The sequence below is a fragment of the Gymnodraco acuticeps genome, unplaced genomic scaffold (genome assembly GCF_902827175.1).
Source record: "Gymnodraco acuticeps unplaced genomic scaffold, fGymAcu1.1, whole genome shotgun sequence".
Lineage (NCBI taxonomy): Eukaryota > Metazoa > Chordata > Actinopteri > Perciformes > Bathydraconidae > Gymnodraco > Gymnodraco acuticeps.
Window position 1 is genome coordinate 560,134 of NW_022989900.1, and position 288,358 is coordinate 848,491.

Here is a 288,358-nt window from a genome sequence, read left to right on the forward strand (position 1 = left end):
GCCCCGAATGTTTCCAGGTCCAGGCGACGCCCCTGCTCCTTGCCAAGAGAGTTCAGCATGTGAGGGCGGTAACACGAGCAATGTGTCTAAACATTTAGCAAAAGTGCACCACATCCAGACGGAGGAATGCACCGGGTTCGACTGTCTTTCTAGCAGCTCTGCAGCCCCATCCACGAGTAACGTTTCCACGTCAGGTGTTATGTATGCTAGCAGCAACACACGCAGTTAACTCAATGATTCAAACATGGGTTGATGATTAGAGGAAACTGAGTTACTCTTTATTTTGTTAAAGTTTCAGCTATTCTGTTTACAGTTCTGTCATCAGATTATTTAATACGATTTGTTAAAACATTGTTGTTTCTTTTGATGTGAAATATTATTTATTTAATTTAAATAAAAAGCAATGTTAGTTTTGTTCACAATTTGTTAATTTAATAATATATGTATTTTTGAATCAAGTATTCATCTTTATTGTCTTCATTGTTAGTTTCCACATGCCTAAAACAACCTCAAGCTAAATCTAAAAGTTGATGGCTAAACAAGAGGGTTTGAGAAATTGTGCAAGGCATACAGTAATAGTCTGAATAGTCGATTAGTCGTTTCATTAATCGATAGATTAATCGATTATCAAATTAGTCGTTTGTTGCAGCCCTATTATCCCATGTATAAATAAAACGTGTTATTCAGCAACCCTTGCAATTTGGGATTTTATTTTTGGTTGGTAGACCTCGGTGAGCTGGTCATTTCAAAAGTAGCTCACCAGCCCAAAAAGTGTGGGCACCCCTGCCCTAGACCCAAAAGGGAACGTAATACATGGGGGCTCTCGTCCGGGATCTTTAACTAAATTCCTGGGGTTACAGGTGGTATGTAATTATAAATAGTTAGTAAAACGTGTGGGCAGTACACCCAGTTATGGCATTGTTCGACATAGAGGCGTTCTTAGTCCGGCCGTCCTATGAGGAGCTGGACCGGTGTAAAAAGGACGCTTTGATGAAGGTAGCGCGACACTTCAGTCTTGTGGTGAGTCGGCAAATGTTAAAAAAAGAGTTGAAGGCATTGGTGGTGGATGAGATGGTGAGAAGGGAATTACTAGTACTGGCTGTACCAGCTGAGCTCCCAGTGTCCAATGTTGTAACCGAAGACCCGTCAAGTCAGAAGCGGGCGGCGGAGTTTACATTTACCCAAGAAAAGAGTGGTGTGAAGCACCGCTCACGCCGCCTCGCAAATGTCCACCCTCTCCTGTTGGTAGTACAGATTCCCAGAGAGGGAGTAAACTCCAAGTCCGCCTCGCCTGGCTTCAGTTAGAGTCAAAAGACAGGGAGCAGGACAAGCAGCATCAGTTCCAGTTAGAATTAAGAAAGTTGGAAATAGACAAGGAACTGAGAGCGTTGGAAATCGACAAGGAAGTCCGGATGCGTCAGCTGGAGCTAGACTCCGAGCTGCTCGCATCCGGTGCTTTTGGCCGTGTCGGAGAAAGTAAATAAATAGTTAACTGAATACTCGGATGGAAATTGCCTATAAGCACTCGGTAAAACATAAACACACACAAACAGCTTCTGAATGATAAGAAGTATAATTAAAACATAATGCACATTACCATTTTGAGAGAGAGTAGCCTACCTAAATTAAAGAATTCAGAAAATAATCTCTTATCGAACTGAGGCTCCAGTAAAACACACTGACCGCTTCTCTACAGTAGGCCTACATCATGGTGTTTACATGAGCAAAGAGAGATCGGTTATTCATGTTCCCTGTTTACATGATAAATACTAGTAACCTGGCATTTCGATGCCTTTTATGGAGTCAGATTTGGGTCAATATTCTAGCGCGCAAAACAAGCTACTCACGAGTGGGAAATGTGCTTTTACATGCGCATGAAATGACCCCCGCGCGCAAATTAAACCCCCGCGAGCGGCTAGACAGCCCTCTTGCTTGCTCGCGGGAGTGTCAGCCTCACTTGCTCGCGGAGTCTGTCTACCCGCGCGTGAAAAGTTTCTGACACTTTGGGGCGGAGCCACTAGACTTTGATTGACAGCTGCCAGGAAGCCCGGAGTTGCCAGGTTTGATAAATGTCTGAACTACCAAGAGCCGAGGAGTGACAGCTGCAAGATCAGTTGGACGAGATTGAATGGTAAATGTGTCCATAAAAAACCATTATATTCGTAATTTATATTCGTAAAGTGTACAGCTACACAGCTATATATATATATATATATATAAATTAATTTGATATAAAAAAAATTACACATTAATTCTAGGAGTGCAATACTTTTACAAACACTATAGTAATAATATGCATTCATTATGACAACATCATACTATTACTATAGGAGTGTTCAAAAAACAACTACAGAAACACTATATATTATACTATAGTAATACTATTTAAAATAATATAGGAATACTACAAAGATCTAGATACAATACATAGTATTACTATTATATAGTATACACTACTATGTATATAATGTATACACTATATATATTGTGTATACACGATATTATTATTCTATACACTATTACTTATTCTCTGTCAACTCCCCTCATGAGAATAAAATCAAACCACTTCTGCTATATTTGATGAGAGATAAAATGATTTTCAGCCATAAGTTCTTAATATAATTGGTACTGTTGGACTCAGTACTTGTTGGACTACTACCACACATACAATTAAGTACTTTTACAGTGTACTTTTAGAATAATACTCTGTCAAACTCCCTTCCTGAGTACAATAATTCATGTATTCTGCTATATTTGATGAGGGATACAATTATGTGTTGCAATAAGTTCTACATTAAATTGGTATTGTTGGACTCAGTACTAGTTGGACTTCTACCACAAATACTATGAAGTACTTTTACTGTGTACTTTTTGAGTGATCCTCTGTCAAACTCCCCTCCCGAGTACAATAATAAATGTATTCTGCTATATTTGATGAGAGATAAAATGATGTTTTGCCATAATTTCTTAATAAAATGAGTACTGTTTGACTCAGTACTATACTACCACAAGTAGTACTATGAAATACTTTTACCGTTTAACTTTTAAGTGATACTCGGTCAAACTCCCGTTATGAGTACAATAATGCATGTTTTCTGCTATATTTAATAAGCGTTTGAAAAATGTTCTTCACAATACTGATAATGTTGGACAGATTATTTTAAGAGTATCCTATATGGTAGACACATGACATCAACACAAGATTCACTAGATCAGTACTCCAGCAGCCAGGGCCAATTCTAGGGTCTGTGGGGGCCCTAGGCAAAAATTCACTGGGGGACCCTCAAACCAGCTTTCATCATCATTGTGTTATAAATAATCTGACACCAACAAAAAAATTGCTAAATGTAAACAGTTTTTTATTTAACAACTTCGCATTTTTGTTATTTTCAAAGTTACGGAGCGTCCACACAGCAGCGTGCGTTGACGCTTGGAGGTGGGCGTATCTGAAGCTTGGGGATTTTTTGCGAGCAACACGATCAACAACCAATCACATGAATCTCCCGCCCCCGACATACAAAGCAATAGCAATGTTAAAACGAAGTAAACTGGATATAAAATCCCCAAACAGGCGAAAACCTACCAGTTTCACCCACTGTCTCTGCCACCTCCCTCCATGCCTCGCTCCTCCGGTTTGTATCCCGGTAGATGAACAGAGACTGATCATACAGCACCGGGTGATTCACTACCGCTACAATGAATTTCCCCTCAATTTTTTTGAATATGAGGAAATGACCTGCGTAGTCTCTCCCAGCATACACGCGGTTTGATTGGCTATGCGATTGTACTGGCAGATTTGAATAAACGGGATTTCATTGGCTGACGCCTCCGTCGAGGCGTCAAAAGTTGAACATTGCTCAACTTTTGACGCCAGCTACGCCAGCAACGCTCCACGTCGCTTCCCAAAATGCATTTCGGCTAAAAGTGACGTCACCCCATTCAAAGTGAATGGGCAGAAGCGTTGGAAGCTTCAACGCACGCCGCTGTTTGGACGGGCCATTAGTTATTAGTTAGTAATATGAATATAAAAGACATACAAAAACGAAAAAAAATCACGCATATAAATATAAAGAACAATTAAAACCAGAATAGTTTTCCTTTGTAAATCTACGTGAAGTTTTTTCAGTATTCTGCGGAAAGACTATATATTTTTCTTGTATTGGTCCTTGTGTTACTAGTGCACACTTTTCACTATCATTTAGGACATTTGGCCATTGTGCAGGGTCGTCTGATGTGATCAAACCTTTTGTAGTCGTGGTAGTGCTGCTGGAGCTAGGGGTTGACGTGTCATCTTCATGATGAAAAGATGTTGCTGTCCCACTGGAGGCAGATGTTGACGCCCCACTGGAGGCAGATGTTGACGCCCCACTGGAGGTAGATGTTGACTGAACTGCTATGACCAAAAAAGAAACAGGGAATATCATGTTACAAGGAACCTTTGTATTGCAATGCACAGTATAATCAATTAAAAGTGGAATACTTAACTTACCATCATCAGCATTTGGAGGTGGCACCTTATCATTTTCCGTTGCTGCTGCTGGTGCCAGAAACTTAAGAAAGGATCCTGAGGATAGATAATAAAGTGACATTTATAACAGTAACATGTTAACAATTCAAAATGCTTTCACTTTATATAATTCAAATTCCTCATATTCAGCTTTCGAATGTTGTTCTTGGGGATAGCTTCCACTATTCTTCATTGTTTACTATTTCCATTTAATTTGAAAGGGACAATGTGAACATGGTTCCAATACAGAGGATTGTGCTGGAGCCTGCACTATGGCTACTAAGGTACCAGACGTCCCCGTTTTCCGGGGACAGTCCCCGGTTGAAACTGTCCCCGGAAATGTCCCCGTTTTTTAATATATGTTAAAACACATAGCAACGTGAAATAAAACGTTTCATGTCAGGAAACACTGGGTAAACACTACAGACTGTGGTCAAGCCAGCCCGCACGTTGTATTGCGGTGCGCGAATATCCTATGCATTACGGTAGAGGCATGTAAAAGCGGCCTTAAAAATAAAAGCGTTTACTCGGTCAATAACAAATATACCTAAAAAACACACCAAACATATTCATATATACTGGAGCTTAAATTAAGAAATATGTCCTATATAATATGATCAATAATAATTAATAAAAAACATACTAGGCTACGCAGGGCCGCCCCTGGCCAACTTGGGGCCCCAAGCGACATTGTGAGATGAGGCCCCCCCCCCAACCGACAGGAGTGAAAACAATTTTTTTGGGAACAAAGTAGGCTACTTTGCAAATATAATTCCTTTTTATTATTATTATCAACGGTTACTTTTTTATACAGTGAGGTAAATGGTAAATGTGCATGTATGTCGCTCAGTATGCGTTTACAGGTGAATTTTGCATTTCCTGCCAAATACTAGCCTCAAAAAGATAAAAACATAATTAATGCAAATAAGCTACTTCTACTACTAATAATAATCATAATCAATTCAATAATAAAAATACTATATTGTTTTATTATAATATAGTTGTAATATAGTCAAGACAAAACATGCTTATGACATGCTCAACAACTGATATTTCTTAAATCTGTATTCTAGTTCCCTCTGTCAGCAATGTATCAACAACTACACACACATTTCTATCAGTATTTCTCTGTGTTGTAGTTGACATGATGATGACTGTTAGGAGTTAAGGGGAGAGGCCAGTGCTGGAATTGGGCCGGTACTCACCGGTACGCAGTACCGGCACTTCTGGTTCTGACCCATGGAGTACCGGCACTTCTTGCTCAGTACCGGCATGCTGGCGGTACTCCGGTACTCATGCACCGTGCCAGTACTCAACACTCTCCCGCCGTTCTTATTATACATCCATATATATATATATACAGCCGCCCGGTACTCAGTAGATGCGTCATGAGGTGCCGAACGGACATTCTCAACGCTCTAACCGCTGGAGTTTCACAGCGGCTGTCAGCTGTTTACTCCTGTCATTCAAACAGAACGTGCTGGAGAGGGGGCGGGGCTTATCTTCTCCATGTAAATACTGTGGTGGAAACGACTATGTCAAAATTAACCTATTTGACCGTGATTTAATAGTAATACACGTTTCAAAATAATAATAATAATAATGCCGAAGTAACAACATACTGAAAACTGTTAGTAAAACCATGTTTTAATGCTTTACCATTTACATACCTAGATGCACGTGTGTTGTGTTTATGCAGTGCAACTCCCACCCAGTGGGTGGCTATGTAGAGTGATAGAACAGAGCAGGCACGCCCCCGAGAGAAGGAAAGCAAGTCACGTCACAAATTAGCATTTCTAAAATGTTAGCGTGTATTAATAAAAGTGCAAAAAGACAGCGGTTGTCGCCGGAAGAAACTTCAAATACAGAGAATGCTGTGCCTGTGTTGGAAATTGTGTCTGATGGGGAGCTTTCTTTGGTTGATCCTCCTGCTCCAAGTTCTAGTGCATTAGCATTAGCACTAGCTCCGCCGCCTCCTCCAGAGCCTCTAACGTTAGCTGCTGCTGGCGCAACTGCCACCACCAACACTGGGCAAAGCGATGCACCTGACTGCTGGACAACGGACCAAGTGCAATATTTTTGCAAGACCAATGCATGGCTCCTTCTTAAAGATAAGAAGCTAGGATGTCGGATATGCAGAGATGTCAAATCTTTGGGAATACACACTGGACAAGGACTGAAATTGTCAACTGAATGGGGTGAGTGTGCAGTGTCTCATTTCGGTGTTGACAAGGGCAAACAACAAGCTAGCCTGAGAAAAAAAATCAAAGAACATAAAGAATCACAAGCCCATGTAAAAGCTGCTGACATCCTTACATCTGCTTCACGTGAAACTATTCAACATCAAGTGCAGTCTATGCATAAATCTGAATTAGACACCACTATCAGAGTTTTTCGAACGGCATATAAAATTGGCAAACATAGCCGGCCATTCACAGACATGCCAATTGATTTGAATGTACAGAAACTGAATGGGCTGAACGTGGGCAGGGTTTTGCACTCCAATAAAACCTGTGGCGAAATCATCGACCACATAGCTCATGAGCTGAAGAAAAAAATGGCAAAAGACATTACAGAAAACCAAAGAAAACTCTGTGTTTTGGTCGATGAATCTACCACTATTAGTGGTAAAACGGTGCTTGTTGTGTGTCTACGCTCAGCATTAGCTGATGCTGAGCCCGAAACGTTTTTTTGGGAGCTGATCGAGTTGGATGGAACAACGGCTGATGACATCACAAAGGCGTTAATGGAGTGTCTTGGAAGAGATTTTAACGAGGACTTTTTAGGTCAGTGTTTCGTTTCTTTTGCATGTGATGGGGCTTCAGTCATGCTAGGGAAGAGAACAGGCGTTGCTACCCAGTTGTGTAGTAAATTCCCAAGCCTGTTTGTGTGGCACTGATCCAATCATCGTCTAGAGCTGGCAGTTGGGGATGTGGTCAAGGAGGTCTCAGGGCTCAATCATTTCCAGATCTTTTTTGACAAACTCTATTCCTTGTTCCATGCCTCCCCCAAAAATCAGAGGCAGTTAGCGCAGTATGCGCAAGCAGTCGGACAGCGTCTCCTGGTGATAGGGCGTGTTTTGTCCATCCGCTGGGTGGCTTCAAGTGAAAGGAGCGTCAGAGCAGTCTGGGAAAACTACCGAGTGCTTCATGATCACTTCACAAATGCTGCAAACGACACGAGCAGGGATTCCAGAGACAGAGCAAAGTACAAGGGCCTGGATGATGTGCTCACATCTGCAACGTTTGTCAGCAATCTGGGACTGATGTACGATGCGCTCACAGAGCTCAGCGACCTCTCTCGGCAACTCCAAAAAAGAGAGATGACACTGCCTACAGCAGATAGGCTCTTAACTCGAGAAATACGAGTTTTTGAATCCATGGTCACCATGCCTGGCCCACACATGACTACAGTTCATACAGCTCTAGCTGAGAAGTCCTTCAAGGGTGTTGCCCTGCGTGAGAATGGCAGGCTTGTACAGATTCATGCAGGTCAGTTTTTCCGCAGTATGGTAGAGAATCTGAGACACAGAATGACTTCCACAACCTCCTCTCATGTCAGCACAAGAGAAATCCCATTACATGGCCGGGAGTCCCGGGACAATCAGCTAATCCAGGACATGAAAGTTATCCATCCTGGAAGTTGGCCTGAAGAGGAGTTAGACGTACAGTATGGGGACGTAGAGGTGCTACGTTTGTGCGAAGTGCTGAAAGTGGACAGAAGAGAGACTGTTCAGGGCTTTCGCGAATACAAGGAAACCAGGGCATCCCGTACACCTGCTGCCATGGAGCCTCTACTGAAAGCAGTCCGAACCATCGCTGTCTCCACTAGTGAGTGTGAGCGGGCATTCAGCTGCATGAACGATATCCTTACTGCAAAAAGGAATGCTCTCTCTGTCAGCCGACTGTCCAGCCTGGTTTTCATTAAATGTAATGGACCATCACTAGGACAGTTCAATCCGGAACAGTATGTGAGGTCCTGGCTGGCAAAGGGAAGGAGAAGTGCTGATGAAAGAGCCTGTCCAGCTCCAGCCCCTGATACTGATGTCCCCAAGGCCTTCTGGAGCCTTTTCTAACAATGTGAAGTATATTGCAAAGCAGCTCACCCAGTGAGAAGACTTTTGGCATAATGTGCCGATTTGTACAGATCCTGGAGATAGAAAGACTTCAGACCAACCAGGGAGTTATCTGATCAGCTTGGTGTTCAATGTAACTCTTTACCATGGCTCAGACTTTGTTACTTGCAGTTACAGTTTCTCATTTTAGATTGTGCAAATTTTGCATTTGTTTTTACATGTTCTTTGTTCATGCTCTTTATCATTTTTCTGAGTTGGAAAGTTAGATTGCATCATAGTTTACTTTATACATATTTGTATTCTTCAGTGGTGAAGTATATTGCAAAGCAGCTCAGCCATGTGAGAAGACTTTTGGCACTTTTTCGTTTTTCGTTTTCTGAGTTGGAAAGTTAGATTGCATTCAAAATGTACAGAAATACTTAATTTTGTTAAAGCTTTTTATAAAAAATGCTTCTGACCAGAGCTTTGTTTCCTTGTCATTAATGTTGAACACCACCAGAGGGGCTCTCACCTGAAAGGTCTCTGCTTCATGTGTCTTCAGCAGAAGATCTAGACTTTGATTGCTATATTTTCAGTTAATATTGACCTTACTGAGCTTTAGCCATATCCGCTGCCTATCATACAAAATGTTAAGTACAGTGAACCTTTCTAAAATATACAGTAGTAAAGAGACAAACCCACCAGCATTATAGTAGCCAAATTCTTGTTTGTGGGCTGTATATATAAAATTTACTTGAAAAAGTTGCTGATTTTAGAGTACTGGCACCTTTTTCATTCCAATTCAAGCACTGGGAGAGGCTGAGCATCACCATGAAATGTGCAAATTGACATAAAAATGAATAAAAGGGGAACAAATGCTCCATGTTTTTTAGGCTGTAAACTTTAACTGTTATGTAAGCCAAGTAGACAGACAGTATCACTCTTCCTCCTGTACATTAGCAGATAAAAGGCATAACATACTTGAATGAATGGTAAATAAAGAATACTGGAAATAACTGCATCTCCATTAGCCTATATGCTCTGCAGAGACCGCCTTCTTCATGTCGTGAATTGCAGCTGATGTTTTAAGATGGCAATTGGCAATTTGACTTATACAACATTCGTAAATTGTACATTTGACTCATACAATAACCCACCTTCGAGTGATGCGCTAGTTTCTTCATGTTTTGTTTTTTGCGCCGGACTGAAACTGTCTTTCCACCGACATCTCTTCACCTGCACTAGTGGCCGTATCAAAGCCGTGATTGGTCAGATGTGGATTCATTGCAACAGTGTCGGGTTACAGACGTGCTCCTCTTGTCACCTCTCACTCTCACTCTCGCGGGGGGTGCGCGGAGAACTGAGCGGAGAACTGCGCACAGCAGCTGAGGCCCTCTGGGCGGGGCCACCTGCGCAAGGCGGGGCCCCATGCAGCCTGCGTGATTGGCCTGTAGGGAGGGGCGGCCCTGAGGCTACGTATAACTAGCCTACCACATTATAACTGAGTGAATGTAAAATGTAAGGATACAGTTATGAAGACATATCTGACATTTCCACTGGGTGACTAATTGCAATTGATGTTGACACCATCTCACAACACTCCTAAAATAACATTACTTTATGAAGCACAATTTAAAATGTATGCTGTTTAAAATCTCAAATTAGATCTATTGTCCATCTATATTTTGATTATTATTTAATGGAAACTGTCCATAATCATAGTGTCATTCGAAGTCAATCAAAGACTTATTTCACTCCAGGGTGATAGCAGGACACCCCATCTAGTCAATCAGAGAAAATCAGGACAATCTGATGAAGAGTTTCAAAATAAAAGACCTTTGAAATCTCATATATGGGCTATCATCCCTCTATTTTTAGATAAGAATAAAACAAAAACTATCCAGTATCAAAGACTTATTTCACTTCAGGGTGATAGCAGGACACCCCATCTAATCACTCAGAGAGAATCTGGACAATCTGATGTACAGTTTCAAAATTAAAGACCTAAAGTCTCATATATGAGCTATCGTTCTTCTGTTTGTATCCAACAGTTAACATTTTCGAATTACATTGAACCAGAATCGTCCCCCTTTTTTCTTTAACAGTGAAGAAAATTGGATATGTTAATGAGATTTTGACCGAAAAATTCCAAATGTCCCCGGTTTTCATTTAGAAAATCTGGTCAGCTTAAATACTAAGGTTGAAATATACAGTTGTCAGTATCATCATAAAACCACTCTGTACATTACAGAGAAGCAAAATACAATAAAATACACTCAACACATAGCACACTAACTTAACAATAAGTTATTTAGAGTACACTTGTCCAAATGTCTTTCATCTACATTTCCTAATTTATAGCTTGACAGTTAGCTCAGTCAGACACAGCTTCATCATTTAACTAGCCTACAGAAAAAGTTAGCTGATTTCCCCCTCCAAACTACTCCAAATTATTTGTATCGCAAATAAAGCAGAAAAAACATACATTATTTAACTCTTGTAGGCTACTAGCGTCAGTGCCGCTTCTCAGCAATTACCGTAAAGGCGCAATTAATCGCGCACTCACAAATGAAAAGCTGCTGATTTGACCAAGCAAACACGAGAGATGGCTGAGTTCACCGCAGTTGTATTATACCCTTGGTGTAATTTTTCTTTTTGTGTGTTATCCTATAACTCTAATTATTATTTTATATCATGTTCTTCTGTTGGAAAAAAAAACTGTATCCGGTTTCGTTTGTTGTTGTGCTGTTCTGTTTCCGGTGTGGATGTAGCCGAGGCAGCTGTTTATGGTTCATCCAAAATGACCAAACTGCAGCTACTGAACGCCTACCTGACGGAGCGGCTGACGGTGGTGGTGAAGGAGATCCTGGACGTGGTGGGGGACACGGTCACCGAGTACCGGGAGGAGACCGCCAGGACCAAGCGGGAGAACGAGAGCCTCCGGAGGCAGCTGCGGGACATCCTGCTGCTGGAGGCCGAGACAGAGTGGCTGAGTAAGGGCCGAGCTAGTCTGCTAGCTTTACAGGAGAGCTGTGATGGAGCGTTCCAAACCGCTCTGAAAAATATGTGCATTTTAATATTACATATCTATGTGACGTTTAAAAGCAACTAAAATCTACACTTTAACATGTTACCATGCAGTTAAAGTGCTATCTTTAAATCGGCACATATACAATTAACCAACTAGTCTAAATGGTATGACAAATATTACTTTTTGTAGCAGTTACTGTTACTTTCTGTTTTCACATTAGCAACCGTTTCGGATAGAGATTAACGTTTGAAATATATTGTTTCAGAATGTGTACAACCCTTTGCTTAATAGTGCTCTATGTTGAACGTAAAACAACATCACCTTGAATTGCCAGATGATAGCGTAGAGTCTGGCGTGGTGTTCTCTCCACGCAGGAGGTATTTAGTGTCTTACTAAATTGCTTAATAAACATTCAGAGTCCCAGCTGACTGCCTGTTATTCTTGTTTTATTAAAGGGGAATTCCTTACACATTTACCTATCTGCAGTCAGAGGACCGATAGTTAATACTCTCTCAAAGGGTTTCATTTAGGGACAGTCAACAAATGATTTGTTTTAATGACAGAAAACAAATGTTATATTAACTTCCCCATATGATTGAAAACTAGGCTTAAACAACTATAATAATCGTGTCTTGTGTGGCACAAATATTTTATTACTGATGTGTCATGAATTTATCTAAAATATTTGAATAGCAGATTATTAGTATTTTTAATAGCTTCCATGTCATGTGACCTGGGGCCTCATTTATAAACGTGTGTACGCTCAAAAAATGGCGTACGCCAGTTTCTACGCAATGTTTGCGATTTATAAAATACTAACTTGACAGGAAAACGTGCGGTCCTCCACGCAAACTCTAACCCATGCGTACGCACTAAGCACAAAAACGGGAGAGACGAGAAACTGCGACCGCGTTGGCAGAAGGAAGAATGGAGAGAAATATGTGGAAATAATACCATAAATAAAATGTTGCCTCTCATTTATCATATATGAAGAATTCATTTTCAAACATTGATTAAAGCCAATCTTAAAAAGATTAAACAATCGCCTGTTTGAGACTCCTCGGTGCACACAAAAACATAACTTGGATAAATAAATAAATACGGAAATGTTAGTGATCACCCCTCGATTATGTTCTCTTGTTAAGAAATGTTTTCTCATTTCTCAATGATAAACAGGAGGACAGAATTACGTCTAAACTGACGCCGTTTTGCATTTCTATAGGTTGTATAGATATGAGCATGGTTTTATATACTATCACGTTTAATCATGTTTTATGCCGTTCGCCGCCTACTTGATAAGTCGCTCGTAAAACACAGGAGGTATGGAAAAGAAGAACACCATATGTGATAAATTGTACAGGTAATATAACACAACACATACGTTTTATTTCCTTTAACTGGTGGATATAGAGTTGCTGGGGGGGGGGGGGGGGGGGGGTTGAGACGCACAGGGGGGTTGAGACGCACAGGCTGCAGTGGAGACGCTGCGCACACAAACCACCAAATACAAAAACATAATTCAGATCCAGTCGTCATGACTCCACACCGGAGGGATTCCCCGATCATTTCTTACAGTCTCTCATCAAGGGGGGGTCTCCTGTCCCCGGTACAAACACACTGCCTGAGGAAGGCTATGTGTATTTATTTTGTCATTAACCTTTTTCGGGCCATTTATTTATTTATTTTGGTGACGATCCGACCTCCATGCTGCTACTCTGGTTCAAACTGTCGTCATTTCCTGTGATCTTCTTCATGCAGTCAGTCAAAATGAATATTAATACGGGGCGTTTATTTGACTATTTACAGGCAAATATGGGCGTTACGTGAAGTCCGCAAAAGCTGCGCTGCATTTCAAGTTGATTGTCATTTACAAAGGGAAACCGGCGTAGGACGTGCCGCACACACGCAGTGTTTTATAAATCGTAAAATGTCAGTGCGTATTTATTTGCTTTGTCCTACGTAAGCAACCTTCCCACGTGAATCCTACGCAAGGCGTTATAAATGAGGCCCCAGGTGACTTAAAATCAATGCAGTGTTGTATTATTACACTGGACAAGTAGGACACACCTCTTTTTATTAGATTTGCTTTTATTTATATGCATATTTGTATGATTATTCATCATTTGAACAGCACACGAAATGAGTGCCTAGTGTGAGATGACTAGTTAAAGTAGGGGGGAGAGAGAGACATGTGGTTTAACCTTACAAGGTTGTTATCACTACCATACATTCCCTTACATTTGTGGTGCCAATGCAAGCATTTCTTTATTATCTTCAATCTTTGTTTCTGTGGTTCCAGGGTCCACCGGGTCCAGTCTTGGGTTAGAGTCTCCGGAGCAGAGAAGCTGTGATCCAGAGCCGCGGCCCCGCTCCAAGGAGCCCGACTCCCCCCTGAACCAGCAGGGTGTTTCTGTGGAGAGGGAGACGTGCCCCCTGCAAAATTGGAAACTTGCTGATGCCTTGGAGCCCACACTGAAGCCGGACCCTCAGACGAAGGATGCCTCACCCCTTCCAAGTTACTCTTCCTCGGCCCCAAACATCCAAATTGAAGTCCCTCTGCTGAGAGAGGAGCCCCAGGCCCTGCCTCTGATTAAAAGTGAGCCTGAGGACCACACAGTGAGTGAACCTGAGTCTGTGCAGGAGCAGGCAGCTGTCAGGAGCAGCACGGTGTTGGTGCGTGTGGACAGAGAGGAGGCTCACAGAAACGGGAAGTGCTCTCCGGAGAGACTCGCAGGAGATGAAGGTGCAGCTGTGGGTTACATCCCTGAGCTTGTGCACCGCTGCCCCCGCTGCGGCGAGGCGTTTGGCCATGCCGGCAGCCTGCGACTGCACCTGGAGCAGAAGAGGAAGTCCTACGCCTGCGACTGGTGCTGCAAGTCCTTCGCTCAGTCGGCCGACCTGCGGCGCCACCTGCGAACGCACACGGGGGAGCGGCCGCACCGCTGCACCTTCTGCTCCAAGAGCTTCAGCCAGAGGGGGAACCTGCGGCGCCACCTGCGCATCCACACGGGGGAGCGGCCGTACAGCTGTCCCTACTGCTGCCGCACCTTCAGCGACGGAGACACCATGAAGAAGCACAAGCGCACGCACTCAGGGGAGAAACCGTACAGCTGCGAGCAATGCTCCAAATCCTTTAGCAGCGCCAGTGGGCTGCATATACACTTAAAGAAGGACATGTGCTACGCGGCTAACACCTGATGGGCAGCTACAGCAAAGACATGCACATATGCACAGAGTGCTGCAGGAATGAGTCCTTAATCCCTGAATTTAGTGAGCATTCTAGGACTTCCTGTTCTCATTTATTTCTAAAAAGATTAATTTACATGTTCACCTTGCCGTGGTGCATAATGCTGCATAAATAAACACAGTTAGATGAATTCACGTGGAAGGCTTTCATGTGCCTTAAAAACAGCCGTGCTAACAAGTTGCTAAATGGGACGACTAAACGTCATCACGCCGAACATTAGCAGCCTTTAGCTTAGCGGCGGTGACTTGAAGTCATGTGACCGTGCTGTAGTTCCTCTATAGCCTAACATTAGCTTTTAACTTCTGGAGATTGCATTTACGCTTTTAAAATCGTAAACATGTTAATACGTGGATATTAACCTGCTTAACAAAATGTGTAAGTATCAATAACATTTGTTGGTCACAGATTTAATTTTTTGCATTGTCTTTTTGTGAAGGGAACCAGGCAGATGCTAACTTCAGCGTCAGACTACAAAAATACATGAATCCTGCACTTCTCTATATATATTTATTCTAAGTAAAGGACGTAAGCATTACAAGCCAGTCGGATATATAAAATGGTGGATCTCTAAATATATATATTTATGTATTATTTGATGTATAACATATTTTATATTGATAATTAAAATCTGCCAAGTAACTAACTCATCAATAACAACTACAACATTTAAAAATAAAATAATGAATAGAAGAATAAAACTGACCCTCACATTTTGCATCAAAAAGTAAATAACAATCAAAGAATTGCCAATTAATTATCATTTACGTCGTTATTTAAATGATAAAATAGCAAAGGAAGAACATATTTGAGTGAAGTACACGTACCTGTAAATTGAATATATTGCCTCTATATATCTATCCTGCTGGCTTGTGATGCACCGGATGATGTCTTTACTTTTTCTCTGATTCCTCCTGCTGAGGGTCTTTAATGCACTTTGTTTGGTTTTACTCTGACAGGGACAGGAAGTAGTCTATAGGCAGCTACACAGTCGCACTTATGTCATCCCTGCATTATTATGTATTTATTTATTTTAATTTCTTAAGTTGGGACCCTTCAGTGTAACACCACACTAAAACATTAAATATAAAAATATTATTTATTTCCTTTTTTTATCAATGTATAAACTATGTCTGATCTCACGCCACAATATTTATTTTTTGGAGATTGTGATTGGAAATGCAGATATGATGTTAGATAGTAGATTTGTGGTATTTCACAGAAAAACCAGAAAACGTGTGTTAGCAGATAGTTATGTGTGAAGATCTTTACTGTGGGATTATTTTGTATTGAGGTAAAAATTATGTTTTTTTAGAAAAATAAATGTTCAGTCAAACTGTTCCCGAAAAAGTTGATTTCTAATAAAGTTGTACATTTAGAGTCGTGCACATTGATCACTTTACCTTATTGACTTTTGATGCTCTCACTCACTTAAGGTTCAGTACTGATCATTTGTATTTAATCCATAAACAATTTTTCCTCCCGTCTATTATTTTGTTCTACAGCACACTTTTTTTGTCTTGTTTTTTTTCTCCCAAAAATTAAACCAAACGTTCTACAGTTTCAAGTTTCAGAAAGAAAAATACATTTTTAATATTGCAGATTTAAAATACAAAAACTAAATAAGGACTGCTTCAAGGAGAAAATAAAGTTGAATTAATTAAAGTCTCGAATTGTTTTAAAAAATAAATTCTTACTTGGAAACGGCTTTTGCTGTGAGAAATATATTTCCTGTCTAGTACATATTACTACAATACATTTCCACCAAAAAAATATATAAAATGTTGTAATAAAAGACCCAAATACTCTACTTTGACTTATTCAATGACTTTCTGCAGCAGATCTTTGGTGAAGAGAGACGCCTTACAAAAGCTGCACCACGATGAGTGGCCTGAAAAGATCTGGACACAAGAATAAAATGAAACAAAAAATGATATAAATGTATATTTTAAATGTGTTTTTCTATTTAAACAGTATCGACAAATGGCACAGGCATAAAGCAGAAATTAAAGTTCATATGAAAAGCTGTATTTTGTTCTCCTGTCATTATTAATTGAAACATATATATGCTTTTTGCCACAAGTTTGAACGAAATAGCAAGCATTGGAAAGGTCCAACAAAAGCAGCTAAGTGTTTTGGTGCAGCTGCAGTGCTCCTCTCCGGCTGCAGGGGGCAGCAGTGACACACTACACTGCATTCCAAATGTCTTTTATTGATCGTACATAAAACACCTGATAGAAATGTAAGAACAACTGTAAAGCACAAGATCATTGTAAACAACAGTTCTACGATATGTATATTCATATAGATATCGTATAGAAAGCCACACTCGTACATTCATACAGTCGTGCATAAAAGAAGAAGAACACTGTAAACAGAAGAATCCCAACATGTACCTGAATGCCTCATCATGTTTCAACATTTGGAAAACAGGCAGCATGAGTATAGAGATATAAATATCAACATATATCATCATGCAACACCAAGGAAGAACCACTTTATTCATAAATCATCAGCATCATGACAACAAAATGATGCACAACGTCTGTTTTCACTCTTTAGAGGAGGAATATGAAGGAAACTCAGATTATATATCAGGTGTAGACCCAAATGAGCAACATGACACCTGCACAGGTTTAAATGGATGCTGCAGATGAGAAATATGTTTATGTTGGCTATGCCCCTGCCTCAAAACAGCTATCATAAAATCATGTTTAGCAAAGGTAACTTGGCAAATATAATAAAAATGTGAATTGATAAAAATTGTTTTACTCATACACTTTTTAACATAACATGCAATAGAACTTAATATTACTTTCCCCATGCAATGTGCATTGGTGTTAAAAAAAAAAGCATATTTACGTATTACTTTTTCAATATCATTTGCATTGGTGAACAAATAACTCTTTTAAATATTTTACTGAAGTTAACGTAAAATGAGCTTTTTACATCATGTGCATTGATGTTAAAATATATTGATGTTTAATGCTTTATAAAACATATCTTACTTGTAATGTTAGTCTATTGGGCCCTGGTGTACTTAAGTAAACATAGTACTACTTAGGTGAGGAAATACACGTTATTAGTAAAATCCTGCATTCACCATCTTACTTAAAAGTACACATGTAGCAGCATCAACATATACTTAGTAAAAGTACTCATTATACAGATCATATATTTATTTCACAGTGTTCAATTTAAAAAAGGAGTCAGTTGGAAAACATTTTCATGGAGCTAGCATTAGCTTGCTTAGCGTGCTAAGGACAGCTGTATATATGTGTCAGTTGTCACTTGTGGCGGGAACATTGAAGGTCGCTGGCTACTTCTACTTCTATCTAAAGTTGTTTGAAATATTAATCAATGTTTTAATTGTAAATCTACCTATGTTATTATTATTGAAAATGAAGTAGGCGGGGCTCGATGAACATTCAATTTCAAGAATTGACTGATTTCTTGTGAGGTTACAGTAAGTTATTTATATTAAAATATCAGCTTTTTCCAACATCCCGGTCTGCTTCAAAAAGCGCATGAGAACAATGTTTCTATAATGAATTTAACACCTAAACGGTATACACAGGTCTGCACTGCTATTCTATCATAGGGTGTTAAATAATAACTCTTATTTCATTTATGAGAGTCACCAATTTGGCATAGTTAGCAAGATACTGTAGCTTACAGTAGATTCACTAGCTAGCTTGCTTGTTCGATGGGTAGTTCCTGTAGGCTAGCTAACTGGTTAGATAGCGAACGTTAGCTAGCTTGTAAAGTAAATAGCTAACTTTAGCTTGCTTGTTCAGTATTTGCTCACGTTCGCTGGATAGATAAATGGATAAATAGATAGATAGATGACAGCTAATGCTCATACGTTCGCTAGATAGCTGACGTTCGCTAGCTAAATAGCACACTGGTTAATTGAATTTGCTCTATAGGTTAACTTGTGTATACCGATATGCTTGGGTATTTATCCTGGCTTCTAGTAGATGAGCCATCTACACCCAAAGACACCAAAGAGTCCTAAAACATTTCCTCATATAAGATTTTGGGCCATTTTCATAATGTGACAAAATGACAAATGACAGAGGATGGATGTGATACCATAAAACCATTCCTTCACTGCAGTGTAGCTATAAATAATGCCAAATAAAATGTATTGTTTACAATCCTGCTTGTGATAACCGGAAGAACAATATAATTATTTGAATAGATATTGGGCCATGACAAAATATTTATCAAATATATCTATTTGAATAGAGAAAAAAAGTATATTGGAAGTGGTGGAACGTACCAAAGTACATTTACACAAGTATTGTAATTAAGTACAATTTTGAGGTACTTTACCTGAGTATTTGTATGTTTATGCTCCTTTATACTTCTACTCTTCTTCCTTTTGGAAGCCATTATTATATATTTTTCTCCACTATATGTATACTGACAGCTTTAGTTGCTTTACATATTCAGATTATTAGCAAATAAAAACATTTAATAAACTAGTAAATAAACATTAAAATATAATTAAGATAAATTATCCAGCAGCAGTTTGTAAAGTAATTCAAATTTGCTATAAAGAATGTCAGCTGTGATACAGAGAACACACATTATTGCATCAACAATTATAATCCAGTAATTTAACATGTATGATTCTGAAATGGGCCATTACACATTAGTACTATTACTTTTTGTACTTTAAGTGTATTTTAAATGCCAATACAGCAGTATACATAGTAAAAAGAATGAAATAAAGCTACTCCTTTTACATCGGGAAGCTTTAAAGTTATGAACACTAATGCATCAATAGTTACAATCAACAATATAATTAATGTTCTTCTAAAAACATGGTTGTGCTTTAGTATTTTTTTAAGTCAAGTACTTTTACTTTAGTAAGATTATGAATGTAGGATGTTAACTTTTAACAGAGTATTTTTACATAGTAGCCTATTGCTTCTTTTAACTGGTGGAAATGTACAGAAGTACTGTACTTAAGTACACATTCTAAATTGTCTGCTACTTTATACTCCACCACTTGTATTTAATAACTGTTGTTCCCAGTTACTTGGCAGATTACTTGCAGAATGAATGACCAGATTTGATAAGCTCTGGGTGCTATAGAATGGTGCAGAAAAGAGTCCTCAAACCCAGAGAAGACATATCATTTTACCACTGGTTCCCTTGTCTCGGAGTAAACGGTTATTTTAACGTGTTTGTGGTTATATGCCTGAAATAAGGTCTGTGGTTAAAACAAGAGTTTTTCATGATTTGTTCTACGACATAAAATACATCAGCAATCAGCCTACTCAAGCAGTAATGAGACCGGCTTCAGCTTAGCATTAGTGATGCGCCGCATGGCGACCGTAATGTGGAAATGTCCATGCTAAACAAACGTGTTAAGTATCATGAATGTGTGTTTGCCCCAGAACTTATTTTCAGCAATATACCAATATCCGATGGGAAAATCTCATTGCTCTATGTCTAGGGAACCCTTTGCAATGCCAACTTTCGGGTCAGTCTACAGTACACCCATACATCATCACTGCATTACTCTATAGCCTGAATGCACCATGAACATAAGGACTATAATAAAAGAAGTGTACTTGTTAAAACGGTTTGGCTCATTTGAAGCTAATGTTGCAGGATTCTTGCTGTTCTAGGTTTATCTTCATGTTTGGTTGCATTTATATGAAGTCGCTTTGGAAAAAAAAAGTCGGCTCAATTAAATGTAATGTAAAGTTCAATCAAAGCTTTTTCTTAAACAAAACATGCATTTGAATTTCTGCAGCTGTGGTTTCTCTGAATGTGTGCGTCAGTGTCTGACCCCTGTGAGCTTCTTCTCACTAATGAAGGCACACCATCACTTCCTCTCATTGCCAGCGGCTTCCGTGGTGAAGCTGCTGCAGAGCCCCCCCCATGTTAGTCGTGGCTGAGGGTGCGGGGCAGCTCGTTGCTCAGGATGTGCCAGCGCTCCACCCTCCGGCCCGGGCTCTTCAGGCAGTCGGTCCAGTGACGGAGGCCGTCACCCTGCGAGTGTCCGCTCAGACACACCCCACCTGTAGACAGAGGGAGGAGTGTTGGTGTCAGGAAACACTCGTCTGCAGTTTCACAGGACAGCTGAATATGTATTACAGCCAGTGGGGGAAGGTTACCAACTTCATTTCATTAATAAAATAAAAAATATTATTATTTTTAAAGATATTAAAAAATATATTGTTTTACATTTAAAAATAATCTCTAAATATATAATATATATGATATTACCCTAAACTCAATCTTTCCTTCAATTTGTCATTTTCTTTTATAAATGTTTTCATTGATGTAGAAATACAATTTATAGTTTCTAATTACATGATAGCTTTAATCTTTACCTTTATTTTAGAAGTCAACAGTCATTATAAATAACTCAATGTATTACTTTAAAAACTTTATAATCTCTTTTGTCTCACTTTTTAAAAGTTGTAAAAACTCTTCTTACTTTTATTACATTTTAAATAATGTATTCAGTTTTTTCATTTCCATTCTTTCTTTTATTTTTTGTTGTCGTTAAAAATGTATAAATATGGCAGGATGAAAAATAAGTGATAAGTTGTAATTTAAATAATTGCAATAAAAAATGCCACAAAAATATAATTAAAGATTTCCCTTTTGGAACCAACTTCCATCCAAATCAATAATGCCAAACTTTCATTCTTTTTCTCAAAAAAGAATTCATCCAGTTATGCATTTAATAAGTGTTATTAATAATGGATGTCAAAAGTCTAAGTCACACCTTTTCAGTCAATATTCTTTTTGTAGTCTGTCACTTCAAAGTTACTTCAGGAGACCAAACACTGGCCAAGCAGGTTCAATTCACCCTGAACTGAAATGATCAGCCCCTCCAGAGCTCTTTATTCCCATCATTAGCAAGAATATTATGATGATAATAAACAGACACTGAGGAGCAGATTGTAACATAGTAAACATTGAAATGCTTCGACTGAACAGCTTTGCTGACACTAACGAGCCACGTGTGAGAGGTTCATGAATATTTACAGATTTGTTTTGTGATCATTTCCACAGACGTTCAGCACTCTTGCATAAAAACATGTTGTTGTTCTCAAAGAGGCCTCCTGGTTCAGAGGGAGTTTCCCTACGTTCCTGTGACGGTCGGGGTCTCACCTATGAAGTCGTTGGAGCGTCCCAGGTCGTAGTCCCACACCGTCACCTCCAGCGACTTGTTGGAGAGCTCCGACAGCGAGATCTCGTAGAAAAACTCCTGCAGGGAGAGGCAGATTTAAAAACACCATGAGGTCAACCATAAGACAATGTGTGGTGATATTCTACACATCTTTATACACATTTATTGTTGTCATATATCTTAGAACGACCTGCCTGAGGAGATCAGGGTTACAAAATATGTCAGCTCTTTTAAGTCGCTTATTAAAAACTCAAATGTGATTTGACTTTTAGTCTTATTTTATTTTTCATTTATTCTTGATCTATGTATTTTTGGTTTATTATTTTCTATGTGTTTTACGTGTGTATGTTATATAACGTATTTGTATGTGAAAGCACTTGGTAACTATGTTTTGAAAAGTGCTATATGCATAACGTTTATTATTATTATTAGTAGTAGTAGTACAATGGCATTTTTTATTTTATTTTATGGGGTAACTGTTAAGAAATCAAATTTCCCCCTGGGGATTAATACAGTCATTTCTGTACAGACTTACTATACTGTACTGTGTTTGTATCAATGCCCGTTATATCTCCTTTCTCTGTGCTATGAAGCTCCATTGTTGCTCAAAAACTTAAACAAAAATGAATATATTATTCGGAATTAAATCTAAACATGAAACTTATGGAAAATAAAGTTTTTCTTAATACAATACATGTCATCAATCCTGTGTCATAAGAAGTTAAATTAAATATCAGCCTTTCCCAGAATTTATTTATTTTTAATTAAAAAAGGTTTATTTGAGAATAATTGTACTTAATTTGAGCGGCGGGTGCCGAGCTTGTTGAGTTTTCTGATTCCAATGGACACTGAATCAGGGTTAGAGACCCTAGCTCGGAATATCAGGAATGTACTCTTTCTGGATGAAATGTTGTCATGGTTCAGGTGGAAATTGAATGTAGAACCAAATTTAAAAAAGTAATTAGTAACATAAGTATGAGGGCGGTGGTGGTCACCAGTTTGAGTCCCGGAAAGACCAAGTGCTACCGAGGTGTCCCTGAGCAAGGCATCGTTCCCTACACTGCTCCCAGGGCGCCGTACATAATGGCAGCCCACTGCTCCTAACACTAGGATGGGTCAAACGCAGAATGTAAATGTCCCCTCTGTGGGACGATTAAGGGTATATAAATAAATACAAATAAAAGTAATAACAGTAAATGGTCTGTTATTACCCCCTCCCTCGTGAATATTTTCTATCCAGAATTATTGAGAAGATCATATTATAAAAGGCAACATATAAAGTTTATGCTCTTTCATGACCATTCACTTTCAGACAAGAGTACCAGCTTCAAATGCCTGATTTCCTAATAGAGTTTGGTGAACAGATGCTGAATCAGCATGTGGCTCACACTGTTTCACTACATGTTTCTTCATTACCATGAACACACTGTCAATTATTTTGAGCACACACCCCATCCTGCCGACAAATGTGGATTAATGCACCGCAGGAAATAGTCCCCAACAAATGTCTTCTATACAAAATACACTGAACAGCTGCTTTATTTCACGAGTTTTAAACAACAGACCTGTAGATGTAAACCTCTTAAAGGGAATGATGGAACAGTTAATTTTTTTAACCAATCACTGGAGAAAAAGAGTTAAGGAGTTAAGAAATAATAGGCTTCTTGCACTTATCAGTGTACTCCGATGTTCATCTGTCTGTTGGGCAGCACTGGTTTATACAGCTCACAGTGATTACATATCTTCTAAGGGGCATGGACGACTGTAAAGGAAATGTTTTCTGATATTTCTTCTCACAAGTCTTTGTGGGACAAACATCGGAGAGGTCTTTTGGTTTTAGAACCATATCATGCAGTGGTGCAGAAGGGAGGGGTCTTACCTCGTTGAATTCAGGGTTGAGGGTTTTTTTCATCACAGCTGTTTTGTGTTTGGATTTCTTCTGTATGTCGGGCTTCAGGTATCTTACAGCAGGAGCAGAGAAGAAGAAAAAGCACATCAGTTTGTTTTATATATTGTGTATACAATAACAACTCAGGAGGGAGCCAGTCTCGATTGAGGCCCATCAGCTCTGATCTGCGGCCACTTCCCCCCCAGAAACTGTATTTAAATCTCATCCTGGTCACTGACCTGCCAGTGTGCAACTCGATTTTGACAGGATAACAACTGGTGACTTCTAGAATTGTGTGAGTAACATTCTGTTTTTTGACTTCTCTGTTTCAGTGTGTGTACTCTGTATACATGCTCTGTAGTTGATCTGACTGAAATTGTGATTTTAAATCTCAAAAACCGCTACAGTAACTTGGAACAAGTAATTTGACTGAAACCTTAAAACTGAACTAACTGCTAGGGTTAACTTTGATTTAAACATTTGTAGAATACTAAGAGCTTTATTGAGTAGGTGTAACTGTATTAAGGGTTCAACTCATAACTTTATAACTTAGGGTTTAATGTAATTGTAAAACCATTGGGCCACTGAAAAGACAATAACAACTCAGGAGGGAGCCAGTCTAGATTTCCTTTTGAGGGCCACCAGCTGCAGAGAGTTAACTAATTAAAGGGACGTGGCCCCACAGCTGTGAGAACTCAGTAATCAGGTGTCCATTTTAGGTAGCACTTTCCTGGAGCATCAGACAGACGAAGACGGATAAAGACAATAGAGTCCTGCGGGAGTCAAAGACTGACAAAGACAATAGAGTCCTGAGGGAGTCAAAGACTGACAAAGACAATAGAGTCTTGCGGGAGTCACGGGGGTGGCAAAGAGGAGGCAAATCCTACTTTGATTGAGCTAAGTATCGCTGGTGTTTTATTTGGTTGTTTAGCCCCTCATGCTATAATCATGTGTATTTTCTCCATTCCTGTTTATGTGTCTTCTCGCAATTATCACTGGCCCCGTGTATCTCGTAATCGATATAACCGGCCTGCTCTCGTCTATCCCACATGCTCCACTGAGATCCAACATCTAGTTTCAGGCGGCCTGTGGAACTGCCAGTCAGCTGTTTCTAAGGCCGACTTCATCTCTGGCTACGCTTCCCTGCAGTCCCTACATTTCCTTGCTCTCACTGAGACCTGGATTACTCCATCCAACACATCCACCCCCGCAGCTCTCTCCAGAGCATATTCCTTCTCCCATACACCCAGACCCACTGGCAGAGGAGGTGGCACTGGTCTCCTGCTCTCTCCCAAATGGAGCTTTTCCCTCTTCAAGCTACCTAACTTCACTCCTTCCACCTTTGAATTCCATGCCGTCACAGTAACCCATCCTATACAATTAACCATTGTTGTTCTCTACCGTCCACCAGGTGCCTTGAGGGACTTCTTGGAGGAATTAGATAATCTCCTCTCACACATCCCTGAAACTGGCCCTCCCGCTGTACTTCTCGGAGACTTCAACCTCCAGACAGGGAAGATAGACGAACTAACATCTCTGTTAACCACCTTTGCTTTCTCACTGTCTCCATTCCCACTAACTCATAAAGCTGGCACTGTCCTCGATCTCATATTCTCAAGGAACTGCTCTACTTCTAACCTCTCTGTAAACCCGCTCCACACATCCGATCACTTCTTCATTTCATTCTCTCTACCCCTTTCCAAACATAACAAACTAATCTCTTCTCATCCTGCACCTGTCCGCCGTAACCTTCGTTCCCTCTCCCCCTCTACCCTTGCCTCATCGGTTCTCTCAGCCCTCCCTTCCTCTGACTCGTTCCAAGTCCTACCTCTGCTGCAGAAACTCTCCTCTCTACTCTCTCATCCTCTCTGGACTCTCTCTGTCCTCTCACATCTCGGCAGGCTCGTCAGTCCCCTCCTGCTCCCTGGCTAAATGACGCACTGCGTGCTAATAGAACCGTCCTTCAGGCAGCAGAGCGGAAACGGTGGAAATCCAAACACCATGACGACCTCCTAACCTATCAAGCTCTCCTCTCCTCTTTCTCTGCTTCGATCTCTCAGGCAAAAAGCACTTTCTTTCAAGATAAGATCCAATACTTCTATTCCAATCTCAAACAACTATTTTCCATCTTCTCCACCCTCCCAAAGCTCCTTCCCCCTCCTCCCTTCTGTCAAGCGACTTTGTTAACCATTTTGAAAAAAAGGTTGATGATATTCGCTCTTATTTTTCTGACTCACCTTTACTCACCACTGGGTCACCAGACCCTCCCTTCACCCACACACTAACCTCCTTCTCCCCTCTCTCTCCAAGTGAGGTTCTTACCCTCATTACCTCTGCCCGTCCTACCACCTGTCCTCTGGACCCTATCCCTTCAAACCTCCTTCAGACTATCGCCCCTGATATTCTACCGTTTCTCACCCATTTCATCAACACTTCTCTAACTTCTGGTCACTTTCCAAACAGTCTCAAGGAGGCAAGAGTAAACCCTCTCCTAAAGAAACCCACTCTCAACCCGTCTGATGTTATAAACTACAGGCCTGTCTCTCTCCTCCTGTTCCTGTCTAAAACACTTGAACGCGCTGTCTTTAAACAACTCTCCTGTTATCTCCTGTAGTGGAAATTTCTTAAATGCTCCTATATGCTAAAGCCAAATGCTTCTAAAAGCATTGTCTAACACTACTGTTCCATTTTCCTATTATGTGCTGTTTTCTCTGCATACTCTAATGAGGGGTTTTATTCCCAAACGCTTCAAGGCCACAGAGCTGATTTGGCAGACTATGTTGAGACTACTCCTCTTCACACAAAGTCACACAAAGTCACACAAGAACTTCCATATTCTGAGAACCGTTATACTATCTACAGCTCAAGGACAGGTGTCTAATAACAATATGAGACCGTGTGAAAGCAGATTTCTGAGCTTCCCGCCCTTTCCTGTATATAAGCTTTTCTATTTTATGACTATTGCGCACACTCCTGCAGACTATCCTATACTCTGTGAGACCTGTGTCTTTGAATATATTCAAATAAATAACCAGAAAGACAACTCTATTTGTTTCACCATTTATTGTTAATCATTCTGACCTGTGTATCTCCACAGTATTGATTGGGTCTAAGATTTCCATAACACTCCATCAGAACAACCTTCTGGTTCCGCACCAGTCTGGTTTCAAGGCAGGTCACTCCACAGAAACTGCCCTCCTTGCCGTCACTGAGGAACTGCACACTGCTAAAGCAGCCTCCCTCTCCTCTGTCATCATCCTTTTGGACCTGTCTGCTGCATTCGACACGGTGAACCATCAGATCCTCCTTCGCACTCTCCAAGAACTTGGAGTTTCAGGCTCTGCACTTTCCCTCCTCACCTCATACCTCAAAGACCGCACCTACAGGTTTACTTGGAGAGGGTCGGAGTCCGACCCTTGTCAATTAACTACAGGGGTCCCTCAGGGCTCTGTTCTTGGTCCCCTCCTCTTCTCCCTGTACACAAACTCGCTCGGATCAGTCATTAGCCCGCATTGTTTTTCATACCACTGCTACACTGACGACACCCAATTAATTCTGTCCTTTCCCCGCTCAGAGACCCAGGTCGTCGCACGTATCTCTGATTGTCTAGCTGACATCTCTCAGTGGATGTCTGCTCACCACCTCAAGCTCAACCATGACAAGACTGAATTGCTTTTCCTTCCGGGAAAAGATTGTCCCACTCTTGACCTGACAATCAACATCGGCACCTCTGTTGTTTCCCCGACTCAGACTGCAAGGAATCTGGGTGTGACCCTAGATAACAAACTGTCCTTCACTGCAAACATAGCTGCTACAACCCGCTGCTGCAGATACACGCTTTACAACATCAGGAGGATACATCCCCAGCTGACCCAGAAAGCGACGCAGGTTCTGGTCCAGACTCTCGTCATCTCACGCCTAGACTACTGCAACTCCCTCCTGGCTGGTCCACCTGGAGATCCACCCGACCTCTGCAGCTCATCCAGAATGCAGCGGCTCGTCTGGTCTTCAACCTTCCTAAATTCTCCCACACCACGCCGCTCCTCCGCTCCCTTCACTGGCTTCCGGTAACTGCTAGAATCCACTTCAAGACAATGGTACTTGCTTACCATGCTGCGAATGGATCTGGCCCTTCCTACATCCAGGACATGGTTAAACCGTACACCCCGGCACGTGCACTCCGCTCTGCATCAACCAAACAGCTCGCTGCGAAGGGGACTCAAGTTCCCATCAGCAAAAACACGTGGGTTTGCTATCCTGGCTCCACAATGGTGGAATGAGCTCCCCATTGACATCAGGACAGCAGAAAGCTTACACATCTTCCGGCGCAGACTGAAAACTCATCTCCTTGGACTCCACTTCGAGCGATAGAACTATTAACAAAGCACTTATATACTAATAAAGGACTGGCTTATCTAAAGCCAGTTGAGTAGCACTTGAAATGATTTTGCTCTATGAAACCTGATGTACTTATATGATTCTGTTTTCTTCAAGTTTGTATTTTGTTGGTCGAAAGCACTTATTGTAAGTCAGCTAAATGCAATGTAATGTAATGTGTATTAAAGGTCCCCTAGTATCTTCTTTTTCAACAATATATTATAGATCTCAGATATATACAAAACATGTCTCTGAAGTGTTTGAAATACCAAACAGCTCATTGTACCATGCCATATACCCTTCTTTTTCAGCTTTACAATTTAAGAATTGAGAAGCTACTCCTCACATCAGCTACGGTTAAATAACTTGTTGCCAGCGGAAACATATTATTCACTGCAGTATATCTCCAATGGAAGGTTGGCTTAGTTAAATCCAGGTCGTGACTTTTTTTTTGGACTGGCAGTGCATATCTTCTCTAACTTGTAATTATTTTAGATTTTTGTGACTTGTTTATTATTTATCTTTTCCAACTGTATAATTTAATATACGCCATGACAAATGGATTCTGCTCGCATCAGAGCAGTGACTTGCAGATATTTTACTTTCATGAAAAGCTGAATATTTGCATCATGTTTTGCTGTGGGCCTAATGAGGAAGCCACTAATTAGACACAAACATAGAGCAGTGGAAGTGATGCGGAGTGTTTCATTAAAGCACAGTTCCACTCCTCAGGCGCACACACACACACACACACACACACACACACACACACACACACACACACACACACACACACACACACACACACACACACACACACACACACACACACACACACACACACACACACACACACACACACACACACACACACACACACACACACACACACACACACACACACACACACACACACACACACACACACACACACACAGAGAAACTGACTGTGCATAGAACATATTTAGTTAAAAATACCAGTATGTTCTCCTGCATCCGATCCAATTTCCATTATGCTTTTCTGGCTAATGACCCACAATCCTTAGCGGCGGCAGACATGAGCAAGAATGTCAAAGTTTAAGTAGCAATGTCAGTGGTGTGTCCCAATAGTAACATAATGCTTACAATAAAGCATTAGCGTATATAACAGTGCCAGAAAGAGTGCTGACATCTGGAAATGAGTTAGCATATTAGCATGTTGGCAGCCGAAAGCAAGAGGCAACATTTAAGGACAGGATTTAACCCAGACAAAGTAATTATGTAATATAACAAAAAAAGATATATAAAATATAACCTTTAATACTCAGAAAGGCACTATATGATTGTAAATACATTATTATTATTATCATTTTGTCTTTCTTTCTTTTTTATACATTTATATATATCGTGATTTCAAAACAACACACTGTGAAAGAAGATGGCATGATATTATTCAATGATATCATACTCAGTGAGAGTGTGACCCCCTTTTTATTATATATACTTATATATGTATAAATGTGCTTCACTTACCAAAAGATCTCTGAAGACGGTAATACTTTTGCTTTAACTGCACGTGGCATTAAGCGCTGATGTGTGAAAAAAGATCAGAATATAAACTAATTTGCAAAATAATCGAGATCACTGAGACCATATTGGTTGGTTGGGAGTTGGAAGTGTATGTTATGCTTTGAGTTGTTTTGACGTTTGTTTTTGTCTTAATTGTCCAGGATCTGCAACCACAGAATCTCCATGATCCTTTGGTGAATTTGCCCCCTGAGACGGTCTAATAAACTTCAGCCTGTGTTCAGCTTTCACAAAGATCAAATAAAGCCAGACTAATTAGAGCGCATGTGGACACTGACTGGACTTTTTCAAATGCCTATTGACCTGTTTTAACGCGACGTGTCGTCTGCACGGAGCCCTGCTGAGACGTTGCTGAGACGTTGCTGTGATTTCTAAATGTGGTGAATCCCTGTGATCTCCCTAGACCCCTCAGCTGTCAGCGCCCGCCCGCCCCCCCCCCTCCCTTCTGGCTCATACTCACTCTGTATTCAGACGGCGTGTGACAGAAAAAACCGAAAAAAAACCTGGGCTCCTCTTCAAAGCCGGTGTCCCCTCCAGGGAACAAAAGCCAGGAGAAGCCTTTAAATCCTCGACTCTGACACACACGGCTCATTTCCCCCCCACTCATTATCCTTCCTGCTGGGAAACTACAACTGCATCATTGATTAACAGACACAGTTTAAAGATCCCAAAACTCTTTCATTTGTCTCAGGAGTGCTGGGTTCCAGAGGTGGAATATAACAAAGTTTATTTAAAGTGATGTATTATACCTGAGTCATTTGCCCTCCCCTTAATCGATAAGAAAGTGTCAGTTTTAGTCAGTGTTGAGTGACAGATTTCTTTAAGCGATCCTTCCTTTTTTAATGCTTTTTTTCGTGCTGTATGACTCATTTGAGTATTTTCTGAGAATCTCTCAGGTAAACAGATTTAAAGAGGAAATATTATGATCATTTCAAGGTTTCATGTTAGTATTTAGTGTTTCTCCACTGGGACATGTCTCCATGTTTTAATGTTCAAAAAGCTCTTTCTTTTTCTCATACTGCCTGTGCTGCAGCACCTCTTTTCACCCTCTGTCAAACCAGAGCCCAGTCTGCTCTGATTGGCTAGCTCTGTTGTGATTGGTCAACAGCTTAGAGATGTCCCGCCCCTTAGCACCAACAATGTGTTGGAGCACTAGCCAATATAACTGCAAGTGTTACATAGTGATGTCATGATGGTACAGAAGTAAACAAAGGTGTCCAATGGAAGCATTTCAGGCAGGGGGGGGGGGGGGGGGGGGGAGTATTAGGAAAAATATGGCACAAACAAAAAATAATATATACTACAATAAGTACACTTTGAATATAATTACTTGCATGAAGGACTCACAAAGATGTGTTATGCTGGCTACAAAAAGCATGACTTGGACTGTTGTTGGTCTTCATTAAATAACTGTTCAGCCTGCTCTGATTTGGTGAGATGTTTGCACAAACGATTAGCCTTTTTGGCAGGTACTCTCTGTGCTATTGTTCTTGTTGATTTTCTGTTGGCTGCCATGATTTAATGACTTCTGCTGACTACAACCGACAGCTCCTGCTTTACCACAGAGGAATGTAGCAAACACATCGTATTGGCCCTTTGGTTATACCTTTCACATTTTATTTATCAACTTTTCAAAAATCGATTTTCTAAATTCAAAAGTGCAAATGTATCTCTTGTCATTTAAACAGTTTGATATAGTCTTTGACTGCAGATTTACAGCGTACTGTGTCTTTGATATCTCTTACTACATGAGCTTTAACAGTATATCAAGTACAGAATAACGCAGTCCTGTACAGGTTGTGAACCCCCCCTAGAGAAAACTTGTGATTTCAAGCCATATCAATTAAATAGACCTGCAGTCACCAGTGGTGTAGTGGGGATTTTTTTACTGGGGGGAAGCTATTTTAATTAGGTCATCCCAAACAAGTGCGCATGCGCGCAGTGCACTCCCAAAACGGGCAGACAGGTCCACAGAAACTACCGGTATGCTTAGTCCTACTTTAGTTACTGTACTGCAAAAAGCAGACGGCGCTGCGCTCAACACACACAGACTCAAAACCATGGACACACTGGCACATAAGTTACATAAACCATTTATAGGCCTAAATTGCATAAGCTACAGTATTGCACCTAAGCAGACAGCGCTGCTTCTCTCTCTCTCTCTCTACTTTCAAAATCTATTTAAAACTCATAACAAACAAACAAAATGTCCAAAGTTGTCCTGAAATTAACATATTAAATAAACAAAACGAAAAATATAGCCATACTTATGCAAACAACATTGAATCTGGACTTGACATTATTCTGATTAGGCCTAGCCTACATTGCAAATAAGCAGACAGCGCTGCTTTTCACACACACACACACACACACCTTGGGTTTTGAAGACTGATAAATCCGAAATGGATGAACAAACTTTGCAGCCCAGTTTCCCAGCTTTGCAGTCTATCCACGGGTAAGCCTCTTGTTTCCTCCGCCACATCTCCTCTGTCCATACCTCTGGGAAAGCTGAGCTTGAGCTAGCTAGAGGAACGTTGCTAGCGCAGCTAACGTGCACGTTAGCTAGCATTATCCACGTCTTTAGGCGGCTCTTCTGATGATGTATTACTAGCAGCTTCACTTGTAGCTTCTGTGCTGCTAGCCTCTTTCTTCTTGTGAATTATATTCTTTTTAGAAAAGAAGTCAAGTAAAACATGTTAGCCTTTCGTTAGTGTTCTTGAGGGAAGGAGCTGCCGCAAAATCGACGGGCGCGGCGAGCTGGCTCGCCGTGGGTGTATCAGTGACCGTGGGTGTGTCAGTGACCGCGGAATCATACTTTTTTAAGGAAATTGTTTTTATTTTTTATTATAATTACTGTGAAATGTATTATGTTTTCGTCATTATTACAACAAATACACACTTGCAACTGATAACACTGGCAATGATTTTATATTTATTAGACTTAAAAAATAGATCATGCTCCAAATAAGTGGGGGTACGGCGTACCCCCGCGTCCAACGGCCACTACACCACTGGCAGTGACTCTACAGTTCTTACATTTTGACGTAGGGGTCAGAGAACCCGTTCACATCCATGGCTGCCAGGTGGGCGCAGCGCCTCACGCCCACACAGAGACCTCCGCTGCGACGCCCCTCACCTTCACCTCCGTCCACATCTGGCTCGTCCGAACTGAGCGGAGGCACGAACTGCAGAGAGAGAAGAAGACGGCCTCGCTCCTCCAGGCTGTGCAGCTGCTCGCTCTCCCACTGCGGACAGAGTAATCACATGGTGTGGTCACATGACTAGTAGAGATAGCGAAACACATGGTGATATGAGGTGGGGATGCTATGCCACTTGTTAGTGAAAAATGCATTCTCCCTTGTGAACCTGGTCCCTCTCCATCCCGCGGAAGAAACTTTGTGGAGCAAAAGCAGCATGGCAGCTTTCTGAAGTAACTAACTGATTTGTATTTGACTTTTCTATGAATTTACTGCCAGTTAGGTCTTCTCTGATTTCTATACAATATATAGCATGGAAGAATAACCTTTGTCTGCTTAGTAAAAAGCTGTAAAAATGTGTTTGTTTAAATAGTTAATCTTAGTGAAGTCATATTAGTTTATTCGTTGATTTTAATCACAGTACTTAAATGAGAAAAAATGTGTTGGATTATTTTGGGCCGCTCAGGTTAAGGGTATGCTCATGTTCTGGTTTCGTATTTGTATGTACCTCTACTGTTACATGTTTCCATGCTCTAATGTTCTACATTTCATTGGTTAGCTTGCCGGCTCTGTTGTGATTGGTCAACTGCTTAGAGATGCCCCACCCCTTAGCCTATCATGTACAATCTGTTGGAGCACAAGCCACTGGGAAGTGCTATATAGTGATGTCACTGTCAGATTATTTTGGTTGGACACATTGAGTCGGAAAAGTGAAGTCGGATTAGTTTAATCAGATACACTGATAACTTTATTCAAATTAATGTAGTCAGAATAGTTTCGTCAGATACATTTAGTCAGATTTCTTTAATCAGATCTAACCCCTGCAGAAACCAGTGTACACTGTTATGAGTTGGAAGGCTATTATCATGGCTAAACTAAAACAGAGACACAGCCCAGCGATGAGCTTCAAAGACTCAGTATGGCTTCCATTTCAGATGCTTTTTCTGATGTTTCTGGTTGTTTATTAAAGACTCATTGATGGCAGCAGGACCTGGAGTTTTAATTGAATATATTCCATTATTTAAAAAATCAGCCATCAGTCGCCCCCACAGGTGAGGAGACACAGAAATAAGACCCAGGGTTTACTCCTCCGAGGAGCCACGCTGAGCACATTTCTGTTTGTGTTAACTTTCTCTGGACTTTTAGCTGTTATAATCAAATAGATAGGAAATAGGAAGTAGATATGGGAATGACTTACACTTTATACTCTACTGTTTAGTAGAGTGTGGGAGTCGAGCTCTTTCACTGCAGCTATAATCCCATTTTCTACTTTCATTTCATCCCAAAAGGTCATCCCACAGAGAGGAGATCAGAGACGCACACACCTCCTCCTGATGGTGTTCATTACAACTCATCCCCCCGCTCATCTTTTATTTAATCTTCGGGGTCGAGTCTCAGCAGAGGGGAGAAGATCGATAGTTTTAATTCTTCATGTCTCGCCCACTCACTCTTTCTCAGTGGTGTAGTGGGGATTTTTTTACTGGGGGGGACGCTATTTTAATTAGGTAATCCCAAACAATGCCACACAAGTGCGCATGCGCGCAGTGCACTCACAAAACGGGCAGACAGGTCCACAGAAACTACCGGTATGCTTAGTCCTACTTTAGTTACTGTACTGCAAAAAGCAGACTGCGCTGCGCTCAACACACACACAGACTCAAAACCATGGACACACTGGCACATAAATTACATAAACAATGTATAGGCCTAAATTGCATAAGCTACAGTATTGCAACTAAGCAGACAGTGCTGCTTCTCTCTCTATCTCTCCACTTTCAACTTTAAATCTATTTAAAACTCATAACAAACAAACCAAATGTCCAAAGTTGTCCTGAAATTAACTTATTAAATAAACAAAACGAAAAATATAGCCATACTTATGCAAACAACATTGAATCTGGACTTGACATTATTCTGATTATAATTGCAAATAAGCAGACAATAAGCAGACCACACACACACACACACACACACACACACACACACACACACACACACCACACACACACACACACACACACACACACACACACAACACACACACACACACACACCACACACACACACACACACACACACACACACACACACACACACACACACACACACACACACACACACACCACACACACACACACACACACACCACACACACACACACACCACACACACACACACACACACACACACACACACACACACACACACACACACACACACACACACACACACACACACACACACACACAAGCTAGCTAGAGGAACGTTGCTAGCGCAGCTAACGTGCACGTTAGCTAGCATTATCCAGGGGCGGACTGGGACTAAAATTCAGCCCTGGAAACTGACCCAGTCCGGCCACATGAAATGTCAAATGTTAGAAATCCGCTGTTTATTATTTAAAGTTTTATGTCCGATTTGCTCCTTTTTTCATCTCAGTACACAGCTCCAGTTTGGGCATTGGCCTGTCATCAGATTTAATTTTTAGTTGCTGCTGTAGCGGAAGTTTAGTAAAATTATTTTTGTTGAAATACTCCACCCTCCATAATTGCACTTGCTTCAGTTGCTTGCTAGTTTTTAAGGGCAGTGATGACAGTTACAGTACGAACTGAAGTTGATGCGATTTGGTTGGATTGTGAGGCATGACGTGAGCCTCATCTGATTGGTCAATCCCTCCATTTTTTTTCACCAAGGGAAGCCAATTTCGGCTGGCCTCCTCTCACAACAGAGTGCAATCTACTGTTTCACCATAACATCTAGAGGGGCGCTGTTTCACTCTTTGTAAAATACTCAATGAGAATGGGGGAGAGACGGGCCGGCAGCATAATTACCGAAACTAAACGAAGTGTTTTTATGTATTTATTAATATTATAACTACAATACAAAAAACAGGGGAAGCCTGGCTTCCCTTGGCCTCCAGGAGAAAACGCCACTGAGTTCAAGGGATAATTCTCACCCACCTCTTGCTCTTGCCCTGCACTTGTATGTGCCAGTTGAGCTGGTTCTTCCACCAGCTCAACTCTGTCCCTCATCATGAACGCAGGAGGCTGGCTGTATATCTGAACTCGCGCCCACATCATTCTCTTCATCATCTTGCACTTGTTCTAAGCTGCTGCTGCTGATAGTGCTTGTAGCAGCGCTGCTGCCAAAAAGGTCTGTCAATTTGCCACATTTATATGCTTCACCTGCGAGTGACTTCATCTTTTTTTCTCTTGCCTTCTCGGCCCCACCTTTTTCTTTTCGTTTTCTTTGATTTTTAACCATGTTTTTTCATTCTCCCTGTCTGCGGTGGCGTCTAATCCCTTCTCTTCATGTGGCCGGTCTTTTTTCTTCTTCGTGTGTGATTATTTGACATAAAAACCACACAACTGCATTAGCGGCCGCTGTCGCCCTCTGTCGGCTGTCAGCGCAATTTAAATGATGACGTTAAACCTTTTTTTTTTAAGTGCCGGCCGTCAACGGCGCTTGACGACCGACCGTTCTGTGGTTCTCCAGATTCTACAGATGGCCAGTCCGCCCCTGGCATTATCCACGTCTTTAGGCGGCTCTTCTGATAGCAGCTTCACTTGTAGCTTCTGTGCTGCTAGCCTCTTTCTTCTTGTGAATTATATTCTTTTTAGAAAAGAAGTCAAGTAAAACATGTTAGCCTTTCGTTAGTGTTCTTGAGGGAAGGAGCTGCCGCAAAATCGGCGGGCGTGGCGAGCTGGCTCGCCGTGGGTGTGTCAGTGACCGCGGGGTCACGAGCGTGATGATGAATCATACTTTTTTAAGGAAATCGTTTTTATTTTTTATTATAATTACTGTGAAATGTATTATGTTTTCGTCATTATTACAACAAATACACACTTGCAACTGATAACACTGGCAATGATTTTATATTTATTAGACTTAAAAAAAAGATCATGCTCCAAATAAGTGGGGGTACGGCGCACCCCCGCGTCCAACGCCCACTACACCACTGCTCTTTCTACTCCCTTGTACATTTAGAACGCTTGATATAAGAATAATATAGTCATCGCAGCTATGAAAGATATGCTTTGCAGGCTTGGAAAGTAACTGAACACATTCGGTAATCAGGATATTGTAGTGCCGTGAAAAGAGAGTCGGAGGCGGTGTATTAAGAATGGAGTTCCAATCTTTATTATCCATTACTTTCAGAGAGGTTAACACATGCACTGCTCTGCCTGATGAGCTAGCAGGAATGGCAGCTAAAGCTACAGGTGTTCCCCACTAAAGGGTCCGTGTGGCAACACAATAAGCAAGGTGAATTATGTCCAATAACGTGTCACCACACAAGCCCCCCCAGAATTCACACATAAACAAAATCAGCATGGCGGGGAGGAACGACACGCCGACCCCCACGACTCCTGAGCACGGGAGTCGGAAAAGTGACTCCCGCCTGTGCGGCCCCCGGAAGGGGAGGGACCGGAACAACAGGTCTTAAATCCGTGACAGGGGACGAGGCCGGGGGGCGGCCCCGTCGCGGAGGTCGAGCCAGCACCACAGGCTGGTCCAAGTCCAGGTGAGCAGCCTTCACCCGGTCCACCGAGACGTGCTCGGCCTTGCCACCCAGGTCGACCACCAGGTGCTTGTCTCCGTGCTCCAAGACCCGGAAAGGCCCATCATAAGGGGGCTGCAGGGGGCCTCTGTGCGCATCGTGCCGGATGAACACGTGCTCCGCCGAGCGGAGCTCTGCGGGAACCTGGGACACCTGAGTACCGTGCTGAGTAGTAGGGATCGGAGCAAAGGCCTCAGCGGCGTCACGCAGGAAAGCCCGCTGGGCCGACGCCGACCAGGGAGCCGATGCATTTGGGAGGAAATCCCCCGGAACTCTCAGCGGCTGACCGTAGACCATCTCCGCTGTAGAACACTGCAGATCTTCCTTAGGTGCGGTCCTCAGGCCCAGCATCACCCAGGGCAGCTTGTCGACCCAGTTACCGTCCGTAAGGCTGGCCTTGAGGGCCGCCTTCATGGAGCGATGAAAGCGCTCGCAGAGGCCGTTAGCCTGAGGGTGGTAAGCGGTAGTCCTGTGCAGCTTAACCCCCAAACCGCCTGCCACAGCGTTCCAGAGCTCGGACGTGAACTGAGAGCCCCTGTCTGAGGAAATGTCTGATGGGGTGCCAAAACGACACACCCACGTTGCAATGAAGGCCCAGGCAACGTCTGCGGCTGATGTCGAAACGAGCGGAACCGCCTCCGGCCAACGGGTCGTTCTGTCCACCATGGTGAGGAGGTAGGAAAACCCCTGAGAGGAAGGCAACGGACCAACCAGGTCAATGTTGACGTGATCAAACCTCCTCTCAGGCACCAGGAAACGCTCCAACGGGGCCTTCGTGTGGCGGTGCACCTTAGCGCGTTGACATGCCACGCACTCCCTGGCCCAAGTCCTCACGTCCCTTTTCAGTCCTTGCCAAACGACCTTCGCCGCTACCAAACGCACCGAAGGTTTAACGCCGGGGTGTGACAGGCCGTGCACAGCGAACACAGGACGCCTCCAGCTGGCAGGGACGACAGGCCGCGCCAGGCCCGTAGAGACGTCACACAGGAGAGTAATGCCCGCGTCGCCGAACACCACGTCCTCCAAGCGCAGCCCCGCGCTCTCCACCTTCAGGGCCTGGACACCGGGATCTGTGACCTGGTCTGCCGCCATGCGAGTATAGTCCAGGCCCAACTGGACGGCACCGATGACGACCCTGGAGAGGCAATCAGCAACCAGGTTCGACTTGCCAGCCATGTGCTTAATGTCCGTAGTGAACTCCGATATGTAGGACAGCTGCTGACGTGCCGACCAAGGCTCCGCCACTTTTGACATGGCGAAGGTGAGCGGCTTGTGGTCGACAAACGCCGTAAATTCACGGCCTTCCAGCATGAAACGGAAGTGCCGCACGGCCAAATAAAGTCAGAGGAGCTCCCGGTCAAAGGCGCTGTATTTGCGTTCTCTAGGCGTCAGCTGGCGGCTGAAAAAGGTGAGCGGCTGCCAAGCGCCCTCCACCCACTGCTCGTGCACTGCGCCGACCGCGTAGTCTGACGCGTCCGTGGTGATGGAGATGAGAGCCGTAGATGATGGGTGTGCCAGCAAAGCCGCCTGAGCCAACGCGGTCTTGACCTCAGCAAAAGCGCCGTCCGCCTCTGCTGTCCAGTCGATCTCCTGGACGGGGGTCTTGCCTTTCAACGCTTCATACAGCGGCCGCATGATGTGTGCGGCCCGGGCGATGAAACGGTGGTAGAAAGTCACCATCCCCAGAAACTCACGGAGCGACCGGACTGTGAGCGGGCGAGGAAACGCCACAACAGCCTCCACCTTTGCTGGCAGAGGTGTCGCACCGCCCTTGGTGACGCGGTGCCCCAGGAAATCGATGTCCGACACCCCGAACTGGCACTTTGCAGGATTGATGATTTATCCGTGTTCGTTGAGCCGTGTGAAAAGGGCTCGGAGGTGGGACAGGTGCTCCTGCACTGAAGCGCTGGCGACGAGTATGTCGTCGAGGTAAACAAACACAAACGGCAGGTCCCGCAGCACCGAATCCATCAGGCGCTGGAACGTCTGAGCGGCATTCTTGAGTCCAAAAGGCATCCGCAGGAACTCAAAAAGTCCAAAAGGCGTTATCACTGCTGTCTTGGGAATGTCCAGGGGGTGCATGGGCACCTGGTGGTATCCACGCACCAGGTCCACCTTGGAAAACACCCCCGTACCGGCCAGATGCGCCGAAAAGTCCTGAATGTGCGGCACCGGATAGCGGTCAGGCGTAGTGGCGTTGTTGAGTCGGCGGTAATCCCCGCACGGGCGGAACCCGCCGTTCGATTTGGGAACGACGTGTAGGGGGGAAGCCCAAGGACTGTCGGAGCGGCGGACAATGCCCAGGCGCTCCATGGTTGCGAACTCCGCCCTCGCTACAGCCAGCTTAGAAGGGTTCAACCGCCGGGCCCTGGCGGTTGACAGGAGGCCCCCCGGTAGTGACGTGGTGTTCCACGCCATGCTTAGTGGTAAGCGCAGAGAAGGTGGGTAGCGACAGGTCTGGAAACTCGGCCAACAGTCTGAGAAACGTGTCTGCACCTGACAGCGAGCCTGACAGCCCGTCCGTCGTACGCTGCGCTGCCAAGTGTGCACACGAGGGAAGAAAACGTTAAGGCATCAACCAAACGCCTATTCTTAACGTCCACTAAGAGTCCATGAGCACACAACAAATCCGCTCCGAGGAGGGGAAAAGAAATGTCCGCTGTCACAAAATCCCAGCTGAAACGCTGTCCTCCGATGCACAAACACATAGGCCTCACGCCGTACGTGCGAATGGGACTGCCGTTAGCCGTCGTCAATCGCGGTCCGTGCCCCCCACGGGCGACGTCTTCACTCGACGCTGGAACTACGCTCCGTTGAGCGCCCGTGTCACACAGAAACAAGCTCCCCGAAACGCTGTCGCTGACGAAGAGGAGCCTGCACATGCCGATGCTCAGAGCCACTACTGAGCGCCGGCCCCTCCGTTTCCCGGGGGTTTGTAGCTGCACGGAGCGATGCATCTCTTCGCCCTTGTCCCGAAACGTGCGTGGTAAACGCACTCTCCGGCGTCTCCACGCCGGCTAGCCACAGCCGTATCCGGCCTCCGCCACGCTTTCTTGACTGCCGGTGGGCCGCTGAGCGTCGCGGCTAACGTCTCTGCCCCGGGCTGTTGCGTAGCCAGGAAAAAACGATCCGCTTCCTCAGCCAAAGCACGAGGCTCCGTGACAGGCGTGTTGGCCAGCGCCGTCTGTACCCGGGGAGGCAAGTGACGCAGGAAAATCTCCGTGAATAAAATCCGGGGATCTTCCCCCCCTAGCAGATTTAGCATTTTCTCCATTAGCTGGGATGGCTTGCTGTCTCCTAGGCCTTGAATGTCAAGTATCTGGCGGGCCCTCTCCTTAGCAGATAAGCTAAATGTCTTAAGGAGAAGGGCCTTAATCGCCTCATATTTGCCATGATGTGGGGGGGCTGCGATGAATCCCACCAACCTGGACGACGTGGAGCTCCCCAGCGCTGCTACCACATGGTAGTATTTTAGGTCCCCGTCACGGACCTGTCGGCAGGCGAAATGTGCCTCCACGTGTGCGAACCATGCATCCGCGGCGTGCTCCCAGAATTCCGGCAGCTTTATGAAAACATCGCGCTCAGCCATGTTCGTTAATTTTCCGAAAACTTTCTCGGAAAAGTCAGGGTCACCAGTGTAGTGCCGTGAAAAGAGAGTCGGAGGCGGTGTATTAAGAATGGAGTTCCAATCTTTATTATCCATTACTTTCAGAGAGGTTAACACATGCACTGCTCTGCCTGATGAGCTAGCAGGAATGGCAGCTAAAGCTACAGGTGCTCCCCACTAAAGGGTCCGTGTGGCAACACAATAAGCAAGGTGAATTATGTCCAATAACGTGTCACCACAATATACAAATACTGTATTCCTTTAGATTCCCCACCACTTTTTCTAACAAAGTGACGCCCATACACAGGGCCGGACTGGGACAATAAATCAGGCCGGGAATTATACACCCATCCAGGCCACTACCAGTTTTCTTTTGTGCCATTTTTCTGGGCGTTGCTGCCCATAGTGATAGCCCTAAACTTTAAAACTACCCCAGAATAAACATATGGACATGGATTACTAATTTAAAAAAAAGTGCAAATCTATTTAGGAACCTATCCATGTGAACATATTTTAAGTGGAGGTGGACCTCAAATCCTCTAGGGGGGTCCGGGGGCATGCTCCCCCGGTAAGATTTTTTTTTTAAATGTTGGACTTAAATGCATCAATCTGGTGCATTTTGAGGCGGAAATAAAGAGACTACACCCATATGAAACAGAACTGTATACATTTAAATAATCATAAAATCACAAGAACATGGCCATAACCAATAACATACCATATCCAATATGAAAAAACATTGAAACTTGTTTATTTATTTGTTTTTGGTTCATTTATAGTTGCGAGCGTGTCTGGGCTCCTGAATCAGCCTCACCCGTCTCCCTCCTCTCCCCCTGCTCCTCTTCGAGGCAGCAGCAGACTAGTTTTTAGCTCTCAACACGTTTTTAAAGTTTATCTTACCTTTTTTCACCTAGTTTTATTATTCATCCATATTTTACTAATCACTCCCCCTTCAAATGGAAATATGTGTTTACATAAATGGTGACCAAACCGTTTGAGACCCACAGAGAACTTAGACTAAGTTAACTATCTAAACACTTTACCTCACCTGAGCTGTAGTTATCAGTCTCTCAGTCTGACAGGAGAGGACTCTCCTCCACCTTGTTGACAGCTCATGATATCCGTTAGCGCAGCTAGCTAGCACCAGATGCTAACAACAACAATACACGCAACCGGTGCGCGCGCTTTCTCTCTCGCGACACACATACACACACCCTCAGGGCATTATTATGATCTGTATGAAAGTGGCCATGTCGCCAGGCCACATCATGTAGACAGCCAGTCACCCTCTGTTGCCCCTTTCACACCAGCGCTTTTTCAGCTCCGGCTCGCAGCTGGAGCCTGAAAAGCGCCGGTTTTTCCTGTTCACACTGCAGCCGCGCCGGCTCTTAGCTCCGGAATCCGGTTCACTTCCAGCTCCAAAAAATTGTCGGTCTAGAGGCAATAGCTTCGGAGCTAAGAGGTGGCATCGCTTACGTCTCTCTTACGTCGAGGCGTGCAGGAAACTAAACCCTCCTCCCCTGAACATGGGTCGACTGTCGTGCCTGCCTACAAGCAGTAGTGCTTATAAACACACTTTATAAAGTCAGGCAACACTAACCAGGCTTCGTGTGATTCTGTTTATTTGTACCTTACTTTGACCATCCGTTCACTGTTATTGATCATTGTGGAGAGAGGCAGACGTGTTGTTTTGTATTATAGCAGCTATCGGATGGAATCAATACATGGGCTGCACAGGTTGTCAGGTCCGACTATCACAAGTAGAATCATAATAAAAATACGCCGGTAAAATGTGCCTGTAGAAAACGGTTTATGCCACAATAGGATAGCAATAGCAAGTAGTCAGTTTAGATTCGGTTGCTATGATAACATCACCCATTTTATACCAGAGAAACTTTCATAACAGCGTTGTGATACCAAACAGCGTCAATTTAGACTAACGGCCCGTCTACACTACAGGCGTCAAAAAATGCTTTCAACGCTTCGCCCATTCATTTCAATGGGGTGACGTAGGATATTTTCAAACTTCGCCGAACTGCATTGTGGGTAGCATGGCAAGGCGTTGCAAGCATCGCGAGCGTCTATCGGCGTCAAAAGTTGAACAATGTTCAACTTTTGAGGCTCGATGCTTGCTCGAAGCTGGCGTCAGCCAATCAAATCCCGTTTTTGCAATTCCCGCCAGTACAAGCGCTAGCCAATCAAACCGCGTGCAAGCTGGGAGAGCCAGACCGCAGTTCATTTCCTCATATTCCAAACGAGAAATTACGGTAGCAAATTACCCGGTTCTTTCCGACCAGAACTATTTACCAGGATACAAACCGGAGGAACCAGGCATGGAGGGAGGTGGCAGAGACAGTGGGTGAAACTGGTAGGTTTTCGCCTGTTTGGGGATTTTATATCCAGTGTACTTCGTTTTAACATTGCTATTGCTTTGTATGTCGGGGGCGGGAGATTCATGTGATTGGTTGTTGGTCGCGTTGCTCGCAAAAAATCGCCAAGCTTCAGACACGCCCAGCTTCAAGATTTTTTTATGCCTGTAGTGTAGACGGGCCGTAACACACATTCACTTAGGCTAAGGGGAACTGGGGATATGTATCAGCTGCGAGTATGTGAGTCGGACAGTGAATACTTTAGAGCGGCCGCTGTCGTCACAGTGTGAGCTAACCGGGAGCTAACGGAGGAGAATAAACTCCCGTGGAAGAGCAGCCAACACTGCAGCGGTCGGTAAATGCTGCAGAAACACATGAACCACGGCACTCTGAAGCAAAGCATATGTGCCGTGTTGGTCAGGACTCCCTGGAAGAAGAGATCTTGTATCTCAATGGGACATTCCTGGATAAATAAAGGATAAATAAAAAATAAATAAAAAATAAGGTTGGAGAAGTCGTTATTCAATTTATTCTGGCTTCGTGTGATTAAAAGCAACACGATCATCGACCCGACGCAGTTCCCCGTTGTTGTTGTTGTGAGCGCCGTAATGCCGTTGGGGAGCAAATCAGCGATGTAAACGGTGACGTCATGACGCAGCAGCGGCAGCACCAGTCGGGTGCTGGGCGGTGTGAACAGAGCGGGAGCAGAAAAGGGAAACCGGAGCTGAACCAGAAAAGCTCTAGCTCGGAGCTAGAAAGGGAAAAGCGCTGGTGTGAAAGCCGCATGTGAGGCAGAGTCAGACCCACATTTGCGCAGCGTTGTGTTCACAATACATACATAAAAAAAAGAATCCTCAGGTCAGCAGGCCAGGCCAGGCCATCGGGAAACCTCCCGGTCCTCCCGATGGCCAGTCCGGGCCTGCCCATACATGTCATGCTGCAGAGCAGAGCATAGGACCTGAGATCAGGACTCAGAGTCACTGTAAATAAAAGTCCTTTATTTTAAATTACAACAGCTACAACAACTATGGGGGGGGGGGGGGGGGGGGGAACACAGGGGCACCAGGTGAAACGCATCTAATACAAAACGTTTTGCTTTTAATTCAACTAAAACATCATTTGTAAACCTTACTATTCTTTAGGCCTAATTTAAGAGGACACATTTTTTAATATTAAATATCTTGATTTCTTCTTTTTTAAGGTTACATTGTTCTGAAGTCTCACACTTCATTTGGTAATCCAAAAGTAATAAAAAGTGATCAGGTTACATTACTTTTATATTTTGATACTTAGATTAGGTTTCCAGTTAAAAATGTTTTACGTGCAAGTCGTAATTGTACAAAAATCTATTTTTTCAAAGTTACCCTCCCAAACCTGGAAATATGACAGGATGCAGGACTGTACACTATAGTCGTCATAATTGAACGAAGTAAATACAGGAAAATATAACATTATATTAATAAATAAGTGTTAAAAGTGCCTTTCTGCATTTTGAGTGCTTTTACTTTTGATACTTAAATACATTTTTCTGGTAATACTCTTGTACTTCGACTATATGGTACTAAAAGCTATTCTATTTTTGGATGAATGCTTTTTAGAAATGCAGTGGGTGTTCAGAAAGCTTCCCACCGTCCTTCACAATCAACCTGCAGTTGAGAAACAAGGAGAAAGGTCATAAAATAAGACGATCGATGGCTTTTAGTCGTCACAGCTCTGCAGGATTTCTCCCCCCCCCCCCCCTTCTGCAGATGAACCCCGTCTGCACTGGAGGAGATTTCAGCTCAGCTCATTTTTTACAAAGTCTGCTATTCTGTCGGAAATGAAATGAGAGATATCTGCACCAACCCACGCTTGGGTAAATATGCAGGAGGAGATGTCATCAGACTGTGGGATTGTGTTCCAGGTGAGGGGCAGACGGACTGCTGACTCCACAGGAAGTTGGAATTTACTGATAAGTGTTGTTTGCCATGTCTGAATATTTACCAAAGATGGAGCTGCCTTTTTAATCAAGGTTCTTTTATTGACATTATACAGGGTTGCACTAAGAAATACAGAACCAGTAGTGCCTTTCTGCATACCTAGTCCACTTTTGCATGAACAACAACAACAAAAACAATGCTGGATTTTCTGGGCAGATATTATGGCAGCCATCTTTATCATTACAACAAGCCCCGCAATCCCACATTTACAAACAAAGAAGCAGTTCATCAGACTGAGCTGCTGTTTGTGTTGTCCAGCCACACACACAAAGAAAAGGCCATTATGTAAAACTCCTGTTGCAAGGTCGACAGGCTGAAAACACTGCAGGGATTTCACCGAGAATAAAACACATCCGTCTTTGCTTAAACACCTGTAGGTCTGCTGAGGTGAAGGCAGTGCACTGATGAGCTCACAGAGAGTTTAATAAAACACACCAACTGGAAGCAAAAATCTACCTGCGTCACACACAGCTAAACACAGGAATATAAACAGACCTTTCAAAGGGACTAATTGGACCCTAAAGTCTTGTTTTATACAAATGTATACAGACTAAAGCACGCTGCAGGTGAAGGTCAATTTGTTACAAGACTTTATAGGATACAAATTATTTTCATTCCAAAAGAGTCAAACAGGATTGTGGAGTTATAGGTTGTCCTTGGAGACACAAATTGAAAGCAGCAGGCTAAAAACAAACCATTTGAGTGATAGGAAAACCAGTAAATGACAAACAAGTAACACGTCAAGACCATCAAGTATGAAGCAGGTCTAATATCATCATATTCAAAACTCGAGTCCAAGTCCAGAATTGATTTCACTTTATTGGCTGTGTATATGAGCCCGAGCCACCACTGAGGCTTGAGTTTTTCTAATATGTAGTTCAGACACTCTAAGAAGTCTTTAAGGGGGCTACGAGTAGTCCAGAAGAATGAGAAGCTCTTTCATCTCTCATGGATAGAAGATTAGCATTAAATAGACTATGAACATAGCAGCGTTTAAGGCAAAACTGAAGTACTGAGTGTCAAGATAAAGGTCAATATGATCATTTTTGTACGTGGATGTCTTTTGTGCTCTACTCAGTATGCCGTAGTCCCCTATCTGGCGCAGACACATCACTACGAAATCAAGTCAATAAAATACAACAGTCCTCCTGATCCTTTAAGTACATTGGTGGGTCAACCATGTAAGTTTATTCTTGTATATGAATTGTCAGATATACAACATTAAAAATAATTAAATCAAGACCAACAAGTCCCAAGTCAACATTAACAAGTCCCGTGTTTAAACTTAGATTAAGTTTAACAATGCACAAGTCAAGATCTATCTATCTAGATGAAGGCTGACAAGTCCCAAGTCAAGACTTTAAGAAGCATATTTTGTTAAATCTGGCTCCGTGGCTGCTCCCACCCTCTGGAACTGACTACCCCAACCCATCAGAGACTCTTCCTCCCTCAACACATTCAAAAAAGCACTCAAAACCCACCTGTTCAACACTGCATTCAACCACTGACCACCCCCTCCTCTTTTCTGTTTTTGTTGATCTAGTTAGGTATTTTTCAAAGCGTCTTTGAGTTTTTAGAAAAGCGCTATATAAGTGTCATGTATTATTATTATTATTATTAATAAATGTCTTTGATCCACACACATATATATAAAATAGCCTGCAGCCATCAATTATAAAGCATGGTTTAACATGCAACACACTAAGCCTGTAGCATCGACCCTGATGAATAAATGATATCTCAAATGACCTGCAGAGACCCTTTCAACATCCACTGCTGGAGATCTTTGGTCACACGAGAGACAAACATCTGATTATTTTTCCCAAAAATTTGCTTTTTCTTCTATTAAAACCAATAGGTTAGGGATTTTTCTCCTAATCCATCTTAAATTATCCTCACTGTTTTAGAAATGTTGCACTTGAAGGTCACTTCAAACACCTTGAAATGGGGCGAAGCCTGCGAGCTAGTTCAGGCAGTCAACTCGAGTACTTACTCTACAACCAACCAAACAGTCTCCTTAATATGCTGCTCTATTTATCCTGCCAGATCTCTCTCTATGCATTGCTTGCTGCTGCTATTGCTGCAGCTACCTCTATGTCGCTGCTGCTTGCCTGCCCCACTACCACCCCAGCTTCCACCCCAGCTTCCACCTGTAGGCTCGGGGGGTTAGTTATTTAATTATCACTCATCGTGCTATGTATATCTATTAGAGATGTTAAGATTCACCGATTCGCATCGGTGCACCGGCATAAACGTTCAAGATGCGAGTGCACCGGTTGAAAGAGTGCACATCGGCTACAGTTTGGGTTGAACCGGGTTGAACTCGCGATGCATCGATGGCGTAGCGTCTTTGCATCGGTAAAAAACCGATTCATTCATATAAAATCCCCTCATCTTGTCAACGCTCAGCAGAGACGATCTTTGATATTTGCTTCGCCACTACGGAGGCCGAGAGTCTCAGTTATCAACACACACGGAAGTCGTAGAAAGAGAAACACAGCGCACCGAAAAATACCTACAAATCAAACGTTTGGTAACACTTCGGATTGTTCAAGAAAGACGGTGTAATAGTCCTTTATGCTATATAGTTGACCGCAGGTCATGGAGAGTAATAAGGTATCCGTAGACTTTTGTATGAGGTATCTTTATTACTTAACAGGTCTACAGCCATGATACATAGATCCGTCCTAGATGCGGGCTTGCATACACACAGTATCACTCCGCAGCCGCACCCCATCAGTAACGTCCTGATGGTATATGTGCGCGGCACAGACGGTCAACTTGAAAAATCGCTCGCAAATTGTTAACGATGCCGAGCCGATTTAAAGTACACAAGTAGTACGAGGAACTTAGCGACGCACATAAAGAGGCGACATGGGGTCTGCGGCTGAAAAGAGAAACCTCAAAGTTAGACATATGAGTTAAATCACTCAGTGAGGTGTTCTGTCAGAGAGAGTGGTGTTTAGTTTACAGCAGCCTGTGACGGCCAATAATAATTTAAATGTCTTCCTCACTGTAAGCAGTTATGAAATACCTGTTTGTGAAAGGTTATTTGTATTATTTATTGTTCATATAGAACCCACCGCTTTCTGCTCACTGGTGAGTTAGCCTATGAATGAGTGTTAAGCACATCAGGCTGGCAGCTGTATGGGCATTGCTCTATGGTAGCTGTTATTTGCACATTGTTAATCATGAGCAATGCATCCTTACATTGTTTAACTGTGAGGTGTTATACAATTGTACTCTGGAGAGCTTTTAAAGGTAAAAAAATAAACGGCATGATGGGATGTGCAGTACCAAATATGTAAAGCACTTTTTTGTTAATGTATGATTTGCTGCATATAAGGAATAAAACAAAAATCCTCTGTCGTACCAAATTGAAGTATCATTATTTTTGCATCGTGTTGAATCGCATCGTATCGCACCGAATCGCACCGAATCGCATAATGTTGAATCAAATCGTATCGAACTGTATCGCAACAGGGGTGAATCGTATCGTATCGCATCGCCTGGTGTTTCAAATGTATCGTTAATGTATCGTATCGTGGCAACGTATCGAGATGCGCATTGCATCGGCCTCAGTGATGGAGATGCACATCCCTAATATCTATGGAGTGATGAGGCCCGAGCCTAGATGCTAAACTCAACTATATGCTGCTTCTAATAAACATGTTAAAGAAGCACGTGAGTTGTCTGACTGAAGTTTAAAGTGATGTTTTTGGTAAACTACAACTAAACGTCCGTACATTGAAGATGTACTTCAAACTCGAGAGATTATGATGAGATTGATGACATTCCACCCCACAACAAATATAATTATCCTGATCCACGGGAAATGACTTCAAACTTTAATATAACAGCATAATGAAAGCTGCCACAACTGAAATAATTTAGGTTCAGAGAACATAATTAGTAAGGTTTAGCAGAGAGAAGATCATGGTTTGGGTTGAAACCAGAGTGGTTAGGGTTAGATTGCACAATAAATGTTCACTAACAAATAAGGTTGTTAATTTGCTCAAGGAAAAAATAGCAATGCAATGTAAGTTTAGAAGAGACAAAGATGCTGTCATGATATTTATTTATTTAATTAAAAAAAGTATTTTCTCCTTGTGTTTTGTCTTATTTTAAATCCTTTCTTTGTGTTTTCCCGCTTTTGGGATTGTCTGCCCTGCCCGGATTCTATCCACCTAATCACCTGCTGCCCTTCTGGTTTCGCCTACACTCTCCAGCTGTATCTTGTCAATGTGATTAGTCCTGTGTGTCTTTTTTCAAGTTTTTCTAGCAACTAAACGTACGTAGCTAATGTGTTTAAAACAGTCAACGTGATATCTTGTTCTGTCACTGGACACAAACAGTGGTCTTAAGTGAAATCCTTTAAATGACCCATCAGACCCATCTTTCTTACTACGACTTCATCATTCTAATCTACGAATGTGTGAGTCATCAACAAAAGCTTGTAATTTACTTTTCAATGGCACTGGAAATGGTGCCAACACATAATTTCCTTTGTACAAATAATTATTGGTCAGTTATTGTATTTCTGTTGGATTAAGCTAAACAAACAATGTGCACAACAAATTATATTTCTGGATTTGTCCCCCACCTCTCTTTGTAGCTATATTCTTCGTCCAAAAAGTACACATGAAAACATCACCTACACAGCCTTCACAATCAGCAGTGGCGTCCCCCAGGGATGTGTGCTTAGCCCACTGCAGTCCTCACTAACAACTCACAACTCCACCGCCTCCTCATAACATAAAGCTCATGTTCGACAAGGCACTGGTGGGACTCATCAGCAAAAGTGATGAGGCAGCTTCCAGAGGCGAACTGGAGCCGCTGTTGAATTACCAAAGTTTCTCTGATTGGCGATATAAAAAAATAGATGACTTCGAGACGCCCACCTCATGCTTCTCATTAACTGATAATGAGTGAAGCAAGTCAGGGGCGCTGAGTTCCTTGGGTCGAGTGCAGGTTAATCCATCAACGTCTTTGCTTCACTATGCCCAGCAGTGAACAACATGCTTTACAGATTTAGGCAAAATATGATGGAAACTAGCAAAAAGAAAAGATAATGCAGAACCACCACCACAGTCTGGAAACTGCTTAGAACTGAAGCAGGGGAGGTCAGTCTTTCTTTGATTTATAAGAAATGTACCTTAAAAAAATGTTTAGGGTTACTTTGGGGTACACAAGGTTATTCCCAACAATGTCAATAAATAATTTCCTTTTCCACAGAAGTGTTTTTCCTTTAAGAAGCAAAGGAAGGCACAAGGGTTGATTACAATTAAAAAATAAATGATATTACCAGACTTATTCCTCAGTCATCTGGATAACATAACATTAAATCTGTTGCTGGGTGACATTGTGTCCCTGGAACCACACGGCCGGTCTCTGAATTTTTCCCTGAAAGGGGGGCGTGCATCACATTACCTGGGAGAATTTAATTAGACTAATAATTAATAAATGACCTTCGCTGGTTATACTACAGCTGAAGAGGAGGCTAACAGCATGGATTCCTGGCTTTAATCTCGAATCAGGTTAAACAACAGGGATTGTGTCACGCTGTGTGAGACAACTCTAATGAATTCTTGGTTTTCAATTTGTGTCAGACTGCACATTAAGCTGTGAGGCATGTCAGGCTGTAATGAATGTCTGCTTGATCTTAGAGCAGAGAAAGAAAGCCGGGACAAATCAGCTCCTTTCATCATTGTATGATGACAGACGTCTGTGTGTGTATCCGAACTTCAATTATTGTGGCAACCTTTGAATCAATCTACTTCCTGCTTGGCGTGTGTGTTGCTGAGAGACTGAGGGAGTACAGTGGCATGCGATAGATTGTTGGGTCAGCGTTTCAATAGAAAATTTTGAAAACCTGGTTAGCCCGGTCTGACTTTGACTTTAGCATTTCTTGCTATTACATTACCAGGTAAACATTGTAGGTAAACATTATAATATATGTTTTAGATGTGTGTTTATCACCACATATACGATACAGGTGCCTGAAGTAAAGGTGTTTGACAGGTGCAAACACACTACATTGGCCCAGAACATTTTCATTACGAGAAACGCGTTGCAGCTTAAAAAACAATGCAAATATAGAAACAGAAATGAGCCAAAACACATACAAATCAAGAAAAATCTCCCCCAATGTGACAACACATGTGAAGCATTTAGAAAAACATACACTCACTTGACGAAACTGACGTTTCTGTTGGGTTAGCCATTTGCAGTGCTTTTTAGCACTGGCATTTTGTGCTTGCCGGTTTTGTTTATGCAGCGCTTTTAGTAAACGCTGCTCATGTTTTGTCAAGTTAGTGAATGTTTTCCTAATGCTGCGCATGTGTTGTCAAGTTGGTGAAAGTGTTTCTTCATTTGCATGTGTTTTGGCATTTCTGTGTTTTTATATTTGCACAATTTCTGACGCTGCAGCGCATATTCCTTTCCCAAGATGCCAACAAGCGTTTTTACCATACATATTTTCACAGCACCACAGGTTACACCATAAAAGTTCAAAAAATTCCATTAAAACATTTAATGAAGCAGTTTCCCTCTCCAACTATAACCACTGGTTTTTTGACCACTCCAAAAGGAAGTTTTAAAAAAATGTGAGAATTGAAGTTAAGGGATTACATTACATTACATTGCATTTAGCTGACGCTTTTATCCAAAGCGACTTACAATAAGTGCGTTCGACCAACAAGATACAAACTTGAAGAAAACAGAATCATATAAGTACATCAGGTTTCATAGAGCTAAAACATTTCAAGTGCTACTCAACTGGCTTTAGATAAGCCAGTCCTTTATTAGTATATAAGTGCTTTGTTAGTAATTCTATCGCTCGAAGTGGAGTCGAAAGAGATGAGTTTTCAGTCTGCGCCGGAAGATGTGTAAGCTATCTGCTGTCCTGATGTCAATGGGGAGCTCATTCCACCATTTTGGAGCCAGGATAGCAAACCCACGTGTTTTTGCTGATGGGAACTTGTGTCCCCCTCGCAGTGCGGGTGCAGCGAGCTGTTTGGCTGATGCAGAGCGGAGTGCACGTGCTGGGGTATACAGTTTAACCATGTCCTGGATGTAGGAAGGGCCAGATCCATTCACAGCATGGTACGCTAGTACCAGTGTCTTCAAGTGGATTCTAGCAGTTACTGGAAGCCAGTGAAGGGAGCGGAGGGGCGGCGTGGTGGGGGAAAATTTAGGAAGGTTGAAGACCAGACGAGCCGCTGCATTCTGGATGAGCTGCAGAGGTCGGATGGCACATGCAGGTAGACCATCCAGGAGGGAGTTGCAGTAGTCTAGGCGTGAGATGACGAGAGCCTGGACCAGAAGTTGCGTCGCTTTCTGGGTCAGGTGGGGACGTATCCTCCTGATGTTGTAAAGCGTGTATCTGCAGCAGCGGGTTGTAGCAGCGATGTTTGCAGTGAAGGACAATTTGTTATCTAGGGTCACACCCAGATTCCTTGCAGTCTGAGTCGGGGAAACAACAGAGGTGCTGATGTTGATTGTTAGGTCAAGAGTGGGACAATCTTTTCCCGGAAGGAAAAGCAGTTCAGTCTTGTCAAGGTTGAGCTTGAGGTGATGAGCAGACATCCACTGAGAGATGTCAGCTAGACAAGCAGAGATGCGTGCGACGACCTGGGTCTCTGAGCGGGGAAAGGACAGAATTAATTGGGTGTCGTCAGCGTAGCAGTGGTATGAAAAACCATGTGGGCTAATGACAGATCCGAGCGAGTTTGTGTACAAGGAGAAGAGGAGGGGACCAAGAACAGAGCCCTGAGGGACCCTGTAGTTCATTGAGAAGGATCGGACTCGGCCCCTCTCCAAGTTACCCTGTAGGTGCGGTCTTTGAGGTATGAGGTGAGGAGGGAAAGTGCAGAGCCTGAAACTCCAAGTTCTTGGAGAGTGTGAAGGAGGATCTGATGATTCACCGTGTCGAATGTAGCAGACAGGTCCAGAAGGATGATGACAGAGGAGAGGGTGGCTGCTTTAGCAGTGTACAGTTCCTCAGAGACAGCAAGGAGGGCAGTTTCTGTTGAGTGACCTGCCTTGAAACCAGACTGGTGCGGATCCAGAAGGTTGTTCTGTTGGAGATAACAGGAGAGTTGTTTAAAGACAGCGCGTTCAAGTGTTTTAGACAGGAACGGGAGGAGAGAGACAGGCCTGTAGTTTATAACATCAGACGGGTTGAGAGTGGGTTTCTTTAGGAGAGGGATTACTCTTGCCTCCTTGAGAGTGTTTGGAAAGTGACCAGAAGTTAGAGAAGTGTTGATTAAATGGGAGAGAAAGAAAGGTCCAGAGGACAGGTGGTAGGGGGGAGAGGTAATAAGGGTAAGAACCTTACTTGGAGAGAGAGGGGAGAAGGAGGTTAGTGTCTGGGTGAAGGGAGGGTCTGGTGACCCAGCGGTGAGTAGCGGTGAGTCAGAAAAAGAAGAGCGAATATCATCAACCTTTTTTTCAAAGTGGTTAACAAAGTCGCTTGACAGAAGGGGGAAGGGGCTTTGGGGGGGGGTCCAAGAGGGTGGAGAAGATGGAAAATAGTTTTTTGGGATTGGAATAGGAAGATTGGATCTTATCTTGAAAGAAATTGCTTTTTGCCTGAGAGATCGAAGCAGAGAAAGAGGAGAGGAGAGCTTGATAGGTTAGGAGGTCGTCATGGTGTTTGGATTTCCACCGTTTCCGCTCTGCTGCCCTAAGGACGGTTCTATTAGCACGCAGTGCATCATTTAGCCAGGGAGCAGGAGGGGACTGACGAGCCTGCCGAGATGTGAGAGGACAGAGAGAGTCCAGAGAGGATGAGAGAGGAGAGTTTCTGCAGCAGAGTTTGGAGGCAGGAGTTGGAACGAGTCAGAGGAAGGGAGGGCTGAGAGCACCGATGAGGCAAGGATAGAGGGGGAGAGGGAACGAAGGTTGCGGCGGACAGGTGCAGAATTAGAAGAGATCAGTTTGTTATGTTTGGAAAGGGGTAGAGAGAATGAAATGAAGAAGTGATCCGATGTGTGGAGCGGGTTTACAGAGAGGTTAGAAGTAGAGCAGTTCCTTGAGAATATGAGATCAAGGACATTGCCAGCTGTATGAGTCGGTGGGGATGGAGACAGTGAGAAAGCAAAGGCGGTATTGTGTTGCATATTTTGTACAAAAAAAATGAATTCTCGAGTTATCAGTTTATCATCCCTAAATGCATTCCTGAGGTATCATGCTCGCAAAAATGGGTTTTCAATCTAAATTTCCAGCTGCGTTGATTATAATTATAGAGAGCCAGAATCAATGTAAGGGAATAGGTTGAAACAATAAAACAGGTAAGGGTGCTCAAAGAGCAGATGTATATTGATGTGAGGTTACCGTGTGATGGTTTGGATCGTAGATTGTATAAAGTGTCTAAATTCAAGTGCTGACCTTCACACTGCACATGTTCTGATTCAAGGTGAATACATGCGATAAAATGCTACTTCTTCTGAATATAAAGTCACGAACGGCGGCTGCAGTGATATCTTAAAGATCCTTGTGTTAAACATCTTCTTGTTGCTGCAGAAGAAGAACCAGGAGATTAACTTACTGTAAAGGGGCCTTATTATGCTCATTACAATTGTATGTAGTGTCTCTCCTGTGACATGTTTCCCTACTTTATTGTTCAAAAAGCTCTTTATTTTTCTCATATTGCCTGTGCTGCAGCACCTCTTTTCACCCTCTGTCTGCAACCAGAGTCCAGTTTGCTCTGATTAGTTAGCTGAACGGCTCTGTTGTGATTGGTCAACCACTTAGATATGTCCCGCCCCACGAGAAAGTGTTGGAGCACTAGCCAATGGAAGCGCAAGTCTTACGCAATGATGTCACTATTTTACAGAAGTAAATATAGGAGTCCAATGGAGGCGTTTCTGGCAGGTGGGGGAGTAAGGGACAGGGAAAACCCCAAAAAGCACAATAGGATAGGGCCCTATGTTTTATTTGTCCTCAATCCCTACACCCATCTCTGTCATTTTGATCTACAATGGCTTTTATCCATCGTTGTATAAAATGACAAAATGTCCGGCCGAGAAACTCTGGGATTTTAGCCTTGGCAGGCCACATACAGTACATGCACAAAAAAACAATATAACACACCAGAGGAAAGGGGAAACGCCATCAAGCATAAAAGGGCATCTTTAAATCAGTCTTATGCGAATAAACCTGACAGGATCCAAAGACATTTGGAGTCAAATATTACCAACAATATAACATTTTGGTTGCCCTTAAAACCAAAGCGTTCACAGCTGAAAACGCAGATTGCGTTGGTCAAAATCCAAAAAGATGATGGTGAAAAATTCCAAGAGTCAAATATCAATAAAAACTAAAGAATATTATATTTACTCTGTCTTTCAAGTGTATGTGATAAGGGACCTAACTAACGGTGGATGACAATATCTGACTTTGAAGAACGAATGAATATGCAGACAGTGAAACAGGCCAGATAAAACACATTTAGCCACTTGGTTTCAAATTAAATGCATTTCAACTAATTACGTCAACATATTGTTGCAATTAGAAAGCCAAGTATATATTTATCTTAATGTTATATTACACCTGAGCCTCTCCTGCTATATAAAGATCCCGCAACAATACAATTGTTTTCAATTAGATTTGATAAAATCTGATTCCTGAAAGACTACACATTGTAATAGATATTACAAATTTAAATTTAAATGAGAAACTAATTAGATCAGTGGTCGCCAACCAGTCGAGTGTGGTGCGGGTAGATCGCGGACCGTTTAAAAAAAGAGTAACAAAAGAAAGAAAAATATAATAAAAATAATAATGTTTGAAAAATACGTTTTTAGATGTAAACCTATCATCCACCACCCCGTTAGCAGGTGCCACTTGATTGACGTATATTTGAGACACCTCAATAATATAATACATTAACCGTGCTTTACGTGAACCTCATCCTGACACAAGAGAGGACGGCAGGGCTGCAATTTCCCGTGTTCAATGAATGCAACAGGCCACCAGGCCAACCAGAGAGTTGCATGGAAATACACGTGTGCTTGTGTCATTCAAGCTCGGGTCTGTGTGTGTGTGGCAATAGCGCATTTAGTGTGAGAGAGAGAGAGAGAGAGAGAGAGAGAGAGAGACCGGTGCTAGCGGGGACCGTGATATTAGCATCTGGTTAGCTAGCTGCACTAACGGACATAAGGAGCTGTTTCCACAACAAGCTGAAGCGGTGTGACTAAAGACCGAAGGGCGCCGGAGGGCGCCGGAGGGGGCCGGATGGGGCCGGATGGGGCCGGATGGGGCCGGATGGGGCCGGATGGGGCCGGATGGGGCCGGATGGGGCCGGATGGGGCCGGAGGGCGCGCTGGATGCCGGAGGGCGCGCTGGATGCCGGAGGGCGCGCTGGATGGACGTAATCGGCACTTGGGGTCCATGAGCCCTCCCCTCACTGCACAGGTAATCACCCTGCATCGTGACCCACAGCAAAACAGTCCCACCCAGCGCCATCCGGCGCCCTCCGGCGCCCTCCGGCCCCCTCCGGCCCCCTCCGGCCCCATCCAGCGCGCCCTCCGGCGCCCTCCGGCGCCCTCCGGCCCCATCCAGCGCGCCCTCCGGCCCCATCCAGCGCCCTTCGGCGCCCTTCGGCGCCCTCCGGCGCCCTCCGGCCCCCTCCGGCCCCATCCAGCGCGCCCTCCGGCCCCTCCGGCCCCATCCGGCCCCATCCAGCCCCATCCAGCCCCATCCAGCCCCATCCAGCATGCCCTCCGGCACCCTTCGGTCTTTAGTCACACCCAGCTGAAGGAGAGTCCTCTCCTGTCAGACTGAGGGGCTCAGGTGAGCAAAGGACTCTTGAGTGTTTAGAACGGTTTTGTCACAAATTATTCAAAAGATTATTTCCGCGGCACACCTTCATATGATCATTATAGTTATACAAACAATAAGAGAATAAATGAAAAACAGGTATGAAATACTATGGCAGTAAAACAAGAATAGAGTTTAAAAGGGGAGTGATTTGTAAAATATCCATAAAGAAAAAGAAAATCTGTTTACAGTTCTGTTTCATATGGGTACTGAGAGAGGTATCCATAGATCTCTTCTTGTTGCTCTCAAAGTGCACCAGATTGATGCTTTCAACTTCAATATTTAAAAAAAAACTTCCCGGGGGAACATCCACCCGGAACCCCCTAGAGGAGGTGAGGACCTAGAGGAGGTGAGGTCCGCCCCCCACTCATAACAAATAGCACTTTACCCCTGCCTATATGCCGTGAGCTGATTATGGAGCCTTCATTGTAACAGTAATTCAGATGCAATTAGCCTATATAAAAGGCCTCAAATTGGAAGCACTGTCTGGGCCGTCTTTTTCACTCAATTCTGAAATAGGTAGATCTCGCCTTTCACCTAGGCCGATGTCGGTGATTTTGGGCTTAAAAAGGTTGGTGACCACTGAATTAGATTAAACGAATGATAATTAAAACGTCTCAGTGCAGCGTTCATTCCCAGGCCTGTAACCATTTGCTCTGTTCATGCGTTCTCCTATTTATCTCACAGATTCTATTTTACAAACGGTAAAAAACCAAACAGAAATACAGGCTATGTGGACACAAGACCTAAAGGAGTAAATATTAGTTGCCGTTGCACATGTAGGAGTTTAAGCCATACACTCATCAAATGTTACACCAGAGGGAAGTACCTCTGCTCAGATCTGTAAAGAAGCCATGTTGTTACCTGTTGATATCTGTAACATAATGCCCTTTGTCTGGTGTTTTCATCTCGGGCTAATCAGTTTATTTTTTCATTTCTGAAATATATGCAAAGTCCGCTTTTCATTTCTCAACAAGATGCTCAAAACATTGTTCATGCATTTATTTCAAGTAGATTTAATTACATTAATGCACTCCCAGTGTGCGAAAAAGTACACGTCCCACCGTCCGGGACGTGTTATTTACAATATCGGACAAGTAGATCTTTCAATTGACTTGTCCGGCGGACAAGTGACGTTTTTCGGCCTGATTTATTGACAAATTATTGATACATTCAGTTTACAAAAGGCAGAACTCATTCGCAAATTGTACGTGTCCGCCATTGTTCGTTTAGAAGTGTTAGTTTCGGTTCTGCTTGTCGATTCCTAAGGAAATGCATCTCGCCGCTTTCTGTACAGTTAGACGGGGCGGGGCGGGAAGTGTAGCACAGTGGCAGGGTTGGGAAGCAAAACACGGTTCCGAGTAGGAACAAATAACAATTGTCCGGTATCGGGATTAATAAGAGTTGTGAGGACAGGAGGCGAGGCCGAGCCCCGCGGACTGCAGCTCTCTCTATGCTCCGTATCAGCTGATCGCTGCATGGTGCAGCTCAGCGTCTCTCTCTCTCCCTCTACACACAGCTGCTGCCCGATTAACAGCCTCATCTTTGTCAAACTTTCTTATGTTCTTTCTCTAACACATAATGAAGGTTATTAAGCGTTTTAACTCCTATGTTGTTAATATTGACCACCATTTCCTTTATGAAGTAAAGCAACCTCCCTGTCTGTATCCTCGCGCTGTTCCTCACAAACCCGGACCCCCAGACTCAGAGGAGCACAGGGATGTCAGTATTGTTTATGAAGCAGGGTATAGAAAGTACATTATTGAAATGAAAATACTATTTATTTACTTTTACACACAGTGAGCAGCTGGGCAGCTGCAGCATGTGTATTGCCAACCCAGTCTCATGGCATTTCGTGTTCACCAACACGATTTTTAATCTATTGATTCGTGTTCACCAACACGATTTCCCCTTTTTTTCGTGTTGCACAGCACGATTTTAAAAGGCAATGTATTTCTACTGGTAATGACGCTCATGGAAGCACGGCATTCGTTTGTGTCGGCTGCCCCTTAAAGGCAATGTGAGCGTCCATTCTCATTGGATAACGGATAATTGTACACCCGGAAGTAAGTATTCCTCTTGCTGTCGATTGATTTTACAGTGATATCTGCACTACTCATCGACTAAAAAACACCAGATTATCCTTGTTAATTACACAACATTGATTGGTTTAAATTGTGTGCAATGCTTTTGTATTTTTTCCCCTTCGATTTGGAGAAAACAAATATTTTTTCGGAGTAAAGGATGGCAGAAGACACTACACTACCCAGAATCCCAGCTATCGTTTGGACTACACCATGTGCTCTGTTTGACGTCACGTGATCTTCAAATTTCTTCCCTGCAGAAAAAAAAAACATGGCCGAACTTCGTTTTATTCTCGGTGGAAAATGCCTATTTTAAAGTTAGTTTGGCCATTAAAATGCGTTTTGATGTCATTTGATGCGAGAAATATGAGTTGTTATTTCAGATTATGTGTGCAGTGGATGTACATGATCTTTAGTTTGCTAGTTATTACGAAGATTACTTCAGGAAGTTTTCATTGTTACCAAGGTGGTTGCTAGGGACGCTGCTATCGATATTATTTCTGTTATGTTGTGTAACTGTTTAATGGTGTTATCTTTATTGCTACCCCCCTTCCCCCGTCAATGTATAGTGTTGGTCCACAGCGCAAACATATTAGTTTAACAAAATCCGCATCTAAAGATAACCTACGTTATTTTCCCCTGTGCAATTCCAGTCTCACATCTCACAGCACATCGTCATTAACAAATACCGGAAACAGACCGAAAACATTTAAAAAAAAAAAAAATAATACTTTATTCCGAGTGTGCTTGCTTTTCTCTTTGGAAGTCATCACATAACGGCATTGTAATACACGGTTCGGCTGCATTCAATATTACATATCTGCCGTAGTTCTGTATTTATAGAGCCCTGATGAGAAGACTTCTAGACAAACATGAGGAACTGAAAACGTGACGTGGATCATAAATATATCAGCCATTAAACAACATCTTACATTTATGTTCACACAATACGTCTCCTTGCAGTATCAACACAGTTTTGGACAGTCTGCCGTGGTGCCATCCCATTTCAAGTGCTGTTCGAGGCTCGGTAACCCTTTGTCAAACAGAGCACATGGTGTAGTCCTAAACGATAGCTGGGGATTCTGGGTAGTGTAGTGTCTTCTGCTATCCTTTACTCCGAAAAAATATTTGTTTCTCCGAATCGAAGGGGAAAAATACAAAAGCATTGCACACAATTTAAACCAATCAATGTTGTGTAATTAACAAGGATAATCTGGTGTTTTTTAGTCGATGAGTAGTGCAGATATCACTGTAAAATCAATCGACAGTAAGGGGAATACTTACTTCCGGGTGTACAATTCTCCGTTATCCAATGAGAATGGACGCTCACATTGCCTTTAAGGGCAGCCGACACAAACGAATGCCGTGCTTCCATGAGCGTCATTACCAGTAGAAATACATTGCTTTTAAAATCGTGCTGTGCAACACGAAAAAAAGGGTAAATTCATGTTGGTGAACACGAATCAATAGATTACAAATCGTGTTGGTGAACACGAAATGCCATGAGACTGGGTTGGTATTGCAGGACATGTGTAAGCGTATTTGAGTTGTAGAAAAGCGCTAGGCCTAGAGGCTATACATCTAATGTGTCATTATTATTATTATTATTATTAGGTTATGTCCTATGTGTTGGACATGTGTGGTTGGACTTTGTCTCACAGGCAGGTTGCAGTGTAACATCAGAGGAGACTGGGCCAATTGTACATTCTCAAACTGCACCACTTAGAACTAACTAAACAATGCAGAGATTATTTTTATATAATTGTATTCAATAACCGTAAGAAATTCAACAGTATGAAGTGATTTGTAAATAGGAATACAGATTTGACTTAATCTTTTCATAAATATATTTTTCTCCCAGTTTGACTTATTTTTACCCTCTCAAAGAACCGGAATTGAGAACCGAAAATAACCGGAATCGAAAAGCAGAACCAGAATCGTTCAAATCCAAACGATACCCAACCCTATGTGTGATGCAGTAAAATCTTACCGCTCACTTACGTTAGCGGTGTCGTAAAAACCGTGGCAAAATGTAAAATACGATGACGAAGAAGAAGATTCCAGTGGCCCCAATTTTTGTCCATTCTGGACAAGTGAAAAATGTATTCGGACAAGTAAATTGCCAAACTCACTTGTCCATGGACAAGTACTCTCTAAAAACTTTTTCTCACACTGACTCCTCCAAGAAAAATCCATCGAAAAGCAATTAATTCAGAACTCTGCACCCACTCTTAGGATTGATTTTAAACTTATTTCGACTGTTTACAAGGACTGGCCAACATAACTAATTAATTGCAGTTGTATTACCCTTTAAGGCAGCGTTTCTCAAAGTGTGGGGCGCGCCCCACTCGTGGGGCGCAGAGATGTGATAATGGCCCTGGACCCCCCTAGAGGATGTGAAGTCCACCCCCAAATAAAGCAGGTTAAAATAGTTTTTTTTAGACACTTTTATCCAAAGCAACTTACATACTTAATACTGTGGGCAATCACCACAGGAGCAATTTGGGGTGAAGTGTCTTGCCCAGGGACACAACGATATGCTGACTGCAGTGGGGTTTGAACCTGTGGCCCCCTAATCCAAACACCAACACACAACCCACTGTTCCACATGCCTCATAGAATAATGTTAAAATGTGCTAAATATATACACTGCAAAGAAAGAGGAGTAAAAGTAGCTCACGACTTGTTTTATTTTTTTAAAGTAGCCCTCATCCTAAAAAAGGTTGGAGACCCCTGTTATAGAATGATACATTTGACATTTTTAAGCTTGGCCTACCATTTTATTGGAGCGATGAGGAACAGGTGGGGCTTGAAAAGGCCCACGTGTTCAAAGTGGGGAATGACCACTGCTTTAAGGACACTTTGTTTGCTGACATTGTTTCAATGCACAATTTCACACAAATTAGAAAATCGACAGCCCAGCCATTTTACTTTTGCACCTAAAGTTGTAATTCCCTTTCCAGGGTTATAAGAGATGCGAGCTATGTGAACATTTAAACAATGTAATAATTCAGCATTACCTTACCTCAGCTTACTGTCACTCTTCATTGGTTTGATTCAAATATTTCAAGCGATTCGTTGTCCTTAGCGATTATATTCTTTATTATTTAATGATTTTTCCAAATATAAACAGAAACATGGACTCTTACCTCTCTTAAGTAGCAGGATATTCCTCGAAGGGCTTCACCCATGGTGGTCGGAGAGGGGAGCTGGAAAGAAAGTAAATGAAAAGTGACGCTTCTTCTTTTGTGTAGAGACCAATACCACAATGTGAAAAACTCAATTAATACTTTTAAAAGAAGTAGCTGGGATGACCTTTAAGTACCAATTGTCTGCAGCATTGTCACCTACAATAAGTTGTGTCCTTTAACGTGAGGCCAATGCACAAGTGCCTTAAACCTGCATTTAGTCTTGCCAGCACTTTGAACCCGGCAATGTTTAGTACCAGCAAAAGTTTTATTTTAGAAATGTATACTACGTGTTATGGTGTGCAGGAAGCAGGACCCAAATGCAGATTTAAGTGACAAAATAATTCCTTTATTTCAAGGCTACAATATTCAGAGAAAGAACAGAACACTCACCGCAGTTTACTCACAACACAAGACGAACCGCCACTGAACACAGGAAGAGACAAGACTAAATACAGGAAGGGGTAATCACAAGACGAGACACAGCCGGGCAGGGGAGGAGAAACACAAGGACCACAGGTGAAAACAATCAGACAACTAGACACACCAGGGAAACTAACGACGGGAGGAAAAACACAGGAAGAAGGACCAGACAATATCCAAGGATGAAAATACCCATAACCAGACATACAAAACTACAACACAGACAGATCCTAACAGTACCCCCCCCTCAAGGGATGGATCCCAGACGTCCCAAAACAAAACCACAAAAAGTCCAAAACCACAAGCAGGGTGGGTGGAGGGGGTCCCCGGAGGAGGGACACACCACCAGGCCACCAGGACGGGCGGAGGGGGACCGGAGGAGGGACACAAAACTAGGGCCAACAGGGTGGGTGGAGGGGGTCTGGAGGACGGGCTTGGGCTGACAGCCCAGGGGCAAGGCAGAGCTTGAAAAGGGGGTTATGGAGGGGCGAAGGCAGTGGCAGGAAGAGTCAGGGGGCCGGGCCCGAGGGCGAGGACCGCGGCACTCAGCGGGCAGGGCTCGAGGGCGAAGACCGCGGCTCTCAGGGGGCTGGGCTCGAGGGCGAAGACCGCGGCTCTCAGGGGGCCGGGCTCGAGGGCAAAGACCGCGGCTCTCAGGGGGCCGGGCTCGAGGGCGAAGACCGCGGCTCTCAGGAGGCCGGGCAGAACCCGGTGTCGGCCGGACAGGAACCGGCGCTGGTGGGACAGGCCTCGGCAGGATCCCCCACGGAAGAGGACCAGGAGTTGGCAGGACCCCGCCAGGAGGGCAGTCGGTGGGACCCCCAACGGGACAGGACACAGGATTGGCAGGACCCCCAGCAGGAGAGCAGTCGGCGGAACCTCCAACAGGACAGGACACAGGGTTGACAGGACCCCCGGCAGAAGGGCAGTCGGCGGGACCCCCAACGGGACAGTACACAGGGTTGGCAGGACCCCCCGGCAGGAGAGAAGTTTGGCGGGACCTCCAACAGGACAGGACACAGGGTTGGCAGGACCCCCGGCAGAAGGGCAGTCGGCGGGACCCCCAACGGGACAGCACACAGGGCTGGCAGGACCCCCGGCAGGAGAGCAGTCCGCGGGACCTCCAACGGGACTGGACATGGAATTGGCAGGACCCCCGGCAGGAGAGTAGACGGCGGGACCTCCAACGAGACAGATATGGAGTTGGCAGGACCCCCCGCGGAACCTCCAACGGACCAGGACATTGGGTAGGGACTTGAGACGTGACTCAAGTAGGGACTCGAGAGGAGACTCGAGAGGAGACTCGAGAGGGGAACCAAGGGGGAACTCGAGAGGGGAACCAAAGGGGAACTCGAGAGGGGACTCGAGAGCAGACTCGAGAGGGGAACTAGAGAGGGGACTCCAGAGGGGACTAGAGGAGAGACTAGAGGAGGGACTAGAGGAGGGACTAGAGAAGGGAACTCGAGAGGGGACTTGAGAGGGGACCTAGAGAGGGGACTCGAGGAGGGACTAAAGGAGGGACTAGAGGAGGGAACTCGAGAGGGGACTCCAGAGGGGACTAGAGGAGGGACTAGAGGAGGAACTAGAGAAGGGAACTCGAGAGGGGACTTGAGAGGGGAACTAGAGAGGGGACTCGAGGAGGGACTAGAGGAGGGACTAGAGGAGGGACTAAAGGAGGGACTAGAGGAGGGACTAAAGGAGGGACTAGAGGAGGGAACTCGAGAGGGGACTGGAGAGGGGACTCCAGAGGGGACTAGAGGAGAGACTAGAGGAGGGACTAGAGGAGGGACTAGAGGAGGGACTAGAGGAGGAACTAGAGAAGGGAACTCGAGAGGGGAACTAGAGAGGGGACTTGAGGGGGGACTAGAGGAGGGACTAGAGGAGGGACTAAAGAAGGGACTAGAGGAGGGACTAAAGGAGGGACTAGAGGAGGGAACTCGAGAGGGGACTCGAGAGGGGACTGGAGGAGAGACTAGAGGAGGGGCTAGAGGAGGGACTCGAGAGGGGACTGGAGAGGGGACTGTGGCAGCTGGGGCCGGGACTGGGGCCGGGCCATGGCTGCTCGGGCCAGAACTGGGGCTGAAACCATGGCTGCTGGGGACTGTACTAGGTCTGGAACCATGGCCGGAAATATGGCTGTATGATCCAGTTCTGAAGCCGGAAACATGGCTGTATAGGCCGGCTCTGGAGCCGGAATTGAAGCCAGAATCATGGCTGTAAGGTCCGGTTCTGAAGCCGGAAACATGGGTGTAAGGTCCGGTTCTGAAGCCGGAAACATGGCTGTAAGGTCCGGTTCTGGAGCCGGAAACATGGCTGTAAGATCCCGTTCTGAAGCCGGAAACATGGCTGTATGGGCCGGCTCTGGAGCCGGAACCATGGCTGCTAGGACCGGTACCTGAGTACGAGCTGGCTTCCTGACCTTGCGTCTTTTAGAAGTATTTTGGAGGCTCCGTGGACCTCCAAACGCCAGGCGGGATCCCAAGAAAGGGTCAGAGAATGGAGACTGTGTCACGATCTGTCTTTATGGTGTTTTGTCTTGTCTTGTCTTGTTTCATGTTGAAAGGTCTTCACTTCCTGTCTTGCCTGTTTCTGTCTGCGTTGTGTCTTGTTTAAATCTGTCTGTGGTTCCCGGTCGTTAGTTTCCCTGGTGTGTCTAATTTACCCGATTGTGTTCACCTGGTGTCCCTGTGTTTTCTCCTCCCTCCTCACCTGTGTCTTGTTTCTGTGATTAGTCTTGTGTGTATTTAAGTTCTGGTTTTTCTGTTTGTCTTTGTCGGTTCGTCTTTTGTCATGACTAGTTCGTCGGTGAGTGTTCTGTTCTGTCTGTGTTATCACCTAGCCTTGAAATAAAGGAACTTTAACTTTAATCTGCATTTGGGTCCTACCTGCTTCACACACCGTGACAGACTGGCACTCAGGGATGCGTGAGAAAACTCTGAGAAACTCAGGCAATGAGCCTCTCAACCATGGCATGTTGTCCACCTCCATTTGTGCCTTTTTGAGGACAGCCTCTTTGTCCCTTTTAGCCAAGGTTCTACTCCATTCAGCATAATGACACTGAAGAGTGTACTCTAGGGATAACAAGTCCAAATCAAAATTAAAATCCGCTGGGTCCATTGTTGGTCGGTTCGTAATGTTACGGTGTGCAGGAAGCAAGACCCAAATGCAGATTTAAGTGACAAAATAATTCCTTTATTTCAAGGCTACAATATTCAGAGACAGAACACGCACACTCACCGCAGTTTACTCACAACACAAGACGAACCGACACTGAACACAGGAAGAAACAAGACTAAATACAGGAAGGGGTAATCACAAGACGAGACACAGCCGGGCAGGGGAGGAGAAACACAAGGACCACAGGTGAAAATAATCAGACAACTAGACACACCAGGGAAACTAACGACGGGAGGAAAAACACAGGAAGAAGGACCAGACAATATCCAAGGATGAAAATACCCCTAACCAGACATACAAAACTACAACACAGACAGATCCTAACAGTATGGGTACAGTTCCAACCAGAAAGTGGCCATATTTGTACTCCCAGTGGGCTGATTTTGACTACCATGAGTAGGGATGCGACCACTGGATGCATTTTATTTCAAATAAATAAGCACTCTTTCCAATCAAAATGATCAAAATTAGTCCCCTAAAACTTCAAAATCGATGCAAAATGTATCAAAATCAGCCCACCGGGACATGTATTTATAAACGTCATGCAGATGGTGCAAAATGCCGCAGCAAGGCTTTTAACTGGCACACGGAAATATGACCACATTTCCCCCATTTTGGCTTCGCTCCACTGGCTGCCAATATATTTTAGGATTCATTTCAAAATCCTTTTATTTACTTTTAAATCCCTAAATGGCATGACCCCACCATATCTTTCTGAGCTGCTACACCCTTACATGCCCACCCGCCCTCTCAGGTCAGCTGATCAACTGCTCCTGAATGTGCCCAGAACCAAGTCAAAGCTCAGAGGGGACCGTTGCTTCTCTGTAGTGGCTCCCACACTGTGGAACGATCTGCCCCTGCACATCAGACAGGCTCCCACACTGTGGAACGATCTGCCCATGCACATCAGACAGGCTCCCACACTGTGGAACAATCTGCCCTGCACATCAGACAGGCTCCCTCACTGTGGAACGATCTGCCCTGCACATCAGACAGGCTTCTCCCACACTGTGGAACGATCTGCCCCTGCATATCAGACAGGCTCCTCCCACACTGTGGAACGATCTGCCCCTGCACATCAGACAGGCTCCTCCCACACTGTGGAACGATCTGCCCCTGCACATCAGACAGGCTCCTCCCACACTGTGGAACGATCTTCCCCTGCACATCAGACAGGCTCCTCCCACACTGTGGAACGATCTGCCCCTGCACATCAGACAGGCTCCTCCTACACTGTGGAACGATCTGTCCCTGCACATCAGACAGGCCTCCACACTGCCTGCTTTTAAATCGCTTCTTAAAACCCACCTCTTCTCCTTAGCATATTAACATATTTTAGAGCGTTGCTTTTATTGCTTTTAAATTGTCTATTGTTTTTACTTGTACTTGTTTTATGGTGTGTGAGCTGTGCTGTATTATTTTTTTGTATGTTTTGTTTTGTTTATTTGACTGCACAGCACTTTGGTCTGGAGGTTTAAAGTGCTCTATAAATAAAGCTGTATTGTATTGTACTCCTCAAGAACCCCCCAAACCACTCCAAATCTGCCAAACCATTTTAAACTATTGTCCACATCGGCTTTAATGCTTATAAACGCAGCTTATTCTAACAGTGGACATTTCCCAACATTTGCAAGTTAACATCCGGCAGTTTCTATGTGCTGTATATATTTCTATCATAACAGTTTGTAGTTCACAATAAAACTCTATGAGCTGCCAACTAGACTTATTCTCTCTATTATCCAAAGAAAGAAGACTATGTGAAAATGGCACTCCTACTGATTTATTACCTTAGTAAACAGTAACCTGATTAGTTTATGGTACTAGTATTTAGTTTTAAGTCTTCTTCAATAAATTATGTTCATTTAGTCAATAAAGGTACAGTTTGAAGTACAATCGACAATAAAGCATCATATGGTTTAGGGCAGGGCAACTTTGAGATTGACAGGTCATTACCATCGTTTTGTTGTGTTTAAGTCTTACAACCTTAACCTTTTCTAGTTTGTGTTATCACTTCGTTAAAGTTAATGTAACAATTTTGATCGTCTACCTAATGTTCAGAATTAGGTTAGACTTAGTCCCACCTTTTGTGTCACTTCTGGTTACGGAAAAAAATATGGCATTGGACAAAAACCACGTTGGCGACACATTTAACCAAGATGGCGGCAACCAAAAACCCAAAAGGTGACAGCGACCAACCAAATTGGAGTTGGCCACCAAAAACAAAGATGCAAACAAAAACGATATTTTTTTGAATCTTTAACTCAATCCTTCCCTACCGCTTTGTGACCCAATTACAAAGCTTTTTGAAAGCACTCTGGTCTGTTACAAAACAAATGTTGTTATCTCTCACTGATTCCTGCACATATTTCCTTTAGGAGACCCCATTCAGGTTAGATTAGGTATGGGTGTGTGTGCGTGTGTGTGTTTACCGGAGGCGGGTGCTCCAGGCAGGTGTGGAAATGTTTCGTCTGGTCGGGTTTCACACGTTTCAGAGGCACCCGGGACTCTCCGATCAACTCATTATGAGTCAACTTATCCTCGTCACACACTGTCAACCTGCGGAGGAAAGGAAGCAAGGACACAGGAAGGTTCAAACAAGGAGACAAGAGGAAACAAGCAGAGAAGAGAGGAAACAAGGAGACAAGAATTAAGAGAAAACAAGAGAGACAAATATATGGAACAATGAAACACAAGAGAGGAGAGGAAACAGAGGAGGAAACAAGGAGAGAAAAGGAAAATGTAACGAAGATTTTAGAAAAGAAGAGAGGGGGAACAGAAGAGGAAAAGGGAGAAAGGAAACAAGGAAACAGTAATGGGCAGAAACAAGACAGGAATTAAGAGAGGAAACAGGAGAGGAGAGAGGCGACAAAAAGAAGAGAGAAAATAGGAGAGAAGACATGGAGAGGACAGAGGAAAACAAAGAGATGAGAGGAAACAAGAGAGGGAATAGGAAAGTAAACACACAGAAAAAACAGCAGAGGAAACAAGTGAGAAGTGACAATCTTAAAGAGAGAAAACAATATGGATTAAGAGGTTTTCCAAGGACAAAAGGAAACAGGAGAGGAAACAAGGAGAGAGGGAACAAGTATATATATAAGAGGATATACGGAGATGAAACAAGAAATAGGAGAGGAGAGAGGAAACGGGACACAAAAGAAGAGAGGAAACACAAAACAGGAAACAAAAGAGAGGAGAGGAAACAGACAAATAAACAGGTAACAAGAGAGGAAACGAAAAAAAAAAAAAGCAACAAAAACTGGATACAAGGAGATAGGAATCAGGAAATAAGGAGAGGAAACAGAGCAGGTTGTACAGCAGTAAACATGTGTGTGCTTCAGAGCCACAGAGCTGACAGCAGCTTCAACAGAACAAACAGACTTTACATGTGGAGGCTGACAGTGTGGAACAAAGCAGAGAACAGAGAACACAAACATAAGCTTTGAAACATCAAACGTCACTGGAAATGTATTCATTCAGCACGAGAGGAAAATATTTATATTATTTATGAAGCGAATCAGAATGAGATTTGATGCCGTTTGAGGTAAACGTGTCCAAAGGTCAGCAGCTTTCTATCCTTTCATAATGGATATATTTATTTTTCTTGTTTATTTTCCCTTTGAATGTCCAGTCGGCAACATTTTCTTTAATATATTCTAGATCCATTTCATGATTTTCTTATTTTTTTTTTGTATTTATTTTGAACTGTCTGGAGACTTTAATACCTGAATTTAAAAATACATGTAAAAGTTAATAAGAATACTTAAAAACACATTGAAAAGAAAAGTAATACAGAGTCAAATAAATAAATAAAGCAGAAATATGAACTAAGTATACAAAACAAAAATAAAATATATATTTTTTGTATTGATTAATTAGGGCCTACATAAGTTGTTGTTATTATTATTTTGGTACATATAATTGCATATTCATTTACTTATCAAGACTTTATTATTTTTGGCAGGTTTGTCCTTCATAATTTGAGACATTTTGGTTTGAGTTCAATTTGTGTGAAGCTAAATTTGATCTGAAATTGAAATTCTCCAAACTTAAATACAAACTATAATCATCTCCAGCTGGTGTGCATCCTTTGAAAGACAGGTTTCACCAAGATTTTAGTATAATTGAGTTGTAATCATATTTTAGTATTCAAAACAAACTGCTTACACATTCAGGAATACAAATATGATACTGCTAAATAATTTTTTTAATTGTAGTATAGCAACGTTTGTCTTCCGTATGAATAAGCCAATTGAAAAATAATTAAAAAGTCCCCTCTCTTTCCAGAACACTATTAAAGTGTGAAAGAACAACACACACACTTCCAGGTCCGAGCTAAAACCACCAAATGTGTTTCTCTTGTTTTAAAGCAGGGTGAGTCTCAGAGGAGGATGTTTCTGAGGAGGCAGTGGAGCAGGAACAGGGAGACGCTCTGCTACATTCACACGAACATCACTAATTAACTTTGACAAATGCGTTGTTGAGGAAATACAATTGCTGCCATAAAGTGAGGAGGTGTTTGTATTTCCTCTTCATCAACTTCAAACACACACATTAGTATGCAGAATGCTGCAGGACTCATTATTTACTGTTGTCATCAACAAATATGATATGATAGATTTATTATTTACAAACAAAACTGACAGAATAGTTAAAACCTACAACTTCCTGACTGGTCTTTCTGACCATAATCTTGTTCTTTTTGCCAGGAAACTCACAAAAAAAGGTTTATGGCCACATCTAAAACCCCTGCCTTCGGTTCTCGCTTCATCCCCAAAAACCTGCAACAACGTTTTATGGATGCAGTGAAAATGATTGATTGGGGGGACACTCTCTCCTCTGAAGACATTGGTGAAAACAGTGATCTGTTTATATCTCAAATTAATGATACAAAGTCTTCCTTCTCAAGGAGAGGGTGCCTTAGGGACAGGAAGGAACATCATCTTCCCCGGCTGAATCTACAGTGCAGGAATCTAATGAAATCTGGAGACCACCTATTAAAGCAGAGCTTGAAATCCGGACTATCCACTGACAGACAGAAATGCACTCATGCTCGTAACAAGGTAACACTAACAATAAGACAGGCCAAAGCTAACTTTTTCATCAATAGAATTGAAGGTGCGAAAGGTAACGGTAAAAACGTTTGGCAAATCTTAAATAAACTATTAGGTAAACAAACCAAACAGGAAAATAATGTTCTTGAATAAAAAATCAATGATGCTCTGATAAAAAGACCCTGCAGTGTTGGCCAGCTCTCTGAATGAGTATTTTATAAATAGTGCTCTGGACATCACAAAGCTCTTCCTGCCATCTGGGGTCTCTGTGGATACTAAAGCACCCAGATATTGTTCTAAACTGTATTAAAGTAAACAGGTATTATCTTGAACTGTATTGAAGTGAACATGTATTATTTGGGACTGTTTTGAAGTAATCTTATATATATAAACCTTCTTACCTACAACTCCATAAGGCAGATATCGCCAACACACACACATACACCCCCTGTCTCCAGCACACACACATAAACTCCTTGACCCAGATATCAGCAACACACACACATACGCCTCCGCTTATCAGCATGCACACACACACACACACATACACTTCCCCTCACTAACACACACACATGTTCTTTTTCAAGGTCTCTAAGAAAAAGCTACAATGCACCCGTAAAGAGGTGACATTTTTGGGCAGAGTAATCTCTCCAGCAGGTACAGGCATGTCAGCAGCACATCAGGAACACATTTTAAACCACCCCAAACCCAAGACAGTCAAAGACATGCTATCTTTTCTGGGTCTCACAGGCTACAGCAGACACTACATCCCAGAGTATAACCCAAGAACAGCTGAACTCAGAACACTGATCAATGAAAAAGGCTAGCGCAATCTCACTGCCACACTGAACTGGACACAAGCTGCAGAAGCTGCGTTCATTTCTCTCAAACAATCCATGTCCCAGGTCACCTCTCTCGCCGCTGCATCCTATGCATTGCCATTTTTCCTTGATATTTCTGAAAGTGAAAACACAGTAAATGGTATTCTATTTCAGAAAAAGGGGGGATGTAGGTCAATACTGATGTACATTAGTATCACACTGGACAGAGTGGAGACCAGAGAACCTCCATGCACGAGACATGCAGCAGGTATCTTGAACAAGATTTCACACATTGTGATGAGACACCCATTGACAGTACTGACAACACATAGCATTGTCTCTTTTGTGAACTCAAGTGCATTCACAATGACTTCCACCAGACAGACCAGGTTAGAGAAAACTCTGACAAAAGCACACATCACCTACACACATGAAGGAGTTAACAGCGCAGACACCATGGTTAGCGGAGAACCCCATAGGTGTGAGGAAAGAATCATCCAGGATGTGAAGATAAGAATAGATCTCAGAGACGAGCCTATGCCACATGCAGAAAACCTGTTCACAGACGGCTGTTGTTTCAGAGACCCCACTAACGGGCTCCAAGCGGCCTACGGTAGGTCAAACAGCTGAGGGACAGTTTGAGGAAAGAGCAGCAGGAAAAGTAACAGGGAAAGTCTCAGCACAGTTGGCAGAAGTAATGGGAGTCATTGCAGCATTAGAGCTATCAAAAGAAAAATATGTAAACATCTATACTGACTCAGCATATGTTCATGGTGTCATACATGTGGAAATGCGCCAGTGGATGAGAGCAGGATTTGTAACATCCACCAATACCCCCATCAAACACGAGAAAGAGATCAAAAGGCTTGCAGAAGCAGTAATGTTACCCAACAAGCTAGCTTTACTCAAGTGTAAAGGTCACAGCACGGCAGACAACTACTTGACTTGGGGTAACAATGTAGCAGACAAAGCAGCTAAAGCCAAAGCAGGGTATACACCCTGGTTTCAAATGCTTGTTGCAAAATCTGCTGACTTACTGCCCGCAGTAACAGATGATACTCTCAAAGAAGCTCAAGCAGCAGGGTCGACTCAAGATAAAACAGTATGGTTAGACAGAGGAGCTACCGACAAAGACGGGATATGGTACTCCCCAGATGGGAGACCAGTGATACCCCCAGGATGGGTAAGATCAATGCTTAAAGAAGCACACGGCCCAACACATTGCAGTAAAACTCAGATGAGCAGACACCTGACTCACTGGTGGCACCCTTACCTACCGGACATGATAGCTAAGTACCTGGAAGAATGTGTAATTTGCTTAACCCACAACATCAGAGCTACTGTAAAACCACACCAGGGAAAGTTCCCTTTACCTAAGATGGCAGGAGAAGAAATCATCATTGATTACACTGACATGATTGACAAAGTAAGAGGGTTCAGGTACTTACTAGTTGTGGTAGATGCATACACAGGTTGGCCAGAAGCTATGCCATGCAGGAGAGAGGATGCAGACTCAGTGATCAAATTCCTAGTCACACATTACATTCCACTACATGGGTTTCCTAGGAAAGTGAGGTCAGACAATGGCAGCCATTTCAAGAACCATGACCTACGTACAGTAGAACAGTCCTTAGGACTGAGACACAGTTTTGGAGCAGTCTACCATCCACAGTCACAGGGAAAGGTAGAAAGAATGAACCAGAACATCAAACAGAAACTCAGCAAAGCATGTGAAGAGACAGGCATGAACTGGCTAGATGCCTTGCCTCTAGCCCTCATGTCAATCAGAAGCTCCATTAACAGAGGGACAGGTTTCTCCCCATTTGAGCTGACACATGGCCACCAATTCCCGGGCCCAGGAGCCTTGAGCGTAGGAAAGGAAGTAGAGGTCATGTGTTCAAAACCATACTACCGGCAACTTAAGGGCTTGGTATCAGGTTTCTCCACACAGGTTACGGACGCCAAAGGGGGACCCGAGAAGCACGAGGCCAACACAGCAGAGTTCGTCTGGCTGAAAGTCATCAGGCCTAAGTGGCTCAACCCCAGGTTTTCCGGCCCCTACCGAGTGACCCAGAGGACATCCCATGCCGTCCGCCTAGAAGGAAAGGGGGACAACTGGTACCACTAGAGCCAGTGTGCGGTCGGGAAAACACCTGCGAGGACCCTAGACGACATCAGGACGGACCTGGCCCTCGTCAAGGAAATCGACCCGGGAGGCGCCATCAGCGGGCCGGAGTATCGGAAGGACATCAACAGCGGGCCGGAGTATCGGGAGGACATCATTAGCGGGCCGGAGTATCGGAAGCCGCGATCAGCGGGCCGGAGGAGGAGGATCCGGAAGACATCTCTCTAGCAGGCAGCCCAGAAGCCGCCGTCAGCGGATCGGGGGGGACAAAGACACGGCAAGCCAAGACGGCACAGGGGATTCGACTCTCCGCTGAAACAGGTTGATATAGCCGGTGTGGAGTTTGTTTTAATATCCCATTTTTTGAGGAACTCTGTTTCACTATCCCATTTTTTGAGGAACTCTGTTTCACTATCCCATTTTTTGAGGAACTCTGTTTCACTATCCCATTTTTTGAGGAACTCTGTTTCACTATCCCATTTTTTGAGGAACTCTGTTTCAATATCCCATTTTTTGAGGGACTTTGTGTCACGATCTGTCTTTATGGTGTTTTGTCTTGTCTTGTTTCATGTTTTATTTTGAAAGGTCTTCACTTCCTGTCTTGCCTGTTTCTGTCTGCGTTGTGTCTTGTTTAAATCTGTCTGTGGTTCCCGGTCGTTAGTTTCCCTGGTGTGTCTAATTTACCCGATTGTGTTCACCTGGTGTCCCTGTGTTTTCTCCTCCCTCCTCACCTGTGTCTTGTTTCTGTGATTAGTCTTGTGTGTATTTAAGTTCTGTTTTTTCTGTCTGTCTTTGTCGGTTCGTCTTTTGTCATGACTAGTTCGTCGGTGAGTGTTCTGTTTTGTCTTTAGGTGATAAACCTAGCCTTGAAATAAAGGAATTTCACTTTAATCTGCATTTGGGTCCTACCTGCTTCACACACCGTGACACTTTGTTTAATAACCCATTATTTGAGGGACTTTGTTTAATAACCCATTATTTGAGGGATTTTGTTTATCAACCCATTATTTGAGGGACTTGATTTATCCCATAATTTAAGGGATTTGTGTATTTTTAGCCCATTGTTTAAGGGAGTTGTTTTATTCTACAAAAATATGTGTTAAAGGTTCCAGGAAATGTTGAAGGTTTTTTTTAGGGCAGACACAGTAATCTCTCTTCAGACTCCGAGCGAAACGAGCACCTTTCAGAAGCGCCTAGAAGACCTCCGTGAGATAGGTCATAAAACCCGGGTAGCTCCCTCACCCCTGCTAACTTGGATCAGTTGGTGGAAGACTACTTATATATGTGGGGACCCGCATTTACCATTATCAACCTATCGCTTAAAATCAATCACTAACCAAGATTGGAATAACTCCTGTTTTACTTTCCAAATAGGCCCTTTTATCATCACTCAACATCTGAACGAGGGTAGATGTCTATTTAAATACTCCTCATACTCAAGAGGGTTTTGGCACATCTGGGTCTCAATCTCCCTCAGGGGGCACGTTTTGTATTTTGGGGAACCAAGGTACGATCGCATTGACCATTGGTAATATACGGTTTAAAGATACCAGAAGAATTGGAGCTAACAGCATAATTATGTACGGGCGCTAGAGAAAGGTAGCAGGCCTGGGCCTCCTTTTTACCATTATAGTAACGATAATTTTCATTGTCTGTGAAACTAATGATGTTCTTTCTCCAACCCCCACCCCTGAGGAAGAGATAGTAAGGACCAAAAGAGGGACTAGAGTAACCAGCCTTATGTCCCCAAAAATAACCTTCACTCTCCAAGAAGGTAGCGACGGAATAGTGGACATAGATCTGTGCGCGATCGCCCCATGTTCCAACTCTGACAAATCATACTCAAGTCTCGCTATGTCTGCCTCACCCCAACAGTATGCAATATATTCACCGACCGAAGGTCCACAGGTGCAAGTTATGCCTCTGATTCTCCCTTTAACAGGGAAGATAAGGGATCTATTACTCACACCCGAGGATGTAAATGCGAATCCTGGTCTTATGTACTAGTTAACTCTGGTCCGACAGACTGGGGATATACGCCTAAATTCAAATCAGCAAGGATTGTTGCGTCACTAAAACGTAGAATGAAAGTCATTAGAAAGAACCCTACCTCTCCCTGTTCTACAGGAAGATGCAACCCCGTCTTAATTATCCTAAAAAGGGTGGAGATCAGCGATACAGGTCTATATATTTTGGCAGCACATGCAGGAAACAAGTCACCCCAAGGTCTGTTTAAGATAGTTGTCACTCCAAAACCAGCAGTAACTCGCCCAACTATAACCGAGGTACACTATATGTCCAAAATTATCTGCGGAGATCAATGTACTAGCGAAGTTGAACCACTAGACATAATTAAAATGGCCACGGGTTTTACTGATGATAACCTATGGTTAAAATGGGTTGCTGGGACTGCTCACGAACAAATGGTAGGTGATTGTTTAGCTTGCGCGACCGCTCGTCCCCACTTGATAACTGACCCAGCTCCTCTCTTCCCTTCAGATACCTGGGGTTACAACTGTATGTTAAAACTTACCCAAATGGCTAGCCCATCAAACTGTACAACCTTAGCCAGCCTTTTCCCACCGATTGATAATGACACGAAAACAGGGCCCTTTACTCCAAGAAAAGGCAGAGGGGGATACACTTGTTTCAAATTAACCAGCGCCTCCCCTAAATTTAATCTGGGTAATGTTTCCTCTGACTGGTGCAACAGCATTCTAGCAGGTAATATGGTAGGTCATTGGGCCAGGGGTGGACTTTACTATTATTGTGACGGCCGACGGTTGTATACCAGAATTCCGGAAGCATCAATAGGACTTTGTGCAATGACCCGCCTCCATGCCCCTTTGACATTACTAGGTGATAGGTTAATTCCCCTCGATGCGAAACATGTCTCGAACGGTCAGTTAGCTAACCGACGGCGAAGACACGTCTTAAACAAAAGAGACGCAGGGGTCAACTTTGACCTTTCCAGTAACTCCCCTACTTACATTTACTCCATAGGAGTCCCTCGGGGGGTCCCTAATGAGTACAAATTAGCTGACCAGATCGCGGCAGGGTTCGAAAATATTCCTATCATTTCAGCTATTATTCCCATTACCCCTAACAAAAATGTAGACAGGATTAACTTTGTACATTACAATGTCCTCCATTTAGCAAACCTCACTAGGGACGCAGTAGAAGGCCTAGCTGAACAGTTAGAGCCTACCTCCCTTATGGCTATACAAAATAGAATGGCGTTGGATATGCTTCTGGCGGAGAAAGGGGGTGTTTGCGCAATGTTCGGTGATATGTGCTGCACGTTTATTCCCAACAACACGGCGCCTAACGGCTCCGTGACTAAAGCCTTAGAGGGTCTACGCGCCCTATCTAAAACCATGCATGAACAATCAGGGATCAACAATCCTATGGAGGAATGGATGACAAACATGTTTGGTAAATGGAAAAGTTTAATAATGTCTCTTCTAATGTCTGTGGCTACTTTTATTGCCATTTTGGTGAAATGTGGTTGTTGTTGTGTGCCTTGCATTCGCTCATTGTGTGTTAGATTAATCAGTTCCACCATTGAGGGAAAAGCTGCCTCTTCCCCTTCGTACCAAATGCCCTTGTTGGCTTACGCATCGGAGGGGGAAGAGCACGATGACTCAGCCGACAAGGACAAGTTTTTTTTAACATATTTTGGTCTCCCTCCACTGTCATAAGAAGTTGTTATGATGGACTGTTCCTAAAGGTTTAAAAGTGCTCTAAATCCCAGCGACTGATGGATTTATATAAATGTTGGAGAACAGACAGTAGAAAAAATGACAGTAGGGTATGTTTCAAATGCTGTGTATAAGTTGATCTCTGAAGGAGAGATCAAAAGAGGGATTAAAGCACCCAGATATTGTTCTAAACTGTATTAAAGTAAACAGGTATTATCTTGAACTGTATTGAAGTGAACATGTATTATTTGGGACTGTTTTGAAGTAATCCTATATATATATATAAACCTTCTTACCTACAACTCCATAAGGCAGATATTGCGAACTCACACACATACACCCCCTGTCTCCAGCACACACACATAAACTCCTTGACCCAGATATCAGCAGCACACACATACGCCTCCGCTTATCAACACGCACACACACACACACACACATACACTTCCCCTCACTAACACACACACATGTTCTTTTTCAAGGTTCTTTCTGGGGCCAATAATCCCAAGCACCAATATATCTGTGTACAATGTTTGATACCAATATATCTGTGTACAATGTTTGATTGTGTAGGAAAGAATAGTTTGTGTGAAACCTTCCCTGGGAAATTAAAGGAGTTGGGTCCGGTGGAAGATAAGAAGTGGCTCTCCACCCCAAAATATATCCATATATACTGTTGTGTAGTCATGCAAAATGCCCCCTGTTTCTGACTGGCTGGTCCCGATACCTGTATCGCACAGCAGTAGAACTGGGAGTCCAGAGTACTCTGTAAACTTGTATTGGTGTTTTTTACCATTACAATCAGATTATTGTTATAACTTTTATGCCGGTGTTTTGAACTCCCTCTTTTATCAATCTGACCAGGCTCATCTAAACGGACGGCGCGGAGCAGAAGTGGGCTTTAAGCCACCACTACTGTGTCTGCCCCAACAATACGCATCCAGTTTTTGACCTGGAGGAAATCACAGAGGTGGAGGTAAAAAATATAATCTTAGGGTTAAAAGGTTCTAAGGCTAGGGATGCAGATGATTTAGACACCAACTTTATAAACACCAGAGGTGGGACCAAGTCATTGTTTTGCAAGTCCGAGTCAAGTCTCAAGTCTTTTCGTTCAAGTCCGAGTCAAGTCTCAAGTCTTTGCGCTCAAGTCCAAGTCGAGTCTCAAGTCAGGATGGGCAAGTTCAAGTCAAGTCCAAGTCCTAAACTTTGACAAAACGAGTCTTAAACAAGTCATTATGTGCTTTTCACCAAATGTAATGACATCGATCAACAGAATAATACTTAATAATCAAACTGCCCTTTATTAGTCACATTAATAATTTAATAATCCATTTTCTCTCTGCTGGTAAAGTAATGTGTTTTTCTTCTATTTGAAGAGAGATCAGTAAGACCAGGCTACCATGACGGTTTGATTCAGAAGGAGTTTAATGTATAAGATCCCTGATGTTGAGGTAACCAGAATGTTTATTTCCACTGTGTACAACATGTTATAAGGGACCCACAATCTATCTTTATGCAAGGGATAATGTGCAGCCAGGCGGTCTCTATGGGGAAAATAACACCCAAATCTAGGTCCCTCTGCAGGTGGTACTTTAACTATATTTTGATGCTAATACTTTTGTACTTTTACTTGTAACATTTTGAATGCAGCACTTTTTATTGTAACAGAGTATTCCTACACTCTGGTACTTTTGTACTCAAGTACAAGATCTGAACTTCTCACACCTCTGACAGTAAATCCTGAGTGGTTACCAAAATAAAGGTAACCAAAAAAGGTTATTTTCATTTTACAAATCCTGCACTCAGCTTTGCTTTCTCCAATATCATTGAAAAGCAGCCAGATGCTGCTTCTTTTTTCGGATTTCGCTAATTTCTTGACTTTTTCCGACACGCTTGCATTTAAATCCGTCTCCCCGTCGCTCTGTGCAGCTGGCCTGTACCACTACACCTGCTGTGCCCCCCACCCTTCTTTCACATAATGGTATGATCCTAGTGTGTCCTCGCATATGATTGGCCGCATGGTGGCCCAGCTAAATAAAGACCCGCCCCTGCCTGCAAGGATTCTCAGTAGTGATGGGAATTCCGGCTCTTCTTGGTGAGCCGGATCATTTGGCTCGGCTCACCAAGAAGAGCCGGCTCTTTCGGCTCCCAAACGGCTCTTCAGTTTACCACATAATATACCTTTTAATTCAATCAAATGTAGCCCTGTTTTGACTAATTAATGATGTATATGTGTACACATATATCACTTAAATTATTCAATACATCCTTTGTACTGAAGTATTCAAAAGTGAAAATTACATGTTTAATTTAAATGATTTGCTGTGGCCAAATGTTTTCATTGCATTTACAGACCCGTGTAACTCTCTGATACCACCCAATGAATGCACTGACTTGCTTGTAGAACCACGCTACACAAAACAGATAGCAACACCTATAAAAACTAGGCTATTTTAAAAAAGGGGCTACTGTATCGACATTTTAAAATTATATTTAAAGAAAAGGCCCTGACAAAACAGCAGGGCTCTATTTCAGTAACTATTAGCTATAGAAACCACTTCCCCCTGCATGAGAGGGGAGCTTGCTCTGAGATCATCTCCGTCCTCCGTGTTTTATTCTTATAGAATTAAGAAGAGAAGTAACAGGGCAGAAACCCTCCTTTTTACGCAGCGGTCCAGAGATAGACATCAAACGGCGACACATATTCAGTTGCCAGTTACTTTGGCATTAGGGCAGGGATATCTAGATACTTTCCAAGGTTTGACATAATGAATTGTGCTACTTTTAAAGCAAGCAACGATGTTTTCAAATCTGTAATCAAAAAGCTCCTCAAAAACACTATCGAAGCAGTTCCTGCCGTTGCTACGTTAGTTCAAACAGTAACAACGGACTATTTTTCTTAGCGGATGCATGTCAATTTAAATAAATACATACAACTATCAATAAAATCATTTTCTAAATCCATAAAAGCATTTCAATTAATATTGGGAGTCATGTCGTTACTTTGTTGAGAATGTGGCCATGTAATAAGCGGGATAATGTGCACATTGCATAATGTGCCTTCATGCCGATCTAGATCCCTCCGCAAAAAAAACAAAAAACGGCTCGTTCGCGGGCGCGAGCCAGCTCCTGTCGTTCACTTAAAAGCCGGCTCGTTCGCGACCGACACATCACTAATTCTCAGCAAGAGTAGGAGCGGCTGAAGATTCTGCTCTCCCCGACGGGAGTCTTCTCTTCTAGCGGCAGCTCGCGATCGGCGTGTTGGAGACCCCTGAATTAAAGTATCAAGTCACCTCAAGTCAGAAGGCTCAAGTCCAAGTCAAGTCCTGAGTCATTGGTGTTCAAGTCCAAGTCGAGTCGCAAGTGTTTTGTGATTTTGTCAAGTCGAGTCTCAAGTCATAAAATTGGTGACTCGAGTCTGACTCGAGTCCAAGTCATGTGACTCGAGTCCACACCTCTGATAAACACACATATCGACGGTCTAATAAAACCAATCCCCCTACCTTGTCAACCCTGTTGGGGTTCCACAAGGTTCCATTCTTGGACCGTTACTTTTTTCACTGTACATGAATGACTTGCCTAATGTATGTCCTGAGTTGAATGTGCAAATGTATGCCGATGATGCGGTCATCTTTGTACACGGGAAAAATACTGAAATAATCACACCCTGTCTTTCAAATGCTTTGGACAAGGTTCAACACTGGCTGAACAACATTTGCTTACAGTTAAATGCAAAAAAAACAGTATGCATGATGTTCAGTAAACGACCAGTCAAAATCGAAGGATCCAACGTGTTTTTAAACGGAGCAGAAATAGAAGTAGTCTCCCAGTTCAAGTATCTTGGAGTCATACTGGACTCAAACTTGACTTTTAAGAAACATATTAAGAAAGTATCCAATACCGTTAAATTCAATTTGCAACATTTTAAACAAATTAGACCCTTCTTAACTGTCAATGCTGCAAAGTCATACCTCCACTGTATGATTCTATCCCACATTGAATACTGTTCTACAAACTGGTCGTTTGCTTGTGCCATAAACCTGAAACCGATAGAACAGCTGTACAAGAGAGCTATCAAGGTGTTTGACAGAAAGACAAATTCATACCACCACTATACCATCCCTGAAAAACACAATTTCTTCTTTTGACCATTTTAAGTCTTTATTTATAAATGTTTACATGGACTGCCCCCCCCCCCTTCAGGGGAATTCATCCACAGAAAACACACTGGACGCTGCACTAGGTCAGACACCAGAGGAGACTGTGAAGTCCACCACAGACGGACCACTTTTGGACACAATGTACTTTCCATTAAAGGCAGCTCGTTGTGGAATAGCCTCCCAACTGAGATACAGCATTGTCCCGCTCTCAATAGCTTCAAAGGTCAACTCAAAGAATGGTTGAGAAACAAACAGACGTGCAATCAGCACTAAATGCACTTTAACACAGGGGTATCTCCTCCTGCACTTTATATGTCGTAACTGCTACATTGTACTGCCATGTGGTAAATGCTTGTATGCTGCTCATGCTCTTTCTGCATGTCATGTATTTATTTTTGTATATAAATGTCATGTTCTTATATGTTGTATGTGAGGGGACATGTGAGGATGGAAATTAGTTCTTGTTTTAAAGTGTTCATCGATGTGCAAATGTTGGACACGAGGGTCGCCGTTGTCGGTAAGTGTGTTTGTGTATGTGTACGTGCAAACTGTGTATATGTACGGAAGCCAAGTGTTTCTAATATTTCTGTCAATTGATTCATATATATATAATATTTTTCCATTAGGTTTGTTCACACTGCCTCTGCCTCATGTTTAGTTAAGATTAAACGTCTGCTCCTGAGCTCCGTAATTAAAGTCTTTCTGCTCTGTTATTCCACTTATTTTGATTATGGATGGTGGCCCCCCCCTCTGTGCCTTCAATGGGAACAAACATGAATTCATCATTACTGAGCTGCAGCATGTTGGAAATCCACATTAAAAATAGCAATTTTCATCAAACGCCACCTCTGATTACGCTCCAATTAAACCCAATCTGAAGGGTGGTTATTGTGTGTGTTTACATGCAGAGAACGGGGGAAAGATCACTTTCCTCCTGAGCTCCATTTATTCTTTTTCCTGCTCTGACAGGTACATTAATGGAAGAGGACAACTGAGCTTCATATCTGAATGTCAAGATGTCCCAGAGCCTGATTAATCGCTGTAAGAGTAATCAGTCTGAAATTAGATCTGATCAAACTGGGAACACACACACGTGCAAACACACACACACACACACACACACACACACACACACACACACACACACACACACACACACACACACACACACACACACACACACACACACACACACACACACACACACACACACACACAACACACACACACACACACACACACACACACACACACCTGAGCGTCTTCCTGTGCATGTCTTCTTCTGTGATCCCGGAGTAAGTGAGCGTTTCATTCCAGACCGGATTCAGAGAGTTACGGATCGTCCTCGTCTTCAGCTTATTGGCCTGAAGGACACATACATAAATGTGATTTATTATGCTCCGGTCAATATTCCATAATATGGAAGTCTTCTTTCAGACAAGTGGATATAAAACATACATTATCCACATTAAGGTGTCTATTTCAGTTAAATTCTCTATTTGTGTCTGTACATTTCTCATAAATACAATAGAAGCCACCTTTACATAATGCGTCATTTGCATATTTAAGCGTTACATTCCAGAAAACTTGTAATAACAAATTCATTGTGTCTGCACTGCAGTGTGTGCAAAAAGTATGGATTTTACAATATATTTAAAGAAGGTTTTCTGAACCAGAAATCTCCACTTCAGTAGCACTGACATGTAGCTTTCTACAGAGGGCTGTATTCAAATATCATTCAGTGCCTGATTTACTGTAAAGAGCAATTTATAACTAAAAACACTTTTTTTTTTTTAATGGTTGTTGACAGTATTCTCTGTATGTAAAAGCCATAATTGGACTTGTTAAAGAGGACATATTGTGCTCTATTTTCAGGTTCATATTAGTATGTTGTGCCTCTACTCTACTGTGTTCAAAAAGCTCTTTATTTTTCTCATACTGCAGCAGCTCTTTTCACCCTCTGTCTGAAACCAGAGCCCAGTCTGCTCTGATTGGTTAGCTCTGTTGTGATTGGTGAGATGTCCCGCCCCTTAGCTAATCATGTATAATGTGTTGGAGCGCTAGCCAATAGAAGTGCGAGTGTTACGCAGTGATGTCACTATGTTATAGAAGTAATCAAAGGAGTCCAATGGAGGCGTTTCAGGGGGGGAGAGTGTGGGAGAGGAACTCCCTCTGGAGGGAACACAGGGATGTTAGCCTTTGCAGACCATTTACATGCACAAAAACTATAATACAATACAAGAAAGGGAAAACCAGCATAGAACAGTTTTATATTATATTAAACAGAGCAGCAGAGAAATCCTTTCAGTCAATTCTCCAGTTATTCTGTATGCTCCACCAGGCAGCTGGGTGAGGAAGATTGCATTTCATGGCATTTTAAAATGATCTTATCTGAAACTGGCAGTACTTTACTTCACTATCAGTGAAAAAGGATGTAAATTATTTCATTTCCAATACTCAAACACAAGAGTAACATGGAAAAAACACAGGGTCAGGTAACTGAAATATAATCATTTGATTTTCTGTTGAATTATTCCTTTAAGTTCAGGTTGATGAGTATCAGAGTCTCACCTTGCAGGCTCCGGGCAGCAGGTGCAGTTTGACGTACGGGTCGGACAGACCGTTGAAATCCATCGGCTTCAGACCCTGAAAATAAAACATTAAAAAAAGATTAATTATGACGGCAAAGTCAGGTGAGCAGATTCTGGTCCGGGTACCAGGGGTGGAAAGGTAGTCAGTCCTAGTAATTCTTCAGTCTAAAAATACTCCTGAGTTCAAAACGTTAATTAAAGTACAAGTATTATACGCAAAATGTACTTAAATTATAAAAAAATAATTATTCATAGTGTAGAATGTCTCTATTTTGAAAGTGGCGTTTTTTTATTATATAGTATCAAAATATAATAATAAAAAAAATACATATAATACACATTTATGTTAAATATGGTCAATGTGGAGCAAAGGTTAGCTATTTGTCAACTATTTAGTAAATTAGTAGTCATATTATTTACGGAAAAAGTTACTTCAAGTTTGAAATTCATGTAGTGCATTAAAAAGTAAAACACTTTTTCTAAATATCAGATTAAAGTGAATACCTTTGGGTTTTGGACCGACAAAACAAGACATTTTTCGATATTTTTCTAACATTTTCTTCTAGACAAATTGCAAAAATAATCTACAATAAAAGTAATCGTTATTCCATAATTATTGAGGCATTATTGTGTTCATTACAAATCTTGCAGCTGGTGAATTAGAGCAAAATGTAATTACTGCTGGGCACTTTGATAGATAGATAGATAGATAGATAGAGACTTTATTGATCCCAATTTGGGAAATGTTTGCATTGCAGCAACATAAAAAACAAGGCAATGTACATAAGAGAAATTAAGACACAAGAAATTAACAGTCTATAATAAAACATCATAATTTCTTAGTTCAATATAGTCTGAATAAATAATCTAAATATTTAAATCTATCAGATAAATGCAGTAAAAAGTAATACATTTGTAATTCAAGCTAACTCTAACCTCATATTTTCTCTATATTTGCCGTGTTTGATAATGAATATAGTAATAAAAAGGTAACGTATGATAATGAATCACATTACTACACATCCTCTGTGTTTCCTGACCCCCCCCCCCCCCCCCCCCCCCCCACCCGGCTGACTGATCTTCTCTGATATGACGTGTTAATAATTGTGTAAATAATTCAGTATAAAGAATAAAGCAGTAGGACAGAGGATTTTAAACTATGACCGCAGGATCAAACATCAGCGGGACTGAGATGATCCTGAGAAATGACTCCCAAATTCATCTCAACAGCTTTGACATTTGCAGCGGTGGCAGAGAGACAGATTTATTTTTCCGGCGATATTTTTTTAATGAGGTTGAACCGCAGGTAGAGACTGTGACCTACAGACGTGTGTGTATTCATAATCTCACATACACAACTATCATACAGTATAATGTACCATTAAATCCAGGGCTGGAATAAGAACCTAGGGTAATAGTTTGTTGATATTTGCATGTAATTATATTTATTTGGAGTATTATTACATCCAAGGAGAATTGTAATGTTAGAGCTAGAACACATTTATATTATTTAGTTTTAATTTTTTTATTTATAAAAGCACCCTTTCATTCATGACAGACCTTTACTTATTTATATAGAAAATGGTGTAGCCATAAAATGAAAGAAAACAGGGATATACAGTAATGCCAAATCAATGGAAAATCACATGGTTTGAAATATTATCACAAATGTATAACAACAATAAAAGTAGGAGAAAAAAACAGAATGTCCAACACAATAAGGAAAATAAAATGAACTGAATAATAATAATAATAATAATAATAATAATAATAATAAAGCGCCTATATGATAATAATCCTGCTGTGATTTTAAACATTTCTTAAAAGGGATATTTTTCTGGTATCCATCATTAGTCTCACCTTTCTTTTTAGTTCTACGTGGATCTGGCCCTTCCTACATCCAGGACATGGTTAAACCGTACACCCCAGCACGTGCACTACGCTCTGCATCAGCCAAACGACTCGCTGCACCCGCACTGCGAGGGGGACCCAAGTTCCCATCAGCAAAAACACGTGGGTTTGCTATCCTGGCTCCAAAATGGTGGAATGAGCTCCCCATTGACATCAGGACAGCAGATAGCTTACACATCTTCCGGGGCAGACTGAAAACTCATCTCCTTCGACTCCACTTTCGAGCAATACAATTACTAACAAAGCACATATACTAATAAAGGACGGGCTTATCTAAAGCCAGTTGAGTAGCACTTGACATGTTTTAGCTCTATGAAACCTGCTGTACTTAGCCTATATGATTCTGTTTACTTCAAGTTTGTATCTTCTTGGTCGAATGCATTTATTGTAAGTCGCTTTGGATAAAAGCGTCAGCTAAAGGCTGCGGTCATCTGTATCCTTTGACCCCACCCGACAGAGGGAAACCATTTTGAATGTTCAGTGTAGTGAGTTGCAGAGGAATTTAAACGTGCAAGGAAGAAACGATATTTAGGATTTAATCTGTCAGATAAAGTGCTTCACTTGGCACAAACTCTCTAAAGAACATAACATTTCTGTTATGTTTTGCATGGGGTTTTTGTTGTTGTTGTGTTTTACTTGTTGTGTGCTCCTTTTACCCCTCACTACTCTGTTTTTCCGTCTCTGCAGGGCTGGGTTGCGTTCCGATAATCCAAAAATCAGCTCCTAAATTCTAACTCTATCTCCTATTCCTTGACCTCTGAGTGAAACTTCACGAGGTTAAGGGATAGTGGATAGGAGAATTCAAAAGGATTTAGGAGAAGAGACTGCGGTACTTTAGAGAATCCGAATGCACTTTCACTATCCGACGTGTTTATGATGCTTCAGCGGACGTCATGAATGTGCGTCTGCTGCTGTGGGGAAACTATGGAAACTACAGTTTTCTATACACCGGACTACAACATGGATGTTTAATAAGAACGAGGGACTACTGTAAACTCATCTAGAGACTCTGCACCGTGCTCTGATGCTGTTGCTTTATGCTTTATGAACGTGGACAACAGAGAAACATATTCTTCATGACCAAAGTTGGAATTGAAATAAAAAAGGAAAGTGAAACTTATGCTCGTCACCCTCTCCCTCCGGTCCACATTAATACAAATGATCCCAATACGTATGATTGTATGAACTATTAAAAGATCTTAAAATAAATACAAATGTATTTATTATAAACGTTAGTCCTTAACACCTATCACTGTGTATATCACCATTCAAACATCTTTTAAAAGTTGAACAACCCCACACAGCTCAGTGAAATGTTGACTTTATTTGATCATTTCAGTAAAAACTAACGTTCATATTTCTCTTTTTGATTATAATACTGATGAACGTTCAGAACAAAGCACTTTGGCAACTTACCACATACGTTTTAAAATGCGTAATAAGCACCGTAACTTTCATGATATAATTTCTGCCATTATCGTTTGTGTCCGTGAACGGCCGACTGTTGAGTGACGGCAAATGCTGCGGCTGCAATGCATTGTGGGGCAGCATTTTCTCCTCTCCTTTCGGTTAGGGAGGTCCAGTGGTTCCTAAGCTAAAGGAGGTTATAAAGGAAGTTTGAAACCTCCTTTCCTTTCATTTGGAGAATTGGAACGGCACTTATCATGGCTGCCAGTGACGTACTTCCGGGTCATTTCACTCCGTTAGGAAGGTTCCTAAGCTAAATGGACTATTGGAATGCAACCCTGGTGTGTGACGGGGGGCGTGGCTGGTTTACTCCTGGCTGCAGATGAGGCACACCTGTCCCCACTCACTTGATTAACCTGCTCTTTAAGAGCCTGGCCCTCACCTCACTTCTCTGCCAGAGTATTTCATGCTGTCCCGCGGTCCAGAGTGCCTTTCTGCAGCCTGGAGTCTGTTGTTGTTCACTTTGCAGTTAGTTAAGGAGTTCTTTTTGAGTTTTGGTCGGGAACGTTTTCCCGCAGCTTTATTTTTGGATTTACTACGGCCAGCCAAGCTCCCTGTCGTCAGTACCTGCCTTGGACTACCTTTGTTTATTAAACTCATTGAAACTTTATTTTTGTCAGTCTCTGCTTTGGGGTCCCAGTAGTATCTAAACGTCACAGAATACTCTGGCCAAAATGGACCCCGCAGAGAATGAGAGACTCAGGGAAGCGCTTGCTGCTCAAGGGGTAATGATAGGGCAACATGACAGAGCTCTGCAGAAAGTTATGGAAGCGATTCGGGATTTAACCGCCAGTGTGACCAACATCGGAGGCCGTATGGAACAGGTCGCAGCACATCTCTCCACACTCCCGCTGACTGCCGATGCTCAAGCTACAGACCCTGCTCCTCCACCTCAGGCTGATCCGGAACGACAGCCCGGAAATCCTCGTGAGCCCTTTATCCCCACACCCGTCAGGTATTCAGGAGATTTAGGGTCTTGTAGTCAGTTCTTACACCAGTGTAGTCTTGTGTTTGAGCAACAGCCTTTCACTTATTCCACTGACAGAACTAGGGTTGCTTTCAACATGAGCCTACTGAGTGATAAAGCAGCAGCATGGGCCCTTGCCATATCTAACAGCAACTCGCCTATTAGTCAGTCTCTGTCGTCTTTTACTGCAGAGATGCGTAGAGTGTTTGATCATCCAGTGAGGGGGAAGGAGGCTGGTAAAAGACTCCTTTCACTCCACCAGGGTTCAGGCTCTGTTGCTGATTTTGCTATTGATTTCCGCATTCTTGTTTGTTTGTAGCCTTTATTTAACCAGGTGAAGCCCCTTGAGATCAAAAGATCTCTTTTTCAAGGGTGACCTGCAGGACATTAGTTACACATGTAACATAAAAACAACAGAACAACAATAAGGATGACATACAACATAATGTACAGGGTACAGTTTACAAACTCTATTTACAGAGACAGGTACCATGAGTATCAAACAGCATGTCACCCAGCTGAGTTTTAAAATGATGCAGGGGAACCAAAGTGCTCAGTTTTAAACATGTTTGCAGACTGTTCCAATTTAGTGGAGCTGCACAACTAAAAGCTTTCTTCCCTAAGACAGTCCTAGCACTTGGCACATTTAATAAAACAACATAATGAGATCTCAGGCAATATGTACTTTCAATTCGTCGAGAGATCAGAGAGCAGATATAAAAAGGTAGTTTACCCAACATGGCTTTATAGATGAACATGTACCAATGACTGAGCCTCCGTACAGTTAGTGAAGGCAGACCTGCCTTGGCATACAGGGTACAGTGATGAGTAAGTGCTTTACAGTTAGTAACAAATCTCAGGGCACTGTGATAGGCGGCATCTAACTTTTCCAGGCAATGGGCAGGTGCATTCATATAGATCAAATCACCATAGTCCAGCACAGGTCAAAAGGTCACAGTGACTAGCCTTTTCCTAGTCTAACCCTAGTCCTCAAAAGAGGACTTGTTTCTGAAAAAGAAACCTAGTCTAACCCTCAGCTTTTTAAGCAGGTTATTGACATGAAGTTTAAAAGTAAGACAATCATCAAGCCAGATACCTAGGTATTTATAACTGGTAACCACTTCAAGTACTTGTCCTTGCATAGTAACAATATCCAAAACAGGCTCTGGTGTCTTTTTAGCTTTTGAAAATAGCATTACCTTGGTTTTATCAACATTTAAAATAAGCTTAAGTTCAGCAAGCTGAGTCTGAATAATGTTAAAAACAGCCTGTAATTTAACACCAGCCTCCTTAATGGAGGGACCTGCACAATACATCACGGTATCGTATCATCAGCATAAAAATGTAAAGTAGCTTCATCCACATTTTCACCTAAACTGTTGATATATATGGAGAATAAAAGTGGACCTAAAACAGAACCTTGAGGAACACCATTAGCAATGTTTAACCACTCAGAAGACAGCCCATCAAAGTGAACACATTGGGACCTTTCAGAGAGGTAGTTCACAAACCAACCCACTGCATGGCTGGATATGCCGATACTGAGTAGCCTCTGCTTTAAGATGCGATGATCGACGGTATCAAACGCTTTGGAAAGGTCAATAAATAGAGCTGCACAACTTTGCTTATTGTCTAAAATACTCGTAATGTCATTCACCACTTTCATTGTGGCAGTGATGGTGCTATGTTGTTTTCTGAAGCCTGACTGATGTTTAGACAGGATATCATTTTTACATAAAAACTCCTTTACCTGTTCACTCACTAGGCGTTCGAGCACCTTCGCCAGAACTGACAATTTAGAGATTGGCCTATAGTTATTTAAAATAGTTGCCTCCCCTCCTTTTAGTAAAGGCAAGACATAAGCTGACTTCCATATTTTTGGAATTGCATTTGTGCTGAGGGAGAGGTTAAAAAGAGTAGTAAGAGGAAGAGCAATACAATCTGCAGCTATCTTTAAAAAGAAAGGTTCTACGTTGTCCGGGCCAGCCGGTTTCTTAGGATCTAGCTTAGATAAGGCTTCATGAACAACATTGACAGTAAAAGGAGTAAAACTGAAAGGGTTTTCCAGACCACATTGTTCAGAGTCACAGATTGGGGTGTTCACAGAAGCAGAGTTAGTCACAGAATCAAACATAGAACCGCAGGACACAAAATGCTCATTAAAGCAATTTAACATAGTGGCCCTGTCCGATATAGTGCCAGATGCTGTGGTAAGGCACGGAGGTAGCTCATTACGGATCTCACCGGTGGATATCGATTTTATTGCTTTCCAAAATTTCCTAGGATTATTTAGGTTTTCTGTGGTAACTGACAAATAGTACTTCGACTTTGCACTTTTGACATTTGAAGTGAAGCTATTCCTTGGCTGCCTAAAACGCAGCCACTCTACCTCTTAGCCTGATTGCCTAGCCTTTGCCCAGGCCTTGTTTCTCTCATGAAGGAGACTAGACAGCTCAGCAGAAAACCAAGGATTGTCTCGCCCCTTTACTCTAAATTTACGCAGGGGTGCATGTCTATCAATCATCTCCATAAAACCAAGATAAAAATAAGACCATGCGGTTTCCACATCAGCACACAGATCGATTTTACCCCAATCAAAATCAAACAGATCATGCACAAACCCTGCTCAACAAAATGTTTTTTGTCTCTCTTAATGATAATGCAAGGTTTAACCTTTTGGACCTTAGTGTCCCTAATTGTGGCTACAACACAGTGATCGCTCACATTTGCAAATACTCCCACAGATGAATATTTATGGGGAACATTAGTTAAAATGAGATCAATTAGGGAGGATTTATTAGGGGACTTAATATTTGGGCGAGTAGGACTGTCAACAATCTGAGTAACATTCAAAGAGATACAAAGGTTTTTAAAATCCTCTGACACTGCAGTTAACCAGTCCCAGTTAAAATCTCCAAGTAGCACTATTTCCTTGTAGTCTAGTTGTGATAAAAGATTTGCTAGTGAAGACAAGGAGTCTTTGACAGCTGAGGGGGGTCTGTAACAACTCACTACCATGACCTGTTGACCCTTTGCCACTTCTATATTTATGGCTAAAAATTCAAATTGCTTACTGATAGATTTGGAAACTACAGCGGTTACACTGAACTTATTCTTAACATAAATGGCAACGCCACCACCTTTATTAGGCCGGTCGGTACGATACACATTAAAACCATTTAAGGCAATGTCAGAAGCCAAAATAGATTTGTTTAGCCATGTTTCTGATAAGACAATGACGTCAGCGTCAGTCGATTTTGCCCAGATACGGACAACATCTAGTTTACCTAACAGACTGCGCACATTCAAGTGGATGAAACCCAACCCAGACCTAGCTTTAAAATCAGCAGGAGTAGCGATCTGACTACTACTACTGGGCGGACCAGGGTTAGGTTGTACATTTCCTGACAGTAATAACAACAAAAAAACCAGGCATCTTTTCCTCTTAAACGACACAAATACATTGTCATCTAATTTAGAAACACCGGAAAAGTCTGCGAGAGTGTGATTAGAGCTTAAGAAGCAGTCCTGAAGAACCATCATCGCAGGAAAATAAAAAAGACAAACATATTTTGTCGAGCAGATTGACTGTGACAAGGCAATCGGTAATTGTTTGAGCAACACATCCGAACCTTTGCAGGGGATGCCCACTGCGGGTGGCAGAACAGACCTGAATCCAGTAGTCTTCTCAGAATGACTAGAGATCTTCTCATAGTCCAAAACAGTTAATAGGCACAGCAGAATCCCGATATGGGCCATTTTCCCAGACCAGCACACAGTATCCGCGATGTTCCTGGAGCAAAATCAGCACAGCAGCAAAGGACAGGCGAAAATAGCAGCGTGGAAGCGCTCCGGTCCCTCCGTGATATCCCCGGGGTGAAAGCAGGCCTCTGCAAGAGCAGAACCAGGACAGGTGGAAAGCAGGCCCCAGCGGTGGTAAAATCCTCCTCCGCACAGCAGCACACGCCCGGTGGAAGCAGGCCAAGCCCGAAGCGTGGATCCACTCCGTCTCTCCGCGACGACTCCGGGATAAAACCCTCTCCAGTACAGCCGTATTCTACAGGTGGGAGCAGGCCTCCGTAGATCGCAGATCGCAGGCAGCAAACAGGTGGAGCCGCTCCGTCTCTTCGTGACGAGCAGGCCTCCGTAAATCGCAGATCGCATGCAGCAACAGGTGGAGCCGCTCCGTCTCTTCGCTCCGTCTGTACAACCGCACTCGACAGGTGGGAGTAGGCCTTCTTGCAGCTGAGAGCGGTTGGGGAGACATGGCTTTGCTGGGAATTTTTTATAAGGGGCTTAATGATGAGTTAAAGGATGAACTAGCTGCTAGGGATGAAACCTCCTCCTTAGAGGAGTTGATTTCTCTAGCGATACGACTAGATAACCGCCTCCGCGAGAGGCGTAGGGAGAGATCAGGAAAACATAGCTCCACCTCCTTTCCCCCTCCGTCCAAGTTTCCTAGTCGGCCGGCATTCTCTGGACCTTCTCGCCATCCTCCTGACTCCGGGCCTCCCAGACCTTCTCCAGCTACCCAGGTCTCTCCCTTCTTTATGGAGGAGCCCATGCAGCTGGGAAGGATGACGCTTACTCCATCAGAACGTCAACGCCGTCTTCGTCAGAGACTCTGCTTCTACTGTGGCCAGGCTGGTCACGTCAGCGCCGGTTGTCCCTCTCTGCCAAAAGACCTGGCTCATCAGCGACAGGGGGAGCACTGATGAGCCACACATCTATCAACTCAGCCTCCTCCAACCGCATCCCAGTCAAAGGTACTATTTCCTGGTCTCAGAACTCTCTTCCGCTGCAGGTCTTGATTGATTCTGGTGCGGATGACAATTTCATTGACTCTGACTTTGTGATGCAGTCTAAACTCCCTTTTGAGCTTCTTCCAGAACCTAAGGATGTGTTTGCCTTAGATGGGAGACTCCTAGCCCAAGTCACTCACCGTACTGCTCCAGGTTCCCTCAAGATCTCTGGTAACCATCACGAGATAATCTCCCTGTACCTTATCCCCTCACCCATGTCGCCACTCGTTTTAGGTTTTCCGTGGTTGAAGCTCCATAACCCCCACATAGATTGGGCCAACTCGTCTATCGTTAACTGGAGTCTATTCTGTCACTCACATTGTTTACACTCTGTTGTACCCCCCACAGTTACTAGAGCACCAGATCCCTCCAAACCCATTGATCTCACCTCTGTACCCCCTGAATATCACAGCGTCAAGGAGGTTTTCAGCAAGGACCACGCTCTATCCTTGCCGCCTCACCGGCCTTACGATTGTGCCATAGATTTGCTCCCTGTCACCCCCTTTCCGTCTAGTAAACTGTACAATATCTCCAGGCCAGAGAAGGAGGCCATGGAGAGTTACATCTCTGACTCACTCGCTGCTGGGCTTATTCGCCCCTCTTCATCGCCTATGGGCGCAGGTTTCTTTTTTGTGGACAAGAAGGATAAGATCATACGCCCTTGCATAGACTACAGAGGGCTTAATGAGATCACAGTCAAGAACAAGTACCCCCTTTCACTCATAGACTCAGCCTTTGTTCCCCTTCATGAAGCCACCATCTTCACTAAGTTGGATCTTCGCAATGCGTACCACCTGGTGAGAATAAAGGAGGGGGATGAGTGGAAGACTGCATTCAATACTCCCAGGGGACATTTTGAGTATTTAGTAATGCCTTTTGGGTTAACGAACGCACCTGGGGTTTTTCAAGCTATGATTAATGATGTCTTGCGTGACATGTTAAACAGGTTTGTTTTTGTGTACTTTGATGACATCCTAATCTTCTCTCGCACTCTTCAGGAGCATGTCCAGCATGTTAGGCTGGTACTGCAGAGACTTCTTGAGAACAGACTGTACGTTAAGGCTGAGAAGTGCGAGTTTCATGCCTCTTCTGTGAGTTTCCTGGGTTTTATCGTCGACAAGGGACAATTAAGGACTGACCCCGCCAAGGTCCAAGCAGTGACCGAGTGGCCCACTCCTTCTAACAGGAAGCAGTTGCAAAGGTTTCTGGGCTTTGCTAACTTTTATAGGAGGTTTATTCGGGACTATAGTAGGGTAGCAGTACCTCTGACTAAACTCACCTCTGTCAAGTTGCCTTATGAGTGGTCTCCTGCAGCTGAGGCAGCTTTTGTAAAACTGAAATGTTTGTTTTCCACTGCTCCTGTGCTCTCTCATTCTGATCGAGGGGTCCAGTTTGTGGTGGAGGTGGATGCCTCTGATTCTGGAGTGGGGGCAGTATTATCCCAGCATTCCCCCTCAGACCAGAAGCTCCACCCTTGTGCGTTCTTCTCTCGCCGGCTGACCCCTGCTGAGAGGAATTACGACGTTGGTAATCGGGAGTTGCTGGCAGTGGTTCTGGCCCTTCAAGAATGGAGGCACTGGCTGGAGGGAGCCACCCATCCTTTTATAGTATGGACAGACCATAATAATTTGGCTTACCTTCGCTCTGCACTCAGGCTCAACTCGCGCCAGGCTCGGTGGGCTCTCTTCCTGGGACGGTTCAACTTTACCTTGACCTACCGGCCTGGCTCCAGGAATGTGAAGGCTGACGCCTTGTCCCGGCAGTTCGCCTCCCCAGTGGAGGATTCAAGAGATGTAACCATTCTGCCATCTTCCTGTGTCGTGGGAGCAGCTAGATGGGAGATTGAAAGGGTGGTCCAGGAGGCCCAGGAGGACCATCCAGCGGCTCAGGATTGTCCACCAGACTGCTGTTCGTTTCCCCCGATGCTAGATCTCCAGTGCTCCAGTGGGGACACGCGTCCAAAGTTGCCTGTCATGCAGGTTTTCATCGGACCCTGGCCCTAATTCAACAACGCTTCTGGTGGCCCACTATGTCCGCAGACACGAAGGAGTATGTCTCAGTCTGTTCCATCTGTGCCCGCAGCAAGGCCTCACATCAGGCCCCCGCTGGCCTGCTTTGCCCCCTTCCCATTCCCCACCGGCCCTGGTCCTACATTGCGGTGGATTTTGTGACTGGTCTCCCACCATCAGACGGGAACGACACTATTCTGACCATCGTTGACCGTTTCTCTAAGGCTGTGCACTTTGTCCCCCTGCCTAAACTACCTTCTGCCCTCGAGACTGCCACTCTTCTCACCCAGCATGTTTTTAGGCTGCATGGTATCCCTCAGGATATTGTTTCAGACAGGGGTCTGCAGTTTTCCTCCCAAGTTTGGAGGGCCTTTTGCCGGGCATTGGGGGCGTCGGCCAGTTTGTCCTCTGGGTACCATCCCCAGACCAATGGCCAGACGGAGCGGGCAAATCAGGACCTGGGAACGGCTCTTTGTTGTGTTGCCTCTCGAAACCCAGCCTCATGGTCTCTTCATCTGCCATGGGTTGAGTACGCCCACAACTCCCTGGTGTGCTCTGCCACAGGTATGTCACCCTTTATGGCAGTGACCACCAACTGGCGGCCCGCGGGCCACATCCGGCCCGCCAGACATTATCATCCGGCCCGCACAACGGGGGTGACTGTGGCGTTGGCGGAGTGGTTAGTGCGTTTTTTTTTTTACAACGTCTCGGGAGTAAGGTGCAGTACCGGAGTCCAACAGAGAGGCAGCAGCTGCGGGTCAGTAGACTGCGTACTGTGAAACCTTCCCTGCCTTGAAGAAGAAGTGATCCTTCGTTGTGAAGAGTCTGCTTTGTGCGCTCCGCACCACAGCAGTAGCCCCGCTGCGACAGAGTCCAACAGAGAGGCAGCAGCTGCGGGTCAGTAGACTGCGTACTGTGAAACCTTCCCTGCCTTGAAGAAGAAGTGATCCTTCGTTGTGAAGAGTCTGCTTTGTGCGCTCCGCACCACAGCAGTAGCCCCGCTGCGACAGAGTCCAACAGAGAGGCAGGAGCTGCGGGACAGTAGCCTAGAAGCAGGGTTGGGTTGTAACGGCGTTACGTAATCAGAGTACAAAAATCAAGTGTATTCAGCTGGCGTTACATTTGAAAAACGAGTAATCTGATTACAGTTACTTTCGTAAACCTGAAGTGAATACATTTTGGAATACTTATTGGAATTATTGGTGGAAAAGTTTCCTCACAAAATGTAATATTCATTACCGGCGGAACTGTGTGCACACTGCACAGCGCTGCAGCGTGTCTGTGAGCGAGAGAGAGATGCAGCGTGTCTGTGAGGCCCCGCCCCCCACACGCAGATGAGAGAGAGGGATCTCTTTTAAAATATATTGAAAGTTAGAAACGGAGATGGTTAGATAAAATGTGAAAGATAACGTTTATGTAGCATTTCTTTATTGTCGAAATGATGACATTTATAACGGGATGAAATCAAAGGAGAGAGAGAGAGAGAGAGATAATGAATTGCAACTACTGGCGCATATATATATATATATATATATATATATATATATATATATATATATATATATGCGCCAGTAGTTGCAATACTGTAGTTTATGCAATTTAGGCCTATACATTGTTTATGTGCCAGTGTGTCCATGGTTTTGAGTCTGTGTGTGTGTTGAGCGCAGCGCCGTCTGCTTTTTGCAGTACAGTAACTAAAGTAGGACTAAGCATACCGGTAGTTTCTGTGGACCTGTCTGCCCGTTTTGTGAGTGCACTGCGCGCGTGCGCACTTGTGTGGCATTGTTTGGAGCTAATTAAAATAGCGTCCCCCCCAGTAAAAAAATCCCCACTACACCACTGCTCGAACACAACTCCTACAGTCTCGTACTCCCTCCACACACATCGGAAAACGCACACACACACACACCTGGAAGGGGCGGTCTCTCCCTAACTCCCATCAACAACATTTTCTAAATAAGTTTACAAATGTACTAAAACTGTGCACACCATCTGATAACTGAAATAACTATTAACTTGGACACGCTACAATATCATTAATATTTACATTAAAACATTCCTTTGACACTTATAACATTACTTTGCAAGGTAAGCACAACCAAAATAAGTTTGTAAAAGCAGAATTTGAACACTGTTTCTGTGCTCCTACAATATTTTTGTATAATAATGTAGCGTTCTACAAAGGGAGTTGGAAACAGGCTTCAAGTTATGGAGGGTTTATTAACTCCTTTGTTCACACACGGACACAGGTTTGTACAGGTTGTAGGTTTATCCTCACACACTACACCCCAACTCACACCCATATATAGTAGTGTCTACGTCACAACTTCCCCGCCCTCCCCCCTCTGCTCCCCAAACCACGGGCCCGCACCTCGACCAGCATCACTGTGCAGCTCTGTGATTGGCAGAGAGACGGGGGATGCTTGAGTGACACACTCAGCACCCTATACAAGGTCGCTACACTGCACCCCTACTACAAAGTTCCTCGCCCACGACGAACAAATAAAACCTAGCACAAACACTATAGCTAAACACTGTTAGTTGACTAGGAAGGTCTGGGTGGACTACCATTCCTTCCAGTGAGACCAGGGCGCATTATTGCCCTCTACAGGAAACGAGGGGTCTCACTATACACTCTAACTACCACACACAGTCTCTGAACCGACTCAGGGTTCGTGTCTGCTTTCTCGGCAGGGGGGCTGGGGTCAGGGGGACAGAGGGTGCCGGTTCTGATCCAGGCGGGGAAAAGGGGAAGAAAGTGGGGGGAAACTCAGACACTGACGGGGGGCTGCTGCTCCGCCTGCTGCTCCGCCTGCCGGGGGACCTGAGTGGAGGTATCGAGGGGGAGGCTGTGGGCCCCGGTGTCCCTTGGGCATGTGGAGAAGCGACTCCTCTGTAAGGAGCCAACCTGTCTCTGTGGAGTACAACTTTTCTCCCCTTGGGAGGCAGCTGCACCCTGTAGACCACTTCCCCCACCCTCTCCAGTACTCTGCAGGGACCAACCCACTGGCTGTCCAGTTTTGGGCACTAGCCTTTCTTCCGTTGTGGGCTGTAGACCCAGACCAACTCCCCGGCCCGGAAGTGCTGCCCTCTTGTCCTGGTGTCATAGTTCCGTTTCTGTTTCACTCCAGCACTTTTCTGCTGATCGCGGGCAAAGGCCTGAGCGGAATCAAGGCGGTCCTGAAGTCTCCTGGCGTACTCAGGCCCTGGAGGCGTGTCCAGGGAATCTGGCGGTTGACCAAATGCCAAAACAGCAGGGGTTCAAAGCTCTCTCCCCAACATGAGGAGGGCAGGAGAACAGGCTGAGGACTCCTGGACTGCAGAGCGACATGCCATGAGCACAAGGGGCAGATGCTCGTCCCAGTCGCGCTGGTGCTGAGACGGCCCTCAGTCCGCAGGGTCACCTGAGGTAATAAATACTCACATTTTCCCTAGTTGTGCAGTCACATGTGCACAGGGGCAGGGCCGCCCCTCCCTACAGGCCAATCACGCAGGCTGCATGGGGCCCCGCCTTGTGCAGGGGGCCCCGCCCAGAGGGCCTCAGCTGCTGTGCGCAGTTCTCCGCTCAGTTCTCCGCGCACCCCCCGCGAGAGTGAGAGGTGACAAGAGGAGCACGTCTGTAACCCGACACCGTTGCAATGAATCGACATCTGACCAATCACGGCTTTGATACGGCCATTAGTGCAGGTGAAGAGATGTCGGTGAAAAGACAGTTTCAGTCCGGCGCAAAAAACAAAACATGAAGAAACTAGCGCATCACTCGAAGGTGGGTTATTGTATGAGTCAAATGTACAACTTACGAATGTTGTATAAGTCAAATTGCCATCTTAAAACATCAGCTGCAATTCACGACATGAAGAAGGCAGTCTCTGCAGAGCATATAGGCTAATGGAGATGTAGTTATTTCCAGCATTCTTTATTTACCATTCATTCATTATGTTATGCCTTTGATCTGCTGATGTACAGGAGGAAGAGTGATAAACTGTCTGTCTACTTGGCTTACATAACAGTTAAAGTTTACAGCCTAAAAACATGGAGCATTTGTTCCCCTTTTATTCATTTTTATGTCAATTTGCACATTTCATGGTGATGCTTAGCCTCTCCCCTTAACTCCTAACAGTCATCATCATGTCAACCACAACACAGAGAAATACTGATAGAAATGTGTGTGTAGTTGTTGATACATTGCTGACAGAGGGAACTAGAATACAGATTTAAGAAATATCCGTTTTTGAGCATGTCATAAGCATATGTTTTGTCTTGACTATATTACAACTATATTATAATAAAACAATATAGTATTTGTATTATTGAATTGATTATGATTATCATTATTAGTAGAAGTAGTTTATTTGCATTAATTATGTTTTTATCTTTTTGAGGCTAGTATTTGGCAGGAAATGCAAAATTCACCTGTAAACGCATACTGAACGACATACATGCACATTTACCATTTACCTCACTGTATAAAAAAGTAACCGTTGATAATAATAATAAACAGGAATTATATTTGCAAAGTAGCCTACTTTGTTTCCAAAAAAAAAAAGTTCACTCCTGTCGGTTGGGGGGGGCCTCATCTCACAATGTCGCTTGGTGCCCCAATTTGGCCAGGGGCGGCCCTGCACAGGGGTGTAAGACTGACTCTGATGTGACATTGTCTGATACTATGTTTGTGCCGATGCTTCCAGATGAAGCTGTGTCCGAGGAAAAGCCAGAAGATGTGGCTTCCCCTTCTCACGAGGATGTCGCGAGACCAACGCAACATGCCGGCTCAGACACGCCTCCCGCCAGACCGACTCTCCCGGTAATCCGAGAGTGTCTGCTAGGCTATCAGTTAGTCATCTTCGGTCTATTGTTAGCCTTACGGTACCTTGAGATTTGTGTGGGATCTAGCTTTTGGTTAATTGTGATTGCTACGATCCCTTCATGTTATGGACTCGCCTGTACCGGCACCGCCAGCGGCTCACACAATGGGCTCTGATCCAACGGGACTACCAAATTAGATACCCGCCATATAAAAGGGCTCAGAGAGTGTGTTGGCCGATGACATGTCCAGGTTGGTTGGTGTTATTCGTGTGTGTGTGTGTGTGTGTTATTAGATAGGATCGTTAGTGTGTGTAGTTTGACAAAACCTGTGGGTTTGTGTTTAAGGGGAGGGGGGGGGTGTGACGGCTGTCGCCTCTCCGGTCCTGTTAATCCTGTTTTGCTATCCTGTTATGTAAATAAACTGTGTGGTTGCTTCAACGTGATTGGCTACCAACTCCTGGTTCCGCCCCCTGATTGGAGCACGCCGGGCCCGACACGCTCCAATCCCCGTGCCATCCCAGCGCACACCTGCCAGAGATGACGCTACAAAGCCTGGGGACAGCTATCACTCGGGAGGCTCTGTTGCGATCAGACGCCTCACACATCTTGCTCCTGTGTGCACACATCAAACTTAAGCTAGTAGATTGTATTTGACTCTTGTGTTAGGGGCAGGGTTCGAGTTACGTGGGAGCCAATGGGAGCTGAGCTCCCATAAGGAGGTGCCTGAGCTCCCACGGACCCAATGAAATCAAACATCTGTGGGGGTCGCTAATATACATTACCAACAACCATTATTTTGATCACAAATAATGCGTTTTTCAATGTAATGAGTATTATTTACGTTAACGAGGTAAATAGGCAAACAAAACAATGTTTTCCAAAAGAACTACGCTTCGTATTCTCTCTTGAATGACAATATGCCTGCACTTCACCTCTAAGGTGCGCAATAAAATATTGCGCAATCTATGCCTGTGAGGCTGTGAACGTGCTGCACGCGCCCGAAGAATGAACCGTTATACAGACATTCAAATATATTTACAAGATACACACATACTACGAGTACCGTAGGCTAGCAGACGAGTACTATGCCGCCCAAAAAAAGGCCACTGCTGCCGACGGGGTCTACAAGCCTGGCTAGTTTTGGTTTTCTCACAAAGAAACAAAAAACAGCTTTTGACAACCAAAATGCACCTGCTAGCGTGACAGCTAGCACTAACCTTGCAGCTACGGAGGATGCTGTCTTTGCTAGCGGACCTGATGCTGTTGAATGTGGGACCACCTGCACACACGAAGAAAGTTCCGAAGCGGAGCGGCATGAGGAGGCAGGAGGTACTGCTACAGAAGGACTGCCACTTAACTGGGGACACAATCAGTGGAGATCCTGGAAAGAAAGAAACACCTGGCTGTTTTCAAAGGAGGGTGGTCTTGGATGCCTCGTCTGTAAGGAAGCCAAGACTCTCTTACTTTCGGAGAAAAAATATGGAACGCATTTGGCGGATGCCTGGATCAATGGGACTGTGAGTAGCCCTGTGCAGAAGCAGTTGCGGATTTTGTTTTACATACACCGCGACTCTATTGCTCATAAACGAGCTGTTGAAATAGCGGAGCTCAAACTAAAACAAGTGCTTCCGAAGAAAGTTGCAGAACTCAGCTCCAGCCTGTTTAACGACACAGCTAGTTCGTTCAGGGCAGCCTATACTGTCGCTAAAGAAAGGTTGCCTTATACATTACATTACATTACATTTAGCTGACGCTTTTATCCAAAGAGACTTACAATAAGTACATTCGACCAGGAAGACACAACCTTGAAGAAAACAGAATCATATAAGTACATCAGGTTTCATAGAGCCAAAACATTTCAAGTGCTACTCAACTGGCTTTAGATAAGCCAGTCCTTTATTAGTATATAAGTGCTTTGTTAATAGTTCTATCGCTCGAAGTGGAGTCGAAAGAGATGAGTTTTCAGTCTGCGTCGGAAGATGTGCAAGCTATCTGCCGTCCTGATGTCAATGGGGAGCTCATTCCACCATCTTGGAGCCAGGATAGCAAACCCACGTGTTTTTGCCGATGGGAACTTGGGTCCCCCTCGCAGCGAGGGCGCAGCGAGTCGTTTGGCTGATGCAGAGCGTAGTGCACGCGCTGGGGTGTACCGTTTAACCATGTCCTGGATGTACGAAGGGCCAGATCTATTCGCGGCATGGTAAGCAAGTACCAGTGTCTTGAAGTGGATTCTAGCAGTTACCGGAAGCCAGTGAAGGGAGCGGAGGAGCGGAGTGGTGTGGGAAAATGTAGGAAGGTTGAAGACCAGACGAGCCGCTGCATTCTGGATGAGCTGCAGAGGTCGGATGGCACATGCAGGTAGACCAGCCAGGAGGGAGTTGCAGTAGTCTAGGTGTGAGATGACGAGAGCCTGGACCAGAACCTGCGTCGCTTACTGTATCAGCTGGGGACGTATCTTCCTGATGTTGTAAAGCGTGTATCTGCAGCAACGGGTTGTGGCATCTATGTTTGCAGTGAAGGACAGGTTGTTATCTAGGGTCACACCCAGATTCCTTGCAGTCTGAGGTGCCGATGTTGATTGTTAGGTCAAGAGTGGGACAATCTTTTCCCGGAAGGAAGAGCAGCTCAGTCTTGTCAAGGTTGAGCTTGAGGTGATGAGCAGACATCCACTGAGAGATGTCAGCTAGACAAGCAGAGATGCGTGCGACGACCTGGGTCTCTGAGCGGGGAAAGGACAGAATTAATTGGGTGTCGTCAGCGTAGCAGTGGTATGAAAAACCATGCGGGCTAATGACTGATCCGAGTGAGTTTGTGTACAGGGAGAAAATTGAAACCCATTATGCAACTTAATGAGATGAATGGTGCGACAGTCGGCCCTGCTCACAGATCCGATCATTCATGTGCCCAGATTGTGGAGCACATTGCACAAGAGATGAAAAGGAAATGTATTTCTAATATCAAATCACTTGATTCCCGTATTAGTCTAACGCTAGACGAAAGCACAATTCATGGACGCGCATACATGATTATTTATGTCAGGTGCGATGTCACTGGGAATGGAGATATGGACAATGTGTATTTTGACATTGTTGAACTGGACCAGGGCACTGATGCAGAGTCGCTGTGTAGCGCACTGAAAAACAGCCTCCAGGCGGGGGGAATGGATGAAGAGTTTCTTCATAAAAACCTAATTAGCATAGCCACAGACGGTGCTGCCGTGCTAACCGGGAGACAGAATGGACTCATAGCCAGGCTGAAAAAGGATTTCCCTCGTCTTCAGGCAGTTCATTGTCTAGCTCATCGTTTGGAATTAGCGGTGAATGATTCATTGAAGGCTGTGGCAGGCTGTAATCATTTAGAGTTTTTCCTCGCTAAACTCTATTCTCTTTACCACCAGTCCACGAAAAACGCCAGGGAGTTAGAGGAAGCGGCTGCGGAACTGAACATGCAGATTCTGAAAATCGGACAAGTCTTTACAATTAGATGGGTTTCCAGCAGTTACAACACTGTCAAAGCTGTGCTGAAGGACTTCCCAGTGTTAGCACATCACTTTAAATCTGCTAGTGAAGATGGCTCACGTTCCGGTGCAGAGAAAGCCAAGTACACTGGTTTACTAAAGCATCTGACATCCACTGGATTCCTCACTGATTTAGCGACAATGAAAGACGTGTTACGTGAATTACAAAGTCTCTCCCTGAAATTACAGAAACGCGACACGTCCCTGGTTGATGCAAGCCGTTACATACATCAGACGATCGAGGTGCTCTCTGCCATGAAGGACAACGATGGGAAAACTGAACTAAAAGTCAAAGCGGGCATAACAAGCGGCCAGTTCAAAGGGGTTGATATTAGAGAAACTCAACCTAAAGTAAAGAAGTCCCAATTTTACCAGTCAATCCTTGATAATCTCACCAGGCGTCTCCCCGATAGTGAGCTGGTAACTATGTTGAAGCCTCTGGATCAGCACTTCTGGCCAAAAGAGAGGACAGAGCTTGTTCTGTTTGGAGAAAGGGAGGTGGGGAAGTTTGCTAAACTTCTCGGAGAGTCCGCAACTGAAGCTGTCAGTGAGTTCAGAGACTGGAAACTTCAACAACAAGGCAAGGAACATCAGGGTAAAACCTTGAAAAGAATGATAGTGGTGAGCAACACTGTTCTTCCGACATCTGCAGAGTGCGAGAGGGGCACCGACTGCAAGACCAGGAACCGGCTGCGAGCCAGAAGCCTCAACGCATTGTTGTTTGTGGACTTAAATGGGCCTCCTATCAACAAATTTTACCCTTTCCCATTCATCCAATCGTGGATAAATAAAGGACATCGGACTTCCACATCATGGGTTCCAGGACCGCGACCACAGCCTGCTGAAAACAGACCACTTTGGGCTATTTTATCTGCGTAAAGGTGCGTGTGTGTCTGTGTGTGCGTGTGTGTGTGTGTTTGTTGGACCACGTAAAGTGAAGTCAGTCTCTCTCTCTCGTTTTATCTGTGAGAGCTAATTTTTGTATTTTCTTTAATTTGTATAGCTCTTACGTTGTTATTGATTGTGTACGAGTTCATGTGTTTGAGCATGCGCAGTCTGTCCTGAAGTTGTGGAGAGAGAGTAAAACCTAATAAACGGAGGCGCTGTTTGTGACGCTCCACAAGTACAGAGTTCCTGAGTTTTTGTGATTTTGTAATTATCTTTGAAGCCCTAACACATCAGACACTAATTGTATACTCTCAAGGGTGTGCAATATATACCATCAGTTGGATTCTGCACCTCCAAGGTGCGCAATACATTATTGCGCAATCTATGCCTGTGTGCGTGCGCGCCTGCACGTGCGCGCGTTCAGGCGCAGGCATGCGTTAGTTTTAAAGACCCCCATAGAGCTCAGTTTATAACTCGAACCCTGGTTAGGGGTGTTTAGTTATGTGTTTAGAGTAGCGTGTGGTGATATCTGTTTAGCGTAGCGTGTTCTGTTATGTGTTTAGAGTAGCGTGTTTTGTTTCCCTTTCGTAAGCTGCGTTTACCTGCAGCCTCCTTCCAATTAGTGTTGACTGGAAGTGATCTCAGGTGTGTCAACTAGGCTCCTTTTTTAGAGTCCTCTTTCTGTTTCTAGCAGTAGATTTGCGCCCTTTTGGCTCCTTTGTTTGGCTTAGGCTATTTTTGTTTCATCTTGTTGTACACCTTCATTGTTATTTATTAAACCCTATTATAATTATTACCAAATCCATTCTGGTGTGTGTTGTTTTCCTCTACCCTAGAGGGCGACGTAACAAATATAAATGATTTGCTCTGGCCAAATGTTTTCATTGCATTTACAGACCCTTGTAACCCTCTGATACCACCCAATGAATGCACTGACTTGCTTGTAGAACCACGCTACACAAAGCAGATAGCAACACCTATGAAAACTTAAGCACAGACATTTAAAAAAAGGGGCTACTGTATCGACATTTTTAAATTATATTTAAAGAAAAGGCCCTGACAAAACAGCAGGGCTCTATTTCAATAACTTAACTATAGAATCAAAGACAGCAACAGCTGACATAAAATCAATCAATCAATCAATGTTTATTTATATAGCCCAATATCACAAATGTTACATTTGTCTCAGTGGACTTCACAATTTGTAAAATCTTTGCTGAGCCTAAGGATAATCATATATAACATATAATAAATATATTGCAATGCTCAAAACAGCAGCATTCAACAGTCTCTAATCCTTGGATATTACATGTCACTGCATGCATGCACGGAGCAGCTGTAGCGCGGAGATCATCATATCATTCTGTCTTGTATTACTTAACAAAAAAAAACTAAAAATGGCTCGTTCGCGGGCGCGAGCCGGCTCCCGTCGTTCACTTAAAAGAGTGACCATCACTCCATCACTACCATGGAGCTCCCCGGAAAGGGAGGGACTTCGCCTCTCTATTAGTGTAAATATCACAGGAGCAGCAAAACGCTATTTGTCAGCATGTTTTTTGACAATTGCACTTTTTCTTTTAACATGGTAGCGGCTGCAAACGCTGCACAATTATTTTGTTTCTATCCATCCTATAGTTTTGTTAATTATCATCACAGCCTCACAGAGGTGCTAATGTGGCGGCACGCTTGGATTTGATAACCCTGAGCAATCTGATGTAATATGAGAGCAGCATCGAGCCTCTGATCCCAGGGCATGTGTGACTCTCCACATACGGTTATCTTTTTAATATGCAAAGAAACAAGAGGGATGGGCGTTTCTATGAGGTTTGATTGGTAACAAACAATTCAGCCATTTTGGAGATATTAATGTCTAAATTCAGAAAAACCAGTAAGTTTGGAGTTTAACATCAGAAGGCCATTTGTATGTGACTCAAAGGGTGCGGGAGCAATTACTACATTATTTGCACAAATTCTTTATGAATTTGAGCCCTAGCCCCATGCTCTGCACACTCCTGGTACGCTGTTACTGTAGCTGAATAATTTCAACATACTGAAAAAAATGTCCAACCACATGGAGAACATAAAACATTGTTGGCCGAGAGGGGCAAATGTCACAACGGCCCCAAACACTTCCATATGGAGAGACGTTTTTCGGATTCAAAAACGCCGCAATTTTTTTCCGCAAGAACTCAAAACACATTGGTTATAGGGACACTAAAAATGTGGTGTTCGAGGCCAACTGTCACTGTCATGATTCCTTCTGCTTTTATTGCAGATCTGCTGTAAGCTAACTCATTTCAAATATACTGACAAAACAGTTAGAGTTATGAAACAGGCTAACTCTGCAAACAGTGACAACTTTATAATCCCTGAACATCAAACACTTCAGTCCCAGCTGTGTGCATCACTTTTTAGTGTCCCCGTTTCCATTGTGTTTTCAGCATCTTGAATTTTTTTTAGGGCTGTCAATCGATTAAAATATTTAATCGCGATTACTCGCATGATGTCCATAGTTAATCGCACATTTTTTATCTGTTCTAAATGTACCTTAGAGGAATATTTTTCAAGTTTTTAATACTCTTATCAACATATGAGTGGACAAATATGCTTTATGCAAATGTTTGTTTATGATCATTGGAACAATGACAATATTCTCCTGAATATTTTCAATACAACAACCTGGACCGAGCTCTCTCTCTCTCTTCACGCTCTCCCAACTCTGTCTACTTCTGAGCACTGAGCCAGTTGTCCAAACAGACAAGCCTGTTTACAGTTGTCGGCGAAATGCCGCTCCTCTGTCTTCATAACAGTCAAAGCATGGGACTGAAGTTCACTCTGTGGGTCAAAATGCGCTGTGATGTTCAATCGACACGTTGGATGCGATCCGAATTATCTAACGCAGCCCCTCGTCCTCCACAATGTTTAGCTGTAGCCACCCATTTAGCTATCGCTGTTGTTGTCCAGGCGTCTCCCCGGCAACATTTTAACCGCAAGCGAGTGGCAGGAGCGGGGCTGTCAGCATCAGCTATGAGTAGGGTTGCAAAGGGGCGGAACATTTCTGGTAAATTTCCGGAAAGTTTCCATGTGAAGTTAAGCTGGGGAATTTTGGAAATATTCGATGCAAAATTAAACAAAAAACGTGACATTTTAACAGATTTTAGAGCAGAAGTAGAACAGAACAAGTTTTAATTATTTTATTGAACAATTATTTGTTTCATTGAAGAACGAAAACAGGAATGTTGAGTTAAATATTACTCATCCCCCCCCAATCCCACTCATAAAAAAATTAGCAAAAATGCACCCCCCATCCAAAAATCCCTACAAAGTCCCATTCAAAATGTTAAATGAAAATATGTGGCTTTATTTGTCTTGTGCTTTGGGCTCAAAAGTGTGATCCAGTCTTCTCGAAATCATCTGTGCATGTGATGGAGGAATGCACAGTGCCTGCAGGGGGTGTGGTCTCAATAGCCATGCAGTAAGCAGTGTGCTATGGCATGGATATTCAAGTGTACTTGAATGGCATCTGTTTGTTTTAGTCAAGATTATGCTAAAATATACTTTCCCCATCTATATTTAAGTTCCCTAAGAGCCAACCTTCAATTTAGAAAACTCCCAGTTTATTCCCGTTAATTTCCATGGAAAGTTTCCATCTTTGAAAATTCCCGGAATTTTGCAGCTGTGAGCTTGGCTTGCTGTTTTTTTTGTATCCGTATCTCTTGCTAGAATCTCCCACCATCCAACTAACAACAACAACAACAACGTCAAGCCTTTGGGCTCTGAAACTACGGCGCGGGCCCAGGACAAATACACATGCGTTAATCGCACGTTAAAATAATTAGTGGCGTTAAAAAAAATTGCTTTAAATTGTTATTAACGCGTTAACTTGACAGCCCTAATTTTTTTAGATTGAAAGTGTTTTGTATTTACAGCGTTTCGTGCTTTTAGTAAAACCCTGTGCTTTTTTCTTCAAGTCGGTGAATATTTTCTAAATGCTGGGCATGTTTCGTCAAGTTGGCAAGATGTTTCTTCATTTGCATGTGTTTTGGCATTTGTGTTTTTGTATTTGCATCGTTTTAAAAACTGCAGCACGTTTCTCCTAATGGAAATGTTTTAGGCCGTTGTAGCGTGTTTGCACATGTCGGCCAACGTACAGCCATAATTGAAAAATCAATGTCAAGAAAACGTGCACATATTAAGAAGATTAAGGTCAGTATACTGTATGAAGTGTGGATATTTCAACAAATTGACCCAGGGGAAGAAACTATGAAATCCTTTGAAAGTCTCCTCATTATGTCATATTATCAGTATATTGAGCTGAAAAATAGATTAGCTTTCATTTATAAACTGTTCAAAATCTCTCCTCACAGCAGGCGGTGGAGCTAATCCCACCCTTCGGGTCTGAAACTACGATTTTCCCTCGATAACACAGAGGGAGATCATTACCATGTAAGTAGGTCCTCAAATAAAGAAATCACAGGAGGAGACAAAGGAGGCAAAGCTCAGGGACAGCGGGCGCTCAGATTATCTCCCGTTCTCCCAGATAATGAGGATCACTTCTGTAATGTGGCTCTATTGCACTCCATTTGTGATAAACTTCAGAAAGAACATCTGAGTATTTGTATTTGTGTCAGTAACACTGCAGGTTACATTCTGTTTTTCCCTTTCATTAACCATGACGTTTTTGCACATAGTGTACCCTCCCTAACTCCATTCAGATTTGAATTAAAAACTGGAACTACTTTACACACTTGAAAAACAATTAAGAAACCACTCCAAACTTTTCTTAAAACTCAATGTATACATGTAGGGCAGCCATTCCATTCCAGTGTCTGTTGAATTGTTGGTCTATTGCCTATTTTTTACATTTTATATTGTTTTATTGAGAAAAACTCTAATGTATCTTCCTACTGTTTTCCCATTTTGGCATCAATAAAGTTCATCTAATCTAATGTAACAGACACCAAAGCAGAGTTCCCTGTCTTGTAATCACCATGTGGATCCTCAAAGAAACACACTACAAACAAACTACAGATGGTGTGTGCTCTGTTCACTTCCCCTGCAGGACATGATTAAATCCACATGGGATCGTGCATATAAATCCTTTAACACACAGTTCCCTTTTATCTCCTCTCACACACACCTACAGACAGAATCATACACACTACATTACAACAGAGAAACACATTGATTATCTTGTTACAATGGCATTTGTCACATAAAGGGATATATATATATATATATATAGAGCAAGAAAACAGTCTGTTCTTTAAGTTCATGTGTCGAAAGCATGAAAAGGATATGAGATAAATGGCACATGCGACTCTCGGTCAGGACCCTCTCTAATACACTGTGAAGCTATACATGTCAAACCAGTGGGGGACTGAGGCTGTCTGAGGGGCGGGAAAAATAATGACACCAGCTGCATGAGGGAATGGGTCGTTAGCTCACAGAAGGTTTAATAGCATGTAGCGCAGCAGTATATACTATGTCAGTGCTCCCTAAAGGAAACGTTTTCTCTCCACTGGAATGGCTAAATAACGTTTTCTCCATTGGAATGGCTAAATAACGTTTTCTCTCCATTGGAATGGCTAAATAAAGTTTTCTCCACTGGAACGGCTAAATAACGTTTTCTCCATTGGAATGGCTAAATAACGTTTTCTTCATTGGAATGACTACATAACGTTTTCTCCATTGGAATGACTACATAACGTTTTCTCCACTGGAATGGCTAAATAACGTTTTCTCCACTGGAATGGCTAAATAACGTTTTCTCCATTGGAATGGCTAAATAACGTTTTCTCCATTGGAATGACTAAATAACGTTTTTTCCATTGGAATGACTAAATAACATTTTCTCCACTGGAATGGCTAAATAACGTTTTCTCCACTGGAATGGCTAAATAACGTTTTTTCCATTGGAATGGCTAAATAACGTTTTCTCCATTGGAATGGCTAAATAACGTTATCTCTCCACTGGAATGGCTAAATAACGTTTTTTCCATTGGAATGGCTAAATAACGTTTTCTCCATTGGAATGGCTAAATAACGTTATCTCTCCATTGGAATGGCTAAATAACGTTATCTCTCCATTGGAATGGCTAAATAAATGTTCTCCACTGGAATGGCTAAATAAAGTTTTCTCCACTGGAATGGCTAAATAACATTTTCTCCATTGGAATGGCTAAATAACGTTTTATCCATTGGAATGACTACATAACTTTTTCTCCACGAGAAGGGAACTAACTATATGTAATTTTTTCCACTGGGGCACTATATACATTTTTATATTCTGGCAATGGCACTTTAATAACAATTTAGACAATGAAAAGGCACTTTATCACGTTTTATCAACGGGAATGGCACTTTATCATAATTTTCTTAATTAGAATGGGATTTTATCAGGTTTTCAGCAGTGCCTCGCTCGCCTTTAGCTCCATTGTTGTTGCTGATGGGAGGTTGTCAAGTCTTTCTTCCCACCGAGTGACTCTTTCACTGCTTATGCTCGGTGTTCCGATGGGTGGGACGCTCTTCAGGAAACTTTTCCTGGATTTAAGGCGGCTTTTGGCTGGCACATGGCCAAAGAGAAGATGTCTTTGGTCAGTAGACTGTTGTTGGCGCTCTTTCTTGCTTGGTGCATTTTGTCGTATCTCTGGTGGGGCTATGCCTGCCAGGATGTACAGACGGTCTGTAGGTGTTGATTTCAGGCAGCCTGTGATAATGTGGCAGCTAGCATTGAGGGCGGGATCCAGCTTCTTGGCATGGGCAGCTCGTTCCCATACTGGGCAGGCATACTCGGCAGCTGAGTGACCACACTAGCAGAGGGCTAGTGTGGTTGACTTCAGAGTCTGTGGGTTTGCACCCCAGGTCGTGCCGGTGAGCTTGCGGATGATGTTATTCCTCGCACTCACTTTGCACTTAGTCTTCTCAGTGTGGGTCTTAAAAGAGAGGCATCTGTCCAGGGTTACCCCTAGGTAGACTGGGTGCTCACAGTGTTCAAGGGAGGATCCTGACCAGCTGACCTTCAGTTGGCGCTTGGCTTCACGGTTTCTCAGGTGGAAGGCACACACCTGTGTCTTAGATGGGTTTGCACGTAGGTGGTTCTCTTCATAGTAAGGTGTTAGCTCTGCCAGAGCGTTAGAGAGTCTGTCTTCCACAGTTTTGAAATCAGTGGCTTGTGCACCTATGCCAAGATCGTCTGCATAGATGAAGCGGCGGGTGTCTACACTTTTTGGTTGGTCGTTGGTGTAGATGTTAAAGAGAAGTGGTGCAAGCACACTTCCCTGTGGGAGGCCATTCCTGAGTCTTCACCACCTGCTTTTCTTTCCTCCTAGCTCAACGAAGAAGTGCCTATTTTCAAGCATGCTTTCAATCAGCTCTGTCAGGCGGGTGTCTCTTGTGGTCTCCAGGATCTTACTGAGGAGACGTCTATGGTCTATGGTTGTATCATAGGCAGCTGAGAGGTCGACAAACACTGCACCAGTTACCATCCCTTCCTCATATCCGTCTTCGATGTACTGGGTGAGGTTGAGTACTTGGCTAGTTGTCGACTTGCCAGGGCGGAAACCTGCTTGTTCAGGGGTGAGGTGTTCGTCAACAAAGGCACCAATTCTGTTGAGGATCAGACGTTCAAAGAGTTTGTAGGTGTGGCTCAAAAGTGAGATTGGTCTGAAGTTCTTGGGAGCGGATGGTTCTTTCCCAGGGTTCAGCAGTGCTATAATGTGGGCTTTCTTCCAGATGTTAGGAAGCTTGTGTGTTGTTAAGCACTCATTGTAGAGCTGTAGGAGCCACGTCTTTGCCTTGTGACCGAAGTGCTTGATCTGTTCCGTTGCGATAGTATCCAGTCCAATTGCCTTTCCTGGTTTGAGGATAGAGATTCCCCCTTCCAGCTCTTCCATAGTGAGCTGTCTTGTAAAAGCAGGGTCCTCGATGTATTTCTTGCGGTTCAGCTTGGTCTTTTTCCCTCTCTTTCTACTCTTTCCATTTTCGAGCAATTGGTTGGCAACTTGGTTGGCCATGACTTTTGGGTGCTGAGGAGCTGCTTTAGGGTCACCTCGTAGCTTGTGAATAAGTGCCCATGCTTTCTTGCTGTTTTTTGACATGTCTGTGGACTCTATAAGAGCATTCCAGGTCTTGCTTCGCTCTTGGGCAATGCTTTCCATCACTTTCTCGCCTTGGGTAGTTGTTTCATCTGAGAAGGGATCTGCTTCAAACATGCTGACGTAGTTGTCATAGAGTCCTGCACAGTCCTTTGAAAGTCCCGGTATATATTCAACTCTACATCCTCGTGGGATATGTTTCCGAGCAGTTTTCAGCACCAGGTTAGCAAATTGGTCGTAGTTCTTGCTAACTGGTATTATGTTTGTGATCTTTTCTTCCAGCTCGTTGGTGAAACCTTTCCAGACTGCTTTCTTGTAATTGAAGCGCCTTTTAAAGGGCACGATGGTTGGGACTACAGCCGCATTGATTAGGATCCCAATGGGGCGGTGTTGGCTTGATGGAATAAGGTCCAGCACCGTCTTTTTACACAGTCCAGCGATGTTACTTGTGACTATGGTGAGATCTGGGTTGTAGCCACGTTTCCAGCGAGCACTGAAAAACGAGTGTGGTAGTTTGGGGTCATGGATCAGACTTAGTTGGTTAGTATCCATCCAGTCCTCTACTGCTTCTCCATCCTTGTTCATTTCAGTGTAGCCCCACTGGGTACTGTGGCTGTTGAAGTCACCAATAAGGATCTGTGGTTTGCCGTGTATTTTGGGGATTGGCTGGGAAAATACAAAGTCTACAGGTGGTGGTTTGTAGACAGATGTTACTACAACACTGCTTAGCTCAACAGATAGGACTTCGATATTATGGCCATCTGATTATCTGTATCTTCTATAGCTGAGCCTGTTTTTACAAAAATAGCACTGCTGCACTGCCGGTGAGGTCACTCAATAGCCAGGAACATTCCTGGTATGGTGGGGCGATTGTTTTCACTCCCTCTGTGCGTCTCTTGCAAACAGAGGACGTCACAGTGTTGCTTGCTGCATAGGTCGGCTAAGATGGTTTGTTTTGCAGAGGAGAACCCTTCAATGTTCACAGATATGACTGTCAGTACCGGTCTTGAGGGGGTCCCTCGTTTACGGCATCGTCCTTTGTGTCTATCTCCAGGCATGGTGTTTTCTCTTGATGTTCTGTGGCTTACTTACAGCTTTCAGCGTAGCTTGTAGCGTAGCTTGTGCAGACTAGCTTGCGGCTAGCGTAGCTTGTGGCTTGTAGCGTGGCTTGTAGCGTAGCTTGTGGCTGTTTTGTAGCTTGTAACTGTTGATGATAGGATTAGCAGTATCTAGTCGATCTAGTTGATCTTGTCGATCTTGTTGATCTCGTCAATACTCCCAGGGCCGCGACGTGGACTCTCCTTTCATGGCCCCTCCCCCACTAATTGTTCACTATTGGCAGCAGACTATAGGCTTCAGAGTAAGCATTTTTTGTTTTTTAATTGTTTTTATTTGTTTTATTTTATACCAGCTGTCATGTGTCATTAATATATAGGCTACACAAGTTGTAATATCAGAATAGGATATCGATATCAGAGTAGCACATATTAACAAAGGTATCCCAACTGTAGCTGTGTACATGACAGGATGTATGATTATTACCTAGAAGAGGTCTGTTTTAGGCATATGATAGCTATGTGATTAACATGATGATTCAGCCTCTAGATAGACATGTGACAAGCATGATCATGTCTGACGTGCATCTTAGCTAATCTGAACTAAACATTGTATACTGCTTTGAACCGGTATTCCTCCGTCTTCTGACTGTGTAACTCCCTCTCTTGTATATAAAGGGCTGTCAGTCGATTACAATATTTAATCGCATGATTGTCCATAGTTAATCGTGATTAATCGCAAAGTAATCGCAAATTGTTTGTCTGTTCTAAATGTACCTTAGAGGGATATTTTTCAAGTTGTAATACTCTTATCAACATATGAGTGGACAAATATGCTTTATGCAAATGTTTGTTTATTATCATTTGAACAATGACAAATATTCTCATGAATATTAAATGCAACAACCTCTGAACATTAAAAATATTCGCCTCAATTCAACCTGGAACCTCTCTCATACAATAATACAATACAAAGTGTGTGTGTGTGTGTGTGTGTGTGTGTGTGTGTGTGTGTGTGTGTGTGTGTGTGTGTGTGCACGTGTGTGTGTGTGTGTGTGTGTGCACGTGTGTGTTTGCACGTGTGTGTGTGTGTGTGTGTGTGTGTGTGCACGTGTGTGTGTGTGTGTTTGCACGTGTGTGTGTGTGTGTGTGCACGTGTGTGTTTGCACGTGTGTGTGTGTGTGTGTTTGCACGTGTGTGTGTGTGTGTGTGTGTGTGTGTGCACGTGTGTGTTTGCACGTGTATGTGTGTGTGTTTGCACGTGTGTGTGTGTGTGTGTGTGTGTGTGTGTGTGTGTGTGTGTGTGTGTTGGATCGTTGGAGCTATGTGCAACTCAAGGCATATGCTCGAACGGGAGCTGCCTGGACGCTGCAATCATGTTGCGCACTATCCGTGCTGAGTGTGCTGACTTTTCGTACAATGCCCCACTGTCTGGCTACCTGCATAAAGTCAAGTGCTCGGCGCAGTTGTTGGCGAAATGTCGCTCCTCTGTTTTCATTGAAACAGCTCCTTATATCCGTTAGCGCAGCTAGCTAGCACCAGATGCTAACAACAACAATACACGTAAGGTGTGCGCGTTCTCTCACTCTCGCTCGCTCGCACCACATTATACACACACCCTCCCGGTCCTCCCGATGGCCAGTCGGTGCCTGCCGGTGAGCGTGGAAGTGTGGTCTGCGAGCGGCAGGAGCGGGGCTGACAGCATCAGCTTGTAGATGGTATTTTAAACTCCATGCGCAGAGGACAAAAAAAACACATGCGTTAAAATAATTAGTGGCGTTAATTTTTTTTGCGTTAACGCGTTATTAACAGCCCTAATATATGTATATCAGCATGTGAAGGACACTGTTTTCAGGAACTAGTTGTACCAAATGCTCTGTATGTGATGACTACTTCCATTCTTGAGAGGATATATCCATGTATCCTGATTTGAAACTTAAGCCGGTGACGAGTGATATTTCTCTAACACTTACCTTGGCATGTGCGTTTATTTAACAAACACTTTCAAAATGTAAAATGCTGTGACTTTCGAATCACTTTCCCTTTTGTGTTTTTTATCAACTCACAGTCACAGTATTTTGTGCACAATTACGGGAAATGCAATAAAAAATGTCCAATGGAGGAACTCCAGACCACTTGGAAAACAAGTTTTACAAACCACTCTGCAGCTCAACCTACATCCCTGCTCACAGAAGCAGTTTTCACTCATCTCTTCAGAGTGTTACCTTGGCGCGCAGCAGCCTGCAGTGCAGCTCACTGGACCTCTGCTCGTACCTCAGCTCAAACTCCAGTGTTCCCAGAGCGGCTGAGGAGGAAAAAACAAAGGAAGGACAGAACTCATTAAAGGAAAAAAACATTGCATCAGAAGAAAGATATGAAAAATCAGTCGGAATCAAATCAAAGCATGAACAGAGAAATCCAATTTAATGGAGCAGCTGCTGCCACATGGATCTGAACACAACACTTCACATGTCAACACGGAAAATCCTCTTAGAAGAAACACATTCGTCAGGGCGCCTTACATACATGCACACAAACTGTGTGTAAATGTATAAGCTCATACATCAAACACAACCTGGTGTTCTTCCAGTGCGTTATATAAGAGCGCACATACAGGATGTGATTCACAGGGATTCAAACGTTTATTTTAGGCATCAGCTCTCATAAAACCAACAAACCTCTGCTTACTCTACACATTGTATTCTTATGCTAAACTATAATCTTCTTCACACTGCGGTGTGTTTGTCAACCTGGAGGCTCGCCCACTTCCTGTTCAGATTCTGTTTATCAGAGGCCCTTTCTCATTTCACTAATTTCCCCTCCTCGACTCCTCGGTCCTCCGGTAGTGACCCGGAAATGGATTTCAGCGCGCCATGTTGAAGGACATCTAATTTCTCTAAATGCACTTCGAGGACCGAGGATCGAGCGTCGAGGAGGCTCTCTGGAGGGGCTCTAACCGAGGAGACACTGATGGGTCCTCCGCGCCAGTCCGTGGATCCTCCGCGGATGTATTTCCGGCAACAGTGATGTTTAAAAGAGTCGTGACGCACGGCCGGACTTATCTCAGCCAATGACAGCTCTGCATGCATCCCCTGGATATTATTTTAGAAACTGCTTTCATCGCGTAGCGATGTTTCCAGAGAGAACAGCTGTGAGGTCTGTGCAGAAAGCAGAGCAGTGTGTATAATATATATCACTCAGTATAGGCCTACATTACTCTCTTTATTTGTATGCTTTAGTTTAGTAGATATCTACAAACAAAGAGTCGATATTTGTCTAAAACCATTCAGTGCTTCACATAATAAAATACTAAGACACGAGGATAGGAGTCGATGAGGGGGAGTCGAGGAGGGGAATTAGAGAAATGAGAAAGGGCCAGAAGCATCTGAAGGGACTGTTTCACTTCTGGTTGGAGAGTCCTTCAAGTGACCACAGAGAGACGCAACACAAATTCAGGCCAAATGACCACAAAGGGCTGTGAAACTCTGTAAAATGTCATTTATGTTAACATATTTTTTCTTCTACGGGAAAGTATTCTTGCCAAGAAGACAGTGTGGAAAAAATACGTGAAAAAAAGGCACAAGAGACGCCAATGAACTACAAAAAGAAAATAAAAATACATAAAACAACCAAAGAAACACACAAAAAGAGATGCAAACATGCACAAAGAAAGGCAAAACCACCAGTATCGGAAACATCAGGAACGCTATGAAATACTTTACTACTGAGTGACTGAGACAAAGACAACGACAAAGACAAAAGACATTTGTAGTCATTTGTGTGTCTCCATCTGAAAAGAAACGATGGATTAACTTGAGTAGCTTTTTCTTAATTACACTTGTGAGGTCCTTTTCTTACGTTTTTGTTGCATAGGATAAGTGACTACAAATACATGTCCATCAATAACACATACCAAAGAGACACACAGGAAACACCACAAAGACAAAAAACAACTACAAAGTGACACAACAATCAGAGGGCACATTTACAGAAATCAGCAGCAAAGAAAACACAAACAAAATGGCCACACAACAGTCAACAGACACAAAACTACTCAAAAGAGCTGCAGCATTATCTGGGGCATACTTACTGAAAACACTAACTAATATCATTACTAAATGCATCCACTTAATCATCAGTTAAAGTTGAATTGTTTATGTACTTGTTATCCCTCATTATAAAACGTCAAATCAAGCAATCTGATTGGTTCTTAGCCGTGATATACTGAGCGTATACCACGGGTAGAATTGTAAGTTACTTTTCACAACAAGTCAGTATCCCTCCGCGTCTGAGAAAAACAGTATACCGTTGGGCTGAAAAGCAAACTGCCTGCAGTTTGCCTGTCGTGAGCTATTGCTTAAATATAAAGCGTTATACCACTATCACATTACATCTCCACGTCACTTGTGATGCTGCTGTGACTCACCAGATCAGACTGTTTGTTGAATTAAAGATCAAGTGGGACGCTGGATTTATACAGCATGCATATTTGATGTCCCTGCTGTTGATCTTAATTGACATGTTGTTCTTTCGGAGACAGTTTGATTGTGTCTATGCTTGTATTAGGGTGTTTTATTGTATTACTTTATATCTAATCAAAGGCAAAGAGAAAATTACAAAAAACTAAATGTATGTATTGACAATAGATGTCAAATATCCTCCCCCTCACTGCAGACAGTATTCACGTACTACTATTAGACGTGTAGTGTAAGTGATCATGCTAATGATAGTGCTTTGCAGATAAGAATGCATTTCAGACGTCGATTTTCATCTAACAGCAGTAATAAGAGATAAAGCTGCTTCCCTCTGCTGACTCCACTGCAGTCCTCTACATAAAATGGGATACAAAAAGCTGTGAGTGCACTTTCCACTGAATGCTTATGTTCCTAATTCCTCCCACCTACACTAACAGCCTGGATCTGCTGTAAAAACATCATGCACCAACAAAAACGCAGCGCTGCACCACAGAGTGATCACATCTGAGCCTGCAGAGGAAATCTAAAGGAATCATATCTGCACCAAGAACTCAAACTAATAAAAAAAGAAATCTTTTTTTCTTTGCCAGTGTATTTGATTTAATCAACTAGTTCCAGTAATATGACTGACTGTCAAATTCTGATGAACATTATTATAAAAACAACAACAAGCTGCAAAACAAAAGCAATACGACACAAAGAGACAGAACGATGCAAAACAGCAGCAAGGATGTGACTACAAAGAGGAACAAAACCACAAAGTAGACTAAAAATGACCTCAGAGACACACAATGACTACAAAGTGACACAAAACGACTAATAAAAGACATAAAACGACCAGGAAAAGATGCCAAAAACCCCCACAAAAAAACACAAAGAGACGGAAAACAACCAAGAGGCAATCCCAACAGAGCCGCCAAACACACGCATTTATTTGGGAGTCTTTCTCCTACAGTGTAAAACTCAAAATCGAGTATATTTGTCGAATTTCTAGTCAGAATGTCTCTTTACACTTATATAATGAATAAGAACTAACAATGCAGTGAGATATAGGGTCTTGTTTTAACAAAGCATCTCATATACTTTAAAGTCAAAGACTCTTGTAAAACCTTTTTTTAGTTGTATCTCAGATGAAACAAAGTTTTTAAGCTGCTGTGGTATCTGTAAAAGACAGATCACCTTGTTTCAAGAAATTCATCTTACACATTTAAATTGGAAAATCACCAACTAACATCAGGAAAAAAAAAAATGTTTTAAGCATTTCTGGCTTATTTGGTAACAATATTTTCTGATTCTGGCAAAAATATAGGTCAAAAAAAGTTTTACCAGCTAATTACAAGATCTTATTTATCTAAATATCCTATCTAATTTCAAGAAAGCTGGCCAAGAAAATGTCCTCTTCTTCTATTCTCTTTTTTAACTTATTACAAGCATAAACACCATTAGTTACATGATACATGTCAAACACTGACACTGATCAATTGTGTGGATCAGTGTCTGCAGAACTAATCTGATAATGAATGCCGTGCTGTGAATAAAGAAATAAATCCATTATTTATTTTATTAGTGGATCTCAATCACATATCTGGACTCCAGATATGTGATTGAGATTCTGGAGCAGCTTGAAAAAGAGAGAAAGAAGGAGTCATTTGCTCCCTGCTGGACTTCATTCATTCTCAAAGACACTGCTGTAACTCCAGAGTCTCTGCAGCAGGCATCATTGTATCTGTTGCCTCGTCTTACTGTGACCCCCCCCCAGGTGTGGAGGTATTCCCACTGAAACACATGTGTGCTTGTGTGCATTATTAACGTTATTTGGACTTAAAGGCATGTGTTATTCATGAGTTGTTTCCCTGAGCTGAACTCTGGGGTTGTTTGCTGGTCAGATAAATTGGACTCTTGCTTTTCTTTATCGATCCCACTGCAGCATCGTTACATCCTCTGAGATTAAAAACCAACCGGCCAATAGAACCTCCACATGGTGATTGGCGTAATGGTGGAGTAATTGGCTGTTTTTTTAAATGCATCTCACGCTTTGCTTTTAAGTTCTTATTCAAAGAACAGCATATCCCTTTTTCGTGGGAGACAAACATAGAAGCCAACCAAACTCTGTACAATTGTTAGAACTATTTAAAGAGAAAATGTAATATTCAAAATGTTATATATTCAATTTATGTTTTAAATTTAAAAAAATGGTGTTGAAATGGCTTTTAATTTCAATATATTTTGTAAGTTTAGTTAGAGCTGCCACAATAGCAGACAAAATAACAATATCATTTAATCACCTCCACCTTTGCAGGGTTAATAGCCGTGACAACAAGCTAACATCTAACATCTAAATGTTTAGCATTATACAGGCCGCTTCCGCATTGCATCATTTTGTGATGGTACTTCTGTTTTAGAGCTGAAGTGTTATTTCTTTGGTGATAAACTTTAATAACTTACTTTTGGTACTTTAAGTACATTTTGATGCCAATACTTTTGTACTTTTTACTTGAGTAACATTTTGAATTACTTTGAAACATTTTACTTCTAACAGAGTATTCTTACACTCTGGTACTTCTCCTTTTACTCAAGTACAAGATCTGAATACTTCTCCCACGTCTGCGTCTCACAAATGACTAATTGAAACGTCTAAACGTCATCCAGACATTTAGCTGCCTTAAACTTAGCAGTGATTAAGTGACCGCGCTGTAGTTTGTTTATTGTCTAAATCCCAAATTGGTGTAAATGTGGCGATTATCCTGCTCAACAAAATGTGTAAGTATCATAAACATGTGTCCACCAGTTTATTGTCTGGGGATATCCCTGTGATTATTGTCTATGGAGCCATTGCGATGCTTACTTCCGGTCGACCTACAAAAACATGTCAACACTGCACCACTCTATAGGGCTGTCACAATTAATTAATTAACGTTTTTTTTTTGTGAAAAATGTTTTTATATCTCATTACTTCTACTTCTGCAGGAGTTCAACAGCACTTACTGGAGAATAAACACGTCATGTTATCTTTAGCCTGATTTTGGGCGGTCCTGCATTGCATTAATGAATGTTGGTTCTAATGTTTTAGCACTGTGTAGTGTAGCTGTAAATGTTCACAAAATATGAATAATTGCTTAGAATGCTGCTAGTGCTAAACCAAAAGATTTAACCCAGTTGCATTCATGTGAAAAGAGCCTAACCCTAAAACCCTGAAATGAGTCAGCATTTTAGCGCTAGCTGTTCTTTTGTCTCGAAGTGAATTCGTTTTTTTGATAGATTTTTGGTTATTACCATAAAATAAGGTATGTGGTTAACACAGGCTTAAGAGAGATTTTAAAGTGTTGCTTTACAACATTCCTGTAAGTCTAGTATGAAGACATGCTGAGTCATGCATAAGATGCGAAGTGTGTTTAGATGCGGAGCCACACACACACACACACACACACACACACACACACACACACACACACACACACACACACACACACACACACACACACACACACACACACACACACACACACACACACACACAGTCGAGACGAAAGTCAATATATAATATCTGTGAAAAACGGACTAAAAAATAATTATGTGTTTTCATTTAGAGTATTAGTATTATTATTATAGTATTGTTCAATACCAGGAGAGGGTATTTGTTTATTTTTGATAGCGTGGGCTACTATATAAGCGAGCTGTAGAAAATATATGAATGCCGCTTCCGGCAACACGGCTACAAAAGGGGTGTAGTTTGTGATGGCTGGTCTCTTGTTCTCAAAGCCACGGATGGAGAACCAGGCGACAGTGTGTGTGAGGCTCCGGAGACGCCGTTGGTATATTTATTGTGTTTATGTACTTGATCTGTTGCCGCACTTTGCGAGAGTGCTGTTGCGCAATCAACTGTTTTTTTTACGCAGCGCGGTCTGCCTGTGCCCCGTTTGTTTTCTGTGCAATTTAGACAGCACAGGTGTTCAGATGAGGTTTTCTCTGGTGCTTGTTTCCAAGTGGAGATAAACACTCTAATTCATTTAAAGTTAATGATGGGGTTTAAAGGAACAATTTATTCATTTTAATTAAAACATAGTTTGTGGTGCTATTATTGTTATTATTGAGAATGCAGTGAGACCTGCAAAATGTTTGTAATTTGTGTAGCATGTGAGCTAACTTTTGTTTGTCCTTTGTGTTTTGAAGGTTTTCAACCTGATCAATTCTTGGAGCTGTCTTGATAAATAAAGACAAACAATTAATTTTGGTTGTCCAAAGCGTCCCTCTAGCCTATCAAGTCAGGCTAAATCACTGGTACAGGCCAAAAACCTGAAGAACTTGACACACACACACACACACACACACACACACAGACTCACTGCAGTCGTCGCTGTCGTCGCTGTTTATCTCCACCGACGTGTCCACGCTGCTGGTCAGCGACAGAGAGCAGCCCCCCCCAGGCCGGCCATGGGCCAGCAGGGGGGATAGCAGGTGGGTCCCGCCCATCCCCGAGGCCACAGAGCCAGGGCTGAGGGTCAGGGGGGAGGTGGGGGGGTTCTGGGACAGGGGGCCGGGGGAGGTGGGGGACAGGCGGGGAAAGTAGGCGGAGATCTGACGGATGGGTCTGATGGGGCCGGGGCAAACGTCGATGGCCATGTGTTCCTGGATGGAGATGCTGAGCTTCTTTCCTCTCCGCAACGTCATAGAGTCTAAAGGTAAACAAACACAAGTTTACCCAATGTGTCACCACCAGGTCAATTTAGTGGCTTTCTATCATCTGACATGAACTTCATCAGCTGGTAAGACAATATAAAGAGAGGTATTGCTTAGATGAGTAAAGTTTAATGATGTGTTCCCGCCAGTTGCAAAACTAATTTTCCCTTTGTATCACTTCACTCACTCTAGTTGTGCCGGAGAAAATATGTAGATACCAACAATGTTTCATCAACCGTGGCCAAATATCCTACTTCTACTGGAAACTGAACACATTTGTTTAATCTCTAGCAAGTCAGCTGAATCAATCTTGTTTTCCAGAGCGGTATGAACCCCAAATAACAGATTTTGCTTTGTTTTTTATTACATGTGATGAAGACATTGTCACTATTTGCTTATGGCACATGGTGAAATGCACACACTGAGTACAATACTTTCAAAAACACATTAATGCATGTAGTAATTGTGGTGAGTGCAACCACTACAATTGTGTGAAATAATCACTCAAATTCATTTTAAAGCTAGCTTATATTTGAACCATTCTTAACATGAAAATGGTTTCCAAAGTACCAGAGTAACCTAATATTCCTCTCCTAAACAGATTTAGGGAGGCGTGTGGCGCAGTGGACTAGTGCGTTGGACTAGTGCAGGGGTCGGCAACCCGCGGCTCTCGAGCCGCATGTGGCCCTCTGCTCTGGCTCCCTTGAGTTTAGACAAAAATAAGAAGGAAATAAATTAAAAGTATTTGTAGGACTATTTGTTTTCTTGCATGGTTGAAAATGTTTCGTATTTTGAGGTGATACTGTGACACATAAATAAAAAACAACGGTTTTAATTAGGTCAGCTAAAATATGCGTCACATCCTGCTACGGTCCCGCGCTAGCGCCTTTTCTTGCAGGCGAATAACCTGACCCCCGGCTCGATGAGCAAACTATGGATAAATCCAAGAAAAGTACCGGAGGAACACAGGATTGAATTCTGCGTGGACAGAGTTATCTGCTTTCACAGCAAACGATGCTGGTTTACCGGTATGTTTGATATGTAGAGAGAAGTTGTTAAAGGTACTGCAGCCTTTACGTATCGAGGAACAACACGGGAGAGGAAGACAGCTGACGATCTTCAGTCATAATTTAATGGGGTATGTCATTCATTTCAGAAAACACTTTTTGTTATATTCCATGGAATGCTCTTAACGTCCCAATAGCAATGAATATATTAAATGCTTTGACAATAAATACATAAAAAAAATTATCTCTGGAAGCCGTAGCACTGTAAAAAGCACGACCAATCATTTTAGCCGGCCCGGGCTGAAGTCCAATAGTCCATTTAGCTTAGGAACCTTCCTAACGGAGTGAAATGACCCGGAAGTACGTCACTGGCAGCCATGATAAGTGCCGTTCCAATTCTCCAAATGAAAGGAAAGGAGGTTTCAAACTTCCTTTATAACCTCCTTTAGCTTAGGAACCACTGGACCTCCCTAACCGAAAGGAGAGGAGAAAATGCTGCCCCACAATGCATTGCAGCCGCAGCATTTGACGTCACACAACAGTCGGCCATTCACGGACACAAACGATAATGGGAGAAATTATATCATGAAAGTTAGGGTGCTTATTAAGCTTTTTAAAACGTATGTGGTAAGTTGCCAAAGTGCTTTGTTTTGAACGTTCATCAGTATTATAATCAAAAAGAGAAATATGAACGTTAGTTTTTACTGAAATGATCAAATAAAGTCAACATTTCACTGAGCTGTGTGGAGTTTGTTCAACTTTTAAAAGATGTTTGAATGGTGATATACACAGTGATAGATGGTAAGGACTAACGTTTATAATAAATACATTTGTATTGATTTTAAGATCTTTTAATAGTTCATACAATCATACGTATTGGGATCATTTGTATTAATGTGGACCGGAGGGAGAGGGTGACGAGCATAAGTTTCACTTTCCTTTTTTATTTCAATTCCAACTTTGGTCATGAAGAATATGTTTCTCTGTTGTCCACGTTCATAAAGCATAAAGCAACAGCATCAGAGCACGGAGCAGAGTCTCTAGATGAGTTTACAGTAGTCCCTCGTTCTTAGTAAACATCCATGTTGTAGTCCGCTATAGAAAACTGTAGTTTCCATAGTTTCCCCACAGCAGCAGACGCACATTCATGACGTCCGCTGGCGCATCATAAACACGTCGGATAGTGAAAGTGCATTCGGATTCTCTAAGCACTGCAGTCTCTTCTCCTAAATCATTTTGAATTCTCCTATCCACTATCCCTTAACCCCGTGACGTTTCACTTAGAGGTCAAGGAATAGGAGATAGGGTTAGAATTTAGGAGCTGATTTTTGGATTATCGGAACGCAACCCCGGTGTAGGTGCCATATCTGCACGGCCTACCCATGGATGTATAATAAGAACTGGATACAGCATGAGAGGCGGGGCCTCATTCATTCCTATGAGAGTTGCTCATTGGCGCATGATGATAAAATGGCCCAACTTTTGAGAGAGTGAAACGTCACAGATTACCCAGCATGCCTGAGAAGTACCCGTATGTGCGCTCAAAGAGCATGCGCAACTTTAACCACGTACCCCAAAAGGCTCGTTCACATCAAGCACGTCAATTTGCGTACACGTAACAGCACTGCGCGTTCTGGATTGTTATGATGGAGTTGATATTAACGAATAACGAGGCGGCCGCGGCAGCTAGCAGCTAGCGGCTACTGTAGCTAGTGTAACGTCCGAGCCATTAGTAATTATGCTAATGTACATCAATCGTTATGTACTTTTATATTACGCTGATGTAACAGGATCTAGTGAAGGTTTTGTTCAGCATTGCCAGCTTCACTGTTGAGCTTTATGTTGTGCCCAGCATTCTCCTGTGCTCTGAAATCAAAATGTGGATAAGCATAAAACAACACTAAAATAAACACTACAATACAACTTGTTATTTGACACACACAAGGTTGTTCATTTGTGTATATAAATATATAACACAGGCTGTATACTTATATACATATACAAATGTACAAGTATAATTAATACAACTGTTAATTTGATTAGAGCTTTGACACATATATCTTTATTTATATATGTATAAGTATGACGACTTCCTCGGGCGATATCATATGGTATAGCTAATTAATCTGGGTCAAAACGTGTTGTGCCCACATGCAAAGGTTGTAAACTCTGGCTTATCCCTGCGTGGTTCAACTCCTTTAATGGTATATTGCAAGTGCAATAAGAAGCTACAGGGACGTTAATCTACGTCGGTAATATTAACTTTATTTAAGACAAGATTTACATCATACAGCCCATGTAGTATAATATTTTACAAATGATGAATTACAGCAAACATGTGCAATATATCCATTCTTACAGCTCCGTGGGATGGCAGTAAGGCGATATGGATTCGTTCTTATTGTGCATCCATGGGTAAACGTACAACTCATGTAGTACTGAACACGTCACATCACATGAACGTGCCGGGCGGCGCGGTCCCGTGGGTTAGATGCACGTTCATACTTGCAGAGGGAAATAACTCTCAGAATAACGTTATTAGCACATTTTTACAACTTGAGGAACGAATGTTTTTAATAAGGGCAAAACAAGCATTCATACTGGGTAGTTTATTTAGTTTAAAAAAAAGTATCCAACGATTTACAGACGTCTCTTTCCCCATGTAAGTCAATGGGAAAAAGTGTTTCCGGGCCTGGTAAACCAAACGGAAGTGTAGTACCGCCGTTTGGCCAGCACGAATATCTTCATCTGAGTCCGGCACACTTCCTGGGGGCTTGGGCCATGGATGTATAATAAGAACTGGATACAGCGTGGGAGGCGGGGCCTCATTCATTCCTATGAGAGTTGCTCAATGGCGCATGATGACAAAATGGCCCAACTTTTGAAAGAGCGAAACGTCACAGATTACCCGGCATGCCCGTATGTGCACTCATAGAGCATGCGCAACTTTAACCACGCCGCCCAAAAGGCTCGTTCACATTAAGCACGTGAATTTGCGTACACGTAACAGCACCGCGCGTTCATGACAGCATGGTACTGGATTTATATTAACGAGGCGGCAGTTAGCAGCTAGCGGCTAGCTAGTAAATTATACTAAGTTACACATCAATCGTTATGTACTTTTATATTACGCTGACATCAGGATCTTATGATATCCAAGCAACAGAGCTTCATTTAGCATGATACTTGTGTGGGTTGTACATGAAACCACTTGGTAATATATAAAAATGTATATGTTGAAGCCTGTTATGATCAATTGTGAGTTTAATCTTATCTAAAAAGTAAAGCTGATGATGGATTACTGTGGTGGAGTTAAAATAACAATAGCCTATTTCTTTTTGAAATGTGATGGAGTAAAAGGATAGTAACTGTGATTATTCATGTTAAGTAGCCCACAAGTAACTAAAACAATTGCAAGTGCAATAAGAAGCTACAGGAACGTTAATCTACGTCGGTAATATTAACTTTATTTAATACAACATTTACGGTACAAGATTTACATCATACAGCCCATGTAGTATAATATTTTACAAATGATGAATTACAGCAAACATGTGCAATATATCCATTATTACAGCTCCGTGGGCTGGCAGTAAGGCGATATGGTCCGTTGTTATTGTGCATCCATGGGTAAAGAGAAACTCATGTAGTACTGAACATGTAACATGAACGTGCCGGGCGGCGCGGTCCCGTGGGTTAGATGCGCGTTCATAATGCCGAGGGAAATAACTCTCAGAATAACGTTATTAGCACATTTTTACAACTTGAGGAACGAATGTTTTTAATAAGGGCTATACAAACGTTCATACTGGTTAGTTTATTTAGTTTAAAAAAAATTATCCAACGAATTACAGACCACTCTTTCCCCATGTAAGTCAATGGGAAAAAGTGTTTCCGGGCCCAGCAACCTAAAGGAAGTGTAGTACCGCCGTTTGACCAGCACGAATATTCTCATCAGACTCCGGCGCACTTCCTGGGGGCTTGGCTTGGGCCTACCAGATTAGCACGGGGTCCGTTACGCTTTCTAATGACGTCACATATTGGCTGTACGGCAACCCAAGAGGATATTTTACACGGCCAAATTCCGCAAAGAATATTAAAAAATAACAATCGATGGTGAATGTATGTTAGTGGAACTGTGTCAGGAAAGTGAAGTGTTAATTAAGTAATGTTATTGAAGAACTGAAATGCATAACATTGAAAGTTAATATGTATCATATCCCTCCGAAATGGTATCTGGTGTTTCCATAGCAACAACAACTTCCTGTCAACAGCATAAACTCCCACCGACAGTACACACGTTCATCCTCTGAACGTGTGTACTGTCTGTTCAAAAAACTGCAGGAACCCAGAACACAGAGAAAAAAACATAACCCCCTTCACATCTCAACTATTGTAATGTTACGGGTCCCCAATGTGACCACAGTAGCAGTGATGATAACTGTATTAAGCAGGTGAAACAGGAGCTGTTGACAGGAAGTTGTTGTTGCTATGAAAACAACATGACGGTATCTGATATCATAAAGACGGAGAAAGTAAAGAATAAAGTTTATGTTTAAATGTTAGCACCCCCCGAAGAGGCACAAGCTCTTACGTTGAGTCTGGAGTTTCAATAAATTCTAAATCATCAGTAAAGTCTACGACCATATTTCGGAGGGATATGATACATATTAACTTGAAATGTTATGCATTTCAGTTCTTCAATAACATTACTTGTGCTGCGTTCACACCGGACGCGATGCGAATATTCGCTTCGCTCTAATCGCTCGAGTTTCACAGCTGTGTTTACTCGCATCATTCAAACAAGACGCGCTGGCTCGGGAGCTACAACTACAACAAAATGAACATATTTTACCGTGATTAAATTGTAATACACGTTTATAAATGATGCCGACGTAACAACATACTGATACCGGTTAGTAAAAACCATGAATTAATGCTTGACAAGTCTGCAGGCGAAAAACCTTTTAAAATGCTTGTTTTCTGAATGGAGATTGGGTCGACCAGGCTAAGCTAACGTTGTATATGCTCACTCCACACTCATAACAATGGCCTACAGACATAAATAAACCAGCGACTGTATTCGCCATGACACAGACAGTCTGTGGTTTGTACTTGTTTAACTTTTGTACAGTTTCTGAACAGATATGAGCTGTGATCTCTGTGTGCTAACTGCTAACAGCTAATGGCTGATGTTTTCTGGTTGAACGTCAGTAACGGCAGGCTGAGATCCTCACCGCTGATTGGCTTCCGCGAGAACGCGTCACGTGAATTTGACGCTCGAGTTGAAAAAATGGAACTCTCGCGTTTGACGCGGCCCAGTTCAATCGCCTCAATCGCGTGATTCGCGCCGCGTCCACCGCTTCATGCTCGCCGTCGGAGCGAATTTGCGTCTGTCCGCGTCTCTGCATTGACTTTACATGTAATCGCGCTGCCCCCAAACATCGCATCGCGTTCGGTGTGAACGCAGCATTAATTATCACTTCACTTTCCTGACACAGTTCCACTAACATACATTCACTGTCGATTGTTATTTTTTAATATTCTTTGCGGAATTTGGCCGTGTAAAATGTCCTCTTGGGTTGCCGTACAGCCAATGCGTGACGTCATTAGTAAGCGTAACGGACCCCATGCTAATCTGATAGGCCGTGCAGATATGGTACCTACACCGGCTAAAGTAACTATGTTAGAAAATAAAATCAATGTTTTTAATGGCATAAAGTACCTTAAACATACCGTCAGTTGAAATGCTGTTTTATACTGAAAAACCAGAAGTTCTTGTGCACAACCAGTTGTTAAGCTTTTATTCTGAAAATCCTTCATCTCCGGTTAGCATTTAGCATGTGGTTAATATACCATTTACTATAGAGGTACATTTAAACCTACTGATTTCAACACTACAACTATAGACGTCGAGATATTATTATTGTTGAATATTAAATGAAGGTACAGTTTATTTGAATACGTTATTGTTTACAGATGTGGGTAGCATGTGACAACATCCGGAACGACCGGAAACCAAACACTTTCACACTTTCTTTTGTTCTTCTATTTAACCCTGCATGCTATTAATTTGTGTGTGTTGTATTTTAAATATAAAGGTGTGTGGTCATTGTACTTCGGGTAGGTGTGTTGTTGTGTTTTCATGTAGGTGTCTCTTGTTACGTTAGTAGTTAGTAGTTAGCCTATGACGTAAGGATATATAAGTCCATTTAACGATTTTTGTTAAGATCTATGGGACATAGCGAATTGGTTAAGCACTGAGTAAATGAAAACCAACAAGGCATAGCGAATCAACCTAGGGTTGAGTAACTGAAGTCAGTGCTAGTCGAAAACAGTTGAGAACTGTTTTAAAAAAGTCCTTTTCGAGGAAAACGGCTTGATTAAGGTGTAAGCCTTTATCAGTGGTCATACTGTTCTATTTTCAACCAAGATATTGCGGGTGGAATACGGTATTTGGGGTTTCAGCAGCATTACGTTAAATTGACGACGGTCATTTAATAGTCGCTGATAGGTTTCCATATTACTCCCACCTAACGTGTCTAAATAGCAACAGTTGACCAATAGTGGACTATAAAGTCAAATATTACGTAGATAGGTTTATAGCTTATGCATAAGGGTTCCTAACTTTAAGTGATGATATCAATAAGATAAAGCCCATTTTTCATAGTAAACTAGATAGAAATGTTATTTTAAACTACAGTGTTGTTTTGTGTTGAATTTTCTAGACTAAAGATCACCCCGCCATTATTTCAACTCCCTTGTGAGAGCCACGAGGTGTGTTTTCAAATCCCTTTGTTCTTCAGGTTAAAAGTTGGAAAATCAGTTGCCATCTTGTCTTGCCCTCATGTTGAAAATAAGCCACACGGCAGTCGCAATTTCGTGAAATGCTAATTGAAAGTACTCTGTTTGTTTTTGTCTGCACTCCATCTTGAGAAGGACAAATCATATTTCTTGGCAGAGTTGGAACTATAAAATAGACAGGTTATCTTACTGTGGGAAGTTTGGTATTTGTAGGGATCTGATTTTGGAAGTTTTTTCTTGTTTGCAAGTGTGTATTGGCGGTTTTTTGAATATTCTTGTTTGCAAATGTGTTTTGGCAGTTATGTGCTGTGTTGTTTAACCATAGTCTAATTTTCTTCTCATTTTTAAGGAAAATAAGCTTCTTCTTGTTAAAAAGAGGTCAGTTTTGCAACAGCTATCCCTAGTGGATTGAGCTGGAAATTACAACAGCGCACTCTGCTGGTAATACAGAATTATTACAAAGATACTATAACATTCTGAAGCTTGATTTTAAGTGTTATAAATGAACACATGCGCCAATCGCCAAGATAGAATTGCAAAGTGGTTTCTAATTAAAAGATGAGAAACTTTACATAATAGTCTTTCAAACAAGACTGTAGAATATTCAAACACCAATTTATTGAAGTTAACACAAGTTATGACATTTTCATACACTTCGGTATGCACTGTACACAGTAGATTTAGATTTTCACCAGATTTCTAATTTTTATATTTCAAAGTCAAAACCATACACTGTACAATTTTTATTTTAACATTTCAGATTTTAAAATTTGCATAATTTGTATCTTTTAATTGACTTTATTAATATTTTACAAAAAAATTAAATCATAATAAAAAATAAATTATCCATAACTTTAAAAAAAAAAAACGTTAAAAAAAAAAACTTTTAACAACTAAAAAAAGCCCCCAGATTTAAAGTTAAGTTCGGATGACATAGGATATTATTTATCAGGAACGAAGGTGCTAGTCGGAGGATTAGTGTTTCAATCTTTGATAACTTAATAATATTCATTCGAATAGGAAGAGAGCATGTCACCGAAATAAACTAAGTTGAGACCAGACGCGACCAACAACCAATCACATGAATCTCTCCTGTCAATTGCATAAAAGGTTTTACATGTCACACTTTACATGATGAACATTTATGACATTAATGCCTATGGTGCTATTTTACGCAACATTCCATGCTGGCTAAATACTGTCTATGCTTGCTAGCTGTCCATTCAAACGAAGTACACTGGATATAAACTCCCCAAACAGGTGAAAACCTACCAGTTTCACCCACTGTCTCTGTCACCTCCCTCCATGCCTGGCTCCTCCGGTTTGTATCCCGGTAGGTGAACAGAGACTGATCATAAAGCACCGGGTGATTCCCTACCGATACGATTATTTTCTCCTCCATTTTTTGGCATATGAGGAAATGAACTGCGGTCTGGCTCTGCCAGTATACACGCGATTTGATTGGCTAGCGCTTGTACTGGCAGATTTGCATAAACGGGATTTGATTGGCTGACGCCTCCGCCGAGGCGTCAAAAGTAGAACATTGCTCTACTTTTGCAGCGAGCACTGCGAGAAAAGCTACGCTTTGCTCTAGAGATGTCCCGATCCGATCACGTGATCGGGGATCAGAGCCGATCACGATCTTCAAAAGATCGGAAGAATAAATAATATTTGTATGACATATTTTTATTATTCTATTTAATGTTACAAAACAAAAATGACCATGTTCACGTCTTAAAGTCATCCTGAGGCCTTAGTTTTGGTTTAAAATTACACAACATCATGTATGTGTTGCTTCTTTTGGGCTTGTTTTCATAGACCTGGTTGCTTATTTCTCTCAAATCTGGCAACAGAGTGGGCAGGGCGCAGTGTCTAATAATAGCAGTAAAGCTAACGAGAGGCTACGTTCAGCTGGTGACTCGGGAGTCGGGACAGAGAAAATGTCAGGAGTTTGGAAGTATTATAAAATTGAAAGCGAAGGCAGTGTAACAGCCAGATGCAATGTTTGCAAGGCGGAGGTTCTGCGTGGTGGAAAGAACAGGGCTACGTTCAACACGACCACGCCACCTGAGAAACAAACAGCAACAACAACACGACGAGTACACAGCGGCCACTCAGGTAACGGCACTGAAACAACCAACACTTTCAGAGACTGTTAAAAGGAAAGAGAAACTGCCCCAGAACAGTGAAAAGGCCAAAAAAACAGCCAAGATAGCTGAATTCATCGCGTTGGATGACCAGCCGTTATCTGTTACCTTTGTTTTCTCTTAATGCATTGCATAAAGATCGGATCGGGAAAAATCGGTATCGGCAGATTGTCAAAATCAAATGATCTGAATCGGATCGGGAGCAAAAAAAGGTGATCGGGACATCCCTACTTTGCTCCCACAATGCAGTTTGGCGAATCGTGACTGTGACTGCTGTGTCGTTTATTGCACCTCAAACATTAAAAACAATCAAGAGTTCAGTGTTTCTGTACTTCCTCTAAGAAGAAAGGACAGTAAAAGAAGAGCTCTGTGGCTTCAGGCTCAATCGCCATTCAAATGACAGCGTTGTTTACCCCAAAAGTGGGCGGGGCCGTAAAGTCACGTAGATGTTACTCTCATCTATGAAAATCGATAGCCTACTGCTATATTTAACCATATATCGAGCCCGATCATACATTTCTAATGGCTTAATGAAATTGTTTGCCTGTCTGGCCATTGGAATCGGGCTCTCTCAAAAACTTCAGAATTTGTATTGACCGCCGTTCAACTGACAGCTTTGTTTTCCCCCAAAAGTGGGCGGAGCCGTTATTTTTGCCCGGAAGTGACGCATTTCTTACCCTCATCTATAGAGTGGCAAAATCCCTCCCCTTCCGGTGGACCTCCATGGGACCTTATTTCGAAAAAATTATATATTGAAGTCAATGGAGAGAGAAAGATTATCTTTCGATCCCGTTTGAATTGTGCCACGAATTACACATATGATGTTTGTCAATTTAAAAGATAATTTTGCAAGTAAAAAAAAAAAAAAATGTGTCGTAAAACTGTGAAGTAACACATTTGTTTGTGGGAAACGCTGAATGAACTACATCTCCGGTCTAGCAGAACAACACACGTCACCAAGATGGCCGTCACTACTGTCTTGTCAACAAAACTATTGCTAACTACTACCCTATCACCACAATGAAACACGTCCAGAAGAATGTCATACAAAGCTGCCTGCCTGCCTTCCTTTGATTCTCTCTGAACTGCCTGGTCTTTTTAATGTTTAATGTCAATCATTTGTGCAGATAGCATGAAGTAGAAAAGATTGGCGATCGCCGATGCTAGCGTTAGTATTTCTCCCCCGGGCTTAAATTGTGTATTATAGAAAGATTACTATTGTGCAATACATTTGTATTGCATATATTTTTTTTATTTGTAAAAATGTCAGTTAAAGGTGGGGTAGGTAAGTTTCAGAAACCGGCTCGAGTGCACTAAAATTTGAAAGTACACAGCCGAAAAGAATCCGCCCCATCCTTCAGACTTCCTTACAGAGCACCTCCTCCAACACACATGAACGTGCACATGACGTCAGCAGACTGGTGAAAGTGGCCGCCTGTTACTGGCGAGTCATTGAAGTACTGCTGCAATGCACGCCCAATGACGGCACGCCCAATGACGGCACAAGATACATTTGTGCGTGCACGAGATGGAAGGCTGACAGACAGGGCGGCAATCCAGCTTAAAAGAATAAAGATATTTTTGTTATCTAAATGTTTTACCTCTTTCTTTTACAATTTTGGAATTGAAACGGGGAATCGATAAGAACCGGAATCGATAAGCAGAATCGGAATCGATACATTTCAAACGATACCCATCCCTAGTTGCGGCTCCAGACAAAAAAATGTTTTGGAAAAAGGAGCAAAATGGCTCTTTTGGTCAAAAAGGTTGCAGACCCCTGGACTAGTGCGTTGGTGTTGGGTTCAGGGGAGCACAGGTTCAAAACCCCACTGCAGTCAGCATGTTGTTGTGTCCCTGAGACACTTCACCCCAAATTGCTGTGGGGATTGTCCACAGTATTGATTATGTAAGTCGCTTTGGATAAAAGCGTCTAATAGGGGTGTAACGGTATACGTATTTGTACCGAAAATATTCGGTATGGGCCCTTCGGTTCGGTACACATGTGTATCGAACGAATATAACGTTAAACGGAAAAAAATTGAGAATGTGAACTACTATTTGGAAGTATTCTCAGGTGCTGCGTCGCAGCATTCAGTGTAATTTGCTCACATTGGGTTCAACGCATCATAGAGCGACCAAGTCATTTCATTGGACGAGAGGCATACTATGAGAGCTGGTCACAGGGATGCGTTCAAATTTAGTCAGTAATTTGAGGAACTGGCGAAATGGTTGAGATCGAAAATCCTCCAGCATCATTGAAGTCTCCGGTTTAGGAACATTTTGGTTTCGCAGTTACGTACAAGGATGACGGTCAAAGACAGGTGGACCGAACCAAAGCTGTTTGTCGGCATTGTTCAACTAAAATTGGTTACGCGACTGGCAATACATCAAACTTGCACACTAATTTGAAAAGGCATCACCCGAACGTGAATACCACCGGTACCAAAAGAAAAATGACTGAAGTGCAAACCCAACTCCCGCTAGCATTTAAGCCTCCACCACTCAAAAAAAGTTCAGACCGAGCCAAAGCTATTACAAACGCCAAAAATCCTTATGTTGCCATGTTAGCAAAGCGCTACCTGGCTGTATCTGCTACCTCTGTCCCTAGCGAGAGGATGTTCTCCACAGCAGGAGACATTGTTAGTGCCAGCAGATCTGCCCTTTCGGCAAGCAATGTGGACAAGTACATTTTCCTTAAAAAAAACATGAAAATACAATGACAAGCCTAATGTCAAGTTGGCTGTTGGCTGTTATGTTCTCTGAGTACTAATACAGTAAAGTTCAAATAGCCTACAGATTATTTCAGTTCATCAAAATGCTGCACCTTAATGTATATTTTATTATATTTTGTATTTATTTGATAATAATTAAAAACCCCCAACAAATATTTTATGTTTTGTGATAGTTTTTTCTGCTGTACCGAAAACGTACCGAACCATGACCTAAAAACCGAGGTACGTACCGAACCGAAATGTTTGTGAACCGTTACACCCCTAACAAATAACATGTAATGTAATTTAGTGTTGCTTTAAATCAGGGGTGGGGAACCTCCGGCCCCCGGACCGTATACGGCCCGCGAGATATTTTGCTTTCGATACGGCCCTCGAGGTAATTTATTAAACACACGCAAAAAAGAAAACAATTTAAGAAATCTAGGCCGCAAAAAAAGTCAGGGTCCTTGAACACAACACGAGCCTAAAGTGTCATCACGTGGTATATGTCTCGTCTGACAGGGGTGCAGTTCTGACGGAGAGCACCAGAACGCGGCTCCGGCACTTCCAAAAATTGTAGTACCCATAAGGAGCCGTACACATGCCACAGTTTTTGCATGGCTGTGTCTTTAGTTGTAAGCCCAGTGGCGATCTTTTCATCTGTCATACTGATCATACAGTCAATAACTTTGTTGTTATTAGCATCTGGTTAGCTAGCTATGCTAACGAATATAATGGCGCATTTCCACTACAGCGCGGTTTAAGCCTGCCGCGCCCAAATTTGGTTGCGTTTCCACTTGGCGTAGTACCGGCGAGCAGGTACTATTTCACAGGTTTTCTGGCCCCATAAAATCGAGGTTCTTAGCGGGCCAACAACCAGGCTGAGTCGGGTTGAGTATGCTAAACTAGAGAGAGAATCGCTGGCAAGGGGGCTACAACTACAACAAAATGTATATTTGACCGTGATTTAATTGTAATACACGTTTCAAAATGATGCCGAAGTAACAACATACTGATACCGGTTAGTAAAAACCATGAATTAATGCTTTGACAAGTCTGCAGCCAGGCGAAAAACCTTTTAAAATGCGTGTTTTCTAAATGGAGATTGGCTAAGCCAGGGGTGCCCACACTTTTTTGGCTGGTGAGCTACTTTTGAAATGACCAGCTCACCGACGTCTACCAACCAAAAATAAAATCCCAAATTGCAAGGGTTGCTGAAGAACACATGTTATTTATACATGGGATAACTACAATAGGGCTGCAACAAATGACTAATTTGATAATCGATTAATCTATCGATTAATGAAACGACTAATCGACTATTCGGACTATTACGGTACGTCCACACTGCAGCTTTTCAAAAATCTTGAAAATCTTGGAGCTGGGCGTGTCTGAAAGCTTGGGGATTTTTTGCGAGCAACGAGACCAACAACCAATCACATGAATCTCCCGCCCCCGACATACAAAGCAAAAAACCCCGATGATTTTATGCGAGCAATATATATATATATATATATATATAAACTCCCCAAACAGGCGAAGACCTACCAGTTTCACCCACTGTCTCTGCCACCTCCCTCCATGCCTGGTTCCTCCGGTTTGTATCCCGTTAATAGTTCTGGTCGTAAAGAACCGGGTGATTTGCTACCGTAATTTCTCGTTTGGAATATGAGGAAATGAACTGCGGTCTGGCTCTCCCTTACACGCGGTTTGATTGGCTAGCGCTTCTACTGTCAGATTTGCATAAACGGGATTTGATTGGCTGACGCTTCCAGCTCAGCTTCAAAAGTAGAACATTGCTCAACTTTTGGATCCTGAAAATCCTGGAAATCCTGGAAATCTTCGCTTCCCCACAATGCAGTTCGGCGACAAGCGAGGCAAAGTGACGTCATCCCCATTCAAAGTCAATGGGCAGAGAAGCGTTGGAAGCGGTTGAAGATTTGTTTAAAGCTGCAGTGTGGACGTACCGTTACTGTATGCCTTGCACAATTTCTCAAACGCTCTTATTTAGCCATACATTTTTAGATTTAGCTTGAGGTTGTTTTAGGCATGTGGAAACTAACAATGAAGACAATAAAGATGAATACTTGATTCAAAAATACATATATTATTAAATTAACTTTGCTTTTTATTTAAATTAAATAAATAATATTTCACATCAAAAGAAACAACAATGTTTTAACAAATCATATTAAATAATCTGATGACAGAACTGTAAACAGAATAGCTGAAACTGTAACAAAATAAAGAGTAACTCTGTTACCTCTAATCATTAACCCATGTTTGTATAATTGAGTTAACTCTGTGTGGTGCTGCATACCACCTGACGTGGAAACGTTACTCGTGGACGGGGCTGCAGAGCTACTAGAAAGACAGTCGAACCCGGTGCATTCCCCTGTCTGAATGTGGTGCACTTTTGCTAAATGTTCAGACAAATTGCTCGTGTTACCGCCCTTACATGCTAAACACTCTTGGCAACGAGCATTGTCCACCTCAAGACGGGTAACATTTAACCATTTAACCACACCTTGGGGCGCTTCTCTCCGCCATCCCCGCCGTGTGTTGCTGCATGTAGCAGCCGAGTGTGTGTAAACTGCCCCGCCCCCTCGCACACAGACGGGGGAGAGAGAGATCTCGTTTCGATTGGAAAGATTAAAAATACACCGACCATAGACGCATTTGTTTGTCTTTTTGCATGTTAGAAACGAGTTGGCGACACTAAGACTGCGAGATAATGTTTTTGTAGCAATAATACATGACCTTTCTCTTTCTCAACTCGCTACTCGGAGGGAAGTCGCTGTCATATATGCCTTGTGAACACTCCGATAATAGGCTTGTTTGAGACGTGTTGCGGCTCGCCTCGAAAGTAGACGAGAATAGCCGATCGCAGCCGGGGGAGGTCTCAAAAAGCTCGCCTGAAGTCGGACAGCTCGGAGTCGGCTTCGTCTTCTTCTTCTTCTTCTTCTCTCGTTTTTTTGGCGGATTGCAAACAACTTTAAGGTGCATACCGCCACCTCCGGAGTCGGCTTGACTCGGTTTGCATTTATAAAGAATGCACACATGTGTTTAATCGTTAATGTCAGATATGTACTAATAGTACAGCGGATAAGCTCTCATATTATAACAATTGTGCATTTTATGAGAAAAGCATGACATTTCTAGCATACCATAAGGTTTATTTTCAAATGTGGAGGGAAGTCAGATTTGACCTGTGAGGACCGTGAGAGGTCAAATCCAAGATGGCCGCCAGTCTCTCGTGTCAAATGTTCAAACACGCTTAATTTTGGAACCAAACATTGTAGAAAAACATTTAAGGTGTCATATCCAACTAAATTAGGGATGCCCAATCATTTGGTGATACCTTTGAGGTTGCCAGAATTCAAGAAAATGCATTTAGGTGAAGATAAAGGTAGAAATTGACCAAAAATAAGCTGTCAACAGTTGAAATTTGCAAATTATTTTGTGTGTGTGTGTGTGCGCGTGCGTGATATCAACTTATCATCAGCTAGATACATGACAACAAAGTAACAGTCAAATCCAAGATGGCCGCCAATCCGCTGTGTTTAATGTCTACGTCTTTTTTAATTTTGGAACCAAACGATGTAGAAAATAATGTAAGGTGTCATTTCCAACTGAATTGGACAAGGACAAGGTAGACATTTACCAAAAAATAAGCTGTCAATCAGTTGAAATTTGTAAATGAACATCCAGTGGTTGATTGGGTGGGCAGCGGTTGGCCCCACCCACCCGTTGCTATGCGGCTGCATAGCAACGCTTCCTGACACCCAAGCAGGATACTGCAGTCCAACCAGCAGGCATCAGCAAAACCAGTCATCATACTCATCATTTTGAATTCAGGTGAAAAGGTATAGTATATGTGTTTTTATTTTGTAAACATTTATAATACAATGATATGATAATGAAGTTAGAGTTAGCTAAGTTAACTAGTTATCTATCTCACATCAGTTGGCTATGTACTGTAGCTAGGCTACTATTACAAAATAGCCATCCGGCCAATAAGTATGCCAATGCTAGCTAGCTAATTGTCGTGGTTATCCACCTCACTTAAAGGTGGGGTATGTAAGTTTGAGAAAGCGGCTCGAGATACACTTTTTGTTATATTCCATGGAATGCTCTTAACATCCCGATAGCAATGAATATCTGTGCTTTGACAAAAAATCAATAAAAAAACGTCATCTGTGGAAGCCGTAGTGCTGTAAAAAGCACGACCAATCATTTTAGCCGGCCCGGCTAAAATAACTTGATGGCCTACCTGCCTGTCAGCCTTCCATCTGTGCACAAACTTATCTCGTGCCTTAAGGGGCTCTATAAGGAAGTGGCAGATTTTCTCCAGTTGTGTATTTTCAAATTCTAGCGATCTCGAGACGGTTTCTCAAACTTACCTACCCTACCTTTAACCATTGTGATGTCCTCATGTTCTGTATACACCCATGTCCTCCGGGTCAAAATTACCCGCCTTCACTAAACCCCAATATAAAGCAGCATAATTAAATGTTAAACATCAATTCTATTTTGCCTGAAGAAATGACTTTCATTGACCACAAATTCTGTGAATACCTGAGTTTTCCCTCTTCACATGGCAGAAAGACAACATTTATTCAGGAGACACCACTCGTTTCCATGACACTGTCAATTGTATTATTTTATACTGTTTGGTGGTAAGCAATATTTGTATAGTATTTCCATATAATAGCCTAAGAAAGAAGCAGAAGTTTGAATGCATTTTTTGTTTACCCAATAAGTTAGGTTTTTTTTGGCCAGTCAACAAGGTTTTTTTGGCCAGTAAACAATGTAATAAAATATACAAAACAAAAATGTGAACATGTGAACCAAACAACATAACTCAGTCAACTAAGTAGCACATGTAGGGCAGTATGCAGTGCACAGCCTTTGCAGATATATTTATTCCACCTGCAGCACACGGTATGTGATTTACAGTTCTTCTTTGACGGGCAGAACTGACAATCTAGGAAAAGTCATCAAATTTCAAGTTCAAATTTTCAAGACACAATATAATTTAGGGGATTTTTTCTCTGCTGTTAAACACAGTGGCGGGTTAATTGACCCGAGGACAACGGGAGGGTTAAGAAAATACCCTAGATGTAATGTGGTATGGTATTAATATTGTGTTATTTGTGGTTTCAGAATCCTCTCTCCTGCAGTGGTGATTTTGTTGTATCCATGTCGAAGCGTCACATCCTGATAGACCCGACCCAGCCCTCTACATCCAAGCAATCCAAGCCACCCCCCAGCACTAACTGGAACATTTGTGTCCTCTGTCAAGAAGTTACAGATGAATCTTTACAGTGTCCATTCAGATCAACGAAACAGTCCATTGATCGTGGCTATGCATCCCTGGCAGAAGACATTCTCCGATTCCACACCCTTCAGCACATGCCAATGGACCTCAACCTGGAGCGATTGGATGACGTGAATGGCATAGAATACACTCTGAAGGCACACAGGCTGAGTGGCACAAGAAATGTCGGCTAAAATTCAACAAAAAGGCATTTGACGAGCGAAGTCCTAGAGAATTAACTACAGGACAACAACAAAGTACCTCTACTGTGCACACACAATCTGCTCACAGCCATCCACAGTCCACAGAGCCTACTTGTTTCTTCTGCAATGAGCCTGCTGGTTCTGCAGACTTACATAATTCATCAACCTACAACATTGACACAAATGTGCGGAAGTGTGCCCTTGAACTTGAGGACACTGCTCTGTTGGCCAAGCTTGCAGCAGGAGACATGATTGCCATTGAGGCCAAGTACCATCACCACTGTCTGCGTTCACTGTACAACAGAGCCAGGCAGGCTGCACCCAAAGGCAATGAAGGAGATGATTCTTGCCTGCATGGTATAGCCTTCGCTGAGCTAATGGCATACTTGGAAGACATGAAGAGTGATGAGGACAGTGCTCCTGTCTTTAAACTGACAGACATCTCTCAGCTGTACAAGATCAGACTGGAGCAACTTGGTCTGACTGTAGAGAAACAAATTCACACCACCAGACTGAAAAACCGACTGCTTTCTGCGCTTCCTCATCTGAGAGCACATTCACAGGGAAGAGACACACTTCTGAGTTTTGAGAAGGACATTGGACCAGCCCTCATGATGGCATGTCATCATGACAATGATGCCATGCACTTAATGTGAGCAGCACAGGTGGTGCGCAAAGAGATGTTTGAGTCAGGTTTCTCCTTTGATGGGTCATTCAAAGCAAACTGTCAGCAGGAGGCTGTGCCACCATCCCTCTTGGCTCTAGTCAACATGATACTCGATGGGGCAAACATCAAGCATCAAACTCAGCTGGTCCACACAGCAACCACAAAACCTGCCCTAACAATCTCCCAATTAATGGTGTTCAACAGTGTGAAGCACGCACGAAACGTGGATTCACCAAGCTCAGCACGTCATAGCCGCAGCCAAGAAACTCCACTCCCACTCTATCTGTCCCTCAAGATCCATGCAGTAACACAAAGTAGAAGGCTGGTTGACACACTGTTCAATCTGGGATTGTGTGTTTCCTATGACAGGCTGTTGCAACTCACATCAGACATTGCCAATGGTGTCTGCCAGAGCTTTAGGGTGGAAGATGTAGTGTGCCCACCAAAGCTACGTCATGGACTGTTCACAACAGGAGCTGTGGACAACATCGACCACAATCCAAGTTCTGCAACAGCCAAAGATTCCTTCCACGGCACCGGAATCTCACTTATGCAGCATCCGTCACACACACATAGTGGAGCTGATTATGGTGTCCTAGTGATTGGTCAGGGTGGCTCTTCCACTAAGTCAGTGACACCTCTGCCATCAGCCTACACAATTGTGCCACCAGCAGCCCTAAAGACAAAGGTCTTCAGTGCGCCGGCTGTACAAGGTCCTGTGAGACCTCCCAACCTCCTGACTGCTGCAGCTGCCAAAGAAGATATGTATGCATGGCTCAGCAAAGTCAAGACAGCTGTTGAAAAGTCTACCATGGATGGCTGGATATCGTGGTCTGCCTACCACGCTGATGCGCACCAAGCTGTCATCCCATCTGCAGCAATAACCGCACTATTGCCTTTGTTTCTTGACAATGCACACTCAGTGGCAATGATACGTCACTCCATGGACATCGTCAAGGCAGCAGTTCAGCACGTGAACCCTGGTCAGATTCCTGTCCTTGCAGCTGACCAACCACTGTATGCTCTTGCTAAGGAGGTCCAGTGGACCTGGCCAGCCACTTATGGAGAGGATCACTTTGTGATCATGTTCGGTGGTCTACACATTGAGATGGCCATGTTGAAGTTGCTGGGAGACTGGCTGGAAGACAGTGGCTGGACGAACACCCTGGTACAGGCTGACATTGCAAGTTCCGGAACAGCAAATTCCTTCATACATGCCAGCCATGTCAACAAGACCCGCCATGCGCACCAGCTCACAGCTGCAAGCCTTTATACACTCCTCCAACAAGCTTACAGTGAAGACTACACACCTGATGACTCTAATGCCATGCAACCTGATAGTCCGCCTTTTGAGGAGTGATGCATACAGCGAGCAAAGGCCAGTGTCCACTTTGACTACTGGCTAAAGACCCTGTCATTGGAGCTTCTCTTGCTGCGGTACATCAGGTCACTTCGTGAAGGTAACTTCCAGCTGTACGTGGAATCCCTGACACAGATCATGCCCTGGATGTTTGCCCTAGATCATACACACTACTCCAGATGGCTTTCCGTACACATCCGCGATATGATGACTCTTGCTGAAAAACATCCACATGTCCTAGCAGAATTCAAGTCTAGACATTTTGTGGTGCACAAAACCAGCAACAAGTTCTCTGCCATGGCACTCGACCAGTGCCATGAGCAGAACAATGCAATGGTGAAAGGTTCTGGTGGGGCTATTGGACTGACTGGCAATCCAGGAGCACTTAGACGCTGGATGGTAGCAGGGCCAGAAATGTCCAGGATCACTACAGAGTTTGAGCAACAGCATAGTGCTAGTGACACTGGGCACCGTCATCACGACCTGCAACCTGGCGTACAAGCAGCATTTCTGAAGGAAGTTAAAGCACTTGTGACAGTGCTGGAAGAGATGGGAAATCCATTCCTAGAACACAGCCAAGATTTACTAGTCATTGACACAAGGGACATCATGGACATCAAAGTGGCTGAAACTGTGAGAAGGATCGAGACCCTTGGTGAGGAGCAGTACACCACGTTTGTGAAAGAGAGGCTAGAACAGTGTACAACACCTGTCACACAAACACTTCCAAAGAACAAGTTGCCACTGTTCAGTAGGCCACCGGTCAAGATGAAGTCGAAACAAAAGGCACAGCTTGCAGCACTGAAGAGTGACTGTGGTCTCTTTTCAAGGCTGTATATCTCCTGTCAAACACGAGATGGAGACATCGACAATTTCTTCTCCCATGAAAACCAGGGATCCCCACCAGCTCTGTCAACTGGAGGCAAAATTCGGATTGGAGTTAAAGCAGATCTACTTCGCTGCCTAGAATCAGATCTGCTTGAAAACAGTAGTGTACCTATGGCTGATGCAACAATTTTGGATGGTGCAGCTGTGGTTCAAATGTTAAATCCTGGAACATCAAGAACATTTCAAGAGTATGGAGATAGAGTGTTTACACCATTCATCTCTGCTCAACTTGAGAAAAGCAGCCGCATTGACCTCGTCTGGGATGTATACCTACCTGCCAGCCTGAAAGCCTCAACCAGACAAAAGAGGGGAAAGGGCATCAGGAAAAGGGTGGCTCCTTCTACTGTGATGCCAAAGAACTGGAAGGACTTTCTTCGATGCGATGAGAACAAAACCGACTTGTTTGCTTTCCTGTCTCGCAGAGTTGTTCATCTTCCTCTCGCAGAGGGCAAGGAACTGTATGCAACAGATGGAAGTGGAGTCCTCTGCTCTCCTGCTGAGTCTTACTTTGCCTGCCTTGCCCCGTGTTCTCAAGAGGAGGCCGACACTCGTCTACTTCTGCATGTGGCAGATGCTGTGCAAAAGGGGTGTAAAAAGGTGACCATACGTACAGTTGATACCGATGTGGTAGTACTGGCTGTGGCTTCATTCAGCAAAATAGCTCCTGATGAGCTGTGGGTTGCCTTTGGTGTTGGATCAAGCTTTCACTACATAGCTGTTCATGAAATTGTTGCCACAATGAATCCAACAAAGTGTCTGACTCTCCCAGTCCTTCACGCTTTCACCGGGTGTGACACCGTCTCTGACTTCGCTGGCAGAGGGAAGAAGACTGCCTGGGAAACGTGGAAGTCTTTCCCAGAGGTGACTGGTGCTTTCAATGAACTCCTATGCATGCCAAGTGAGGTCAGTGAAGGATCAATGTTACTGCTGGAGCGATTTGTGGTGCTGATGTACGACCGAACCAGTGAGAGCATGGAGGTGAATGATGCCAGGAAACAGCTCTTCACACAGAAGTCTAGATCTCTAGAGAACATTCCTTCCAACCCAGGCAGCACTGAAGCAGCACATCAAGCGCCAATTGCTACAGGCCAACTGTTGGAACCAGGCATTGGTCCTGGAACCAGAGATGCCAGAGCCGTCTGACTGGGGCTGGACAGAGGAAACAACTGGGTGGCAGCCACTTTGGACCACTCTACCTGAAAGCATCAAAATCGTGCCAGTCGCTGCCAGAAACGGTGTGCACTGGACGATGCAAGTGTGCCAAAGCTGCCACTGAAGTGCACTGCACTATGTTTCTGTTCTGAGACTGTTAGATTTAGATCTGTATTATTATTATCATCATTAAAATAGACTAGCACCAATGGGTCTATTATTTTGTATTATTATCTCTATAGTTCAAAATTGAAGCACATTTCCAAAAGTTTTTAATGTAATTTGACCTTGTCCTTGATTCTAAATTAATTGTCTTTAATTCTGGCGATCTCAAAGTATCATCAGATGAATGGGCATCCCCAATTTAGGTGGAAATGACACATTATTTTCTACATCGTTTGGTTCCAACATTTAAAAAAACCGTGGACATTAAACACAGAGGACTGGCGGCCATCTTGGATTTGACTGTTACTTTGATGTCATGTATCAAGCTGATGATAAATTGATATCTCACACCACACACACACACACACACACACACACACACACACACACACACACACACACACAATAATTTGACTGACTTGACTTCCCGGGGGAGCATGCCCCCCAGACCCCCCTCGAGGAGGTTAGGTCCCCCCCCTACTTAAATCATGTCCACATGGATAGGAAACTAAATACATTTGCACATATCTTGTGTCCATACAGTATCTTTCTGTTTTGGTGGTCATGCCACAACTGTGCATGTGAATGCATGTGCGAGTCATGATAAGATATCTGGATTAAGAGGTTGCTTTTTCTTTGCATAGCATGAAAGAAAGGTAAAATTAATGGGCTGTGATTTTAGTATTTTTAAGCACAGGTCAATAATTTGTACGGCCCTCGGAGGATGTTGAACATTTTTAAATGGCCCTTGAGAGGAAAAAGGTTCCCCACCCCTGCTTTAAATAGAGGCTCAATCAGTCAACACAGGTGTGCTCAATTGGAACGTACCATGTTCACCAGGAGCATGGTTTAACACTATTTCCTCATAAATAAAAATGTCATTTTTACCGGGAGTTAAATGGTCAGAAATTAGTGGCATGAATGCTTTGATTCATTGTGTTTAGTTAGTTTAAGGTAATGGAATAAATGTGTTGCTTATTTACAATTACGTTAATTCATATGATCAACAGTTGGTCTGTCATAGGGAGGGACTTAACATATATGAGCCTCTGGCCACCTATGTTTTGGGGAATCTGACGATGGCTGTATAGCAGACAAGAGACCCGAGAAACTTTGTTTTAGCTAGCTGTATACATCTATATTTTTTCTTTCTGTTTTGGTGTGGACATCCAAGTGATTTAGTTTTTTTAAACAATTGTTGGTTAAAACAAAGCACTTCAATCTATTGTGCAGCTCAAGTCATCTTTTCTTTCTATTTTCTACCATCTATTATTTTCTTAGTTATTTTACATCACTTTTTGTGACAACATATCAAATGTTTAAGGTAATAACTACTTAATATTTAATTGCGCTGCCACGAAAAATTTGCTTATGTCTGGTGTGTGTAAATGTAAACCTTATTACCTGAACGTGCACGCGGTTCTATTTATACTAGATGAGAGTTGACGGCGAGCATTCCAAGAACTTGTGACGTAGTGTTGCTTGACTTTGTATTACTTTAAGAAAAATCATATTCATGTTGGTAAAGAAGGATCTCCATACACAACCTCTCTACAGAACATTTTGTTTTTTTAAATCTTCTTCTCGGCTAACAAGCAAGATGTGCCTACGTCACCGACTACACTGGGATGTGGAACGAAACAGGAGCATGCTTTTTAAGTACAGTCCGCACAGGCCATGATGAACGTGAATGACCTCATTTGTATAACGAGGACCATAGCTGACATGCGGAAGCGGAAAGTAAGAATTGGCCATGAATTAGCATGTCTGTCGAACAGCGTTTAGTGTTACTACTTTTCTTCAGAGGAGACCACTGTGGAACTCCTCCTTAATCCTAATTGGGAGAAGCTGACTGTTGAACCCTCCATGATCCCACACTGCTCCACCACTACCCAACTCTAGATTTACAAATTGATTTCAGTCCAAGACCCATACTTGGAGAAAATAACAGATGGTCCGTATTGTCTCACTTTTAGTATTTGCATGTTTTATCTTCTGTTAGAGCAGCGTTTCTCAAAGTGTGGGGCGCAGAGATGTGATAGGTGGGTCGCGAATGGACGCGATGAACGGGAGATTATTATTTATTTATTTTTTAAATATTGTCTTTGGACCTCAGGCCGGAATCGAACCTGGGTCCTCGCGGGCGGTAGTGGACTGTTACAGCCGGAGACTCACAACGGCGGTGGACTTTCACAGCGCCGGTTCCGCCGGAGCCTCGCAATGGCGGCTGTTTGCGGCGGCGGGTGCGCGGCGCTGTGAAAGTCCATGGCCAACCGAAGGCAGCAGCCCACCAGTGTTGGGTGTAACGCGATACAAAAGTAACGGAGTTACAGTAATATATTACTTTTGCTGTAATGAAGTAATGTAACGCATTACTAATTAAATGTGGGTAATATATTACCCGTTACAATGCTCAGTAACGCAGTTACAACACATTTTAACCCGAAATGAAATGGTGTTTTGTTTTTTAAGAATGTACTAACATAGCGAGACATTCCGACATGCCGGAGACAAATTGTGCAGGTAGATTAGTAAACCTGGTGTGTTTACACGTCAGGCTTCGCGTCGGGATCTTCGGGGCAGTTGAATGTTATGCACCCTCTATTTAAAAAAGAGAATGGAGCGAAAAATACAAACAACAAATTGTGTCAGGTGCGCGTGACCTGCTCCGCTGCTCGTGCATAATTTCCAAAGTGCTTCCACAGCAGTGACACACATCTGTGGATAATCATTTATACGAAAATGGTTAAAGCAACCATCACTAAACGCCAGCAACACTGCATCTACTGCAGACAGTAGCAACAGGTCAGATGGGGACATCACGTTACCCTCCGTTGTGGACACTAGCTTACTCCCGCCTGACTCGCCGCCCTCGCCCCCGGAGCAGCAGTCTTCGTAGCCCGAAACTACTTCGTCCCTCTGCGGCCCGCAGGTGCCAGGATACCACGGCAAAACAGAGCCTGCCCAGGTATATCTAAACAAGTACCCGCCTGTACAGTGGGGTTAGGCGGTCATTTTGCAGCTCGTGGTATACAAATAGACAATGGAATATTCATGTGAAAAAATAGTGCCATATTCTGCCATGCCTGTAGAAATGTTGGGTCAAAAATAATGCATACAATAGCACAGATGCCTTCACCACGAATGGCTACAAAAAGATCTCATATCCCAAGCTTATCAACAAGCTAATGCTGCAGCTGAAAAGTTCTCCAGGTCACAAAGTCAACCTCACATGATGATGTGATACCAGTTTTCAAGCACAGTAAATATTCTCTTCCCAGATTATATGATGGGACCAAGGTGATGTTTAGTACATGGTTTTAATACTTTTGCTTTTCAATGTTTGCCATTTCAAACCATGAGCTGGTTCAAATAATATTTGCCTTGATTTACAATATGTTCTCATTTGTTTTATCAGTACAGTTTTGAAGCTTTTGTGCTTTTCTTTGCCATAGTCCACTTTGGACTATATGAAATATTTCAGGATTGCACTTTTAACTCACTTGAAATGTTCTCACTTGCTTGGTTTCAAAACATAACAAATGCCATAATCTGTTCCTTGGGGACCATCAAAGCTATTTTTCATTGCTGTTGCCGGCCACTATTGCTGATTTAAACCTGCTACTGCTGCGCCCCCTGTAACCTCAGAGGCACCCTGAGTCATTTTGTTCTGGAACCGGGCCTGTACATGGCCATACACTAAACAAAATACAGAGCCCATTCCGTGTCCTGTTATTGTTTACTTCCTGTCTGCCTTCTTCTGGTGATTTATCTGACGTCCAGCGCTCTGTCTTTTAACCTCTTTTCCTTTCTCTTTCTTGATCCTCCTTAGCAACCTTCATTATAGTCCTTGACAGTGGTCTGTACTGGATTAACAACGTGTCACATGTTAAGAATTTACAATCAGAATCGAGTATTCAACTAAGCCGTGTAATAAAAGTTGTTAGTAGCCTTAATGGCCTACACAGTTGTTATGCTATACCACATTGCCCTTCACTGGATGTATAATGAGCTGCACTAAACTACATTTTAGCATTTAAAATACCTAGCCATTCTTTTGCGGTTATTTTGGTGAAAGTAACTCAAAAGTAGTGTAACTCATTACATTTCAGAGACAGTAATATTGTAATGTAACTTATTACTTTCAAAAGACAGTAATAAGTAATATGTAATATATTACATTTTGGAAGTAACTTGCCCAACACTGCAGCCCACCAACACTGCAGCCCACCAACTGCAGCCCACCAACGGCAGCGGCCCACCGGGAAAAGTCCCGAATCTCCCGATGGCCAATCCGAGCCTGCTCACACACACACACACACACAACTGAAACCAAAATAATTTACAGACATACTGTATGTAACAATCTCTCATACACAGCTGCAGGGACCTACTCACGATAGGATTACAGTGCAATGTGGCGATAACAAGTGCATTTTCGCACTCCCACAATATACCGGAAGAAATAGCCAGGACACCGGGCTCTCCGTGGATTGTTGTCAGCTCCACCAGGCATCGGAGGCGGAGGAGGAGGAGCAGGAAGCAGAAGCGGAGATGCCGGTCCGGTCAACTGGCTAAGCTAAGGAGACAACCTCACAAACCACCACTACCCAATATCTTTCTCACGAACGCCAGATCCATCCTCAACAAAATGGATGAACTAAACCTACAGATGTCTGAAAATAAATACGTACAAGACTGTTGCATCCTGATTGTTGAATTATGAAATGTAATATATGAATTCTGTTTATTTAATACTCTTATACTAATCACTTCCTGTATTCCCGTGATAAAAGGGACATGCGCAATAAAACGTGTCACTTCCGTTTGAAGCACAGCTGATGGTGTATGTGTGTATTTATTCCTCTGTCACGTTAACTATGTTCACGGTATTCCTGCCCTAAGATCATGGCATCGCTAACAGGTTATGGGCCCAGGAGGGACCATGGAAGCCGGTGGAACCGTTTGTGTTTCGACGGAGATGAGAAGAACTACGAGTTATGGGAGACAAAGTTTTTGGGTCATCTGCGACTGCTAGGATTGAAGGCTGCCATCCTAGAGGAGCCAGGTGAAGAGGATGAGGCTGATGATCAGAAAAACGAAGAAGCCTATGCGGAATTGATCCAGGTACTGGACGATAAAAGCCTTTCACTGATCATGAGAGAAGCAGCCGACAACGGAAGAAAAGCGTTACAAATATTGAGGGACCACTACGCTGGGAAAGGGAAACCACGGGTGATCAGCCTCTACACTGAACTAACGTCGCTGCAGAAAGCCGCTAATGAGAGCGTCACTGACTATATTATTCGTGCCGAAACGGCAATTACAGCACTGAGAAATGCTGAAGAGACTCTTAGCGACGGGCTGCTGATAGCCATGATTTTAAAGGGACTGCCAATCTGTTTTAGGCCGTTTGCCATCCACATTACACAAGGGGATGAGAAGCTAACTTTTGGTGAGTTCAAAACAAAGTTGAGGAGCTATGAAAGCACAGAAAAATACAATGCCAACTTGAGTGAGGAATCTGATAATATTATGAAAGTGAGTGGCTGGGTGAAGTGGAGAGATGGCCCTATCACCTGCTACAACTGCGGTCAGAAAGGACACCGGGCTCGTGAGTGTCGAAGTGCGAGCAGCAAAGACCAGAGACAGTGGTGCAGTTTTTGCAAAAATTCCACACATATAGATGCAAACTGCAGACGCAAAGAGAGAGACAATGCTAAACAAGCAACTGACGTTGAGGACCACTCATTTGTTTTTAAAGTACGTGACAGTCCAGTAACCGGAGTTACACATAAAGGGCTGATGGTCGACACCGGAGCAACGTCACACATAATAACGAACATCGACAAGTTTAAAAGGTTCGATGAGACTTTTCAACCGAAAGACCACTTTGTTGAATTGGCTGACGGGACAAGAACAAGTGGTGTCGCTTTGAAGAAAGGAGAGGCGGAGGTCTGCCTGCAAGACACGGAGGGACGACGAGTGACAGCGATGCTGAAGGACGCGCTCTATATACCGTCCTATCCACAAGACATTTTCTCTGTTAAAGCAGCGACAGCCAACGGAGCATCAGTGAACTTTCGTCAGGGTTGTAACCAGCTGATTCACCAGAGAGGTAAAATATTTGACATCAAGGAATATGATAGACTTTATTTTTTAAACACTGTGGACTGTGAAGCTGAGGACGATGCATGTTATGGATGTTATGACATTCAAACATGGCATGAAATACTTGGTCACTGTAACTATGATGATGTGTCACAACTGGAAAAAGTCACTGAGGGGATGAAAATTAAGGGTGGGATTGATAAATCTAACCTTAACTGTGAAGTGTGTACTCGAGGTAAATTTGCTCAGAGTAGGAACAGACAACCAGATGCAAGAGCTAAATCAGCGCTCAATCTTGTGCACACTGATTTGGCAGGTCCCATTGAGCCAGAGGCTAAGGAGGGATTCAGATACACATTGGCTTTTACAGATGACTTTTCAGGGGCAGTATTTGTGTATTTCCTAAAAGCTAAAAGTGATACTTTCAAAGCCACAGAAAAATTCATTGCTGATGTCGCACCTTATGGTAAAATCAAATGTATAAGGTCTGATAACGGTACAGAATTCACCGGGACAAACTTTCAATCGCTCCTTAGACAACATGCAATACGACATGAAACTTCAGCACCTTACTCACCCCATCAAAATGGGACAGCTGAGAGAAACTGGAGAACACTTTTTGAAATGGCAAGATGCATGCTTCTTGAGAGCAATTTACCAAAGAAGCTATGGACATATGCCGTCATGACTGCAGCTGTAATACGTAACAGATGTTACAACAGACGTGTAGGACAGACACCTTATTATATGCTGACAGGACGTAAGCCGAACCTCTCGAAAATGAATATATTTGGATCTGTATGCTATGCATACAAGCAGGAAAAGAAAAAGTTAGACTCGAGGTGTGAGAAGGGTATTTTTGTAGGGTATGATAAAAACAGCCCAGCATACCTAGTCTACAACCCAGACACTGGTAGTGTTCGAAAACACAGGCAAGTGAAGTTTGTCACAAAAAGTATAGTCGAGCGACATACACAGACTGATTTTGAGGCAAGTGATGATGATTTTTATGAGAAAAGGTTTGTATCCACCAAGCCAGAAACCCAGGGGACTGACTCGTGTCCAAAAGAGACACAGGAGGCTCGAACTGAGACAGATGACACAAACACTCAGACAGGAAAGGGAGCAGAAGGTCAAAATAGAAGCTATCCCCAAAGAGAAAGGAGGAGACCTCAGTATTTACAGGACTATGAATGTAAAGTACAGTGTGACGACCAGAAGTATGTAAATATTGACTACTGCTACAGAGTAATGTGTAATGTACCAAACACCTTTAAAGAGGCCATGAATTCAGCAGAGTCAAAACTCTGGACTGATGCTATGCAGGAGGAAATGAATTCTCTTAAGGAAAATGACACATTCACATTGACCACACTACCAGAGGGCAACAATGCAGTGGGGGGTAGATGGGTCTATACAATCAAAGAAAACACAGAAAAGACTGAGATATATAAAGCCAGATATGTTGCCAAGGGATATAGTCAAGTGGCAGGAATAGACTATAAGGAGACATTTTCCCCGACTGCAAACATGACATCAGTACGAAGTTTGATGCAATTGGCAGCTCAACATGACTTACACCTACATCAGATGGATGTTAAAACTGCATATTTACACGCTCCAATTGATTGTGAGCTCTATGTACAGCAACCTGAAGGTTTTGAGGTCAAGTCAGACACAGATGAAAAGCTAGTCTGCAAGCTGAATAAATCACTGTATGGGTTAAAACAATCTGGAAGAAACTGGAATAAAATGTTGCATGATCATCTCTGTGAGAACGGTTTTGCACAAAACCCAGCTGATCACTGTGTCTACAGTAAAGGAATAGAAAATGAGAGGATCATTCTGATTATTTGGGTGGATGACTTAGTTATCGCAGCTAATGATATTCACACAATTAATACTGTGAAAGAAATGTTGAGCACAAAATTCAAAATGAAGGATCTTGGGAAACTTAAACATTTCCTAGGCATTGACTTTACTCAGGAAAAAGGAGAAATAAAGATGGGTCAAAAGAAATTCATTACAAAAATACTGGAAAAGTTTGGTATGAATGACTGTAAGCCAAGGTCCACCCCATGTGAACAGAAACACAACTTTGATGATGATGGTGAAGCTGTTGATGCAACACAATATCGTGAAGTGGTAGGCAGCTTAATATATTTAATGACATCTACACGGCCTGATCTAAGTTGGATAGTCAGTAAACTGTCACAGTATTTTTCAGAGCCAAAAGAACAACACTGGTTAACTGCTAAACATGTATTGAGGTACTTAAAGGGCACAATTAATCAGGAGCTATGTTTTAAACAACAAGATGAAAAACTGAAACTTGTTGCATACTGTGATGCGGATTGGGCAACAGACCAAAATGACAGACGGAGTATAACAGGGTACTGTTTTAGTCTAACTAGCAATGGGCCTGTTATTTCTTGGAGATCAAAGAAACAGCAAACAGTAGCTTTGTCGACATGTGAGGCAGAGTACATGGCACTGGCTGCCACAGCACAAGAGAGTGTGTATCTTGTGCAGCTAATAGAGAGCATGGATAGTGAGGGTCAATATACTCCTGTAAAAATCTTTGAAGATAACCAGGGTGCAATTGCTCTATCCAAGAACCCAGTATGTCGTCAACGATGTAAACACGTGGATGTCAAGTATCATTTTGTTCGAACTGTACTGAGTGATAACATGATAACCATTGACTATTGCCCTACAGCTGATATGGTTGCTGATATTTTCACTAAGCCTGCAACAAAGGTAAAAAGTGAGACATTTGTAAAGTATTTGTTTGGAATGTAAATAACCCCAGAAGTTTCAAACACTGTGTTATTGTGCAGGTGTATAAGGTGTTTACATTTGAATTCATGTTGAGAAATTGTGCAGTATAAGAGTAAGTGGGGGTGTTGAATTATGAAATGTAATATATGAATTCTGTTTATTTAATACTCTTATACTAATCACTTCCTGTATTCCCGTGATAAAAGGGACATGCGCAATAAAACGTGTCACTTCCGTTTGAAGCACAGCTGATGTGTGTATTTATTCCTCTGTCACGTTAACTATGTTCACGGTATTCCTGCCCTAAGATCATGGCATCGCTAACACTGATCATAACGGAGACATGGCTACACCCACTTATCCCAGACGGAGCCATTGAGCTAGCGGGGCGAAGAGCATACCACTGGGACAGAAACATTGACTCTGGTAAGAGCAGGGGAGGGGGTTATGCAATTACGTACATAACAACTGGTGCAAGGACGCCATAATCCTGAACAGTCATTGCTCTTCAGACCTGGAGTACTTGACAGTGAAATGCAGGCCTTTTTACCTCCCTCGTGAGTTTACCGTTGTCATAGTAACAGCTGTCTACATACCACAAGATGCTAATGCTAACATAGCGCTAGGCTACCTGCACAGTGCTATCAATTCACAACAAAGCACATATCCCGAAGCCACCCATATCATAGGTGGTGATGCAGACAGTTCTCCCAAAGTGTGTTCAACACATAAAATGTGCTACCACGGGTAAACACACACTGGATAAGGCCTATTCAAACATTAAGAAGGGATTTAAGTTTGTACCACTACCACATCTAGGGCAGTCAGATCACCTGTCCATCCTTTTAACCCCAGCATACACCCCTGTCAGGAGGAAAACTCAACCCACCACAAAGACTGTTAAAACATGGCCTGAAGAGCTTCCTCTCAGCTACAGGATTGCTTCGAAAGGACTAACTGGGATATTTTTGAGGTTCAGGACTTGGAGGAGTACGCATCAACTGTACTCTGCTATATACAGAACTGTGTGAATAATGTGACTGTTGAAAAACGTATTCAGATATACCCCAACCGGAAGCCCTGGATGACGAAGGAGGTCAGAGCTCTCCTCAAGGGCCGAAACATCGCCTTCAGGTCTGGTGATAGTGCTCAATGAAGTGCAGCTAAAGCCAACCTGAAGAGAGGCATCAGGGATGCCAAAGCAGCCTACAAGAGGAAGATTGAGGACCACTTCACCAACAACGATCCACGGCGGGTGTGGCAAGGTATACAGCACATCACCAACTACAAGAACAATAACAGCACAACGGTTGACGGGGACGCCTCACTGGCAGAGGAACTTAATTGTTTCTTTGCTCGTTTTGAGGTCAATGCAGTAGAGACGGACACAACAACCTCACCTGCATCCAATAATCACACCCTCACTGTGCAGGAGCATGATGTGAGGCGTGTGCTCAGAGCGGTGAACCCGAGGAAAGCTGCAGGCCCTGATGGCGTGACGGGAAGGGTGTTGAAGGAGTGTGCAGACCAGCTTACGGAGGTCTTCACAAAGATCTTCAACCTGACACTCTCCAAATCCATCATCCCTTTGTGCCTGAAATCTGCCACAATCATCCCTCTGCCGGAAAAAAACATAATCTCCAGCCTCAACGACTACCGTCCGATAGCACTCACACCACTCATCATGAAGTGTTTCGAGAGGCTGGTCCTGCAGCACATCAAAACCATTCTCCCACCCACCTTCGACCCAAATCAGTTTGCGTATAGAGCAAATAGGTCTACAGAGGATGCCATCGCCACTGTTCTTCACAGTGCACTGTCCCACCTTGAACACCAGGGGAGCTATGTGAGGATGCTCTTTGTTGATTACAGTTCTGCCTTTAATACAGTCATCCCGGGAAGATTGGTTTCCAAGCTATCTGACCTAGGATTTTCCCCAAACATCTGCCAATGGATTAAGGACTTCCTAACTAACCACCCCCCAGACAGTGAGAATAGGCCCTCACCTCCTCTCCACCCTTACACTCAGCACCGGTTCACCACAAGGCTGTGTGCTGAGCCCCATGCTCTACTCCCTGTACACCTATGACTGTGCCCCCACTCACCCCACCAACACCATCGTCAAGTTCGTGGACGACACAACTGCGGTTGGACTGATCCCAAGAGGAGATGAGTCAGCCTACAGGGATGAAATCCAGAGACTGGCAGTGTGGTGTTCAGATAATAATCTTGTTCTGAACTCCATAAAAACAAAAGAACTCATTAAAGACTTCAGGAAAAACAGCACAACACCAGATCCACTGTACATCAACGGCAACTCTGTGGAAAGGGTTCCCGCCTTCAGGTTCCTCGGGGGACACATTGCTGAAGATCTATCCATGTCTATCAACAACACAACATCTGTGAAAAAGGCCCAGCAGCGACTCCACTTCCTGAGGATCCTCACGAAAAACAACCTGGAGGAGAAGCTTCTGGTGTCTTTCTACCGCTGCTCCATAGAGAGTGTGCTGGCATATTGCCTAACCACGTGGTGTGCCAGCTGCTCAGAAAAGGACAGGAAAGCCCTTCAGAGGGTCATCAACACAGCCCAGAAGGTCATCGGCTGCTCACTGCCTTCTCTGGAGGAACTCGCTCCACACTTCCGATCACTTCTTCATTTCATTCTCTCTACCCCTTTCCAAACATAACAAACTAATCTCTTCTCATCCTGCACCTGTCCGCCGTAACCTTCGTTCCCTCTCCCCCTCTACCTTTGCCTCATCGGTGCTCTCAGCCCTCCCTTCCTCGGACTCGTTCCAACTACTACCTCCAAACTCTGCTGCAGAAACTCTCCTCTCTACTCTCTCATCCACTCTGGACTCTCTCTGTCCTCTCACATCTCGGCAGGCTCGTCAGTCCCCTCCTGCTCCCTGGCTAAATGATGCACTGCGTGCTAATAGAACCATCCTTAGGGCAGCAGAGCGGAAACGGTGGAAATCCAAACACTGTGACGACCTCCTAACCTATCAGGCTCTCCTCTCCTCTTTCTCTGCTTCGATCTCTCAGGCAAAAAGCACTTTCTTTCAAGATAAGATCCAATCTTCCTATTCCAATCCCCAAAAACTATTTTCCATCTTCTCCACCTTCTTGGACCCTCCAAAAGCCCCTCCCCCCTCCTCACTTCTGTCAAACGACTTTGTTACCTACTTTGAAAAAAAGGTTGATGATATTCGCTCTTCTTTTTCTGACTCACCTTTACTCACCGCTGGGTCACCAGACCCTCCTTTCACCCACACACTAACCTCCTTTTCCCCTCTCTCTCCAAGTGAGGTTCTCACCCTCATTACCTCTGCCCGCCCTACCACCTGTCCTCTGGACCCTATCCCTTCAAACCTCCTTCAGACTATCGCTCCTGATATTCTACCATTTCTCTCCCATTTCATTAACACTTCTCTAACTTCTGGTCACTTTCCAAACAGTCTCAAGGAGGCAAGAGTAAACCCTCTCCTAAAGAAACCCACTCTCAACCCGTCAGATGTTATAAACTACAGGCCTGTCTCTCTACTCCCGTTCCTGTCTAAATCACTTGAACGCGCTGTCTTTAAACAACTCTCCTGTTATCTCCATCAGAGCAACCTTCTGGATCCGCACCAGTCTGGTTTCAAGGCAGGTCACTCCACAGAAACTGCTCTCATTGCTGTCACTGAGGAACTGCACACTGCCAAAGCAGCATCCCTCTCCTCTGTCATCATCCTGTTGGACCTGTCTGCTGCATTCGACACGGTGAATCATCAGATCCTCCTTCGCACTCTCCAAAAACTTGGAGTTTCAGGCTCTGCACTTTCCCTCCTCACCTCATACCTCAAAGACCGTACCTACAGGGTGACTTGGAGAGGGTCGGAGTCCGACCCTTGTCAATTAACTACAGGGGTCCCTCAGGGCTCTGTTCTTGGTCCCCTCCTCTTCTCCCTGTACACAAACTCGCTCGGATCAGTCATTAGCCTGCATGGTTTTTCATACCACTGCTACGCTGACGACACCCAATTAATTCTGTCCTTTCCCCGCTCAGAGACCCAGGTCGTCGCACGCATCTCTGCTTGTCAAGCTGACATCTCTCAGTGGATGTCTGCTCATCACCTGAAGCTCAACCTTGACAAGACTGAGCTGCTCTTCCTTCCGGGAAAAGATTGTCCCACTCTTGACCTAAGAATCAACATCGGCACCTCAGTTGTTTCCCCGACTCAGACTGCAAGGAATCTGGGTGTGACCCTAGATAACAACCTGTCCTTCACTGCAAACATCGCTGCTACAACCCGTTGTTGCAGATACACGCTTTACAGCATCAGGAAGATACGTTCCCAGCTGACACAGAAAGCGACGCAGGTTCTGGTCCAGGCTCTCGTCATCTCACGCCTAGACTACTGCAACTCCCTCCTGGCTGGTCTACCTGCATGTGCCATCCGACCTCTGCAGCTCACCCAGAATGCAGCGGCTCGTCTGGTCTTCAACCTTCCTAAATTTTCCCACGCTCCTCCGCTCCCTTCACTGGCTTCCGGTAACTGCTAGAATCCACTTCAAGACACTGGTACTTGCTTACCATGCTGCGAATGGATCTGGCCCTTCGTACATCCAGGACATGGTTAAACCGTACACCCCAGTGCGTGCACTACGCTCTGCATCAGCCAAACGACTCGCTGCACCCTCGCTGCGAGGAGGACCCAAGTTCCCATCAGCAAAAACACGTGGGTTTGCTATCCTGGCTCCAAGATGGTGGAATGAGCTCCCCATTGACATCAGGACAGCAGATAGCTTGCACATCTTCCGGCGCAAACTGAAAATGAATATCTTTCGACTCCACTTCGAGCGATAGATTTATTAACAAACCACTTATATACTAATAAAGGACTGGCTTATCTATAGCCAGTTGAGTAGCACTTGAAATGTTTGGCTCTATGAAACCTGATGTACTTATATGATTCTGTTTTCTTCAAGGTTGTGTCTTCCTGGTCGAATGTACTTATTGTAAGTCGCTTTGGATAAAAGCGTCAGCTAAATGCAATGTAGTAAAGTAATGTAATAATAACTCTTCAGCCAACGTTGCCTCAACAGAGCAGGCAACATAATTGCAGACTCTTCACACCCTGGACACTTCCTGTTTGCTCTTCTGCCCTCCGCTAGACGCTACAGGTGAATTAAATCAAGGACAAACCGACTGAAAAACTGTTTCTACCCCAGAGCCATACGAGAACTGAACACCGTCAAACGCTGAACTAGGACACACACAGTTACAACTTGCAACTGCACTACTTTTTAATAGTTTTATTCATTTATTAACTGATCGACATCAGAGATGCAAAATATCATCCCTGTGTTTTTTATATTGTAAACTGTATTTAAATTATGTGCGGGCATGTATGTATGTTGGTATGGATGTGTGAGCATATGTTTATGTGCACTGTAAAATATTACCATGATTTCACAATATTTAGCTATAATATTTTACAATAAATTACTGTTTTACCACTTTACAGTCTTTACCTGTGATGTTCACAATATAATACTGTAATTTTGAATTTCACAGTGAAATCAATGCAGGCACAGTTACTTACTGTGAATATACAGGATAAATGATTACCAGGATTTCACAACATGTTACTGTATTATTTCACAGTACAAAAATGTATTCAGACCATCCTCTGTGATAACACAAACAAATTATGTGATTTTCTTGCTTTTATCGCTCTTGCTTGGCTTTAAATACTAATTTATTTCTTTGGTGCAGGTTTTACTTAAATTGAAAGGGGCACGTGCCTTAAAATAAACAATGCAACATATAAATCTATGTAAAATTGAAATTGTTGTCTTGGCTTATTGTTTTCAGGTGCTTCCTGGGCATTAATCCTGAGACGGGCTCGAAAGCCAAAAAGAGGCATGGCAATTTAAACCCCCATGTGTAGTGGCAATTTATTTATCTTACCTTATATGCTAAAACCAAATGCTTCTAAAAACATTGTCTAAAACTACTGTACCATTTTCCTGATATGTGCTGTTTTCTCTGCATACTCTAATGAGGGTTTTTATTCCCAAGCGCTTCAAGGCCACAGAGCTGATTTGGCAGACTATGTTGAGACTACTCCTCTTCACACAAAGTCACACAAGAACTTCCATATTCTGAGAACCGTTATACTATCTACAGCTCAAGGACAGGTGTCTAATAACAATATGAGACTGTGTGAAAGCAGATTTCTGAGCAAACTCTGTCTGCCCACCCTTTCTTGTATATAAGCTTTGCTATTTTGTTACTATTGCGCACACTCCTGCAGACTATCCTATACTCTGTGAGACCTGTGTCTTTGAAGCTTCAAATAAATAACCAGAAAGACAACTCTGTCTGTTTCACCATTTATTGTTGATCTTTCTGACTTGTGTATCTCCACAGTATTGACTGGGTCTATGATTTCCATAACAAATTGGCGTTGTCGGCAGGATCTCTGCAAGTTCGATTGGGGACACCTACGGACGCTGGTGGTTGCGCTCCAGGATCCTCGGATTCTCCTCTACCTCGACAGAAACCGTACGGGACGAGAGGACCAGCGCCGGGGTGGAACCGATTGACTTCACAAGATCCAACGAACTCAAAAGGCTTTCAATACTCGGTGAGATGTACAGTGTCTAAATTGTTTAAAGTTAAACGTGATTAAACTCCATGACATTTATGAGAGGGACTGCTCAAAAGTAGGATATTTGGGATATCCGTCGTAGCCTGGGTTTACGATCAGTTTTTGTGTGATTTGTACTGAGGAACAAATATCACATCACCGACGGGTGAAAAATAGTGTTTGATAACACGGGGTGTTTAGAGTTAACACTTAAAGACTTGTTATGGAACGCAAAGCAGAGTGGGGGGCTAGTACACCCTCCTGAGGGTCAAATTCTGGATGTCATGCGAGAAAAACATGGTGAAAACAGTCTGTCTAAATTAAATATCTGGATGGAAATGTTCGGATTTCCAAAGGGAGGTTCTTTGAGTAAATTAAAAATACAATTAAAGTTAAAGACTTAGAAAAGCTGGACACTCACAGAAAGTGTTTAAAATACTGGGAGGATGAAGCAGAGTGCCGTGAAAGAAGGCAGTTGGCCTCGTGCATTAAAGGAAATATTAAGGTTGAAGATGAATGTGAAGGAAAGAAGGAAAATAAATTATTTCCAAAACCATGTAAACCCCAGACATCTCTGTATCCTTCCATTGCAGGCCTGAATGACCCTCTCCTCGACTTTGGGTATCCTTTCCCTCCCCCGGCGTACAACCCTGGCAGGCTGGCCCACCTCAACCACCTCCCTCGCCACTACAAGCCCCAGCCATGCAGTCAACAGACTCCCCGTCAACTCCAAGCTCGTCCACCCCCATCAGGACCAAGTATTCCGGGACAACAGCGGGATAAACAAACCCGATGCCCTAGGAGACCAAGCAGGCGTTTGGGAAACACACCTCAGTAATGCCTTCCTCAACGGACTCACAGCCACAGTGCAAGCCACGCAGAATGCTGGCCGCTCACAATACCGAGGGAGAGGCAGAGGAGGTTTTCCGAGGCAGAGGACGAGAAGCAAGACCTTCAAACGACGAAAGATGTTTCAAGTGTGGCAGTGTTGAACATTGGATCCGGGACTGCTCACAGAACACTGGTGGCGGAGGCAGAGGGGGACAGCAAGGACGGGGCCATTCACAATCAGACGGAAATACACCAGATGGGGAGGAAGGGGCCCAATCGAGCGAGACAGAAATTCAGCCAGCAGCATCTGAACAGGGAAGTGACACACAAACACACACACACACACACACACACACACACACACACACACACACACACACACACACACACACACACACACACACACACACATCATGCTATTGAGTAATTGGACAATTTAGAAGACATGTCTGTGGTTAAAGAGGGTACATATTGATACATGACAGTGAAACAGCATTTAAGAAATGTCCCACACTAACTTTAGCTATCATGGGTGTTGATGTTACATTTTTGGTTGATTATGGGGTTACACATTCTGTGGTAAAAATGACAGATTTGCCTGATTGCAAATTTAGTGGTAGATGTATTCACTCAATAGGAGCGGCTGGGGTAACTGTGAAGGAGAAGTTTTCTGTATCACTTCAGTGTAAAGATAACGGTGATGACAGTCATCCATTTCCCACATCAGTCAAACACAGTTTTCTTTTATCATCTGTCTGCCCAATACATTTACTGGGCAGAGATCTGATTCTCCGGTTCGGCTTGGACCTCATTTTTCCACAAATGAGGGTCTTAAAGTCCGACAGCCATCTCCTACGATGGTTCAAAACCCCGCATTTGATGATAAAGAACTGGTGAATGTGTACCAATGGCTGCTGACATATCCTGATTCTCAGGCGTTGTTGCGTTTGACTGATCAACGTGTTTTTCCACCTGCTGTGTTCATGGAGACTTCTCATTTGCATTGTACTGCTAACGTGGTTGATGAACCGTGTAAATACTATGATGAGAGTTTTCTGTTAGAATGTGTGAAGGATGAGCTCATGCTTAAAACTATGTATTGGAATTCGCTGCGCAACGCTGTTTCTGTTACACTCACACCCACACAACACAAGCTGTATCAAATCCCAGGGGCGGTCCCACACATTTCACTAGCCAGGGGCCCCACTGATAGATGGAGAGATTTGGGTCCAATCGTTAAAGACTGGGAATCTAGTACTGATTGGACTAGCACAGACGACCCGTTGATTAAGTATTCTTCATCACATGACGTGTTTAAATACAGCATCGACTGGCCAGTTCATGTACTGCGTTCTCTGATTCTCACAGGCAATGATGACTATGTTAACCCCGTTCCTGGCCCATCTGGCCCGGAGTTCTCATTTTTCAGTCATATTTCTGAGCTCCCTGACGCGCTAAAAACAGTGCCTCAAACACTGTGGGCAGCCCACAAATATGATGTAGGTTTGATTCGCTCTGCGGAGCCTGTAGTTATCACTCCTAAGTCCACGTTCCGTCCAAATCAACCCCAGTACCCATTGAAACGTGAAGCTGTTGAAGGCATTCGGGCCAGTGTTTACCTCTCTGCTTAAACAAGGGGTCATTATTCCGTGTAACGATTCCCCGGTGTTAGGGAAATTATTGACCTAGACTCCTAGATATGACGTACAGGACCAACCCTGACGTCTGTTTATCTCCTTTAAGGACATAGGCTGCTTCAGCCATAATGTTATTGTTCCAATTCTATGACCGGTCAACACTAGGTCACAGATGTTCTGTTGTTGTGGGTGCACTGGGACGCTTCCTTCTTTGTTGTTTGTGGACTCCAAGGTATGACATCTTCGAGGCCATAAGTGACGGACGCAAGTGACTCAGTGTGCCCAGTGTGTTAAACTATCTTATCAAAATATGTTGATTACTCTCTGTGAAAGCAGTTAAATGGGCTAACGAGAGAGAGGCGCTCCAGAATTGACGTGGCAACCCACCCGTGCAGTCTCACATAGGCTGCTGTGACTTGTGATGTGAATCCTCCGGCCGTAACTCCAAATAAACCTCCAGTGTTTGACATCGAAGCTCCTGCTCTACCGTGTCTCCTTCCTGAGTCGGTGACTCCCACTGCATTGCTACACAGAAGTTTCTCTTACAATTTGGCGTTGTCGGCAGGATACCAACAAATCTTCAGAGCTGGTAAGTGTGATTTTTAAATCTACATTTGGACATTGCCTTACCAGAATCTGTGATTGACGGTATCCTAAAATTACCTGTGAAACTGGGCGGCTGCGTTTCGTTTTTGGTTAATGAACATTTGGGGATAATAAACCCAGGGAATCAGTGTCTGGGGACTCAGTCCTGGCTGATTTCCTCTGTGTGTGCTGCTCGGGACGGAAGTGTCATACAAGCATACACAGCTCATGTTTAAAGAGACCTTAAAGAAAGGCATCAGTGAAGTGGAGCTTCTGTGTGAATTGAAAGCAATGTAAAAGATTTGTATTGGACAAATCGCCAAATTCTGGGGGTTTTAGCCGCCAAACACAGCAGTTAAAAATAAGCAGCCAGAGATATTACTGCCATCGCCTCTGTAAACACGGCTCCAGCTGCAAGCTCGGGTGTGTGTGTAAAACCTCCCTGTGTTTGTGGGGCTGGAGCTGTGCAGCTGAGAGGGAGAAAGTCACAGCTTTTGTCTATAACTTTAACTCACACCACCGCCATCTCTATTAAAAACGAAATGGTCTAAAAGCATTCGTTGTTTGTGACCGTCTTCTACATTGCTGGCAAGGCCGGGGCAGCGCGAGATGCGTGCATCACCCGATGCGCCACAGCTCCCTATACATGGCTAGAGGACCTGGTGGCGGTCCGGGGTGCATACAAACAATTATAGGCTAATTGATCACGGGTGGGCAGTGGCAAGCAGAGTGTAGAACAAAACTGTGTTTCATCGTTGCAAATGAACTCGATGGCAAGTGTATAGGCTGGTCGAGTAGGACTACAGTTAACTGGGCTATTTTTGGAGAGAAAGGGTAGCGAAAAAAGTCTATGTTCTCCTGGTCGGGGGTTCATAGCGCCACTGATGGAGTAGTGGTTGTCGCAAGAGGATAAGCTAGTTATTGCTTTTGGACGGTCTTCAGGCACGATCTTAGCACTTGTACAAGGGTGGACGCGCGAGTCAGGTGCCCCACTAGAGATAATTCCCTACCCCCTCTGAAACCTCATAATTCGGACTAAATTGAGCTGGATGAGCTTTGAGGTCACGCTGGTGTTTATTACGAGTTCATGTTTTGTGTTTTTATGTCCTGCCTCTGAGTGTGCAGGGGAAAATGTAAACCTATTCAGGGTGAGCGCTAGGTGTAAGAAGAAAAGAAGATTATATTGCTTTAAGAATCCATTCTTAAATGGTATTGCTGGAATGTTAAGATATGTTTGTGACCTTGTATGCCCCGTCCTGCGCCCCGAGACCCTCAGAGACCTGCCGGAGGAGATCAGGGTTGCAAAATCTGTTTTTTTAGGTCAATGTTGTATTATTTGTTTAATTTATTCTTAAATCTATATATTGTATGGTAATAATGAATAAAAACGTAATGTATTGAACACATTCCAAAACAAAGCAGATAAGACAGAACTAGACTCAGACTACTAATTGTTGTTGAAAACTTTTGCCCTGTTGTTGCAAAATGGAAACTTTGTTGATTATCTGTTCCAACTGGCCACTGGAATCAGATAATTAATATAAGTTGAAGTTCAATTACAGTTTTAAAAATAGTTTAACATTCTTTATTAAACTGCTTCAAATTATTTCTCGTATCAACCAATTGGTCTCCATAGACATTACTCAAATTAAAACAGTTGTTAAACTACTGACAAGTTTTCTGAAACCGAGCTTATGAACAACAGAGTAAAGGTCGCTGGTGAAGCCAGGATCAATATATTTGTTGACGTTTTTTATTGTGTGCATAATAAATGTTAAATTAATTGAGCAATTCTTTAAAAGTATAATGTTGCAATCTCTTTAAAATAAGTAATTACAGTTAAAAAATAGATGTTGTTTTCCAAGGGCCTCTCTTCCACAGGCCCACACTTTGAATCATGACACTTCCAAGTCCTACAGAGATCAGTATCACTTTTGTGTTGCAAGCCAAATCCAGGGGTTCTACTCGAGCCCAATTTTAAATACCATAAAGAAAAGTATTGAACCCAGCTCGAGCTAAATGTCAAATGTATTTAATTAATGTGCAAGTGTTTTGATTTATTTAAAATGTTCCAGTCTAGCTCCCTTCGAGTTTAGTGTAAACAACATATTGGTTCTCATAACATTCTCACTGCTGTGCTGTCCTAAATGTTTTAAACCTTGGGCAGACAAGCACACACACACACACCCACACACACACACACACCCACACACACACACTTTGGATGAGTATTCACTTTATCCAAATTGTAAATTGTTGCCTTCTTTAAAGTTATTAGTAATTCAAGATTAATTATTAAATTAAATTAGGTACATAACATAGAATAAACAAAATAACTTTGACTTGCTAATTTTGTTCACAACATTAGACCTTGTCCTCTAATCTCTACTAGAATAAGATAAGTGTGCATGTTTGGGTGTTTTAACACTCCTGTAATCTTGTTATCCTTTTCATTACAGAGCTGGGAAAATGGTGTATTGCTTAGATTCTGATCCGTGCAAGTCCAATTTTGACTGACTTTAGTTCTAATCCATCCATCCATCCATCTTCTCCCGCTTATCCGTGGTCGGGTCGCGGGGGTAGCAGTTCCAGCAGAGAGCCCCAAACTTTCTTTTCCCTGGCGACATCAACCAGCTCTGACTGGGGGATCCCAAGGCGCTCCCAGGCCAGCGAAGAGATATAATCCCTCCACCTGGTCCTAGGTCTACCCCTTGGTCTCTTCCCAGCTGGACGTGCCTGGAACACCTCCCTAGGGAGGCACCCAGGTGGCATCCTAACTAGGTGCCCGAACCACCTCAACTGGCTCCTTTCGACGCGAAGGAGGAGCGGCTCAACTCCGAGTCCCTCCCTGATGACCGAACTTCTCACCTTATCCCTAAGGGAGACACCAGCCAGCCTGCGGAGAAAACCCATCTCGGCCGCTTGTATCCGCGATCTCGTTCTTTCGGTCATGACCCATCCTTCATGACCATAGGTGAGGGTAGGAACGAAAACTTTAGTTCTAATGTTAATGTTAATTTGATTTCAACCCATAAGTGATTATTTAGATTAACTCAACATTTCACATGATGATGGATTAGTGCTCCACATTTTTTCCACTAATTTGTTGTGCAATTAGGCCAATGGTAAAGAGAGACATTGATGACCTTGTGTCCCTTTTGTTGGTACGTGGTTCCATTTTGTCTATGGCCTTGGATGGCTTTACTAAGAGTCACCCAGTTCTGCCCTGCTACAGTCCGGCTGAGTGCAGTCACAGAGATGCTATGGCTGCTCTACATGAAATGACATTAATGGTCTGGTCCGAGAATGGACACCATTCCCTGCTCCCAGAGACAATGCTCCTCAAACTGAACAATACAGCCATTGATACTGTCTCACGTGGGCCACTCCCCCCACCAAGCCATGAACTGAAAGCTTGACATCTGCTTTGAACACCTGGAAGCCTCCCAGTCACACCAGCACCAACCCTTGGGTCAGTCAGATGGGACTAACGGCTTAACTTAGGGCATTTGGTTCAGAAATATGACTCTCGTTACCGCACAGTGGGTTGTTTTTTTAAGGCTATTCATACTGCTATGCAGAGGATGCCTGTAAGTTGGCAAGCTGTTAAAAGCCCCTACTATTTTTAAAATAGGCCTAATGTCAGGGGCCTCTTAGTTCTACATGTATTCACATTATATGGACAATGTTTCCACCTGGTAAAACTAAAGGCTGCACGGTACTCAGGCTACAATTCGACCATTCTGTTCTGCTCTAACGATTCAATTGATAGATTATACATCAAAACAATTAGCTTTTATTGTTTCCAATGATAACGTCACTTTAAGTGGAGGAATGCAAACCTGTTTTCAAATGTAATGTTTTGAATTTGTTTGACATTTCTCAGTAATAACACCCTCAGACACCCAATAACATTTATGCTATGCCTTCAGTGATAACACAGATGTTAAGGGGATGACGTTTTTACTCCCAAATCAGATATGCTTTGTTCTTCAACAAAAGTATACATTTCCTGCATAATCTATGTTTCTCACAATAGTTTTTGTAAGCTGCACACAGGTGATACTGAGTCTTCTCGAGTAATAGATTATAAACTACACCATGCTTAAATAGACTCCTAAGTTATTATTTCATATGTGACATATGTAAGAAAAGGGAGGGAAGAGTCAATTATATTGAGTAATTGATTTTATATTGGGTAATTTATTACTCAAACCTGTTTTATGGAAGAGAAAAAATATATATTTCTGGTAAACTAATATTTTATCAAGTGGTGAATTAATATAACATTTAGGAATCATTGAGAAGGGGTTATATCCAGGGACTAGCTCACCTTTAAATTACAATAACATTTCTCTGCTTTGGACTGATGAGTATATGATTCTTGCATGTTAAATGACTAACACAAAACTTACATTTATGCATGTGCATGTGTCAGGAAGGCTCCCAAATAATTCTGAGGGGCCTATCCTATTTTTGTAATTAAATGATAATGTGCTAATCCATTACTTTGAGTTGTCTGCACTCAGGAAAACAACCCTATCAAGTGTTAACCCAATAACTAGGACAGCTCTGAAGGCCAAGGGTCAGAGAGAGAGGGTCACACTCTCCGGCTGCAGAGGACACCCCCATCCACGGGCAAGGAGGCACGAGGTCGTTCGAGATGAGAGGATTCTAATATTCAACTATCTGAGGAGATGGGATGCTTCTTCAACATTCTGCTCGGTGGGCTCAGGCAGACAACCCTGCGGGACGAGCGAGGACTTCAGAGGCTTCATACAAGGTTCCTTGTTTCTTGGAGGAGCAGAAGTCTTCCTAACCTCTCCCATCACGGGGGGAGACCTGGATGCGCCACTTGGAATACGCAGTTTTGTCTGGCACTGCTCTCAAGCAGATAGCAGAAGGAATGCAGGCAGATGAGCCTCCATTTCACTGGGGGGATCAACTACAGTGCTCACTGAATGAGCCACAAAAGCAGAGCAATTGGGGGGTTTAAATATGGCGCTCTGATGAAGAAGAGTTTGAGCCAATCAGCACCTCAGTGCTAATCTACAGTATCAGGATGCCTTTACACACACCAGACACTCTTTGTCATAAAGAGAGGAGGAGAACGAGTCAGAAAGACTGAAGGACACGTTCTTCCAGCTCCCGTACAAAGATGCACTTTGAATTGATTTTATATCTTGGATGTTTACATATGTACAATTAATGACTGTCTTTATATTTCCAATGACCAGAAATGTGTTGAATAGTGGTGATTAATATATTTTTGCTGGATCAGATTACACTTTCGCACTAAACAAAATTAATTAATTAATATTTTCAGATTATAAAGTATTGAATCATAAGATATTTCTACTATTATCACAGATAATGTTAATATCCTTAATCGTCCAGCAATCAGGCTTAACAACACTACTCTTTAATGTATTATCCAGGCACAGAAAGACCTACAATGATGTTTCAAGTACTGATTTAATTTCAATATTTATAATATTTCATTTAACAATTATGTAGCATATTTGATCCTCAAATTAGAGAAATATAATTTAAGGAAATTGATATTCTATATTCAACATTAGATAAACACAGAAGAATCCTTTCCAATTACCATAAGTAGATGCTCAGGTAAGTATGGCTAATAGGAATAATTGATAGACTTAATTTGGTACAGATCAGTGGTAGCATTTACAAATGTAATAATTCAAGTTTTAAGAATGTTTAATCCTTCCTTTCCAGGTTTTTTGCAAAAGTCTTTGAGTATTTGTCTGACTTTTCCTTTTCAGATTTTGAATGTATTGATATTACTAAAACTAAGTGCCTGACTCTTAAAGTAATCCTAAAATTGAGGACACTGCAATTTTGCAGATTACAGATTGATCAAATCACCATTGTGAATTATATACTCTAATGGCGCATTTCCACTGCAGCGGGTAGCCCCGTTTAAGCGTCCTTAACCGTCCTCAAGCGGCCAGGCCAGTTTTTGGTGGCCTTTCCATATAGCCTAGCACCGGCTAGCGGGTACTTTTTCCCTCTTTTTCCGGCCCCATAAAATCGTGGTTCTATCAGTACAGGCCAGGGCTGAACTAGTGACGTCAACACTCTCGACTGCTGATTGGTCAGAGAGAATCGTCACAAGATCGCGCGCGAGATCATCCCTAGCGTCGCATATATATCTAGAAGCAAGCTTGCAGCATTTTTATAAACAGCATTTTGTAAACGGAGGAGCTACAAAAATGGCAACGTCGAAGAAAAGCACACCGTGGTCGACCGAGGAGGTGACAACGTTCCTACATCTCATTGGGGATGATAAAATCCAGCGGGAGCTCGACGGAACAACGCGAAATGTGAAAGTGTTCCAGGATGTCTCTGCACAGATGTCCGAACGCGGATTTTCGAGGACTTTCCTGCAGTGTAGGGAAAAACTCAAAAAGATGAAGAGTGAATATCGCCAAGTAAAGGACAACAATAACACGAGTGGTGCGGGTAGGAAACAATGGAAGTGGTTCGACTTGTTGGACCAGATTTACGGCCATAGACCGGCCAACGTTGGGAGGGAGGGAGGCCTGGACTCTGCAACGGCTTTACTGGAGTCCCTGCAAGGTACGCTCACTTCTAACAAAGAAGTCTATTTTATCCTTACATTAATGTTTGACAACCCATGCTTTTATGGAGCCCCGAAGAGCTACATAGCTAGCTAAGGCAAATAGCCTTAGCTAGAGCTATTGTTTGCTAACACCATATGTGCCATTGTTTACGTTCAGTTTTTCTTTTCTATAGTTGTTGTTGCTATTTAGTATTGTGCTGCAGTAGTTTGTGGAATTAACAAGTCATTTTGTTGTTCTAGATGATTACATTGGGACTAGTGAGGAGGAACATTCCCGAACAACGGGTGATGGCAGTGTTCCGTCCACAACATCGTCATCGAATCCAGAACGGACCACAGACACCAGCCGAAGAACCGACACCAACTCAACCACCAACGCCGAGTGCCATCACGATACCTCAGCGTGTGGTTCTAGGTAAGAAATAGAAAAGGCAAAACGACTGGAATTGTGTTTTGTTTTTTTAAACCTTGGATCATCCATCGTCAGTAATTAAAATAAGCTATACCACTGTGTGGAAATGCTCTGTTACAAGTAAAGTCTTAGCTACTAAGCAACTAGTACAGTTGTGTGTGACATCCTATCATATACATATATTTATATTCATTATCAACAGGCTGGACATAATGTAATTCACTTTCACAATCATTGTAAACATCTAGGGCCAGGACTTTCTTTAGTTCACCTTACTGTTGTTCTGTTTATACATGTTATTCTTATATCCTTGTGTGACCTGTACCTGTCCTGTGTTTTTTCCTTATTGCTAATTATTATCTTATTGTCACCCAGGCAAGAGGAAACGAGGAGGAGAGGATCGGGCCCAGCAGGAACGGCACCATGAACAGCACATGGCCCAGCAGGAACGGCACTTGGACTGGGCCAAAGCGTCTGCTGAGCGGAGATGGGAGTTGGATGCGGCCTTGAGAAGGGAGGAGGCCGTCTTGAGAAGGGAGGAGGCCGCTCAAGCAGAGACCTTCAACCTAGCCTTCCTGCGCACTCTTGGCGAGGTGCTAGGGGGACTGGGCAGCCGTGGCCCGTCTCCTCCGTGATACTTAAAATAACCTTAATAGTTATTGTACATATTATATATTTTTTATCTAGTTAATTTTTAAATGTAACATTTGTACTTTCTTGTTTATTTATTTTCTTTAAAATGTTCATTTTATTTTTACTTTTACAATGCCATGTATATTTATGCTGGCTGCAATACAGTTTTAAATGTTTTTATTTGTATTGTTTAATGGCATGCCTTTTTGATACAACATTTTTTTTGTATTTTTATACTGCCATCAATAAAGTACTTATTTTACTTATCTTATCTCTTGTTGATAATGAATTGCACCCAACAGAAAACATTTTGATTCACATCATCTTGATTTAGAGAAGATATAAACATACATGAATTTATAAAGCAATAACAAACACCATCAGTTAGGAAAAAGCCCATAAGATAAGTTAGTTTTAAGAGATTTAAAGCAAGAAATTGAGTTTGCTAGCTTGATGTCCTCCTCTAAAACATTATTACATGTTTATTTTATAATAGTATTAAGAATACATGATAAATACATAATACATGTAGAAATTGCTCAATTGTAATACCCTCGTTCTACTAGACTCAAACAACACATTCCTTATATATTTCAAAGACGAGAGAACAAATCACTTTCCTTCTTGCAGTGATAACAAGCCACACACCAAGACACAAGTAAACAATCGCTTCCACATCCTCCATTGTTGTGTGTGTTTTGTGAGTTGTGTCGCATTGAAGATGACGCCACTGCAGTTTTACCCAGCGTCGCTCCCGCCAAAAAGCCGATCGCCCCGCCTACACTGCGTTGCTACCCCAGGTCCTAAACTGTAATGGAAATGCGCCACGGCCTCGGACGGCCAGCGAGGCAGCCCGAGGCCTGAGCGAGGACGCTTAGGGACGCTTAAACGGGGCTACCCCGCTACAATAAAAACCAAGTTGGCAAAATCCTGTGCAGACACAGGTCTGTCATGGACACAAGCTCTGCCCATTGTGTTGATGTACATAAGGATGCGGAAACGAACACGGAGTCAACTCAGCCCTTTTGAGATCCTTTTTGCAGCTCCTCCACAGATTGGGATCAAGGCGCTATGTTGTCATATTGTGTTAACCTGTCATCCACTTTAGCAGACATCCGACGTCAGGTAGCCGCAGCCTTACATACCCCTGCCACTGGTCCACTTCACCATCTCCAACCCGGCGACTTCGTGCTGGTCAAGGATTTCCGGAGAAAGAGCTGGAAATTCAATCATTGGCAAGGTCCCTACCAGATGCTTCTCGTCACCCAGACAGCGGTCAAGGTCACCGAGAGAGCCACGTGGGTACACGCCAGCCACTGCAAGGTCGTAGTCACAGGGAAGGAGAAATGGGAGAACAACAAGTGACAGCAAGTAACGTGCCAAGTCATCAACGGAAGAAGCAGACGACAACAAGTGACGTGCCAAGTCACTAACGGAAGAAGCAGACGACAACAAGTGACGTGCCAAGTCACCACCAGCACCACACTTGCACTACATACACCAAAACACACACTACACACAAGGTGTCACGAGCGAGTGCCAGCTGAGCGGTTTCATATGCCTCTGGTTCCTCGTTTGTGTTATCGGTGTGCGGGGTCTGACTGTCCGTGTCACAAAATCAACCGAGGGAACACACACACACACCCCATGGAGCATCCCCGCCTCGTGATGAGGGCTTGCCTGGAAAGACGACAACGCAACCGTGAGCAATGTGGAAAGTGCGGATACTACTGGAGAGCCTGGACAATCATAGAATAATTACACCCCTGGCGATCATTTTCGGCCTATTAATCAGTTGTACCCGTTTCATTATCCCAATACTGAAGAAGCGCGTTTCCAGCATGGTATCCTCAGCTTTCGTTCAGTATGCTGCTATTCCACTACACGACAATCCTACTTTGCGCCACAGCTACGAGAATCGTATACCTTGTGCATTCCACCGTACCCCTGTTTGTGAGCTAGAATCAGAAGAGTCTGATTTCGACACTACAATATAATCCATGTGAATCAAGTGTACCCTCCTCTTATGCTTACATTATATTGGAGTCTGTCCTCCACAAAAACAGCCAGTTTTCTATGATATATTTGTGATGTGTTTACTTAAACCAGCGATGGAGTGTATTCATTGAGGTGTTATATCAGTCTATCCTGTCATTTGTTTTATTTTATGATTGATCAAGTATGATCAAAGGGGGGGAATGTAGTGGCAATTTCTTTATCTTACCTTATATGCTAAAACCAAATGCTTCTAAAAACATTGTCTAAAACTAATGTACCATTTTCCTGATATGTGCTGTTTTCTCTGCATACTCTAATGAGGGTTTTTATTCCCAAGCGCTTCAAGGCCACAGAGCTGATTTGGCAGACTATGTTGAGACTACTCCTCTTCACACAAAGTCACACAAGAACTTCCATATTCTGAGAACCGTTATACTATCTACAGCTCAAGGACAGGTGTCTAATAACAATATGAGACCGTGTGAAAGCAGATTTCTGAGCAAACTCTGTCTGCCCACCCTTTCTTGTATATAAGCTTTGCTATTTTGTTACTATTGCGCACACTCCTGCAGACTATCCTATACTCTGTGAGACCTGTGTCTTTGAAGCTTCAAATAAATAACCAGAAAGACAACTCTGTCTGTTTCACCATTTATTGTTGATCTTTCTGACTTGTGTATCTCCACAGTATTGACTGGGTCTAAGATTTCCATAACAAATGTCAGCACATTCTTCAAACAATTGTTGACTTCGAGTGGATGTCTGTGTAGACCCTCCTTGTTTTCCTTTCTGTCCACCTGCTGCGCAGGTGCACCTGGTCTGCCCCTGGCTCCGCCTCTGCCCAGGTGTTCCAAATTCCACTAAGCCGCGTGTATATATAAAGAGAAGCTGGAGGAGAAGGATGTCTCGCCTATCCTAACGCCGGGAGACACTCTCCTTAGAATACCTCTTTGCCATTTTGAGCTGTAGGCCATATTTTTGCAGATGTGTTTATGTTTAGCCTGGAGGACCTGGTAGTCCAGTTTTCGCGGCTTTATTTTGTTTCACATAGGGTTTATAATTGATTTCTGGTTAGGGGGGGAAGCTCTGGGTAGTGATGGCGAGATGAAGCCTTATGAAGCTTTGAAGCTTTCCAGCCAATTGGTTCGCAAAAGGGTTCATCTCATGAGGCTTCATCATGGGCTTCATTTGAACACAAACCCCCCTGTTGGTCAAAGTGTGTAAAACAGGCAGATTGGACATCTCAACAGTGTTCTCTATCTCATACCGAGTTCCCAATGAGTAAAGCCTTAGAATAACTCTAAACAACGAACATAAAATCATATTTTCATGTTAACAATATTGTATTTATTCCAGTTTAATGATTGTGATTGAAAAGACTAAGGAGGCTGGTAAACATTGCAAAGAGGGATTTGTATTCCTTAATAATATTCATAAACGTAACCATGTTGTAGCCTGAGAAAGGCTAAACCATATCAAAGAATACATTTATTAACTACATTATCTCATTTAGCTGTAGCTTTTATAAACAACAAAAAATACGTATTGTTCAGTCGTTGAACCAGGGACCCTGCAGTCATGAGTCAACTGCTTTCCAGCTGAGCCACAGCACACACACTAAAGCTCCCTGAAAACACTGCAACATATTTATTCCTGTATTTATTCATGTTTTTATTCCTACATTTATTTATGCTTGTATCTATTTATACTTATGAAATGTTCCGAACTCTATATAAGTGAGGGTCTGAGCTCTCTTGATTCCATCGTGTCACCGGGCCCGGGTACAGGAGGGGTAATATGGTTCTTATTATACATCCATGGGTATTATGAGCGTTGTGGTTCAATGGTTCAACCGATCTGAATCGCTTCGTGACGCAGTTACGTGGTATCGACAGGCAGCGAGGCTTCGTTTGTCATCGATGACGTCACTGGCCCAAAACGATACAAGCCTCGATACATGCTTCACAAAAAGCTTCGGGGATTACTCGACACACGCTCCGAAGCCTCGGGGCAATACGTAACATCACTAGCAATATGCTCATTTTCGAATTAAAATATTAATATAAAAATATCTTAAGTATTAAAATGCAATAAAAAGAGGTGTGTCCTATTCAGCCAGTGTAGTTATTTGACCCACCATTGATTTTGAGTGAATCGGTCACATGACCTGGAAGGTATTGAAGAAATAAGCAAATGTTTCCATCAAAATATTAATATTAAAATATTTAGTGTTAAAATGCAATAAAAAGAGGTGTGTCCTATGCAGCAAGTTTAGTTATTTTATCCAGCACTGATTTTGAGTCATTAGGTCACATGATCTAGAAGTTATTGAAGAAATATGCAAATGTTTCCATACAAATATTAATAAAACGTATTTAAAGTATTAAAATGCAATGAAAAGAGGTGTGTTCAACAAATGCATGCTCTAGCGTGGATTTGCTTCACATTCACTCGATCGGGAAGCTGTCGATTTATTAAAAAGAAAAATGTTCTTGTGTAATTGAAAAGTCATTTGTTGATGGTCCCTAAGTGAAAGCCTCATTTCGCGGAGAAGATCTCCCCGTCGTAATACAGCCAGCAGCAGGGGAAACTGACGCTGCTGGCGGGTCCGTGAATGTCCGTCGAATATCCAACATAAAACTAAATTCACCGCGGTAAATGTTTGAGCTTCACTGTGCACTGCTGAATGATGTATGTGCAGAGTTTGACCCTTGAAGGCTGTTTCTTCTGCTCGGAAATGGAATATATTTGTTACATATTAATAGAATTTTAGATTTTTTTATTTTATTTTTGATTTGTGAATGGGAGAAGTAGTAGATGGAAAAAATACCAAGGCAAGGCAAGGCAAGGCAAGTTTATTTATATAGCACTTTTCAACACAAGGCAATTCAAAGTGCTTTACAAAAAATGAAAGAGATTAAGAAAATGGCATTTAAAATCAGTCATTAAAAAGAAAAGCTAATAAAATAAACATTAAAAGAAAAAATACATGGATAAAAGTTACAGTGCAGTCTAAGATATGAATAGTTCAATTAAAAGCAGCGACAAAAAGAAAAGTCTTCAGCCTGGATTTAAAAGTAGTCAGAGTTGCAGCGGACCTGCAGGTTTCTGGGAGTTTGTTCCAGATATTTGGAGCATAATAACTGAACGCTGCTTTACCATGTTTAGTTCTGACTCTGGGGACAGAAAGCTGACCAGTCCCTGAAGACCTGAGAGACCTGGATGGTTCATAATTTAGCAGGAGGTCAGAAATGTATTTTGGGCCTAAACCATTCAGTGCTTTATAAACCAGCAGCAGTATTTTGAAATCTATTCTTTGACACACAGGAAGCCAGTGTAAAGACTTCAGAACTGGAGTGATGTGATCCACTTTCTTAGTGTTAGTGAGGACTCGAGCAGCAGCGTTCTGAATTAGCTGCAGCTTTCTAATAGATTTTTTAGTGAGACCTGTGAAGACACCATTGCAGTAGTCGAGTCTACTGAAGATAAAAGCATGGACAAGTTTTTCCAAATCCTGCTGTGACATTAGTCTTTTAATCCTAGATATATTCTTTAGGTGATAGTAGGCTGATTTAGTAATTGTTTTAATGTGACTGTTGAAACTCAGGTCAGAGTCCATGACTACACCTAGATTTCTGGCTTTATCTGTTGTTTTGAACATTGCAGACTGAAGCTCAGTGCTAACTTTTATACGTTCTGACTTGGCTCCAAAAACCATTACCTCAGTTTTATCTTTGTTTAATTGGAGAAAGTTCTGACACATCCAGTCATTGATTTGTTCAATGCACTTACTCAGTGTTTGAATTGGAGCATAGTCTCCTGGTGAAATTGTTACGTAAATGTGTGTGTCATCTGCATAGCTATGGTAACTTATTTTGTTGTTTTTCATTATCTGAGCCATTGGTAGCATGTAGATGTTAAAGAGAAGAGGCCCCAAGATGGAGCCTTGAGGAACCCCACATGTCATATTTGTCAACTCAGATGTGTATTTACCTATAGAAACAAAGTTGTTTCTGTCCTTTAAGTAGGATTCAAACCAATTTAGAACTGTTTCCGAAAGTCCCACCCAGTTTTCCAGTCGGTCTAGTAATATGCTGTGGTCAACAGTGTCAAACGCAGCACTGAGATCTAATAATACTAACACTGAAGTTCTGCCACTGTCTGTGTTTAAGTGGATGTCATTAAAGACCTTTACAAGAGCAGTCTCAGTGCTGTGGTTTGGACGAAAGCACTGATTGGAACACATCAAAACAGTTATTTAAATGCAAGAAATTACTCAACTGTTGAAAAACAACTTTTTCAATGATTTTACCTAGAAATGGGAGGTTTGATATGGGCCTGTAATTGTTCATTACTGAAGCATCTAGATTATTCTTTTTTAAGAGCGGTTTAATGACTGCAGTTTTCAGGGCCTGTGGAAAAATACCTGAGTGAAGAGATTTGTTTACTATATGAAGTAGATCTGAGGCCATGCGAGGCAAAACATCTTTGAAAAATCCTGTTGGAATAATATCAAGGCAGCAAGAGGAGGATTTCAGAAGTTGAATAATGTCCTCTAGGTTTTTATCATTAATCTGATGGAATTGTGTCATGATGTCTGAATTGATGTTAAGTGGAGATAGGGACAACACATTTGTTGTTCCTGATGCAGAGGCACTGACTGCTTGTCTGATTTTCTGAATTTTGTCAGTGAAAAAGGAGGCAAAATCATTGCACGCCCTGGTGGATAGAAATTCAGAGGCTACTGACAGTTAGTTAGTCTGTCGACGGTAGCAAACAAGGCACGTGCGTTGTTTTTGTTTTTGGTAATGATGTCAGAGAAGAACGATTGTCGTGCGTTTTTCAATTCCAAATTATAAAGGCCAAGTCTCTCTTTATAGATTTCAAAGTGAACCTGGAGATTTGTTTTTTGCCACCTGCGTTCAGCTTTTCGACATTCTCTTTTTTCTGTTTTCACGGTCATGGCCTTTCTCCATGGAGATATTTTCTTGCCAGACCTTCCTTTACCAAACACTAATTATTCAAAGTAGAGTATTTCATTTTATATACGGTAATACTAAGGAGGCATAGGCCTACAGTATATGATGATATTAAAAAAGTGATTTGTTTTCCATGTCATTCGTGTGTTTTTCTTATCAGAAAGTGAAGTTATTTATTTGTAAGCTCCAAATCCAAATGTTTCCCTCAATGGCCTTGCCCCTAAAATGACGAAAATCCAAGCCTGTTGATAACCTCAGCTCAGTGAGGTAAAGGCACACCTTTATATGATCATTATAGTTATACAAAAATAAGAGTATGAAATACAATATGACTGTAAAAAAAAAGTTGATATTAATAAATAAATACAGAATACAGTTTAAAAGGAGAGTGATTTGTAAAATATCCATAAAGAAAAATAAAATCTGCTTACAGTTCTGTTTCATATGGATGTTGAGAGATGTATCCATAGAACTCATAATTTTGCTCTCAAAGTGCACCAGATTGATGCTTGTAACTTCAATATTTAAAAAAACAAATCCTCCCAGGGGAGCATGCCCCTGGACCCCCCTAGAGGGGTTAGGTCACATGTTTTGATGTCTGTTCTTGTTAATATATTTGCGAGTTGTTATCATGGAGTGATGATGTATGTACCCATCGATTCTGTGTCATCTCACGATCAGATCGATGAGTTGGACGTGCAGCTACGATAAGTAATAAGGGTGTTATGAGTGAGTTTCTGTGCAACACGCCGTTAGCATTTTTCGCTCGTGGCTAATTCATAGGCTCAGTGCTAGCTTTGTGGGTTTAAAAAAAAAAAAAAAGAAGATCAGTTAGCTGAGTTTCTTCCCGTTACATGGATATAAAACATTCATAGTTTATTGAATATTAAGATGCCCTCAGACGCGGTTTCCTGCAGATGACGCGTTTTTCCCCCCGGTATCGGGTATGCGGTAGAAGCAACCTGATCTCACCAGAATGCGTGACTCCACCACGACTCCTTAACACCACACGAGTCACGAACTTTGTTACATTTACGTGTCGGCACCACGCAATCAACCCCTATGTAAAGTGAATGAGGCTCCTTTGTCGTGGTGCACACACGCATTTCTACAACGTCCCGCAGTGAGCTTTTATTCTATAAAACGTTTTTTAAAATCTACTTTATAGCTTGTAGTAACTCACGGGAGGCTATTTTTTGTCAGAATGTAAAAATTATATTAGTTACACATTTTTGTTCTCAAAAAACTGCATTGTGTGTAATACAACTGTGATTTTCATTAAATTAGTTAGTTTTTAAGGAAGGCCAGAGCTTCAGCTGTGTCAAATAGATTGTTCCCTTTAGTTAACGTTATTTAAAAGATAATGATCATGTCCCCTCTATTGTATTACGAGCGTCCATTGGATAACGGAGAATTGTACACCCGGAAGTAAGTATTCTCCTTACTGTCGATTGATTTTACAGTGATATCTGAACTACTCATCGACTAAAAAACACCAGATTATCCTTGTTAATTACACAACATTGATTGGTTTGAATTGTGTACAATGCTTTTGTATTTTCCCCCTTCGATTCGGAGAAACAAATATTTTTTCGGAGTTTTAGGATGGCCGAAGACACTACACTACCCAGAATCCTCAGCTATCGTTTGGGACTACACCATGTGCTTAGCTTGACAAACCCCGTGATCAGTCCTCAACCTCTGTGATTGGAGGTTGGAGTGGCAGTGCGCTAAGTTTACACAGAGCGTCAAAAAGGACTTTGAAATGGAATGAAACCCATCGACGGCACACTATTCAAAACAGGAATCGAACGTGTCCTACCCCCCCCCCCCCCCCCCCCCCCCCCCCCTTAGGTCACAGGCTCCTCCAACAGTGCTACGCAATAAAACAGATACACAGAAAAAATAGTGAAATAGTGCAATAAGAGTCTATATACAAGTGATTGGAATATGATATGTTAGATAAATAATTTCTAAGTAGCAGCCAGATGAATGTTATGGATGTTGTTTCTACGTTCAGGTGTTTAATAGTCTTCTGGCCTGTGGGATGAAGCTGTCTCTGTGTCTGGTGGTTTTAGTCCGGGTGCTGCGGTACCGCCTGCCAGACGGCAGCAGACAGAACAGTTTGTGGCTGAGGTGATGGGGGTCTTTTATAATCCTGAGGGCTTTCTTTAAGGTTAACCTGGTATTTTTACTCCACTACATTTATTTTAGTTACTTTACAGATTTGGATTAATGATGTGAAATATAAGCAACCCTTAAATCAGACTTTAGTTACACCTGAGTGAAATTCAGTGAAGGTGATTGTCAAGTGCCAACAATCAGGAGAGATATTTGATAGTTGGTGCTTGAGAAGACTAAATATTTATCTGCAGATCCGTTTAAAGCATATTCATTACTCGTTATTCTCTAATAGTTAATTAAAGACTGTATATAATGGCTATTTTGCACATCCCTTTCAAGATTTCAAGATTTTCTAAGGTTTATTGACATATCATATACACAACAGTGTAGTTATGCAATGAATGAAAAACTTGGGTCACAGGTTCCTCAACAGTGCATTACAAGACATCTATCAATATGTGTGTATACCTCCACCATTACACTGTCGTATTCTGGACATTTATTATACTATCTACATACATAAGATTATAATTAATGTGTATAATATCAGTTAAAATAAGTGCTTCAACATAGTTAACATTGCAGGAAAGTTGATTGTCAAGTTCCAAAACAAACCATGCAATTTAGACTTTGTCAGGCTTACTATTTATCTGTAGATAGATACCCCCAAAGCTTTTTTCCTATTTAAAAGAAGACCTTAACCTAAAGTATTCTTTAATGTTTAAATAAAGCCTTATTAGTTAGCACATCCTCCAATCAGGCACTAAACTGTTTTATTCTAGATATCATTTGAGTATCTTCTTGATATTTTCTATTCTATATTTATATCATTGACCTTCTACTTTCCCACTATTTTGTATGTACTCTTAATATTTAAATGTTTTCATAAAATATAACTACGGTGGCCGGCAGGTGCAAACGCGGAACAACGGCCAAAAACAAATACATTAGCAGGAAACAGCTGCAAATCCTGAAATGAAAAACAAACAAATCCTGAAAACAAATACAACCAAAAAACGCTGCATTTCCAGAAATGATGCAAACTAAATACAACACACAAACCCCGAAAACAAACGCAACAAAAAAACGCTGCAAATACCAAAACGACATGCAAAGTCCAAAGCACATACAAATCCCAAAACACATACAAAAAAAAACATTCCGGAAGTGCTCCAGGCCTCTAGGGGGCGCGCTACGTGGAACAGATTGATGTCTGACCAGACATAGAGGGAACGAACAAGAGTGCTGCAAATTGAAGCCGGAGGAAACGAAGTTGATCGAAGTGGAAAAAGACGATATATAAAAAGGTAAGTATTGTTTTGATACAAAGAGCGTCATATTTACCCAGCTAGCGTTAGCTTGTTTGGTGAAAGAGCTTGCAAGTCAAGAGACAGCACTGTCTGTGCACCTAAATGTAACTCTTGACATCATATAGATATATTATAGGTGCAGAGAGGAGTTGGTGTATTGTGCTTCAATGTAAATCCTAATGTGAGAGTTAAAGGACGGTCAACAATATAATGTACCTTGGTCAGTTTGGATTTATCGTGGCATTTATTCTTAATTAAAGTGAATTTATTTTTATTTCAGTCAGTCATTTGTGTGTTGTATGTGGGACATTCCAAATGTTCCAAAAGTGAGCACTCCACGAATGGACAACAGTTTGCAGGGTAAAATAAAACATTGTCAACATATTATTTTGTGCCACAAGAAGCAGAATGTTTTAACAGTACAGTAGTTTGAATATATTTGTTGTTAACCTTTATCAGACCTCTCAGGCACCCACAACCAGCGTCTGATCGGGTAAGACTAATTACAAATGTAATTATACCATGTAGGTTTGAATTTGTGAACATGAAATCAATAAATACCTTTGTGTGCACTTATTTCCTGGGTAAAAATAGGATGGAGCACCAACCCCATTCCAGGAAGAGGTCCAGTCTGCCCCGGGTCAGAACCACTTCTATAGGTAAACGAGGTTGACAGTTGCATCGTGACACAGTTGTTTGCTGTGTATCTTTATTTTACATTTGTTTGTTTGTATAGCCTCCAATCACAGTGGGTAACATTGCCAGGAAGCAGAACAATTATACTTTTATACATTTCCAAATGACACCCACAACATCTGACATCTTAGTGAAGACAATACAAAAAACACCCACAAATATTTTTCAAAGATCAGAAATTTTTTGTTGCATCCATTTCAAATGTTTACAAGGATTGTGCAGGAGTATGACAAAAGTGCTGTTGTCAGTTTAGAACCCAATGTATTGAAAAAACAGGAAGAGGATCGACATCCTTTTGTAAATATGACTGTCATGCATATATTAGGTATTTGAAAGTAATTATTCAACTGTCTTCTCACTGCAGCAACTACACAACTGTGTATGCACTTATCATTATTGATAGCCAGTCTGAGCCAGAAGACACAATGGAGCAAAGGTATTAATTGTTACGATTACCACTTAATTTTTCTATTCTATTCTGTAAATCTTATTACTAGCTTCATCATTTAATATTACAATACATCACTTTGTCTTTCCCAGCACAGAATACCTGACTGCGGCACACATTGTTGCAGAACTCTCTGCAAAAATAACAAATACATCTTGCAGCAGGTTCAATATTAATAGAGCCAGTGTGTGCAATGGAGCAAGGAGCAATCCGCGGCTTCAAAGGTGCCTCATTCGATCCCTCTCATGAGATGTCAGTTAAGTTCACTGATGATGAGGGACACACTGAGGATGGAGGGGACACTGGTGGTCCCAAGCGTGAGTTCCTGACCCTCCTTATGGAATGCCTGAGAATGAAGAAAACATCACGTCAGCAACTGTTTGTGCCCCATGGCGGTGTGACTTTCCAGCCGCTCACTGTCTCAAAATCTGATTCTAAATATATAATGTTCTCTATAAAGATAGAACTAATACACAATTATGAATGTATAATATAAGCTGTTTTGTGTATTTAATCATGCATTGGTCTACAATTTAATGATGGCTTCTACATATTTCACATAAACAGACAATGAAAAAATGTGTCCTTCATGCTGATAACTAGTGTATGCATCTGCCAATTCGTATTCTAAACAGAGTAGTGTGTTGAATCCTTATTTCTTGCATTTGAAACAGATACAATAAAAAAAGTGAACTTACTGTTGTGTTCAACTTCTGCCAAAAACTGTACATGTTTGCCACAGGAGCCATAGAACACTTGAACTGTCCCCAGATGCTGGCCACAGAAAGGACAAAACATGGCGGCCTGAAAAGACATACATTGATGTAGTAAATCCATTTAATCAAGTTAATCAAAAACACATAGTCTAAATAGTGGTTAGCTAAATAAATAGAAAGATACATCATGTTTACCGTTGAATCTGTGTTCTCTCTCTCCTTGAATGTCTCTATATTTGTTCTTGAGCATGTCTAATGCACACTACTCTCCTGTCATTACTTTGTCCCTCTTCACATGTTGTCACATCTCTCTCAATTCAATAGCTTTATTAGCATGACCATAGTTACAGGTAATTGCTAAAGCTCTGTATAGTTGCAACATCTATACACAAATATATACATATAAACAAACTGCTAAGAATTCAAATGTCCTTTTTCCGCGGTACTCACTATAGCCCGTGTTATTTGCCTGCACTTGATTTGTCATCTCTTTTAACAATGTTCTTCCCTCGCTTTATCGTCTCTTCACGTGAAGCTCTCCTCTCCTCAGCTGGTGTAGTAGTTAGGCACGCTAACGCTAGCTATATAAATATGACGCTCTATGTATTAAAACAAAACTTACTTTCTTATATCTTTCTCCACTTAAATTAACTTTCTTTCCTTTCGATTTCCATCACTCTTGTTCGTTCTCTCTATGTCTGGTCAGACATCAATCTGTTCCACGTAGCGCGCCCCCTAGAGGCCTGGAGCACTTCCGGAATGTTTTTTTTGTATGTGTTTTGGGATTTGTACGTGCTTTGGACTTTGCATATCATTTTGGTATTTGCAGCGTTTTTTTGTTGCGTTTGTTTTCGGGGTTTGTGTGTTGTATTTAGTTTGCAACATTTCTGTAAATGCAGCGTTTTTCTGTTGTATTTGTTTTCAGGGTTTGTTTGTTTTTCATTTCATTATTTGCAGGTGTTTCCTGCTTATGTATTTGTTTTTGGCCGTTGTTCCGCGTTTGCACCTGCCGGCCACCGTATATAACACATTCAAAAGTGCTTTACAAAAATGAAAGACATTAAGAAAAAGGCATTTTAAACAGTCATTAAAAAGCTACACAATCTTCCTGCATTGCAATTACTCTAAACGTGTAATAACGTGCTTTAACCAGTAGGTGGTTTGGGTTAAAAAGCTGTCAAATTTATAGTGTTAACAAAATAAAATATACTGCCGTTTCCGGTTTAGTTTACGACGAATATTATTTTGTTATTGTTTTGATATTTGTAACACAAAAGCGATGGAAAAAACCCACAGCAACACAGAAAAGATGGTCTTAACATGACCCAGTGGTCTAGTAGTTAATAAAAAACAATAATATCAAAACAAAATATTACTACTAACTTTATTGTGAAATTAAAACAGAACGGTAAAAGAATAGTTTCCGGTCTATTCTGATGCCCGATCTCTGTAGATAAATAAAGAACTACGACAGATGTGTAATATTTAATGCAGCCAAACCATTTATTACAATGCATTCATGTTATGACTTTCAAAGACTAAAGCAAGCACTGCTGAATAAAGTATGATTTTATCTTTTACGAAACGTTTTTTTTTTCATATGGAATGCAGTTGGAGGTCAACCAATCACAGAGCTTGAGGACTGATCACGGGGTTTGTCATCACAGTTGCATTACACACAATGCACTGTTTTTTGAGAACACAAATTCGTAACTAATGTAATTTTTACATTCTGACGAAAAATAAAAATTATTATGAATACAAATAAAATAAAAGAAGCCTCCCGTGAGTTACTACAAGCTATAAAGTAGATTTAAAAAACGTTTTATAGAATAAAAGCTCACTGCGGGACGTTGTAGAAATGCGTGTGTGCACCACGACAAAGGAGCCTCATTCACTTTGCATAGGGGTTGTTTGCGTGGTGCCGACACGTAAATGTAACAAAGTTCGTGACTCCACCACGCATTGTGGTGTTAAGGAGTCGTGGTGGAGTCACGCATTCTGGTGAGATCAGGTTACATAGGGATTGTTTGCGTGGTGCCGACACGTAAATGTAACAAAGTTCGTGACTCCACCACGCATTGTGGTGTTAAGGAGTCGTGGTGGAGTCACGCATTCTGGTGAGATCAGGTTGGGTAGAAGAGGTTAAAGGCAATGTGAGTGTCTATTCCCATTGGATAACGGAGGATTTAACACCCGGAAGTAAGTATTCTCCTTACTGTCGATTGATTTTACAGTGATATCTGCACTACTCATCAACTCAAAAACACCAGATTATCCTTGTTAATTACACGACATTGATTGGTTTAAATTGTGTACAATGCTTTTGTATTTTTCCCCTTCGATTCGGATTTTATTTTTTCAGAGTTTAGGATGGCCGAAGACACTACACTACCCAGAATCCTCAGCTATCGTTCGGCTTTGCTCACAAACCCACTGATTAGTCCTCAAGCTCTGTGATTGGTTGACCTCCAACTGCATTCCATATGAAAAAAAAACGTTTCGTAAAAGATCAAATCATACTTTATTCAGCAGTGCTTGCTTTACTCTTTGAAAGTCATCACATGAATGCATTGTAATGAATGGTTCGGCTGCATTAAATATTACACATCTGTCGTAGTTCTTGATTTATCTACAGAGATTTGGGGCCTCATTTATAACGCCGTGCGTAGGATTCACGTAGGAAGGTTGCTTACGTAGTAGAAATCCAAAAAATAGGTACAGAAATGTTCCGCCATTTTCCGATTCACCAAACATTGCGTACCGGCGAGGAAAGTGCATACGGCACTTCCTACGCCGGTTTCCCTTTATAAATCACTATCGACTCGAAATGCGGTGCAGCTTTTGCGGACTTCACGTAACGCCCATATTTGCCTATAAATAGTCAAAGAAACGCCCATTCATTCATTCATTTTGACTGACTTTATGAAGAAGATAGCAGGAAATGACGACAGAACAGCTAAAAAAGACATCTCACACCGTCAGATTCTGGTTATTTTGGGGAGGTCGAGATCAATCATATTGTTTGGTGGATGCAGTTTGAACCAGAGTAACCAGCATGGAGGTCGGATCGTCACCAAAATAAATAAATAAGTGGTCCGAAAAAGGATAATGACAAAAAAAATACACATAGCCTTCCTCAGGCAGTGTGTTTGTGCCGGGGACAGGAGACACCCCCTTGATGAGAAACTGTAAGAAATGATCGGGGAATCCCTCCGGAGTGGAGTCATGATGACTGGATCTGAATTATGTTTTTGTATTTGGTGGTTTGTGTCCCAGCTGTGCGCAGCGTCTCCACTGCAGCCTGTGCATCTCAACCCCCCCCCTTCCCGCAGCAACTCTATATCCACCAGTTAAAGGAAATACAACCAATGTGTTGTGTTATATTTGCTGTACAATTGCACATATGGTGTTCTTAGTTTCCATACCTCCTGTGTTTTACGAGCGACGTCATAAAACACGATTAAACGTGATAGTAGGCCTATATAAAACTATGCTCGTATCTACAACCTATAGAAATGCAAAACGGCGTCAGTTTAGACGTAATTCTGCCCTCCTGCTTACCGCATCATTTATGAGAAAACATTTCATAACATTAACACAACATATTCGAGGTGGTTTTCAATAACATATCCGTATTTATTTATTTCTCCAAGTTATGTTTTTGTGTGCACTGAGGAGTCGCAAACAGGCTTTTGTTTAATCTTTTTAAGATTGGCTTTAATCAATGTTTGAAAATGAATTCATCATATATGATAAATGAGAGGTAACATTTTATTTATGGTATTATTTCCACATATTTCTCTCCATTCTTCCTTCTGCCAATGCGGTGTCGCAGTTTCTCGTCTCTCCCGTTTTTGTGCTTAGTGCGTACGCATGGGTTAGAGTTTGCGTGGAGGACCGCACATTTTCCCGTCAAGTTAGTATTTTATAAATCGCAAACATTGCGTAGAAACTGGCGTACGCCATTTTTTGAGCGTATATCCCTTTATAAATGAGGCCCCAGGCCTCAGAATAGACAGGAAACTATTATTTCCTCCTGAAATGCCTCTCTGACAACCTTGGCATCACTGGCACAGCTCTGTCATGGTTTCAGTTCTATCTATCAACCAGGTCTGTTTGTTAGCATCAGCAGCTCATCCTCCCCCTCGGCCCCAGTCAACCATGGTGTCCCCCAAGGCTCCGTGCTTGGTCCCCTACTTTTCACCATTTACATGCTCCCCCTTGGGATCATACGTCAATTCGGTCTCAATTTCCACTGCTACGCTGACGACACTCAGCTCTATCTCAGCACCTCACCATCCGCCCAGCTCCCTCCACAGTCTTTGGTCAACTGTCTCCATGCCATAAAAACCTGGATGACAGCAAATCTACTCAAACTCAACAGTAAGAAGACTGAGCTCATGGTTGTGGCCCCCAAAGCACTGCTCCGGAAGGTTGGGGATCTCCTCCTCCACATTGACGGCTGTTCCATCTCCCGTCTCCCGAAGTCCGTAACCTGGGTGTCACCCTTGACTCCACTCTCTCATTTCAGTCACACATCAAATCCGTCACTGAGTCTGCCTTCTATCACCTCAGGAACATCTCCCGTCTACGACCATCACTCTCTGATTCCGTGGCCGAGACCCTCATTCATGCATTCGTCTCCTCCCGGTTGGATTACTGCAACAGAGTCCTGTTCGGGGTTCCCAGTAAAGCCCTGGACAGGCTCCAGTATGTGCAGAACTCGGCTGCCAGGGTGCTCACTCACACCAAGCCCTGGCAGCACATCACCCCCACCCTGATCCACCTCCACTGGCTCCCAGTCAAGCACCGTATCACCTATAAACTCCTTCTTCTGACTTACAAATCCCTCCATGCCCTCGCCCCCCAATACCTGTCTGACCTTCTCCGCTACCACACTCCATCCCGGAAGCTAAGATCATCTGGACAGGATCTCCTCTCCACCCCCCGCACAAGGTTGCGGACTTTTGGTGACAGAGCCTTCAGTGTGGCATCCCCCACCCTCTAGAAATCTCTCCCCCCCGAAATCCGCAGCGCCCCAACCCTGGACATTTTCAAAAAAGCCCTCAAAACGCACCTTTTTACCAAGGCTTTCGCCACTGTATAGTTAGTTTAATAGGTTTATTTTCCCACTACTTCCCCCCCCCCACCCCCTTAACCTGTCTGCCTTTTTTCCCCTACTCCCCCCCCCTACCCGACTTGTAAAGCGACCTTGGGTTTCCTGTAAGGCGCTATAAAAATATGATATATTATTATTATTATTACCGTTCTGTTTTAATTGCACAATAAAGTTAGTAGTAATATTTTGTTTTGATATTATTGTTTTATATATTACACTATATATTGTATTAACTAGACCGCTGGGTCATGTTAAGACCATCTTTTCGGTGTTGCTGTGGATTTTTTCCATCGCTTTTGTGTTACAAATATCAAAACAATAACAAAATATATCCGTCGTAAACCCAACCAGAAACAGCAGTATATTTTATTTTGTTAAGACTGTAAACTTGACAGCTTTTTTAACCCAAACCACCTACTGGTTAAAAACGTTATTACACGTTTAGATTAACTGCAATGCAGGTAGATTGTGTTGCTTTTTAATGACTGTTTTAAAATTCCTTTTTCTAATGTCTTTCATTTTTGTAAAGCACTTTTGATGAAAACATTTAAATATTAAGAGTACATACAAAATAGTGGGAAAGTAGAAGGTCAATGATATAAATATAGAATAGAAAATATCAAGAAGATACTCTAAGTGATCTCTACAATAAAACAGTTTAGTGCCTGATATTAAAAAAGATATTAATAGGAGGATGTGCAAAACAGACAAACTAATAAGGCTTTATTTAAACATTAAAGAATACTTTAGGTTAAGGTCTTCTTTTAAATTAAAAAAAAAGCTTTGGGGGTATCTACAGATAAATATTAAGCCTGACAAAGTACTTAAAGTCTAATATATTGCATGGTTTGTTTTGGAACTTGACAATTAACTTTCCTGCAATGTTAACTATGTTGAAGCACTTATTTTAACCGATATTATACATATTTATTATACTTTTATAAGATGTATGTAGATAGAATAAGAAATGTGCAGAATACAACAGTTTAATGGTGGAGGTATACACACATATTGATAGATGTCTTGTAATGCACTGTTGAGGAACCTGTGACCCAAGTTTTTCATTCATTGCATAACTACACTGTAGTTGTGTACATGATATGTCAATAAACCTTAGAAAATCTTGAATTCTTGATAGGGATGTGCAAAATAGCCATTATATACAGTCTTTAATGAACTATTAGTAGAGAATAACGAGTAATGAATATACTTTATAGAGATCTGCAGATAAATGTTTAGTCTTCTCAAGCACCCACAACCAAATATCTTGCCTGATTGTTGGCACTTGACAATCACCTTCACTGAATTTTACTCAGGTGTAACTAAAGTCTGATTTAAGGGTTGTTTATATTTCACATCATTAATCCAAATCTGTAAAGTAACTGAAATAAATGTAGTGGAGGAAAAATACCAGGTTAAAGATCAAATGCAAAGCTTCCAAATATGCTACATTTTTATAGACATTTTGTTTTTAAGACTGTCTGTATTTTTTATTTAATTTAAATCGAGATAATACACCCGAAAAAAAAGCTTTTTATTGATACAAAACTCGACTCAAAGCCGTCTGAATTTCTGACATGTCATTCCCAGCAGCCTCCGCGCGCGTGACGTCATTTGTACAAACAGTCTCTGGGCCAAATATCCCGACTCGGCAGTCTCGTGCGCTGTTCACATGTCAGCGGTATTTTTCGCTCATGACTGGTGCAGAAAACTCTGAATTATATCCGCGAAATCACGCAAAACATGGGTTATTGTTGTGCTTTCGGATGTACGAACGGTGCGGGATCTGGGAGAAGTTTTCCACCACCCCGCCCTTGTGGGCGAGGTTTGTCAATGTATGTGAATCCTGCTGGGGTGATTTGATTTAAACTAAAATAGTCCAGGGGTTTTTGCCATGTTTCGGTCAGATACAGAAAGTCCAGGTTATTGTCTTTAATGAATTCATTCAGAATGTGGCTTTTATTGTGGATGGAGCGTGTGTTGAGCAGGGCTGCTCTGAGGTGACGTTGCATTGGGGGGGGGGGGGGGGGTTGTGTGGACTGTGGGAGTGGAAGGAGATTGGTCAGATTCATGTGTTGTTTGTTGTTATGGCGTAGTGTGGGCGTGTGACAGGACAGAATGGTCGGGATGGAGTGTGGAGACGTGGAATGAAATAAAAACGTACGGCCAGAGCCTCTGTGTGGAGGACGGCGTTTGCGGAGTATTTCATTATCTGCGAGGATGTCCATGCAGTCCGGAGGCAGGCGGTTATTAAAGGAGTAGAGATCTGACAGGGAGTAGAGCGGCGGCACGATCCGGTGAAGTGGCGCTAGCACGGAGCTAGCTCATGCTGGGGACCCGGGCAGCAGAGACCAGGAGCCGGATGACCGTGGAAGAAGGAGCGGTGTGGGTCCAGATAAAATAAGAATTATAATCCACACACAGCATATCAGGAGAATAATTCCAGTGGTTTCCAGAGGAGAATCGTAGGAGGGGCTGACAGCCTGGTGCAGAGCTGGTTAGCTAGCTTGATAGCCACCGGCTGTAGGCGGCAGGGAGAGACGATGTCAGCGGGGAAGCCGGCTGATCGCAGCGGGATGGGAAGACCCACACGAGCCGCGGAGTTGGGGTGGAGACAGAAATGTTAGCTCAGCAGACTTCAGGGAGCCGAGGAGCATCTAGGTAGCAGCCTGCTAGGTCCGATAATGCTAGCTAGCTAGCGGGCTAGGGACCGGTGAGCAGGAAAGAGCCAGCAGGTAGGAGATGACAACACAAAGATCTGTGTAGATTCGATATAGAGATGCTGCTATTTTTGCTGATGACTGACGTTTCAAAAGTAGAGAGCCAGACAGGAGAGGTTCTGATCTGGACTAAAGAACAATATTTGGGGCGGAGGCGCGGCGAACAAACAACGCCAGCACCCTCGGCGACCCGGGAAAAATAATCACCTACAATCAGTTAATACAACTAACGAGTCAAAATACTTTAGTGGTTGGATGTCGACAACATACTCCAGATCTTGGATGGCCTCCGACTCAGAATCAGACATGATAACGAAACTAAATTGTACTATCGGCGGAAGCAGCTGTGAGAGATAAGCCAGGTGGAAATATGTTTGTACACTCTGACGTCACGCGCAGCGCCATCTTGCGGAGACGAGCGTATTTAATGGCTGAGAAATAAATCGTTGGACTTGGTGTTGGGGGTTGAACAAAATAAATATTACGCATTGCCAGACGCATATTATCTGCGATTTTAATATTGCAATATCTTAGATAGTGTTGTAGCTATATGATTTCGATTTTACTGGCAATTATAAAAAAATCTTTGCATTTGATCTTTAACCTTAAAGAAAGCCCTCAGGATTATAAAAGACCCCCATCACCCCAGCCACAAACTGTTCTGTCTGGGGGGGGGGCGGAGTAGGACACGTTCAATTCCTGTGTGGGATAGTGTGCCGCCGATGGGTTTCATTCCATTTCAAAGTGCTGTTTGACGCTCGTGTAAACTTCGCACACTGCCACTCCAACATCCAATCACAGAGCTTGAGGACTAATCACAGGGTTTGTCAAGCAAAGCACATGGTGTAGTCCCAAACGATAGCTGAGGATTCTGGGTAGTGTAGTGTCTTCGGCCATCTTAAACTCCGAAAAAATATTTGTTTCTCCGAATCGAAGGGGGAAAATACAAAAGCATTGTACACAATTCAAACCAATCAATGTTGTGTAATTAACAAGGATAATCTGGTGTTTTTGAGTTGATGAGTAGTGCAGATATCACTGTAAAATCAATTGACAGTAAGGAGGATACTTACGTGCGGGAGTAAAATCCTCTGTTATCCAAAGGGAATGGACGCTCACATTGCCTTTAACTGCCGCCGACATGGACCGATGCGGTGCTTCCCTGAGCGTGAAATACCGCCGCCGATGGGAATATATTGCAATCAGTTGAAAGCTCTTTGCGTCCCTTTATGAAGCTGAAGGAGACTCGGCGCGTCACAACTGCACGCCAAAGGACCCTGACCAAGCGTCGCTATTGGACTATCAGGGAGTGAGACTGTGTTGGATCAGTCGCTTAGCATAGCAAAGTACATTTCCCTAAACTGCTGAATAAGAAGTTGCAAATCTGAAGCTAGGTTACACATTGCAATATTCTCTAAACTTTGTTTCCAAAAATATGCAAAAGTTAAGATGTTGTAAACATTTAATATAAAAAATGTGATTTCCAAAAATTCATCCATCTATCTTCTACCGCTTATCCGGGGTATGGGAACCCATACCAAGTGCCCGAAACACCTCCACTGGCTCCTTTCTACTAAAGGAGAAGCAGCTTTATTCTCCTTCCTGGAGGACTAAAATCCTCACCCTAACCCCAAGGGAGATGCCAGCCACCCTCCGGAGGAAACCATCCACTTGTATCGTTCTTTGACCATAGGTGCAGGTAGGAGCAAAGATGGACAGGTATTTTCAATAAACCAATAACTAGAATGTTCTATCAATATGTCTCCTAACTTTGAATTTGTTCTTATTATTCATCACTTCATTGAGTGCATTTATTTATAGTGGGTGTTTCAGGTGTAGAGTTGCTGTGTTCATGTTTAATTCATGCAGCAGTGTTTATCAGCGGGAACATTCTCCCTCTTGAAAGTGAAACGTGGAGTTCGTCCAGTGACTGATGTTCAGTCTCTGTGGGATTACTGTGAGATTCAGCAGTGGAGTGTTAAGCTGAGGGGAAAGCACTGTGGTGTGTATGCTAATGAAGACATGAAATGCATCCTCACCCCCCGTCTATCTCACCTGACACTCACTCATCCTTTCTCTTTGTCTCCCCCCCTCTCTGTATCTCCCCGCTTTAATGTCATCTCTCCTGTCTGCAGACATGTCTCCATGTTTCTCTCTGCATTACTCCATGAGTCCTCTTCCTCTGAACACTGACTGACAGCTGTGAGAGGGATGGGTGAGGAAAGGGTGAGGAGAAGTGGTTAAAGGATCACATCCTCACATATCGTGCCAGTACTTGAATATTACTCGAAGCGGCCAGAAATCATATTTTGCTTGAAATTAGCATTATCAAGTTAATGTTGATTGCACAATGTAATGGCTTTAGAATAATGATCCCATCAGCGTTTAGACTGGGTCCCTTTCAGCCTCGGTTCACAATGCAATATATAGTAGTTAGTGACTCGCAAAAATACAAGGGATGCAGATACAAACAGGAGCTGTAAACCAGTCTAGTACAGTGCTCACTAAGATTGGATGACTTTGATAAATCCATCACAAAATTCGGCAGGGCATAAACAAATAAAACAATTAAAGAGGTGACATCAGACCTAGGTTACATTTTATGCAAACATCATGAGAAATAGACCAGTAAAGTCAGGTCTGTATTAAATGTTTAAGGGGCAGGTATAGTAGCATTGCTAGTATCTCGGAGTGTCACGTAGAAACTGATGCCCTCCTATGCAAAACTCTGAAAGGTTGGAAAAGATTACATGTATCAACCTAAAGTTAGTTGAAAAGTGTTGGTCTGCACCATGGATGTATAGAGTGGTGCTGTAATGAGTCCTAAGATCCGGAAAATTATTAGCATTTTTCCACTTCCAGTTTCGTTGTCTCAATGTTTGTTTGAAAGTGTTTGTGGTTAGAAGCCTGAAATAAGGTCTGTGATTAAAACAAGTTTAGGAGATCTTCACATTTTGCTCCACGACATTAGATACTCGTGAAGGTCCGAAGCTTCAAAGGGTCATAAAAACCTCGGTTGCTAACAAGTGACTAAATAAACCACTAAACGCCATCTGTCACGGTTTGTGCAGGAAGCAGGACCCAAATGCAGATTAAAGTGACAAAAACTAGCTCCTTTATTTCAAGGCTCAACTATAACAAATACAGAACAGAACACTCACCGCAGACCAAGTCAAAACACAAGACGAACCGACAAAGACAGATGGAAAAACCAGAACTTAAATACACCCAGGACTAATCAAACAAACACGAGACAGGTGAGGAGGTAGGAGAAAACACAGAGGCACCAGGTGAACACAATCGGGTAATCAGGTAGGGAAAACAGACAGAAAGCAACAGGCAGGAAACGGGGGTGAACAATTTACAAAATAAAACAGGAAACCCAAAGATAGAAAAAGACAAGACAAAACAACAACACAGACAGATCGTGACAGTACCCCCCCCTCAAGGGACGGATCCCAGACGTCCCAAAACAAAACTACAAAAGTCCAAAACCTTAAGCAGGGTGGGTGGAGGGGGTCCGGAGGAGGGACGCATCACTAAGCCACCAGGGTGGGTGGAGGGGGTCTGGAGGACGGGCTTGGGCTGACAGCCCAGGGGCACGGCAGAGGACCAGGAAGGGGTCTCGGGCGGACGGCCCGGGGGCAAGGCAGAGGACCAGGAAGGGGTCTCGGGCGGACGGCCCGGGGGCAAGGCAGAGTCCAAAATGGGGGTTATGGAGGGGCGAAGGCCACCGCGGGCGAACTCAGGGGGCCGAGCATGAGGGCGAGGACTGCGGCCGGAAAAGTCAGGGGGCCGAGCATGAGGGCGAGGACCGCGGCCGGAAGAGTCAGGGCGGCGGGGCCTCCAACGAGACGGGACAAAGGGTTGGCAGGACCCCCGGCAGGAGAGTAGTCGGCGGGACCTCCAACGAGACGGGACAAGGAGCTGGCAGGACCCCCGGCAGGAGAGTAGACGGCGGGACCTCCAACGGGACAGGACAAGGGGTTGGCAGGACCCCCGGCAGGAGAGTAGTCGGCGGAACCTCCAACGGGACAGGACTTGAGAAGGGATTTGAGATTTGAGAAGGGACTAGGGAAGGGACTAAAGGAGGGACTGGAGATGGGACTAGAGATGGGACTAGAGAAGGGACTAGAGAGGGGACCAGAGATGGGACTAGAGAGGGACTAGAGGAGGGACTAGAGAAGGGAACTCGAGAGGGGACTCGCGAGGGGAACTAGAGAGGGGACTAAAGGAGGGACTAAAGGAGGGACTAGAGGGGGGACTAAAGGAGGGAACTCGAGAGGGAACTGGAGAGGAGACTTGAGAGGGGACTCGGGTAGGAACTTGAGAGGTGACTAGAGAGGGGACTCGAGAAGGGACTCGAGAGGGGACCCGAAAGGGAACTCGAGAGGGGACTCGGGTAGGAACTGGAAAGGGGACTCGAGAGGGAACTTGTGTCGGTCGGTACGCCGACAGGACATGGGGAGCTGGCGTCGTCTGGGGAGCCAGCAGGAGACGAGGTGCTGGAGTCGGCCGGTACTCCGACAAGACTCGGGGAGCTGGCGTCGGCTGGGGAGCCAGCAGGAGACGAGGTGCTGGAGTCGGCCGGTACGCCGACAAGACTCGGGGAGCTGGCGTCGGCTGGGGAGCCAGCAGAAGACGAGGTGCTGGAGTCGGCCGGTACGCCGACAAGACTCGGGGAGCTGGCGTCGGCTGGGGAGCCAGCCCTGTAGCCGAAACTGGAGTCGAGCCCATGGCTTCCAGGGCCGGTACTGAAGCCGGAACCATGGCTGCTGGGGCCGGAACCATGGCTGCGGGGGTCGGAATTGAAGCCAGAACCATGGCTGTAAGGTCCGGTTCTGGAGCCGGAAACATGGCTGTAAGGTCCGGTTCTGGAGCCGGAAACATGGCTGTAAGGTCCGGTTCTGGAGCCGGAAACATGGCTGTAAGGTCCGGTTCTGGAGCCGGAAACATGGCTGTAAGGTCCGGTTCTGGAGCCGGAAACATGGCTGTAAGGTCCGGTTCTGAAGCCGGAAACATGACTGCTGGGCAAGGAACCGGAACACGGATCCATGGCTGTGTGGGGTGGTACTGGAGCACGGTACCATGGCTATGTGGGATGGTACTGGAGCACGGAACCATGGCTGCTGGGTCCGGCACTGGAGCCGGAACCATGGCGGTTGGGGCCTGTAATGGAGCCGGAACCATGGCTGCTGGGGCTCGGGCTGCTAGCCTGGCCTTGCGACGACTCCTCTTAGCAGCCTCCTGAATACTCCGTGGACCTCCATAAGCCTGACGAGTTCCGGAATACGACTCCTGGACAGGAGCAGGAACTGGGGCAGAAGCACTGGCTGACTCCAGACGGACCACACCGAGACGTTTGTAGTCAGCAGGCTGGAAATCACACACCCAGAGGAAGTTCAAAATCCAGCCAGGCAAGAACTTCACCAAGTCTGGTTTCTCCATAGCCAACCGGTGCGCCTCTACCAGAGCGGCCTCCCTCTGCCGAACACTGGACGCTCCACTCCACCAATCACAGCAGCAAGCCAAACCAAAGGAAAAATGCTGTAGCTCCATCTCAAATGGATCATCTGCTGGGTCCATTTCTGGTCGGTTCGTTCTGTCACGGTTTGTGCAGGAAGCAGGACCCAAATGCAGATTAAAGTGACAAAAACTAGCTCCTTTATTTCAAGGCTCAACTATAACAAATACAGAACAGAACACTCACCGCAGACCAAGTCAAAACACAAGACGAACCGACAAAGACAGACGGAAAAACCAGAACTTAAATACACCCAGGACTCATCAAACAAGCACGAGATAGGTGAGGAGGTAGGAGAAAACACAGAGGCACCAGGTGAACACAATCGGGTAATCAGGGAGGGAAAACAGACAGAAAGCAACAGGCAGGAAACGGGGGTGAACAATTTACAAAATAAAACAGGAAACCCAAAGATAGAAAAAGACAAGACAAAATAACAACACAGACAGATCGTGACACCATCCACCTTTAGCTTAGCGGTGGTGATGTGCAGCCATGCTACCGGCATGTAGTTTGTGTATAACATTACATTAGCTTTTTATTTCTGCAAATTACATTTACAGTACCTGTCCGAAATGTCAAAGTAGTTTTAAAATATGGAGATTATCCTGCTGAACAAAAACATGGTACGTATCATAAACGTTAGCTACAAAGCTAATTTTCTGCAGTCTACAGAAATCCAATGAGGGAATCCCATTGTTTTTTGTATTTTTGACGCTAACTTCCAGGTCAGTTTACAAAAATACTTCATGCGGCAATCCATCGGATCCTTGGGGTCCATAGAGTATGTGCACTGCACTTACGTTTTCCTGAAGCCCCGCCTCCAATCCACTGCCTCACGGCCTGTCTTGGCTCAACATTTTAGACCCTAATGATTTAAATAAGGGCTATTTGAAGGGTTCATACTAGGTAGTTCATCTACGTAAACAAGAAATCTGCTGATTTACAGACATCTCTCTTCCATATGTCACGGACTGACACCAAGTGTAGTACCACCGTTTGTCCACTTCAATACATTTGCATCAAGGCCTGACTAACTTCCTGGGGGCTTGGTCAGGACATCACTATATGCAGCATGCTGGCAGGTCGATGCGATACAATACGCATGGAGCCTTCGAGCTTTACCAAAAACACGTGATGATGCCATTTTGACAAGTGCACTTTATGAATCCCAATGTGTCATTTAGAAGGTTTTCTATGTCTTTATTTGAAAGGGACAGTGGATGTTAATAAATATCAGCATTAAGTTCAAGATGTCAAAAAGCTAGTGAGCTCAAATTTACATCCGTAGTCCAGAGAGAGGTATCAGTAAAAGTAACACTACAAGTCACAATTTGTTCATATCCCAACATCCATGAAAACAACAGCCATTTATGCCTAAAATAACTTTTACCCAATCTGTAATATAACAGTATTGATATTCTATCTGTAACCTTTATAATTAGATACATTTTTGGAACCTAATTTTGGTGACGCCTGCACCATAATACTGCAAAATCCATCTGACGGGGGATTTAGGGATTCTGTGAGTGATTTCTACTCCTTCAAGATTTCATTTTAGTTGAAGACGTATTACATGAATACAAATTAATATTACTCATGCATTTCAGCATGCACCAACACATTGGACAGGTTGTTGGTGATAATTAGTTTAGTTATAAACAGTAATTGTCCACAGAGAGCTGACAGACACTGCTCTGTTTGGTTCAATGGATAATTAACCACAGGTGTTGCAGAAAACACAGGAAAAAAAATATAGAATTTAATTCACTTCTCCTGCCAAACCTTTCTCTGTCCCTGGGATTTAAAAACCCCTCCAGTCACAAAAACAGCGCATTACAATTCACACCAAGCAACAGCTGCATATAAATCAATACAGAGACCCATAGCTGATGGTACCGGCTGCTGAGAGAAAGGGAGAAAGTGTCAAAAGAATTTTCTGAGAAAAACAATAAACAACAAGGCAATGTTAAAATGCCTCTGCCTGATTATTGTTTAATATATCGTCTTTAAATATGTTGTATTAGTATTTAGTGGTGGAATGTAACAAATTATATATTTGCCTAGTGTAGTTTTGAGTCTAAACGTCATCACGCCAAACATTAGCCGCTTTTAGCTTAGCGGTGGTGACGTGAGATCATGTGACTGTCAAGCAGTACCTTAATGTTAGCTTTGGAGATTGCATTAACGCTTCAAAAATCATAAAAGTGGTGTTAATATGTGGGAATGATCCTGCTGAAAAATGTGTAAGTATGATAAACATGTATAGCGTTTTATCTGCAATAATCCAGAAACCAATGGAAAAGTCCTATTGGATTTTTGTGAACCAGCGAGATGCTAAATTCAGAGTCGCCTACAAAAATATGAAAATACCACTTTATACAGTCAAAATAAATGACTGCAGTTCACTGAATCGCCACTTAAGGCTGGCTTTAAAAAGGTAGTCAATTTCAAATTGTAAATGCCCAAATGTAAGAAATAAACACAACATACTTTAGCTTTTGGTACTATAAAGACATTCAGCAGAAAGTCCTTCTGTACTTTCACTTTCATATAAAAGACTATTGATGCACTCTAAGATGTTATTGCTTTTTTCTTTATGTTTGTTGTTTTGGTGTCTTAACCAGCTTAGCCCTGAGCCTGTTTTTCAGGTCTCAGGCTCGAAAATGACATTCCCAGAACAAATGACCATATCTTCCCTTCTAAAAGGGTTAAATTATTCATCTTTTTTCTCAAAGTAATGATAACCCTGTGAGTTGGATGTAGAAAAGTCAGAATCAATATAGATGTTTTTTTATTTTAAAGAGAATTCAGATTGAACATAGTAAAAAACTGTAAATTATAGTGTCCGTCCAAAAATTATTTTTTACTTATAGTGAAAACTACCCTTGGATGATGGTAAGGTAGACTAAAAGCTTTAGGAATCCAAAGTACAACATATAATAAGTACCCTGTATCAAGATTGATGCAAAACAAGTGACATTTGACCTTTTTAGAGAGGTTTAGCAAAACAAACTCCACCTCTGAGGTGATTTGGGTGGAAATGGGGGTTTTACCGTTTCTCTGGAACCCATTGGTCGATTTTGGTGATTGACATCTCTTTCTGACCGTTAGAGCCAATAGAATCAATGGGGAATCTCCCCACTCACACACATGGTAAAACAAAAAGGTGGGGGCTTTGCCCACTCAGTTTTGCATGAGAGTGAACCTATCTCTCGCTCTGACATCTGAAAACCGAAAAGCAGTTTTATTGCTCATGGATTATCAGAAATCATTTCAAAGGGACACAGACACATTGGATTATCCTATGGATTAACTTTAGCAGCATTTTTATCGTTTTAATGCCATTGAAGACCACTTTTGACCAGACTACGACACAGGTGAGCCATGTTAGCGTTTTAGCTACCTAGCGGCGCATGTTTTGATGTCTGTTCTTGTTATTACCTCCGCAAGTTCGTATAATTGAGTGATAATGAGGGTACCCTTCGATTCTGTGTCACCTCACGATGTGAAAAGATGGGTTGGATGTGCACCAAAGATAAATAATAAGGTTTTGTGAGTGAATTTCGGTGCAGTCATCTGTTAGCATTTTTCGCTCGTTGCTAATTCAGAGGCTCAGCATTAGCATTGTGGGTTGTTTTTTTTAAACAAATTAAAATGATCAGTTAGATGAGTTTCTTCCCGTTACATGGATATAAAACATTCATAGTTTATTAACTTAACATGCCCTCAGACACTGTTTCCTGCAAGATGTTGCGGCAGTACCCCGGTACCGGGGTCTCTCGAGCTTAACAGGTTTTAAAGGCACCAAAACGAACTGTAAACACTTTATCAAGTAGTTTAGTAGCTGGTCTTGTCATGATTTTGTGTTTTTGTTGCCTGTTTTATTTTGAAATGCCTTTTCTCCTTGTGTCTTGTCTGGTTTTACTTCCTGTGTATTCCCGCCAGATAGTCTGATTGTGTCTATCTGCTGCCCCTGTGTTTAACCCCCTCCCCTCCAGCAGTGTCTTGTCTCTGTGATTGGTCTATAGGCCTGTCTTCCCTTTAGTTCTTTTCCAGTTTGTTGTATTTTTTCCCGTCTGTTTTCCCTGCGGTACAACCTGTGTTCCTTATCCTGTTCCTCGTGCCCCCTGGTATACCTGTTCAATGCTAGTGGAATACGTTTATACTGTTGACTTACTTTTATTACAACATTTTACAACATCTTTACATTATAATACATAATACATTGTATTTTCCTCTGGTTAAACAGTTCTAGTTGGATTGTTTGCAAACGTAGCCTATCAGTTTTATTTAAGAAACCTTGCCCTGTAAATATTGTGTATTACATATATTCTATGAGAAAATGGCCCCACTCAACCAACAGTTGTACATAATCAGCCAAACAGATAATTTTAATGAATCCGGAAATACGTAACAATTAAGCTGATTTATGACTAAAAGCCACTGTTAGGACTTTTAGGACTGCTTCCTAACTGTAGTGGAGGAACTTTATTTGCCTCTAAATATAGTAAATTCAGACATGTATTATCTCAGGATAAACCCCTTTAGATGTTTTTATGGCGCAAATAAAATACACTTACCAAACAATGACAAAAACCGACTAAATGACCACACAAAAAGAGAAAAAGCATATCACAATCAAGACAATAAAATACAACATAATAAAGGTAAAACAAACAACCAAATACCTGAAGCAATTGTAAAAAGGCTGAATCTATAAATTAAGATAAGATAACAAACATAGCATTTTGTTTTAAGACGAGAAAACAATTTTGGTCAATTTTTCCAATCGGAAGTATAAAATGAACAGGAAAAGCACTGAAAAGTAAAGTGCATTACAATGTGCAGTATTTGAGTAGAAGAACTACTTCCCACTGCTGAATTGCACATATAACATTCGAGAACGGAGATAAAGGAGGAGACATATAAATAAAAGAAAAGCAAATTCCTCTGACAAGTGATCTAAAAGAGGAAAAGAATAGCGGTAAAAGAGCAGAAATCCCTCCAGCTGACAATAAAACATGCCTTACCTTTGAATGTGGAGTGGAGCAGATTCCTACACAAACAGGTGGATGTGAGGGGTCCGCACTAACAGGTGGAGAGAGAGAGGCAGCGAGCAGTGAGAGAGGAAGGGTGGGGGGGGAGAGAGGGAGGGAGATCTCCCTGTGATAGATTTGGAATTTGTAACCCTTTCTCTGCCTCTTCTCCTGCCTCGTTTTCTCCGATTCCCTGCGTTTAATATCCTCTTCCCTGAGCCTCACATTCATCTGAAATGTCAACAGTGGTGCTTTAATCACACTACACATGTATTAGATTAAGTCTCCCTCACTTCTCCCTCCCCCCCCCCCCCCCCCCCTCCCCCCCCGGCTGCAGATTGCGGGAGGGGGAGACAGAAAATAATGTGCCAACAAGCAGCATCTGTCTCCTTCTTCCTGTGTGTAATTTGTGTGTAATGATGCCTAATGATACATGTGTGCATCCAACACACAGATAATCACACTGTTGTTGTTTTTTTTTACTACTCTTTTCTCAGGAAAGGGTGTAGATCATCTGGACCTCAATCCATTCTTCCTCCACCCGCCTACCCCCCTCTTCTTATTGTTTTACTTTTTGAATCCTTTTGCTCCTCTTGTTCTTCTTCCATGTTCAGACGGATAGGTGTCCCTGGAGTGAAGGAACCCCTCGTTAAAAGAAAGAAAAAAAAATTATTCCTCTTCCTCTCTGCATCCCATCATCCCATCCACCCACACACTCCTCTCTCCACCCATGTGAAATGTACGGGAACCCTGTCTTTTTTTATTCATTTTTCATCCGTTCCATCTCAAGTCTAACATGATATAAGAGCCCTGCAGGCCAGCGCAGTGATGAATAAAAAACAAGAAATAACCTGCTGCTGCGGTGTAGGCTTTCTTCGCTTTTAAACCCAGATGGAGCACTTCTCCACCAGCTAATGGCCCTTGGAGCCAAGCCTGCAGAGGAAACACTTTGTAATATAAAAAGCAGGTTTTGAGATGTTTTTTTATTATGTTAAAGAGGCCCTATTATTCTTTTTTGGGTTTTCCCTGTCCTGTAGTGTGCTATAGGTTTTTGTGCATGTAAATCTGCACAATGTCGGCTAAAATTGCAAAGTTCCCTCCAGAGCAAGTTTCTCCACCATTTGTGCAGATAGCATGAAGTAGAAAAGATCGCCGATGCTAATGTAGCATTAGCATTTATCTCCCGGGCTTAAATGGTGTATTATAGAATGATCACACCGGTCTGACAGTACTCTTCAAAGGGTTCACGAAATATGACTACTACTCTTACTGTTTAACATTTTGGGTTACTTGATGTTACTTCATGTTAAGGCTAATACAAATGACAAGGCTAAGACTGTAATGCTAACTAACGTGCTTGCTACTAGCTAGGTAGCTAACTTGATCCAGCCACTCCTGGTCCTTTCATCAGACGGGAAGCGAAAGAACGAGCAAGACCCATTGCTGGTATGATAACAACCTGGTACTAAGCACACAAGCATCTTGTTAAAGTTATCTTATCTTAGCTATCTCTTATTTGGTGGAGGAAAACAATTGTGACATCGCTTACGCGACTCTGGGATTTGTAGTCTTTCTAGTTGCGTATTTTTCATAGTCTTATATTTCAACAGTTTTACGACAAACTGTGACTTTTTTGACATGGAAATTATTTTTTAAGATTGGCAAACATCATATGTGTAAATCATGGCACAATTCAAATGGGATCGAAAGATACGTTTTCTCTCCATTGACTTCAATACATAATTTTTCCGAAATAAGGTCCCATGGACCGGAAGTAGATGGGCGTGACTTCGCCACTCTATTTCACAAAACACCACAGCATTTCACAAAACGCTACAGCATTTTAGAAAACACCACAGCATTTCAGGAAATGCCACAGCATTTCACAAAACGCCACAGCATTTCCACTTTTACGGAAAGCGTATTCCTTTAGGGAGAAAACTTCTTTTGGACAGAGCCAGCCAGAGAAGCACTGCTGTGATTGGTTGTTTTTGCTGCCAGTCAAGAAATGACGCTTCGTGATTGGTCAGCACCCAACAGCGCAACATGTCCCGAAACATCATGCTGTTAGCTGTTAGCACACAGAGCTCACAGCTCCTCATATCTGTTAAGAAACTGGACAAAAGTTAAACATGAACAAACCACAGACTGTCTATGTCAGGCATGGGCAAACTAAGGCCCGCGGGCTATATACGGCCTGTTGGGCTTTTGAATCCGGCCCGCCGAATATTGGTACAAAATTGTCCAAATTATAGTAAAGACCGCATTCATTTAGCCTTTTTCCTGCAATACCCGGCATTTCAGTTGATCCCACTAGATGGCGCACTCTAGACACAATTTACCTTTGCTGGAGTCTGGTCTATTCTCTCAGCTGGCCCCACTCGGCAACCCGGCAAGATCCAAGAACCAAATATGTCACGCTTACATTGGAGGGGGTCGAGATTAACCTGAGCAATAACAGTTCATGGCGAGTACGGCGAATACAAGTTGTAACAAGCAGTAGCGCTGAGCAAAGTGACTAGAACGCGACCACACACTTATAAAAAACACTTATATAAAGTCAGGCAACACTAACCAGGCTTAGTGTGATTCTGTTTATTTTACCTTACTTTAATAACTGTTATTGACCATTGTGAAGAGGCAGACCTTTTCTTGTTGTTTTGTATTATTGCAGCTATCGGATGGAATCAATACATGGGCTACATGTGGCCATCACAAGTAAAATCCTAACGAAAACTACGCCGGTAAAACATGCGTGTAGAAAACGGCTTATGCCACGATATGATAGCAACAAGTAGTCAAGATAGTCTGATTAGCTAACATCACCTGTAGAATGGCAGAGAAACTTTCATAACAGCGTTGTGATGCCAAACAGCTTTCAGACTAAAACGCATTCACTTATGGGGATGGGGGATATTTATCAGCTGCTTGTGTGACAGTCAGACAATGAAAACTTTACAGCGGCCGCTGCCGCGAGTTAACGGGAGAATAAACTCCGGTAGACGAGCAGCACTGCAGCGGGCAGTAGCCAGGGGCGGACTGGGGGGAAAAAGTGGCCCGGGAATTAATTGACAGACAGGCCCACTTAATGCGCGGCATGTATCGGCCGGCCGGCAACGAAAGTATGTTACTTAACAAAAACCCTATGCATTTGATGTTATTTTGGACCATTATTCATATAGCAATCACATTACCTGAGCCCTTGTGTTGCCTAGAGCAAAATAGTTATGGCATATATTTAGTGATATTAATGTTAACAGATCATTGATGCAATAACATTTTGACCCAATTTGCCTGACTTGACACATAGAATAAAACATGGGCATAGGAAGCATCCTCAATGGGGATGAGACAATTTAACAGGGGGTGTGGGCAGGTGGTGGACCTCACCTCCTCTAGGGGGGTCCGGGGGCAAGCTCCCCCGGGAAGATTTTTTTTAAAATGTTGAAGTTAAATGCATCAATCTGGTCCATTTTGAGAGCAAAATTAGGGACTAAATCTATGGCAGTCAGTGGGGGCTTGGACTGTGAGCCGTAGGGTCGCCGGTTCAAGTCCCCGACCAGACCTATTTGGAGTGTGGACTTCTACTTGGAGAGGTCCCAGTTCACCTCCTGCCCTGCCGTGGTGCCCTTGAGCAAGGCACCGGACATCCCCCTTCCCCCCTCACTCCCATTGCTCCCCGGGCGCTGTGCAATAGCTGCCCACTGCTCCTAGTACTCCTGGTACTAGGATGGGTTAAAAGCAGAGAACACATGTCACTGTGTGTGCTGTGTGCTCTGCATGTGTGACCATTAAAGAGGGTTTCATCCTTCCCAATTATTCTTCTTCTTCAACACCCATATAAAATAGAACTGTAAACAGATTAACTTTTTCTTTCAACATTTATTTGAACAGCAAGTGGAGGCAAAAGTGACTGCACCCAAAACAATAAACCTGCTAGCTAACTAGCTTAAACTCAGTAACAGAATGTGGGCAACACGTTCTTCTCCACAGCCGCGCGACCTCTGAGTCAGACGTCACTTCCCCCTTTTCTATCCTACGGGTACAGCCGTACAGCCACTCCCCCTGAACCCTGTTGTAACAACATAATAAACGTTTTGGGGATGCAGCTTGGTATGTGAGGACATGGCTTAGAACGGGCGTGTCGCCTTCTGTCCTGCCAGTGTTGGCAGGACATGAATTAAAATGTCGAACTCGGACTTCATTTTAAGGACATTTCGGCCAGGGGTTTAGAGCTATATTTGTTTAAGCACCGGATTGGCAAAACAGGAGAGTGTGTGCACCAGTCTGCCTTGATCTATGTATTCATGTCCGTGACTCTCACAGTATCTGCTGCCCACAGCTGTTTTGTAGAAGGAACACCTCCTTCACTTCATGAAATCTCTGCAGCACCAGGAGGCAGCGGGAGGGTTAACTCAGCCTCTGAGAAGACGAGCGTGCAGTGCCTTTCACGCACCGCCTTCGCTGTGTTTACCTTCAGAATCATTAGAAAGGCTAAAGAGCGGTGTGGCTGATGTGTTTTATATGAAGGGCCGTGTAGGCCAAAATTCAAACTCACCTCGCACACACACTACTGAAAACATCTGGCCTTGCATACACACTACTGAAATCCTCTCACATTCACTACTGAACACCTCACACACACTACTGAAAACATCTGGCCTTGCACACACAATACTGAAATCCTCTCACATTCACTACTGAACACCTCACACACACACTACTGAAATCCTCTCACATTCACTACTGAACACCTCACACACACTACTGAAAACATCTGGCCTTGCACACACAATACTGAAATCCTCTCACATTCACTACTGAACACCTCACACACACACTACTGAAATCCTCTCACATTCACTACTAAACACCTCACACACACACTACTGAAATCCTCTCACATTCACTACTGAACACCTCACACACACACTACTGAAAATTAAGCCTCACACACACACTACTGAAATCCTCTCACATTCACAACTGAACACCTCACACACACACTACTGAAAATTAACCTCACACACACACTCCTGAAAAACATTTTACTGAAAGGTTCTCAGTAGGGAATGTGCATGTGTTTCACCTATGTGTGTGTGAGGGGATTCTTGCTGTAACGGAAGTCATTCTTGCTGTAACGGAAGTCATTCTAATGTAACGGAAGTCATCTGCTAGTGGTCTCTTTGCTATCCCCGTTAGCTTCATTAGCTCCAGGCTGCTACTCGGACGTGTTTGTTGTGTGGAGTATTCTTCTTCATTGAAATATCGCACTTATCTTATGGCTCTGCAGTTCAAACAGACCGTCCATGAATGCAGTTTATTCGGTAAGTAAAATTCAAGCACTTTATTTCTTACTTGTCTTTTTATTCAGCTAACAAGCGATACGAAGCTATATCTGTGCTAAATATGCTATCCGTAGCATACAAGTTAAAACATAATAGAGAAGTGTAAAACATTAAGAATGATTATACTGTAAAACATAAGGCTTCTCGGTGAGGTTGGTAAAATAAGGTCATGCTTGTACATTAGTTAGTTTGCTAGTTAGGTAACTGTATGCATTGTTATTGTTAATTTAAAATAGCTATGCTCGACGATGCAGACAGCTAGCGTCACATTAGTGTTGAAGAGCAGAGTACTGTATGAGATTAACCCATAGATTAACCTCACTATAAGATCTGTGTATCTGAAAAATATGAATCTCACATTTCCAGTTGGTTCCAGAAATAACGTTGACGTAGATATTGCAATATGGTTTGTTGAGCTGGAGTTGATTGTTGAAGCTTACTGGTTAACGTTCATCATATTAAACGAACGAACCCAAACGTTGTAGTTTTTATTAATATTATTACCAATACTTACTTAGCATTTTATTATCATTACACTGGAGAAACCGACTTATTGTGGCAGCAGAACGTGAACATGTAACTTAATGTCTGCATTTGAGGACGAAAATAGCTCAGTCAATGCTTTAGGGACAAGGAAATGATTTGTTTAAATATTAGATATGACGTTATGTGTGCTTCTGTGACAATGAAGCTTATTCATTGCATTACATTTGTTGAAGATGTTTGTCTTTTACCCTTACGTGTGTGTTACAAATGAATGTGAATATGGTATAGGACAAATATTTAAATTGACTGTCTCATGAAAAACGATTCTAAAATAAAAAGGACCCCAACTATACAATAATACACAATCCAACTGATAAGATACAGTAAGGGCTTTGATATCCAGCACTTTTTTTAAGGATAACAAAAAGATTATCACATGACATTTGCATGTAAAAACAAGTCTGTGACCAACACATTGTTACTTTACATATATATCTGTTTGTTTAAAGTTTCCAGGTGATGCAGACAGACCAGAGGATGCTGACCACGAGAGACAGACCTATTCCTAACATCAGTGAACTTCAGCATGGACTCAAAGGTACAAAGACTCCTTTCATACTGTACAAAGAATCGAGAAACGTTCTGGTTTAAATAGATAAAGTAACAACTATAATCAGCTTTCACATTTCAATGTATTTAAGGCAATTATTATTTTACATTGTGAGAATTGCTACCATTTGTCTCTACATATTGTCTGTAAAAGACGTGGTAAAAGTGGTTCTTGCAGTGAGACAACCGAGCAGTTGAATATTATTTAATAAGATATTTTAATGTTGATTAACTGCAGACTGTTCATTCATAATCTGATTATCTTTGTAGTACAAAGTGATGAATTAAAAAAACACATTAAAATTAAAAAAATACATTATTTCTACAGCCGCTAAATAAACAAACCTTTCATAAATAACACACTTGCTCTGCAATAATGTCATATGTTTCTTGTCATTTCTGTTAGGAAAGGACATACCTGAAGGACACAACTGCCTCACCGTTTTCTCAGAGGGGCAAGAAGAAAATGAAAAGCTGATTTCAGATTAAAGACCAATACAGGACATTCACTAAGAAACTACACTTTTATTGTGAACACAAAGTCAAACAGGACCATCATTTGTTTGTCACAGCTGAGCCCAGTATGTGCTCACAGATGCAGTTAGGTGGTTTCTTCATCAAGCCTGGTCCTCCTCCATCAGGCCTGGTCCTCCTCCCAGAGAAAGACCTCTCCACCTCAGTCCTCTCCAGCCAAACCCACAGACAGGACATCCGTCATGCTGAGGTTTCTCCCAAAGTCTCTGCACGCTGTCTCAATTGATCCACACTGTGAATATGAGGGGGAAATGTGTGTCATAAATGCTTTAGACAATAAGAAATATGAAGTTAACTGTAAGGAATGGCTCATTATTTTGTAAATAGACAAAACTATTACTGTATTTCTATATCTCATGTCTGAAAGTTTAATTTAAAAGAAGAAGAGGCCCCAAAAATAAAGATTGGTATATCAATAAATGTAGTTGATTTTGTCTTTTTAATTGTTTAAAGTAGATAGAACTGGTACTTAAGAGTTTGAATACAGTCTGGTTGCGGAGGAGGCACACAGAGAGCATATAGCTACCATCACATGTAACTAAGCTTGACTTGAATTTATTAAAAGTATAATTAAGTAACAGCAACAAATCAATAACAAAAATCATGCAAAAATATGAATCTTTGCTGGGTCCACTGTTGAATTTACCACATATTGTATGTTTTAGAAACCTTAAGGCATTTATAGATTTGTATGCAAGTAATATCCCAAAACGCAATAAATACCTTAGATTATTATTGAAAGTTTTGCTGAATAGTTTCATGTTCACTTACCTTAAGCAACGTAAAACGTGCAGACCGGGAGCAACAGAAGTAGCCGGCTAGCTGGAGTACAGAGGTTAGTCTTATATTTACTTACTGTTAACGAACTAATGCTAACATAACTGTCGGCTAGAAGTACACAGCTTAATCAACCATATTTAACAGGCCATTATCCTCTCAGCCTGAAATATCAATCACTTCAATAAATGATCAAACAAAAAAGGAAAGGTTCTGGCTCAAATTGGGTGTAGTTAGCTTGTTAGCTTATTGCAGCTTAACAACACTGACCTTTACAACAGGAAGTACATCTGCCTCCCAGCGAAACCAGAAAGTAATTATCCAAAACAAGTGCTCATAATCTGACCGTTTGTGACCTCAACAAACATGCTTTTTAAAACTATTTTTCTCCTTTTTCATATTCAGAATTTTGTATGTATTGCAAAGTGTAATGAGGAAGATATTGTAAACGTTTTGAGAAGAACTCTACACTGTATTGATAGTATTAGAAGACAACGCGTGGGAGATGATTTTGAACAGGGGAGGCTTTATCGTGAGCTTGATCATCACACAAGGACATTATCAGAACTTCTCATGGAATCCCGAACTGGTAATGAGCCAATCCATGGACAATATTTTGTCATGATTGAGAGTTTATATGGATGTTTGCAATCTATTCTAACGGAATATGAAGCAACTCAGAGATACAGTGTTACAGCTAACAGTCGAATGATTCCACCTACTGTTAACACTAATTTGCCTGGTCGTCCAGCTTATAGCATTACAAATGCTCAAATTTCACATTGCTTGTCAATGGGAATGAATTGGAGAGCAATTGCTAATTGCTTTGGGATCAGCTGCCGCACCCTGTACAGACACAGGCAAAACCTTGAGATCCAGGGTTTACAATACAGTGTTTTGACAAATCAAGAGTTGAACCAGATAATTACTGATGTACTTCAGAGGACACCAAATGCTGGAGAGGCTTATATAACTGGAAGTCTCAGATCAAGGGGGTTAAGGATCCAAAGATGGCGTATAAGACAGAGTCTTCATGAAGTTGACCCTGTAGGAAGAGCAATTCGCAGGAGGCATGCTATCCGCCGACGCATTTATGATGTTCAGACGTCTAATGAACTGTGGTAAGAACATTACAACTTAATTTGATTAACTAATAGTATTTAAGAAATATTTACAGTATGTGTTAAGTGTTTTCTACCTCAATTATTTTATACTTTATACTTTAATATATTTATTAATGTGTGCATGAGTAATTATTAGTATACAATTAAACATGTGTAGGCTTAATCTCGTGCATATTCACACAAGCGTCTAATTTTGCTGTTCTATGTCAAAAACATTTCATTTGTTTTAATATCCTACTAAATGTTCTGCAATTATACTTGTGTTTTCCTTTTTATTCTATTTTACAGGCACTTTGACGGCAACCACAAGTTGGCACGATGGAGGATGGTTTTTCATGGCTGTGTCGATGGATTTAGTCGATCTATCATTTATCTTACCTGTCTGGATAATAACAGAGCATCGAGTGTATTGACATTGTTTGTGAGTGGAGTAGAGAATTTTGGATTACCATCTAGAGTAAGATGTGATCATGGCATGGAGAATATATTGGTTGCCCGTTATATGCTTGAAAGAAGGGGACTTAATAGACATAGTGTCATTGCAGGGTCCTCGGTTCACAATCAACGCATTGAAAGGTTATGGGCTGAAGTTAGAGTAGTAAGTAGACATTTTATCAGTCTTTTCAATTACATGGAGTCCATCTATATACTAGATTCTCTAGATGAGTATCATTTGTTTTGTCTACATTATATTTTTATGCCTAGAATTAGAACAGCAACAATAGAGTTCATCAATCAGTGGAACCACCATGGACTCTCCACACAGGGGGGTCGTACTCCACTACAGCTCTGGCATGCAGGTATAATTAACTATATGGGACAGGGAAATACAGCTGTGGATCACATTTTTGACAACAATGACTATTATGGGATAAATGAAGAAGGACCTTTACCTGAAATACAGACAAATAATAATGTTATAATCCCTGCTATAGCTACTGTTAATGACACAATAGCTCAAGCAATACAGCAACAGTTTGATCCACTACATGATGATGGAAACTTAGGCATCAATTTATTTTCTTCTCTTTTGCTTTTTGTCCAGCAACACAGTACATAAGAGCAATTTTACAGAAGTCTGAACAAACAAGTGTATCAGTAGGCAGGAACAGCAGAGACCTAAAAAATTGCACATGGACAGTGCAAAGTGTTTTTTGTAGTAGGGCCTATTAAGTTATCAACATGACTTATAAGGCTTGCTCTTGCCTCTGCTTACTTTTTATGCTGATTTTCCTATTCTTATTCTCTGAAAACTTCGAGCAGCGGCTCCTGGACATTAACTTATCACTGGGACAGTTCATCTTCGTAAATAGACGGAGGGTTTCAGCCATATTTCAACATTTTTACGACGACGTCAGTCTTACAATAGCGTGGCCTAGCAACAGCTAAAGCCTGGTAGGCTACTGCTATTTAGCTTAAGCTAGTTGGTAGAAAAATGCCTCCGTTCTCTATAGATGACTTCCAGAAACTTATACAGAAGATGGCTGTGTTGGAAATGAAAATGCAACGGTTGGAAGTTAACGTGGAAGTGAATGGACTATGTCGTGGGAATGACACAACTTTACCAGTGTTGCTAAGTAATGGAGAAGGGTATGCTAACTCACAGCTAGTTAGCAGCTACAAAGATTCCAAGGAACAGGAGGGCTGTGTACCGGGTAATAAATCTACAAGTGGTAGTCCTCCCTGGAACTCTCTGGGTGCAAAGCCTAAGAGTAAATCACTTCCATGGGATTTGGGAGGACGGATAACAGGCAGAGCCCAGAGCTCCGAAATCTGTGATGCGACCGGCTGGCCTGCATTGTTATCACCCAGGAAGAGCGCCTCTTCAACCCCTATTCATACTAGGAAACAGCCGTGGACAGCTGCTAAAGGGAGAATTACAAACAATCCTCCTAAACCACCAAGTGTGCCAATCCAGAACAGATACGCTCCGCTGACCGAGAACCGGAGATCTGATGACCTGGATAACCTGTCCTCTTCACGCAGCAGGGTAAGGACCAATAGCTACTCTAAAAGTAAAAGGCTAGAGGGAAAGCTAACGACTGGGCCTGAAACTCTGATTGTGGGTGACTCTGCTGTAAGAGATGTAAAAGGTCTGTGTAATAAGAACAACACCAAAGTACTCTGTTTTCCCAAGGATGTGGTCTCTGACTTGGCTGAGAAGATCCTGCATATTGGGGCTGAACATCCGACTGTGAAGAATGTGGTACTGCACATTGGAACAAATGATGTTGTGAAACAACAGTCAGAAGTGCTGAAAGAAGACTTTAAATGTTTGTTGGAAACTGCCAGCTCTCTAAATGCAGAGGTGTTCATCAGTGGCCCTCTACCGCCAGTCAGAAGAGGAGTGGAGAGATTCAGCAGATTGTTTGCACTGAACACGTGGCTTTCAACGGCCTGTACTGACCATTCTGTTCATTTTATTGACAATTTTAACTTTTTCTGGGATCGCAGACATCTTTTCAAGGCAAATGGAGTTTGCCTGAACAAGTCAGGAGTGAAATTGTTTATCTCTAACATATTCAACTGCCTGCGTCATCAATCTGTTCCCTCTGCCAAGGACAAGCGGCAGGAGGAATCAAAACACGAGAAAGACACAACACATCACGCAGAAACCCTGAAGAATTATCACTGCACCCGCCTGAGGAATGTTCTGATTATGGGAGACATATGAGACACATGGAGGAGTCTCCACTGCCCCCCCCCCCTGTCAACGCCTTTGAGGATACTCCGTTCACCCTTTCACCCTCGCCCACCCTCCTGGAGATCGATGAACACACAAAGGAGATACAGAGGGTTGGCACCGATTCCTTCCTGGAGTTCAAAGACCAAACGAAGGCGATACGCAGGGCTGGCACCATGTCCTTTACCCCCGCTCCTCAACGACGCCCACCAAAATCACCGCGGAGACGCGCACCATCTCCCCCGTCCTCATCACCGCGCCTACGTCAACCACCTCCCCCCCTGGCAGCATGTCCTCTACCCCCGCACCATCTAGCCCGTCTCCATCACCGTGCCTACGTCGACCACCTCCCCTCCCTTCGAGGGGGCTTCTGCAGTCTCCGAAGCCTGATAAGGATGTGTGTGTACAAAACACAACAAACTCTTACTGATATGTGATGGGTCCAGGCTCAAGGGCGTATGGCACTCTCAACTCTTTCAAGGACATGTCGGGGCCCTGCCTGCCAGTAGCTTTGCCGATATCTGTGTTGATAGGTAATAGATTAAGAGCGGTGAATCATAGAAACAGGAAGCGCTCAAACGTTTGTGTGAGTGTATCTAATTTAGCAGTGATTGCATGTCAGCCACAGCTTGTTACAAAAAAACATGACTGATAGTGTGTTTAACAAACTTAAACTAGCTTTATTAAATGTCAGGTCTTTAGCAGGAAAAACATTTTTAATCAATGATTTTATCACTGAGCACAATCTCGATTTTATGTTTTTAACAGAAACTTGGATTGAACAAAATAACAGTGCAGCTGTTCTTATCGAATCAACCCCTCCCAACTTCAGTTTTATGAGTCAGGAAAGAATGCATAAGAAAGGGGGTGGAGTTGCTATTCTGTTCAATGATGCCCTTCAATGCAGGAAGACATCTTATGGAAACTTTGATTCTTTTGAATATGTGGCCCTCCGGCTGAAATGCTCCTCTCGAGCTCTGTTCCTAAATATCTATAGACCACCCAAATACTGTGCAAGCTTTTTTGATGACTTTACTGAACTGCTGTCTATAGTGTGTATTGACTTTGACCGTCTAGTCATTGTTGGTGATTTTAACATCCATGTTGACAACCCCCAGGACAGAGGGGCTAAAGAACTGTTTTGTGTTCTTGATAGCTATGGACTGACTCAGCATGTGACGGAGCCCACGCACAATAAGGGGCACACTCTGGACTTAATTATCTCAAAGGGTCTGAATATCTCTAAGGTTGTGGTGACTGATGTTGCACTCTCTGACCATTCCTGTGTTTTCTTTGAGAGCTCTATTTCTGTTCACAAAAATGTTCAAAAGAGGTAACCACAAAGCGATATTTAACTGAAAACACTAGGGAAATGTTTACTCAGAATTTCTCTTCCACACTTGCCCCTGCCAACATCTCAGTAAATGAGCTAGTAGATCATTTTAATTCAAAAATTAAAAATGTTATAGATGCCATTGCTCCAACTAAGGTAAAGGAAGTGTCTGGCAAGAAAATATCTCCATGGAGAAAGGCCATGACCGTGAAAACAGAAAAAAGAGAATGTCGAAAAGCTGAACGCAGGTGGCGAAAAACAAATCTCCAGGTTCACTTTGAAATCTATAAAGAGAGACTTGGCCTCTATAATTTGGAATTGAAAAACGCACGACAATCGTTCTTCTCTGACATCATTACCAAAAACAAAAACAACGCACGTGCCTTGTTTGCTACCGTCGACAGACTAACTAACCCCCCAGTGTCAGTAGCCTCTGAATTTCTATCCACCAGGGCGTGCAATGATTTTGCCTCCTTTTTCACTGACAAAATTCAGAAAATCAGACAAGCAGTCAGTGCCTCTGCATCAGGAACAGTAAATGTGTTGTCCCTATCTCCACTTAACATCAATTCAGACATCATGACACAATTCCATCAGATTAATGATAAAAACCTAGAGGACATTATTCAACTTCTGAAATCCTCCTCCTGCTGCCTTGATATTATTCCAACAGGATTTTTCAAAGATGTTTTGCCTTGCATGGCCTCAGATCTACTTCATATAGTAAACAAATCTCTTCACTCAGGTATTTTTCCACAGGCCCTGAAAACTGCAGTCATTAAACCGCTCTTAAAAAAGAATAATCTAGATGCTTCAGTAATGAACAATTACAGGCCCATATCAAACCTCCCATTTCTAGGTAAAATCATTGAAAAAGTTGTTTTTCAACAGTTGAGTAATTTCTTGCATTTAAATGACTGTTTTGATGTGTTCCAGTCAGGCTTTCGTCCAAACCACAGCACTGAGACTGCTCTTGTAAAGGTCTTTAATGACATCCACTTAAACACAGACAGTGGCAGAACTTCAGTGTTAGTATTATTAGATCTCAGTGCTGCGTTTGACACTGTTGACCACAGCATATTACTAGACCGACTGGAGAACTGGGTGGGACTTTCGGAAACAGTTCTGAATTGGTTTGAATCCTACTTAAAGGACAGAAACAACTTTGTTTCTATAGGTAAATACACATCTGAGTTGACAAATATGACATGTGGGGTTCCTCAAGGCTCCATCTTGGGGCCTCTTCTCTTTAACATCTACATGCTACCACTGGCTCAGATAATGAAGAACAACAAAATAAGTTACCATAGCTATGCAGATGACACACAAATTTACGTAACAATTTCACCAGGAGACTATGCTCCAATTCAAACACTGAGTAAGTGCATTGAACAAATCAATGACTGGATGTGTCAGAACTTTCTCCAATTAAACAAAGATAAAACTGAGGTAATGGTTTTTGGAGCCAAGGCAGAACGTATAAAAGTTAGCGCTGAGCTTCAGTGTGCAATGTTCAAAACAACAGATAAAGCCAGAAATCTAGGTGTAGTCATGGACTCTGACCTGAGTTTCAACAGTCACATTAAAACTGTTACTAAATCAGCCTACTATCACCTAAAGAATATATCTAGGATTAAAAGACTAATGTCACAGCAGGATTTGGAAAAACTTGTCCATGCTTTTATCTTCAGTAGACTGGACTACTGCAATGGTGTCTTCACAGGTCTCACTAAAAAATCTATTAGGAAGCTGCAGCTAATTCAGAACGCTGCTGCTCGAGTCCTCACTAACACTAAGAAAGTGGATCACATCACTCCTGTTCTGAAGTCTTTACACTGGCTTCCTGTGTGTCACAGAATAGATTTCAAAATACTGCTGCTGGTTTATAAAGCACTGAATGGTTTAGGCCCAAAATACATTTCTGACCTCCTGCTAAATTATGAACCATCCAGATCTCTCAGGTCTTCAGGGACTGGTCAGCTTTCTGTCCCCAGAGTCAGAACTAAACATGGTAAAGCAGCGTTCAGTTATTATGCTCCAAATATCTGGAACAAACTCCCAGAAACCTGCAGGTCCGCTGCAACTCTGACTACTTTTAAATCCAGGCTGAAGACTTTTCTTTTTGTCGCTGCTTTTAATTGAACTATTCATATCTTAGACTGCACTGTAACTTTTATCCATGTACTTTTTTCTTTTAATGTTTAATTGACAGCACTGTAACTTTTATCCATGTATTTTTTCTTTTAATGTTTATTTTATTAGCTTTTCTTTTTAATGACTGATTTTAAATGCCATTTTCTTAATCTCTTTCATTTTTTGTAAAGCACTTTGAATTGCCTTGTGTTGAAAAGTGCTATATAAATAAACTTGCCTTGCCTTGCCTTGCCTTGCCTTGCCTTGCCTTGCCTTGAACAGTTCACACAGAAGATGTGGGACATATAACATTTCAAATAGATGTAATTAAAATGTGCTCTCTAAGAGGTTTAGGGCCAAATGGGAACTATTTTGATTTCTGACCAAAAGTGAGCATTTCAGAATTTTGAGTTTAAAGTCAGAATTCTAAGGCGTCTAGGGGGCGCTAGGTGGAACAGTTGATTTTTGACCCAACAGAGACCAACCATGAGGAAAATCCATGGGACAAAAGTGGACTAAAGAAACGATAAAGAAAGGGTTATTTTTGTTTTTACATTGGCGATTAGTATTTTACATTTAATTAAAAGTGTCTTAATAATAGTTCACTTTTCTCCTGTGGATTGTCCTCTTGTTTGATCTCTCTCCATCGGGTCGAAAATCAACTGTTCCACTTAGCGCCCCATAGAGGCTTGGAGTACTTCTGTTGTGGTTTTCTTTAGCATTTGTTTTCTGACATCTTATAACAAAAAAAACAAAAAATGACAACATTAAAATACAATGTTGGTTGTTTTCCAATGAGATTATGTCACATTAACAGTGATACAACAACTTCCTTGCTTAATAACAAAGACAATGAAAACACTGTATTTTTTGTGTAACAACAATATTTTGTCTTGGACAATTTAAGCTCTGCCAAAGCCATGTGTATTGGCAAAGGCAAAGTCCAGTTTTGCCTTGAACACAGAGTATGAGCTGTGCAACGGCAGCTTGAGACAGTTTATGCATGTATTTGCAAGAGGGAGGTTTGACACAGCAGAGTCTCCATACTCCTCCTCGTGCAGGAAATCAATAGATGGCATAGGTTGGAAGCCAATTGGTGGGATCACTGTCGCTCCCGTGGCAAAGGCAAGGATTTGCTCAAGTTTGGAAGGACCCCTCTTGATCTTAAAAAAATTAAAGCAAGATGTGTTTTTATGGCTGAAATGATTGTATTGAAAAGTACAAGTTCTAGAGGAGACAACATGGATCTATGTCAATAAACATTTCAACTTGTCATGTACTTTTTACAAACCAGAGCTCTTACCTTCCGCATCAATTAGGTAGTCTCTCCAGTAGGGAACCACCATCTCCTCTGCTCTCCTCTTGTTGCTGCCTTGCGCAGATAGATGGATGGGGAACAAATCCTCCATTATCTCAGCAGTCAGTGCAGATTGCTGATGGCAGAATAGAGGGCGGAAGCTGTCTGGGCTCTTCTGGAGCTTTCCCAAAATGCCAAGGATTTTAAGCCCCTCTTGGAACCTTTTTAATCGAAGAAAGACATATTTATTTCAGTGATGAGCACTCTCAATTCATAAAATGAAGGCTCTGACAGAAAACCAACATTCTGGGTACTCAGACATCAGAGGATTCTGCTAATTTAAAAAGTTTGACTGAATGTTTGCACGCTGCACTTTAGACCAGGCAAGCAAAAAAAAATACTAGGTAATTTCTAAATACTTTTTCCTTTTAACCTTTGTCAAATTATACCCCAGTATACGGTATTACAGCCGGGTAATATGTATTACTACGCTTATTTTTGCTAGCTCAACTTGTCGCTTGTTGTTTTAGTTTCACACTTAACACAACATTTTAGAAGATTACATTGAACCAGGAGTCGGCAACCTGCGGTTAGCGTTTAGTTATTACGCTCCACATAACTGGAACAAACTGCCAGAAAACTGCAGGTCCACTGCAACTCTCACTTCTTTTAAATCAAAGCTGAAGACTTTTCTATTTGCCACTGCCTTTTATTTAATCCAATGTTTTTATCTTACACTGCACTATAACTTTTATTCTTGTATTTTGAACAAAGTTAATTCCATTTAGGCTTGTTTTCTTTCAGGTTTTTATGACTGTTTTTAAAGGATTTCTTTAACGTAAATGTATGTTTTTCTGTTGCACTACATCTTGTAATGCTTTTAATTTGTTCTTTTGTAAAGCACTTTGAATTGCCTTGTGTTTAAATGTGCTATATAAATAAACTTGCCTTGCTAATATTTGTAATTGTTCTGATATAGACAATTACCGTATTAACCGCCCAACCCTAAGATAGACTTTCGTTTGAGAGAAAGCGAAAGAAAGAAAGAGAGAAACGGAAATACCTTTGGAATGGGGCTTCAACCCGGTGCACAACTTGAAACATGAGGATATCATGGACAAGCTGTTCCTTCTCCTGAACCCTTTTCAGCGGACGAAGACACCCTGCGTTGGCCAAATAATCCTGCATCTGTTGAGTTGCAGCAATGAGGTCCTCATATTTTGAACTCTCGGACACTTGAAATAAAATGGTAGTATTAAAAAGCTACTAAAAACAAATAAAACGTAATGGTTAATAAATGGTTCTAAATGGTACATCTTGAATTTGCTTTAGTTCAGCATACAGGAGCATAGTTTTACATTTCAAAGACTGAATTTGTTAATATGATAAGTTTTGAATAGCTGTGTTATGAGAAAAACCAACCCTTTTCACTTGATTGTAGATGTCTGTGTCTGCAATGTCCTTCAACACTGGCTTGGCTGTATGGCTGCCTGCAGCCAAGCAGTCAAATAGTGTTGTAGAGAGGAAACTAGGTGGTGGGCCTCCATGGACAAGACTGACAGCAATAGCTCTTCCAGCAAGGAAATAGCGGTCCTCTCTGTGTGCTGTAAAGGCAGTATGTGGTTGAAAAGATCTGAATAGCTCAGATAGCAACAATGACTTTTGTTATTGACCATAGTCAGTAGAATTTGAAATGTTATTTGAATTTACTGACTACACTTCTACAGTGGACAAACATTACCTGGAATATCAAGTGCCAGATTCTGACTATATTCTGACCCCTCAAACATGGAGCTCATCATCAGAGCTTCCATCAGAAGGCGTAGGAACTCCCTCCTTGGTCCTCCCAAATCCACTGCCTCCTCATTCCGTCCAAGATCATCGGAAAATTTGATGTTCATGGTGGCATTGGGGTCGTACGTGGCCCGATTGAAGCTCCGGAAGGCACCATCCAACACTGCCGAGCGGTTGATGTTGAATTTACAGCGACTATTTGCCGAGATTTTATCAGCCAACTCTGAGAGGATCTCCTGAACAGAGGCATGTTCAGTTGCCTGGGCTCTGAAAAAAACAGAACAATTACCAGAAATGGCACTTCATTATCTATTGTTTTACTGAAGGGACAATTTAACTTTTACATGTTTTGCATTACAATAAGATTCACTATATAAAATGTTTTAATGAACATGCAGTTGTATGTGTGTTATAGTATTTTTGATATTTTGGTTATGTCTATAACTATATGAAATGATAACTTACTGTTCAGTTTGAAGGCTAGCTTGTATTGCACGATTTAAATCCTCATCATCCGACGATAAATCAGAGACATCTCTCATTAAGGTCACATATGAAGAGTAGTCAGATGTGGGGGCAATGGTCGAGCTGGAAGCCGTGACAGAAGAGGTGACACTGGTAGTCACTGGAACGACAGAAGAGCTGAAGCTGGAGTTGGTGGTGTGAGGCAGAGAGCTTGTCGTGTGAAGATAGCTGTTGAGTGGCAGGCTGGAGGTAGCGGTTTCATCAAGAATTAAACCATCGCTGTGGCCCTCTTCGCTGCTATCTTCCCTGGGATGAGTTGCCCTTGACTTTGACCTTGTGCTGGGACCCTCCTGGATAGCACAGGACTGATCCTCAGTATCACTGTTGTAACCCTTATCAAGAGAAAAACAATTATATTTGGATTACAATGATATTAGGTCAATAAAAAAATTTAAACAAATGAGATCCAGGATCTAAAAAACAAGGGTAAACTTACAAGAATAGCAACTGATGGTTTTACATACAAGGCTTTTGACCTGAAGACCTTGTGAATCATGTGACCATCAAACTCTTGACCTTCTTTAAGTTTAGGTGTCACAAGTTTATTTCCACAAGCCATTAGAAACTGCAAGCTGAAGAGTTGACAGATAATAAGCATTACATGATTAATAAAACATTAACAGACACAGCATGCATGAATGATAGTTACAAAGAATGACTCATTACATAGCTGTTCCAAGACCAGAGTAACCACATCAAAAACGTCTTTACACATATATTTTATATTGGGCAAATTAAGCCTACCTCACTTCCTCAGGAATTCTGGGCTTGAACTCATCCCGGATCTGTCGGAATAGGGTCAACTGGTTCCATGATTTATGGAACTCAAAAGCACTGAGTATGTGACCATTTGCATGCAAGAACTGTTTGGACTTTTGCTTGCACACAAACTCCCATGTTGGGTCAGGGAGTATAATTACATCCTTGTTGAAATGGTCATGGTACTCCACAGAAGTGGGCCTGAAAAATAAGAGCCAACCAGTTAAACATTTAACACACTATGACACAATGCAATTTAATGACAATGTAATTTTTCCTTAATTCTCTCAAAACGTCAAGTAACAATAAGACCTTAACAACATGCTATAGCAACCTAATTTCATCTTCTTGTGGTAGGTTAGGACTATATAATAGTAAACTACAAACTGCACGAAGCTGGTTCAAACTATTGCAGTGACTGTTGGATGAACTAGTAAGGCTCTGAATCATTTGTGTGCTACGCGCAATCTCAGGCATGAATAATAGTTTGGGATGAAAAAGGTGAGAAGTAAAAACAGACACTAGATGGGTTCCAGGTGATTTTACTCTAGGGCTGGTGACAAGCTAACATAATTACAAGACTGTGCAAAATGCCCTGAAGTAACATCAGTCTCAGCCATTGCTTTTATTTGTATTTTGAAATAATTGAAGTCAATGGCGAGAGAAGGGTTAACTTTTAATGATTAAAATAATCACTGCTATTGGGCCCTAACATGTGTTTACTAACACCGGTTACTCCTATAAACAAATAAACACTTAACCATATACATCTTACCTCCTCCTCCTGCTTCCAGAGGCCCACGAGTTGACATTTTGCCTCACTCTTTGACGAGTTGATGGGGGCTGCTGTGGCCTTGAACTGCTCGGTTGTGTAGAGTTGGCCTGGCGAAAAAGAGTGGCGATCTCTCCATCTACCGAGGAGAGGTTACTCCTGGCGGGGGACGTAGTCTGCTGCGCAGATGTTAATATGCTCGTTATTAACGCTGCTGCCTGATTGAGACGATCCGTGTGGTTAGCTTCCATTTTTCCACCAGGCATCAACACAACAAACACGTCCGAGTAGCAGCCTGGAGCTAATGAAGCTAACGGGGCTAGCAAAGAGACCACTAGCAGGTGACTTCCGTTACATTAGAATGACTTCCGTTACAGCAAGAAAGACTTCCGTTACAGCAAGAATCCCCTCACACACACATAGGTGAAACACATGCACATTCCCTACTGAGAACCTTTCAGTAAAATGTTTTTCAGGAGTGTGTTTGTGAGGTTAATTTTCAGTAGTGTGTGTGTGAGGTGTTCAGTAGTGAATGTGAGAGGATTTCAGTAGTGTGTGTGCAAGGCCAGGTGTTTTCAGTAGTGTGTGTGTGAGGTGTGCAGTAGTGAATGTGAGAGGATTTCAGTAGTGTGTGTGCAAGGCCAGATGATTTCAGTAGTGTGTGTGTGAGGTGTTCAGTAGTGTGTGTGTGAGGCTTAATTTTCAGTAGTGTGTGTGCAAGGCCAGATGTTTTCAGTAGTGTGTGTGTGTGAGGTGTTCAGTAGTGTGTGTGTGAGGTGTTCAGTAGTGAATGTGAGAGGATTTCAGTAGTGTGTGTGCAAGGCCAGATGTTTTCAGTAGTGTGTGTGTGAGGCTTAATTTTCAGTAGTGTGTGTGAGGTGTTCAGTAGTGAATGTGAGAGGATTTCAATAGTGTGTGTGTGAGGCTTAATTTTCAGTAGTGTGTGTGTGAGGTGTTCAGTAGTGAATGTGAGAGTATTTCAGTAGTGTGTGTGCAAGGCCAGATGTGTTCAGTAGTGTGTGTGTGAGGTGTGCAGTAGTGAATGTGAGAGTATTTCAGTAGTGTGTGTGCAAGGCCAGATGTTTTCAGTAGTGTGTGTGTGAGGTGAGTTTGAATTTTGGCCTACACGGCCCCTCATAGTTTTAACCACACACACCTCTACACACACACACACACACACACACACACACACACACACGATTTAAACGTAGACTTTTGTTCCTCCATGTTACGTTGTTATTGTTTCACTGAGCGGACCCGCACATTTTTTTCAAACGCTCCCCTTTTTGGTCCATCTGCGCGGTTTTGTGCGCTGTGATGATTCGGCTGTACCTTTAGTAATGAATATTAAATGTTGTGAGGAAATCTTTCCATCAATAATTCCAATAAGTAATCCAAAATGTATTCACTTCAGGTTTACGAAAGTAACTGTAATCAGATTACTCGTTTTTCAAATGTAACGCGAGCTGAATACAGTTACTTGATTTTTGCATTCTGATTACGTAACACCGTTACATGTATTCCGTTACAACCCAACCCTGGCCACACCCCACTGGGCTGGGCTGGGCCGGAACACTTACAAATGTGGGCCGGTAGGATTTAGGCAAAAAAAAATTCTGCAGACATTTTTTTTTTTTTTTGGCCCTCCGGCCCACACACAGCACCGGCCCACCGGGGAAACTCCCGGTATTCCCAATGGCCAGTCCGCCCCTGGCAGTAGCTAATGCAGCTGAACCACATTAATAAACAATGCACCACGGCACTCTGGAGAAAGGTATAAGGTTGGAGAAGTAGTTCTTTAATTTAATCTTTAGGCTTCGTATAATAAAAAAATACCAGACGCAGTCCTCTATTGATGTTGTTGTGAGCGGTGTTGCGGAGAAAATCAGCGTAAAACGCTGTGTGGGTCATAAGAAGACACGTAAACGGTTACGTCATGACGCAATAATTCACCTTTGAACCTAATACACCTTTGAACCTGCATCTGTAACAATGAGTGGAACAAAGAAAAGAAAAGTCAACATTGAGTGCCGATTGTATAATGAGGAGTGGACAGCTAAATATGTTTTCACCGATCTGCTACTGGCCCGGCCCGTCTGTCAAATTGTAAAACTCATAGTGGCCCCTGAGCCAAAACGTTTGCCCACCCCTGGTCTATGTCATGGTGAATACAGTCGCTGTTTTATTTCTGTCTGTAGGCCATTGTTGTGAGTGTGGACGGAGCAGCTACAGGTTAGTTTATCCTGATCGATCCGATCTCCATTCAGAAAACACGCATTTTAAAAGGTTTTTCGCCTGCCGTCTTGTCTGCAGACTTGTCACAGCATTAATTCATGGTTTTTACTAACGGGTATCAGTATGTTGTTACTTCAGCATCATTTTGAAACGTGGATTATGTGCGAAAATTGAAGTAACTTGAAAGTTTGAAGTGAAAGTTTGATACAGCGTATTTTTGGTATATTCATCTTAATGTCCCCTGATATATAAGAAGTGTGTTTTTATATATTCATGTGTGTACTTAATTACTTTGTATTTAATAGTAGCAGTTTATATGAACAAAAAGCTGGAGATATGAGGAGTGAAACCATTGTATTTGGAGTAAGATGTGAGCAAGGGAATATTCTTTAGACACAACTCAAGTCTCTGGAATGTGCAAAAAGGGTGTGTGTGAAAGTCTATGCAAGAATGTGTGATAACGGACACCAGATGTGTTTTGCTACAAACTAAGAGACTCTTGTTTCCGGGTCCTCTGCTGGCTTGCGCTGATACGCTACGAACGCCCATCGTTGGTATATGGGCCAATAGATTACCTGTATGGGAGGACCATCCACACAGCTCCTCCCGTTGTTCTTACAATATCTCCTGTTGAGTCCTTGTGTCCGGTCTCTTTCCTCCTGCCATCAAGATGATGATGTTCTCCCGGCATTAGGACCAGGGCAGGGGTGGGCCTACCCCTTTGAGAAGTGTATTGTATTCTTACCTTTTATCATTAAAACAGATTATTGTTTAACCCCTATCCTGGTTGTTTTGAGTTTTCCTTCTTTTAAAACAAACTCATATAGGATCGGCGTGGAGCAGAGATATCTGCTCCAACAGAATGGTGACCCCGACGTGATGACGTGAGGACGTGCCGACGTGGTGACGTCATGAGTAGGGTTTTTTAGAGGAAACACTAGCAGCCAGCAGACGGAGGGAGATGCCTGGAATAATCTCTGACAACTAAAACCAGGATCCTACAACTGAAAGGTAAAACGGACGCCTGTTTCTATCGAAGATCTGTAATTGTCAAAGATATTTCCCAGTGTCATAGTCTTCACGCTAAGATAATGCAATACATATTTTAGTATAGGTATGAAAGTTATATAAATATAAAAGTGAAGCAGCGAACTATTTCAGCGTAGGGTATTGAGTCTCGGACGGCTGGAAGGGCACAACGTCCCTAGCTTAAGTGTAGGTATAGAGTCCACACAGTCCCACTCGCTGGTGGGAGTCAAGTGGTAGTATCGAGTCTCCATCCATGACAAATCTGAATAACAAATCCAAGGCTCATAGGAGCTGGAGGTGAGTTATATGTAAAAAAATCCAAGGGGAGATACGCAAATTTCAAAAAGCCATTTTGAAACGACCGGAATCACGTCATCTCTTGTTCTGTTGGGTTTAACTCCCATTCTGTTGAAAGAAATATCGCATCTTAAAAGCTGGACAGACAGCGAGGAGGATATATTTATGTGTATGTGAATAAATAGAATATATTATTGAACATAGAATAGCCTTAGTCAGATAAAGAAATACGAAGTCATAATGGAAGGATACCATAGTTTCAAGAAAGCCCCCCTTCTCCTGGAATGCCTGACAGCTCCAGCCGGGGTGTCTGTGAGAGTACCCCCCCCCTCTTTTTTTTTCTCTCTCCTGTTTGCTCTCTTCTTTAATGCCTGAAGAAAAATAAGTGGATTTAAAACAAGGAGTGAACGATCAACGAGTGATCTGAAATTGGAGGGAATAACATTGAAAATTAATAGATCAATGTGTGAGTTGGAGTGGTAGATATTGAAATAAATAAGAAACTATAATTTGTTGTTTTTAGCATAGTTTTTGAGGGATACAGTTACGTCACATTGTGGTTTTTATGAGAAGTTTGAGAACTGATTGTTACTATTGCATTGCATTGTGAATTTCGTGGTATTTGTCATTAACTGAGAATTGTACTTAATTATATTTCAGAGGAATTTAATTACATACAGTAACGTTGAGGGAAAGTAAAAAGAGGTTTACTGAGTATATTATGAAGTACATTGAGGTTAAGGTTCGATTCAAATTAAATATAATAGTGGATTATTCCACCTAGATTAGACATAGAAAGAGGAGAATTTGTTAAACATTAGATAACAAACTCACTGTAAGAAATATATATTGTAATGTTATTTAGGAGTTGTATTGATCATACAACAGTGAGATAGGAAACTGAAAACGCAAACAATTCACCACAATTAGATTTTGTAAGTTTGTCAGTCAGAGGGAAGCTGTTAATGGCTAAGCATGACAGAGGTGCTGCACGGGGTTTTGCTCCAGCCATCTCACACGGTTGGATAAAATGATAGGAGATGACACTCTGGGAAATTTAGGCTCAGCTCTACGTGTTATGAACTGGCCTTGTCTGGTTACATTTTTATTGAAGCCAGACTACAAGTCGTATGGTTTAATTTTTATTGAACTCAGTCTCCAAGCAGTGTGGTTTTTATCTGCAATTGTTTGAGTGTTCCCCTCCCCTTCCCCCAGTCACTTGAGGTTAATGCTATACTGCTAAGCTAGTTAGCCAGCCAGTTGGCATTACTAGATTGTGAAATAGTTGGAGTAAAAGATACAACCGATAACTACTGATTAAATACACAGTGATGGTGTACACGAACAATGAGAGTAGATTAAGTTGTTTTGTTTTTCATGCTTTTCACAAGCTCATTTGAATGGTTATTATTTTAATGTAGTGTTGTTTTGAGTTATATTTCTAAACTATAATGTACCCACACGCATGTGGTTTATTTGTCACAGTTCATTTTAAAGTCAGCCACCTCATGGCTAGATCTCATCTCTGAGAGTCCATTGTGTTAATGATTAAAAGGTCCTTTTGTTCTTCAGGCCACATGTTAAGGATGATCAGCATCCAATTTATTTTGACCCCATGAGGTCAAGAGTCATTCTGTTAGACCACAAGCTTGTGAAAGACAAATCATTGTTCTTTTGTCACATTTTGAATTACATAAGAGTTCATTTTGCTAAATCAATTTATCTATAAATGTTGTAGTTGGAGTTTGGTGTTTGCTAACATTGTTAAGAACGACAGCACCAGGAGATGAGTAAACTCAAGAATCTGTAGTGTAATTACATTGAGAGACACATTTTTACACTCCAACTGTTTGCATATCAGGAACAAGGAATTTAGATAATATAAATAAATGTTCACCAAAAGTAATAAGTATAATGGAAAATACACATAGGTCTACACTTGGGTCAAATTACATTACTGTGATCTGATTAGTGTGCTCTGCAGGTTTACTATTGTTCTAGATAGCAGTGGGATTTTAAATACAGAGATGTTCTTTCATAGTGTGTGAAATATGCGATGCTGGAAACATGTAGGTGTTCAAATTAGAGGAGAAAAGGGTTTCCTGAAAAACTTAGTTTGGGTAAATATGTCACAATGGATGAAACGAGTATTAGAGGGAGTTTTTGTAATAATATTGATACATTAATTGTGTTGTTTAGATGGCAGTTAACTACTAAGACAGATAGTATGATTAGAAAGAGACAGAGTGGAAAGGGTTGGATGTATTTAACCTCAGTGTACTAGACTTCTTATAGGTAATGCGTCCCGAGACCTGGACTCTCTCTCTCTGCATGTCAGACGGCTAAGACCCCGATCCGCCTGAGCAAACAAAGGCCTATCCCAACCAGGAGACTGCTCCTTCTCAATAGACCAGACAGAGAACCAGAGCTGAACCAACAACAACAATAAGAACTGCAGCCAGAACTATCTCCACCTGTGGCATCCAGAACCAAACAGCTTGCTGACAGGCAGAGATCTACTCTCATCAGTCCCTCAGGCAGGGCATGAAGTTCCAAGCTGAGCCACGAGATTTGGCACAAGAGCAAAGTGTGGGACATGAGAGCAGAATCCGCCCTCCATAAAGCCGCAGAGAGACTGTAAAGGAGGAGATTAAATGCAAAGCAGTACAAGAACAGTGGCATGATGGGGCTGCAGAGGAGACTGGGCCAAAGGCTGCCTCAAAGAGTTACAGCGAATGGATTCAACAACTGAGGGACAAAGGGGGAGGAGTCAGAATCAGAGGAGTTGGTCGGGCAGAATGTGAGGTGGCCGGGGTCACGGCTTGAGATAAACCAGAGGAGAGGGCAAGGGAATCAACGGGAATGAGTGAGTTTACACATAAACACACTTATTATAAGCGCACATTTAAAGAACTTGAATTGACTTGATAAATAAGTGGAGATAAAAAGATGTATTATCCATGAATTAATCAATTGGTAAATTAAAAATAGCAGTAAAAAGGAAACTTAAAGTGAAGTGAGAAAATCATCCTAAAACACACTGAGGGAAAAAGGGGGACAGAGTAGAACCATGTTCTTCAATCTTTTCATCATGTTAACAAATTACTATACGAGGACTTTTTAGGGGGAAGTAACTGTTGTTTGTAGTCCTGAATGTAGTGTTTGAAATAGAGTAAAAGTAGAAACAGCACATTTGATTTTGAAAAAGCCATATAATGTGGTTTTTAGGTCTTACTTGCAGCTTCACAGGCAGCGCAAGGCATCATTTTATGAGTTTTAAAGACATGCTTCTCCACCTTCAAATTAATTAGTGTTGACCTGATACTTAGAGATGTTGGAAGGTAAAGACGTGCCTACCAGCTACCATAGGTGACAATTCCTAAAAATTCAACTTCAAACCAGTGATGAAATTACTTCTGTTTTTGAATCCCTGATAAAGTAGGGAGTAATTGTCGCATGTTCGGACACCCAGGGTTCCACACACTGCTAAAGAGCTTAACATTGTTTTTTGGTATAATGAGCTATGAAATGCAGAGCTATACAGATCCTAGTAATGGTTTGACTCAAGATAATAGTTAAGTACACAAGTTTCTGAATTAGATCTGTTAGACATTGTACTAATGATTAGGTGTTAATGAACTGCAGTAGTAGTACGATAAGGAAGTGACATTTTTTTTTTTTGACTAACACTTTTCAGGGAATGTGGGGAGCAGCTGTTCCGATGAAAAGTTAGAGATATCTTGAACATTATAGTTGTAATCGTGAATTAATTAATGATGGCGCTCCATATATGACAGATTTTTGTAGACAAAGGATACTGGCCTATGCTGAAATATCAAAGTCTCTGCAGAGCACGACACATGGCCAAAAAGACTGAGACCAACTGACCTTTGACCCTGACCGACAGTGTGACTTGAGAAAGGCACTGTGAATGACTGACTCTGGGGTGAACCTGACCAAACTTGACTTTATAACCTGACAGTGTGAGTGTGAATGTGAGTGTATGTCTGCATGTGATCAGTGCAACTGCATGATTTAAAACAATGACTAATCAGGCATGCTTTTGGACTAACACATTATTCTGGGGCTCTGTGGGAAATGAGAGGTTTCCTAACATTCCACAGAATTGGAAAACCGCACTTGTGACCCGTTTCTAATCTACTTGATGATATTTCACTCCCACAGGAGTTTGCAGAATGTGAAGCTCAAAACTAAAACATGAAGATTCTGTTTCTTTTAGGACTGAAAGATGGAGAGAAACACTTCATTTCACTGAAGTGTTTACTGTGGAAAATGATGGATGTACATTTGTGAATGATGTTTGGTATTTTCTTATAATCCATTATTACCTGAAGGTTTTCTTCCCATACAGGATTTTGTTACACATGGGTTTATGTGTAAAAATCTACATTTTTTCATTTAGGGACTGAAAGGAACCTGCCGCCCCAACTCGGATGTTCAATCTGACCATTGATTGACAGTTTTATAATTAACCTGCTCCATATCTGGGGATAAGATACTGTTTGATGGATGTTGACATGTTTCTAATATTGATTGAGTTATAACAGGTAACACAGATGCAGAATCAGTGGCCAAGGGGCTACTGTGAGAGATGTAATTCCAGAATGGAATACTGAAGAAGTTGACCTGTGAGTAATGTTTCAACAGGTATTAAAGTAACTGAGGTTTGAAATGTAGAAAGAACATATTACAGTTAAAGCTAAAACATAGTAATGTAATGAGACCGATTTTAATTTAGACAACATCATGTAACTAGCCTGGTAAAGAAGTAAAAGCCATAGACTTTATTGTTTAGGTCATTATGGGGATATACATTTCATCTAAATTCATAATAGAAAGACATTTGATGACAGTTTGTTGGAATTCTGTATTCATTTTATCAGCTTGATAATATCTAAGGTAGAAGCAGTATCACCAGGAAATCATTCACTTTATCAGTATCATGATTTTGGTTGTTTTTAAATCCATAACATTAGTGTGTGTCAGGATTATTATGTCATGTCACGTGTCTATGTCTAGGTGTGGGTGTTTTTCCGTTCTCCTTGTCATGTTTTCCTCCCTGTATATTGTCTGGTCTCTTTTCCCTGTGTTTTCATGTCTGTCGTTAGTTCCCTGGTGTGTCTAATTTCCTGATTGTTTTCACCTGTCACTCCTTGTGTGTCTCCTGTGCTCATCAGTGTCAGCCCCGCCCCTGATTATTCCCACCTGTGTCTAGTTACCCTGTGTTTAAATTCCCCTGTCTCCCAGTGTTCACTGTCAGTTCGTATTGTCTCTTGCCATGGTCAGGTCTATGCTCTTTTATGCTCAAGAATAGTTTTGTTCCTCACTACGTGAGCGATTTTCCTTTTGGTCTCATTTTTTGTCATCTCATCCTGAGATTAGTTAGTGACCTTCTTTTGTTCATCGTGTTTTTTGGAAAAATAAAGTATCTTACCAATACTTTACCTCTGTCTCCCTGTCTCCAATTGGGTCCAACATCCTAAGTGCCTGAGATCGTAACAGAACGAACTGACCATTATGGACCCAGCAGACTCAGCCCTTTTGAGGCTACAGGCGGAACATCTTGGATACTCTCTGGAGTACATTTTTTATACGTGGAAAAACGCCTCATCTAGACGGGGTAGAGAGGCTGTGTTGAAGGAGGCACGTCAGGAGGTTGCTCGCAAGCCCTGGCTCTGGAGCTTGTTGCCCGAGTGGCTTAGGGTTTTCTCAGGTAGCCCTGAGTGCCAGTCTTCATGTTCTGACCCTTTCTTGGGGTCTGGTCTGGCGTTTGGAGGTCCACAAAGCTTCCACAAGACTCCTAAGAGACGCAAGGCCAGGGTTCCAGCCCCAGTTCCGGCTCCAGAACCGGCCTACAAGGCCATGGATCCGTACACCAGTACCGGCCCACGCAGCTTTGCATCCATACTCCATTACCTGGCTTACACAGCCAGGGTCCAGGCTTCCGCTCCGTCCCCAACAGCCATGGTTCCGGCTCCAGTGCCGGACCCAGCAGCCATGGTTCCGTGCTCCAGTACCATCCCACATAGCCATGGTACCGTGCTCCAGTACCATCCCACACAGCCATGGATCCGTGTTCCGGTTCCTTGCACAGCAGCCATGGTTCCGGCTCCAGTGCCGGCCCCAGCAGCCGTGGTCCCTGCTCCAGAACCGGACCTTACAGCCATGTTTCCGGCTCCAAAACCGGCCCACACAGCCATGATCCAGGCTTCAGCTCCGGACCTTACAGCCATGTTTCCGGCCCCAGTTCCAGCCATGGTTCCGGCTCAAGTACCGGCTCCAGCAGTCATGGTCCCGACTCCAGCTCCTCGTCACCTGTTGACTCATCGGCCGACGCCAGCTCCCCGAGTCCTGTCGGCATACCGGCCGACTCCAGCACCTCGACTCCTGCTGGCTCTCCAGCCGACGCCAGCTCCCCGGGTCCTGTCGGGGTACCGGCCGACTCCAGCACCTCGTCTCCTGCTGGCTCCCCAGCCGACGCCAGCTCCCCGAGTCTTGTCAGCGTACCGGCCGACTCCAGCACCTCGTCTCTTGTTGGCTCTCCAGCCAACGCCATCTCCCCGAGTCCTGTCGACGTACCGACCGACACAAGTCCCCTCTCCAGTCCCCTCTCCATTCTCCTCTCAAGTCTCTTCTCCAGTTCCTACCAGAGTCCCCTCTCAAGTATCCTCTCGAGTCCCCTCTCGAGTCCCCTCTCGAGTTCCCTCTCAAGTCACCTCTCGAGTTCCCTCTCAAGTCACCTCTCGAGTCTCCGATCAAGTTCCCTCTCGAGATTCCTCTCAAGTCACCTCTCAAGTTTCCTCTCGAGTTCCCTCTCAAGCCCTCTCTCGAGTTCCCACTCAAGTCCCTACTCAAGTGTCGTTGGAGGTTCCGCTGGGGGTCCTGCCAACTCTATGTCCTGTGCCGTTGGAGGCCCCGCCGACTACTCTCCTGCCGGGGGTCCTGCCAACCCTGTGTCCTGTCCCGTTGGAGGCCCCGCCAACTACTCTTCTGCCGGGGGTCCTGCCAACCCTGTGTCCTGTGCCGTTGGAGGCCCCGCCGACTACTCTTCTGCCGGGGGTCCTGCCAACCCCGTGTCCTGTGCCGTTGGAGGCCCCACTGACTACTCTTCTGCCGGGGGTCCTGCCAGCCCTGTGTCCTGTGCCGTTGGATGCCCCGCCGACTACTCTTCTGCCGGGGGTCCTGCCAACCCTATGTCCTGTGCCGTTGGAGGTCCCGCCGACTGCTCTCCTGCCGGGGGTCCTGCCGGCCCTGTGTCCTGTCCCGTTGGGGGTCCCGCCGACTACTCTTCTGCCGGGGGTCCTGCCAACCCCATGTCCTGTTTCGTTGGAGGCCTCGACATCACCTGTCTTGCTGGGGGTCTTGCCAACTCCTTGTCCTCTTCCGTGGGGGATCTTGCCGACACCTGTCCCACCGGCTCCGGTTCCTGTCTGGTCAACACCGGCTCCTGCCCAGTCCGCTGAGAGCTGTGGTCTTCGCCCCTCCTCGAACTCTGCCTTGCGCCCGGGCCATCCGCCCGAGTTCCCCTTTTTGAACTCTGCCTTGCCCCCGGGCCGTCCGCCCGAGACCCCCTCCTCAAACTCTGCCTTGCCCCCGGGCCGTCCGCCCGAGTTCCCTGTTTTGAACTCTGCCTTGCCCCCGGGCCGTCCGCCCGCCCGAGACCCCTTCCTGGTCCTCTGCCGTGCCCTGGGCTGTCAGTCAAGGCCCGTCCTCCGGACCCCCTCCACCCACCCTGCTGGACCTTTTGGATTTTTTTTGTTTTTGTTTAGGGACGTCTAGTATCCGTCCCTTGAGGGGGGGGTTCTGTCAGGATTATTTTGTCATGTCACGTTTCTATGTCTAGGTGTGGGTCTTTTTCCGTTCTCCTTGTCATGTTTTCCTCCCTATATTGTCTGGTCTCTTTTCCCTGTGTTTTCATGTCTGTCGTTAGTTTCCCTGGTGTGTCTAATTTCCTGATTGTTTTCACCTGTCACTCCTTGTGTGTCTCCTGTGCTCATCAGTGTCAGCCCCGCCCCTGATTGTTCCCACCTGTGTCTAGTTACCCTGTGTTTAAATTCCCCTGTCTCCCAGTGTTCACTGTCAGTTCGTATTGTCTCTTGCCATGGTCAGGTCTATGCTCTTTTATGCTCAAGAATAGTTTTGTTCCTCACTACGTGAGCGATTTTCCTTTTGGTCTCATTTTTTGTCATCTCATCCTGAGATTAGTTAGTGACCTTCTTTTGTTCATCGTGTTTTTTTGAAAAATAAAGTATCTTACCAATACTTTACCTCTGTCTCCAATTGGGTCCAACATCCTAAGTGCCTGAGATCGTAACAGAACGAACTGACCATTATGGACCCAGCAGACTCAGCCCTTTTGAGTGCCTGAGATCGTAACAGTGTGTTTCTTTACCAGAAACATTAGCAGTTCATATTATATTTAGATTTTAAATTGGATCTCAAGGATTTCATTTAAAAATAACACAGATGCTTGTCAGAAATTAAGAGCTATTGAAATATGTTATTTAGTTCACCTAAAGATGTTGGGGTTTTAATTTGGTGGGCACAGTCCAAGATTCTGAAGCTGCACTGGCAGATAGGAGGTCTACAATTAATTTAGAAAACCTGTTCACAGACGGCGGTTGTTTTAAGACACCCCACCAACAGGCTCCAAGCGGCCAAACAGCTGAGGGCCCAGGAGCCCTGAGCGTAGGGCAGGCTTAAGGGATAGGTATCAGATTTCTCCACACAGGTTGCTGACGCCAAAAGGGGGACCTGAGGAGCAGGAAACCGACACAGCGGAGTTCGTCTGGCTGAAGGTCATCAGGCCAAAGTGGCTCAACCCCAGGCTCTCCGGCCCCGACCGAGTGACCCAGCGGATCTCTCATGCCGTCCGCCTAGGAGGAAAGGGGGACAGCTGGTGCCAGTGTACGGCGGGGAAACCACCTGCTAGGACCGGAGACGACATCAGGACGGACGTGGCCCTCGCAGAGGAGGTCGACTCGGAAGCGGCCATCAGTGGACTGGAGGAGCAGGATCCTGAGGACATCCCTACAGCAGACGACTCGGAAGCGGCTATCAGCGGGCTGGGGGATTTGTCGAGGCAGCAGAGGAGTCTACTTTTCTCTGATCAGTTCCACCAGTGAAGGGAAAGCCGCATCTCCCCCTCCCTATCAGCTGCCCTTGTTGGCGTATTCCTCTGAGGGGGGGGGCTGATGATTCACCACATAAGGAGACTGCTTTCTAGCACTCAGGTTGCCCCTCTAATGGTTCCTTCACTGCCATAAAAGTTGTGTTCTGTTCCCAAAGGTTTCAAGTACTCTAGGTCTCAGTTTCTGATAGATTTATACAATGTTTGGGGGACAGACACAGTAGAAAACAATGACAGTGGTTATGTTTCGAAATGCCTTGTGTAAGTTTATCTCTGGAGAAAGAGATAAAAAGGGGGAATTGTGCGAAAATTGAAGTAACTTGAAAGTTTGAAGTGACAGTTTGATACAGCGTATTTTTGGTATATTCATCTTAATGTCCCCTGATATATAAGAAGTGTGTTTTTATATATTCATGTGTGTACTTAATTACTTTGTATTTAATAGTAGCAGTTTATATGAACAAAAAGCTGGAGATATGAGGAGTGAAACCATTGTATTTGGAGTAAGATGTGAGCAAGGGAATATTCTTTAGACACAACTCAAGTCTCTGGAATGTGCAGAAAGGGTGTGTGTGAAAGTCTATGCAAGAATGTGTGATAACAGACACCAGATGTGTTTTGCTACAAACTAAGAGACTCTTGTTTCCGGGTCCTCTGCTGGCTTGCGCTGATACGCTACGAACGCCCATCGTTGGTATATGGGCCAATAGATGACCTGTATGGGAGGACCATCCACACAGCTCCTCCCGTTGTTCTTACAATATCTCCTGTTGAGTCCTTGTGTCCGGTCTCTTTTTCCTCCTGCCGTCAAGATGATGATGTTCTCCCGGCATTAGGACCAGGGCAGGGGTGGGCCTACCCCTTTGAGAAGTGTATTGTATTCTTACCTTTTATCATTAAAACAGATTATTGTTTAACCCCTATCCTGGTTGTTTTGAGTTTTCCTTCTTTTAAAACAAACTCATATAGGATCGGTGCGGAGCAGAGATATCTGCTCCAACAATTACAATTAAATCACGGTCAAATATGGACGTGGAGCTCCTCACACACACACACACACACTCTCTCAGGCTAGTGGAGCCTCGCAGCGGCGAAACTGTGGCACGCTTACCCCTAGATTCCACCGGGTCCGTCTGCGTCGCGTAAAATCCAGGATTCGACAAATTACATAATTTGACACAAATGATGCACCCCCGTCGTGAAATGCACCCCTTGACACGGGAACGCACATTTGAATGTATAGTCCGCTATTCTATGTTGTCTTTTTGATGGTTGGGTTGTCGAATCCTGGATTTTGCATTCATTCGTCACTTATTTTTCAGTTAATTTTTTTATTAATATATGTTTTTATTTAATTGTGACGTCCTGTCTGTATACTTTTGCTTGTACTTGTGCTTTACAATGTATTGTTTATTTTTACATCAAGTGTTTGAGGGTAGGATTAATATAATATTTTTTATTTTGGGTGGTGCTTTTTATGAACAACCTGGTTGCCACGATATGCACCCCTTGCTATCTCTGACAATACACGTGTCACATACATGAGACTTGCTCCATTTATTGGTACTAGTCCTACAACTATACCCTCCAAAGTGCTTGAGGGTGGGATTAATAGAAGCATCTTTTTTTGGGGGGTGCTTTTTACGGCAGGCCAGCGGGTGCATTTCACTACGGGGGTGCATCATTTGACACAACACCGTGATGCAGGCCTGACTTTTGAGCAGAGGAAGGAGTTGTTGCTGTTGCAGACAGAAATGGAGAAACTGGCTGTGGAAAAAACGAGGGGAGTGGTAGAAATTAAAAGGCTTGAGTTAGAGGAGCGGAGGTTGAATTTAACTGCTGGAGGTGCCAGCCGTGCCTTTGGTTTCTCTGGTAGAGCGAATACTCCGTTTGACATTGCCAGTAATCTGCGGGTTGTTCCTCAGTTTAGTGAGCGAGATCCAGATACCTTTTTCTCCCTATTTGAGCGTGTGGATGAGAGCAGAGAGTAGTCTGATGTTGATAGTACCTTATTGTTGCAGTGTGTGCTAACGGGTAAGACCCAGTGTTACGTTCCCACTTGGCTAGGGTACAAACGGGAAACGACACGACCAGATTGGATTTGGTATATTCGTTACCGGTGGTTTTATTGTTACTGAAACTAAGTAAAATGATGGTCACACAGATTGGCCCCACAACACGGGTCAATCTGTCACTATAACACAACACAAAGGGTCTCCAAAAGAGAGTTGCCCCGCTACACAAAGAAAAACAAATCTCACTACTAAAGTGGAAACAAACAATAAACAAAACGGGACTGTGGAAACACACACAGCTGGTGCGGGTCTACAGGTGCTAATCACCTGGCTCTACGCAATATCCACTCACAGGAACGCTGGTCTACAGGTGCTAATCAACCTGGATCTAAGCAGTATAAACACACAGGAATGCTGGTCGACAGGTGCTAACCAACCTGGATCTAAGCAGTATACACACACACAAAATCCCTACGCTAACACAGAACCCGACGACACACTGCTACTCAGTGTGCTCGCCTAGAACCCTACTACAGACACTGCTAATCAGTGGAGCTAATACAAAAGACACACGGCTAAATACTCTCAGAATTCACAGAAGGAAGGCTTATCACAAGGATAGGGTTGAGGCATCTGACACAAAATACAGAGCCTCTCGACTGTTGTCCGTGCTCAGCCTTTATACTCCTCCCCCGGATGACGTGACAGAAGCGAGCAGGGGTTGGGCGACGTCTGTCCAATCCCCGCGGATGTTGAGCGGTCCGGACGGCCAATGACAGCAGAGGAACTGCACAGCTCATTTACATACACCAACAGACTTAAGCTCACAAGGTAGCAGCGGCTGTAACACCCAGGAAGCCTATTCTGCTCTAACGGTGGCAGATAGCAAGGTTTATTTGACTGTTAAGACTGCTATGTTGAAGGCTTATGAGTTAGTCCCTGAGGCATATCGCCAGAGGTTCCGGTCCTGGGAGAAGTCTAGCAGACAGACCCATGTTGAGTTTGCCAGGGATCTGGTACTTTTTTTTTGTTGGTGCAATGCCCTAAATGTCAATTTGTATGCTGCATTATGTTATATGATTGTGTTGGAACAATAAAAAAATTCTGTACCCAGTCACATTGCAGTTTACATCAGCGAACGCAAGGTGAAGACTGCTGCAGAGGCCGCTGCACTGGCTGATGACTACGTGCTGATACACAGGGTCCAGGAGGAAGGAATGTGTCGTGCAGCAGGTAGATGGGAGGAGAACGCTCATGCACACTTGGGAATTGCTGAACGTGCGATGCGAGGTCAGCCACAGGTTGACCCATCGGAGATCTGTAACTTCTGCAGGGGGAGAGGGCATTGGAAAGCTGACTGCCCCAAAGCTAATGCCAGAAGGGGCAAGAATGGGGGCCAGTTTAACTGTGCTGCTTGTGCTGTGTCTGTGATTGTCACACTCCTAAGTTCATGTCACGGTTGTAGTTTTGTCATGTTTTCCTCTGGGTTATTGTCTGGTCCTTTTCCCTGTGTTTTTCCTCTTGTCATTAGTTTCCCTGGTGTGTCATAGTTATCTGATTGTGTTCACCTGTGGCCCTTGTGTTTCTCCTCCCCTGCCCGGCTGTTTCTCGTCTTGTGATTACCCCTCCCTGTATTTAGTCTTGTTTCCTCCTGTGTTCAGTGTTGGTGCTTCTTTTGTATGTGACCCAGTTCACCGAAGAGTGTTTTGTTTGTCCAAGTTTATTTAAAGTCCTTGAAATAAAGGTATCGTCAAGTGTAATCTGCGTTTGGGTCCTACCTGCTTCGCTCTGCGTAACAGTGATACCCTTATCTGTCCTCTCTCCCTGTCAGCAGGTTAGCGAGCCATGCAAGCTGAGGGAACCTGATTTTTCTACATTTGTGTCAGACGGATACGTGTCATTGGTGGGAAGTTACATCAGCGTGCCGGTAAACATTTTGAGAGACACTGCTGCGTATGATTCATACATTCTGAGCTCTGTGTTGCCGTTTTCGGACAGTTCTGGAACCGGGGACTTTGTCCGAATGCGAGGTATGGGAATCAAGGTTATACCTGTTCCACTGCATTCTGTTGTGCTTGACTCTGGTTTGGTGCAGGGTGAGGTCATCATGGGGGTCCGTCCTATACTGCCGATTGAAGGTGTGGATGTAATCCTTGGGAACGGCCTGGCTGGCAGTCGTGTGTGGGCTGAGGGTCCACCGCCTAGGCTACCGTGACGGTTTGATTCAGAAGGAGTTTAATGTATAAGATCCCTGATGTTGAGGTAACCAGAATGTTTATTTCCACTGTGTACAACATGTTATAAGGGACCCACAATCTATCTTTATGCAAGGGATAATGTGCAGCGAGGCGGTCTCTATGGGGAAAACAACACCTGAATCTAGATCCCTCTGCACGTGGTACTTTAAGTATATTTTGATGCTAATACTTTTGTACTTTTACTCGTAACATTTTGAATGCAGGACTTTTTATTGTAACCGAGTATTCCTACACTCAGGTACTTTTACTTAAGTACAAGATCTGAACTTCTTGTCACGATTCTCATGTTATGTCACGTTTGTAGTTTTGTATGTTTGGGTGTTTGCTGTCATGTTTTCCTCCTGGGTTATTGTCTGGTCCTTTTCCCTGTGTTTCTCCTCCCGTCGTTAGTTTCCCTGGTGTGTCTAGTTGTCTGATTGTGTTCACCTGTTGTCCTTGTGTTTCTCCTCCCCTGCCCGGCTGTTTCTCGTCTTGTGATTACCCCTCCCTGTATTTAGTCTTGTCTCTTCCTGTGTTCAGTGTTGGTTCGTCTTTTGTTGGTGACTGAGTTCACCGGTGAGTGTTCTGTTTTGTCTATGTTAGTTTCATTATCCTTGAAATAAAGGTTTATCAGAGTTATCTGCATTTGGGTCCTGCTTCCTTCACTCAACCGTGACACTTCTCCCACCTCTGGCAATACATCCTGAGTGGTTACCAAAAAAAACTTTTTCCGACGCGCTTGCATTTAAATCCGGCTCCCCGTCTCTCTGTCGCTCTGCAGCTGGCCTGTACCACTACACCTGCTGTCTTTGGAGCGTCTGCCCCCCACCCTTCTTTCACATAATGGTATGATCCTAGTGTGTCCTCGCATATGATTGGCCGCATGGTGGCCCAGCTAAATAAAAACCCGCCCCTGCCTGCAAGGATTCTCAGCAAGAGTTGCAGCGGCTGAAGATTCTGCTCTCCCCGACTGGAGTCTGCTCTTCTAGCGGCATCTCGCGATTGGCGTGTTGGAGACCCTTGAATTAAATTATCAAGTCACCTCAAGTAAGAAGGCTCAAGTCCAAGTCAAGTCCCGAGTCATTGGTGTTCAAGTCCAAGTCGAGTCGCAAGTGTTTTGTGATTTTGTCAAGTCGAGTCCAAAATTGGTGAGTCATGTGACTCGAGTCCAAGTCATGTGACTCGAGTCCACACCTCTGGCTGATAGTAAAGAAGATGGAAGTGAATTAGGAACAATCCAAAACAAAGGTAACAACACAAAGAAGAAGAAATGGAAGAAGAACAAAGTGAAAAATAAGTCTGAGCAGGTTAAATCAGAAAATGAGGAGGAAGGTGGAAGAGCTACGGGTGGTCAGTGGGGAGTTGTCGGTGTGACTGTTTTGGAGTGCAGATGAAAATACAAAAAGTAAAATAAATGTGTTGCGTTAACGGATGTTCACTGTGGTGTGAAGAGGGTCTTGTTGGGTAGCCTGGGTCGACGGTGTTCCTAGTGGAACTCCTTTCTTAATGGGGGGAGTGTGACGACCCCTCCACACCACGAGGGGTGCCGTCGGATCTGTGTGTGTGTTTTGCAGGATCCAGTGCTGTGGGGCCGGCACCTGCCTGATTATCTGCTACTGCCTGATGAGCTGCTCCTGCCTGATGATCTGCTCCTGCCTGATGATCTGCACCTGCCTGATGAGCTGCTCCTGCCTGATGAGCTGCTCCTGCCTGATGAGCTGCTCCTGCCTGATGAGCTGCACCTGCCCGATGAGCTGCTCCTGCCCGATGATCTGCTCCTGCCCGATGATCTGCTCCTGCCCGATGATCTGCTCCTGCCCGATGAGCTGCTCCTGCCCGATGAGCTGCACCTGCCCGATGAGCTGCTCCTGCCTGATGAGCTGCACCTAGGGTGACCAGGTCCCAACAAACCAAATGTGGGACAAGGAGTATGTTTTTGTGTGTGTGACAATGACAGAAAGTGAAGTCAAAATGCAGTAACAATTTCGTATCTCTTAATAAAGAAAAGTAAACTAAGGCTAACCAAGGCAGCAGGCATTATTCACTTCAAGTGTTTAGAAATGCATCTTCCTAATTCAACTAGTGTATTACCTGTAAAATTAGGCACAACATAAATTAATAGATAAAATAAAACCATAAGTACAAATAAAAACTGGCCAGGAGGGAACAAAAACATAATACATAAAATAAAATAGCTTTCAGTTTTGTCCATCAGCAACAACAGGTGCCCCCCCCCCCCCCCCCCACAGTGTGTGGGCTATGTTGTCACCTAGAATCACTGGTGTTTTTATCTCTGTCAAACAACTCTCCACATAGGCAGGGGCAAGCACATCTGTTATTATGGACGCTGCTTTTGTACGACCACATGACATTTTCTTTACTATGTCAGAGTCTGGAAAAATGGTCGGAACTAGCTACCAGTCATTTGACCAGTATGAATGGGACTGTTGCACTGTATGGTAAACACTGGTTATTTCTGCTGCTGTTACCTTATCTGAGTGGCCATCATTTTTTGGTTTGAGTAGGAATGTCTCCATAAAGTGGGATGTCTCTTTTTGAGCTACACGTTTCTTGTGAGAATCGCATTCTCTGTGTCTTTTGACGTCGTATTCACCGCCATGTGAAATTGAAAAATTACTCTTGCAAAGATTGCAAAAAACTCTGAGAGTCGGCCTGCACTGGCTTCACCCACGGGTAAGTGTCTTCCCAGTCTTTGTTGTATGTGCATCTTCTTTTCTTCTTAGGTGTAGTTTCAGTTTCCTCCATTTTCCATAACCTGCTGCGTCGCCTGCGTTATTGACTGACTTTCGTTGTTGTTGTTTGGCGGGGCCGCGGGGGGTGTGTGTGAGTGAGTTACTCTCATTGGTTAACACAAGTTGACCAGCACCCGCCGTGTGTTACAGTTTGATTGACAGCAAACACACCCCCGTGCCTTCCCTGCTTTCTCAACAGCCATTGGATAAATCTGATTTTAGAAAAGCGTTTTAGCCTATCAAAATGAAATATGCGGGACATCGTCTCAATTTGCGGGACATCGTCTCAATTTGCGGGACGCACCAAAAGTCGTGAAAATGCTGTGCAGTCCCGCGCAAAGCGGGACATCTGGTCACCCTAGCTGCACCTGCCTGATGAGATGCACCTGCCTGATGAGCTGCACCTGCTAGAAGCCTACTAGAAGAGAGCCCAACCTGATTCGGCTCTCGCTCTTACTCCTCTGGGCACTCTCTCCGTGCCAGCCTCGGGAGACCTGTTGCTGGCTTCGTTCATGTATTTGTTTATTATTAATAAACGATTGTTATATTGTCAAACCTCGTCTCGACTCTCCGGTTTATGTTATAGCCCCAGAGCCGGGCCAGAACAGAGGGGACACATATTTATGTAAAAGATATGAAAAAGTGGATTTTGCATAATAGGTGACATTTAAGTAAAAGTAGAAGTACCATAGTGTAGGAATACTCTGTTACAACTTAAAGTCCTGCAATCAAAATGTTGCTCGAGTAAAAGTACAAAAGTATTAGCATCAAAATATAGTTAAAGTACCAAAAGTAAAAGTAGCCATTGGGCAGATTGGTCCATTTTAGAATAATATATATGATATGTTTTGATTATAATTATTGATGTATTAAAGTGTTATCAAAGCTGGTAAATGTGCTGCTAGTTTTAATGACTAGTGAATGAATAGTGCAGGGTAGTGTTGGAGCACCACCCAATGGCGGTGGTGGAAGGTTCACCTCTGCTCCGCGCCGTCCCTTGATGACTAATGATGATGAGCTAGTCAAATTACAAAAGAAGGAACTCAAAGCACCAGGATAGAAGTTTAAACAATAATCTGTTTTACTGGTAGAAAATAACAACACACAATACAGAACACTCTGCAACAGTACCAAATACAGAGTGCTCCGGGCTGAATTCTACCACCGTGTGAGATACGTCCCACGACAGTCAGTCAGAAGACAGCACAGAGCATAAGAATGTTACAGTATTTATACACATAAGCGGGGAGTAGTTGTGTTGGTTGCTCCTCCCTAGCTGTTTGTTATTGGCGAGTTCACTTCTGGGCGAGCTCAAGACAGTGACTCAGCAGTTTGTTGATTCCATCACCTTACAGTGTGTGTGTGTGTGTGTGTGTGTGTGTGTGTGTGTGTGTGTGTGTGTGTGTGTGTGTGTGTGTGTGTGTGTGTGTGTGTGTGTGTGTGTGTGTGTGTGTGTGTGTGTGTGTGTGTGTGTGTGTGTGTGTGTGTGTGTGTGTGTGTGTGTGTGTGTGTGTTGTGTGTGTGTGTGTGTGTGTGTGTGTGTGTGTGTGTGTGTGTGTGTGTGTGTGTGTGTGTGTGTGTGTCCTCAGGCAGTCCCACAATCATACTTTGGAGTCATATAATTTCACAGACAGAGGACTCTTTAACAGAACGCACACACATTCCCCCTAAAACATCTTTAACACACACATCTGTTTAAACCAGCTATTCCAAAATGTGGTGGCAATTTAGTACTTATAACATGAAAGAATAAAACAGAGAGAAGTCAATATAACACAAACACAGGTATGGTTGAGCAGTAATTATACATAGCTACTACAATAAACACACACATCCTCCCTATGCATGTTTGACGCACACACATCTTATCCTCCAGCTCACCACACCAATGTCACATGTTTTCCTTTATGAAAGCCATACTTGTTGGGGTTTAACAGTCATCATCTCATGACCTCCTTAGGATCAGTTAACTAACAAAGATGAACTGTTCCCATACCCTAAGGCCATCTCTGAACTTCCCTCCCACTTAAAATGAATGCATCTATTGATAAATCAAAAGGACCATTGTCTCTAAAGGCCCTGTCACACTGTCCCGAAATTGACACCCGATGGACACACGATAAAGGAAATGTTCAAATTCGGCTGTGATCGTAGCAACATCGGGCCATTCGTGAGGGCATCTTAAGCCATCGTATGACCACCGGTGGAGTTTCTCAGGCTCCGGCAGCAACTTTGTGAGCGGCAACTTCGTAAGGCACTCATGAGGGCATCTTGTCAAATCGTGTCATCTTCGTGTTATCATCGGTGCATTCACCCTCACTCTGATCGGGGCGAATGCCCGATGGCACAGATGATAACAAGATGCCCTCACGATGGCCTTACGAAGGGCACAATTGACACACGAATTCAACACGAAAATGAACCTTCGCAAGGTCCTTCGGCAATTTTTTGGCATGCCAAAGATTTTGCCACCGCTCACGAAGTTGCTGCCGGAGCCTGAGAAACTCCACCGGCGGTCATACGATGGCTTAAGATGCCCTCACGAATGGCCCGATGTTGCTACGATCACAGCCGAATTTGAACATTTCCTTTATCGTGTGTCCATCGGGTTGTTTTATTGCACAACAAAATCATGTAAATATATTATGTAAATAACCCAATTTGTGTTCTGTGAAACTAAAAAGGATATAATATATTATTTTGAAGGACAGTTGACAGGAAGTTGTTGTTGTTATGGAAACAACATTACGGAGAAAACGTAATATTTTCTACATATAACGACGGATAAAGTAAAGAACAAAGTCTGAAGATATCAGTACAGTATCATAGTACTGTAACATAATTGTTTTTGGTACTTTCATTGCAGTTGTATGTCTTAAATGTAATGTACTGTAAATGTTGCCTTCGTGTGTGGTTCGGGGCCATCATCGTGCGAAATTCACAATTCCATATTCGTGTGTCCATCGGGTGTCAATTTCGGGACAGTGTGACAGGGCCTTAACTGTGTGACTCACATCATCTCATGACTTCTTCAAGTATCTGGAAACTGTAATCAAAGTATGTTATATTTGAGAAGATCCAATAATTGACATATTTCCTCCTCTTATTAATTTAAGCTTCCAGATTATACAGAAAACTCTTACAGACAATCTACTGAGTTCTGCCCTCGAAAGCCCAAAATGACTCTCTGAAAAATACTTATCAACGGGTAATTATTTTACTTAAAGCAGAAATCACAGATTGTCCTGTACCATTACCTACTCACAAATAACCAAAAAACCACCTTCTGATTATTAAAAAGTCAAATGGAAGAAAAGACCATTTGCGCTAAATGTACTTCTACTAAAAATGGGACATCATTATAGGAACATCAATATAAAAAACCTCTCTATATTTAAGAGGAAAAAATGGACTTGTCCATCCAAGTTTTAATACACATATATTAGATGACATTAAAAATGAATATACCAGAAATACGCTGTATTGAACTTTTTGCCATAACACTTTACTTCAATTCTTCAGTAGCTTGTGAACTCAGGTGGAACTAAAGTCTGATTTAAGAGTTGATTATATTTCACATCATTAATCCAAACCTGTAAAGTAAAGGGATAAATATATGTCGGGGAGTAAAAGTACACAATTAACCTCTGAATTGTAGTGGGGTAGAAGTACAAAGTAGCAACAAATTGAAATACTCAAGTAAAGTACAAGATTCTCAATTGTACTTGTATTTAAGTACATTTACTAAATTACCTAACACCTCTGACTGTAGCCTCAAACTGTAGCTACATTTAGCTTTTGTTTTTTCTTATTTTCAAGACAAAAGTGAGAGTAAAATCCTCAGACAGTAAATGATCTCACGCCGTGCAGCAACCTGTTAATTATTAATAACTACAAGAGAGATAATTAAAAATGCCTTTGCCTCATGTATTATGCAGATTAAGTGTTATTAACCTTAATGGCCCTTATGAAATGAGACAATAACCATTCAGGTCTAATTTCATGTGACTGTCATCCTGCAGCCACACTTGGTTTCTGCATCCTCTGCTCACCCTTCATCGCTCGATATGAACCTATCTGCATGATTAAATTCATTCAAATGTAGAACACAAGGTTTTTATTCTTGGTTTGCTCTTCCCTGCCCCTTAAGTGTAACATGTGTCAACATAAGAGGGATTTAACTTGGATTTACTGAGCTTCACTCTGGCAAAACATCACCGCCCAAGTGTGAAAAATAATGTGCAAACAAAAGTGGATGGGTATTGTTGTGTGACATTTAAAAGGCTGTTTATTCAGACAGATGGTATAACAAAACGCATCAAAGTGTTTTATAAGCAAACATCAAAAATGATGGAGGATCATTCATCCGAAAGTCATAATTCACATAAATAAATTAAAAAACATCAATATTCATATACTCAATTTTGGAGGGAAATGGGCAGGTGAAATCATGACTTATTTTTTGTCGTGGAATTTGTTTGCTCATGTCTCACGTTAATTCCACTTTTGTTCCAGATTTGTTTGTAACGATGTCAGTTGAAGTTGTCATCATGCATACAAAGCTTTGGTCATGTCATAAAGATGAGTAAAAAAAGGCAAAGCCTGCGAGCTAGTTCAGGCAGTCAACTCGAGCACTTGTGCTGCATTCATACATAATGCCCCCTTGCCACTCTACAACCAACCAAACAGAGTCTCCTTAATATGCCGCTCTATTTAACCTGCCAGATCTCTCTCCATGCATTGCTTGCTGCTGCTATTGCTGCAGCTACCTCTACGTCGCTGCTGCTTGCTGCCCCACCACCACCCCAGCTTCCACCTGTAGGCTCGGGGGTTAGTTATTTAATCATCACTCAACGTGCTATGTATATCTGTGGAGTGATGATGCCCGAGCCTAGTCGCCAAACTCAACTATATGCTGCTTCTAATAAACATGTTAAAGGGAGGCAATCCTCATGACACGCATTTTTAAATAATTATCATCTGATAAAACAGACCCGTCTCTGCCAGTCTTTTTTTTTTTTTTATTTATCCGATGACGTTATCAGTGATTTTAAGCTGATTAATTACCGAAATAACATCAACCCTGTGGGCGGCGCCATTTTGACGAGTCACATGACTTATTTTACCGGAAGTGACGTGAACTATGCGTTTGGTGTCGAGGACAAATTGACGTATGTGCTTTGTTCATGTTGTTTACTCTAGTTACTCTCACAATTCTATTGAAATATGCCTCATTGTATCGCGAAACATTGCCACAATTCGGATAGGAACAATCCACGGAATGCTCGGTTCCATCTATTGCCAACGGGTAAGCGTAGGAAGTACGTTCGGAGGCAGTGGCTAGCGAAATGTGCTCGGCCCGAACCGAAAGATCCACAGGCGCATGTATGCAGCGAACATTTCAAGTTTCCGGACGACTACTCTGAGAGTATGATGAAACATAAAATGGGATTTATTAATCAACCATTACTTAATGGGGATGCAGTGCACTGCCAATGCCAGTCAGCGTAAGCACATTACTCAGCAGACTTGACTTATTGTTTACTACGTAAGGAAGCAGGAATTGCAGGACCCAGAGCGCACAGAGCACAGAGCGGACAGCAGATAACGGAATTGCAGTTTTATTGCTTATAGATTATCAGAACATTTCAAAGGGGACACAGCCCCATTGGATATTAACCTATGGATTAACTACATCATCGTTTTTATCGTTGTAATGCCATTGAAGACCAGTTTAGACCAGGCAAAGACGAAGGTAAGCCATGTTAGCCTAGCGCATGTTAGTACCTAGCGCCACTTGTTTTGATGTACGTTTTTGTTGATAACGTCGCGAGTTTGTATCTTTCAGTGTTGAGGTGAGCACCGTTAGATTCTGTGTCTTTACGATCATAAACGATGTGTTGGATGTGCAGCTAGGATAAGTAATAAGGGAGCTAGGAGTGATTTTCGGTGCAGTAATAGGTTAGCATTTTTCGCTCGGGGCTAATTCAGAGGCTCACTGTTAGCATTGTGTGGTTTCTTTGAAGAAAAAAAAAGAAAAATCAGTTAAATTAGTTTTTTTCCCGTTATATGGATATAAAATATTCATAGTTTATTAAATATTAAGGTTCCTTAGACGTTGTTTCCTGCAAATGACGTGATTTCGGCCCCGGAACCGGGTCCGTGGGGCCTAAGAGGATAACAGAGTATGTTTTTTATTTTTTTTACAGTTGTATTTGGATGGAATGAATACCTATAGTGATAATTCAAAGTAATAAAATGATTTTTACAGTGAAAAAGGTCAAATGGAACTGATGGTTCCCAAATTACCCAGAGGTGTAATGAGCTGTTCGTGTGTTTACAAAGTGAACGCATAGATGACGTCACGACCTAGTTTTTCGGATCACGTGACTACTGAAAATGGCCAAAATGGCAGCTGCCTGACGGAATATACAGGTTTTGATAAAAAAGAGCTATAAAATCATTATTTACCTGGGAATATTGCTGATTTCTTCAGGGTATGGTTTAAACATAATGTTTCACTAAATACTAAAGTTGTTATTAACTATCTAATGACTGGAGCCTTCCTTTAAAGAAACACGTGAGTTGTCTGACTGAACTTGTGTTATTGTCGTGATCAGTGAGTGCGGGGAATGACTCTCAATTACTTTGTTTCTGATTCGTCTCACGTCCTCACCTCCTCTCTCAGGGTTCCACACTTCAAAGCTGCGTTCCGCTCCTCTAAGCACCAATCTGACGGAAACTTTGCTCCTGAAACTATACATTCCCCATCATCAAAAGCTTCGCCCCAAGAAACATCCCCAAAAAACTTCAACTCTGTGTGACATCTTTAGTTATTCATGATGTTCTCACTTCATTTTTTATTAATCTTCACCACCCACACTTTTGTTTTCATCACATTTTACCCCCTAAAGACATGTCTTAGAGTTTGAACATGATACAAGTCTAGTCAAAACTTGTTTTACACTCAAGTAGAGTTACGCCTTTAACACTTAGAGAGTTTCCATAAGATCTGCAGGTCGAAATTGCTAAAAATGTAAAAATTAACTTTTTAACTTTTCATATAACACTTACTAATGTGAAGTAGAAAGTGCCTCATATAAAGAATTTTTTTAATTATTTATTTATTTTTCTCGCAGAATTCTGACTTTTTTTCTCATAATTCTGACTTTAATCTTATAACTAAAAAACGTTTGGTCAAATATGAAAGAAAATGCACACTTGGCCTTAATCCTCTAACATACAAAAAGTTTATAAATATATAATTAAATACAACCATGAATGAAAGAGATGATCAGTACATGAAGGGCATAATTTAAAACAATAAACAAGATATATATATTTTTTTTTTATATCATGGATAAGCTTTCCAAACAAAGTTTTAGAATAGACTTAAAAGTGCTGACTCATTTATCGGACACGTCCTACAAAAGTCTCCACACACAAAATAAAACAAAGCACAGTTGTTTGAATAAAGTCTCCTAAATGTACGTTTAAAAATATATTATGACGTGTTTTTGAATGTTCTTTTAAAACACAACTGGTGTGAAACTTGAATAGTAAATGTAGTTTTCACAGCATAAAAAAAGGATATTAATGATGAATATATTTTGTTATGATCTGTCTTTGTCATTATTGTTTATAGGTCTTCTACTTGCGTTTTCCCGCCTGTGTCTGCCCGACCCTAATTCACATGGCCTCTCCAGCTGTGTCTTGACAATGTGAATAATTCTGCTTGTATTTAAGTCCTTATCTTCTGTTGGCCTTTATCAGATCTTTGTAAGTCATCCCGTTCTGTTTGATTTTGCTTTGTCTTGCCTTGCCCTTCTCTTGATTCCTGAAATATATGTATATTCTTGTCTAAATCTTCCTTCCAAGTGTTTCTGTGTCTTGCTTTTGTGTCCACCTTGCTCCGCTTTCCGTGACAATTATGGCCTTTTTAACTGTGTATGTTGAAGTACATAGGATTTATTGTTTAGTTTTTACCATGATACTAAGCAGTCAACCAATCAGAGCAGACTGGGCTATGGTTTCAGACAGAGGGTGAAAAGAGGTGCTGCAGCACAGGCAGTGTGAGAAAAATGAAAAGCTTTTTGATCAATAAAGCATGGAGACATGTCACAGTAGAGGAGCAAAATGCAAATATGAACCTGAAAATGATCATAATAGGGCCCCTTTAACTTTATTGTGACATCCCTATCACATTTTCCATCACTGGTTTTTAAAGAATCATTTTGGGATAAACAAATTTCTCATCAAGCCTGGTAATGCCTTTGAGGAAGCAACTACAACAACACGTTTGTCTTAATCTTTATTACACATAGGATTCAAATAAAAACAACACAAATAAATCTCTTGTGCAGCATATCATCCTCTGAGACGTCACTGTAATTTACTTTAAACAGTCTTAACTGCATTAAAGACTGTCTGGGTTTCTCTCTGAGCTCAAAGCAAATACAATTATAAAGGTATTAACAAACATGTTTCATGTACCCATCAACCCGGAGATGGGAGATTAAAAAAGTCCAGAAGTATGTGGTTATTGTTTTGTGAAGCTCATAAAAACCCTTTCCTGGCATCTTGGTGGAAATGCACTGAAGTGTTTAAGAGGATTTGATGTTCCTGTGTGAAGAAGCCAGACATTTAACAGGATTAAGTTGTTGCTGTAAAAACAAATGTTAGTTTTCATTGCAAAGTTTTCAATCTGCGGTTAAATCATGTGGCTTTCCGGGAAGCTTGAAAAGTCTGTATGTTCATAATGATCAGTAATGTAACCAGTTAAAGCACTTATTATACTGTGAAATGACTATGTTACAAGAAAAATGCCTCCTCTCCTCTGATTAAAAGTGGTAAAATCAGAATAATGCAGTTTATTGTTAAAAAGAGTGTTACTTTAGTGTTTCTGCCTGCACACTGTTCGTCTTGTGCTCATGTTTGCTCTCCTTGTTTCTCTTATAACCTTAGATCCAGACATCCTAAAACCAAAAAAACATTTTTTTCATTTTAAACTGCATTTGGGTCCTGATCTTTCCCAATCCCTGACAGAACGATCAGACCAGAATGGACCCAGCAGATGATCCATTTGAAGTGGAGTTGTATTGTTTTTAGGGCTGTAAGTCGATTAAAATAGTTAATCGCGATTAATCGCAAATTAATCGCGCATTTTGTATCTGTTCTAAATGTACCTTAGAGGGATATTTTTCAAGTTTTTAATACTCTTATCAACATATAAGTGGACAAATATGCTTTATGCAAATGTTTGTTTATAATCATTTGAACAATGACAAATATACTCATGAATATTAAACATAACAACCTCTGAACATTAAAAATATTCGCCTCAATTCAACCTGGAACCTCTCTCATACAATACAATACAAAGTGTGTGTGTGTGTGTGTGTGTGTGTGTGTGTGTGTGTGTGTGTGTGTGTGTGTGTGTGTGTGTGTGTGTGTGTGTGTGTGTGTGTGTGTGTGTGTGTGTGTGTGTGTGTGTGTGTGTGTGTGTGTGTGTGTGTGTGTGTGTGTGTGTGTGTGTGTGTGTGTGTGTGTGTGTGTGTGTGTGTATAGACAATGTGATGGATCGTTGGAGCTCTGTGCAACTCAAGGCATATACTTGAACGGGAGCTGCCTGGACGCTGCAATCATGTTGCGCACACTATCCGTGCTGAGTGTGCTGACTTTTCGTACAATGTCCCACTGTCTGGCTACCTGCATAAAGTCAAGTGCTCGGCGCAGTTGTTGGCGAAATGTCGCTCCTCTGTTTTCATTGAAATAGCTCCTTATATCCGTTAGCGCAGCTAGCTAGCACCAGATGCTAACAACAACAATACACGTAAGCAGGGGCGGTTCTAGACCAATTTGACTGTGGGGCCACTGGGGGGCCAGTTATTTTCTGAGGGGAGCACAATAAATGCAGGACGAAAAAGAGAACTAGACAGTATGAAGTAATTGCGCATAAGAAAACAATGCAATACAGTTATTGGTATTTGTTTCAGTACACTTATTTATTTCAGATAGATCTTATAGTTATTACTGTTAGCTTCAGCTTAAGTTATAGTGCAATGTTTGCACTAACACCATATTTATATAAAAATAAAGGCAATGAACAGTTACATCTCTACTTTACATAAGGGTGTCTGCACAATCTCACATTACAGCAACAAAAACCTGCGGTTTTTGGCAAACCGAGTACCAGAAAATATACATTTAAAAAAGAAAAACAAAAAAAAACAAAAAACTTTTCATTGTTAGGGGGGCCACAGGGGGGTCAGAGGTCAGTGTTAGGGGGGCACTGGCCCCCCCCTGCCCCCCCATAGAACCGCCCCTGCACGTAAGGTGTGCGCGTTCTCTCTCGCTCGCGCCACACATACACACACCCTCCCGGTCCTCCCGATGGCCAGTCCGGGCCTGCCGGTGAGCGTGGAAGTGTGGTCTGCCGCAAGCAGGCGGCAGGAGCGGGGCTGTCAGCATCAGCTTGTAGATGGTATTTTAAACTCGATGCGCTCTGAAACTATGGGGCCAGTTCCGGCTCCAGTTCTGGCTCCAGTTCCAGTTCTGGCTCCGTTTCCGGTTCCCCGGCCGACGCCAGCCCCCCGTGTCCTGTTGGCGGTCCGGCCTTCTCAAGTCCCTTCTCAAGTCCGTTCTCAAGTCCCATCTCAAGTCCTTTCTCAAGTCCCTACTCAAGTCCCATCTCAAGTCCCCTCTCAAGTACTGATAATCCATCATAACATTTATGTCAATAAGAGTAGTTTTCATATATGGCTGCTATGGTAAGTGGAGGGGAGCAACCAGCGTGGAGCAGAAAAGGGCTGCCGAGGTGTAACAGATGGCAACAGAGAAACCATGTTTAGTGAAGTTCTTACCTGGCTGGATTATGGACTTCCTCCAGACATGCGTTTCCCGGCCTGCTAGCCCCAGGCATGCTAGCCCCAGGCATGCTAGCCCCCTGCCTGCCACAGTTCCCAACATAACTCCTTTCGAGAACCCTTTTTGATGGGTCTCGTCTGGCTTTTGGACAAAGTCCCTTCTCAAGTACTGATAATCCATCATAACATTTATGTCAATAAGAGTACTTTTCATATATAGCTGCAATGAGAGCTACGAGAGTGTATGAGAGCTTCCGGTTTTGGGCATTCTGGCTGGGCATCACTCTCATTCACCAATGTTTAGATGGATGTGTGAACTTCCCCTCGATTCTATTGGCTCTAACGGTTCAAAACAGGTGTCAATCACCAAAATCGACCGATGGGTTCCAGAGAAATGGAAAATGCACCCAAATGACCCCAGAAGTGTTTTTTTTGTTCTAAACCTCTCTAAAAGGGTCAAATTTCACTTGTTTTGCATCAATATTGAAACAGGGTACTTATAATAGGTTTTAGTTTGGATTCCTAAAGCTTTTAGTGTGGTGTCTCGTCAATTGTGTTAGTTGTGTTTGTTTTATGTCTGTCATTTCATGTTTAGTCAGGTATTTATGTCATTCCATGTCTAGTCAGGTTCCTATGTAGAGTCAAGTTTTCATGTTACTTCACGTCTTGTCTGTCTATTTTATGTCTGTCATCTCTAGTCAAGTCCCCATGTTTCATGTCATGTCTCATTTTCCCATTTCCTGTTTTATTTTGTACTCACCTCTTGTCTTTCTTTTCAGACCTTGTTACTTCCTCCCTTTGGGTATTTTCCCGCCATCGTCAGCGTCTGCCCCGCCCCTGATTGTTTCCACCTGTTCCCAATTCCCTCATGTTTAAATAGTCCTTGTCTCCCTTTGTCTTGTGCCAGTTCGTCTTGTTTCAGTGTGCTTCATATGTCCAGAGACCCAGCAGATACCAGAGAGGAGAGTACCAGAGAGGAGAGTTTTGTTTGTTTGATATCAAGAGTTTTGTTTTGTCCTCGCAAGAGTGATTTTTTGTTAATACTTTGTTTTATTTTTCTCATTAAAATATGAGTCGTTGCATTTGAGTCCAGTATTTTTGTACCCCGTTCTAACAGAACGAACTGGCCAACATGGACTCAGCCGACTCAGATATATTTAACGCGGATGTCGAAGCTGGTCTCCATTAACAGAGGAGTTGGTAACCTCACTGATCGCCAAGCAGGATTCCAGGAGGCTGTAACTAATCAAGTTAATCACCTGGCGGTTCAAGTGCACAGAGCTCTTGCCCAACTCGAAGCTGGATTATCTACATGGTCTCCTACTATGCCGAGCCCATCCGTTGCTTCCGCTGGTTCTGCTGCTGCTGCAGACCACATTCCCCTTTCTGGAACGTCGCTTCGCCTTGCATCTCCAGAGAAGTTTTCCGTGGACTCTGGGGACTGTCGCCCCTTTCTGGTACAGTATGAACTGCATTTCGCCCATAACCCCTCTGTCTTTATTTCAGACCAAGCTAGAGTAGCCTTTATGCTGTCCCATTTAACCGGGCGAGCTGCCGCCTGGGCTACGGCCAAATGGTCCTCTAATTCTCCAGTGTGCCAGTCAATGAACATGTTCTCAGAGACTCTAAGGCGTGTTTTTGATCACTCTTCACCAGCCAGAGAGGCCAGCCGAGTGTTAATGCAGATTAAACAGGGACCCAGAAGAGTGGCAGATTATGCGATACAATTTCGCACTTTAGCAGCAGATAGCGGGTGGAACACCCCAGCCCTTATTGATGCCTTTATGAATGGCCTAAAGTATTCTATTAAGGACCAATTAGCACACCTGGAGCTACCAACATATCTTGACTCAATCATTGCTATGTCAACCCGTATTGATATTAGACTTAATGAAAGGAACAGTGAGAGGTTAAGAACCAGGGTGCGCCCACCTGCCCCACAACGCCCATGGGTAAACAATACACTCCTGACAACATCATCCGAGGAACCAATGCAGCTGGGCGGAGCCAGGATCACAGCAGAGGAACGACAGCGCCGTTTTTGTGAAGGATGCTGCTTCTACTGTGGACAACATGGCCATGCTGCATCCTCCTGCCCGTTAAAAGGACAGGCTCATCGGCGCGACGGAGGGCGTTGGTGAGCCGATTTTCTGCAGCGGACTTTCCTCCACGATCATTGACCTAGGTAAAATTGCAGTTACGTGACCACACCATGACTCAGGGGGTACTAGTGGATTCAGGGGCGGACGAAAGTCTGATGAACTGGGGTCTTGCTAAAAGACTGGGCATTACAACTGTTCCTTTGACTTCCCCTGTAGATGCCAGTGCCTTAGATGGCAAGCTGTTATTCAGAGTAACCCATATAACTGAACCCGTTCAAGTAACGATAGATGACATTCACACAGAAGAATTAAGATTCCACTTATTTGACTCTGCACTTCACCCTATAGTTTTGGTACTTCCATGGCTCCTCAGACACAATCCGAATATTGACTGGCGGTCGGGAAATATTAAGAACTGGGCTCCTGATTGTAAAGTTACCTGCTTAGCCTCCCCTGGGAACTCAAGACAGTCTGTTAATCAGACAGACAAACCCAATAGAGTTGCCACTGACATCAAGTCAGAGTACGCTGACCTGTCTAGAGTGCCTACATGTTATCTGGACTTAAAAGAGGTTTTTGACAAGACTAAGGCTACATCGCTACCACCTCATTGACCTTATGACTGCCCTATTGACCTTTTGCCTGGAGCTCCGATCCCTAGAGGTCGGCTTTACTCCATCTCTGCACCAGAAAGAGGGGCCATGAAGACTTATATTGACTCTTCCCTTAAGTCTGGACTCATTAGACCATCGTCATCACCTGCGGCTGCAGGCTTTTTCTTTGTGGGCAAGAAAGATGGTTCTCTCCGTCCATGCATAGACTATAGTCCACTCAATGGAATAACTGTTAAGAATAAATACCCCCTTCCACTAATGTCTTCAGCGTTTGAACTGTTGCAGGATGCCCAAGTATTCACCAAACTGGACCTCAGAAACGCCTATCATCTCGTCAGAATTCGGGAGGGCGATGAGTGGAAGACAGGTTTCAACACTCCTAGTGGCCACTACGAATATCTTGTGATGCCTTTTGGTTCATGCAATGCTCCAGGTGTCTTTCAGGGTATTATCAATGATGTGTTGAGGGACTTTCTCAACAAGTTTGTCTTCGTCTACCTTGACGACATCTTAATTTTATCACCGGATGAGGAGACTCACATTCAAAATGTCCGCCAAGTACTCCAGAAACTGTTGGAGAATCAACTGTACTGCAAAGCTGAGAAATGTGAGTTTCATGCCAAGACGGTCTCCTTCCTGGATTATATCATCTCCGCAAACCATGTTCATATGGATCCAGTAAAGGTTAGTGCTGTGGAAGATTGGCCAACTCCCACAAACAGGAAACAGATCCAACAATTTGTAGGCTTTGCCAACTTCTACAGAAGGTTCATAAGAAACTTTAGCGCCATTGCGGCGCCATTACATGCACTAACCTCTTCCCATGTTGTGTTTAAGTGGAACACTGAGGCGGAGAAAGCCTTTCAAAGACTCAAGACGCTGTTCACAACGGCTCCAATCCTCACAGTGCCTGACCCGCAGAGACAATTCATTGTGGAGGTGGATGCCTCGAACGAAGGCGTCGGAGCGGTGCTCTCCCAAAGGTCTGCTCAGGACAACAAGCTCCATCCTTGTGCGTTCTTGTCACGTAAATTGACAGACGCAGAGAGGAACTACGATGTGGGGAACAAGGAACTTTTGGCAGTAAAGATAGCCTTAGAAGATTGGCGTCATTGGTTAGAGGAGGCGGAACAACCATTTATAGTATGGACTGATCACAAGAACCTGGAATTCCTTAGAAAATCCAAAAGACTAAACCCACGCCAGAAACACCACTGTCCTGACGGTGGTGGACAGATTCAGTAAGATTGCACATTTCATTGCATTACCCAAGCTCCCCTCTGCCAAAGAAATGGCAGAGGTCATGTTACGTGAAGTTTTCCGCATTCATGGTTTTCCCAGGGACATCGTATCGGACCGAGGCCCCCAGTTCATCTCAGGTTTTTGGAAGGAGTTCTGCCATCTCCTTGGTGCCACCGTCAGCCTGTCTTCGGGATACCACCCGCAGTCCAATGGTCAATCAGAGCGCATCAACCAGGAGCTGGAGACCTGTTTGCGGTGTCTCGTTTCCCAGAACCAGGCATCGTGGAGCAAGCACCTGGTGTGGGTCGAGTATGCTCACAACACACTGCCCACCGCCGCTACTAGACTTACTCCTTTCCAGTGTGTTTATGGTTACCAGCCACCCTTGTTCCCTGCCAATGAAGGTGAGGTCACGGTCCCGTCGGCACACGCCATGGTCCGTCGGTGCCACCGGATCTGGGCAGGTTCTCGTTGTGCTCTCCTGCGCAGTGCCAGCCAGATGAAGAAGGTGGTGGATCGGCATCGCAGACCTGCTCCATCCTATAGGCCTGGACAAGACTTACCCCTTCATGTCATGTCCAGAAAGCTAGCCCCAAGGTTCGTGGGCCCTTTCCAGGTTTCTAAGGTGATTAACCCAGTGTATGTGCGCTTACGTCTACCCAGGTCGCTCAAGGTCCATCCAACGTTTCATGTGGGCAAGGTCAAGCCTGTAAGAGAGAGTCCTCTGGTGCCCGCCTCTAAGCCCCCACCGCCTCCCCGGATGGTTGATGGTGGTCCTGTATACAGTGTTAAGAAACTGCTTGGAGTCCCGAAGAAAGACAATGGGTCCCTGCAGGTTTCATTGTAGATCGGAGTTTGATCACTGACTTCTATCAGGATCATCCAGGAGTGTCTGGGACTTCCGGAGCAGTCCCTAGAGGGGGGAGTACTGTGGTGTCTCGTCAATTGTGTTAGTTGTGTTTGTTTTATGTCTGTCATTTCATGATTAGTCAGTTATTTATGTCATTCCATGTCTAGTCAGGTTTCTATGTACAGTAGAGTCAGGTTTTCATGTTACTTCATGTCTTGTCTGTCTATTTTATGTCTGTCATCTCTAGTCAGGTCCCCATGTTTCATGTCATGTCTCGTTTTCCCATTTCCTGTTTTATTTTGTACTCACCTCTTGTCTTTCTTTTCAGACCTTGTTACTTCCTCCCTTTGGGTGTTTTCCCACCATCGTCAGCGTCTGCCCCGCCCCTGATTGTTTCCACCTGTTCCCAATTCCCTCATGTTTAAATTGTCCTTGTCTCCCTTTGTCTTCTGCCAGTTTGTCTTGTTTCAGTGTGCTTCATATGTCCAGAGACCCAGCGGGTACCAGAGAGGAGAGTACCAGAGAGGAGAGTTTTGTTTTGTCCTTGCAAGAGTGATTTTTTTGTTAATACTTTGTTTTATTTTTCTCATTAAAATATGAGTCGTTGCATTTGAGTCCAGTATTTTTGTACCCCATTCTAACATTTAGTCTACTATCCCATCATTCAACGGCAGTGGCGGCAGGTGGAAAATATTTTTGGTGGGACTATGGAAATGGTGAACAAACCCTACTAGGGCAGTCCGGGGGGATCCTCCCCCGGAAGAGTTTTTTGGGAAATGACCCCTTAAATTATGACTTCTGGTGATGTTGGAGGGGGGGGAATTAAATCATTTGAACACTCAAATGATTTAATTCCCATTTAAAATCAGGAGACTAAATATGAACATTATGTGTGTGTGTGTGTGTGTGTGTGTCATACTTGCCAACCCTCCTGATTTTCGCGGGAGACTCCCGATTTCATTGCCCTCTCCCGGTTTCCTCCCGGGGTCATATTTCTCCCGATTTCTGACAAAATCCGATTTACTCACGACTGTTTCCACTCGGACTTTAATACAGCTCACCATTGTTTGGTTTCCATGGTAGCGCGTCTCTTTAGCAGCACGCGCAACTCAAAGTCTGAGAGGGTGAGGAAGATGAAAACTGAACAAGAATCGACAACTCGACCCTCTGCTCACTCTTTTCCTGTAAAACACAGGTCCAGCCCACACATATGCTCCATGGTGCTACAGGCATTGCCCTTACAACTACAATAAGCATGTAAATGTTAATCTACAGCTCCGGCGATCCACTAGCACCGGAGTCTCCACCTGCAGACGCAGCCATCCTCGACAACTAATGTAGCGCAGTGGCGTAGCCACCATAGGGCCCAGGCCCACCCAGTTTACTCATTGGCCCACCCTGAGAAAGCTTCGGTGTCATTTTAATTTTTTATTATTTTATTATTATAAAAATATGTATTCACCCATTGAGAATATCCAAGAATTCAAAGTGAAATTCAAGTGAACAAATATCGAGTTTAATTAATTTTGTATGTGTTTTATTCTCTGAACCGAACTCATTTACGGTAATAACTGAATGTTGGTTCCGGCGCGCGCCATAACGTGAGAGGCAGAGAGCTGCCTGCAAAATAAATGACGGCTCAAAGTTCACTAATGAACTTTTTTTTTTTTTTAAAAAGCCAGACTCCAAGAAGAGCCCCCACTGCCCTCATCTAGCAGCGATCTATATGATCATTTTCTGATAACGATGAAATAGCCCCGCCTCCCTCTCCCCACCTCTCCTGCTGCTGGGCTGTCAGAAGAAAACAAATGTTAACGGAAACTCTGCCGCACGGTTCCCTCGTCCCTTGGACGAGGCGGAGAGGTGGATGTTTTTCATCTGCTGGTGGACAGTCCGGAGAGATATACACAGGGTTGGGTTGTAACGGAATACATGTAACGGCGTTACGTAGTCAGAATACAAAAAATATATTGAAAGTTAGAAACGGAGATGGTTAGATAAAATGTGCAAGATAACGTTTATGTAGCATTTCTTTATTGTCGAAATGATGACATTCATAACGGGATAAAATCAAAGTGAATGGCCTGCTGCTGCTGAATGCATGGGGCAAGTGACTGGAAAAAGTTTTAAAAGTTATTACATCGTTTCAGATAATAATAATAAATAATAATGATAATTCATTCTATTTAGGGGCGCCTTTCAAAGCACCCAAGGACACCTTATAATTCATAACATATTCTAAGGAAAGGTTTTAAGACAGTACAAAGAAAGCAGTACGGGTTATGTTTGTTATTTGTGGTGCAGATGAGAGAGCTGTCCAAAATGACACCAAGATGTTGTGTTTGTGCTCTTGATAAGCCATTAAAACAGTAAAATACACTGAACAAAAATATAAATGCAACACTTTTGTTTTTGCTCCCATTTTTCATGAGATGAACTCAAAGATCTAAAACATTTTCTATATACACAAAATAACCATTTCTCTCAAATAGTGTTCACAAATCTGAAAAAATCTGTGATAGTGAGCACTTCTCCTTTGCCGAGATAATCCATCCCACCTCACAGGTGTGGCATATCAAGATGCTGATTAGACAGCATGATTATTGCACAGGTGTGCCTTAGGCTAACGTTTAACCATGTCCTGGATGTAGGAAGGGCCAGATCCATTCGCAGCATGGTACGCAAGTACCATTGTTTTGAAGTGGATTCTAGCAGTTACTGGAAGCCAGTGAAGGGAGCGGAGGAGTAGGGTGGTGTGGGAAAATGTTGGAAGGTTGAAGACCAGACGAGCCGCTGCATTCTGGATGAGCTGCAGAGGTCGGATGTCACATGCAGGTAGACCAGCCAGGAGGGAGTTTCAGTAGTCTAGGTGTGAGATGACAAGAGCCTGGGCCAGAAGTTGCGTCGTTTTCTGGGTCAGATGGGGACGTATCCTCCTGATGTTGTAAAGAGTGTATCTGCAGCAGCGGGTTGTAGCAGCGATGTTTGCAATAAAGGACAGGTTGTTATCTAGGGTCACACCCAGATTCCTTGCAGTCTGAGTCGGGGAAACAATAGAGGTGCCGATGTTGATTGTTTTCCAGTGAACATTGAATAACGGTAATTTCAGTTTAAACCAATAGGGGCATTCACACCGCAGTACTTTTCCCACAAAGGTTCATGAGAACTTAGTTCATGAGAACTCTTTAGTTCTCATGAACTAAGTACAGATCGCGTTCACACCGGAATAAGTCCCTGGGGGTGGATTAGGCAAATGAAGCCGCTGACGTCACTTCTTCTTCTGCTTTGGGTTTACTGGCAGGCCGCAAACCACTTCATGGCGTATACTGCTGCCCAAAGTCCCCGGCCGGAAGTCCCCGGAGTTGGGGACTGGCTTCAGTAGAAGCTGCTGGGAGTCCCAGCAGCTTCTACTGAAGCCTTCCGAGTAAATCGCCAGAACGCCGACACCTCCTCATCTCCACCGCCCCCATGTTTTATTTTGTGTTGCCATAAGTTAGTCTCTCTGCGCTTCTGCGCTGGGCTAATGCTAATGCTAATAATGCTAATGCGAGGATAATAAAATGGCGGCTTCACAACACTTTTTGGGAGTTTTACGGGGCGTGGTTTGCAATCCGCCCAGCCAATCAGAAATATAGCTCTTTTCTCACAAGAGAGCCGCACGAAAGTCCCTGCTCTCTAGCAGGGACTTTCGTGGGGGTAAAAAGGTTCTCATGAACTAATTTTAGTACCGGCTCTTTTTGGTGTAAACGCGACAAAAGAGTTCTCATGAACTAAGTTCTCATGAACCTTTGTGGGAAAAGTACTGCGGTGTGAATGCGCCTATTGTCTCTGCTGCACTTGGGTCCAACCTGCCCTGCTCAACCCTGACAGATCACGCACCACATCATGGACCCAGCAGTTGGAAACTTTGAAAAGGAATTAAATGTACTTTCGTATACCTTAGCTTGCTGCTATGGAGAGTTCAAGGTTCAAGGTCCAGGTTCAAGGTTTGTATTTTGGCATAAGAACATAGCTACAGTGTAGTTATGACGATGAAAATCTTAGGTCACAGGCTCCTCCAACAGTGCAACACAATAAAACTGATAAACAGAAATATAGTCAAAGTAAATAGTAAATACAAAAATATCATACCACGGTTCCATTCCATTTCAAAGTGCTGTTTGATGCTCGGCGTAACTGCCACTCCAACATCCAATCACAGAGCTTGAGGATTAATCACAGGGTTTGTAAAGCAAGGCAGATGTTGTAGTCCCAAACGATAGCTGGGGATTCTGGGTAGTGTAGTTTCTTCGGAAACTCTATAGTGTCTAAACTCCGAAAAAACTATTTGTTTTTCCGAATCGAAGGTTAAAAACACAAAAGCATTGTACACAATTTAAACCAATTAAATTAAAATGCACAACGTCACGTCCGTTAATTCCACATCCACACGCATGGATTAACATCGATTTTATACATTAAGCCTTTGTTTCTGCTAAAAGAGATGTCGACCAGCTGGGGCAACAACAAAATTGGCGTAATTGAGTGTAACTATTAAAAAATAAATCATTATTATATTAATATTGACAATAACAACCGACCGTCGGGGTAGCATTTGCTTGGCATTTCCGGGTATTTCTCCACTGGTTAACATGGGTTAACAATACCGTGTAACTGTCACGTTTGAAGGGACGAAATCGTGACATCTTCACGTCTCCCAGCATGGTAAATCGTCACATGTTCACGTCTTGCCGTGATACCGGGTTGGTTTTACACTTCAGAGATTAAGAAAACAGGTGCTTTGTATGTTGAATTGTTTTAGCATCAAGGACAAAAAATAACACACCTCGAGATTTTTTTCCTCCGCTTCTCCATTGTCTGTATAGTTTGTATACTGGCAGCTGTACTACTAAAAAGAATATGGGCCTGGGGCCTCATTTATAAAGGTATATACGCTCAAAAAATGGCGTACGCCAGTTTCTACGCAATGTTTGCGATTTATAAAATACTAACTTGACGGGAAAACGTGCGGTCCTCCACGCAAACTCTAACCCATGCGTACGCACTAAGCACAAAAACGGAAGAGACGAGAAACTGCGACACTGTTGGCAGAAGGAAGAATGGAGAGAAATATGTGGAAATAATACCATTAATAAAATGTTACCTCTCATTTATCATATATGAAGAATTCATTTTCAAACTTTGATTAAAGCCAATCTTAAAATGATTAAACAAACGCCTGTTTGAGACTCCTCAGTGCACACAAAAACATAACTTGGAGAAATAAATAAATACGGATATGTTATTTAAAACCACCTCGAAATGTTGTGTTAATGCTATGAAATGTTTTCTCATAAATGATGCGGTAAGCAGGAGGGCAGAATTACGTCTAAACTGACGCTGTTTTGCATTTCCATAGGTTGTAGATAAGAGCATGGTTTTATATACTATCACGTTTAATCGTGTTTTATGCCGTTTGCCAAGACTTGATAAGTCGCTCGTAAAACACAGGAGGTATGGAAGCTAAGAACACCATATATTTGGATAATTGTACAGCTGATTTAACACAACACATTTGTTTTATTTCATTTAAAGGGGACCTATCATGCAAAATGCACTTTTGTACGTCTTTTATACATGAATATGTGTCCCCGGTGTGTCAGGGAACTCACCAAGTGTCAGAAAACACAACCCTCTCTCTTTTCCTCCATACCCAAATCTCTAAAAACGGGGCAGGAACGGATCTGATACAGACTGATCCAGATTTGAAAATAGTCTGACGTCAGTGACGAGGAGCTCCGCCTATATGGCCAACTCTACACCTATCAGGGGAATGAGAGGTTGCCGTGGCATGGTAACAGCATGGTAACATGACGCTCGTAACTCGGCCCCTTCCTTTGCAGGGGGGCGTGGTCAGCTGCAGCGCATAAGACAAGGAGAGGAAAATAGAGCAAAATGAGGCATGGCTAAAATGCATGATCTGTTTGGTATTTTGAAGGAAAAAAACGTATAAATATACCTTATATAGCAGGGCTTCTCAAACTCCGGACCAAGATCCGGATCCGGACCAAACTCCAAATCAATCCGGACCGAACCCTGTGTCCCATTATAACAAATAAAAAAATATTAAAAAAATAAAAATAATTTCTGATTCTGAAAATATATTGTAGGGCCATACCTATACAAAACATGTCTGTGAAGTTTTTTGCTCAAAATACCAAATAGTTCACCCATTGTAGCCATGCCTCATACTGCTCATACCCCTATTTTGCAGCCCTGTTAGAGAAACGCGGATTTTGGGTCCTTAGCTTGAAAAAAAAAAAAGAGGAGGCGGAGCTAATGCCTGATCAGAATTCTACCGGAGATAAAGTTAAATTCTGCTGTGATAAAACGCCATCCTGTTCTAAACCACATCAAAGATTATTTCTGAAACAGTATGGAGCTCAAATGCTTTTGCTCTTGCGGGTTTATCACAAGGTGAGTTCCTTTTTTTATTTCCTGCTTTTTAAACACATGTGCTTACAGTACAGGTTAGCTCTGAGTGTTAGCGAGGCTTGCTAATGTAAACAAAGACGATATTACGTACAAAACACGTCAGGCATTGTTTCTGATAGCAATTTTCTGTGGGTCCGCTGCCGATTTCACGTCAGATCGGCAACAAATCTGTATCCGCTCGTTGTACACCCGTTTTTAAAAGATTTGGGTACGAAGGAAAAGAGAGAGGGTTTTATTTTCTGACGCTGCGTGAGTTCCCCGACGCACCGGGGACACATATTTATGTATACAGTAAAAGACATCACAAAGTGTATTTTGCATGATAGGTCCCCTTTAATGTATATTTTCTTGTGTCTGACGCGTTGTGAGAATGAATGCGCATATTTACTTGTGTGCGCGAGCGTGACACGCATTGCAGACCGCAAGTTAACCGCAAGTTTACCTTGACTTTCTAATGCTTCTAATGCCATTTTTGCCGAGGTTCAAGGCATTGGCCACAGACAAACAGTGCCATTTCTCCCACTAGTTCAAGCCATCATACTGTATGTATGTGTCACATGGAAATGTATTTTTGATTCATTATTGCATGGTTTTAAGTGTGTGTGTGTGTGTGTGTGTGTGTGTGTGTGTGTGTGTGTGTGTGTGTGTGTGTGTGTGTGTGTCTGTGTGTGTGGTGTGTGTGTGTGTGTGTGGTGTGTGTGTGTGTGTGTGTGTGTGTGTGTGTGTGTGTGTGTGTGTGTGTGTGTGTGTGTGTGTGTGGTGTGTGTGTGTGTGTGTGTGTGTGTGTGTGTGTGTGTGTGTGTGTGTGTGTGTGTGTGTGTGTGTGTGTGTGTGTGTGTGTGTGTGTGTGTGTGTAGGGGCGCCGTTTACTGACAGGCAAGTGCTTGGACCAGAAGGGGGCCCCAAATAAGGTAGATTAATCCATTAGCACATTATCATTTAATTACAAAAATAGGATAGGCCCCTCAGAATGATTTGGGAGCCTTCCTGACACATGCACATGCATAAATGTTTGTGTTAGTCATTTAACATGCAAGAATCATATACTCATCAGTCCAAAGCAGAGACATTTTATTTTAAGTTAAAGGTAAGCTTGTCCCTGTGGATACAACCCCTTCTCAATAATTCTAAATGTTATATTAATTCACCATTTACCGTTTGATAAAAGATTAGTTTATCAGAAATACATTTCTTCTTCCATAAAACATAGGTTTGAGAAATAAATGTTCCAATATGAAATCATTTACTCAATCAATTACTCCCTATTCTTACATATGTCACATATGTAATAACAACGTAGGAGTCTATTTAAACATGGTATCGTCTATAATCTAATAATCGAGAAGACTCAGTATCAGTATGCAACTCGCAAATATCTCTTCTCTCTTTTCTATCCCTCTCTTCCCTCTTCTCTCTATTCTCTCTTCCTCATCTCTCTCTATTCTCTCTTCCTCATCCCTCTCTCTTCCTCATCTCTCTCTTCTCTCTTCCTCATCCCTCTCTCTTCCTCATCTCTCTCTTTCCTCTCTTCCTCATCTCCCTCATTTCTCACTTCCCCATCTCACTCTTTACTCACTTCCCCATCTCTCTCTTTACTCACTTCCTCATCTCCCTTTTCTCTCACTTCCTCATCTCCCTCTTCTCTCACTTCCCCATCTCTCTCTTCTCTCACTTCCTGATCTCCCTCTTCTCTCACTTCCCCATCTCTCTCTTCTCTCACTTCCTCATCTCCCTCTTCTCTCACTCCCCCATCTCTCTCTTATCTCACTTATGTTACATATGAAATAAAACTTAGGAGTCCATGTAAGCATGGTATAGATCATAATCCATTACTCAAGAAGACTCAGTATCACCTGTGTGCAGCTTACAAAAAAACAATTGTGAGAAACATATATTATGCAGGAAATTGATACATTTGTTGAAAAACAAAGCATATCTGATGCAGGAGGAAAAAGCTTCATCCCCCTTAACATCTGAGTCACTACTGAAGGCATAGCATGAATGGAATTGGGTGTCTGAGGGTGTCATCACTGAGAAATGTCAAACAAATTTAAAACCTTACATTTGAAAACAGGTTTGCATTCCTCCACTTAAGGTGACGTTATGTGGAGGATTGCGGTAAGCATGTTGTAACTTCCGGTTGTTGTCATCTCCGGTTATCCCGTGTGCCCGTTCTGTTGCTGATAGCTTATTATCTTAACTTAATCGATCGTTTTAAAACTCTTGATCACGGCAACTGCCTGACGTTGTAATCACACGTTACTATAACTTAAGCTCTCACAACTCTCCTTCTCTTAGCGACTGTAACTCCACAGTTGCCTACACTCTTTTCGGGTTTGCTAACGGTAGCTACTTTAGCTTGATAGCTAGCCATGGCTCTTTCCCCACCCTCGGGTGCTATTTCCTGCTCTAACTGTCTCATGTTTGGTTACTTCCCTACCTCCTTTACTGGTACCGGTACATGTGTTAAATGTAGTATAGTTGTTAGGTTGGAGGCGGGAATCATAGCCATAGAAGCCCGGCTCCGCATCTTAGAAAGAAACTCAGCTACAGTAAAGCCCATGTTAGCCGGTGCGGACCGGCAAAAGGTAGCTCCTATTAGCCGTCCCCCGGCAACTCCCGAGCAGCAGGGAGACTGGGTGACTGTTCAGAAGGGGCATAACGCGAAACCCGCAGGTCCCCACCAACCCGTTCACGTATCTAACAGATATTCCCCACTCAGCGAGACACCCGCTGAGAAGCCAACTCTGGTTATTGGTAGCTCTATTATGAGACACGTGAAATTAGAGACCGAAGCCTCCACAGTAACATGCATTCCGGGGGCCAGAGCGGGCGACGTTGAGGCGCATCTTAAACTGCTGGCTAAAAATAAACGTAAATACAGTAGGATTGTTATTCACGTCGGTGGTAATGATGTTCGTATACGCCGATCAGAATGCACCAAACTTAATGTGGAGTCGGTTGTGTAGTTATGCTAAAACAATGTCGGACACCGTAATCTTCTCTGGTCCCCTCCCCAATCTGATCAATGATGACATGTATAGCCGCATGTCATCATTTCAGCGCTGGTTGTCTTGGTGGTGCCCAGCAAACAATGTGGGCTTCGTAAATAATTGGACAGCCTTCTGGGGAAAACCTGGTCTGATTAAGAGAGACGGCATTCATCCTACTTTGGAAGGTGCCGATCTCATTTCGGCAAACATTTCAGGGCTTTGTGGACTTAATCCATGACAAACTGGAGTTGAGACCAGGAGGCGGAGTCGCAGTCTTACACGCTTCTCTGCGCTCTCTCCTAGGCAGTCATCCATAGGAATCCCGAACCCAATAAAATACCCAATATTAGCGGTGTGTGTGTCTGCCCAAGGACAAGTTAAGGTAAAACCTAATAGAGGTGTCATACATAATAACCTAATAAAAGTAAATGTAACAACTACTACAGTGCAACAAAACAGGAATATTAAATGTGGTCTCTTACACATAAGATCTCTAGCATCTAAAGCAATATTGGTAAATGATTTAATATCAGATTATAATATTGATATATGCTGTCTCACTGAAACTTGGTTGAGACATGAAGAATATGTCAGCATAAATGAGGCCACTCCACCCAGCCATATCAATACTCATATTGCCCGAGGCACGGGCCGAGGAGGTGGAGTTGCAGCAATCTTTGACTCAAGTTTACTTATCAATACTAAACCAAAATTAAATTATACCTCCTTTGAAAGTCTCGTTTTTAGTCTTACGCATCCGACCTGGAAAACTTTGCAGCCAATCTTATTTGTTACAGTGTACCGTGCACCAGGTCCTTATTCAGAATTCTTATCTGAATTCTCTGAGTTTTTATCAACTTTGGTTCTTAAAACAGATAAAGTAATTATCGTAGGTGACTTTAATATTCATGTTGACGATGATAAAAATAGCCTTACTGTTGCATTTAACTCTATATTAGATTCTGTTGGTTTTTGTCAGAGTGTAAATAAACCAACCCACTGCTATAATCACACTCTCGACCTTGTTCTGACTTATGGTATTGAAATTGAGCAACTATTAGTCGAACCGCATAATCCTGCTTTATCCGACCATTTCTTAGTAACTTTTGAAGTACTGTTACGAGACTACAAAGCATTAGTCAAAAGCTCCTGCAGCAGAAACCTATCTGTTAGTGCTATAGCCAAATTTAAGGAAGAGATTCCACCAATACTTAACTCGATAGCATGTCTGCATGTAAGGGAGGAAACTTATACAAAATGTACACCACCCCAAATTGATCATGTTGTTGATAGTGCTACAGATGCGCTGCGAATAAAATTAGACTCTGTTGCTCCTTTGAAAAAGAAGAAAATAAAACAACATAGACTAGCTCCATGGCATAATGCCGAAACCCGCAAAATAAAGCAAAAGTCGAGACAACTTGAAAGGATATGGCGTTCTACTAAACTTGAAGAATCTCGTTTAATTTGGCATATTACTCTCAATGAATATAAGAAAGCACTGCGTAAAGCGAGAGCAGCCTACTACTCTTCATTAATAGATGAGAATAAGAATAATGCAAGATTTCTTTTCAGCACTGTAGCCAGGCTGACAGAGAGCCACAGCTCGATTGAGCCTTCTATTCCCATAGCACTCAGTAGTAATGATTTTATGTGCTTTTTTAACGATAAAATTGTTACTCTTAGAAACAAAATTAATGACCTCTTGCCTTTGACCAGTATAGTGTTATCAACAGCTCCCGGAAACGTAAGTTCTAATATTACACTAGATAGTAAACTAGAATGCTTTTCAGCCATAAACCTTGAACAATTAAATTCAATGATTCTCTCTTCTAAACCATCAACGTGCATGTTAGACCCAATTCCAACTAAGCTGTTGAAGGAAGTTTTTCCATTAATTAGCACTTATTTATTAAATATTATGAATATGTCTTTATTATCAGGCTATGTTCCACAATCATTCAAAGTAGCAGTGATAAAACCGCTTCTTAAAAAGCACAACCTCGATCCAGAGGTTTTAGCCAACTATAGACCTATTTCTAATCTTCCGTTCCTCTCAAAAATTCTTGAGAAAGCGGTCGCAAAACAGTTGTGTGATTACTTAAAAAACAATGATTTATTTGAAGCTTTGCAGTCTGGCTTTAGAACACATCATAGCACAGAGACAGCTCTGGTTAAAGTCACAAATGACATTCTAATAGCCTCTGACAAGGGACGTGTCTCTATTCTTGTTTTGCTCGATCTCAGTGCTGCATTTGATACTATCGACCATGATATCTTATTGCAAAGACTAGAGCACTTAGTTGGCATACAGGGAACTGGTTTAGACTGGTTTAGGTCCTATCTATCTGAACGCTCTCAGTTTGTACGTGTCAATGATGAATCTTCCACGCAAACCAAAGTTAGCCATGGAGTGCCACAGGGCTCAGTGCTCGGACCTATTTTGTTCACATTATATATGCTTCCGTTAGGCAATATTATAAGGAATCATTCTGTAAACTTTCATTGTTATGCGGATGATACTCAACTATATTTATCAATCAAGCCTGATGAAATTAATCATCTAAATAAAATTCAAGACTGCCTTAAGGACTTAAAAACGTGGATGACCTTAAACTTTTTGATGTTAAACACGACCAAAACTGAAGTTATTGTACTTGGCCCGAAGAATCTACGAAACAAATTATCTAAGGATATACTAACTATGGATGGCATTAATTTGGCCTCCAGTGAGACTGTAAGGAATCTTGGTGTTATATTTGATCAGGATTTATCCTTTAACGCCCACATAAAATCAATTTCAAGGACCGCCTACTTCCATCTACGTAACATTGCAAAAATCAGGCATATCTTGCCTCAAAACGATGCAGAGAAACTAGTCCATGCATTTGTTACTTCAAGGCTGGATTATTGTAACTCTTTATTATCAGGGTGTACCAAGAAGTCAGTCAAGTCGCTTCAGCTGATTCAAAATGCTGCGGCTCGTGTACTAACCAGAGTTAGGAAAAGGGACCACATTACTCCTGTTCTGGCTGCCTTACACTGGCTCCCTACAAAGCCCTTAATGGGCAGGCGCCATCTTACCTTAAAGAACTCATTATACCCTACTGTCCTACTAGGGCAGGGGTGGCCAACCAGTCAGAGGTTAAGAGCCACATTTTTTCTATGTTACTGCAAAGAGCCACATCAAACACACAGTCACTGATAACGCTTGTTTCAGTTTTTTGTTTTCTGGAGACAAGATTTCAACCACGTCACTGATGCATCTTTGTGGCATTGGGATATATATTTTTTAAATCCTCTGGAGCAGAGAGAGGAGCTGTGGATTATTGTTATTGATTATTGCATCAGTGTTTCTTAGGGTCAAAAACACTAAACTCACAACTTAAAATGAAAGCGTTTAGTTTATTTAATAAAAGAGCACATGTTCAATGTGAAAAGTGACAGTAGTTATAGATTATTTGCAATTTGGTGCTATATATATATTTTAAAAATATATATTATATATATTTTTGAAACACCTTGAATTTCAGGGGGGGCGCGGGGCTCCGTTGGCGGCTCGCAGTGCCCCTCCAACACAATGGTAGGGGAAACACTGGATAGTGTTTAATCAACGATAGGTTTTCCCCCCCTCAAAGGTGATTGGTTCACTGCATCGCAGGTATTATTGTGATTGGCTCTTGGGTCACATCAAAATTAGACGCGCTGTCATCCTCTCATACTGACACCTGACACCACACATACACACATAGGGAGAGCCGGGACGAAAGTAACACGGGACGAAAGTAACGGAGCGATTTTATCCGAGCCCAAACAACTTTGACCGGCCAAATTACGTCAGAATTATCAGCATTCAATACTTAACAGACCTACTAAATATCAGGTTTAACTGTCAGGAGTAGCTAGTGTTGTCACGGTACCAACATTTTGGTTTCGATACCAAGTCAAGAATTGCGATTCCGATTCTTTTTTGATACTTTTCTTAAAAAAAGGGAAACAGTCTTAAATGTAATTATTGTGCTTTATTTCACACCAGAACCATAACCATAACACACACTTTTAAACAATGAGAACAATAAATAAAATAAATGACAAGAATTCGTATTAAATAAAATTAATACATGTCTCACAGACAGGCCTCGTGGTGTCCGTAGGCTTGCCCTCACTGTCAGAGATATCGCTCAAATACTTCCAAATTTCGCTTCTGGCGTCTTTTTTGTCAACAAGCCGAGGCGCAGCGGCAGTTGCACTCCCACTTGCAGCCATGCTTCTCGTTTTCTCACATGCTCTGGCAGCTAGCGCGTGGACGAGAGAGGGGAGGCACTTAGAGCGTGCTTGAGAGGGGAGGGACTTAGAGCGTGCTTGAGAGGGGAGGGACTTAGAGCGTGCTTGAGAGGGAGGGACTGCAGGCAAGGCTGCAGTGCAGGGAGTGGAAGCAGAGCGCTGAACACACACGGCTCTTATTAAAACGGCGCTTTCTCACCGGAGTACTTTTCCCCGTCATTCTTAAAGTACCGATACTAATGAAACGGCGGAATCGTAACGTTTTTAAAGGCAGGGTATCGCGGTACCTTTCAAGTATCGGTACACCGTGCAACACTAGTCAGGAGTCAATGTCTCTCCCCCAAACTCACACATATACAATTCGATATGAACTGAAGAGCCGCATGAAACTAGGCAAAGAGCCGCATGCGGCTCGAGAGCCGCGGGTTGGCCACCCCTGTACTAGGGCATTGCGTTCCAAGAATGCAGGGTTGTTGGTTGTTCCTAGAGTCTCTAAAAGTACAATGGGAGCCAGAGCCTTTTCTTATCAAGCTCCACATTTGTGGAATCAGCTTCCAGTTTGTGTTCGGGCGGCAGACACCCTATCCGTTTTTAAGAGTGCGCTTAAGACCTTCCTTTTTGATAAAGCTTATAGTTAGGGCTGATTAGATCCAGCCCCTAGTTTTGCTGATATAGGCTTAGTTTGTCGGGGGACATCTTACTTCTTCCTTCTCTCTGTCTATACCTGTGTACTCTCATGTTCCGATTAACCCAGCTTCCCCAAATGTCTTTCTTTTTGGTGTCTATATACGCCGGGATCCGGAGTCATGGATGATCCTGCGCTCCTCTGTCCTGGATCGCGAGCCCTGGATCTTGAGTCGTGGCTGTGGTCCTGGATCATAGGTCCTGGATGGATATCCTCGTGGATTCATCTTCCTATTATACACACATGCATTTCCAAACATTTGGACTACCTATGTTGCAAATGTATTATCTTTTCAATTTACACACGGCATCTATTGCACGTCTGTCCGTCCTGGGAGAGGGATCCCTCCTCTGTTGCTCTCCCTGAGGTTTCTCCCATTTTTCCCTTTAAACTGTGGGTTTTCTCCGGAAGTTTTTTCCTTGTACGATGTGAGGGTCTAAGGACAGAGGGTGTCGTATTGTCATACTGATATTTTGTACAAACTGTAAAGTCCACTGAGACAAATGTAACATTTGTGATATTGGGCTATATAAATAAACATTGATTGATTGATTGATTGATTGATTGACTTAAGGTGACGTTATGATTGGAAACAATAAAAGCTAATTGTTTTGACGTAGAATCTATAAACTGAATCGTTAGAGCAGAACAGAATGGCCGTATTGTAGCCTGAGTTTCGTGCAGCCTCCAGCTTTACCAGGTGGAAACATTGTCCATATAACGTGAATACATGCAGAATTAGACAGTAAGAGGCCCCTGACATTAGGCCTATACTAAAAATAGTAGGGGCTTTTAACAGCTTGCAAACTGTTTAGAGTCGGAGAGGTCCTGATAATTTATTCCGGTAAATTACTCTGACCTACTAATTGACCTGACCGAAGTTATTGAGTCTATGTAAGTTTGCTGCTTGGCTCAGATCCACCAACGTCAGCAAGATCTCACCTCTTCCTAACCCCCCGAAGAACCAGGTTCAATTAACTGCTGTTTCAATTCAGACAACTCTTTTTTAATCTGTTTAAGGGATCCCGAAGGATTTTGATATCAGTAAATGGAGTGTGCTCCTACCTAAGTGTGTGTGGCAGGGTGCAGTCTTACCTTTTACGCAGGAGAGGAGAGCACAGGTGTCTTTTAAATTATCCCAGTCCAACAGGTGGGATTCAGTTTATTTGAAGAAAAATAGGTCCAAACTAATACAGGGTTTTTACCTTCTCTCTTTACAACATTATAATTATACTAAAAACCATGGTGCTGTGATCATGTTCAAATATGAAACTTTAATTCACAGTCTTACATTTATTACCAAAATGTTTAATTTCAACTGCCCAATTCAGTTGTGACATTTTAAAATTGTCCCGATAGAATTTAGAGGTATTTCCTCATAAAAAGACCGGTGACAATAAAAAGCGCATTCAACTTTTCATTCACCAAATCAATTCACATCAGTTTCATACATTTTTTCCGACACAGACGGCGGGTATAACATTCAAAAACCCATTCCTATCCGCATTATTTCGGAGGAAGATCCTCACAGGTGACGGGTTATAATATTCATACACTTTTTCCGACACAGACGGCGGATTAACATTCAAAAACCCATTCCTATCCGCATTATTTCGGAGGAAGATCCTCACAGGTGACGGGTTATAATATTCACAAACACATCTCTCATCAAATCATTCCACTCAGCCAACAACCAAGAAATTCGAGAGATATTTACCAAGTGTGTGAGGACCTTTACCGAGAGCTATCTGCCCAGCTCTGAAGCACAAAGCCTACCGGGAGAGAGTCTACCAGGGGAAACCCCCCCTCTCTCTCGCGCTCTCTCAAAAAACCAGTCTCTTTATGCTAAAAAAACCGGAACGAAACCCCAAAAAAACAAACTCCTCCTCTACACCCCAATTTGTGGAAAACTGCGCATGCCCTCTAATGTACAAGGCTGAACATGACTCGACATGTTCCATAGCTATGGCATAAGACACACCTTCCTATGTTAGTGTAAAAAGGACTTGACCCTTTTTTGAGGCCTCTGTGTTTCTCCTTAAGCCCCCCCCTCCCTGTGAACTGCTGCCAGAGGAGAGGGAGAAAACGGTCTACTCTCTTTATCAGAGACACCCATAAATCATAGACCTTACACACTCAACCTAAACAAACCACTTTGTTTTGTTTATACTGTAACTATAGAAAAACCTAAAATATGAAGCATTTTCATCGTGGGTTATACAAGAATATAATTGATTATATTTGATTATAACTAACTTTCGTTTTTAAGTATTCACTTCATACTATGATCTCAATTAACTTTCGTTTTAAGTATTCACTTCATATGAAGATCTCAACAAAACCTACAGGCATCCCCTGCATAGCAGTATGAATAGCCTTAAAAAACAACCCACTCTGCGGTAATGAGAGTCATGTATCCGACCCAAATGCCCTAAGTGAAGCCGTTAGTCTCATCTGACTGACCCAAGGGTTGGTGCTGGTGTGACAGGGAGGCTTCCAGGTGTTCAAAGCAGATGTCAAGCTTTCAGTTCATGGCTCGGTGGGGGGGAGCAGACCCACATGAGACAGTATCAACGGCTGTGTAATGTTCAGTTTCAGGAGCGTCATTCTCTCTAGGAGCAGGAAATGGTGTCCATTTTCGGACCAGACCATTAATGTCATGTAGAGCAGCCATAGCATCTCTGCGACTGCACTCAGCCGGACTGTAGCAGGGTAGAACTGGGTGACTCTTAGTGAAGCCGTCCAAGGCCATAGACAAAATGGAACCACGTACTAACAAAAAGGATACAAGGTCATCAATGTCTCTCTTTACCTTTGGCCTAATCATAAAACAAATTAGTTGGAAAAATGTGGAACACTAATCCATCATCATGTGACATTTTGAGTTAATTTAAATAATTACTTATGGGTTGAAATCAAATTAACATTAATTAGAACTAAAGTCAGTCAAAATTGGACTCGCACGGATCAGAATCTAAGCAATACACCATTTTCCCAGCTCTGTAATGAAAAGGATAACAAGACTAGGTACATTACGGGAGCGTTAAAACACCCAAACATGCACACGTATCTTATTCTAGTAGAGATGAGAGAACAAGGTCTAATGTCGTGAACGAAATTATCAAGTCAAAGCTTCAGTATTTTATCTTATGTAGCATATTTAATTCAATAATTAATCTTGAATTACTAATAACTCTAAAGAAGGCAACAATTTACAAAGTGGATAAGGCGAATACTCATCCAAAGTGTGTGTGTGTGTGTGTGTGTGTGTGTGTGTGTGTGTGTGTGTGTGTGTGTGTGTGTGTGTGTGTGGTGTGTGTGTGTGTGTGTGTGTGTGTGTGTGTGTGTGTGTGTGTGTGTGTGTGTGTGTGGTGTGTGTGTGTGTGTGTGTGTGTGTGTGTGTGTGTGTGTGTGTGTGTGTGTGGGTGGGGGTGTGTGCGTGTGTGTGTGTGTGTGTGTGTGTGTGTGTGTGTGTGTGTGGTGTGTGTGTGTGTGTGTGTGTGTGTGTGTGTAGTGTGTGTGTGTGTGGTGTGTGTGTGTGTGTGTGTTGTGTGTGTTGTGTGTGTGTGTTGTGTGTGTGTGTGTGTGTTGTGTGTTGTGTGTGTGTGTGTGTTGTGTGGGTGTGTGTTGTGTGTGTGCGTGGTGTGTGGGTGTGTGTGTGAGCAGCTTGTCTGCCCAAGGTTTAAAACATTTGGGACAGCAGTGAGAATGTTTATGAGAAACAATTCGTAGCTTAGACTGAACTCGAAGGAAACTAGACTGGAATGTTTTGAAGAAATCAAAACACTTGTACAGTAATTAAAGACATTTGACATTTAGCTTGAGCTGGGTTAATACTCTCTTTATGGTATTTAAATTGGGCCAAGTAGAACCCCTTTATGGATTTGGCTTGCAACACAAAGTGATACTGATCTCTGTCTGTTAGGATTTGGAAGTCTCATGATTTATTGTGTGGGCCTGTGAAGGAGAGGCCCCGGGAAAACAACATCTATCTTGGAACTGCAATTACTGATCTTAAAGAGATTGCAACATTATACTCCTTAAAAAAAATTGCTCAATTCATTTAACACATTTATTTTGCATACAATAAAAACCTCAACAAATATATTGTTCCTGGCTTAACCAGCGACCTTTACTCTATTGTTGATAAGCTCAGTAGTTTAACAACTATTAGAATTGTAGTAATGTCTGTCGACCAATTCTACTAGAAATAATTTGAAACAGTTTAATAAAGAGTGTTAAACTATATTTAAAAACTGTAATTGAACTTCAACTTATATCAATTATCTGATTCCAGTGGCCAGTTGGAATAGATAATCAACAAAGTTTCCATTTTGCAGCAACAGCGCAAAAGGTTTCAACAACAATTAGTATTATGTCTGAGTCAGGGGCGGATCTAGACAAATATTCATGGGGTGGGCAGAGGGTGGCAGGAGAATTTCAGGGGTGGCGTCCCCTGACAGAAGTACATGCTGATTTAATCGCAGTCATATCAACAATGTTAACTTGGAAAGCCACAATATTGATATTTTAACTCAATGACATTTGGTGACATTATTATGGCACATCAGTAAAGCCTTACATATAAATATATAAGGTGGCAGACAACTGAACAATAACTGAATGAGTTTGTTTCACTCTTAGACCAGCAGGGGTACCAATCTATGCAGACTGCTGCAATAAGTACATTAATTAACTGTCTCATCGATGTTTGTCTGAATGAATATGAAACTATTAACAATCATATTATTCCTATCAGCTGTCAATCACTGTTATGATTCACATATTCAGTGTTATTATTAAATAAACTATATTTTTTGGAGGAGTTAATGATGAATGTTCCTCAAAATGCTTGCTCACCCTCCTTCAAATTTGAAAGACAAGTAATTACTATCATAAATCAAAAGAATCAAAGGAACAGTTCAGCGCCCCACAACTTCATTGCAAACAGTTACAACCTTGACTTTACATCAGAAAGAACAAACATTAAATAAGTGACTAACTGCATCAGTTAGGGTTAAAAAATGTGTATTCAGCTAAAACATATACATCGCTGCAGTTATGATCCAGTGGAAAGTCCTTACCTACTGGCCTAGTTAAATCAAAGTGGTTACTTTCTGTTGGCTGGGCAGTGAAGTTTTACACACCGTCTTATTTGACTTTCTCAGGACTTGAAACAGTTTTTTGGGGGCAGAACCCCACAAAGAAGAAAAATATTATACACACGTAAGGTCAACATCTTAACAGCTTATTATTCTCATCGACTCATCCGTGAGCAGAGCATCAAGTTGGCATGCCTATAACAGCTGAATGTGGCAATTACCATCTTGATCAGCAAAACGCCTCACAAACGTATTAAGATTTAAAGCTATGGTGCGTTTTGATTCAATGCTGAGTACAGCCAAACTTGACAGGCTCTTCTCTGTCATTGTAGACCGCAAACAGTGGCGGCTCCAGAGTATTTGTGTTGGGTAATCTATGGTAGGGCTAACCCATACAGTGGTGGGGCTCAAGTCAGTATTTGCAATGTAATTACATACACGCTCGCCTTGACAGTGAAACGCCACGCGTGAGGGTTAGATTATTTCCTTGTCTCAATCCAAATTGAACTGTATGAAATAAAAAGGCACATTTGTCTTGTAGTAAATAAAAAGGGTGACCTGGAGCCAATCCTGCAATTTCCCCACAGGTGAAAGAGTTGACATGCTGAAAACCCAACCCCTGCAGGGGGGTCTGGGGGGATTCTCCCCCAGGAGATTTTTTGAAATACTAACATAAAATACACATTCTGGTACTCTCTTCAGAAGAAAAATAAATACATCTATTACAACAAATTTCAAAAAATGAATGCCATTTTAGTTTTTTGTTACTTTGTTCTGAAAGCTGAACCTGCTGCTCCTCACAGAGAGAAGAGGGAAGAGGCTGTGTGAATTACTTTACATTGTGGATAAGGGTGGATAGCCCCCATTGTTCTGTGTGTCAAAATGAAAGACAGCTCACACACCTATCAATCATCACACCGTGGCGGACTTTATTTTGCTTACTTTAACATCATTTTTCATGGTGGGGCTAAGCCATTTCTTGGTATGGCTGTAGCCTACCCCAGCCATACCCTGACCGCAAATACCTAATTTCTTCCGTCTACTTGGATCCGAAATGCTTCTCGTTTTGAGCTGTCCCCCGTTCAAATGAAATCGCCGCCAATCATATTGCCACGCTCGCGCCAGGGGGGGAGGGGTTACAAGGCTCGCGTCTTGTGCTGCATTCTATTGCACTCGGACATTAGAGATTTTCTCTCATAAATGTCCAATGAGCCACAACTTTTCTTTCAAAACAAAGCTGCCAAATGGGGTGGCAGCTGGGGTGGCAAGGCCTTTTTCTGAGGTGGCAGCTGCCACCCCGTGCCACCCCGTAGAACTGCCACTGGTCTGAGTCTAGTTCTGTCTTATCTGCTTTGTTTCGGAATGTGTTCAATACATTACGTTTTTTTATTCATTATTACCATACAATCCATAGATTAAGAATAAATAATAATAATAAAACAAATAATACAACATTGACCTAATTGAGCAGACAGATTTAATCTTGCAACCCTGATCTCCTCAGGCAGGTCTTTACGACCAGCAGTGATGCCTCTGATGGTCTCAGGGTGTAAGACGGGGCATAGGGTGTATACAAGGTCACAAAGATATCTTAACATACCAGCAATACAATTTAAAATGTATTCTTAAAGCAATATCATCTTATTTTCTTCTTACACCTACAGTGCACACCCTGTACAGTGTGCTTCTTGTTTACATTTTCCTCTGCACCCTCAGATGCAGGACATAAAAACACTCTTTTGCTATTTATTTTCATTTTGCAGCACATTTGCAGCACATTTATACTATAATATATAATTTTGCTTTACATCTTTACATTATTTATTTCAAGTAAAAGTCATTTACTTTTGGTGAGATAACTAAAGTTTAGTTCATTTTTCCCTGGCTATGGACTGATTCATTATTAGTTGTTACAAAACATACACAAGACGGTGGGTAGACAAACCAATATTAGACAAACAAACATGAACTCGCAATAAACACCAGCGCGAAAGCAAAGTTCATCCAGCTCAATTTAGTCCGAATTAAGAGGTTTCAGAGGGGGTAGGGAATTATAGATGGGGCACCTTGACTCGCGTGTCCACCCTTGTATACAAGTGCTAAGATCGTGCCTGAAGACCGTCCAAAAGCGATAACTAGCTTATCCTCTTGCGACAACCACTACTCCATCAGTGGCGCTATGAACCCCCGACCAGGAGAACACAGACTTTTTTCCGCTACCCTTTCTCTCCAATAACAGCACAGTTAACTGTAGTCCTACACGACCAGCCTATACACCCGCCATCGAGTTCATCACAACGATGAAACACAGTTTTGTTCTACACTTGCTTGCAACTGCCCACCCGTGATCAATTAGACTATAATTTGATGTATGCGTCCCGGACCGCCACCAGTTTCTCCAGCAACGTAAGGAACGCTCCCAAGCAATGTAGGGAACGCTCCTCCAGCAAGGTAGAGAACTGTGGCGCATCGGGTGATGCACGCACCTCGCGCTGCCCCGGCCTTGCCAGCAATGTAGAAGACGGTCACAAACAACGAGTGCTTTTAGACCATCTCGTTTTTAATAGAGACGGTGGTGGTGTGAGTCAGTAAGATATAGACAAAAAGCTGTGACTTTCTTCCTCTCAGCTGAACGGCTGCAGCCACCCAGACACGGGGGGATATTTACACACACACCCGCGGCTGCTTCTGCAGCCGTGTTTAGAGAGGCGATGAGGGGAAATATCTCGGGCTGCATATTTTTAACTGCTGTGTTGGCCGCTGAAACCCCCGGAATTCGGCGATTTGTCCAATACAAATCTTTACATTGCTTTCATACAGAAGCTCCACTATACTAATGTATTTCTTTAAGGTTACTCTGAACATAAGCTGTGCATGCTTGTATGGTACTTCCGTCCCAAGCAGCATACACAGAGACAATCAGCCAAATGTTCATTAACCAAAAACCGAAACACAACCGCTCAGTTTCACAGGTAATTTTAGGATACCGTCAATCACAGATTCTGGTAAGGCAATGTCCAAATGTAGATCTGAAATTACACTTACCAGTTCTGAAGATTTGTTGGTATCCTGCCGACAACGCCAATTTGTAAGGAGACTGGAGAATCTGGAATCTGGAGACTTCAACATCCAGATGGGGAAGATAGACGAACTAACATCTCTGTTAACCGCCTTTGCTTTCTCACTCTCTCCGTCCCCACCGACTCATAAAGCTGGCAATGTCCTTGATCTCATATTCTCAAGGAACTGCGCTACTTCTAACCTCTCTGTAAACCCGCTCCACACATCCGATCACTTCTTCATTTCATTCTCTCTATCCCTTTCCAAACATAACAAACTAATCTCTTCCCATCCTACACTTGTCCGCCGTAACCTTCGCTCCCTCTCTCCCTCTACCTTTGCCTCGTCGGTGCTCTCAGCCCTCCCTTCCTCTGATTCGTTCCAACTACTGCCTCCAAACTCTGCTGCAGAAACTCTCCTCTCTACTCTCTCATCCACTCTGGACTCGCTCTGTCCTCTGACATCTCGGCAGGCTCGTCAGTCCCCTCCGGCTCCCTGGCTAAATGATGCACTGCGTGCTAATAGAACCGTCCTTAGGGCAGCAGAGCGGAAATGGTGGAAATCCAAACACCGTGACGACCTCCTAACCTATCAAGCTCTCCTCTCCTCTTTCTCTGCTTCGATCTCTCAGGCAAAAAGCACTTTCTTTCAAGATAAGATCCAATCTTCCTATTCCAATCCTAAAAAACTATTTTCCATCTTCTCCACCCTCTTGGACCCTCCAAAAGCTCCTCCCCCCTCCTCACTTCTGTCAAGCGACTTTGTTACCCACTTTGAAAAAAAGGTTAATGATATTCGCTCTTCTTTTTCTGACTCACCTTTACTCACCGCTGGGTCACCAGACCTTCCTTCCACCAACACACTAACCTCCTTTTCCCCTCTCTCTCCAAGTGAGGTTCTTACCCTCATTACCTCTGCCCGCCCTACCACCTGTCCTCTGGACCCTATCCCTTCAAACCTCCTTCAGACTATCGCTCCTGATATTCTACCGTTTCTCACCCATTTCATCAACACTTCTCTAACTTCTGGTCACTTTCCAAACAGTCTCAAGGAGGCAAGAGTAAACCCTCTCCTAAAGAAACCCACTCTCAACCCGTCTGATGTTATAAACTACAGGCCTGTCTCTCTCCTCCCGTTCCTGTCTAAATCACTTGAACGCGCTGTCTTTAAACAACTCTCCTGTTATCTCAATCAGAACAACCTTCTGGATCCGCACCAGTCTGGTTTCAAGGCAGGTCACTCCACAGAAACTGCTCTCATTGCTGTCACGGAGGAACTGCACACTGCCAAAACTGCATCCCTCTCCTCTGTCATCATCCTGTTGGACCTGTCTGCTGCATTCGACACGGTGAATCATCAGATCCTCCTCCGCACTCTCCAAAAACTTGGAGTTTCTGGCTCTGCACTTTCCCTCCTCACCTCATACCTGAAAGACCGTACCTACAGGGTGACTTGGAGAGGGTCTGAGTCCGACCCTTGTCAATTAACTACGGGGGTCCCTCAGGGCTCTGTTCTTGGTCCCCTCCTCTTCTCCTTGTACACAAACTCGCTCGGATCAGTCATTAGCCCGCATGGTTTTTCTTACCACTGCTACGCTGACGACACCCAATTAATTCTGTCCTTTCCCCGCTCAGAGACCCAGGTCGTCGCACGCATCTCTGCTTGTCTAGCTGACATCTCTCAGTGGATGTCTGCTCACCACCTCAAGCTCAACCTTGACAAGACTGAGCTGCTCTTCCTCCCGGGAAAAGATTGTCCAACTCTTGACCTGACAATCAACATCGGCACCTCAGTTGTTTCCCCGACTCAGACTGCAAGGAATCTGGGTGTGACCCTAGATAACAACCTGTCCTTCACTGCAAACATTGCTGCTACAACCCGCTGCTGCAGATACACGCTTTACAACATCAGGAAGATACGTCCCCAGCTGACTCAGAAAGCGACTCAGGTTCTGGTCCAGGCTCTCGTCATCTCACGCCTAGACTACTGCAACTCCCTCCTGGCTGGTCTACCTGCATGTGCCATCCGACCTCTGCAGCTCATCCAGAATGCAGCGGCTCGTCTGGTTTTCAACCTTCCTAAATTTTCCCACACCACTCCGCTCCTCCGCTCCCTTCACTGGCTTCCGGTAACTGCTAGAATCCACTTCAAGACACTGGTACTTCCTTACCGTGCTGCGAATGGATCTGGCCCTTCCTACATCCAGGACATGGTTAAACCGTACACCCCAGCGCGTGCACTACGCTCTGCATCAGCCAAACGACTCGTTGCGCCCTCGCTGCGAGGGGGACCCAAGTTCCCATCGGCGAAAACACGTGGGTTTGCTATCCTGGCTCCAAGATGGTGGAATGAGCTCCCCATTGACATCAGGACGGCAGATAGCTTGCATATCTTCCGGCGCAAACTGAAAACTCATCTCTTTCGACTCCACTTCGAGCGTTAGAACGATTAACGAAGCACTTTTATACCAATAAAGGACTGGATTACCTAAAGCCAGTTGAGTAGCACTTGAAATGTTTGGCTCTATGAAACCTGATATACTTATATGATTCTATTTTCTTCAAGGTTGTGTCTTCCTGGTCGAATGTACTTATTGTAAGTCGCTTTGGACAAAAGCGTCAGCTAAATGCAATGTAATGTAATGTAATGTAAGGGAAACTTCTGCAGCAATGGAGAGTCAGGACTCAGAGAGACACGAGGAGAGTTGGAGCTTTGATGTCAAACAATGATAGTTTATTGCAAGGATACGGCCGGAGAATTCATATCACAAGTCACAGCAGCAAAAGGTTCTGACTGCACGGGTGGGTTGTCATGTCAATTCTGATCAGCCTATCTCTCGATAGACCTTTTAACTAGTTTACAGAGAGTTAATGAGCATATTGAGGGAGGCGTAAACATCTGTGGAGCTTAGAAAGCCAGCGTTCCCACAGCTGTAAACCATTTAGTGACCGAGAGTTGAACTGGTTTATCAAGATAGCTGGAGCCTCCCATTCCTTAAGAGAGATAACAGAGCCAGGGTTTGGTCGTAAACGTCAACAGGCAATAAGGTTAAATATCTTAGGAGTAAGGAAGAATTATTCCCTCACAATAGGTATGGCCCTACAATATATTATTCAAATATAGCATGATAGGTGGGTAGAGTTGTTGCGGTGGCGTTGAGACACACATGGTGCAGTGGAGCCGCTGCGCACAGCCACTCTGTTGTCTTTTTGGCATTCGTTACGCCAATACTATGGCCACCAAACAAAATGTTTTGCCTTGTCTCTACTTCTCCGACGAGGATTTCAACTTCACAGTTATTGAAGTTTCTCTTCTTGCCTCTTTTTTCTGTCTTTGCCATGTTCATTTTTGCCTGAAATCGGTTTGATGAATATTCATTATGGGCGTATCAATGACTATTTATGGGCAAATATGGGTGTGACGGGAAGCCCGCAATAGCTGCGCCGCATTTCGAGTTGATTGGGATTTCTAAAGGGAAACAGGCGTAGGAAGTGCCGTACGCACTTCCCTCGCCGATACGCAACGTTTTGTGAATCTGAAAATGTCTGTACCTATTTTTTTGCTTTGCGTAAGCAACCTTCCCACATAAATCCTACGCAAGGCGTTATAAATGAGGCCCCTGATCTTCATGAAACTTGACGGAAGTATGTCCCACAGCCCAAGGAAAAATATATTGACTGTTGGAGTGGATCAAATAACGGTGTGGATACATGCATCTCCTTTATGGAAATGGCACTGGCAGAGGAGCTGCTGTCTCTACTTTTCTTATAAAACACATTGAAAGAGCTGTTTTCAAAAGATAAAAAAAGTATTGTGCACTTACAGTACAGAAACACGTTTATCCCTTTGCAGAGACGGCAATGATCACATTTCCTTGCTGTTAATGTCACAGCCGTTTCTTATTGGAGTCATTTTCCTCCACGTGCAGATTTATGTTGTTAATCGTCTGCAGAGAGGGAAACAAAGTGCAGTTATACACCAGCTTATAGTGTTTTTTACTTGATCATTTTCCAATTATTGTCTCAGCTGTGTGTTTTCCGAGGCAGGTTCATGATTTTATTTGACTATTGTATGTAAATGACTCACCCTCATTTGATTCAGTTAGTAGTATAAGATAAACTGAAATGAATAGTTACTTCACTATTTATTTTTGATCTTCCCTCAGTTTGTGTGTCATAAAATCAAAGTAATATTATTTATGCAACCATGCATTACTCATATGAATTATGAGTTTTGCATATATACACTGATACTGTCCATTTTAAATAAAATAAACTGAACTAAATATGTCTACCTCCTTACCTTGCTGTCTGGCTGCACTTTCTGATAAGGAACAAAGCTAGTACCCTTTATTTGAGCCTCAAGGAAGTGCACCAGGCATTGAAGACCATTTTTTTTGCTGTGGCCAAACGGCGGTTCTACAACCACCATGGCGATCCGTGACGTCATTGGGCCCAAAAACATAATTTTCCATTGACTAACATTGGGAAAGAGACTCTTTTTAAGTTGTTTTCCCTCTCCGGTTATTTGAGTCGAGACCGGTCGTGCTCATTCTCTATAGGCTCAGATCCCTGGAAGATTCAGGTATTTTTGCCATTAAAAGACAGGCCATTTTGGCACCATGCACCACTGAGCAACTTTCATATGAATTAACAGGTTCCCGCCTTTAACGCTGTATCCAGTTCTCTTTCTACATCCACGGCTAGTAGAAGAAGATATACTTTATCAATCCCAAATTGGGAAATAACTTTTTTCCCTCACATTACCCACATTGGTTGATATACTTGAGCACACAGAACCAGATGCAGGATAGCCGAGGGAGAGTGAAGGAGCAACCAGTTAACCGGTGCCCAGATTACATTACATGTCACTTGTTAGACGGTTTTATCCAAAGCGACTTACATACTCAATACTGTGGGGAATCCCCACAGGAGCAATTTGGGGTGAAGTGTCTCAGGGACACAACGACATGCTGACTTCAGTGGGGTTTGAACCTGCTCAACCCACTGCACCACACACCCACCAGATCAGTTGGGGGTTAGGTGCCTTGCTCAAGGTCACCTCAACAGTGAATAAGTGAATTGGCACCTCTCCAGGTAACAGTCCACACTCCGTCTTTGGTCGGATCGGAACCATCAGAACGTGAACCGGCGACCCTTCGGTTCAAAGACCAAGTTCTTACAGACTGAGCCACTGCCTCATGTCTGTTTCTACAAACTGTATTTACAGAGGGTTATATACTGAGGTACCTCATACAAACACACTTTAAAACATCCAAAGCATATTTTATAAATTGGTATGCTGCTTGTGTTTTAGTATAAAGCTGTGAGGAGGAGTGATATCTTAAGTACAACTGGAGCGTCTTTTAGTGTTGTAATCATCATTCATATCATTATTCTGTTCACACATCACTGGTGCCCCTTTCACACCAACGCGGTTCCCGTTCTAGCGCCGTGCTAGAGCTTTTCTGGTTCTGAACCGGTTTTTCTTTTCAGTCTCCGTTTTGTTCACACCGCCCAGAGCCCGACTGGTGCTGCCGCTGCTGCGTCATGACGTCACCGTTTACGTCGCTGAATTTCTCCCCAACGGCGTTGGGTCGATGATCGTGTTGCTTTTAATCCTACGAAGCCAGATTAAATTAAATAACTACTTCTCAACCCTTGTACTTTTCTCCAGAGTGCCGTGGTTCATTGTTTATTCATGTATTTCAGCGGTATTTACCGACCGCTGCAGTGCTGCTCGCTGTTTGGCATCACAACGCTGTTATGAAAGTTTCTCTGCTATAAAATGGGTGATGTTAGCATAGCAACCACAGCTAAACTGACTATCTTGACTACTTGTTGCTATCCTATTGTGGCATAAGCCGGCACATTTTACCGGCGTATTTTTCATTATGATTCTACTTGTGATAGTCGGACATGACAACCTGTGCAGCCCATGTATTGATTCCATCCGATAGCTGCTATAATACAAAACAACACGTCTGCCTGCTCTCCACAATGATCAACAGCGAACGGATGGTCAAAGTAAGGCACACATAAACAGAATCACACGATGCCTGCATGTTAGTGTTGCCTGACTTTATAAAGTGTGTTTTTTGTATGTGGTTGCGTTCTAGTCACTTTGGTCAGCGCTACTGCTTGTTACAACTTTCATTTGCCGTACTCGCCATAAACTGTTATAGCTCAGGTTGAGCAATAACCACCCCCGCCTCCGACGTAAGCGTGACGTATGCGGTTCTTGCTTCTAGACCGACAATTTTTTGGTGCTTGAAAAGGACCGGTTTTCGGAACTTAGAGGCGGCTCCGCTGCGGTGTGAACAGGAGAAAACGGTGCTTTTCAGGCTCTAGCTCTGAACTGGCCCTGGAACCGCGTTGGTGTGAAATGGGCATGGGTGTCATTTGTTTAATGTTCACTGTAGGAGCCATTTTTCTGTGTTGTTGGCATGTCAGTTTATTTAGTTTATATATATAGCCATATTATTTTTGACCACTTGCTGGCGGGGGTTAGCTGCACAGGGTGTATAAATAGGGTCTTAGGTGACCAGAAAGGGACAGGACACAGGGAGAAGAAGAGCATACCGATTCCAGCAGACCCGGCAGATGCTCACAGACAACTCATTCATCAACTCACCACAACATTGGTATTGTATGATCTTCAATAAACAGCAAACTAAACCACTTCCAACGACTGGCAAATTAATCTGTTATGTGTCTGCGTTTGATCACTCTCAGCCTCACATGTGAAATAATGACAACCGGAATATAGGACATTGAACGACTAAAATTGCCATTACATTCACACTGCAGCGCAGAATGGGAAAAGATCTTCTTCTTCTATGGTGGGAGAGTTTGAGCAGAAAAGTTAGTGTTACAGTCTGCAAAAAAACTTTTTTTACTGATCTTTTGTAATTATCCGGCAACATGACATGACCTCAAGGATAAGATGTGAAGAAAGACTCAAATATTTTAATGATGTCACAGAATCTGAAGGCTGAATATATATGAAATATTTGATTGAATTGATTATTGTATGCATGTACACGTTGGTGTTTGCAGGCCTTGACCATACATACAATTAGTTGAAAAGGTTTTGCAATTACTCAAAATGTAATGGTATACAAATTCATAATATTACCTATTTTAAAGATGTCTCTTTTGTGATGGATGCACTTTGCAGCTTAAATGCTGCCAAGGATGTTATATTATAGCATGAAAAGAAAAAACTGAAATTCAACTCGTGAATGTCGATACTGTGGCAATATCACATCTCTAAAAAAGCCAAGCTGAAAAACATCTCGAGAAAGTGTGTGTGTGTGTCAAGTTCAGCATTCACTGTGATGAATATAAAAGACACTGATACTGTTTTCCTCAATGAACATTTAGAGAAAAATAAATATTCAGGGCTCCTCTCCGTCAGGGGTCTCTCCCTCAGGGGCCTCTTCCTGGTCTGTTGGTCAGGCTCATAGTCTGGATCATTGTTGTCTTCCATTTCTGAGACATCGTTCT

At 42.8% G+C, this 288,358-nt stretch overlaps 4 protein-coding genes and 2 long non-coding RNA genes across 7 annotated transcripts; 3 read left to right on the top strand and 3 right to left on the bottom strand.

The window, feature by feature from the left end:
- Positions 1-3,906: 3,906 nt before the first annotated feature.
- Positions 3,907-11,534, bottom strand: LOC117540111. Its single transcript, XR_004568118.1, has 3 exons — positions 11,392-11,534; positions 4,490-4,564; positions 3,907-4,393 (listed from the first exon to the last, which is right to left on the bottom strand). It is a non-coding gene; the product is annotated as an uncharacterized LOC117540111 (long non-coding RNA).
- Positions 11,313-16,864, top strand: LOC117540103 (zinc finger protein 358-like). The gene is made up of 2 exons (XM_034206599.1): positions 11,313-11,554; positions 13,892-16,864. Exons 1-2 carry the CDS (start codon positions 11,362-11,364, stop codon positions 14,788-14,790), a joined length of 1,092 nt encoding a protein of 363 aa, XP_034062490.1. The 5' UTR covers positions 11,313-11,361; the 3' UTR covers positions 14,791-16,864.
- Positions 16,865-17,028: 164 nt separating this feature from the next.
- doc2a (double C2-like domains, alpha) lies at positions 17,029-202,763 on the bottom strand. 2 transcript variants are annotated; one of them, XM_034206677.1, is made up of 11 exons: positions 202,683-202,763; positions 123,020-123,349; positions 116,427-116,506; positions 84,664-84,738; positions 83,347-83,456; positions 68,664-68,790; positions 62,596-62,655; positions 32,869-33,077; positions 23,881-23,962; positions 21,983-22,079; positions 17,029-20,877 (listed from the first exon to the last, which is right to left on the bottom strand). In XM_034206677.1, exons 2-11 carry the CDS (start codon positions 123,342-123,344, stop codon positions 20,741-20,743), a joined length of 1,302 nt encoding a protein of 433 aa, XP_034062568.1. In that variant the 5' UTR covers positions 123,345-123,349; positions 202,683-202,763; the 3' UTR covers positions 17,029-20,740. The 2 variants fall into 2 exon arrangements, with proteins under 2 accessions (XP_034062568.1, XP_034062573.1); XM_034206682.1 differs by lacking the exon at positions 202,683-202,763 and adding an exon at positions 162,138-162,260.
- LOC117540158 (zinc finger and SCAN domain-containing protein 29-like) lies at positions 170,588-172,030 on the top strand. The gene is made up of 3 exons (XM_034206691.1): positions 170,588-170,963; positions 171,208-171,382; positions 171,755-172,030. Exons 1-3 carry the CDS (start codon positions 170,597-170,599, stop codon positions 171,804-171,806), a joined length of 594 nt encoding a protein of 197 aa, XP_034062582.1. The 5' UTR covers positions 170,588-170,596; the 3' UTR covers positions 171,807-172,030.
- A 5,225-nt stretch (positions 202,764-207,988) lies between the features above and the next one.
- LOC117540247 lies at positions 207,989-210,085 on the top strand. Its single transcript, XR_004568133.1, has 3 exons — positions 207,989-208,015; positions 209,032-209,120; positions 209,538-210,085. It is a non-coding gene; the product is annotated as an uncharacterized LOC117540247 (long non-coding RNA).
- Positions 210,086-211,274: 1,189 nt separating this feature from the next.
- Positions 211,275-223,113, bottom strand: LOC117540095. Its single transcript, XM_034206588.1, has 9 exons — positions 222,866-223,113; positions 222,076-222,291; positions 221,768-221,903; positions 221,272-221,663; positions 220,754-221,073; positions 220,434-220,616; positions 220,076-220,247; positions 219,019-219,233; positions 211,275-211,288 (listed from the first exon to the last, which is right to left on the bottom strand). Exons 1-9 carry the CDS (start codon positions 223,111-223,113, stop codon positions 211,275-211,277), a joined length of 1,896 nt encoding a protein of 631 aa, XP_034062479.1.
- Between the last annotated feature and the right edge of the window lie 65,245 nt (positions 223,114-288,358).

Excerpts from the sequence above, each read along its gene's own strand:
- LOC117540158 (XM_034206691.1), top strand. The coding sequence starts at position 170,597 with ATGGCAACGTCGAAGAAAAGCACACCGTGGTCGACCGAGGAGGTGACA. Across the intron at positions 170,964-171,207 it reads TTTACTGGAGTCCCTGCAAG|ATGATTACATTGGGACTAGT; the intron begins GTACGCTCACTT and ends TTGTTGTTCTAG. Across the intron at positions 171,383-171,754 it reads ACCTCAGCGTGTGGTTCTAG|GCAAGAGGAAACGAGGAGGA; the intron begins GTAAGAAATAGA and ends ATTGTCACCCAG.
- LOC117540095 (XM_034206588.1), bottom strand. The coding sequence starts at position 223,113 with ATGGAAGCTAACCACACGGATCGTCTCAATCAGGCAGCAGCGTTAATA. Across the intron at positions 222,292-222,865 it reads TCTGGAAGCAGGAGGAGGAG|GCCCACTTCTGTGGAGTACC; the intron begins GTAAGATGTATA and ends CTTATTTTTCAG. Across the intron at positions 221,904-222,075 it reads AGAATTCCTGAGGAAGTGAG|CTTGCAGTTTCTAATGGCTT; the intron begins GTAGGCTTAATT and ends TCAACTCTTCAG.
- doc2a (XM_034206677.1), bottom strand. The coding sequence starts at position 123,344 with ATGACGTTGCGGAGAGGAAAGAAGCTCAGCATCTCCATCCAGGAACAC. Across the intron at positions 84,739-116,426 it reads GCAGGCTGCTGCGCGCCAAG|GGTCTGAAGCCGATGGATTT; the intron begins GTAACACTCTGA and ends TTTTATTTTCAG. Across the intron at positions 20,878-21,982 it reads ACGCTCCAACGACTTCATAG|GTGGGGTGTGTCTGAGCGGA; the intron begins GTGAGACCCCGA and ends CTCTGTCTACAG.
- LOC117540103 (XM_034206599.1), top strand. The coding sequence starts at position 11,362 with ATGACCAAACTGCAGCTACTGAACGCCTACCTGACGGAGCGGCTGACG. Across the intron at positions 11,555-13,891 it reads GGCCGAGACAGAGTGGCTGA|GGTCCACCGGGTCCAGTCTT; the intron begins GTAAGGGCCGAG and ends CTGTGGTTCCAG.